The following is a 202,816-nucleotide window of genomic DNA, read 5'->3' on the forward strand; positions in this document are numbered from 1 at the left end:
AAAACGGTTATAAGTCGTTGAAGGCACCGGTGCCGGATAACAATCGAAAGATCTGTCACGCCATCTGTGTCGTGCCATCAAATGACCATCAGGGTTCGTTCTCGGTGAGCGTCCAGTTTGATTACCACCGGCACCACCCGACGATGCTGACGATATAATGCGGGTGTGTGCAAGTATCCACCGGAAAGGAACACAGATCAATAGCATCATCCAGAGGCAGGAAATTCAATCGATTGCGTCCCGTGAAGTTAAATTAAATATTCGCCTTTCCAACAGGCTTTTCTCCCTGCTCCTGCAAGGAGGGTATGTGTGCACAAATGACCAGGAGCAATTCAATTTGCATCCTAATGGTCGACGAATTGTTCATCAACCCTGCTCGCTATCACATTGCCAGTGAGGTGTTAGATTACGACCAGGGAAAGGTGGCACGGCTTAGATCAGTGATGTCAAACTCGTTTGACCTCGCGGCCCGCATTTCCTCCCAAAATAGGTTCGCAGGCCAAAACGTATAATTGATTGGAATGATGAAATTATGTTCTTATCAGTGTTCAACACTATTGTGCATTATGGTACAGATTTTAGAAATGTAAAGGTGTATTATTACCATAGCTAACTTATTGCCCCGCATCTGTTATTTTATTTAGAATGCTCTTGTAGTTCATCATGTTTGTGTTCTATGAACACTATTTATTCGCTTGTCTTGAACAATTTATGTAAAACCTGTGCTCTTGTCAACCGCTATATATCGCCGTAATGTGGATCAAAGTCGTATATCACTTTCTTACAGAAGTTTTTAAAATTGGCATTGTTTCAGTTCTCTTCCAATTCGCAGTTCGCGAACCAATCACAAACAAATTGTTTGCTATTCAAACGTAAGCCAATACTCAAGGATTTTTTTTTATTGTTTCAAAGGGGTCGCGGGCCGCATCCAATGTTCTTGCGGGACGCATGTGGCCAGCATGTTTGACATCCCTGGCTTAGATCCCTTCTGACGGGAGAATGCGGCCGAAGCAATCAATACTAATTAGGGGGGAGGGGCAAGTAGGTTCCACCCTACCGTTTTTCGAAAGCTTTCATTGACATTCCTGCTTCCGGGAAGGGAATGGAAAGATTGGAAACACTCACACAAAACTAGGGGAGCGCATTCGCTGGAAGTCGTCGACACAGATTTCTTGTGACGCTATTTTTGGCAGATGACGAGTTTTCGCTTCCAAGAGTTTGATCAAAGGTGTCATTGATAAAATTGGTGAGAAAAAGCAGTAAATAGTTTTTCGCTTGGTTAGAAAAACAAACAGTGTGATTCTGGAGGAAGCAATCTAAGAAATTTCTTTTAGTAAAATATAATATATTTTCATTGTACACATTTTCATAACAAATGATGGATGGGGACTTAAACGATTAGTAAGAAGGTAATAAGGGAATGTCCTGTATAAAATTACAACAAAAGATCGTGTGATTTCATTTGACGTTGGTAAAAACCAAAACTTCGTTAAAACGCCTTAATTGAACTAATATCCAACGCTAACTATTGGAAAAAACTGTTTACAAAGAAATCGTAACATTTGATGACAACAAGACAAAAAAATCAGTAAGTCTCTCCGTGTAAATTTGTATCCGTGCGATCAAATCAGTTTTCACTGTCACATCATAGGTCCAATTCTTGTAAAGTAATATAGGCCTTTGACTCCGTTGTATTTCCATGTTTAGGATCATTACTGTGACGACCCCAGTTACACAATCTGGTAATGATCAAATACAGTCTGCGCTCATTGCACGGAGAGTTTCGTTTCGAGCGAAAAAGCTTATTATTTGCCTGTTACAACCACCATTAACTGCTTATAATAATCCTTCAATCCCCGTCGGGAACACATGGAGCAAACCGACAGAACCTTCAACGACACGAGAAGAACGAGACGGTTTAGGAGAATGCTCGAAAATTCAATTTATCCGTTGCCAGGCGACGGTTCGACGAATTTTGCGCCTGAATCGGTGCCGGCCGGGTGCTGAGCCTTTTCCACCGAACGCCTCGGCGAACCACTTGATTGGTTATTTGACTCGTTTCATTAGCGCCAGCGACAGCACTGGTAGCTCCCGGCAAGTGTGCCTCGGCCGTTTTATCTTCATTTCGATATTAAACTTTTCCTTTTCCCCCTGTTTAATGCGATCGATTCGCCATTACAGAATCAACGTGTCGGTGCTATGAGGCACAGGGTTTACCATTTTTTTCTGTCTGTTCATTACTCCAACGAGGTGTGAATTGGAAGTGGGTGGTGGCATCTCGAACTGGTGTCGTCGATTTTTATTAACGTTGATTCTTTTATTCGTCGCCATAAAGTTTTTTCGAACCCCATTATCGTTGTCGCGAGTCTTTTCAATTCGACAGAATGTCCACGAGTCCTTCGCTTCCCGTGAGATGCTTGGTGAATGCTTTTGGAGGTAAACATACTTCAGTCTTACCGGTACGCAGTTTCCGGTTGTTCCAGGTAAAGTAATTAAAATTTGTTGCATCCCTTTTCCTATGTTTTTGCGAAAATAAAACATGGTTCAGAGAAAATATCTTACTAAACACGAGACTGGGTATTAATACACTTCAGCGATTTCTTTTCCTACTAAGACCGATGATTGGATTTTGCTCATTACACTGTACAACCACTCAATAATTTAACGCCCCCTTAAACATGTTTATACAAAATGTGCAAAGGTGGTTATTCAAATGGAATCAACAATTATGACGTTCATTAACAAACCATCAATCTATTCCGGTTCGAATTTAATTCATTGGATATAAAATTTAATAAAGTGAAAATTATACCCACACTGCGCACAATAGCAAGAGAAAACTATTCAGAATCGCTTTAAGTATCGAATGGCAGCAAAAAGCATTTTCAAGAGTAAACAGCACTCAAAAATTTGCCAGCAATTTCTAGGCTCATGTTACCTAACGTGTTTGCTTATCTGTTCTTCCCAGCTAAGCTTTTATTCCTTTTTAAACTATTCGAGCATAAAAAGTGAAAATTACATAACCCTTCGAATGTGACTAACTTAAAGGATCGGTTCAGGCTAAATCACAGCCTCCAACAGAACGTAAAACAGCCTAGCTATCCTAAAAGCTCTTGAAAAATCGCTTTTCGATCTCTTCAATTTAACATTTTCCGTTCACGGACTATCGGCGTAGCAAGTGTTCGCGTGCATAATGCAACCGGGGGCTGGCTTGCATAAGTTGCAATTTTCGCCCATTCACAAGGGATTAGGCAAACATTATTCCTTCCCCGGAAATAATGCCGGAATCGACGCAGGAGAACGTTTCCGTCCAAGCGGACAATGGATGCGAATGATTCCGCCTGCGATTGACCGACGGCAGTCGCTGGAGCTGACAGATAAATCAGGTTCCGTTAATGCAGCCTTCGGTTCGTCGAAGCCAAACTGTCTCGGGGCTGCGTGAATTCGCTATCGAAATGCAAAGTACGTCCTGTCGGTATGTGTCGATGTTGGCTGCCGGGGTTTTTCGAAAGTACTTACCGAACATTCCGTTGCCAATCACCAGATTCCACGACTGTGGAATTATCAGCCAGGCAAGGGCGGGTAGCAGCATGTTGGCGGCACTGTAGAACACACCCAGCACGATCATCACCCGGGAGCGGTGCTGCAGACTGTGGAACTCGGACAGGTACGCCATCAGCACGGCAAACGGTCCGCAGATGCTGTAAACGTATGCCAAGGAGTACAAGATCTGTTAAATCTTCAGCATATCACAGCGATGAGGCACGCATTTAAATCGACAACCAATCGACGGTTCGATCTAAATCACGCAAACGCATAAAGTTTTATTTTCCTACTTCGTTAGGAGCGAGTAGAGAGGACTTTCAAAAGTTTCTTCCATCCGATTATTGATTCCTCGTCCCGCAGAATTCGCGACGTTTATTTTCGTCGGTTCAATGGTCGGCGTTCGAAGTTGCTGCAAGTCAAACAAATCAGACCCGGAAGTGTGTGTGTGTGTGTGTTTGTCTGTGGCTCAATCTCGTCACGTCGCATACCGGAAAGGCGAACATCAAACGAAACGCTGCCAGTTTCCGGGCGAAATGAGACAGATTTAATACGTTTTCCCAGCTCCTCGTCGTTGTCTACCATTTCCGGAGTTTAATGATCGATGCCGGAATTGGGACACACGCCATCTGCACCCTCCCTCCGTTCACCTCTCACCCGCTGCAATGAGTTCTAATTCTGGTTTCTACTGCTTCATCCGACCGACGTGTGGAAGATACAGTGAATGGAAAGTGGTTTAATCTAGTGATGAGAATAACAACACTTTTAAAAGATTTGAACCAGAGTGACCAATTGTCACGAGAATTTGAATCTTTAAGTCTCTTTTTTGTGATTTGAAGCGTGTAAAATTAGTTATTAGAGATTCAAATCTTTGACAGGAATTCAAATTCGAAAATAATGAATGAGTGAGTAAACGAGTTGCACGAAGAGTTTCGAATTCCAAGGGTGAAGAAAAGAGTTACTAGTCGCCAAAGAGAGTCGAATCCCAAACTGAGATTCGAATCTCAAATAAGGATTCAAATCTCAAACTGTATATGTATTCATATAAAGTTCGTATGTAAAGTACCAGTTTGAGATTCGAATCCCAATTCGAGATTTGAATTCCAGTTTGAGATTCGATTCTCTTTGGCGACTAGTAACTCTTTTGCTGACTCATTCACTTTTTTGCGATTCGAATCCCTTGAAGGATTCAATTCAAAACGGAGTAATAAAAACAACCGTTAGGATTTAAATCAATCGTTTAATAGTAAGATTCAACTCAATCACCCATCCTTACTCTGTACGTACATCACTAGTTCATCATCGTTTCAGATTAAATTGTAATTGTAGCATGTTTCGTTCGCAATATCTCCTTAATATTTTGAAAAATCAACGATTCGTTACGAATTCGTTTTGCCAAGTTTTGTTTCGAACGTCAGTACTACGATTACCATTAAATTAATCCTAATGCACTCGAATAATACTCTGTTTCTCATAAAAAACCTCTTTTTTGTTGTCCCTAAACTTGCTGACCGCGCATCCATTTCCCTGTCATTTCGCAACGGTGCAAATATTTGAACAGCACGAAGCCACCGAGCACATGCAAAACGTTTTCCCACGATCAACGGAAACGTTTTCACTTCGCACATTGCACAAGGATTATCAATATAATCATTCGCAAACATCGTGCGAACTGCAGCACCGAAAGCTACTGAAACGTCCTGTGGCCCGAAAGAGTTCCTGTTCCCCTCTTCGGTAAGGCATGCGGTACGCCAGGAAAGCTGACCAGAACAAGTGAAAGCAATTTCTGCTATCCCGGGGCTAACAAACCGTCACTAATCGTGGACACACATATACACACACACACACAAACAACCGCACACTGGGGAACCGAGGGAACCGGAATGCACTGGAATCAACCCTGGCCCAGTCCGAGTGCATCCATAATTTGGCCAATTTCCATATCGTCGGCTAATCTCTAAAGGGGGCACACACACACACACATACACAAACACCGTGGTAGAGATTTCCGGTGGCAAGGTCCCGCTTGCGCTACTTACACGAAGCCACCCATAAATTTGAAAACCATTATGGTCGCCATATTCTGGCTGAGGGCGCACAGGACGTTGAAGGTACTGTCCAGCAGGAAGCCGACCACGAGCAGCCGCTTCCGGCCGTACGTGTCGGACAGGAAGCCCCAGAGGAAGGCGGATGTTATCATACCTTGTAGGTTGGAGGGAGAGAGAGAGAGACAGAAAGGTTGTGTTACTTGTTGCCAAATGGAAAAGACTTTGCCGGACACTGAATAGGGTCGCTCGACGGTGACGTCGTTCCGGTTGCGGCTCGGGTGCAGCTGCTTACCGGTGTAGGTGATGGCGTTCAGCATGCCCTTGTCGGCCAGCGAGAGGTTCAGGTCGCACTCGGCGCTCGGCAGCACGTACGACATGGTGGTCGTTTCGAAGACGGTCGTCATGCAGCAGGGCATCGCCACCAGCAGCAGGATGTAGTTGAAGCGCCCGTAGCCCGTGGCGGCGATGGCCGTCTCGAAGTCAGCCGGACCTACTGTAGGGGCAAGGGGGAAGGAAGCGAGGAGCTTTTCATAATATAAGCAGTTTATGAAGCCGCGTCCTCCGTTCGGCTCGAGGAGGAGCTTACGCTCAAAGATGCTGGTATTTAAATTAATTTATTGTATACCTTCTGGCATGCCGGTTCTCGTACAACGAGAGGGAGATAGAGAAAGGGGGAGAGAGACTGTCCGAGGTTGCTATCGTTACGCTACGCGTTTAAATGAACTCTAGCTCATGGTGCATCCCAAAGGATATCGAGCTCGTTAAAATTGAAACACACGTCATCGACGTTCATTTGAAGCACGTAACGATGATTGCAAGAATCTGTTTTAAGGACCTATTTATCGAAAGTGTGCGTTATTATTAGAGCTTTTTTTTCAAAAATGCATGGACGATACCAATTGACTTTAGATACCCTTTTTTTATTTATAAAGACAGTTAGATCTAAATTTTAAATAAAAAAACTGGATTTTGTGTAGTTCACTTGTAAACCAATTGAGCTTTCATTCAATTACATAAATAAAATAGAACGTATTTTTAGCAGCAGACTAACTTTGGCATACTTACTTGCCGAGTGTTAGAAATACTGCCCTACTGATTTTATTGCCATAAATGCCGGTACAAATGCTTAAAAGTGATATCAACGATGCACTTAAAACATGAAAACTCAACTAGATGTTGCTTCTTTTGGATCATAATAATACGTAGGTATAATTTTCTACGAAGCAACGAAAGAATCAAAGCTATTTAGAGCAAAACCGATGAAATGTATCGTTTTGGTGGTTCGGGTCTAGAAGTCATATGAGAACAAAATAAAAAAAAGTTTATAATTAACATGCTTGAAACATGGCATGAAATTTCGAGTGGGTTGTACATTTCTACGAAACACTCACCACGCCTACCTTCCCAACCAAATGTAGGTCGACCGGTGACTGATTGAATTACCTTTAAATGTAAAACCAACATGGTATTTACATGTTACTCAGTTCAGCAGAACTGAGTATGTGATTTTTTTGTTGGATTTCCCAACGGTGTTTACTCGATCAAAATTCACGAACCATGATAGAACAACAGTGAAATCTTTTCCACCATCAAAAACTGTACAACCCCGTTCGAGGGGAAATTTCAATTATTCAACAGATGCCTCCGAGTCGTCGCTTCGGATCACCAACCATCGCTGGTGGCTGCACGCGTTTCAATGCGATTTTGTGTGGATCATTAGGCTTTCCCGCGCGGCCCTTTAACGTCCCTAATAATTGCCCTCGGTTCGAATAAAACCGACCGAACGACATCCAAACGGCTCCGACGGTTCGCGCGCTTCCACCGTCGCCCGAACCACGTGCCGACGACGTGCCCGGCTTCGCTTTATGACACGCTACACTAGATGGTTTAATTTTACGATTATGATCGACTTGGCGACATCCGCCATTTTCGGAGCGCAGCCCATTTTCCCGATGTGGCAGCGCCGAGTGGCTCGAATGGGCAAAAAACGAACGCGACAACGCCATCTCACAGGCCGTCGGCATCCTCCCCGCCGCTCCCCGCACGTCAGCTCACCTTCGCCCGCTTCTGGTGGCTCATTGATTGCTATTGTTTTGGTGTGTTTATCCGTCACGGGTTTCTCCGTCGTCGCCGGTCGGTCCATGGTGCTGGCGGCCAGTTTTCCGGTTGCACGTATCGAGGAGAGCGTTCCGTTCGCTGATCCTGCTCCGGTTCGATTGAGCTATGATCGACCGGACGTCGCGCTGTACGCTGTGGGACGGTGTGGGAAATTGATTTCCGGCGCACGACGACGGCTACGTGCGCTCCGTTGGGAATGACCTGCGCTTTCCTTTTTTCACTGAACCTCAGCTACGCGTCGCGTTTGCGATGGGCACTATAATCACCTGCCCGTAGGCGACACACATGGCTCTGGCGAAGAGGGACGAAATTGTGCACCGTCCAGCGCACCTCGGGGACTACTGGAAACCGCAGCGGTGATTGCAGTCGATCTTACCCACCGAGATCTCGTATCGCACACGCCGCCGTTATCTCGCTAAGCCCGTGGTGATGGTGTGATATTTCCCTGCTCAAACAGTCACTGAGATGTTGTGATGATGCTTCGCGCCATATTTATCCACCGATATTTTTATCCACCGTTGCCAGCGATTTTGTTTCGGTGTGGACCGGAACGGGTGGGATCTGGTGGGAAAGTTGGATCTCCCAAACATGCGCCCGGAGGCTGATAAGCGTGCCGGGTGTGTACCGGACAACAACAAACGTCTTTCTCCTAATCTGGCTCGTTTTTGTTTCCTACAGCACGGGCGTGATCATGCATTGATTTGCAACTGCCGGATAAATGCGCTCATTAATTATTAGGAAGCCTTTAGGTCGGATTATTTAACGCATTCGTTAAGTACTATTGGTGCAAAATATTACAAATGGATTCAACGAAGGATACAATATTGTTTGTGAACAATTTTCTCGAGAGTTTCTTACAGATTCAACGTTTTAACGACGAACAAGAAACAAGATATGGAAAAATACTCTGAGGAAATTTGCTTTCTTGGATTATGAAGCGAGATTTCTCTTTTGGAGTAATTTATTCAAAAATATTTTATGAAATTCTGACACATTGAAGCATGGTTTTGTTTTTTGTCTTGAACCTTTCTTCTCTTGTACATAAAACAAATGCGTTTTATCTCTTTTTCGATTATACGAAGCGTTCAATTACAATGCATACTTAACATTTTAGTCTGAATTTGAGTTAACTTATGAAACAAACTGTTACTTTGGTGTGTTTGAATGCAAACCGCACTATGGATTTTATTAGTTTAGATGCACTTTTCATAATTTAAAAGAATTTACTACGCGAACGTTTTCGAAGTAACTCCTCATATCGATGAGCTATGTCGATTCGCTATTTTAGTTGTGTTTTATAGTGAAAAATCTGTGACTTTTCAAAACAAAAAAGGGATAATTTAATCTTTCTGCAGTGCTACTAATATGTTTCTATAAGGTGAAATACTTAGCTTTTGAACGGGACATGGTTCAACGTGGTTTGAGTATATAACAGTAGTGCTTCAAACTGCCTTGAAATAAATGCGAACTCTGTTTAAAACACTCGTGCTCTTCATTTTAAAGAAACTTGATATGCATTTTACATGTAACACTATTTTGTGCCAAGTAATGAATGAAGTGCCCCATAAGGATTCTCCGCATTTGTGATACCCATAGCCATAGCAATAGGCTTATTTATACTTACATGAGATTCAATTCTAAACATGGTTTTCAATTCTATTCTAATATTTCCAATGGTGCTGCGGCCGGTTGGGAGCGCTTTCCATTGGGCGGTCTGCCGGTGGGTGATTTCAATCTGCTGCAAGCTTTCAGCACGTTGCGTGATGCTATCAGCTCAAGGTGAACCCGTGGAACGCTGTGCGCACGTTGGCGGTACGACGGAAAAGTACCCCGGCTTGGCTTTTGTTTTGACAGCGGATTTTCTCCGGCGCAGTGGCGCGTATTTACAAAACACCAACAAAGGGGCACCCGTACGCGTGTGTTTTCGAGCGGAGTGGAGCTAGGGCTTTATGTACGCTGGCTCCTGTGAGTGGGCTGTGACGCGCACCTCATTCACCCATTCGAGCCAACGGGCGCTATCAGGTTACGGCCAATCTTGCACGCACAAAAGTGGTGAACATACACACCGGGCCCGGTTGCCAGGCGGTTCCTTCAGCCAGCCAGGGGCCAAACAAGAGCAGTTTCGACTGGCGGTGGTTTCTCGGTCAAGACGTCGTTTCGGATGGTTCTCGAGAGACTTGCACGTTGAAGTACGGTGTGCATCCCTCCCTGGCGAACGCTCAAATCAAGCGGTTCCACAAGCGGGTCAGTGCTCGTTTCGGAGCTCGGATACCAGGGTCAGTTTAAAGAAGGATTCGCTGGTCCACTTCTCTTCACCAAAGGGTACGGTGTACTTCCGACGATGAAGTCATCGCCTACTCAAACCCCGTGCTTGCATTATTCAACCGTGCGCCGGATGCGATGATGGCGAATTTGATGCTCGCACCGGTCATGTCGTCGTTGCACGAGCAAAACCCCTTGGCACAATAGGGGAGGGTAGCTTAAGAAAAGTTTTCCCATCCATTCGTCCCGGTGTTCCGAGCCAAATGCTTATCATCAAGTTGCAACGGGGAGGGAACCGTTTCGTCAGCTTGCATTTGACTCGTTTCTTTATTTTCATCTTTCCGTCCGCTTGTCTGGGAAAAGAACACACTGTCGCTGCAATAGCCTTTCTTTCCCACTCGTCCAATCCGGTACCGAGTGCGAGGTCCAGTGCGAGGAACGATGCCATGTGGGCAACCCTGCGAGGAAGCACCTGACCTGGCAGCCGGCCAACAGGGGATAAAGCACTCCAATTTGATTGTGTCTACCGGCACGTGCCCTGCCATCCACCGGTCATGCTCCTGGCAAAAGTGGCATATTTTCGTATGCAAAAGCGGTGGGGAAGAAACCGAATGGGGGGGGAAAGAAAAAATCAAGCAGAATGCAGAAGCGGCTCAGCGACAAATACAAAGTCGAAAGATGTGGTGGCTCTTAGTGACGGCCCTAGCGGCAAGCGGCTTTATCCGTCCTCGGAAGAGCATTGTTGCGTTTGATGGGATGCAACAGCTGGGAAATTACTTTCCCTGGCTACTCAGCACAGGCGCCCCCGCCACCCCGTAGAGCTCGACAATGCCCCGCCGGAACGTGAGACAGTCGGGCACGAAACGAAGAACATCGCTCCCGGGAAAACAGCGCTCGGATGCCGCATAAATCTTAAATCCGCCCGCAGAGCGATTGATCATTTGCCGTGACGCATTGGGACGCGAAACTTCGCTACAAATCGGGGAAATCGCTACCGTGTTCTCCTGAATCTTAGCTTTGTTTTGTTTGGCCCTTTTTGTTCGGTGTCGGATAACGTTTCATACCGTGGCAGCATCGTACATCTACACGTTTCGAAACAAGTTGCGGACATCTTGTGAAAAGCAACGGTCCGCTCGTCGATATGCGTGCGAATTGCTTCATCGTCTGACCGAAGCCAGAGGATGGCGGACGTGTCATTGTGACCAATCTGGCCCGAGCGTTCCGTTTGGACAGAACAAAACGCCATGCCACGGTAACTGATCTTCTACATCAACACCTACCGTTAATGGAATTAGGTGCAACTTGCTGGCGGAAAAATGGTGCCCGTTCCTCGCTGCCTCGTTTGTTCACACTTTCCTGCGAAACGGCATCCGTTCGATCGAAGCTTTAGTTTCAGTACGAGCGGTTTGTTTGTAGCAAAGTATGTTCGAAAGGAAAATGAAATGAAATGATAGAACAAGGGACTTATTTATGAAGCCAAATGAAGGAAAGCTTGTGTAAAAATTTATTAAAAACCATACCCAATGTTTTCTATGTTTTTAACACTTATTCATTTTCACTCATATCGATTCTGTCTAATACAACCTAAGTATGTTTGATCGATTTTTATAACAACACCCTTTTCTACAACGCATTCGAGAAAACTATCGATAATTTATAGTAGAAATTTAGTTAAATATCATAGAACAAACAAAATAACTGTCAAAGTTATGTGAATTGTTTTACCAAACTTTTTTAAAGTAAAACCGGTTGAAAAAGGTGGCATTACACATACATTTGCACAATTATGAGTTTCATAGGAATATCTGTTGCGGCAAGATGTCCTTTATCAATATCTTGGTTGGATGCTAATGCATTGACTCTGTCCTCATGAAAGAACATCGCCAAATTATTTTTGTTTTACTTAGTTATGCAAAAATTTACAACATCCTGTATAAAAACTCTCAATTCGTACATCCAATATTGGCTTCTGCTGTAATCGTTTCCCGTTTCCGCACAGTATAACTGAGCTCGTTGAATTCTTATTTCCATTTCGGACCTATCCTACGTGCAAAAGGCATATGTGTAAATATTTACGAAATAATACAGGTAACCGCAGGCTTCGTGGGAAGGGAGGTGCGTGCCTTTCTTGATTTGATGTTTTTTTTTCCTCCTTCATATCTCTATTTTTGCTTTGCTTCGAAACGCTGGCCTAAATGGCCGAGTGGCATCGCAAAATGGGCAAGTCATGCGAACAAACATCACCAGCACGGCCTACTGGACGACCTTTACCGAGAATACCCGAGCTGGCGTGGGTGAAAAGTGGACTGACGGTGCAAAGTTTGCGAACGTTACCGACCGGAAGCGAACTGATGGCTTTCCGATTATCGCTCTCCAAACAGCAACGCACGACGGTTGGCAGTGTGTAGGTGTTGGTGTGAGGCACACATGGTACACACCACCATCAAGCAGAAAACATACACACACTTACACGCCGTCGGAAGTGTCCTTTCAGGGCAGGTGGAGGCAAAAATGCTGTCGAAGATTGGTTGTCTCGCCGGCCGGTGCTGGCCTACGATAACGAAACATTTGATTGTTATCTACCGCTAACCCACTTACGCCGGCCGGCCGAGATCGTCGCCAACCCCAACGGCCACTTAGTTTTTTTTAACTCGGGGGTCTTTATCTGGCCCATGTGATGACGCCTCACCCGGTGTGATTTGCATATTCCATCTTGCCGAAAAGGAAGGTGAGAAGAATGGGTTTGCTGTATCCTCCGGATCGGTTTCTGCGGGTTTTTGATTTTGTTGTTTTTTTGGGACGCGTACGATGGGACAGAGGCCGGCCAGAAAAAAAAGGCTCGAAAAAGGTCGACCTTCTTTAACTTTTTAATTATATTTCGTGTCTTTACCATAATTGATATTATACGCCGCTAGCTTGCAAAACCGGTCGCAAACAAGGGGGGTTTTAATTCCAGAGGAAAATGTTTCTCACGTGTGACCACTTTGACACGTTGAGCGGACCTCGCCAAAAAGGTAACGTGACAAATAAACTATTTCTATAGTTGAAAACATCAGATCATATTTTGTAGCTAATGTCGAGTGACGGTGTGTTAATTTTTTGCGTGTGCTTTTAAAGATAATTAAAAGAAAAACCCTACACCTTACACCACTCTTGCTGTTTGTCCGCATGCTGCTGCGGTCCTGTCTTACTGTGCACTTGGTTTGTTTGGGGAAAAAGGTGGCCGAAACCCCACCGTGACGCATTGATGAGTTTTGCCGGCTACCATGGCGACGAACCGTACCCTCGTTACGCAATCTAAACGCTAAACAGGACGCGCGGGAAGTCCAGGAAATGTGCGCTTGGCCCTTTTCCTCGCTTCACGCCGTGCACCGCCCAACAGTTTCGTTTATAACGAATGAGTGGAATTTGGTGCTGTCAGTAGTTTGGTGGGTTCGTTGTCCACTCTTCTCGGTCGTTTTGTGTCAATCTAATAAAAAATGTATTAGGCGAGGTGAGCTTTTAATAGTGTGAACTTACGGTGATACACCCTGCTGATACGGACTAGTTCGATGAAAATATAGTTTCATTGTTCGACCCCTCTACGATGGCCAAATTTATCTCTGTACGTTAATTTGGGATGGTATTGCGCCCGGTTGGACTGATTTCGGTACCGTTCAATGGGGCGTAATTGACCAAGGGATTACGAAGAAGACGTCGAATCATAAAAACATAACCACACAAAAGCAAAGTCCAATTGAAAGGGGCCCGGTGGGTCCCCGTTAACAGCTAATGTATAATAAACCTGGGGACAATAGATAAGAACGCACAGTGTACGACCCATTATCGATACTAAAAGTGACAGCGGGATTGATGTGAATATTAATGGAAGTTATTTTCGGTAATCTCGCCCAGACTATTATCCAGGGGTTCTAGCGGCAACAGGAAGAGAGAAACCGAAGGTACAAATTATCAACAAGTACTCTAATGACGCTTCGTTTGTGTACAATATTTTTTGTGACGGTGAGATTGCCGATAAGAAGAGAAAGCACTGCAATCATCATAAATCAATTATGGTGGCAGAAATGTTTGATGGAGGCGCCTGATGTTTCACAGCGCGCACGTGCTATGAAGCATAAAGGCGAGTCTAATGTCAATCATAAAAATACAATAACAGAATAAGCCTATGGATAATGCAAACAAAATTGAAAGTAACCTACTTCACCTCGGTTAGTCAATATAATAAGTTGAAAATAAATTTGAAAATAAACCTAAATATTTATTTATATCATTTGATTAAGCTTAACTGCTTTGAAATATTGCGGGATGTACCACTTTCGGATTCATTTTGAGGCATGAATAATAAGACAGTCTCTAGCAAGTTATCAAATCATCAGGCTCTTCTGTATTTCAAGAATATTCTCATAGTTTAAACTTCCTTGGCTTCCACTTCGTCGTTTCTAGACATCATCATCATCTGAAATTCGTCCCGTTGCACTTTGTACCTTTTCCTTGAGCCTTAATTCGTGGATACCGTGCCACACTAGTGTTCCGATAGTTTTATCTCAGGACCCGACCACAGGGAACTCTCTAGGGATAGCGTTACTAAATAAACTGTCTCTGGTTTAAATAGTTATTCGTTTTATTCTTCCTTTAATTCTCTATAAACTCTGGCAAACAGAATCGATCAACATGATCTAAATTGGGGGCTTGGGGTTTTCTTTCTAGTGTAGGTTTTTCTTCTCCGTCTAACTCCGTCGCCTCTGTTATCCTTTCCTCCATTTAGTAGAAGCACCAGCAACATGAAATCACGTTCAAATATGTACGTTAAATATGGTCTCCTAATTCACTCGCCGTTTCCGTTCCTCCGTCTAATCTCATCTTTTACGCTAGAAACTGATCCTTCCGGGTAGCAACCGCCCGTGTTTGCTTTAGCTGTCGAGCAGAATGTCGTCGAATGTCGGCCTGATTTGCCGGACGCAGTGCGAAGGAGTCGAACCGGTCGAGTTTCACCGCTTTCCCTCGGAGTGGAAGAGTGCACAAATCTCTGTCTGCCCGGCGCTAGGACAGCTCTCCGGAGGCTGAAATAAATAGACAGGAGGAGGAGAAGAAAAGACTGCATAAATACGAGATTATTTGTCCCCGGGTTCGCAGTCCCCCCCCCCCCCAAACAAGCAACCGGTTGGGTGACCAATTCATTAGAAAGGCTGGCTGTCTGCTGAAACCTAATTTTGTAGACACAACTTTAATGCTGTCGATTGTTCTGTGTTTTCTTATCTTTGCAAAAGTTATCGCTTCGAGAAGAGGTTCGTCATGGAAACGTCCTTAAACTGATGGCTGGACAGCGTTGCTAATGGCTGCCACTGGGAGAGTGGATCGGTATTTTATTTTATCGTTGAAAAAGCATGTTTGTAAACAGTTTAAATTGAGCCTCGTGGGCACAAACTGTCAACTCATCTTTATATCGTGTTGATTTTTCAAAGAAGTTTGTTTGTGATTGGTAGTCTCGTTGTTTTTTTCCCAGACTATTGCAAGCAAAAGTTCAATCTAAATCTAATCTATCCAAATCTAGTACGGAGTAGGAGCTCGAGTTCATTGCTTTTACCAGCAAGACCTCGAATTGATTAAATGTGATCCATAGAACGAGACGAAGTTGAGCGATACGCAGAACGACATCGCCTGATTGTCATGGGATCAATCACATTCGGCCTGCTTAGTTCTGTCGAATTCGAATATAGCTCCCAAGGCATCCATCGTCCGGTCGAGTCTTCGCTTTGATGGCTACCCGAGCAATCCCATCGTATTTGGGAGGTACAAGAAATTTCCATTTTCCAATCGACACTTATATTCGGCAGTATCGAATGGTGTTATCCAATCATCACCGACGGACGTTGATATGCGTAGGCAATGATGGCTTCGAAAAGAGTTGTTCAAAGTTCTGTCCGATCGTTGTTTTTTTTTCTTTTTTGTAATAAATTGCTTAACACGAACCGCCATTTGTGTAGCGATATGAATATTGAGTGAAGCAGAAAATTAACTGCACAGCGTACCACCGGGAATGTTCTACCGGTGGGTAAGGTTTTCGGCGAAAGCCGCCGTAACGAGAATGCCACCATCGAATTGGGGTTGATGGCTTGTAGTTATTTATTTGTTTTATATCTTTCAAGTCGAAGCTTCATGGCATGTGATGCGACGCCGGCATCCGATATGAAATATCAAGCTGGGCAGCCAAGCGTCGCGTTCGGTGACCGGAAAATTCCTGACCGATGCGTAACGCAGCGCATCGAACTCACCTTATTTGGGGGCGGCCAGCTTCCCGGACCGGCCGTTCCGCATCGGTTCCGCCACCGACTCAGACGCCGGTCTCGGTGGCTTAATCGTACTGCGGATGTCAGGAGAACTCGTGGCTGTTGGAGGAGCTGTGCTTCAGCTCGTTCGAGTTGTGGCTCAGGTGCAGGAAGTTGATGGTCTGCAGCTCGGCGATATCGGCCACCGCCGGCTGCTTGTCCGCCGGGCCCGCCCCGTTGGCCGCATTGTCTATCACGTTCACGCTCAGGTGCACCGGACGGGGCATTCCGGTGCGCATCCGGTACTCCTCCGTGCTCGGCGGGCGCCATCGCACCGAGACGGATCGCTGTCGATCTGCGGGAGAGGAAAGTGAGAAATAAATGAAGTCTTGTTTCAGAGAAAAATCCTGTGTGAAATAAATGAAGTCACAATCGGAGAATGTAACGAATTATTCTTTACCAAACAAATAATATTCAATTTGAAAAATAAATCATGCATTTTCATTCATAACTTCCAAATAAAATTATAAAAAATTGTTTGTAACTAGTAATACAGGACGAATAAAATATGATCCCCCACACGGAACATTTATAGAGTTGCTGCAAAATCCGTTAACACCAACGGAGTGAAACGTACGAGTGAATCAACAAAGAAAACGAATCAAACGAACACCAACGACACGAAAGCGGAAGTAGAAAGCCAAGTAGAAACGGCCCCAATCCCATCCCAATAGCTTCCGGTCGATCGCATTTCGCAAACCGTTCAACACAATAGCCGAAAATCAGCACATCCAAGTGTGCTTTAAGATCTTCATAACGACCACACGTTGTTAAAGTATCGGCCCAACTAAAGGAGAACCTTTGCGAGGTGTGCTTCAAAATATGGTAGATTTTTGTGCCCCTACCACTTCATTCTATGCGCTTTCCTGATAGCAGATATATCGTTCTATTTCCTTCGGGTGCTGTTTTTCCTTTCTCCGGACTCGGGTTCGTCAGTTTCTGGCCTTTATTTCCGTCGCTTAATCGCGCCGATGGGATGTCATATTTTTCTTTCCCCCGACCAAGCATTCTGATCGACCCCGCCCCAGCGCAGTGAAACTCTTAATCGCCCCACAAAGGTTGATTAATGACGGGAAACTTAAAGTCAAAACATCCATTATCGATTACGGTCAATAGACCCAATTTTTGGCATCATTCTGTCTCCTTTATCTTAAGCAACATCTCTGAAACGAGAAAAAAGGCAACAACGTGGGATATTGAATGCGGCATAAAAGGAATCAAAGTTTGCAACCTCAAAAAGTTATACCCTCTTTAACGAACTGATACTTATTTGCATCCTTTTCAACGGGCTCGATTAGAAATGATAAATAGTTTTCGTAGTGAATGTAATAAATATCATTCAAGAAAGAATGAAATAAATCTATAACCGTTGGCAGTTTGAAGGATTTTTCAATCGTTCAGAAAACCCCCATGATAAACGTTTCAGGTACTTTACAAAAATAAAGCATATTAATTTCCCATCCAATTGCTTCAGAATCGATTAAACACGAGTTAACTTAAATGCATTCAGCTGAAATGATTATACCATCATTTAAAATGGAAAACAGTTGATAATAATTGATATTGGAAAATACCGCACAGCTCTCGTACGCTTCTGCCGCTTGAAAAGCTAATTGAACTCCTTTCCCTTGCACAAAACCTGACGGCCCAATATATTTCCACGTATGTTTCTTTGCTGACCCGTGCGCGTTAAAACTTATGTAGGGTCGCTCTTTAAAAACGATGCTGCCCTTTTCGATCGTTTTCGTCTAATGCTTTCAATAAACGGACCAAAGTGGGTTTTATTTGCTACCTCGTGCGATAGCAATTTTCCCCCAAATGCACCCTTGCGATCTATTATTCATTGATAGTTCAACACCTTCATAAACAACGGCCCGAAATGACCGTCCGAGGTCAAGCTCTTTATCTGCCTTCGCGAAACTCAGGTTGCGCCCATCGTCCCGCCGTTCTAGTATGGCCATATTTGTTCGAGGAACAAAAATAAAAATACCGCCCCGGAACCCGGAAACCAATCGCTCTCAAAGCTGAATGATGCATTTCCCCGAATGTGGCGGGCCAGTTCCGGGAAGGGTTTCCGTTTGATAAACTTTCAGTTGATTGGATGGCTGATTTCAATGGTCGGGCAAAACGAAGGCGTGAAAATTGACAACATCCGTGATCACAGACATCCGTGATGAAGTTCGCAAAAACAAAACGTGTATAGTGAGGTTATTGTTGACCTTTTGTAAAAGAAAGAGTCCCAAAAGAAGAGCTGTTTTTTTTTTTTTCAATTCAAAACACAGGGTGAGTTAAGCTCCATGCCTCTCATTCCTACGAAATTACACATTCATTTTGTGTGTGTGCAGTGACATCCATAGATTGGCGTTAGGGAACAGTAACGGACCCGTCCTTCATCCAGTCTCCGGGGAAACGGAAGAAAAACCGTCCTTCCGGGACCTAGCATTGCCCCCATTCCGTTGGCAACGGTACACGATGCAATTTAGGTGAAGTGAAACTTGAAATCTGTTGTCAGGGCCGGGCTTCGTTTCGGAAATGGCCGGAGAAAATTAACGACAGGTTGATTTCAACCGTCGGTCCTTCCATAAATTATCCCAAGCGAACGGCTAAGCTGTCCCAAAAACGTGGGAAAGGACAAGCGGGCCAAACGGATCGCTGTAAAATATGCTCCGGCAAGACAAAAGGTTACCGTCATAAGTATCAATTCCAGGCGAGGTGAGGCCAGCTTGCGAGAAGATTCGACGGAATTTAAAAAACAAGATGGAAACTCCCCCCAATCCGACGTTTATTAGCCTTGGGGGCGAACTTCCGCTGGGTTTCGGGCCGGGAAAATGTGGTTATTTTCGTTCCTGATTCACGCAGCTAATCGTGAGATTTGTGTGACGCGAAAGAATTCAAGGTGAATTTTGTTCCCTTCCCGCTTCCCCTGGCGCTAAGCGGCCATTACTTACAGGACCGGTACCGGCCAAGCTCGGAGTTGTTGGAATTCTTGTTGAGCAGCACGCCCTTCGGAACGCCGTCCCGCATCCGCGAGTTAATGAACTGCAGGCAGCAGAAGCAGATGATCTCCTGGAAGTACACCCGGAAGCTGAGACGGAAGAAAACGGAATGATTATTAAACTCCCGGGAGGTTGTCCGCTTTCCGCGGGCTTCGGGCCCTCCTTACCGGCCGTTCATCCAGTAGTAGATGATGGGATTGACCATCGCGTTCGACATCGCGAGCCAGTAGAAGCCCAGGTAGAGCTGCTGCACGTAGCTCGAGGACGTCATCTGGTTGTTGTGGTACGCGTAGACGAAGAACAGATGGTATGGCAGCCAGCAGATGGCGAATATCGTCACCACGATGATGAACATCCTCACAACCTGAGAAAGAAAGCGGCAATGAAAAACATTCGATGACTTTCTTTTTTCCAGTCCTCCAGTGGCGATGAATAAATTTGATAACACTTGAAAGTTGCTTTTTGAAAATTGATTTATTAATTTTTCTTTTCTTTCGGGTTCTCCATGTTGCAAGAGTTTTGCTTTTATTTGGCGGTTGAGATCTTTCCGATGCAAAATTATTTTACCGAACCAGAAGAAAAACTATCGGGACAATGGGACTAATGCAAGCACCGACTGAATCCAACCCATCTCATTTCCATTGAATGCAATCTAAATCACCCATCAAACCTATCCATTCCCGTTTCACATTGACTAAAGCGAGCGCCGAGGACGCCACTGTTGTATACACTTTTTACCATAAGCCATTCCAGCGGAACAACATTGCAAAATAAGTGACCATACATTTTTGCTGCGATCCAACTACAATTCTAACTGGGTCGCAGCAGATGTTCGCTCAATGCCGACGACATCCATTCCGTCGTCGGACCGCAGTTTCTTTATGCAAAGAAAATGTCACGGAATCGTACGGGATGGGTTTCCGGATGGCGCGCTCCGCATGCAATATTTCGAACGCAAAACTGTCAACGCTGGCGGCGCGAAGCAGCGAAGCGCAAAGAAAGCTAAGAATAGAGGCATTCCGATGTCGTCCGCATTCCCGTGCCGTTTCTGTGAAGCATTTTCCCGGGAATGATGGACACCAAAACCCGAATGCCCGACCACCGTTCCGGTGAGTTTCCAGGAGCAGAAAAAGGATGCTCGAACGCCGGCTTCACTGTCAGCCGGCTGGTGGCATACTGCCGCCCACTCGCTCCCCGCCCCTGTTCCCACGGAGCTTTGGTTGCTACTCCCGGATCATTTCCATCACAATTTGCTCGACGAAATGACGCAACGGAATGCAAATTTTGCAGCTTCCGGCAATTGGAAGAGGTAGATAAGAAAGATTACCGTGCGTAGCGGGGCGCGTGGAACGACCGTTGGCTGTGTCAATATTTTTCCCCCGGAAGTGTTGTAAAGCCCCGGGTCGGGAAGGTGCCAAAAAGTGGGGGCGAGAAAAAATAATCAAAACCCGAGTAAGCAAAACCGGGAGGGATTGAGTTAACAGATATAAAAAGAACCAAAAAGAACTCTCGCACACTTTCCGCCATTCGGAAGCTCGTCACGAAACTCGTATGGCGGGGGAGGGGCGCTCTGGTCGGAAGCTGCCGAAAACCAACGCAGCAAACCCGGCCCGGGGTCTACATTAACGCGTTCTGCTGTGCGTATACGAAAGCATTTTTTTTTCTCTCTACCCGGCACGGAGGAAAAACTGGGGGAAATAGATGGATCTAAACCAACCACGACACGACAGAAAAACGTCAAGCGCACGTGCCGCTGGTAAATGGTTGGCTTATGGGGAACTAATTTTCATACGAAACCCATTAGTGGGTTACATTTTTGGTTACCGCGAAACGGGCCAAAAGCGGCTCCACCAAACGGACGGGGGTGGAAGGTAAACGAGGCCAAAATAGCAGAAAACCCCGTCACGGGGATCGCATTTCAAAGAGGAATCCGGATAAGTGAACACTCTCTAGCTTAGGCGAAAAAAGGATTATCCGCGAGCGCATGAAATGCGCATCGAAATTATTCAATTATCGCAAATTTCAAACATTTCAACCTCCCAGCAAACTGATATTTACAGCAATCGACTAAGCTTCAGTGAGAGGCTTTCAAGTCACCAAAGTGTAAACAATTCAATCAGCGGAATAAAAATCCGCTTTACATACATTCATTTTTAATTATTTTCAACTGTTTTTTGTTTCAAAACATGATAAATTAGACATTTAATGGTACAATTACAGGCTGGCCCCAGTTTTCGTAGACTTTGATCTACGTCGTTTGAAATTAATTCGAAATTAGTGTACAATAACGTGCTCTGTTCTTTACTCATACATTGTTTCATGTTTTAATATAAACACTGAATGTATTATTGTAAACCTACACGGCATAGAAACCAAGTAAGTTAAACAGAGTATAAAACGATTGATGGCCATCGATTTGATGGTAAACACACACATTTTGTTTTCTTCAAAAAACCCAATTATATCTACCGCTGAAAATTCGGATGAGATAAATGTACACAAATAACGTTTGATCTGTGTCTGTAAAGTTTTGAGTAGGTATTATAAACTTAGGAAACATGGAAATTTTACATAAATTTTCGGACGCTAGCTCCGGTTTTCGTCGCTGTCAAAGTCCCATTTGATGACGAAAACCGGAGACAGCCTGTACTGATGGTACAAAATTACTTAATACAAATATTTATTGTTTAACTCTTATAAAGATTAAATTAGTTTGCTCGCAGCATTAAAGTCATCTGAAGGTGTCGCCCTACATTTACAGACTACCTTTTCCTTGGGTAGGTCGTTACAAAATTAAATTCCTCCGGCCGCACAATCGGTAGCGATACACAGGTAGCGGGAGGCCTAAAATATGGCTTTTCATAATTCCAATATTCCTTTCAGCGCGCGTTTGCCTGCTGGCGGTGTTAAAGTTTTCCATTTTACGCCCGCAGCCGACCCGAAGCGGACGGAAATCCTCCCTTTGGCCGATCCAGCCTCCAGCTCACTGATTGCTAATAAACACAAAGGACTAACCACATTTATCACGCTTTATATTTCTGCTCAGTCGTATCGTGCTCGTGGACGGCGGCACTTTACGACCGGTGCCAGAATAAACTTCCATCACGATCCTTTCCCCCCGGAACTTAACTCTTGACATCCGGTGGCGTGTTAGATTTGCTCGATTGTCTTGTAAGGAAGTCGAGCTGTAGCTGTGTGTGTATGTTTGATTGTAGTCACGCCCGCACACACCTTCATTATCTCGAGGAACAAGAAATCTCTCACACTGGGAGCACAAATGAGGACATCACACGGGCAGGACACTTTTCCGACAGCGAGTGCGCCGAGATGCTGATGGAAGTTGTTCGGGCAGAAGTTCATAAACTACCGAACAAACTTCTGCCGGGAACGGGATAAACCGCGCGAAAAAGTGCTCCATTACGCGATGGAGCAAACGGCATTATCGGTTTCCTATCCCGTCCCCGTTTTATTTGTTGCCGGTATCGTTCTCCCCGATCCGCACCGGATGCAATATTAATGCTATCTGGGGAGTTGGTCGCAACTGTCTTCCGATCTGCCGGTGACAAGACGAGACGAGAAAACGAAAGGAAACAGGAAAACACGGAAAGATGCTGCTACAAATAATCTACCGTCCGGGAGGCAAAACCGGTGCACAACACTTCACCGACATTGTGTGTTGGGTGTGTGTGTGTGTCTCGGGAGTGACATGTTCAGGCCACGGGGGGAAACGAAAAACAAAGCTATGGTCAAACCCGGGCAACACGAAATTTCCGATAAGGAAGCGCGATGGTCGCTGACGGCATTTTGTTGGCAGTAAAAGTTCGAGCCCCCGCCGGCCGGGCATGCCGATAAACTGCCAATCGTATTGAGCTAGTGTTTCCAGTCGGAAGGAAATCGTTTGTATCCAACGTACGATAGAAGCAAGTTTTTGTTTGTGCGATTTAAATCACTGTGCGAATGGTTGACCTGACGTTATTTAGATGGGGTTTTTAACGACCTTGGTTAAGCTGCGGAAATTAACATTCCATTCTCAGATTTTGCTTCGCTTTTAAATTCGAGGAATTTTAGTAGGCATCTCCTTTTTGTACGCCAGAATAAATCTCTCCTCTTTAAACTCAATTAAAATGTTGGAGTTCTTATAAACTTTACGCAATAAACAACTTAGGCCTAGAGTGATTCAATTACAAAAACCATCCTGTGAACAAAACTCCCGATCATCAGACCGGTTTTTGTTGAATTGAAAAACGTTGTGCTTGTTAACGTTTTAATTAAAAACAAAACAAACATTTTAATTGACAAGTGAATGATAAAAAAAATCGGCTGATACTTTCGTTTGTTTTGGAACATTACGAAGCACGATACATATGAAACCGTGTGTTCAAATCGTTTTAACATCGATCTTTTTAAGGTTCAACAACTAATGTATCACCGCTTCTCTCGCCTTTCCTTTCGGTGGAAACGAGGTATACCAACAACAAACGTATTAATTGGGATCGACGGGACTATCATCAAAGAAAACCACCCCTATCGGCAACACACGAAACACTTGGCACAAACTTGTGAGTTCGATTATTGCTTGCCGGTGTTGTGTCAAAGGGGAAAACAAAACAAATCGAAAAGAAATCGGAAGCACATCGTTTCCGTGGTCACTTTTTCCCGAGCCCAGTGTGGAGAGGGGCACGACCGGTCAAACTCCTATCGTGTTCGGAGCATCTTTGGGTTGTGGCCATTAATTGGCAGCATGTTGCAATAACTAGCGCCATTCTCTCGCACAAAGGCGGTTCTAAATCTTCGTTTTGCTTTTCTCTCCCCCTCCCCAAACCATACGATCCTACCTACCTCTGCGGGGAAAACAATGCTCGCTTAGATGGTGAGGTGGGTGGGAAGGAGGAGGAGGAGGGAGCAAAGTATTAATTATACAACAGTTACCGTCGGTCTTTTACCAGAGATGGTATGCGTTAGTGCGAGAAAAACAAGCTTTATTTTTGCTGGCAGGCAAACAACCACTGACCGTAACAGGCCACTTAGGCCACATTGCACACAGCGCGTGGGAGGGAAAAAGAAACACGACTGTGTGCTTGTCTGACCAGCGCCCAAGCTGCGCGGAATAAATAATTAGAAAAGTTTTATAACACAAGACCCTTTTCCCTTCGCTTTTCTTCCGTCCCGTGTCTTTTCTATTTCCGCTCGCATTACCAAGACTTTAAGTAATATTGTTCTGACCCGGGTGGATTTTTTTCCGATGTTTCCCGGGCGTCTCAATTCGCTTCTACGGGTACCTGAATCAAAATAGATTGCAAAGATTCTCTCCGTAGTGTCGTAGAGGCGACAAGAGGTTCTATGTTTTAAAACGACAAATAGTCTTTCTACTACAACTTCCTCACCTTGTGGGTCGTTTGGAGAAATGGAAAGTGTTTACATTATTCGTCATTTTCTCTTTCACTAGCTTTTGTGTTCTTTTACCTGCCCATGGTCGTTTGGAGCGATTTTCATGCAAAGTTGGTGGAAAATCAGCATCGGGTCTTTCCGGGTACACAGCTTACGGTGAGGCGCCAACAGAGAAGCTGCCAGTGTCCTGTTTATGCCGTGTGCAGTCACCCGCGACGAGCTGGTCGAGGTGCTCCGTGCATTTATGCTAATTTCCAACATCGTGAAATGATTTCTTTACGCTTGTATCATTTTTGTTTTTCCCGATTTCTCTTACTTTTCCACAGTTTACGGTGCAGGCGAGAGGTGAAAATAGCTCCCATCTGCTTGTCAATCCTTATTCACCCACTGCGCTAAGGGTTGTTTTCAATGGAACTGTCTTCGGCAGGTGCTAGTGTTCTAAAACCATTGCAGCTGGACCGGGATCCACACCAGGCAAGTGCTTCCAAAATTCAACCGTCGGTTGAAGCACTTCCCGCACTTCATTCGAATGCCAAACACGTTTCCTGCCACGCTGATCTCGTGTTTTTCACATTTTCCTTCCCAACGATGCGGGGTTTATGTTTTCATCTCAAAGTTGGCGCACCGGAAAACTTTTCCGCCCCTACCCAGCCCAACGCGGGCTCGCGCGGGTTGGAAGCCTTGAAAAAACCACAAAATTTTCTCCGATCTCGTCGACTGTGGCTGTGGTTTTTAAGCAGCGGTTGTCCGAGGGGTTTTGTTTTTGTTTTGGCTCGTTTTGTGGCGTTAGTGCCGTAAAGCTAACCGTCTTCAAGAAAATTCATTCGAGTGGCATCACCGCCCGAAAGCTATAAATACTGGCACTTCTTCACACTTGCCTCATATTTCCGAGCGATTGCAACGTGGAAAAGCACTTCTCCGTAAACGGTTCTAGAGTGGAAGAGGAAGAACACGAAGGCACCAAAAATGTGTTAACTGCAACATGGCTTTTTACAAGCCTAACAAGCTTAGTGATTTAGGAGGGACGTGCTTTGTGATTTAACAACAACAAAAAATGTGTCTAAAGGATCCTTGTCAACCGCAAAGTTGGGATGCAATTAAAAAATAGCAACAATAACGGTACCCTTCGGAGCATCGTTGATACGAGCACCGTTGTCAGCAACCTTCCGCAGGGTTGCTTCTTTTCATTCCCCTTTGGAACATTGGACCGACTGGACGCTTCGGAAATTCCAAGAAATAGCACGGAGCGTTTTCCGAACCGAACATGGCACCCTACAACACAGACACGCACCGTAAGCATCCGGTTCTGCTTTGCAAACCGGCGGGCATTGGCGAATACAAACATTGGGCCGTTTTAATGCGCACATTTTGACTTCTGCCTGAGATGGTGTCCCGTTTTCATCCGTTCGGACCGGGTCTCCCGAACGTTGACAAGTCTCCTAGGTAGGGTGAAGGTTGCCCGAGTTGAATACGACCCTGTCAGTCAGTGCTCGAAGGACACAATGTCCATCAACACGCCTACCTCAGGGCTCTACCAGTCGGATGGGCCGAACATAGTAGTGAACAGTCGGCTGAAACTAGCTTGCGGTACGCTTTTATGAACTTTCCCATCCGATACGGAAGCAATGGCCGTTCACTGAGTGTTTTCGCTCGAAGATGTTCCCTTGGTAACCCGTAAGTAGGCAGTAAACAGCTTTCACTAGGAACTCCGGGGTTGGGGGTGTTCTAGAGCCAATCACTGTCAAAGGCAATTTGGAACAGCTGAAACCAGGGTTAGAAGCAGGGGACAGACTGTTACATCAACGCTTACGGTTCGGCCTAACTTGAGTGAGCATGATCCTTGGGCATGATTTACCGAGCGTCCACAAAAACTGCTGACTGTTTCTTTAGCAATCTATTTGACGCTAGGTTGTGTGTGTGCTCAAGACCTATGTGTTGAAAAGGAAGACATGTCTCTAGAATTTAAAACCACACACGCTGCAGGATGTTTTTCCTGTCAATCTCGGTAGAAAAGGACAGTAGTGTCCATGTTTTCCAGTATTATTCCGAGCGACTTCGAAACATGGTCAACTTTATCGAAACTTCTCTATTATAACCAGTGAAAGTACATTTTCTCTATCGTAATACTTTTTTTCTGCTAATGCCAACTGTCTTGCTGTTTTACTTGAGACTTATTCCATTTAGTACAAAAATTACCCATTTGTAAACTATATGTATTGCTTACTCATCCTGGTACGTTTTAAAATGGGCTTCTCGGAACGAAACATGTTCTGAGAATTTAAATTCATCAAATCATTGCGGTATCATTTCAACTTCATTGTAAATACTGTTGCTATAAATGAAATGACCCTACAAACGGATGCGATCAAATCAAATAACCAAAAGTAGAAGCAGGACCGTTAATGACCTCATTTTCAACCACCGGTTCTGGAGCTCGCTCAGCAGTCAACACACGCAGGTAGCTGCGTACCGAACCTTTATTCGCAGAATCTGTTTGAAATAAGTGCGACCCTTGGCCAGGAGAGAAATTGATGCTACATTGTAGCGCCAGAATAAATATGATTGATACGATTGATGGGTCATCCTCGACGCCAGGTGGCCTAAGGGAATTCTTATCGGGTGTTTATTTACCCGTGGGCCGAGTGTTGGCAGGTCCGGTGGAGGTTACTCCTCGTCGATTAATTTATCTCATCTGACGACCGAGAGCGGGCGACACGGGCGAGGAGGCAGGTGAGGAATTCTAACTGATGAAGATTGTCACGTACCGGAGCGAAAGCAAAGCGGTCCGTGTCGGATCCACCGACGATTGATCGGCGCCAGATGTAATTGATTGGCTCGCGGTCGGCCTCGGTGTCATCGTATCCCAAGGGACGAGAATTGACTCAACATAATTTCGAGGGTGAATCCAATTTCTTTTCTTTTCTAAGAAGCACCCCCACGACAGACGCCTAGTTTTTTTCTTTGGCGATGATTTGCTGTGTAAGAAAGGATGGGCAAACCGATGGCGTTCAGCTTCTGGGAAAGTCGGTTTTCTTTCGACCCAGTGGACCATCGGATCGTGATTGACAGCCGGGTGTAGTGGCTGATTAATCGATTTCGGTCACTGTTTATCCCACGATGAGCCCATTTGAAAGCGACCCGTTAGCATCCAGTGAAAATACTTGTTAGCGACACTTTAATGTAAAATTAATCAATTTAAGGTAATATAAATGATTAACTTTATTCTTCGTACATTTCTTTACATCCAAAATGTTTCATCGTATCTGACAACACCATCATTGCTCTTGTTACGCTCTTGCGCTTATTAAAATAATTAAAAAAATCCCACAGGCCGCGCAAAGCACAACCGTACACGAGAAAACATTACAATGTGAAAAATCAACCCACAATATTCTACCCACTTCATTCTCGCGCGTGTTGTTCCCCGGAAAACACTCAACACTTCGGTAGCAAATAAAGCTGTACACCCTTCAAACTTGTTACCATGCAATGGAAGCAACGCCCTCTGACTTGCTGCCTCTTGACCCTTCAAACAAACCTCGCAAATTAGAAGCATCTACTAGAGATGAAGTGTCTTTAAAAATTGAATTTTAATTTCCAACAAGGTTACGTAACGATTCTGCCAAGAGCAAGGCGGTTTCAAACGGAACCGACCACGCGAACGTTCGTGGGCAACGATTACGATTTTGTCGAATTAAAATTCGTTCCGGAAATAATTTCACTTAATTCATCGTGCACACCCGGCACCACTTGCCTAAACCTCTCTTCCATCTCCCTCTCTCGCTGCCTCTCCCTACAACAAATTGATTCACAAAGGAAGCGAGGAAAAATTGGTCAGCCTCAACCCCGCTGAGCTCGAGTTAATTTTACTTTTGTAAATGTTCTTGGCCGAGTCCAAGCGTGAAAATTACCAGCGGCCGATTGCAATAAATTCCAAAGGTATGGAAATAATAAACTAAGATATTTAATGAGTTTTGCGCCACCGGAGATCACACATATTTTGTTTTCACATCTCTTTCATAGTAGTGGTTTTTCAATGACGTATACTTTTCAAATCCGGCTCGGTAGGATAAATACATTTTTAAATTTAATATGTTGTATTTAACTTCAATTTCTTTATGGTAAATTTCAGTAGTAAATGAAATTTAAAAAGTAAGTACTTTATCGTATTATAAAACAATGGTTGTACCTTACGGAATCAGTTGTAGAGAAAAGCATATAAATTTAAGCTATTAAAATATTTCGATCAAAGTAACATCCTTTTTCTCATGAAATTAAATGGAATCTGAAGAAATTCCCACAAATGTGTGCGCTTCTTTTGTACTGATGTTAAGAGGGCGTTACTGCAGTGAACTGAGACGTTTGAAGTTGTTTGCTTGACGCCTTCCAGTGAAACATTATTGTTTTTCAATCAAACAAATATTGGGTTCGGATACAAACCAAATATAAGATTCAATCGAGTAACGATGTTTACCCTGTATACTTTTCCCGTTCACTACTCGTTCGTTTTTCAAGCAGATCATCCATCGAAAACGTGTTGAAGTATCCAACCATTTTTCCTACTTTATGCTTAATCGATCGTAAATAGTAGTCGTTGTCGTTGTGCCTGAGCTGCAGGAATGCTACAGTCGTGCGATGAGAGCCCAGTTTGTTCGGTTTAGTGTTTGGATGCATTTTTTAGCAACGTATTGCAGGGTTGTCGAACACGATTCAGATTCATTGATGTTGGAAGAGTCGTCAATATTTGCTTGGTTAGACTTCTTTTAAAAGGGGTGTTGTAATAAGACTAAGAGCCTTGGCCCATGATGCCAAAGTAGAATTATTTACCCGTACCATCTGGATTAATGATTTCACAGCCCTGACGTGTACGAACGGTTGGGATATACCGACCATAAAACGGATGCATTTGACTGGAAACTCGGTGTAAATAGAGAGCACCAGGTACCGGGCGCCTCCACCGATTGCCCCGCCGGGAGAGCCTGGGCACGTTTGTTCCATCTAGTCGGACGGAAAAATAGCTCAATGTGCAGTTCTTTGAGTCGAGAATTGTGGAGCAAAACGAGGGTAGAAGGGAAAAAACAAAACACACTGAAACGGAAGCTCAACGTTTCCGACGGACTTACCTTCTTTTTCGATTTCATCGATTCCAGCTGGCGCTCGGTGTGCTCCCCGATCGAACGGCTGCCCCACAGCTCCCGGCCCATCAGCGAGTAGCACACGATCATGATCAGCATCGGAATGCCGTAGGTGAGTATCAGGAACACCAGGTTGTAGCTGCCATCGGCGAACGGTGCGGGAAAAAGGGCGAGAAAAGAAAATGGCATCAGTGTCGGTGCTACACCTCACAGGCGAACGGCGGCTAATTGAGTTATTGTGTGGATGCTCACTTCTAATTGAAAATCCATCCCCACCCCGCCTTTCCTTTCTCCCATACGAGCGAGAACAAAAAAAAATACAGAAATCAGAAATATCAAGACTCTCATCCACTTTCCGTGGCAAGCTTGCAGTGTCGGTTGTTTTCCATCGTGACGTGAGACGATGACTTCCTCGAAATGTGCTTACGTGGTGTTCGAAATTACATTAGGAGGACGGTAGTGCTGAAGAGAAAATTCATTATGCTTGTGTAAGTGCTTTCGCACAGCAGAGCCCTTCCCTGTCCGGATTGGCCTAGTTATTGAGTTAGAATCCGGGAAATATCTACGCCTTCGGCCTATCTTTGGCGGGTTCACCTTGCCAAACATAACTGGACCTTCCAGGCAAACAGTTATTCCTTTGAAAAACACATTACTCATTCAATTGAGAAAGAAAGAGGAAAATGTATGGTAAAGTTTATGGTTCTATGATTTGTGCTCGTCAAACATAAATAGAATCGCATAAATCAACAACCATCGCAATACTAAATCCATCATAACCCTTGGTTGTTCGTTAATTATTCTCTCAACAATAGAGTTGCCAACAAGCTACAACCGAGATAAATATTTGCTGTTGGGCGATAAATACACCAACGAAATGAATTCAATTCAATTTGAAAACGGAGGGTTTTATTTTCATTGCTTAAAAAATACTATTGATATTAATATCCTAGTTATTTAACTTTTTAATTATTCATTTATATTTTTATAACATTTTGGTTTAAATTATGATGTGTTTTATTGATAGCGAAATCAATTTAAGCTGCATAATAGAGTGTTTTTCCATCTTGCCACGAGCAATTTTAATTAGAAAGTGCGGCCAGCTCCACTTGAGTCAAAAAACCACGGGAGAAAAATGATCAAGTTAATATGGAACAGTCCGATGCAGTTTAATGAGCCACCTCGAGTCGCCTTCAATCTCGCATGGACACTTCGCCTACCGTTCATTGTAGACATTTTCAATTAGGTGACTTCGTTCGCGAACCCAGCGCTCGACAGCCTGGCTGGTGTTGGTTTAGTAATTAGTGTTGCCACTGCTTGTGAGCTTTATTCAATTTCAGCTCCCATCAGGGTGCGCGCACTCTAGCAACGCGTTCTGCGCGCCGAAAGCCGGAAGTGAGCAGAGCGAATACGGCCGGCCATTAATTACCAGCGGCATGGAGTTCCGTTTTGGGGAAAATGGCCAACTTTTGCAACGAGTGCGACGTAATCCGAGCGATCCGGAGATCAGGTTAACACCAGCCAACAGCGGGTGGGTGGGTGGTTAAACAAAGATTTCTGGAATAATGGGTTTCGAAGCGTGCGGAAAAATATATTCTTTCCAAAGGAAACCAACCGCCAAGATGGTGCCCGGGTTGATGAATATTCATCCGGCGGGGATGGAGAGATAGCCCCGGTGGTAGTTTGGAAACGGGAAACTTGTGGGCAGCAATAATTATCGCTGAAATTCCCCGCACGAACCCGGATTCCAGCTTACCCGGAAGTGCCCGAACCACACACCATTTTGCGCTGCGTATCAGCGAAATTTCAGTGGAAAAATATTACCGAACCCGGAAGGGAAACAATCATATCGGTTTCTTTTCGCCTATATTTTGGCTTGAAAGTACAACGAAAAGCAATCGCTTGGAAAACGATCGAAGCAACTTTTCCGTTTGATCTCTGGTTGGACAACTGGGCGAAGTTGGAAAGCTAAACATAAATTGTGGGTAGCAATGTTTTTAGTTAATCTTCAATGGTTGTTTTGATGGAAACATTAAAAAAAACAAAGCGAAAGGATTACGGATCTTTATTGATTTGTAGAAATTTCATTATTGGTGTGATAATAAATGTAAGTGGAAGTATTTATCCATTATATTTTTTGCGAATATTTACAAACACTCCATTCGAAGTACTTCCTTACTGGGAAAATAATTAATCCTTCAGCTAGCGTGCGTTTGCGGTATTCGATCAGACTTCACTCACGTTCCGCAATTCCCCATAAATATAAAAGTCCGGCTTAAACATTGATCGCATTTATTAAACGATTTTCGACGATACCGAACCGCATCCGTTTACCACATTAAAAGCTAATGCGATTTCTGGCGTTTTCACCGCTAGCCGCCTCTTGCCACAGCGAGTGTTTGCGTACGGGGGTGGCTGTTTCATTCATTAATTGGCATTGATGTGGCACCACGGCATTTGCGGTCGCAACCCTGGAGCGGTCGCTTCAGATGAACCAACAGTCAAAACGGGGGAAAACCACCACTACTTAATTCGACGATCAACGCTGAAAGTCAAAACATAACGTTGCTGTCCCAAACTCCGGACGTTTATGGTGAACTCATTCCTTTCCGGACTTGCTATTTCAGGCGCTGTTTGCCTCCGGGGAATACTTGCCACGAAGTTGCGCCTTTGTGCCTAAGAATCTTAAAGTTGCTTGAGTGATGAAACATTCATTCTGCCACCGCAGGGAAAACGAAACTTGGCAAACTTTTCTCGCCGATAAACTTCTGTTGTGAGCACGTCTAATGCACAAAAGTGAGGTCTCGAAATTTGGTGTTCTTATTTAGTGCGGTCCGGCTGGTTTATTTCCTGCGGAACATGTACGCATAGAAATTGTGTTGATTGAAGAAATCACTGAAACTTTCCATTCATAAAATACGGAAGAACACCCGGTTGTATCCTATTGCACACCGATGGGTGCCAACGGATTGTACAATTTGTGGACAAAGCACTAGATAAAGCTGGTCCGAGATTCATTTGCAGCCATATGCTTTAGTCACACAAACATTCGGTCACGTCCGACTCCTGACATCCGGTTTGCGCGGAGCCACCTTGCGTCCGAAAATGAAGCTGTCAACGATGTCGACAAATGATTGATACCGTCGAACGCATCCATAGTGTTGGCAGTCGATTCGTTCATCGCTTTAAATTGGAACACGCGAAAAAATATGAGCGTATTCTCATCATACACTTTCCCCACTCGTAGAGTGTGTGACTGTGTTGTCAGTTTTCCGTTTGTATGAAGGAATATTTTTCAAAACAGCCTACTGAGTCGTACCGATTTTTGTTACGCAACACTTGTATGCATTTCTCGATGGTGCACACGAATACTGAACTGCAAAAACGATTCATATTTTATTCACTTTTCCGCACGATGCCTAAAATTGTATTTCCACAAAAAATCAGCGTCACACCTAGCAACAATTCCGCCATGTTGGATTCATCTTTTGAAACCCATTTCATTCGTTTCAATCTGGTTAATCCATTGAACATGAAACGGCAGGTGAGGGAACAATATAATGTATCACAACGTGACGTAATTTGAGGCCGATTAGGACTCCCTGTGATGGGTGTTGTGCGTAAGCACTTCAAGACAAACGCCGACGAACTGACGTCAGCACGACATACCAATTCGCACCCTCAGATGTACGTACAGCCAAATAAAATGTTTCTCGAGAAGCGTCATTTAGACATCGTCTGAGCATATTGTAGTAGAAGTAAAAAAATACGAAGATCAAACATTGACATCTACCCTCGGGCGGGGTCAGCATCATTTCTGTGTGCTTAGGACAATATCTTGAAAATAAATACCTTGCCAGACGTAACGTCATCTAGAAAATGGGTCGTGTTTGACTTATATTTCAATGTAACTTGCAACTGAACGAAAACAAACCGTAAATTGTGTTATAAAAAATCCCTTTTACTAAAAACGATAAAAAAAGGAATATGCAATTTTTACTTAACTTATATCACGCTTGATGTACTGCTTGTCGGGCTTTTTCAGATATTGTTCAAATTATTTATTTCGTCCATTTCTACGAAAACTCCCACCCAGGTCTGTCGGTTTGTCCCCCAGTCCCTCGAGGGATACGTATTTCTACGAAATCCGATAGCTTCCGTGTTCCAAAAGCTCGGTTCATTTCGTTTCGGTATCATCTGAAATTGAGTTACCCCGAGGACTTACCGTCAGTCTTAACTGAATTACAACTCCTTGAGCCGCACGCCGGAAAACGGGAATGCGTGCCCTAGCCAAACTGCTTATATTCCATTATCCGGCAGGATTATATTGACTGAGCTACTCGGTGGCGCCTGGAACCGGCGGTGACGTCGATTTGCTGCTGCAAACATAAATGTAGCCAAACAAATCACGCCACCCGCGGCCGAATAATGAAGATCGGATCATGTACTTAATGCTCTCACTTCGTACGCAAAATTAGCCACCTTCTTCGGGTGGTTGTCGGGCTGAAAACTTAATCTGTTGCTTGCCCACGGCTTCGATGCGCGCGGAAAATCACGAAACAAAGGTGGGCCTGTTACAACGCTACTGGCTGGCGACGAGCAAGTCAAATCCGAACGGATGAGACGTGATTGTCATTGATGCTTTTGTTGTGATTTGACGAGGCCAAGTTTGCTTCGATAAAGTTGCTTCTACCACCTACACTAGCTCTTTGTTCTGATCTCGCTTCTACGCCTCGATGACGAGCGAATAAATTTCGCAGATTTTCGCGCAGGGTAAATCTGTGCCTACCACATCCATCCCAAGGTCGTAAGGTTTAACTACAGCCCACTCTCTTCATTAAATCGCACGTAAATAAACACTACTAGTGAACTTTCGTTGAATTACAACTTTGAAAAGAGCAACAATTCGAGGCTGTGAAAGTAAAACTAATAATTTAATTTAAAAGCATATTTTAGAATTATTACATATTTGTAATCGTAAAAGAAGATTCATTTATAAGCAATAAAATTTGGCTCCCGTTGCATTTGGTTCGTTCTAACCCACAACGTTTACCTTCAATAAATTGCAAGGATGCAGCCAACCTGTTTTGTTATCCATGACCACAAAGAATAAATAAAACCATGTCGCTGAGCCACGGTAGTGATTAATGGTGAAAAAGTTTTGGGATATTCTCCAAGGTATCCAATGAATAATATCACCGGCTTAAATAACATCCAAGGATGGACACAGCCGGAAAGAAGTATGAAGGGTAGCATGAATATTTTTTCGACATTGTTGCCTTAACACAGAAAACTTTTCTCATAGCGTGGTAACGTTTTGAGCATATTCCTTTGTAAAATTATTGGATTTCGCCATTTTGCCGTTTTATATCATCTCAAAATGATAACTTGTTTTTATAGTTAATAGTTCAATTAGTCATCAGAAACGTGTATCCATGCGCAATGCATCCGTTTAAAAGCATCGGTTCTCACAATTTTGCCATATATGTTTTTTTCGCACGACATCGAAATGAATGAAGCATCGGAAAACAGGTCCCACACACAGCAACGAAAATTGAACTTTCCTTTAGCACTTCTACCAGGTTTTAAAAGGAAGAAACCCTTAACTACTTCGCCCACGTTTAACATGGAAGAAAACATCTTTTCCCTTGGCAAACTTCCTTTTACAACGTATAATTTTCTACCTCCCAAAGGCGATCTACGGGTTCTTCTGGGAACATGGACACACCGCCTGCAGCTTTTTCCGCAAGCAAAACTGGAATGATTCCACTGACTACTCGTCAAACTCGGCTAGTGTTAAACTGCTCCATTTCCAAGCCACACCTCATCCCGCCGGAGGTGTTTTGCCAAGAGTATGTTTTCCTTCCCGATGAGCAAACACAGGTCGGTTAAACGTGGAGGTGGTGAGTGTGTGCATGTTTTTTTCCGAAACTCCCTAGAACCCACTTTTTCTCGGGAGTTTCTAGCCTCCGCCTCTGGCACTGGACGGTAATTTATTTTGTAAAGTTTACCCCTCCCGAGGATATAGTTTCCCATTCGGGCATCATTACAGCCAAAACTTTCCGCAGTCTGTCCGGAAAGATTTCAACTGCGGAACCCCCAACGAGTCCTGCACTGGCTAGCTGACTTGTGTAGCATTTGAAGGACCGTTTTCCGGCAGCTGCTTGTTTGTAATGAAAAATAAAAAAACGGACTCTCCTCATCAATCCCCCTGGTCGGGCATCTTTTCGGACCCGTATTGATACGAAAATTCAATTATTACCATTCGCAGGATTTACGCACGCGACATGCCGCATCGTTGCGTGCCAGGACCTGGAATGCCAACCAGTCTGGTTCAAAGGCACGCCAAATTTCCCCTGCATTCAAGAACTTTCAAAACTCTCTCCTCGGGGACCGAAGCAGGGACACGAGGCAGCCGGCTGTTGTCCTTATTTATTGCGATCCTTAGTTTCCTTCCCCGAAGGAATCCTAAAGAGCGGTTCGAAATGCTGCTGCCTTCGCTCGCTTCCACTTTGTTCCATTTCAACGCGTCGGCGGGCGCTGTTCGAGCGGAAAAATCACACGGCATTCGCCAAACGATGACCGTTGACTTGGGTTGCCTTGGTGGCCCCTTCGGGTTGTCCCGAGTTTCCGGTCGTCAGCCGTCACTCGGAGCTTCCAGATCGTTGTGCAAATTTCGACCGAGCCTTGGTATGAATAATTCGTTTATCTTTCGGTTGCCAAGCGGACACGCCCAAAAGGCAGGAAATGAGCAACGACCAGAGGGGCGTGGGGTAGTTACTTTTGTAATGCTTCAAAATTTTTGGCTGATGAAATAGAAGAAGTTGCATCATTTTCGGGCCCTTGTACCATTTCACTAGGACGACGTAAGAGGCATACTTGACGTTCCTGCTTTCTGTGCGATACAATTAGGCTGACATAAACGTCATCTCTGTCGACAGCAGAGCCCCATATTCAGAGCCGATTTACATGTTTCATTAATTCAACAAAAAGAATGGTTTCCCGATAGGCTCGCTTTTCACGTTGAAAGTATGCGCCTGGAACAAAGCTTTTCTTTATGTTTTTATTGCAATCGAACGGAATAATGAATGACAATTGAAATTAATTCATGCGGTTTCATTCATTGATGCACAAATTATGGAGGAAACGAAGTGAGGGATTTTGGGAAATTAAAATTCAAACGTAAGGAAAATACTTACATGTAATCTGCCATCGACGTCGGGTAGCGTCCGTCGGGCCACAGCATGTAGCATACGGTGCGTGTTTTGCCATTGTTGTATCTATCGAAACGGAGAAACACAATTTAATTTCGTCGATGTACAAAATATACTGGCAATTCATTGTACGCGAACAAAGAAAACGGAAGAAACATCGATTTATTCGACATGTTACAGAAGCTTAAAAACATGAATCAGACTTTATAAACATGGCTTCGGTGTTAGTGTTTACATAAACGGCTATACTTTTTGCGTATATGTATGTTATGAACCAAATACGATTAAAGTCTCTAAAACTGAAGATTCAATTGCAATCAACGGTTGAAGAAAAAAATAGTGTCCCTGAAAACTTTACTTTTGATTGATTTGAAATTAAAGTTTTAGGTGTGCGGTTATCTGAAAAACTTCGTATTAATTACTCTTGCTCGTTATAAAGACAGCTACCGAGAAAAACTCCAATTTTATTTAGAAAAAAAGCTCAAAACCCTTTTTGATGTAAAGTGTTTGCTTTCAAGATTTTTAATCGGTTTCTTGCTGCTATTTGCCTTTGCAACGCGGTATCGTAGCATCGAATTGCTTCCTCCCGGCGAAGCTCAGCTTCTCTACCGCCCCGAGCCACTCCCACATACTTACCGCTTCGTCATGACAGTCGAGTACATCAGGCACGGTGCAGCGAGCACGCAACTCAACGCCCAGATGATTAAAAGGAAGATCCGGGCCTTCTTGCGCGACGTCCGGTGCCGCAGGGGATGCACGATCGCAATGTACCTGGCAAAGGCAAACAAAACGGATCAGGGCAGGCGGGAACGGGTATGCGGAGCTGGAACGGGAAAGTCGAACCGGGGCCTGGAGAGTTTCCGTGTGCAGCTATCAAAAATCCACAATCGGGAAAAACGATTACGGAATCGTCAAATTGTCGGTGGAGTTAAATCTTCTGTCGGTTTCATTTTGCTTCGTTTCATTTTCGTTGGTTCCTTTCCCGTAGTATATGCGGAACGGAGTCCACTTCGCTGCTATTCTGTCATTGGACTCGCCCGTCGTTATTGCAGTGGCAGAAAAAAACAAAACAAAATGCTGATGCTGATGAACATTTCTCGGAAGTGATTTTACTCAAGAGATCAAAGTAGTTACCCAGCGTCCAAAATAGTGTCATGCTTGTTTTACTAGTTTTTGTACATCGGAGCATTCAATGCACTTTGGATCCTATTTCGTGGGAAGTACAAAACATTTACGCTTGAACCTTTTATCACTAGCCGACCAATAAGGGGCAGCTTGAATGAATTTTGAAGTACTTTTCATATCCTTTAAACTCGATTGCAGTAAAGACGAAAGTTTACACTGTTTTAAAAGATCGAAATTCTCATTAAATTTGTAAGGGTCTCCTGACCTATTGAAATTCAGATTAAAAGCAAACACCACATTGTCTATGGGCTATTCAAATTCAATTTTAATTTCTATAGAAGAATTAAAGTGTTTATGAGTTAGTTAGAATGCTTTCGGATCCATCCCAACTAATAAATACTGCTGTTAGTCACTCATTCGCCAACGTTAAGCACACATTCTTCAGCTCAAACTCAACACGTTTACGAAACGGATTCAGTTAGACTGCAGATTTCGTAATGACTTCTCTTGCTTTCTCTGTGATTCAGTTCAACTCCTCATACATTTGGACATGAAATTCTAAATTGAGTGTACTTAAATTTAGTGAGTCACGTGAAGTTGTTGAGCCGGATCCAAAAACATTGTAAAATTATTCTATAGCCGAAAATTGATAAACTTTTCGAAATCACTCATAAACTCCAGACAAAGAAAGCTTAAAATAAAACAATATGAATGGAACAGTCAGCATTTTTTAAACATCCCTAATATGTAGTATTTGAGCCTCAAAGGCAAAAATAACGACGTTACAAACATGTGACCGTACGGCGATGAAGCAACTCCAATCTAACAGTAATGTTAGACAAAAATTTCGTTCCTAACACCAGCTGTCAATTCAGCTCAATAAAGATAGCCCGATAGATAACGTCAACACCAAAAGGGGCAACTTCAGAGGAAGTCTGGGAAAAATCGGTCTGTCGCGATAAAAATTTAAGTGGAAATAAAGGCTAAGTTGTTGGTTCGCACCAGTAAGCGTCTCCATTACTCCTTTAGGACGAATTTTGCGCTAGTTAAGACGAAATCTAATAAGTTACACTCAATGAATTCAAAATTCGTAACAGTTACATTAGATAAAAGAATTTTCACAGAAAATAAATCCGTTTCCCGTAATAATGTCAACATTCGAAAAGGGCACAATTATTGCAATCGTCGCATAGATACCATACCGTTTAAAAATCGCAAAAGTCTCATGATACACATAGAAGAAAAAGGTTAAACCGATCGAAATATTGCAAAGGGAAAAATAAATCACAATCAAATGTCTATATTTGATTACTGAAAAATAATATGGATGAGCAGACATCGTTCGACAGATAATGTATAGAAGTTTCCTTATTTCGTTCGACGAGGTTCGCGAACATTTCGTCCCTGATGATTTACTGGAAGCGGCCGGTAATAGCCTCCACGTGTTCCATAAAATCGGCATCATCTTCCCGTACGTGTTGCCAGTGCTTAAGAAATCAATTTTCCGTACTGCTGTTCATCGTTCCTGCTCAACGAGCAACAGTTCACCCGGCCCAGCCAGTCCCCGGGATCCCTCACCCACGCTACACAGTCGATAAAAAGTCCTTCCGTTCCGGTTTTCTGCGAATGGCGCACAATACTCAGACTCACCGCTTCCCATCAACGTTACCGATCAACTCCATTACGCGCGAAACGCGCCTAACGGCCCACGTGAAAGGTAGCACATTCGTGCTGAATGTGTATGGGTGGGGCGTGAAAATCGAGCAAATCTATCATGACGAATCGGATGCATGGCTGGACCACGATAAGCACTCCATCCAACACACTCCCCTCCCTCACCACCTCACGTAGCACCCAACGCGACTTCGTGACGGAAGAAAGCCTACTTCCGTTTTCTCGGAACACTCCCCACCATCCTGCCGTACTGCGCACTCTCCGGAGGCTGCGTGTGACGAATGACTTGGGAAAAGGAAAAAATCATATCATCGTTTCGATAAATCGTCCACCGTCACGTCACCGTCTCCCAGCTAACCGCATACCGTTGGCGCTATCACGCGTACTCCGTTGCTTCTGCCATCATATCTGCGACCATGCGGAGCACGCACTCATTCGTAAGCGGGCAAGGGAGGGTGGCAGGAGGTGGCCTGCGGTGTACGGTTCTTCACGGCTCACGCCTAACCATGACCTAGGCGGGACATGATAGAACCTCTTGGGAGCAACTTGGGTCCGTCTGTTTGCGGTTAGCGCTTACCGCAGGGCGCGATGTTAATGAACTTCAGAAAAGGCACCGTGTTTCGCTCCGTTTCTGCGTGATACTTATTTCTGCCTCCTTATCATGTTCGTCTCGCGTACGCATCTCGCACGAAAGAGAATCCGATCCCGCACCCGCGCAAGGGGGAATTATCAGAGATGTTTGAGGTTTGTGCACCCACGGTATCAAATCCTGCCTGCCCAAAACAATGCCGTCCGTTTCATTGACCTTTCGGCTTCGGGTTTTTGGGGCGGACGTGTTGGCAGAACTATAAAAAGCCCGGCTCCTGCGAGCGGCGACTACATAAAGTGTAACTACTTCCAGTGTGTCGGTTGCTTCCAGGCGTGACTTCCGTGAACTCTGTGTGCTGTGAGAGACAGTGTGCTGTTGTGAAACTCGACGTCCGCCACGATGGTGTTCGACAAGAAGCACTTGCTGCTCCTGCTGGACCGACCCCGCGAGCCCGTGTTCATGGGCAAGGGTCGCGTAGTGTTCGACGTGCCGGATAACTACCTCACCGACCGGTACCGGCCGATCGGCACCGAAATCCAGAACCGCTTCGGCGAGAGCGCCGAGGAGCGGGTGACGGTGCGCAGCATCGCCCTGCCGGATCTCCGCATCCCGATGTCGCTCGGGCGGCAGGAGCAGTTTTCGCTCTTCATTCCTCGGCACCGGAAAATAGCCGCACGGCTGATTGACATCTTCATGGGTAGGTACCGGGAGGGGCTTCCAAAGGCAGGCCCCTCGAACGACATGTCATAAAATATACGACCCTCCCACGGGCCACACCAAACCCCATCCCCCATTTCAACCCGTTTCGGAATCGGAAGCTGAACGCTGCAGCAAATCGGAAAAAGCAATGGACAACAAATTAAGATAAATTGCCTCATAGTATTGCGCTACAAATGGACATCGCTGTCACATGCGGCGCTGTCAAACGTGTCAGAGCGGACGGTAAAATTGCCTTCGCTTGCCATCCCACCCTTGGGGTGGATTTCCTCCACGGTCGATGTTGGCGTCGAGAAGAAAAATGTTGACATTCTCGGCAGGCCCACCTGAACGTTCTTTCGCAGAAAAAAAAACCATTGTTTGAACCGGTTTGGATGCTTCTGCCAGAAGCACAGTGTTCACGCTTTTGCTAACATTCCATCCGCGTCCGGCTGTCTGGCTCAGCAGAAATTTAATATTTCTAGCAACCAGTTTCGGAGGAATTCATTCGCACATAATTCATCAGTTCCGCAGGAAAGTTGGGTTTACGTTTATATTGGCAGCAAAAATGTTTTCAAAAGGTGCGATGTTTTTCGGAGCCAAAAATAAATCACGTCCAATATGGGTAAACATTAAGTCTGCAGCAAAGCCTCGTTTAACACCGCAATGTTTCGGCTGTAGCGCTCCTGTCGATGCCAATGGCGGTTCTAAACAAACTTTAATCATAATTGAAACGAATTCTCGTACGCCTTGCCTATACCCAACGGGGCGAGATTAAAGATATTCGGAATTCTCCGAATTGATTGAATCACTTTTCAATATCATAAAGAAACGATGAAACTTAATGAAAAATAAAAGGTGTTTTGCAAGTAGAAACTCTTCATTCCCTAGAACCTATAATAAATAATTCAAGTATCCCTCAGCTATAATACTCAACTCGAGAAAAATGATTTTCAAGTTGAAAATCGTGTGCCGTACTTGCCAACTTAAGCCCTTTCTGTGTTCGAATAATCTAACTTAGTTTCGCAGAGCAAATACTTTTGCCTCCAGAAATGCTCAAATCCCGCGAAAAATGCTTCGGGGAATATTCTCTAAGCGACTCTAAGCGTTCCAGAAACTACCTCTAGCGCTATGACCAGAAATGCCTGTAATCCGATTTGTATCTTAAGTGTAGTCTGCTGCTGCATACCATTAGCCAATGCATTGGAACTCACGACTCAATTGTTGGTCCTAAAACGTCCTTGCCAAAGGGACTCGCTTTTTTACTAGCGAAATGTGCACCTTACACATTTTAGTTTCCCTCGTGCCTACGTGTTTGTTACGTGACAAAGGGGAAAGAGAGTACACCGGAAATACTTTAAACCCGGCAACGATTCTAGCAATCAACAGTCGTCTGGTAGGACTTGTCGTTGCACTGGAGATGTGCGACATACCGCTACAGTTCTGGACATTCGACACTTGCTTCTGAAACTCGATAAAAATCACGTTTCTTTGCTACGTAACTTCGGTGCCTCACGACGCCCAGGATGCTCCAAAGACGCCCAGGATGGCGTTAACAAATATCAATTCCGATAAATTATGCAGATACCTCGTACTATCGGCAACGGGTGAATCAATTTTCGCTACGTGAGCTTTCCAGACGACTTATTGCACGTTGTGTCGCCGGTCTTGGAACTTCGTTCGGAAAATGCTACTATTGTTCCGAACACCCGCCTACCGTACCGTGTTGATGGCGGTCGACATACTGCTGCCGGTTTGGGAACCGGCGTGGCGATACGGGCAACAGCAGTACGTCTCCTCACCGAACAATTCATTTCCCTCGGTGACACTGTAATGTTTCTCCAGGCGCCGACAAAGTGATAATGTATGCAAACCACGGCAAGTTTGGTGCTGTGTCGGAGCGAATGTCGACTTTCGTTACGGCTCGGAAAAAGCCAGACGGTGGCACGAATCGATTGCAAGTTTCCAGCTGCTTGTCACACTGCCGACAACATGTTGGCGCAAGGTAGACAGGAAAACTCACCCATTACGCACATATTCGGCGTAAAGACACCACAAAGAGCGACAACATTATTCGGAACTAATCAATTGAACCGTCTGAAAGGGTGTTTAATGTAGGACACACATTATGGTATAGGCTTTGCCGGGATAAGCAAATTTCTCCTTCGGTAAGATCAGAACGTTACTATAGTGAAACTGTCAGTAAAATCGGCAGCACACCAACCGTCTCGCATGAGCACGTGCTCATCAAGCCGCCGAAGATGTTGGAACATCAAAGCATAACATTAAACAAGTGGAAAGACACTGTCGTCAACGATGCATCTTCCTACCGAGGGCTGGCAAGATTTTCAAGGCCTACATTGCGGTGCTATAACGGTGTTTGCGTAATCTACGACAACGACGGCGTATCGAATATGCTATGATTGATCAAAGTTGCCGGATGTTGAAAGCTCCTTGGTAAGCAAGGTGAAAAGTGTACTTGTATGGGCTCGATATATTGCCCACCCTTCAACGACACGAGTTGGTGTTTGCTGTTCAGCTTCCAACAACATCCGACTCATCTGAGCCACGTTTTCGTTACATAACCATACCCTACACATGAAAAAAGAACAGAAAAAGAGGTTTATAAACAGGAACAACAAATAACAAAACTCGACTCTAGAGCAAATCTTCTCGGAATTCTTCTAGTACAACAAAATCAAATTAATTCCGAACGTTTATCAAAAGCAAAAGCCACATGATTTGATTGCAACCACACACCGAAAATATTCAAACAAAGTAAATGTTTAAAGCTCCGGCATCATTTTTTGTTGTTCTTTTGTTCATCGTCCAAATATTCTAGGAAACGTTCAGTGAAGCAAGTACACTCTTAAAGACACCGATATTATTAGATTACAAAGATTATTTCTTCAACAATAACGTTTCAATCCAATATCACTGACGGAGCGGCAACAGCCTACCGAAAGGTTGGGCCTTCGGATTCCCCGAAGTAATTTTAATCCTCAAAGCTTCTCTGCCGTACTCCATCATAGCTGGAAAAGTGATTTGTTTCAGGTGCTCGGAAAAAATACAAGTACTATAAAAGGTAACCCGACAGAAAAAACAGACCTCTGCAGAACTCATCGCAAAAATGCTGACTAGAGTTCTCCGCTGCGTGCCCAGCGTGATTTGTTCGTGGAAAAAGAATGGTGCCAAATCAAGACGGACTAACTTTTTCGCATCACTGATTTATTTCGGCGGAACGACGGAGGCGTCGTCAATCGAATTATAGCTTACGCACAGACTCCCACCCCGCAATGACCGTGTCAATTTTTCATTTGTTGACAATTTAATCTTTGCACCTTGGGTAAACTTCTTTGCCATCTCGAAACTAATTTAGTTACATCAAGAAATGTACCTAGCTCAACGGGAAACAATTTCGACGCCGTGCAAAGTAAGCAACAGCAGTGGTATACCTTTCAAAATTAAAAAAAAAATGTACAACGTCTGTCAATATACTTTTTGCTGCGAACAGTAGCGACAAGTGCGTGTTTTAACTTGGGCGACAAGAAAATAATTTTGGAACAGTACACTTTCAGCGAGTATCTCTTAGGCAGTGTTTGTCGTCCTTTTATAAATGGATTAGAACGTTTATGCATTTGTGTTTGCTGTCTGCAAAAGCTTTTTAACTCGGGAAAGTAGAATGCTTTATCCAATTCCCTTTCATACACAGGGAAAGCTTACACACAAAGTATCCAATTGTTTGGGGAAAAACATAAAATTTGCTTTATCAAACAATTTTCTTGAATAAAATCTTTGTATAAAATCTAAGTTGTCTCAAGAGGGTGTTGCAAAGGAGAAAGGCCATACCAGTTTATCAGGTTTTGAACTCACAACGAAAACACCGCTGAAGGACAATGACTCTACTATCGGAACTCTCTCAAACCTTCTCCTTAATTCTCACTGGCATTCAATATAAAATGTTTCACCAGACGACTTTCTGTTGTGAATTTTGTTTGCTTTGCTTTGCATAAATTTAAACCATATTCTTTAACTCCCAATGGAGCACTTCGAATGTCTCACGCGTTGGTTTAGTTCTATGAAAGGTTATATGTTCTCCTAAAAAGAAATGCTATAGGAACACAGAAAAGCACCAATCTTGTAGAACAGACAGTGCTGTCATCATCCATGTATCTCGCAAGAAACTTGATTTTATTCATGTTTCCCAAGAGTCTAAGACATTGCTTGAGTGTAAGACATCGCCTTGGAGTTAGAAGGCAAAAGCAAATGCAAAGTATTTGAATGAGTGGTTTTGCATGGCAAGGCAGCGTCTTGAGAAAACAACATCCTCGCGAGTTCATCCATGGCTGCTTCAACATTCCAGTACACTTGTTTTCGTGCTCCCGCAGGAATGCGCAATGTCGAGGACTTGCAGAGCTGTGCCGTGTTTGCACGCGACCGCATCAATCCGTACCTCTTCAACTACGCCCTCTCGGTGGCGCTGTTGCACCGGAAGGACACGCACGACCTGGACCTGCCGACCATCATCGAGGTCTTCCCGGACAAGTACGTCGACTCGAAGGTGTTCTCGCAGATACGCGAGGAGGCGACGGTGGTGCCCGAGGACATGCGTATGCCGATCGTCATCCCGAAGGACTACACCGCCTCCGACCTGGACGAGGAGCACCGGCTGTGGTACTTCCGGGAGGACATCGGCGTCAACCTGCACCACTGGCACTGGCATCTGGTCTACCCGTTCGACGCGTCCAACCGCGCCATCGTGGACAAGGACCGGCGGGGTGAGCTGTTCTACTACATGCACCAGCAGCTGGTGGCGCGCTACAACTTCGAGCGCTTCAGCAACCGACTGCAGCGCGTCAAGCGGCTGAACAACCTGCGCGAGCCCATCGGCGAGGGGTACTTCCCGAAGCTGGACTCGCTCGTCGCTAGCCGCGCCTGGCCGGGCCGGGTCGACACGGCTGTGCTGAAGGACCTGAACCGCGAGGCGGACCAGATCAAGCAGGACGTGGCCGACCTGGAGCGCTGGATCGACCGCATCTACGAGGCGATTCATCAGGGATTCGTCGTGGACGTAAGTACTACACACATTCGGGGATTTTGGGAACTTGATTTGGAGTTGATAGCTTGAGCTAATTGCAAACTATGACCTTTCACTTCCATACAAACCATTTCTTGTCATGGATTCTCTGATAAAATTTGCCAGAGTTTCTAGAAACTGTAAAACTCTCGTGTGTGGTTTTGAGTTAAGTATTGTATGCTCCTAATGCATCCGATATGCAGTACTTAATCCAGAATACAATCGATGCAAAAGAAGAAGTTAGTTTTCCACTTTGTGTGATGAAGACTGCTGAGAAACGACCGCTGAATGTCGACCTGCTACAAGAACCTCAGTGTCTATAACTGTGTCCTCTTCGGCGCTTTTCCCCGACTAGGAATCCGGCAACCGCATCCCGCTCGACGAGGAGAAGGGCATCGACCACCTCGGCAACATCATCGAGTCGTCCATCCTGTCGCCGAACCGGCAGCTGTACGGTGACATGCACAACATGGGCCACGTCTTTATCTCGTACGCGCACGACCCGGACCACCGTCACCTGGAGTCGTTCGGCGTCATGGGCGACGTCGCGACGGCCATGCGTGACCCGGTGTTCTACCGCTGGCACTCGTACATCGACGACATCTTCCAGGAGCACAAGAACAAGCTGACGCCGTACTCGCGCGGTCAGCTCACCTTCGACGGCATTTCCATCACCGGCATCACGGTGCAGCCGGAGGACGGCCCGGTCAACACGTTCCAGACGTTCTGGCAGCAGTCGGACGTGGACCTGTCGCGCGGCATGGACTTTGTACCCCGGGGCAATGTGTTTGCGAGGTAAGTTTGATGACGCTTCGCTCTTTCCGCTGCTTGACGACCCTGTTTCAGTGTTAGTCGGGTCAGTTTAGGCGAGTGGGGAAACTTATTTCCTCTGTGGAATTTTACCTGTTCATGAAACCGTTTGTTTTGCTTCGAATAGTTGGATAGCATTAATATTCAGAAAACACATTTTAAAACTATCCACAGTCCGCGTTCCTTCCCGCTAGGAAAGTCGGCTTTCAATCGTCCTGCTTGCATCAATAGTTCGCAAAACAGTTGCTGGCAATACAACTCTGCTAAAAAACATCCGCAACAACATTCCGTCCATCCGGAACAATACAATGAAACATGGAAAACAGGACACGTAATAATTTTCAGTGAAACAATATTCTCTGTAATCTGTCCACTGACACAACTCGACCTTTTTCTCCGTCGTCATTTTCAGTTTAGCTTCATTTGCCCATCTTGATCGGCTTGATTTGCAGCGATACCACTTTTTGTCTGTTTGCTGACATGTCCGATGTTCATGCCCGGTACGGTATGCGCTTGTTTGATTGCATTTTAATTGCATTTATACGTCATCGTTTTTCCCCGGGGGCCACCGAATCCGTCCCGGGGCATGGGATTCATGGGCAGGAAAGGAAGGGAAATTATGTGCGAATAGTTAAAACAACACTTTGTTGAGCATGTTCCACACATTTGCCTCCGAAACCTTCGAGCACGTTCCGCTTGCCGAACTGTTGCGCAGTTGATTTTTTTAATGTTTTGAGTAAACCGTTTATTTACACATGATCATGGAAGCGTGTACTGCGACAGTGTGTACCTATCAAAGTATTGACCCGGAGACCGGAAGCGGACGAGGTATGTTTGTGATAACTCGGTGCCTCGTGTTTTTTTTTAGAGTAATATTAACGATATAAAAAGCAATTTGTTCCACTCCCGTTCGCTCCTTCCAGCGATAATTTGCCACTCGTTACACAAACAAACATGGAAGTACGTAAAAGTGTCGTTTGTGGCGGTTGTCCAATAATCCGCGTCAAGGTCTACTCCAGCCTAACCGTGGTTAATATATTCACAATCAATCAACCAATCAATCAACCAATCACCAGAGAGAGGGGCAGAGAACGAACACGAAAACCTCCGTCAAAAATCAAACCAAACACATCTAACGTGTTTACTCTCTTTAAATATAGAATAAGTTATGTAAATGTAGGCAAATTCATACATAATATATTTGAACCGAAGGGCATTGTGACAAGAAAAAAGTAAAGCGAACAGATCAACATGCCGTTTCACTGGCATGTGCTAGATCTACAATGTTGTGGTTGTGGATAAATATCAATTAAGGTTATTACGCGAAAACAAATGCATAACCTTTGTAGCTTGTGGTTTTTAGACCATCACTTATTATGAAATGATTGTGTCTAAAATAGGCACTCTTTCATATTGGGAAAAGTGGTATAAAAACATTAAAATACTCTCTTTTGTACATTGAACGCGTCATTAATCAAACGTATCAAATATTCAATTTTCGTGGTACACCACAACAGAACGAAACGCATGATAGATTCAGTAATTAGTAATTTCATGAGTAGTTAAAGAAATCAAACGATACCCTGCGGCCACCTCATTAAAGCACAGAGTGCACTCATGTAGCAATAATACACCCTTAGTAATAGGATGCAGCCATAATGCATAACACACCGCGTAGATAACTCGTCATTCAGCAGGCAAGTTACCACGTTCCGTGCATTAAAGACGAAGTTTGACCCTTCACGAGCTTCGTACGTATTCTTCGTATTCCTACAATAGGATCCATTCTCGTTACATAAACGACAGCAGAAACATATCCCGTGCTGGGAACGAGACCGGAAACTACTCAACTGAATCACATTCCATCGCATAATGGGCAGCCACATGTTCGATGGAGCAGTGTGTGTGTGTGTGTTTCTTTTTACACTGCAAACAATGCGATCGTTCGCATAGAATCACTAGACGAGCTGAAGTTCCGGCCAAAGTTTTCTCTCTTACGGTTCTTCCTCACCATCCGGTTTCTTTTGCCGAAAGGGATGGAAATTGAGTCGGTAAAGTAATTTGCCCCGAAACGCAACGAAACGCCATTCAGAACGGTAAAGTTTTTCGTTTTAATTACTGCCACTAAAAACCGAAAAAAACGTACACCCCACACATACAAACTCGCATGAGGAAAACGGCCCCACGGGAAAACCCTCGAGGCCAGAAATGGCGCACCATAAACATGGCTCTTTGTGTGTAATTGTTCACTGCTCGGTTTGGAACACTTCCGGTATGCGCAGCTTTAATGGCAAATAGTTCATCAACTATCTATTTTTCATGTTCACTATTATGCCATAATTTTACGAAGCACAGGGCTAGAAATGTTTATAGTAGCGAAGAGACGTGGGTGTTAGCTTGAAGGGAACTTTCTTTGTAATAAATGCTCGTGCTTTCATAACGTATACACTTATCTGCAAGCTCGAAGCATTTTTTTAGTTGATCGAATGTTTGGCATCGACCCACACACAGTCGGGGTTTGCCATCCATGCTGTTGAAACTTTTTTACGAGACGCAAAATAGAATAGAAGAAAAATGCTCCAAACAATAGGTACCGTTAATAAAATCCCTCCTCACAGATTTTTTTTTTTTACTTTTGAGGAATGGGCATACTTAGTCCGCGTAACGTTGCCCTTCAAGACAACTTTCCCGCCAAGTGGCTCTTCAAGGGCCCACATGTTGGCAGCATAATTGGTTTCGCCATTATTCGCTGCGAAGAAGAATGACTAATGGTGGTATTTTATTTTGCCCCCCACCTCCCTTTTTGATGATGTATGTTTTCCCACACCTACACAGATTCACCCACCTGCAGCACTCTCCGTTCGTGTACACCATCATGATCGAGAACGACTCGGACGCGCAGCGGATGGCGTTCGTTCGCATTTTCCTCGCGCCGAAGAACGACGAACGCGGCACGCCGATGGTTTTCCGCGACCAGCGCCTGTTCATGGTCGAGCTGGACAAGTTCCTCGTCGCACGTGAGTTCTCCCTTCGCGCACATTTGTGCCGATTGTGTCGTTTTAAATATCCCCCCTCATCTACCGGGTTTCATCTTCTGACAGTTCGTCCTGGCGCGAACCGTATTCGGCGGCGCTCGAAGGAATCCACCGTCACCATCCCGTTCGAGCGCACGTTCCGCAACCTGGACCAAAACCGGCCGGCCCAGGATACGCCGCAGGAGGCCGAGTTCAACTTCTGCGGCTGCGGCTGGCCGGCGCACATGCTCGTGCCGAAGGGGCTGCCCGAGGGCCTGCCGGCGGACCTGTTCATCATGGTGTCCAACTACGAGGAGGACCGCGTCGTGCAGGACCTGGTCGGCACGTGCAACGATGCCGCCTCGTACTGCGGCGTCCGCGATCGGCTCTACCCGGACCGGAAGGCGATGGGCTACCCGTTCGACCGGGCCGCCCGCAGCGGCGTGGACCGGCTGGCCAACTTCCTGACGCCCAACATGGCCGTGCAGTCGATCATGGTCGTGCACAACGACCGAACGGTCAACCGGACCGGGTAGGGAGACTCGCCCCGCAATGTACTAGCGCACAATATTTTCTTTTCTCTGCATCTACAAATGAATTGTGAAAAATAAATCACTCTTTACACGTACTGTTTCATTTCGGTTCTATATTTTACAATCAAATCTCATGAATACCACCCATTTCAACCAAAGTACTGTTTGCCCTAGCTTCAAGTGGGTTTGCGAAATGGATTCCTTGATTGAATGCAATCGATGAACCCTTTGGAAAGTTCATAAACCAAAATGGCATAAACCGCTCCTTTTTTGGCGAACAGTAAAAAGTTACTCGTGCTCCGCAAGAGCACAGCATCCGAATGCAATGGCAACGAGTTACACGAGCCACGTTACAGAAACACATTTCGATTTGCTTGTTTTTCCCCATTTCGCCGTGCTCTTATCAACCTCGCGGCGGCATGGCTTCGGACGCTTCGGGGGATTTGATTTCTGTAAGTAAAACACCATCAATATTCATAACATTATCGAACCGTCGATCTCTTCGCCGCTCGTCAAACGGGCTGAAGATAATGCAGCATGTCTATCGGACGCTTCAGCAGCGCTTTTTTCGATTGCTCCTCGGGAAATGTGTTTGCGTCAAACTTAGCGATCGGAAAAACTTCGCCACCGAAAAACAAAAACCGAAGTGGAGAGGATAAAAATTGGATAAAGCCAACTCGGAGATGCCTGTCGCTCACCGAAACGGCCACCGATTTCTCGACGATCCCGGGCGGGGAGAAAATAAATAAAAGTGCCAATGGTGACATGAAAGTGCCCACCCGCCCAACGTTTGGGTGAGAGTGATAGCAGTACGTATACATTTCACCCACGGTATGGGTGACGCTAACTTGAAACTCGTTTACTTCGGCGATCAAATCACATTTCACATTCGATCCGGCGCCGGTGCTGGGATGATTCCAACTTTTCCCAGCCAGTCCGAGGGCGGAACAGTTTTCAATTTAATTTCGTACGTACACAAACAGCGGGTGGAAACTTTAACGTCCACAGTACACCAATGCGGGCGGAGAACTATGGCCTACGGGGGCTAACATCAGTTACAACAGCAAGGACCGGAAGAAAATGAACCTGCATGACTCGGCTTTGGTGCAATGTGCAAACAGTATCATGATCAACGCTATAGTTACGAACTCAAAAGAAAAAGTATTCCTTCGTAGTTGCTTTTTAATCCATGTACTAAGCGAACAGGAAGGCTTTGGGTAACTTATCGCATCTTTAATAAACCGCCGTGACGCAGATAACTCCTACCATACCTAAACTGGTTATGAAGGGAAACGAACTCCGGCTTGAAAATCTCTCTTTATCACACAGCAAGTACTTACCGATCGAACGATATGGCGACGAGCGTGAACACGGACGAGGCGACCGACATGTTCGCCATGAAGTTGTTTATCGTGCAGTACACCGAACCGAACGGCCAGTCCGAGTTGAGCATGAAGATGAAGTTAAACGAGCAGTTCAGCGACGACATCAGCAGATCGGCCACGCTCAGGTTCAGCAGGAAGTAGTTCGTCACGGTTCGCATTCGCCGGTGGGCTGTAAGAAAGCGATTGGGAGCTATGATGCAAAACAGTGGCTTCAGAGGGACACGACAACGATAAATGTCTGTTAAAACTAAATAAGAAAGTGACAGGAACAAGTTACTCCCGAAATTTGTTGAAGATAAACGAAACTGTACCAAAAACTAGAAAACTTTTTTTTCGTTGAGGAAAAACGAAACTATACCAGTAGCAATGTGAAGTTGAGAAGGACATGTCCCAACGGTACGCGTAGAAACGGATGTCCTCTAAAACAAAATATATAAAATAACCCTTGGCCCTTAAATACAAATATCAAACAGTTTTTCAAGACCATAATCGAACAAAAAAAAAGAAACTGAAAAACAGAAACGTTTCGTTTCCAGCACCGGCGTTTTGCTTTTAACGGAATTATTTTAGATCTGGTGATGTTTTCAGGCAAAACTGGAACACATGCACTTCAATATTAAACTGCAGCGGTGGAGGCTTGTTTGTTCGTGGAAAAATCCAACCAGTATATGGTGCCGTATGCATTTTGTGAAAGCAAACATGTGCCGCATAGTCGGGTCAAAAAAGAAAAACGAGGAATTTTAGGCAGAAATGCGTCTGACCATCAGTTATGATGAGTGCAATATATTCACCATCATCGCACCGTACGCCTTCGTTGAACTTTTGTCCAGCAGCAGCAGCAGCAGCTTTTGTGCACCGTTTATTCAACGGTAAAAGGTAGCAGAAAATCCTCGCTTTTGTTTTACATTTATTTCCGGGAAATATGCTTACCAAGGATGTCGAGCACAACATAGTTGCCCTTGCGCGTTTTGCATCCTGCGGTGCGATGCGTAGAACGTGCTACCTCGGGGTGCCAATAAATTAAATAAACCACGCAGCGAACCAACGCCAACACAACTCTGCTGGTTCTTTGATCTGTGATCTCTTGTACAGATTCATTTTTTGGTTTCCGCTTCTCGTCATATGGTCAGCGCTCACGTTTGCTGGTGTTATGTTAGCCTTATTTTATGATGGCCACACGGATGAGAGGGTTTTATGGGGCTACAATGCTGGCGAACGGATAGCGGGAGCTATTAACGAAGCACAATACAAACTTCAGCGAATGAGGTAGAGAAGACGAACTGTCTCGACGGATGATATTGTTTGATTGCGTAGTCAGTAAGCTACATCAAAGCTAAACCCTATCTACAATCACTGCGATTCAGGTTTGACCTTGTAGTTCCATGGAAATTCGAAGGAATGCGAATGTGCAGAATAAATATTTGTTGCTTTCTGCATTCTAACATTCCAGCGATGAAAAACATTTGAATAAGAATTTTTTGCTACTATCTACTCGTATAGTTTAAAGTTTATAAAATTAAAATTAAATTTGGACACAATAAAAAGCCATTTGGAATGACCTACCGAAGGTCGCCTGATCCGTTATCTGTAAACGGCATCAACGTCTGCCTTTGGCATTTGACTTGTTTTTTTTTATGACTACCAACATTCACCATGCGGAGCGAAAACTCTTCCTTAACGAACCGAAAATTCCACAACTTCCTGGCGCACCTTCCTGGCTCGGAACAGGTCGGACAAAATGGCGAAGCTTCGTTAGACGCTATCTATCGTCAATCAAAATTTGACACGAGTTTATCATACTTTTGGCGTGGCTTTCTTTTCTTTATACGCTTGCAACCTCCAACTGTCAGACAGGTGGAATGATTGCTTCAGCACAGGCGGCAAATAATGGAAAGCAGTGGTTTGAAAACTGATTGAATTTGTAGGAAAATTGATTGAGTTTGGAAAGATAGGCAGCACGGCTGGATGATAGATCATGCTTAACGTTATGCTGTTGTACAGGGGGGAGTGAGATGCGGCTGCAATAAATAATCTTTTCTCAATCTTGTTATACTTTACATGATTCTAAACATTTCCTATCAATGTATATAAACAGTTCAATTCACTGATTTCCGCGGACATAAACCCCTCTCAAACGGGTTTGTTTTGCGAAGGTTATTTACCTTTGTTTTCGTTATTTACTTTTTTTCTGAATACCGTTGCGCGTTAAGCGACTAATTAAGAAAGTCATCACCTTCCAAAAATCCTCCTTACGAAAACAAGGGGCCCGAAGTATGCCTCCGGACAATTAAGATTGATGGTTTCGTTATCCTTCGTCAACTTTGCGCCCCGTGAGCATGCGATACGATGCGCCTTATTTCCTCGCGCTGCCAGTGTGTTGATTACAATAATCCAATTTAATACTCCTGCCAGCGCCAGAAAAAACGAAGCTTACAATCAACCAAAATGGTGTAAGAGGCCCTTTTTGTCGGAGGAAAATTAAGATGCAAATCATCACCCTACTAATCGATTGACAGCTTAAATTAATAGTAGAATGTAAAATAGGTTCCTTAAAGGTGTTTCTTATTCAACTTGCGCAAGCTAATATTTAAGAATTTGGTTACCCTACAGTTATTGAATTCAGCTAGAAAGTATTTACAGTAGTTTAATCTTTCTATACAAAAGCATTCTTTCATCAGTTGATCTATGGAATATTTTGTTGTATATCTCCCATGTCCCGTATCGTTTAACGATAGAATAATTTTCAAAGAAAATTTCTATTCTAAAAGTTTCCCTCTACTCGTGAAGTAAAACGGCGATAGCAACTTCAAAGAGGTAGTTTTTCAACCTATCTATCCTTAAGCTAGCTACCCTCGGACGGATCATCTTTGGACTAAATTATATTTGTTTTATCAGGAGACATCCACACAAACGTCCCCATATTTTCTTACCTGTCCCTGACAGGGTTGACCCTTAAGTTCGTCTTGGCGAGCGCTTTGAAACGATGCTACTATACGCTACTAGATTATAGACTGTCCGTAATTTCGACCGAACCGATAGCAAGGCTTGCTTTCAGTAAACTTTTGCCATCCCAATATCCCTGACCGGAAGCTCACCCGGGAAGGGTGGACCGAATCATTGATGTTGAAGGAGTTGGTCCGCAACCCAAGTCAATTATGTGTGAAATGGAAATTGTTTCAATTTTCCAACATTTTCCTTCATGAACCTTTATTAGGGATGAGCAGATGAGGTTTTTTTATATCTATGTAAAACGGTGATCAGGACATTGTTTTTTTTATCGTACTTTCAACATAAAAATATCCCTAAAACCTAACGTAACAAACTGCAAAAGGAAATGTAACAGAACGTTCCACATGGGAACGTGGTTGTCTTTAAATCCAACAAAATGGCAAACTCCGAATGCATCATTAGCATGCATGAGTGTCGAATAAATTTCACCAGCAATTGGAGAAATTTGGTAGTGCTGATGCCGGCACAGTGTAAACCGAAACCACATTTCACGCAACTTGATAAATCGCTTTGCTCCAGCGCCTATCGCGATCGCTTTTCCTCCCTTTTCCCAAAGGAGCAAGGGCTCGTTACGTAAAACCACATTACCGCAGCATAGGAACACACGCACCGTTCGACCCACTTCCGATTGTCACCCGATAGAGACATTAACTATGCATTTGCACGGTCAGCGAGTAATTATGTATCGATTATATTCAATTTGACCCATTATCTCCGATCTGCAGTTGACATTCGGCCGCCAAACCCAATTAAACGGAGCGCAACCTATGTGGAACAGATGGGTGGGTGAGAAGGAGGGAGGGAAGGAAGGGGGGCGCTAACAACGACCGCGACAGAGCGAGCACTTCGAAGCATTCGATTCGCTTCAGTTGCGTTAAATAATGGTTTATCTCTTTTATCGTGAGGCGCAAGGCCGGCAAAAAGGGATAATGTCACGGGCTAGTTAGGTATCTAAAAAAATAATAGATTGGCCGGGAAACTAACGAATAAAAAGTATATAACTTATGTTTGGAAGAGCCCAATCTTCAAATAATAGTTTTTCAGGCCTAGAAGCAATGAGGTAAAGTAACAAAATAAAACTAGGTTTCATCGGCGATAAGAGAAAAACTCCCCAAGATAATTAACCCAAAATGTAATGTAAATTAAACATGCCTCCCTATACGCTACATGTATTGAAGCGTGTTTTTTATAAGTCGTTGCCGTATACCTTCAAAACCAAGATCCAATCAATCAAGCAATAGCAACATCCATGATTGTTGCTATGTCACGATTCCCCGAAAATATGTTTCACCAGACCATTTAGTTGTTTTTAGTTGAGTAGATGGTTTCGATCGGCGATTCTGTATAGCAATGCTTTGCTATGTTTTTTGGTCTATTTGGTCAGTTAAACCGGCCTTTTGTCGCAAAGAACGGAATGATAAAAGCATTTTTCCTTCTCCCTGTCGCTTCGGCATCTGTTACACATTGCACACTACAGCACAGTCCGTGGCCGGAACAAGGCTTCCACATAATGTTTTAACCTTTCGCAGTGAGAAACAAAATATTAAATTAGCTATGGTACAGCGGACACAAAGTGTCGCACCACATCACTTATATTCACTCCACGATTAAGCGAAAGAATCGTGTTAAAAGCTGTTTTGATAACGCTGTTAAACTTGTTGAACTCAATAGAAATCCTATTTTAGATTATGCTTCTTAAAGAGAGCACTAGCGTTCCTCATTTTTTCATGAAGAATTGTTGAAATTAGTCATTTGTTTTATAAAATCTAAAACTGCTTCCATACGTGCTGTTCAAGCAGAGTGTTAATGGAAGTCATTATCAACCACTCTATTACATTGCAAATTTCATCCTAACAAGGAACTGATTCCTCCAAAGTATCCCATTTGGAGGGTTCCTTAAAAAATGGAGCCCTAATCTAAACCTATTAAACACGAAACATATAACATTGCAGCAGAGATTTGCGCACAGCGCCGGCATGGAACAGTTTGCGGTCCCACTGGAAAATATTACCCGCAGCAGGGCCAGCCTCCAGTTGATTAGATTGATGCCGTCTAATTACTTGTCCATCCAAACGCGACAGACGCAATTAATACTCCCGATAAGACGCCACGCGGACATCCACGACGAAATCCACTTACCGAGCACGATCCACAGGACGATACAGTTGCCGGTGATGGCCACCAGCAGCATCGCGCCAAACACCACGCCCCAGGCGGTCTTCAGCTGCCAGGGCAGCTCGTACGGGCTTTTGGTGGTCGGGAACAGACACTCCGTGATGAACTCCCTGCGAACGAACGAGAAGGAGAAAGCGTATTGAGCAAGGCGAATTCTTACTTCCACCGCCCAGAACGCCTTGGTGTGGGTGTGTTGTGGGCGTGCGATTTTGGAAGAACAAATTTCGGATAAAATTCGACCAGCACCGGCGAGCCTGCGGGGAAATTAATCATCACTTTGCACCATCCGGGAGACAGGTTTGTCGTCGGCGTTTGAGCGTCGACGGCCTTGAATGCAGCGCAAGGACGCTACAATGGTTCGGAATGGCGATGTTGTGGCAGGCCGCAATCACTCCGATTACATCCCAAAGACTTTGGTGAACAGGCGCGATTCGTTTTACGATTTGTCTTGCTCAGCCGAGACACGTGACACGTTGGCGGTTCCGCAAAGCGAATGGGGACGGTTCCCAAAGACCGAAAAGCTGGGCTGAAATTCGACATCAACACGAAGTACGCTATGTTTGCCGTGTTCAGGCCCGGGAGCTCTGGAGCAACCCATGTGCAACCACGTCCGAGCCCGATGACGCAGCACAATTAATTTCCGTTCAGGGCGGCTTTGCGTGCCTTAAGTTATACACGGCCGATAGGTACGCGAACCGATCGATAGTATTAATAAAATCAACCAAACACAATCCAAGGATAGCGATACGCACGGAACCGTCGGTAAAGCTGGGATTTTCTTCGCTCGCAACTCACCTCTGAGTACGCGTTTTTGAGGAGATTTTGTTTGCCTCAAACTTTTCAAAATAGGCTCTTTGCAGGGGCTTAGGACGTCCTAAGGTGAAATCTATTTTCTCAATTATGCTCGTAAGCACAGCACGTGTTGTGATGCAATGGAAGGAGAAAAAGGCACCTGCCTACCTTTACGCAAGACGATAAGGTACGAAATTTGATACATTTGCTTTTAGACTGCTGGTTTCAGTGTCGATAACTGGAAGATTTAAATCAAGGAGAGAATTGAAGCAAAAGAAAAATCACTTAAAATGATTTCAGCGAAAGCAAGCACGATGGATGATTTTATTCAAATTAAATAGAAGGACTGTAGTGACGGCGGTAATTGAAAAATATCAACAGTGACATTTGAATTAATTGTGTGTGAAGCGATGAGAAGTATCAAAATCTATTAAAAATCAATCAAGAAATTGCAAACAACAGAATGTATCACCAGTGGTGGATTTAACGGTGAGCGGACTGAGCGGCCGCGGGGGCCCCGTGCTCGCAACAACCACGTTCGTAAAATTTATACTTTAACAAATTTTATATTGAGTTAATCGATTTTCTTTAATGACCGACAAGTAATAAATTGTAACCGGTCAGGAATGGATAAGTTTACCGCATCCTACAAAAATTAGTGCAAAGAACTATAACGAAATAATGAAAGGAAGGTTTGGTTAATAATTCGAGTTGAAGAGCAACAAAAAAAAATGTTTTAAAGTTTGTTAATTGGAAACAAACATATATTTGCAAGATTGTAAAACAACAAGATTTTCAAATATATCAAGGATAGAATTAAAATAATGCGTTGAAAAACTTAAACAGTTTCAATGCAAGCAATGAGTTTTTGACATATCCTGTTAGATGTTGCCATACATTTGAAAAAGCTGCATACCATTTTTTAAAGTAGGCATTACTTCCAAATATAGGGAAGGTTATACACAAACGAAGCCCTACACACAACAGAATGCTTTTATATTATTTCAATGTCAGTTATCAGGCCATTCCCGATACATTAGTTTGCAATCCTATTGGAAAACCAAATTCGATACGGTATTCCTCCGTTTTCCTCTGCATTGGAAGCGGTAAGTTATTCAATAAATTTGGATGCGAAGGAAAATATCAATAATCGTTAAAGAATTTTTCCCCGAATCACCCGCTCACGGGCTGTGTGTGTGTGGTGTGGGAAAGGTAGGGTTCAATTGAATTACATTCACATCCACGCAGCTCATCGATCGCCTACATTCTGGCCTGAGTCGAAACCGTAAGCATTTTTTTTTTTTTCAATATGTCAGACTCTTTTTTCTGTTCTTTGAAACGAATGTTAATCGAAATAATACCGCAAAATTCCAGCTAGGAAATATGCTATCGAGAAAAAGTGATTGTTAGAAGCAAATAGAAGCCTTTAAAACTCGTTGGCTGCATGAAACCGAAGAGCGTAGTTAGATGATGTTTCAGGACAAAAAACAAACGAACTAAACAGCGTTGTGACGTTTCGATACATTTTGAATGTTAACGACAGGATGAGTACATTTGGAGACTCCATGCGCTCTCTATAGACAAAGTTCGGTACACCGCAAACATCCCACGGGGGTAGCTTTCTTGTCGGTAAATTTACATATGTCAGGGTTTTCAACGAACCCCTCGGTGAGGATGGTTTGGTACGCAGCGGAACGCACCACTTGTTACAATTAGTCAGCGAAGGCTCCGGTCGCTCAACAGAGCTGATCTGCATAATGCATGCTCTTCGGCATGACTTTTCCTGAACGCCACAACGGTCGAACCATCCATTTGCCTCCTGGGAGCACGTGTTTACTGCACTAACTCGACCAACGGTCCCGGCGTTTACCATTCCCGGACGAGCAGCCAACACAATCGTTTCTCCTGTATCGATCGACCGGAACGGTAAGCGATGGAGGCGCCCGGTAGAAACTGTCAAACGATCGAACCTTGAGTGTTCCATTCGAGCATGGGTCGAACGTTAAACATACGCTGAACCATGGCCACTTACTTTGTTTGTTTTACACAATGGCCGTCCGTTGGCCGATACGAGGCGCTACAATTGTCTTCACCCAGTTGTTGGACTTACTTTTGCACACGGATACTCCATTTTCAACAGGCTGGTGCATTCAACCCACTCTGTGGGACGAAGGTGACCGCTCAGGTGCACCAAAGTCAACGTAACGAACCGTTAATCCTTTGAACTGCCCGCCGTTTGTAGTTTCGAAGCTGTTTCCGAAGCGATACATTTTATGTGTGTGTGTGTATATGTTCATTAAGTCGGCTGAAGTTTCGAACGCAACGACTTGGAATCAAAGACTCTCGACAAATAGGCGAAACATAGAAACGTTTTCACGCTTTTGCACTTAACAAATTGAGCGGTTGTGGGAAAATGAGCACAGCAATTGACACAAAGCAGGAGCCTTTTCAAATGCGTTCGCCTCTCGGGTGGAATGTTTCTTCAAACAACTCAGCAAGCTGTAGTCAGCGTCGATTTGCAGCCCTCGGGTCGGAGTTTATGGAAAGGACAAAACATGTTTCTTATGTCGACTACACCGAAAACCGCTCCACCGTTTCGGCGCAACACACGATTCGCACGTTCCAGCTCAACCGGAAAACAATAACAGCTAATACGGCGAACGTGGGACAAGAAACCGTCTCGACAGCCGTTCCGCGCCCCCGTAACATGCCGAACTTCGAAGCATGCGGTCCAAACTTGACGAAACAGTCGCCAAACCCAAATTGCCCTCACGCAGGGACATGACAGTTGGTTTCGTCGTTTCTCACTGCCTCTGTATACATAATTGATCACTGCCTACTTGTTTGCTTTCATTTTGCCGACCGCATTCCGGTGAGTGTTTTTTCGCCCGAAACACATTTCTTGCCCAAGAACGCGTGAACCGTAACTTGGCGGAAGAAAAGAAAATCGTTTCAGTCAACGCTACCTGAACCGGCAGCGAACAGATTCGATAGCATTGCGAGCAGACGATGTCCAAAAAAGCGATCGAACGGAAAGCCCTACGCCGGGGAAACGAGAAATAACTTGTCACCCTGGGGTCCTTTTTGCCCTTGGTTCATTGTAAAAACGTGAGCGGACTCTTTTATGTTGTGCGATTGGAACGTGAGCAAACTGTGCGGAATGGATCCCCATCGTCGCCATAACTCACGCAACCAGCTTTTTGGACCGGTGCTTAATTGAGAAAACTACCGCCGAACGTGTTTACGGCGGAGAAATATGGATAGAAATATTAATCACGACATAAATAGCGTTAGCACCGGCACAAAAGGAATGCTGCAGTGGCGATTTTCAGATGGAACAGAAACGCGTGCTTGCTTTTGCTTTATTTGTACACTTAATTTAATAACTTAAAGACGATCGTGGAAGAACAAGTTGAACGACTTCACCCATTAAAAGATACGCCAATAACATTTGTTCCTTACGCTGTGTGAAAAGCAAAAGAACAGTTTTTTCTTTTCAAGCAACTGTTGAAGAATTGCCATAAATACGAATGGTACTTCAGGAAAACATGACGTTACATGTTGTAAAATAAAGATCGAGTGTTAGAAAACACGTCCCGACGAAGGGATATTCTAAATTCTGATTTGCTGATATAATGGTGGCGACTAAAGCGTGAACTAAAGGCTGTTGATTAATATCGAATTTTGTGGGCGCGAGCAATTACTGAACTCGTGCGACGACGAAGTACGGAATGCTGATGAGCTCGACTCGATGCGGCCTTTTCGAGGGCGGAGTTGATGTTTGTTTGGCATGAAAGTGTCCTGCAAGCGTTCCGTTGCTGCCACCGGGCGCTTATGGAAGTAACATTAGACAAACATTGCGCCGAGGGTGGATTCCGGACGAGTAAACAATTTAGCATAATTTCAACCGTTGTTCGGTAAATTTGCAATAAATTATTCAGCGTCAATATCCACACCCCCGCTCCCGCCACACGCTCGATCGTGGTCAGGCCGGGTGACCACCGGTTCCGCTTTTTTCCCACACCCCGCGACCCCGGTTGACATACCTGAGCGTCAGCAGATCGCCCGACTTCGGCACGTAGCCACGACTTTTGGTAATCATCTCGCCCAGCACGTCGAGGATTTCCGTTCGATTCAGCTCGCTGATCACGGTCGTATTGTAGTCCGTTGACCAGGGAAACCGCTGAATGGTCGCCTGGGTGCAATTTATCAGCAGCTCCATCTCGACGGACTCACTCATGTTGATGGCGTTGTGCTTGCTGTCGGTCGGACTTGCTCCCGAAGCGCTACCCGAGCGCACTCACGCTGCAAAACTTCCGGAACACACAAGGGGACACTCCCTCTCACACAAACACACACACACACACACCAACAAACAAACCTTAGCACACGGGCCGTGGCAGGGACCGGACCGACACCAAGCTTTTCCGAAGCATGTGTTCAGCGGCACAGGTTGACCGCTCCGGGGGACAAATCACATCACCGGAACGTTGTTTTCCACCAGCTTTTACTCCACTTTAGGCGAAGAGAAAAGATACACCACGTACCGATTTTACGGCGAGGTTCAAACCGCACCCGTTTGGCATTGCACGCACGAACCCACCACACGACGCACACTCGCGCGCACACGGGCACACTCTTTAGCTGTCACAGTCGACTAAGACCCGACGACACTCGGCTGAAACGAGAAATACTTTTCGAATTGCATTATCTCCGCGGCGTGTCGAAAGCACTGCACGAAAGCACTTGGACACTATCTCAACCGAACGCTGCGCACGTCAGCATGTTTCCACCAACACACAATATCGTATCGTTTTTCGCGGAAAACTTTCCACCCAGCCAGCAGCTACTCTGTCAATGATCGCACTCTAACTCGGAAGGCTACTGAACGCTAACACTAACCGCTGGCACTGGTAGGGGAAAGGAGTACGGTATTGTGAGGCAATATGCACCCTTTCAGCGAAAAACACTAACGTCTTTCAGTTCGTTCAAGACACGTTGCTCAACAATTTCACATTTTGGTTCACAAGCATCTGTTCTGTTATCATTGTCATGAAAAAGCTCAAACGGAGACTATTTAGGTTTTCAACATGACTCTTGTCATCGCGTCTTTGAAAATTGAGGACATATTGGTCCGAACTTCTAGAGGTAGAATTGAACTAGGAATATTTTTATAATTATTTTTTTTTAACATCCATAATTCCAAAACATAATTGGCCATCTTAATAAAAAAATTAAAACTAAAATTAAATTTACCTCCAACTAATTCGCTTTGTCTAAAATTCACGTATTGTGTGAATTAATTTCAGTGTTCGTTTAAAAATATGTTTCGGTACTTCTTGAGTTAATGTTCGATTTCTATGTCTAATTGGAGCACCTAGTACGACATAAAACATGGCGACGAAATTGTAATTTTTGTATTTACATTGAATTGTAAAGTCAAATTGTTTATTTCCTTTACTCCATGAAACATTGACGCAAAGCCGTAAAACTTACTCAGCATGTATTTAAGAAACAAGATAAAGCACATATTCTATTTCTTTCTGATTATTTTAAAATTACATAATTCAGCAAAAAACATTAAGGTCTACTAAGCTACGTCTCATCGTACCGGGAAGGATCGTGTTGACACTCCAGAGCGTATGTCACCACATAAGTTAAATAATGCCAGAGGTCTTTCGCTCTATCCACATTAGTCAACCGTTACGTCTTCCAAAGAGAGGTTTGTTTTGGTCCTTGCCTTTTCGATCTTCGAAAGACGGTTCCCCTCTTTCAGCTCGGAATCAATCGATGGTCCGGCGAAGCAACAACACCGGGACAACAATGGCAGAGGAAAAGAAAAGCCCACACCCCCTCCATTTCCCTTCAACGTTCGATTCTGCCGTCCTGCGTTTCCTTGTCATACAGCTCCTTTTTGATAACGAGGCGAGGCACGTTTGATACGAGTAAATATCAATGTTTGCGTGTGTGGTTCGATTGAAAGCTTATCCCTGGATCTTGTTGCAAAACGTTCAACTACAAAAATCATATCATATAGGAAGCTCGAACAGCAAGCTTCCTTACTCTTTCTCTCTCCTTTTTACTATAATTGCCCACGAGAAAAGGCTGCAAAATAAGGATTGCCTATGTTGTAGTTGATGAGCAAAGGGACACTAGCTTCAAATGGATAATTGGTCATTAAATAGCTCCCAGGAGTAAGATGTGAGCATGTGTGTGTATTTCGATTTGGTCCGCCGTTTGCCCCAGCCGCTTTCCCGCATGACTACCGTGCCCCAGCGTTCGTTTGTTGCTAGCTGCCAGCTTCCCAATAATTGTATCAAGGCGTCGAGGTTGTTAGACGTATTTTTTAAACAATTTCGTACGCTTTAAGTACTTCCTCGGAAGCACTCATCCGCTCGAGCGACTCACCCAATCATGATGGTGGCTGGTCGCTTCCAGTTGTGCTTAATAAAAGTAAAATCAAATAACGACATAACGATGGTGGAAAGCTACTTAACTTAGTTTGACATTCATTACGAAATTCGCCGAAATAGAACGAATTATCAATACTGTAGCGCGCACTCTCGCATATGTCGTTTTTTTTCTAGCAATTTTAACATCCAATAGTTTTGTTGCACACATTTCCTAAAATGAGATTGTCAAAAGAAGCATAGTCACACGAACCAAGTAACTAGAAAAAAAAATAAAATTGTCTAAGTAAAGTAAGTATAGGAAATATAACACAGAAGCCATAATTCGCACATTTTGCTTCACTAAAGAACGCTCTTTTAACCATTCCCGATTATTCATACCGAATTTACGGGTAAACAAAGTGTGAGCTATAACCACCAACAAACATTTCGGCTCGGGTACTTGTGCCTACACCGCTTGCGCTTAGGTTTCGAAACTTTCCCCATTTCGCACTGCCGATTGTTTGCCTACTACGCACTCACGTGGCACTCGCGGAAACGCTCACAATGAATCCGCCAATGTTTACCGTGACATCGGTATATAACGTATTCCTGATCCCAGCGGCACAGCCCGCGTTAGTGGAGGCGTCATTTTCCTCCCAAACCGAATGCACCGCGGGCGAACTTTTGGTAAGTAAACAACAGCAGGGGGTGTCGGTGTTTTCTCGATAAAAAAAAACCCGTCCTCGTGACGAAACCATTTGCGAACCATGAATGCTTCAATGGTATTCGAGCTAACCACTAAAAGACTCCGTTACCGCAGGTGAGCCTATAGGCATGGCCAAACCTTACGACCCGATTTGTTGAACGATCACTGCTCGAGCACGTGAAAAATCGAACAACGCTTCCGTATGCTAATAGGATGAAACGGTAGGAAAAAAAAACGAACACGACACCCGGAAAAGGGACTTTCCGACCTAGTCGGGTGGTTCATAGCGTCACCCAATTTATTTACCAACGAAGCACCTCGGCCCCCGGGATGGGATCTGGGTCGTAAATATAAAGGGTCCCGGTGATGATAGTGAACGTAAACCCATCGGCATGATTGAGCTCGCCGATAAGTGGCATCGGTGCTGTGCGATCCAAGGAAGGAATCACGCACGTGTAACCGTAGAGGTCCAGCTTCGAAGCGCCCGATGGTATTGATTTATGGGTACTGTTTGCCCACATCTTGACGGAGCGTTATTTTCCCCATTTTCTAAACGGTTCACTCGAGAAACTCGGCACCGCGTCCGCAATCGTTTGTTTGAGAAGCAACGGTACGGGCACTTAATTTTTATGACCCTCGGAAAGCTTAGGACCTTCGCCTCCACACGCGGTTCGGAAGAAGGTAGAGGCCGGCTCTTCTTGGTCATATTTTTATGCGTTTAACGCAGCGCAAGGTTGTGCCAACTTTAATCGCAAATATCACCTCCCTCCCGGTGCTCGCCCGCCTTCGTCCGGTGACGCTTCCCAGCAACCGTGGGGTTTTTTGTTGTTTAATCACATTTTATCAACCAACTCCATCCCGTACGGGGGCACGGGGTGACGGTGGGTGGTTGCGGGCAGCAAAACTTCAGACTCCAGCAAGTCTTAACCCGCAACGCCTTAATGCACCGGCGGTTTTCATGGCCTGTGCTGCGCCGCCCGCGATAAGAAAGAAGACGGTTGAAGAAACTTTATTTAACGCACTTTATGATGTGTTTTTTCATCTTCATTTTCTTTATTTATTTCATTCGGCTGATGCCAGTGACACAAACACCCGTCCAACCCGCGTGATACACTCATCGATGCTCGGTTTATGCTGCTACCAACGGGTCATCCTAGCCGATGGGTGGGAGGAGGAGGGGGTAATGAAATTTAGTTGTTATGCGACTGATGTAAAACTCAATTATTTATCCTTTTTCTTTTTTTTTTCTCCCCCACCATCATTCCTCGCTCCCACCCCGGCCATGTAAATAGTACCGAGCCGGGTAAAGGTACTGTGGGAAAATTTTCCTTTCGGTTAATGTGTTTATCTTTTCCAGCCGGTTGATAAACTTCGCAAGGGTCCTCCCAAAATGGTGAGGGATATCTTTTACCTGCACCTGCGAACGGCTAGAGGTAGAATACTTTCCCTCGAGGTGGTGTCCAATTTTGGTAGAAAGAAGAAAAAATAAAAGAACACGTACTTGCAAACAAGTTGATTCGTTCGTTAGCAGCAAACCAAATTAGCATAGAATATCAAATAACCGGTTTTTTTTTTTTTGAAACTCAGCTGCACACGACGCTGAACTTTTCAAACGACTTATTTCATATTTTCCAGCCAGCCCGTTATCGGATTGGGATGAAATATCAAGTTTGTTTCTTTGCATTTTTTTTTCTTTTCTTTCTCACCCTCACCGCAAGGCTTTCGGAAGATTAAAATCTACAAAATGCTCCCCGGAAAAAAAACAACCCCTCCTCCAGCTGACAACCACAAACAGCAACTAAAAGGAAAAGAAGGGGCTATTTTACCATGCAGCCTGTTCCTGCTAGTCAAGCTTATTTGCACGCCGCAAGGGACGGCTGGACGCGCTATCAAAAATTCACGATCGAAAAATATGCATCATAAAATCAAACCCATCAGCTAGCGGCACCGTAACGGTTCCCTTCGCTCCGGAATCGGTGCGAAATCCTCAAACATCAATCAAATCCGCTTGTATCCGACCATCCGCCCGACTTCATGGTAGAAGGGAGAGGGAAGTGTTGATGTGCCGAAAGCATATCCCTGTTTGCGGCCGCAATCAGTTTGCACCGACCGACCCCAGTTACGGTTTGCAAACACACACACACTTTTTTAACGACGCTAGGGCTCCGGAGAGCGGTGAAGAAGAGGGTACATCGGATGGCGTAACGAATATAAATACAAATCTCCGACAGACGTGCATAAAGACATTTTCACAGCCTTTTCAACGGGAAAACCCCATCGGCAGTTGCAGGCAGCTGCGCTGCCCACCGGAGCTCGAAATCGATCGAGCCGGCCAGTCGGAACGCTTATCTTCCGTGAGGTTTGGTTTTCGGTCGGTAAACAAGATTTTTGGTCATAAAGAAAGAAAAACACCAGCTCGTACCTCTTCCAGCCGAACGACCAATCGTTTTCATGTTTATGAGTTAGTCGGAAAAGCGAAGCACGGGTTGGGTGTTGACAAAAGGCGTAAAGGATCAAAAGAAAAAGAACGAGGCCACCATCGGACATGACTCGTCCGAGTTTCCAGCTGGCTGGAGCAGGCCTTCGCAGACATTCACGACGATCCGGCGAGATATGATCCGGATTCGCCGCGCATCACGTCACATGTTGGTTCGGTTGCATGGGAAATGCAAAAATGGAATCAAAAACCAAAACCATCATGGTTTTATCGCCCATCGAGCGTTTGGCTTGTGCACTGCGTGGTGGATTTTATTCACTCCCCCGGTCGGGGGAGGGAAGTTTATCCGCCTGCCGGACCGGGGTGAAGGTTGGCCAAATCCCTTTTCCCGCGCTCCCGTCCGGGTCGTCATCGTCACATCGTGGAGTGTATGTACGCAATTTCACCCTGCGACCGTTCGGTGGCAGATGTCATTCGTTCACATTTCTTCGCATGAAGCCATTTCGGTTCGGTTTACCGGCCATTTCTACGATTGGGAGGAGGGGGTCAATTCTGGCCAGGAGATAATTCCATTTCGTACCGGCTCGTAATCCCGGTCCGGTTCGGAGAGTTTGGGGAAGCAAAATCTCTGCCCGGCATGGGCTCCATTTCGTGTAGCCATATTTCATGGATGATGCCCATTTATGCTCACAACGCCGTTGAACCCGATCCCGACCTAGAAGGCACATGTTATATGTGCATGTATATGTGTGTGTGTGTGTGAGTGTGGACAAGACAGGGCAAATGGAATGAAGAAAAGCAAACCCTGCATAATATCGCTCAGTATTCATAGGTTTTTCGTTTAGCTCACCCAAACCGACGGATGGCATTAATTATCGAAGCACGCATGCGACTGGAACGTTTTCCCTTCCCTCCCCAGTGGATTGAACTGCGAGCAGTTGGAAGATGATATGCAAATAAAAATTTGTTGAAAATTATTCATAGCCACGTGAAGCACCAGGCGTCTCCATCGTCTTGCAAAACTCTCGAGCCTATTTTTAAACCACGAAACGAAGTTCGCTCGAAACTGCTCGTCATACTTGGAAAACTTTTAGCCCCGACCAGCCATCGGAATGGGCCTGTCGAAATGGTCGTGGTGCAGCTCCACGAAAAACCGACAGCTCCCAACCAGGTAGGAAAGTAATCTCTCCACGGTGTGGCCAAACAAATTGGCTGCCATTCGTTTGCATGAAGCTTTGAAGGCACAAACATCGGGCACCAGAAAAGAAAATGATAATAATACCAAGAACGAAGTGAAATACAGCACAACTCTGTTCGGCGACTTCACGATGGAAATCTGCATGCGCTGGGAAGAAACCACTCGGCAGCTTTGTGGAGCGTGTCTCTACCCGTTCGGTGTGGCCTCTAATGGCTCGCTGGCTGGCTTCATTAAAGTTTAATTTATACATCATCCACCTAGGATGCGCAACCTGACTACATTTGCGGGGCGCAAAACGAGCTGTTCACGGGCAATTTGCACTCCACTAATGTGCCTCGAAACGGCCGTGGGAAATTCAAATTTCAAAAATATGGCGCTGTTTGCCACTTTATTTGACTTCCGTTTCATTCCGCGGCTTTTCACGGTGGGCAACAGACGGGCAGAGGCCGAGCGTAGGAGCACGCTAGAAACTTTCTTTCGAGTTTTATATTATCTTTTTCTTGCCGAAAAATAATTACTCCTGGCTGTCGGCATTAATGTCAAACATTTATAACGGGAGAGTTCGCATCGAGGTGAGTTTTGTAGGTGGGACTTTCTTTAGTCGCCATTTATGGCTCTGACAGTGATTACAGAATTTCTCATCTAGGACATCTAGTCAGTAGCATTAATAGAGTTAAATTAATTTTTGGTCTAATAAAATCGTATGAGCTTTACGGGAAATAGTTGCAAGAAACCTACAATATTTTTTTGTATTACCTGTACTTCAACTAACATCATTAGAACGATATGAGCTAGTGAATTTATTCTTTTCATTTTAAGGACGTGAGTAACGACCATAACGGGGCTATCAATCACTTCAACGCAAAACAAATGTGACGCTATTTTCCTGATTTGTTACTACGTTTGAAGAGAATGCACATGCGTACCATCCAAGGCAAGTAGTTTTGTTTCCTTTTATTTACCACTTGCATAATCAATCATGGACTTTTTTCGTTTATTTCTTTGATTTTCTTCATCGCACCCTAACACCGCAAAGTCAGTGAAACAGAAATGATTGTTTTGTTTTGATATCGCTATTTCGATTGTATTTTCCTGTTGTGACTTACTTTCCGGACAGTTAAAAACCGTCGGCACAACACGTCGGTCTTTTTAAATACTAGCCATAAAATTCAGTGTAAAAAATAAATTTGATTTGAATTTAAAGCGTCAGTTTAAAATCGACAGAACCATATCAGCAGTCATTCAGAATCCAAGCACGAACGAAACGAGTATAAGACAACAGGTTTAACGTCGTTTAACATATGTTGCCTCTGTTGGAACTAGTCCAACAGCCATTATACACTCTACAGAAGACCCCATCCAAAAACTGATACGTAATTTTCTAGACCATATGAACGATGGAATACCTAATCCCATCATTTGGCCGCCCGGGAGCATATTCAGCAAAATCTCTATCATGCACTCCATCATCCACGATGGAAATGGAACAAATAAAAACGAGAATTTATGGTCGTGGCCAATGCCAAAGCCTAGACACCGCACAGCATCCCAGATTTATGGCTTTTAACCGGTTCAAGTCACACAACGCAGCAGAACCCGATGCCGACGTGCCGGGCTCGGATTGATGAAGTTTTACTGCCCGAGGCTTCCGGGGGGTAAATTTGAGTACACTTTCACCAGCTTACACGCCGAGGACGGCTTATCAGACCGGAAACCCCAACATACCCGCTAGATAGCACTAGACCAATAGAGTTGCAAGTCCATGACTTCGGTGGGTTTGCTTGGGGAAGACAATTACACACGACATAGAAAAAATCTAATTAAACTTTTACGGACATAAGTCAGCACCATACACTCATTTACCCACACAACGGGCACACACGTCCACACTTTGCACGACTCTGCAGTTGGTCTGGAATCCTTTCAGTGATTGCCCACCCTTGCAATGCTGCACGGTACGCGACACAAATCCCAGGGAATGGGATAAGTTTAACAAGTTTTATATCCATTTTCACTGCTCTGCTTTCCTCACCACATGTGTGTGTGTGTGTGTGTGGGAGGGGGGGGGGGGGGATGTGAAAGAATTTGAAACTCAAGTCACTAGCCCAAACGAAATAAAAATAAAATCAGGACACACTCAAACCAAATGCTGCGTGCTGCACACCATTTGTATATGAAAAGCGAGCATTGAGGGGTTTGATCGTGGGGGATGGAGAAAGGCGACGAAAACCAAAAAGCTTCAAGCAAAATGGAGTTCCCGGGTTGAGGATGACAAATAGGTTCACAATTTGTCCTGCCGCTCCACCGTTTCAATTAATCTTTCTTCAACTTTGGGCTTTTTTATTTGTTCGCTCACTCATGCTAATCCTTTGCTTCTTGTTACACGTTTCTCTTCCCCCCCCCCCCCCCCTCTTCTTCTATCACCTCCCTACCAACTCGAGTTTCCCACCCGATGATGATTGAGCTAAGGGATCCATTTTTCTCACCAACCTCAAGGAGAGGCGGAGGTACAAGCTCGATGATCGATAGAACTACAGCAAGGGAAAAAAACATGAGAAAAGCTTTCTCAAATAAATAAGCACATATAACAAACCAACAAAAAAGCCTCTCTAACCTCTTTACTCTCATAACCCCCTTCAAAGGGGGTAAATCAACGCGAAAGAAATCGATCGTGATTTATTCCACTGCCGCCGGCAATCATTTGTCTCATGCTGGCGAAACCAATATTTGTACACGCTTCAGGGGTTTTTTCACACTTGCAGGCATCAAACACATCACTTGTCGTTTCACTTCATTAATTTAGAATTTTTCGTAACACTGAAACACCAGGCCTATCCCGCGCGCCAGGCGTTAATTCTCAATTGATTAATGAATGCTCCGTGTGGTTTTCTTTGGGTTTGGAGTTTGCGATGGAATTAACTGACGAAATTTCGGCGCGAATGCGTAGTGAAAACCCCTTCGATATCCCCCAACACTCTACCGAACGGAGGAAATGGAACGATCAAACACCATTCACAGCACGACGGCAGACGCAATGCTGGCATATATGCTTCCCGGCGGAAGACAACCACCGTCGCCGACAGCTACCGCGTGACTGAGCATTTGCATTTGGCCTCGAAACCCACCGAGGCTCCGATCAGTCAAATACAGCATCCTGTTGCTTTGGCATCACAGACCCACGTGGACACTCGGCTTTCCGTTCGGCGACGAGTTCGGGAAACGTCCCGCGGCACATGCGCCATTCCCGTGGTACTTCGCTTTGGAACAGGGCATAGGCTTATGAATGGACACACAAAACGATGGTTGGCGTATGAGTAGTGCATGGAAATAAAGAAGTGGATGGTGGAATAACGTAAGACAATGCCTCGGAATGGCACCTAACGGGCAATGGTGATTAAAGTCATCATACTTTTGACACGGAGAGATAACGAGCGCGGCACGACGCGGGTTGCAATACAGGTGCTGCAAATTCACATGGTTGATGAATGGAAAAACCGATTATGCCGACGGTCACCGCACTGGGATGGTAGATTTGTCTGTTTGTGGCCAACACGTTTGTCCGGGATAAGGAAGCGGTAGTGCCTGAAGATGGAAAAAAGTAATGGAAGATTTGATTGATCAAACTACTGGTCAACGTTGATTATATATGGCGAGATAAACAATTAAATGTTCATTTAATTATTTCGAAACTAAATTAGACTGAACAAGCCGTGTAGATTCACAAGAAGCAAGACGGTTAAAAACAACCATGTATGGAAAACTCATTTGTTCGCCTTGGTTGTTTGTCTTCAAAAAGCATTTCATTCGAGGGGTCATATTTCCAATTCAATTCAGGGACTTGAAAGTTATTTGCGAATTGGGAATTTTTACCTAAGTCGATGCCGGCGGCCGTCTACCTTGTACGATTAAATTCGAGTGGAATCATATATATATATGATAGCAGCAGATAAATCCGAATGTGTTTTATGTAAATCAACTATTATTTCAAAGTTCAAATTTGAATTAAAATTTGTCGACAAGTTTCGATATTCGCTATGTCGACCGACTTGTAGTCCAGCATTCTGTCTAGTGATGGGGGAACTGAATCCCTACAGGGATTCGAATCTTTCGATTCAAATCCATTCTGAGATCCGGATCTTCGAACCCGAATCCCAATCCGTCAGAGTTGGATGCGATTGTTCTGGAGAGTATTGCCCGGATGCCCCCTCGTTTGATGACTTATATTTAATATCGCAAGATACTTTCGTCCCTCTCAAACCTATGTAGGGGTAAGCGGTGAGACTCATCATCATCATCGTCATGACGTAAACAAATCAATGTCGGTCTGGTAATTGTGTATCCTAATCTGAATCCCCAGAATCCAATTCAGAATCCGGTAAAAATGGTCTGGTCCTGATGAAATGGGTTTGGTTGGGTAGAACAACTCGGATAATGGACATTCTACTGTATTTCTTTCTAAAAAATAGGTTCCAGGATTTTTTCTAGAGCCTAACTTGCAAATCGCGCAAAAAACTCAATCTATGTCCATTGGACATTCTACCCAGCGTTCGATTTGAGTAAACTTAAATCAATTACATTGTCTCTAGATCGACTCGTTGTGTGACTAATTCGACTCAAATCATTGTGAGTCGATTCAAACAGTTTAGGCTCAAGTCAGAATCGAATCAAATCGAGTCCCAAACCCAAGGTTACTAAACACTAGACAGGTTGCGACAGAGCAGTTTTGCTCGGAACCATTTTGGATATCTTGTTTACAACTTGGCTGTCAATAGTGTTGTGGTTTGCAGGAATGATGGAAATTATCTAGTGGCTCGCGTAAAAATACTTCTCTTTTAATCTTCTTTTGGTTTGCTTGGACCATGGCCATATAGGCTGTGATATGCGTAAGATGTGAGAAACAACATTGCTCTAAATCGTAGAATCGGAGGAAGGACCCAATGTGTACAATGAGTTGATCTTGAAGAATGATATGAACTTCATCCATTTGTACGTCCCCAGTAAAAATCGTTTACTAAGTTTATCGAGGATTTAGCCCGGCTACAGGCACACCGGTACTCAAAGATAGTGTTCAATAGATTTCGAGTTCTCTTAACGCCTGCTCTCGTGGAACTGTGAATCTGTCCCTCCGCTAACTTTAATAATCTGGTTAAAGCCTTCTTTGATTGAAAATAGCAGCGCAACAAACCATTCCAACTTGTTTGTCAAATTTTTCTTTCATTTTTTTATCGTCAACCGGTAAAAATGTTCTGCTTGTCGCAACCTGTCTAGTGTTTAGTAATCTTGCCCAAACCAATCAAATCTGATTCGAATCCTTATCGAATCAAATCTTTAGAATCTGTCAGATGGGATTCGAATCTTTACAATCCGTCTAGGGATCGAATCTTCGAATCTTCCGAATCCCGATTCTGTCAACACTAATTCTGTCAACATTCTTAGCCCGAGAAAAACGCAGCTCCGAAGAAGTACGTAGGTTTCATTTTGTGTTCCCGTTCAATGTTTCTGTATTTTTAACGAATATACACTTTCCTATGTAACTACCGTTTCAGTTTTGTAACACTACATAGTGAGAATCGTTGATCCTGCAAGATGGCAAACGCGGAAGCAATACAGGTCAGCTCGCTTCCATTACCCCCGGCGCAGTACATCAATCTGTACACGGATGAAAACATTCGAAAGAATCGTGCCCCAAAACCTCCGGCGCCAATGCAGGACTCCTACAACATGTTCGGGGGAACGTTCAGCAATGATGATAACATTATCCGCCCGCTCGAAACACAAGGCTTCAAACGGCTCTACCCACTACACTTCGATCGCCGGAAGGAACTGAAAAAGCTGAACCACTCGTTGCTCGTCAACTTCCTCGATCTGATCGACCTGCTGGTCCACTATCCAGACAGCCCCAGGCGAGCGGAAAAGATCGAAGACCTCAGCCTGCTGTTCGTACACATTCACCATCTGCTGAACGAGTTCCGGCCCCATCAGGCGCGGGAAACGCTGCGCGTTATGATGGAACTGCAAAAGCGCCAGAGGATAGAAACTGCACAGCGTTTTCAGAATCATTTGGAAAAAGTGCGCGAAATGGTTAAAAACGCGTTCGCCTCCTTGCCGGACCTGACCGATGCAGACCGGCTCGCTGGGGGGCTAGAACCGATGGACACTGGTGAATCTGGTGACATGGCAGGAGGTCGGGGCGAAGGTTGCCATCCCCTTGATAGGTTAATGTGCGAAATCGTTGATATGATGTGAGATGGCTGTACAAAGTTAGGCGGCCATTAATTTGATAATGCAGGAGTTACTTTATTTCATTTCTGATTTGTTTTGTATTCGTACTCCTCTCATAAGAGCAAAATATAGTAAATTATTCTTAAAACAGCTGAATTTGGGTTAAACCATGTTCCGAACGTATATAATCGGGCATTTATGTGCCCCAATCACAAACAATTGGTTTGAAAAATTTATGAGCTTGCTACTCTACGTACGAAGAAGCAAGAAGAGTTTGTAATTAATGTTAACGTTTGCGTATTTGGTCTCACGAGATTGAAACCAATATTCAAACACTGTAGCACAAAACAAGAAGTAAATATGTTTTGACCTACTGTGCAGGGCTGCTTCGAACGCGTGGTTGACCGAAGTGGACCGGTAGCTACCGATCAACTAAAAATAGATAAAATAAACAAACTCAGATAGATTTGGACCAAATTTGAATCTAATAAAATCCATTAGTTTTTGTTTTGGTCAAAATTTATCAAATCTAATAAATACTAGCAAATCAAATGTGATCCGAATCTGTCAAATAGGATCTATTCTTTAGAATCCGTCAATGGATCGAGTGCTCGAATCTTCCGAATTCCGATTCGGCCAACACTACTTACCGATCTGCAAGTTTACTAAAAAGAAGATGGCGGATCTAGCAACTACAACAAGAGATTTGTTATTGTTTTGCTATCGATGCCGCTCAGAAATAAAAGTATTCACGTTGTTGTTATCATTGTAACATTGTTTGTACCGTGCTGGATTATGGTAAATGTTGAAACAGCAAAATGAGCAGGTCAGTACACCCCAAATTCACGTGTTAACTTTCACCCTCAAGTAGGGGGAGGGCAGTCCCATTAATTGTTTTGATGTGCTTCCCCATAATTTCCCACAGAAAAAATCGAAAGATTCACGAGTTATCGAATACCGCGGATGGTGCCGGTGGTACAACTACACAATTATTATACGACGCACGCCGTGCACAGCTTCCATCATTATCAACTTCCAGTGCTACCCACGTTGCTACCCCTGCCCCACGAAATGGCGCTCGGAATGTTGCAAACGATCAAACAGAACGCGCAACGATTCATACTCCTGAGGCGATTGCGAGCTTTCTTATGCAGGTAACAGAAAAAAAGGATCGATGCATAGATTTTGACCTGCAGTACTGGTTGACGAAATATGTAAGCACTCGCACGGAGGCAAACTTCCCCGTGGCGGGCATGTTGATTAACTGTGCGGCACACATTTACGGCCGAAAGGTGGACTACCTGAGCGACATCGTGATACACATGAACGATAATCAGAAATCGCGCGAAGAAAAACAGGTGTCCGAAGAAAACGGCGAGAATTCGGAAGAGCCCGCCCAAAACACGAGCACGGTGCGAAAACGGACCGGCCGTTTTAATCCCGAATCACTGTCGGACTGTTTCAGTGATTTGGAGTTTACGTGCAACGATAAAAAGCTACTAAAGATTGATGATTTGATCAACCCACCCGTACCGGTCGAAGTGGACCGTCGGACAAAGGTTGAGCAGATGATGGATCTCTGCCGGGAACTGCGCGCCAATCCCACCCGGCAGCGACGTCAGGAGCTGCTCAATCGGCTGCGGGATGACGCGAACATTGCCCCGATGCTATCCAGCAACGGTGTGGCTAGGAGGAATCAAATATTGGACCTAGAATCGGGTGAAACGATCGGCACCCGGTACGACTACCAGACGCACCTAAACTACATCGACGGGCGGACGGGTTCGCTTAGGGCCGAGCACGATTTGAAGCGGTTCTTTCAGCGCTGCGACGTCATCGACTTCTTATCCGAGCAGTCCGATTTGGAGCGAGAACGTTGCACCCGTCTAGGTATGGCCGCGCCGGTCGATCTGCTTTCGGCGAAGGCGCGCGAGCTAAAAATCTTCATGCCTCCCGAGTACCTGAAGGACCACTACCGCATTAACGTTAACGATACGTCCGATTTTGACAATGCGCTTATACAAGCACGTGTTACCAACTACAGCTCAGATCCCATTCTAGCGTTGATGAACGCTGAAGAGAGGGAAAAGCGGTACAAACAGATTGAACAAGAGGAAGAGCACGACACATCAGTTACAGTAAATGAAACGAATAATGACTCCGGTTATGGCAATGATTCCGCCATAACTGAAGATCCTTCATTCAAAGAAGTACTATCTTCATCATTGCTTAACGAAACACAACACAACAATACTAGCGCATCGCAACACGACACGGAAAATTCCACCATCCAAACGTCCACCGAAGAAAATCCCCTGGAATCGGAACTGCTAGCCTTGGAAGCGAATACTTCATCCCAGGCCAACGGTGAAGGAGAAAAACCGACCGGTACCGCTTCCCGATTGAGCGTGGACGAGGGCATCGGGGTGGACCATGAGTCGCCGACACGCTCTCCTTCAGCGACGCTAGAGATGGGTAATAAAGTACTATTCACCAGCGGAAACATCATTCCCCGGCAAATGTATAAACCACCGAACGAGAAGCTGCTCCTAAATCTGTTCGGTTTGCCGGAGAAAACCATCAAAAAGTCCTCCATATTCGCCTTACCAGTGGAATATCGAAAATTGAAAGCGGACGTAAGTTTGAACATACAATTGGGTTTAACGCATAGAGAACTAATAAGCTTGATGTTGGTTTCAGTTGACACGAAGACGCAAACAACAGGCAATTGTTTCTAGCGAGATAGTGTTGCACAGTCTTCATCCGGATGCTCCAAGAAATTCACTCTGGGTCGAACGTCCATCTACCCCTGATCTGGAGGGTTGGTATTTTTTTGGCTCATCGGTTTACCGATCGCAATCTAATCTTAACTTTCTTTTTCTTCTCTTTTTATAGATTTTTTGGGTTTCGATGACGATGAAGCACCGGATGTGGGCAAACACGCTGTAAAAAAATCCAACAAGTTTGATCGACCATCGACACCGGAGTGTGACTTCCCCGGTTTTACGGAGGAAGAAGTTGCCATCGGTCATAGAAACGCTCCAGCGACACTAGCGCTCGCCGCGAAAGACGTTGTAAACCTTTCGAGTCCAACTCGATCGCCCGGCAAGCAGCGGCAAACCGGTGACGGTACGTCATCACAGCCCGTCACCCCGTCCCGTACACTGTCGTGCGATTCCGGCATATCCGATACGGCCCCGGCTGAACGGGGGAAAGATACTTCGGCCGGAAACTCCGGTCTCGAACCGATCATGAGCGAGCATGAAGACGGCGGCTTCGACAGTTCAGATCCCGATCCGGAAACGACCGACGGGAGACCGCTCAAGGAGCATACGGACGCTTCGAATGCCCGCATCCAGCACAGCGTCGCCGAGGCCAAGGAACGGATCGAGAAGGTAAACGCGTGGCATAAAAAATTGAAACCAATTTTGATCGAATCGGAACAACGGAACCATTTCGACATCCACGCCTACGGAACGGAAATAATCGAAACGTTCGATGCGACGGAAGTTCAGGCGAACCCCGGTGACCTACACCGGCCGACGATAACGCTCGCGACGGTGCTACAAAACAAACCCGCCCACAGTACGGCACGGTATTTCCTGTCCATGCTAATGCTGGCCAACACTAACAACGTTGAAATAACGAATAAAAACAGCGAGCCGTTACGAATATCGACCGCGGAAGAAATAGAGCTGCGTCTGCTCAGCAGAAAGCGACACCATCAGCAGATGATGGCACGGAAGCGCAAATTGATGTCGAGTGCAGGTCAGGAAGCGACGGACGAGCCAGAAGCGAACACAACACCACAGGTAGCTTTCCGGCCGGATCCGATGGAAAGACTTGCACCAGACACTGCCACCGTCGGTAACTTCATGGATAGCGTGGAGCAAGTGTACTCCGCCCTCAACAGTGAGGAATCGAAGCGGAAACGGTTAGCGTTCCGTCGAGGCATGCGGAATCGTGCGTACGGGATCCAGGAGGAAAAGGAGGGCGAAGCAACGTCATCTGGGACCTCGACAAAAAAACCACGAACGGGTGAACCACCACCCCCTCCTCCTCCTCTCGTAGCGAAACCGCAACCTGCACCACCGCCAGACAACATCGAACCCTTCGTGGAAGACGAAATTCTACAGGTTGATTTGTCCACACATCACGCAATGTTCATATCCGGACAACGAGAGTCTCACGATGGGTGTGCACAAAGTGTGTTCTCATTCGCAGAATCTGGGTACGAGTCGATGATAAGTGATAAGTGAGTTTGCTGGCAACAGGCGAGTTTTAAACCAGTGCACAGTAGTATAATTACACCTGTACAAAGCGTATAATAAGATAGTACGAAACAGAGAGATAGAGAGAGATGCGCATTGGCTCGGGCAGTTCTAAGTGCATTATAGTAGGAACTATATTTAACCCACAGAATGTGGGTAACGCGCTCGATACAAAGTTTATAACTCTACTAGACACATGGAGATTCCTTCATTGCCGTATTGATGGCAAACCTGAGGCTCCGAACCGGAGGCAACGATACACATCTTAGCTTGTTTCCTTCGACGACTAAAGTACAAAGTGTCATCCGATCACTATTTTCATCATCCATAAAATTAGTCTTACGCAACACATGCTGCTGCAGTGGAATCGGTAAACGAATGCCAGTTTTTTTCCTCCACTTACAACCAGTGCAACCGATCGCACTTACAGGGGATTCAATTTTTTGTCGAAACTCGAATCTAGCATTTTTTATTCTATTCTGTTATACCCTAGCTGTATTTTTAGTAATCGCATGGCGATAAACGATAAGGTTAAATTCAGCATAATGAAGGAAACTAAATTTTCACAGTTTTCGTATCACAATATTTTCCTTTCAACATACAATCGAGGAGCGTAAGGTTTTTTATAGTTTTTTTTTATATTGGAGACGAGTGCAAACAAAATTTAAAAATTAAAGTACTAGTTTTTATTGCAACACATAGGACATACTTATTCTCGAAACTTATGTATTTTGTATGCGTTCATTTTTCTTAAGCTTAATTAATTTCACTCATTGCTGAGTACAAGGAAACCGCGTCCTGTAAATATATAGTTTTATAGATAATTTAATGTTGTTTTTCTAATGATCAACTAATGGAATACAATCTATATTTTAACAACCGATCAGCCTTCGTTTATTCAATATAATCTGCTGACCTCCCAGAGGGAAGGTATAACACGTTCGACCATCTATCCTACAATGAAAGCGAATGGAGAAATGTAAGCTTCCAGAGAAAAAGATGTAAGCTGCAGTGGTAATACTTCGTAAGCTGCTTCAAACTTTCGTATTCCAGTTGCTGCCATCTTCGGGTAACAAATTGTTCGTGATCAACAAGACGATATCCACGATCCACCAAATGCCAATACCGCCCAGGGTTAGCAGCTTTCCCACGGCCGTACCGGTCTGCCCTAGGCAGAACCGATCCATGCCCAGGAAACCGAGCAGAATGCTGTACAGCAGTGTCGTTACGAAGTAGTGATCCGTGTACTTCACGCAGGGAAATCCATCACGCCAAAATTCCCGTGGACCAAAACACTCGATATTTTCGAACACGACACACTTCACCTTCGTCACTTCGACCTCGTCATAGTAGACGCCGCCGATTTTCACACATCCGTAGCCAAGCTCCTCCTTGGCCGTACGGTTTCCTTTATGGTTGTACGGTTCTTCGCAGTCCAGGAACTCCTCGGGAAGAAAGGAACAATTCACCAGCGCACTGTGCGGGTTGAACGTTGTCGACTGATTGGGCGCTGCGGAATCTTTGTCTTTTGTTATCTGGGCAGTTTCGACGAAGAAAACTGCCGAAAATAAAAGTAAAATCAACATTGCAACCACTGCAAGAGGTGGTCCGGTAAGAATACCCGTAGATTTTGTTTTGGTTCGCTGGAGATCGAGTATGTAAACAAAAGGCCTTTTTTCTTGAGCCTTTTCTTGACCTGTCAGCTACCCATAGTAAACGTAAACGAAAAAAAAATGTGAATTAAAAAAAGCGATTGCATACCATAATTTCGTTTTCACAAAAAATTCTTTTAATTTTCTATTAATTCAAAACTCCCGTATGTATTCTAGTGTTCGTTTTATTCTTTGGTTTTCGCACTGGGCGCAGTCCACTCATCCGGTTGAATCGAAGACACCAATTCACCCTTGATCAAGCTGGTAAAAAATTGGCCTACCGTTTTCGTAGCATGGTGGTTGGACTCCCAACGTATTGGATCAGTGCTGGTATCGCGAAACCAAAACGAGGCTGCCCTTGGCGCTACGTACGTAATAGTAACATTTTCCTTCGCAATCGAGCCGATGTTGTAGATTTCTAAGCTTTCCAAGTTGGTGTATACTCCCCTTACCCATCGGATCATTGCATTGAACGGGAAATGCAAGATTGTTCGACGGATCGTCATCAAACCGTAAGAAAGGCAGTATATTGCGAATCGGAGCTGAACGGTGGATAAAGAAATGAGATTAGCTCGTTATGGAAGAAAAAAAGCTCCACTAGCATTTTTAACATACCGATGCAAACACGATGTAGTAGAAAAGGATTGTTGGAAGCAGAAAGAGTAGCACTGTGAACGATAGCGTGGCAAGGAATAGTTGCCGGTTCATGTAATCATGTGCCTCCACTCGGTCCCGCAGGACGTTGTGCTTTTTTCCCAACACTGTGCGGTACAGAGCTTTCAGTCCACCAACTTCAATGCGATAAAGGCTGTATAATTGACAAAATAGTTTAAAATCGTTCTTGAAATCATTAAAAAAAATAAAATTACTCACACAGCTACATAGATGTAGAAACAGTGCGCATGTAGGCTTATGAGGACAATCAAATCTGAAAGCATTGCAACTTGGAATGATAACCCGAACAGACCCAAAACCGACAATGGAATGAAGAGAAATTGAATAGCTGGCGAAAGTATTACTGAAAGTATAGAAAATTAAATTAAAATAAGAATTTGGAGCCCACTAGTATTAAACAGGTGAAGTAATACTTAAGAACATCCACCAGAGATCAACTTGGTAGCTGAAACAGCTGAAGAAAAACTCGTTCAAAGACCCGTTCAGTTTCAGCCCAATCGGATTGCCTCGAAGAGTTTGAAGAAGCTTGAGGAGACTGTCCACTATGACCTAAAACATAGCAATATAAATTTTAGTGTACCCTTTGGTAGAATATAGTTCATGCCAAACCTCTGCAAACTGCATAAACCGGGTACCAGGGTTTCCAAACCAAAGTATCAAACTTAAAACTGCTACACCAAACCCGATGTCCATCAGCAGCGTCCATTTTACAGCGTTCTGATCTTTCTGCTGGACACACTCCACCCACTCTGACCAGTGATAGTATAGGGCCGTTTTGCGAAATATCATCCCCATCACTTTGCCGATGGGACGTAAAGCACAAAGAAACCTCTGCACCGGATCAAACTCTGCCAGTGCTTGCAGTTTCTCCACTATGCCGGCCGGTTCCGTTTTGGTCGCCTTAATTAACCGTGCCAGATGCAATAACGCATTATCACAGTCAACAGCAGTCAAGTCATTCTCTGCCAAATTGTTGAATCCCTTCTCGTCATAGATTATCAGCAGCTTATTTAACGACTCTATGGTGACGCCTTTTACCTTGGCCATCACATGCTTGATACGGCCGCTGTTTGAGATCGCCAGGCGGAGAAAGTTATCTTCCCTAGCCAGCTGTTCTCGGAGTGTTTTATCGTTCTGGGCCGCTCGAAACTGGACATAATCGGCTACGCTGCAAATCTTCCCAATCGGTTCCGTATAGCCCGGTATCGGCTCATCGTCCAGCACGGTGAATCTGATTTCGTCGCGTAAATCTTCAACCAATCCGTAAAGATCGCAGAATGTAAATTTCTCTATCAATTTGGAGGAAAGATAAATTTTAATGATCATTTGCGTTTCTTTTCGTAAACCACCGTAGTGCACCACTCGGTTGTTGACTGCAAAAATAATGTAAACAATTTGTTGTAAACAATTGGTTTTTTGTTGCTCTGCTGCAAAAGACACACCGCTGACAGTCCAGTAGTGGTGGGTATTGATGTTCCGGGAGCGATTCAAAAGCGGCCAGTCGATCATTCATTTCCTTTCCACTGCAAATTACCATTGGAGCAATGATCTTGATCTGCAAATTACCATTGGAGCAATGATTGGAGCAATGATCTTGTGGTTGGGGGTGCCCATGGCGCAGCGGTAGCGCGAGGAAACACCACACCACAGGTGTGGGATCGAATCTCGAGTCTGGCACCCTCCGGTATTACGAACGGCTGACCACCGATCTATAATATACCGTCTTTCGGTCACACAAACTCTCTTCGGAGAGAGGCCTTGTCCCACTAGGGGATGTCGTGCCACATAAAAAAAAAAAAAAAAAAATGATCTTGTTCATAATACCTGACTGACAAATATGTCTAAGTACCAATGGTGACTACTCTTATAAAGTCAATACAAAATATATCCTCATCCATGTGGCAGGAGGAGCTAATTAGGCCGGAGGCGGATTGGATCCTCCTTTTGGAGATCGGATTATACCAGTCCATCCAGCTCAGACCTCGCATCACTAGTTAGACGTCAAACATTCCTACGGCGGCCAAAAGACGCGTTTTCCATTCCTTCGCTGTGCGTTCGCGTTCGCAAAAGAAAACTTTTTCCAATAGAAACGCTCTTTCGCAGTAAACCATAACCTTCTATCCCCACCGGAAGGAGACGCCAGACGTGGTTGCGGTCAGCTCAGTCCCAACGTTACATCAACGCACCAGACGCCCGGAGTCTTGCACCGGTAGTGCACAACGTTCGAAGAAGCGAATAAGAGCAGCATTCCTTGAACCGACCAACAGAAATGGCGGAATCCACTATCGAAAGTAATAATGCCTCCGCTGCGACCGCCGCAGCTGGTGCTGAAAATTGGGTAAAAAAGGTTGAAGACCAAGAAATCTCCAATATGGTAAGCGAATGTGACCATTGTTCTTGTGCTTTGTGACAAATCTGAAGTTTTGCATCTCGTTTTTTCATGCAGGTTGACGGGTTGAAGCTTGAAAAGGGTAATGGTCTAGTTGGAGCGCAAACGGATGACCCGAGTACATCAGCGCCGGTCGTTGGAAATGGAACAGGGGCTGTCACCCCTGCAGTACCACCAACAGCACCACCAACCGGCGAGGAAGAAATTGAAAATGCCAAGTGAGTTCCTGATAGTGTGCGGTGTATGGAAGTTTTATTGTTTGTATCCCCTCTCGTTTAACACAGTCCGGCTGATGCAAGTTTGCTAATGAAGATTATTCGCAAGGGTTTGGTAGAGTCCAAGCTGGATTTGGAGGTGCAGCGGCGGGATCCAACGTCGCCATTGCATTCGGTGAAGTCGTTCGAGGCGCTGCATTTGAAGCCAGAGCTGCTGCAAGGTGTTTATGCCATGGGCTTCAATGCACCGTCAAAGATTCAGGAGACAGCCCTGCCGACTCTGTTAGCCGATCCGCCGCAAAACATGATTGCCCAGAGTCAGTCCGGAACGGGCAAGACGGCGGCATTCGTACTGGCAATGTTGAGCCGTGTCGATACGACCAAAAACTATCCACAGGTGCTCTGCCTGTCGCCCACGTACGAGTTGGCTATTCAGACGGGCGAGGTGGCGGCCAAGATGTCGAAATATTGCCACGACGTGAAGCTGCGCTATGCCGTCCGTGGGGAAGAGTTGGCGAAAGGCGCGAAGATCACCGATCACATTATCATCGGCACACCGGGCAAGCTTCTGGACTGGGGCCTTAAGTTCCGGGCGTTCGATCTGCGTAAAATTACGGTGTTTGTACTGGATGAAGCCGATGTGATGATTGCTACCCAGGGGCACCAGGACCAGTGCATTCGAATCCATAAACAACTTCCTCCCACCTGTCAGATGATGTTCTTTTCGGCGACATATGAGAAGGACGTTATGGAGTTTGCCGAATACATCGTTCCGAAACCAATCGTCATTCGACTGGCACGCGAGCAGGAATCGCTGGATAACATCAAGCAGTACTATGTAAGGTGTAAGGATCAGAACGAAAAATATCAAGCCATTTCGAACATCTATGGGGTTATTACCGTTGGCCAGGCCATCATTTTTTGTCACGTAAGTATGGTCTTCTACGCTACATATTCGTAACGTCTTACTGGACCTTTTGTATTGTCGAGTAGACTCGTCGTACTGCTTCGTGGCTATCTGGAAAATTGTCCAAGGATGGACATTCCGTGGCAGTTCTCTCCGGTGAACTGACCGTAGAGCAGCGACTGGCCGTCTTGGATCGATTCCGTGCTGGGATGGAGAAGGTGTTGATCACTACGAATGTTCTATCGCGCGGTAAGTGGATTCAGCTACCGCCCGCTGTAGAGGTACTAAAGCAATTTGTTTTTTTTTTTTGCATATTTTCCATCTTTCAGGAATCGATGTGGAACAGGTGACAATTGTGGTAAATTTCGATTTACCTATGTTCCAGGACGGCCGAGCGGATTGTGAAACTTATTTGCATCGCATCGGTCGAACCGGCCGTTTTGGTAAGTATGATAAACATTTCCAGCAGCAAATGAACAAGACTGATATGTGATATTTTATTTGTAAACTCCTACAGGAAAGAACGGTATTGCAATCAATCTCGTGGATAGCGAGCACAGTATGAAAATCTGTAAAACCATTGAGTCGCACTTCCAGAAGAAAATTCAGCTTCTCGATGCAGAGAACTCCGACGAGATCGAAAAAATTGGATCCTAGATGTGCGTACCAGAGGAGCTAAGCGTTGTTTATAATTTACTTTTTTTTTTTACTCATAAAAGCTTCATGAATATGAGATTTTAATTGATCGTTTTACAAACGGTTAACTACCTTAAAATACAATGATGCATTGGACCCAGACGAATGGAGATATTGATTGAGATGACTTATGGTTTATTAAAGAATACGAATTAATCGAGTCACTTGGTGCTATGTGTGTCCCATACTCATTTCCGAAAGGTTGCAACTGAAAAATGGTTAATTGTTCGTCGAAAATGATTTAGGATTGAGTATCTTTGAAATCCGATAAGTAATTCGAGGTTAGTTTAATACATTTTAACGAAGCATCAGCCAATTCACAATTCATTCAATTTAATCATATTTACAAACATGTTACTGGAACTCTGAAATTATAATCTCAGCAATGACTTTGTGGTATTTTCGATTTTATTTATTTTCTAGGTTTCTGAACAAAACGCGGATTCTTTTTAAAACGTGTTTTGTTTAGCGCACACAAGCTGAAGATTTTCAAACATGAAAACATGAATCCGCTTCGACTCGATCGATTCGATATAAACCGAAGTTAGAGATGGAGACAAGGCGAATACAATATTAAAGGTGAGTTTATAATCTCGTCTTGGCAGCCATATTTAATTGTATTTGCATAACAATCACCATGTTAAAACGAGAGGATTTCTCCGTTTGAACATGTTATTAACTATTAACCGCTCTCAGCGTTCGTTGAAGGTCCTAGTTCCTGAAGTTATTTTTCAACGAAACCAAAGACCTCACCTGGTGTACTGTAGACACCGTGGCGATTTTCTTAGCGCGTGACTGAGCTGTCAGTGCGGCGAAGCCTAGTACCACATAGGAAAACGGGGAACGCGGGGAAAAGAGAACATGCAATCGACGGCGTGGCGGTGTTGTGCGAGTCGTATTCCTGTCGTCCTTTCAACACGTTGTCATTCGTTCCTTGCGGCAGCTAGAGTTGAGCAGCGTTTTCTTATTTCGCGCGACATCCATTCCGGTCCGAACAACAAACGGCGACCGCATCTAGTGGCGTTTTCTACACCTACCGGCCGAGTTATCTCTTGCAGTCGAAGTTTTGTACACAGCGCATCGAATATGACGGCCAGCAAGTATCAAATCGCAGAGCGTGGCGCCCCGAACTCCACGGACTACCGGGTGTACTTTAGTGAGTATTTTTGTATCGTAGCTGACACGACACCAGTCTCCTTGGACCTCCGTCAACGTGTTCCGCATCGTAACAACGAGTGCATTGTCGGAAGTATTCCATTAGTCAATTAGCTGCATTGTTTGCAGTAGGTTGTCTTTTATTCACAACGTCATATTGATCCAGCGAAGCTCGCTGCATGTGCTGAACGGTTCGTTTCATGGCACCGAATTGCATAACCTAGACGTTTCAACCGATCTTGTACGGCGCCTAAGCTTACAATTGTAACCGGAGCTCCGCTAAACTATCGTCAGCGATTGGCATGTGTTTCGCGACCGAGAACTTGACTCACGTTTAATTGTTGTTACTTTGCCCCCGCGGAAGTGCTGACCTCCGCGGTGTTTTGCCAAGCTTTACGTTATCGCCTGATAAGGGCAGCGTTTATTTAGAAATTTGTAGAATTAGAAGTACAGTTAACTCCCTTCTATGAATTGTAGCGTACAGCAGTTCTTGATATCTTGTACAGATTACTACGTCCACTTATCAGGTGGCGGTATAATGAAAGTGCTACCTTGAGTAGATAACCTGATAACTATCGGTGGTGCTTCTTCCGATGGACAGGTTAATTACTTTCTGATACATCTACACGCGACCAATGTAAAGTCGACGGTCTTCTATTGCAATTAGTGCAGTTGGAAACAAGCATATCCTATCGAAAGTGGTATCGATTTTACCATTTTCTTTTTCATTGCATTTTTTCTTTCTTTACCGCAGAGAACGAAAACGGCCAATCTATTTCCCCCCTGCACGACATTCCACTTTATGCGAACGATGCTAAGACGGTCTACAACATGGTGGTGGAGGTTCCCCGGTGGACGAACGCAAAAATGGAAATTAGTCTGTCCGAAGGGCTGAATCCGATCAAGCAGGACGTGAAGAAGGGCAAGCTACGTTTCGTAGCCAACTGCTTCCCGCACCACGGTTACATCTGGAACTACGGTGCATTCCCGCAAACATGGGAAAATCCCGACCACCTCGACGCGGATACCGGCTGCAAGGGCGATAACGATCCCATCGACGTGCTGGAGATCGGCTCGCGAGTGGCCAAGCGGGGTGAGGTGCTGCAGGTGAAAATCCTCGGCACCATTGCACTAATCGACGAGGGCGAGACGGACTGGAAGATCATCACGATCAGCGTAAACGACCCGGTCGCCGATCAGGTGAACGACATCAACGACGTGGAGACCGTGTTCCCCGGCTTGCTGAAAGCTTCGGTCGAGTGGTTCAAGATCTACAAGATTCCGGACGGCAAGCCCGAGAACCAGTTCGCATTCAACGGCGAGGCCAAGGATGCTGCGTTTGCCACCAAGACGGTGGAGGAGACCCATCGGTTCTGGCAGCAGCTGGTGAACAAGGAGGTCGACGATAATGGAATTTCCTGGTACGTTACACTGAAGTTTTTCTCCACAAGCAACAGGAACATTTTATCTCTATATTTTATTGTAGCCTCAACACCACTGTAGATGGATCGCCATTTCTGGTTGCAAACGATGCCGCCGATGAGGTGTTTGCCAGGAGCTCAACTGGTGGTAATTCCGAGCCCGTTAGTGAGACACGTAAGTTATTACTACATTATTTTGCATGTTTTGCTATTGTGTATCTTCTTCTGCTAAAACAAATAAATTCGTTGGTCGCCTCAGTACCTGCAACTAGCAAAATGTGTATATAAAGTCTTCAAAAGACTAAGTGACAATGGCTCTAGTTGTAGTTTAACAAGCTCAGCCAATACTAATGTATTGTATTATTCTTCCTCATCTCACCTTCTCCTTCTCCAGTTAACAAATGGCACTTCCGTCAAGAAAATACTTACGCCAAGCTGTAGGCCGCCAAATAGATGTAGCTGTATCACAAAAACGCGCAATAGTTTTAGATGCTTCTAAGTAGTAGAGGGTGTTTGTTAACGGTTTTATGATTGCAATTTAGTTTTATTAATAAGATACCTTCAAATAAATGAACTTTCACCTGGCAGAAGCGCTAATAATTTTTTAGTTCTTGTAATTTTTGTTCAAATAATATTTTTCATGTATAAACCCATTTTCGTACTTATTTACTAATGATTGCAAACGTTTGCATGAACCTCTTTTTCATTCTTTATCCCCACGCAGTCGATAAGTGGCACTACATTACGTTGAAGTAGACCGCAACACAGGCCAACAGAACTGATCAACTGCAATAACACTAACGGATCGCTACCGAACAACGCTGCATGATAATGATGTGTATTTTTACTTAAACATATGATAGCAAGCAAGTATCAGCACAGAAAGTGTTTCCTTGAGACACTGCACTCGACTTATTCGAATCCTCCCGCGTTTGGGAACGAAAGTTTATTTATTGACATCGCACATCAACATCGTATGGACACACGAGTTGGCCGGAAGAAAGCCATGGTGTAGTTTAAGTAACAACGAAAGTGTTGCAGCATTTAATAAAATGTGTTACCTACGAATCAATGAAATCGTTTGTGTTTTTTACATCTTTGCCGCAGTTTCAGGCTCACTCTGTCCGAATATGTTAGCATCTTCTTACTGAACTCTCTTAAATTAATTAGCACGATTTTGCTACTGATTAACAATCTGATGGGAATACGGAATCCATCGTAGTTGGTCGCCTAACGGCATCGAATAGGTTATCGGCCTCCAATTCAAAAGTGGTTCCTTTCCAGACAGGGCTGTGTCATAAGGAACCATAGCTACATTCCCGGAACGGATCTCATGGGCGAATGTCACTTCCTGCAGTGGTTCGAATTGCGCCTGCGCCAAGGTCCGCGGGATTCAGGATGGAGGAGTAAAAAGGACATGGTACGGTGGTATGGGCGCATTCGCGGTCCGTAGAGTTTGGTGTGGATGTGACCTGAAGGGGGGATCGGGGAGAGCAGCGATCCATTGCAGACGACCGTTGGACGACAAGGACGGCATGCTGGACTCTTCATCGGTTTGGGGGTAATTCACTGGATCACTGGTGGCACACTTTTCAATCGGAATCGTGCGTTTCGTCGTTTCGGAAGTGTGGTAAGCGTCCGGTTGCCTCTAGGCAGGCTATTATTGTGAATCATTACGCAGGCAGTGTGTGTGTTTTTTAGTGCAATTTAGTGTCTCAATCATTCGTGTTGTTGAAAAGGTGTGTATCCAGCAAAATCTATTATCTTACAATCGACGTGCGTAAGGTGCGCCCGAGGACCCTTTTTCCGTGTTTAGCGTCCATCATTGCGACATTCCAAAACATCGTCAAAGGTGGTACTACAAAGGAGTTGTGTGTAGCGCTATTTCGGAAGGAAGCTTCGGAGGGGTAGCGAGGAATATCACGGCCGTCAACCGAATGCAGGAGTGTTATGCCAGCGGCGCAAGTGCGAGACGAAGGTCTGCAAAAAGGGAAAACAGTGACAAATCAGCCGTCTTTGCGAGCAGCTACCGTAGCGTAGCTAGCGAACCCGGAAGGTTTTCCTTCGCCATTCTTATCGCTGTCGCGTAAATCATAGTAGCCATTGGCACCGACAGGATACGCGTTACAAAAGTATTAGTGCGCTCGATACTTCTTGGTTTCCCGCACCGTGCGGTCGTGCTTTCTCAGTTCTCTGCTACGCATAAATAAAAACACCCCTCGGAAGCCCTTCTAGTTCTATCGGCAACATTAGTTCTCGACCGTCTAGGTGGAAGTGACTTGTGACACATCCTTTATCCTTACCGTTCTTTTCATTACCAGCGCAACCGTTTTACGGCAGGATTGTAGTGCGCCTCTCTTCGGCAACAGCAGGATTGGAGTACGCGGCAAGATGAATAAGTTCGTGTTTAGCTTCACCGTGATCCTGGTGCTGGCCACGTTTGGCTCGCTGGAGGTGAATGCGAAGAAAAAGCTCCCGAACAACAAGTATGGCGATGGTGACTTTGAGTTCATCGATGAGGTAAGTAATGGAAACACATAACCCAATCTCATGATGATAAAGTCAGTTTATGGTTAAGGTGTTAAATACGAGAGATTCTAGATATTCTGGGCATAATCACTGACAAGAGTTCATTTGATTATAATATGTATAAAACTTCATTTAACTTTATATTCTAAAATACTCTGTTTCACTGTAATTACTCAATCAGAATGTCCACGACATAACCTTTTATGGAGCCTGAGAAGTTTGTTAGCGTTCGTGCTCGATTTTTCAAGGTTTTCAGAAATTTCAAACTCCAATTCTTCGTCTACGGTAACTCCGAGGATTACTCTACATGAGTCGAATAAACTTTCTATGGACTTACTTATGGGAATTTCTAAAAATGGACTAATGAAGTCAAAAACTCAGCTTCTTGGGCATAGCGACGAGTTCTCAATCCGTTCCACCCTAAGAATCGCGTCCATGCCAATATGTGTGTTATGTTAATTGTATGGCGAAATTAGCATATTCTTTCGCTATCGCTCTGATAATCCTATCGAATGCGATTTCCCAAGTTCATTTGATTTTGACGGATTAATTTGCGATAACGTCGATCCGGTTCGAGCTTCGCATTATGCAGAAGACGTGCACCATAATTAGCAAAACGACAGCCCGAAACAGTTATGGCGAGGCAGGGTAACAACACCGCTGCTGTTGTTGCCACACCTGGCGCAATATTATTCCACCTGCGGCCGTGTTTTGTAATTATATTTATATAACCACCGTCGGCTCATGGATGGGCATTGTCGGAGCTGGTGCCGTGATGTCGTTGTGGTAGCAACCGTTGCTCGACGTTACTTTAATTACGGTGGCCTTCGGACTTTGGAGGGCTCGGCGGGTGTATCCTTAAAGGTTCACCATTCAACTGAACTGTATAAAATACTACAAAAACCCGCTAAAGAGCGAGGATTAGAGCAACAGGATCTTTGTTGTATCGTGGGCGAATGGTTGTGAGTTATCTCAATTACATTTTTCCTCCACGCCAACGCCTTTGCTTCAACCCCGTGGGACCTTCTCGGACGAAGGAATCAACGAACCACGACGAAAAACTGTGTGTGAACACTGGAGTAGAGAGGCATGGCGGGTGCTTATGCCCCGTATGTGCTGTCTTGATTCTCGTCCGGCGAGGATTTACGTCTCTGCATCGTTACGGTCCGCCGGAGCGTGTGCACGTTTTCCTACGTGTGCATGTGTGCGCCAGCGTTGCCACTGCCCGTTGAATCCACCCGGGTGCTTCTTTGGAGGACCCGGGAGAAACGGGCCGTCCGGACGGCACAAAAGGCGTACAAATGGTTTAATTAAGTTACGCGACAAATATGTTGTATGGTTGTGTGCACCCCGGATCGGAAAGGTTTCAGGTTGCAACTCCGGGAACCCTGCACTGGAAGACACCACCCGGAGAGTCGGTCAGCTAATGAGAAGTTCGACCTGGAGGACCTGGAGAAACCCATCACCGTTGGAAGCTTGGGATCATGATGGCGATGGTTCGGTTTCAGGATCGCAGGCGAGTCCTCAAGCCAAACACTTCACCCGAACCGACCGGACGCGATGACAGACCATTGAAATTAATTAGCATGTCATAATCTGGTCGTTATGACTGGAGAGGACCTAGCCATACACGGTACGGTGTCCGGTCGCTAAGATTATTATTCGACGCCCTCGTCCGGAAGTCCGTCCACCGACGGACGGGCGAGAAAGCGATCCAGATTTTGCGATCCTTGGTGACGATGGTGGACGATGAAGTTGATAATGAGCATTTGATCTACCCGGTCATTGCGTCGTGTGTCGCGATGCCTGGTCGTGGGGTGTCGAGTGGATTTCACCGACGTTTTAGATAGTGTCGTCAAGGATCGTTCCGACCGCCGGTTGTCCATTATGCGTGGCAGAAGTATCCATGGAATCGAACCCCTCGGGAGTGCCGGATGGTGACTTATCGAAGTGTTCAAATCCCTCCCATATATCCAATAATCATCCTGTTTGCACATCCCCGTCAAAGAGATATACTGGCATCGGTACATCACAAATAAAATGTCACAAAGGGACCAGGACAAAAAAAAGAAAGAATCGATTGGAAAGTAAGTGTACTGAGGGTACGTTCAAGGAGTGGACGAAACCGATGTCGTGGTGAAATTCAATTGCATTGGGCGGAAAAGCGGTGTAAAGCAGATTTTCCGCTAAGCTCGTCGGGACCGACTTCGAGAAGGGTGCCAAAAAGCATTTTGCCTCTGCCCTCAAGCTGGAGCCCTGCTTAAAGCCAATCGCTTTGGCGTCGACCGGCATCGGACGGAAATTGATTGTTTGCCCCGTTCGATTTGCAGGAAGTTCCAGGGGGAATCTTCTCGCGCCTTGACGGAAGACGCAGAGCGAGTAAAAATACCAACAGACACACACCGGAAAGGCAGAAGCTATAGGGATAAGAAAATCAACATGTTTTCCGTTTATTTCGCTTTCCGCGTCACCTCGCGCCTGTTCCGACTCTCGCGCTCCCACGCTCAGTTGGGGGAGGCGAAGATTTACGAGGCAAAAACGACGTTACCGGTTCGCTCCTTTCGGTAGAAAACAAACATTGGAAATTATTTTTCCTTATCTTCAAGCCATTCCAATGCGATCGAGCTAGTAGGATAGTAGCTTCTATCCTCAAGGGATAACAAGGCTGAGGACGTGGAGACGGTAGAGCGTGGCTGAAATTGAATGGTTCGACAGATTAATTTCACTTCACCCCTGGTGCCTGGTGAATCCCTAACTAGCCCTAGGTTCCTTCGGGTTCCTCAGGCTTACCGGCTAAACGGCTTGTTAAAACAAACAAACAGGCCTTTGGGCCTAGGGACTACGAGACGAACGTACGGTAGGAGTGCCGGGGAAAGCTTTCTTCCTCATCCTACCAAAAAACCAGCCGGAGCGATCCTAACCGAAGCAAAAAAAAGGGACGTCCCAACGAGCAGTTTTCGGATAATCCGGGCTGAATGCGAAATTTGCGTTTTGCGGTGAGCAATTAGGTCTTATCAAAAGTTTCTTCACCGACTGCTGCTGGCACAATGTTCGATTTTTATACGGTTGTAGATGGCCCTTATATGAGGCATTAAGCAGTGCGGCTGGGATTTTCTCCGGTCTGGTGGGGGAAAAAGGGTTCACAGCTACAACGAACGAACGGACGGTTCAAGATGAGCCTGATGTTTAATTTCATTTCGATTTCCTTCGTCCGAATGGCCCCCAGTGCGGTGATGGTTGATTATGGTTTATGGAAGCGTTGACCTGCTTTTGGTAGGTTCAATAGCTTTAGTATAATTTTTATTCGCAATCCTTTTTACAGTAGGATAATGGCATGGATAGTTTCCCGGCAGGCCACCGTTGCGGAACGGTGGGGAAATACATTCCCCGCGAAGTAAGGAGTGTCAATAAAATCCAATTACGTAGGTCTCTGGCGCTGGGAGTGGGTTTTATGACATGGGACGGAAAAAGATAGACCCAAGTTATCGTCCACTTTCCACAACCAGCACCGAATAAACTCTTAACGATTTTTTCCGCACGCTATTTTGCTAATGGTTGTGGCGATGAGTTCTATCGCATTGGTTGGATGTTATGATTGTTTTTTTTTTAAGTTTATGGTTTCATGTTCACATCGGCATCATGAATTTCACTTTTGAAATCGATAAACTCCCATCCAGCGAACGTTTACGATGATGAATCATTTCTACAATGAGTTTGATTAAGCATGTCATCTACATTTTGCAGATCATGATTAATAGTTTAAAAAAATGCATATGTTTTTTTAAAAATTATTGTGTTTGATTGATTTATTAATTAACTTTCTTTTCATAAAATATAAAACTATTCGAACTTAATTTTATATAATACCTTGAACACGCTTAGAATTAAAACTTAATTCCATTTCAATGCTTCATGTCATCTTCATGGTCGTCGAATTATCAACAGCTATAAAAAGTAAACATGTACACTGTATGTAGTGTGTGTAATTTGAAACAACTATATGAGATAAAACTTATAATACAGATGGAAAATGGCTTGTGCGTTTTACAGATTGTATCGACAAATTTTTACTATATTTGAACATGTAAACAAAACCTCAAGATCTGCCTCAATCATCCCTATGTCGTAAATTCCACAAACCACAGGTATTCCCAAAACGTACAAACATCCTCACCTCGCGGTAGCAAAGCGTCGACATATTCGCACCACTTCAATTGCATCATTGCAATTGTGCGGACACTTTTTCGCTTCATCGTCTGGGCTTGCAATGAAAAAATAAAATATAGTTTACATAAAGGGCGCCGCTTTGGCATCGATGTCGAGCTCCCATCCCGGAGCGATATCGGATGCGTCTCAGACGGACAGACAGACCGATAAAAAGGAAAAGCCCTGGCGCCAGTCGGGCTGCACAGCATCTAGCATTTCGTAACCTTTTCAGTTTCACCGCTGGTCGTTGTGTTCTCCGAGTTCTCTGGATGTGGTTTTTTGTGTGTGCGTGTTTTCCGTTGTTGTACGAAATGGCGATAGCATCCGGTGGAATGTTTTCCGTAAGCATGTTTTTTCCACAACTCGATGTAGCATTTTTTTTATGTTATTATGTTCGTTCGGCTCGAAGTTTGCTTTTCCGTTTCGCAGAATCACTGCCGTGGAACGTGCGGATTTTTCTTTTTTCTAGCGTTTTCTGGAAGGGAATATTCGCGTCTGTTTATGGGCTGCTTGCGTACAACTCGCATTACTTCTTGCAAATGTAAGAAAAAAACTCAAACAGAAAAATCAGCTAGTGATTAGAGATCTTGCTTGGTGACAAGTCAATGATATTGGAAATTTTATATTTATAATAATAACCGTGGTAGGACTTTTTTATGTTAATATTTTCATTGTTCTCCTGTTTCGTTGTATCCGTTGTATTTTATCCGGAACTAACAAGACTCAAAGTTTGCAATACTACATATAAAACAATTTCATCTTTACGGTCCATTTTATGTTACATTCATTGAAGTCGATAGCCTGAGTAAAATCCTGTTTTTTTTAATTCAGTGTACGTGACGCGAGCATATGACACCGAGTGAGGTACATAAGGAACAAACTCACAAAATGTTGACCGAAATGTCGGTGGCAAATGGCAAAATTGCTGCTAAAATCACACCTAACGAACGGAAACTTTAGCTATTTGCAATGTACCGAAGCACACCTTAAGTATCTGCACTGAAGGACTCGCTAGGATTGGTATGAGTGTCCCCCTTCCTCCCACCCTCCCTCTTTCACCACCTTACACTCTATCAGTAATCTGCTGCCATAGTTTTCCCTTCGGGACAAACAGATAAAGAACGCCCCAAAGTGCAGCAACTTTCAGCACAGCATATCCCGCCGACGTGTCTGCATCAAAGCTGGAAAACTGTCCGGTAATCCCGAAACGGCGCCCGATGAGCGTCGTAAAAGCATTTTGGAGCAGTGGCAAAAAAAAAAACCGCCCGGTAAACATGAAAATTGTCATAGCAATGGCGAAGGGGCTCGAGACGGTAAGAGCAGTGGCTTTGCCATAAAATGAAGCCTTCAAGTGGCGCAGCAGTGGAGTTGCAACAGCGTCCACGCCACTTCGTGGTTTCAACCTTTCTGGGAAGTTGCAGCTGAAAAGGGAGCAAAAAAGACGTTGGTGGGAAAAACTAGTAGAAGAATCCGCTTTACCTTTTCCTCCCGACACAAGGGAAACATAAATGGCGGAACCTTTGCGCGGCCATTATGGCAGTAGAGAGTGGCTCCAAAAAAGCTTCCTTCCAGGACATTTGCATACACAAAAATGTAAGGAGTGCCTCCACCGATGCTTTCGGTTAGCTTGAGGGTTGGTTTCGCTAAACGGAAAAGAGAACGGCGGAGAATAAACATAACTTAACGCCGTCGCCATAAGCGAGCGAAACGAATGAAACACAAATCTGAACCATATCTCATGCTGTGGGCGAGAACAAATGGAAGCAACATTTATCATTTCGAGGAATAACCCATTTCTTACCTCCCATGTACACACACACGTACACATATTTGGATGATTTAAATAGTCTCCAGGTAACCGTTACCGGGCCATCCTTCACCCACCCACCGCTCTCCCTATTGAGCTCCCATTTAGTGTCAATAGCATTTATCACTTCCGCACACCGCGAAACCGCTCCAGCTTGGCCTGGAAACCGGGGAGTTTGTCCTGTTTTCATTTTTATGGCGTCGCAGAAGAAAAATATAAACGGAAAATGGTGGCACTGATAAGAGGCCACGACTGTGTGTCGAGTGGATCAGCGGAAGTACTGACTTGCCGATGATGATGACGATGACAACGACAAACGGAGATGGAAACAGTCTTTGCAGGGCGAGTGGCGGGAGGCTGAGCTAGCGGGGGAAAAAAGTAAGATAAATACAAGAAAAGGAAAACCCATTTGCAACTGGGAAATGAATTTTTAAATCCCAATTTGCACTGGCGCCAACCCGCTCCCATGTTTTTTCGTTCCACGCCATCAACGCTTTCCCGAGGTTTTCCGGTTCTTCATGGTTAAGGGACAACTCGAGATGGGATGCTTGTTTCGGTTTCTACACACACACATACACACTAAGATACACACGCGTCTAAGAACAACCTCTCCGCCGAGCCTTAAGGACGCGGAACTGGAGAAATGCTTGTGGTTCGTGTTGTGCGGGAAACGTGAGATGAGCGGCTCAAAACAAGAAATGTAAACCGAACGGGCCCCCACTGCTCTCACCCGCGTGCCCACTGTGGTTTGGTTAGGCAGCGGTCCAATCCCCTTCCGCTTCAACCCCTCGGGGGCGAAGCCTAGGCTAAGATATTCCACCTTGCCGGTGAAAAACGAGGTCAGAGCATTATTGGTGGGCGCTTGTGATTGAGGTTTGCGTGTTCGGTTCATTTGGGGGGAGAGGGGTCAGAGAAAGCAACGAGCCTTCTCGTCATGGGGTTGTGGCCATCGACAACTTACCTGAGCGGACGTCCTCGTCGATGCCAGTCGGAAGATACCATCATTTCCTGCTTAGGCTGGCCAAACTTTTCCCAAGGTTTCATTCTCCACCGGACGGCGTGATGGGGAGGTTTGACGGGGAGAAATCAAATTTTGAATATTTCATCCAAACTGGAGCTCCAGAGTCGGGTGAACCAGTCGAAGGGGGTGACTTCTTGGTGGTTTCGCCCGTTAGAAGACTTTTACCCTCGCTGACCCTTTGGACGTTCTTGAACTGTAGGGGAAAGTGTTCCAATATAGGTTGTCTTGCAAGAGCTTCGCCTTGTTCCCAAATGCTTCCATTCGTTGACATTTATTTTATCGAAAATATCAAATACTAGAAACTATGCTTTACACTCCTGTTTGCTACTTGATGTAGGTTATCACACTTTATACATGCTGTATGTATATGCTGCATTGAAAATAGTGGCATTAAATGAGGGCAGCTGAAATAGACTCTGAAGAAAGAAGTTCTTAGTATTTTACTGATTAATTTCATTTCTGATTCAAAATTAAACGTTAAAAGAATTTGAAAAACTCATATGAAAATACCATGGTCTCATTCGAAAACAGCTAAACTAAGCGTGATTTCCTTTGCCCCTGCCCGGTGTGTATTGGAACACTCTCACCTACCGAACCATTCTTTACCGTTGGTTGGTCTGCGCTGCTCGAGGAAAAGAAAACCGTCCTTCATTCATTCCATGGCCTTTCCCCTCACGACCGTTCGGGCTCAAGAGAAGAAGTTTCGACTCGCTTTGCATTAAAACTCCATTTCTGTAGCGGCCAGCCGACCCATACCGTTCTGACCCCCCATTCCCACCGTCCCGGGCACGAAACGGACGTCACGAAGCTGAGGTTGAGGTATTTCGAAGTGTTTCTTCCGAAATTGCCGAATGCAAAAATCCCTCGTCCAAGAGTTCCCTGGTCCTGGGGCTGGAGGGTCCAGGGGGGGAGGGAATGAATGAAGGGTGCTTAATTTGAGCCTTTGTTTTAGTTTTCCTTGAGGAACATTTTCCGCCCTTAGCGGATGCACGGACGCAAACGACCGGAACCGGGGGTTTCGCCGCGTAAACCCTGCCCGTCACAATTCCATCCATCGAATTTGCGCGCTCGGGGACGGGGAAGAGGGAGGGTGGAGTGGGAAAAGTTGCTAAAGAGGGAGACCGTGAAACATCAAGAGAAAAGGCGTGCGAGTGCGCAAAACTTTCGCAGCGGGACGTACTGGCAAAACTTTGCTTCGCCGAAAATTTCCCCCATTTTCATTGCGATACGAATCACGATCCCCGGTTTGTGACCTGAGTTCGCTGGACGAGAGGTTTTCCTTCCGCTCACCACAAGAACCGGGGTGGGGCGGGGGCATACATCCGCGTACCCAGAAATGGACTTTCTTTTCTTTGAAGCTTTGGCCCGGTTTGATTTTTGGCATGTTCGCTGAAAACGCCATCCGGGGATGTGTCCGACGTTATCGATTGATTGTTCTTTTAAATTTGTTGGCGAAAATCGTAACCGGGTTTACCGGCGCCGAAGCCAGCTGGGAATTTTTACCTTTTGGCGTCGAAAATATAACGAACAAATCAAAAAACGTTTCAAGAGTTGTTCAATTTCCTCGCAAAAGCCATCACAGGACTCGGCCGGAAAGTGCTTGAGTTTGTAGTTTGGCAGCGGTCTCACTTTTCCCCTCACCGTTCTCCTGCGCGTTCCGTTCGGAGACACAAAGCGGTTTGACTGCTTCGTCTACAAGTTTTCCCCCTTCATAAAAATACTCATCGAATGGCGCGCCGCGAGGAAAGCGATAAATTCTCGTTTCGCTGCCGGGGTGTGTAGGCAGCAAAAGCACATGATTGGGAATGTGCTTGTAGATGTCAAATCAATTTCTTCTAATGGTACTTGATGCTTTGCTCATCGTGATTCCCGGAGGTTCTTTTTGTGAGATTTCTTTTCTTGCTTTATCTTGTTGTGCCGCGCAAAAGTTCTTTCACCCGGTGACGTTTGAGGGGTTGAAGGCGGTGGTGGAAATTCTTCCACGCCGCAAATCGAAAGTACCGAAGGGGAGGAGAGAGAGAGTGAAGGATTTGGCAAAGGGGAAGTGAAACCGGACGAGTTCTCCGGTAAACCGCGTGAATCGATTTGCGTCCGATTTCGGCAAGAATGTTTAATGCAAATTCAATGCAAAATCGTTTCCATCCCAACAATGAGCCCCAATCGCGCACTTTTGGGGACTGGCAGTGCTCACTTCGAATCCGTTTTGGCTTTTCCACCCTTCGGTTGGTGCCCCAGCCACCGAGCATGCCAGCATTCCGGCCGGCCCGAAAGCGAACCGAACGGGCGGATGCGAAATGAAATATTCAATATTCGCCCGCGAGACGTGAAAATCGGCAGAATTTCACCCAAAAGATTATTCCAACCCGCTCCGGCACTGGATTCGGGGGAGGGTGGAAATTCTCGATGGGCGTGGAAAAGGGCAGACAAGTACGAGGCGGTACTTTTGTCGGACCGGGCTCGCATCCGCATTCGCTCAGGGACACGGAATGGAACACGATTGCACTCGATGCCGGAAGTCGTACAAAATTGATCATACATGCGCTGTAGGGCGGTTTATGGCACGAAGAATCCATTCAAACCGGAAGCAAATGGGCTAATCGAAGCGAACCACTACAAGGGGGCTGAAATTTGATGGCCCCAGGTTCGGTTGTACCGTTCCGGAGGGCATTACTGTTGCGTTTTTCCACAGCACCGCCAAAGCCATTCACAAACAGTGCACGAAAAGATCAAGAGATTTGCCATGCGGGAATAGGAAGCTAATTTTCTTTTATAACTCTACATCGGAAGCTTTTACTTCCTCCGGAATGTTTTTTAATCTATGAGAGGGAGAGGCTGTTATTTTTTCCATTTTTTTTTTTCCAACAACAATAATATACTTTATCTGATAACTAATGGAAAGCTTAGTTTAGCAAAACCTCCCGAAGTGTTTTCTTCAAATTTTTGCGATTGATAGTTTCCTCCGAAGACCGCAAAATAGAATGTTTGTGTTCATAGAAATAAATAGAACATTTTTCTTCATAGAATAAAATATAACTAATGTAGCACGATACGCACCTTTTTTCTACCCATGTTGGTGTATATTCCTTCCAACCAAAACCCTGTTTGTTGCCGCAAACCAGTTTCGTGTGGATTCTGGATGAGATGAAATTCAATTAGTTTGGAATCAATTTCCCCGTCGGAAGCCCAACAACAATGTTCAAATGAATTTTTGATTGTTCGTGCTTGACCTTCCCGATTCTGGCGTTCCCCGAGAATAGCCTTCGGAAATCAATTGAGATAAGTCCCGGAGCGGATGGACACTGCTTGATTATTCCATTCACGGTCAACTCTTTTCACCTTCCGCCAGAACTTTCTATTGATTTGAGACGGTGTGATTTGCCGCCAGCAACGACGCTACGGCGTCGTCGACAAACAGCTTGTTTTCGGAATCGAATTCACTCGAAGCGGCGAACAATATAATCTATTAATTCTACACGACAGATAGCAGCTACCAGCATTAGTCATTACCCAGCGTGTGATACTGGGAATTGTTCCCAAGCAAGGTAGCGAACCGGACGGAAGAGTTCTCCGTAGATAATCTCTTGCACACATTAGACCTCAACCGACTGATGGACATGGTACAGGATCTCATTTACCTTCTACTGCACTCGGCCGAGCAGAAGGGCCAAAGGCCAACGCAGATAACTTTTCGTTGCTTCCGGTCCGGTGTTTTTCGTCACCATCTTTCATCGGATACGATAACTCTTTTCACACCTTCACTCAGTGCCAGCGGGCCGGAAGTCTTTCGAGGTGCCAAAGGCCAAGAAAGCAGCATGCTGGAGGATATTTCTGGATACACGGTACGTTTATTGTTTCGTTCTCCCGTCACAAACCCCACGAGGCAACCGGGAGGAGCGGAAGCTGGCGAAGGTTTGAAAGCCGGAACTAAAGGCGAAAACTTTGTCTGTTTGTCTTTCCAAAAGTTGACTGGTCGTCAACTTCACCCCGACGCCTCGGAGTCGAGTAGAGGCTTCGGGATCTGAAACAGGGGTGTAAAAAGTTTGAAATCACTCCCCCCCCCTCCCCCCCCCCCCCCCTCGTCACCCGGCATCCGTTTCGTGTGGATTAAAGGCGGGAGTGAGATGATAGGATGGCCATCATCACCCACTTTTTGCCGAGATTATCTGGCGCCCTCTATCCTGGTGCACACATCAAGCGGAAGGGGGGCATCATTAGCATAAACTCAAAGTCAGAGCAACGGACGGTCGGCTTAGAATTTTTCTTTCCACTTTGTTGCGTGCGTTCATTTTTTTTTTCTACCCTCCAGCAGACCGTGCTTAAGTCATTTGGATGAAAGTTGAAAAGCTAGCAGTTGCCGCCAGGCAGGGGATGAAAAAAACGCAGAAAAACTCCCTCCCAATCGCAAACCCAACCTCTCCCAACGTGTCTGTTGTGGATGGTTCGAATGACATTCTGCTTTTGTTTTGTGCTGCCATTCTTCGTGTCTCTCTTGATCGTTGTGTAGATTTATTTCTTGGTAAGAATCTGCGAACGTAGCGGAGTGGAAAGTGGTGACGATAGAAAGTAGAAGCGACTCCATCGAAAATGGCGAGCAATGATATCTTTGATGTGATGTTTATATACCTTTCTTTTTTGATGCTCGTTTTCGTTTAACACAACTGTGCACCATAAAGCGCTTCATTATTTTCAAATTGAATGTTGACTTAAATATTGTCTAAACATTTGAAGAAGACTGTTTTGTTGTTAAATATGTTCTGTTTATTTTGTTTGTTAAATTATTTAAACAAATATGCGTGCAATAAGCAACACGTCTTCGTTGGAATAGGTTTAGCTTATTTGTTTGGATCCTCAACCCACTGTCCCTCTCGTGGAAAGTCTTCAATTGATTCACGATAGCCTTCTTCTTGATAGCCAAGGGTTTTTTTCTCTCGCGGTTTTGCGTCTATTTTACGATCGCAAATAGGGAAGATAGAATCTAGCAAAACTTCAGTTGACTGATTTATTTTGTTCACACTTTTTCCTTCGTCCCGGAATCGTCCACGGAAACCCTTTTTTCGCACGCCATCCTTCTTAGGGGATGCTCGCGCATCCCTAGCACTGATTACAATCTCAAAATGCGTGTGAATGTGAGTTTTTGTGTGCCGCCTGACCTTTCGGCAGAATTTTGTACGTTGTTATTTTTCCAAAGTGACCCTACTAGAGCACTAGAAAAAGTTACGCTAGTGTTGAGCGTGTTTTTTTTTGTGGAGCATATTTCATCCCATCGTGAAGATGGAAAACAAGTTTCCCAAACTTCCTTACAAGCCGACTTCCGACAGCTTGGATTTGAATTTCCACACATCGTTTCCCGCATCAGGTTTCGCATCAGGGTGCTTACAGCGACAGATTTTCAAACCCAACCGAAGAAAAGGGAGGGAAGAAACACGAGGAGAAGGGGAACGGAGGGTGCGTGTTAGGTGCGTGCAAACAAAGTTGATTGATGTTGCTAATGGACCTCCAATGGGCCGTACCGTTGGCCGCACCGAGCCGTGAAAGTAAAACCAACTAATACCCCTAAGCCCCTGGGGGGACCTTTTCCGGAGTTCCGACATCGGAATGTACGCATCATCCAGCACCCGACGTGCGTATGATTTAGTAGTGGTGGGCGCGGCTGGTCAGTTGTCTTAGACACCTCGCCCGCACGAGGATAAAAAGGTCCACCGATAGACACTAACGCCTTGCCCATCCACTAACGCCTCTTTACATCCACTTCCGGCTAGATTCCGCCCGGGAAGAATCACGGAGGAGTGTGTTAGGAAATGGTTGGGCCGCTGGGTGCCTTCTCCCGATGAACTAAGCTTAATTTATATCCCATTTTATGTAAATAATATCATCTGACCGGTGGCCACCGCACCAAAAAACCGGTCGTCGATGAAGTTAGACACTCCGAAATCAGCTACTCGGACTCGAAAGGGTCGGCAAAAGGTCTACCCGGAGGCCCGATAAGAGTTTCTGAAAATCTCGACATAAATAAGGATAAACGGGGAAAACGGGAATAAATAGCCAGCCATTATTGGCCTCTACCCCGGCCGCATTCCTCTGTTCCCGATCGGGATATGGGATAGAGTTTTAGAATTGAGGGACTAGCACTTTTCCACAACTTAAATCCGTACACCGTCTATCCTCCTCGTACGGGAGGTTATTTGTGATGAGAAGCCCCACATCCCAGCTGGGTGTCCCAAGGGTGGCCGGTTGCCGTTGCTGGCTAGTGACCAGAAATCAATATTCATAAACACCCGCTGGGTCCGGCAGGTTGCGACTCCACCGTCCTTGGTTCCGTGCGCCACTAATCGCTGGTCCGATCCGAAAGCAAACCTAGAGAACGCTACCAACGTACCAGTGGCCAACCATCGGGGTTTCGGTGTAGCGTGTGTTTGCTCACAGGATTGCACCATCGTTGGCTACATCTCGTGGCCGCTCCACGGCGCAAGCTGCCCGAAACGTGGGCTGTATTAACAAATTTACTTGAAAACCCAGCCATCCTTGAACGTTCGTCGGGAGTTGCACCAGGGAACCAGGGGGTTCGCTCGGCTAAGGGATGGACGCTTCCCAGCTACTGTTTCTACCCTCATTCGTCCGTTCTAGCGGTGCAGACGTTAATTTTTGTTCGAAAAAACGACTGAAAACGATTATAGTTTCGCCTTGGCGAACACACCGGGGAGTCGGTGTAGGGGGAACAAGAGCAGGACGTGATGATGGAAAATGTGCAGAGTGCAGTCCCGCTAGCGACGATGGCCGCATGTGTTGGCAGAACGAAATTGGAGCTGTTCGAGTATTCCACTCCTCCCGCATTGCTCCCCCTCTGGCGCACTGGAAGATTCATTGAAAGATTACGTGCGCTTTTTAGCCCCCGAAATGAAAGTCATTTACATAAGCGAACGACGGTGGGGAAGTTCTTCGCCTTCGTGTGTGTTTGTGAATGCAATTCCTGTGGTTTCGGGCCGCACGTCCAGCGAGAACGCTCTCAAGGGCACGCCGGGAAAGATCTGGTCGGTGAAAATTGAAATCCGAATCCCGCCGGGCGCTTTTCCGACAGGTTGCATTCCATGAAACCCCGTTTTCGGCGGCATAATAAGTAAATTCAATTAATCATACGTACATCCAATTCGTTCAGGCATCTTCATACCGTCGCAATTGCGGAATTTTCAATCGCTTGTTCCCGTTCGGCTGGACTTGGCAAGGGTAGGAAACATACGTCGGTACTGAAGGCATCCTATTCAAGTCTGGATTGGCAAAATGAAAGGGATTTTGAAGCGAGCGTTATCCAATACGCCCTTTCGGACCGTTTCCATCCGTTCCAGGAGCTCGATGCAATATGTGTTTGAGATTCGATTGCGATGCGTTCGAGCACTCCGACATTCCCTTTCGACTTCCACAAAATCGAGCGATCTGAACAACATACGTCGGTGGTTATCTATTATCGCTGTAAAATCCATTCGCATGTAAAATGTGCATGCATGTGACGCTTACTAATTCGCCTCAATCGCTTAATATGTTTGCAAACGGTCATAGAATCGTGGTTTAATTTTCAAATTCCTAGATGTTTGAGTCACAATCAAAGGGAAATGCAATAACGAATCGCTATATCGCCCATAAATCTACAAACCCCACAGCTATATCACAGTTCAAACCAGATATTGGTTTCACTTTCGGAGAACCAAAGTTTTCCGGTAATTGAACAACATGTTTTGTTACGATGAAGTAAATTTTCAGAGGGCCAAACGGTAAGGTGTGATATAAGGAAGTAGGAAAGCATAAGCATAATAAATGTTGAATTTGATTCCTTAAAATACCTAATAATTTGATTCTCTCACATTTTGAACAGCTTTACAAGCTTTGTAAGTGACGCTTTGATATTGTTTGCACAACTATCGCACACATTTTTCATATATTTTCATTTGGGCATCAGAGACAAACCAGGTCGTAAAAAACTAAGTCGAATAGACGCCGTCTGGCTCCGCTTTATACCATCGGACAAGCGTAATTTGCGCTATCGATTGCTGGTATCTAGATTGTCTGGTTGGGAAACTTGCTCGATCTTGTCCGTCTCGCAATTGCTGATCGACGGTCGGGGCCGACGGAGCAGAATTCCCCGCAGGAAGTGTCAGCCGCGTTTGGCACGGTGCCAGGGTTTCCGGGTGCGCTTCGACAAGGATCAGGACGGCCGGGGAGTGTGTAAGCCTCCGTGAGCGAAACTGCGTGCTACGGACAGTTCACAAAACCCGTCCCTTCCGGAGCGCCGGCCAATGTCGGCTAACGATGATGTTAATCTGTCAAAATATTGCATAAAGCCGGCGGTGGTGCACTTGGCAAGAAGGTTGCGGTTCCGTTTCCGGAAGGGCCGAAACTAAGCTATCTACAGGCGCCGAGCTTAGGCGGCAGGGTCATTCTATGCACTATTTATAGGTCGGTTCGGTTGTCGTGATTTCATCAACCTATCGCCGCCGAGGGATAGAGTTTGGTCCCACGCTGGGAAAATGGGGCCGGATCCCATGAATATCGCGCACTGAACCTGTTTTCGATCGCTGCGGGATCCTATTTGTTCGTGGGGAAGTGGTTACAGTTTCCACCGAGTGATCCAATATTTTCATGTTTTCGAAGCGCAAATCGAATCCACTCCCATCCAGCGAGGGCCAGCGTGTGGTATCGACAAATTTTTCCCAATCGATTTTCCGATACCGACCAAGGTTTCCGAGCGTCCGGTGGTTCGTTTTTCCACCGCTCACGGATAGTTCTCTGTAGTGTTGCTTACTGCGACGTTGATTGTGATTCCTATCGATTACCGAACGCCAAACTAAACCCGATAGGAATTGCCGGTGTCCCCGCTGGGATTACACGACAAATGATTATGCCTGCAACAAGGATAGGGTGGGTGGCGGAGGAAGATTGTGGGAGGGGGGGTGGGGGCTCGACGTGGTGCAACACATTTAAAAACCAATCACCCTGCGGGAGACTGCACTCCGGACTCAGGACGACGTTGGCGGATGTGAAAGAAACGAAATCGAAAAAGGAAAAACCAGCGAAAAGGGGGGAGAAAACGGTAAAGTCGGATCCGGAAAGAGCCCCGGTTTGGATTATGACCCTCTTTCGCGGCAGCAAAATCCATTTCGCAACGGAAAATGCGAGGCGCCGGTTACGTTTGTCCGTGCTTAATCGAATGTCGTTCGCAAACCGATAATCGTTGACATCGTTTGTCCGACGATTTGACTTTCCCTTCTTGGCTTCCATCAGTAGATCGATTTTTCACCCTGATTTTGAAACTGGAAGCTCCACAAACCCGCTCATTATTCCCCCCCGGTGCGCTCCGTCCCGCCGAAGGATTGCTTCGCTCTTCGTAATAGTCACTTGTGTAAACTTTTCTCCTCGGATTTCCTTCCGACGCTAATTGAATTACTTCCGCGCCGTCGAACGCTGTCGACGGGGCTGAAATGGCTTCATTGCGAAGGACGGTATCGGGGAGGGGGAGGGAAAAACTCCGGATCAGGCCGAAGTACCGCGCAGCTCTTGTGTTCAATCCCGGGAGCCTAAGCCCGTCCCTTTCCCTTTCCAGAAGGTTGACGTAGAAAATCTCATTACCCATCATGATACACGGGTGAGGGAAAAGGAAAAAGATGAGATGAAAAAAAACAACATGAAAAGATAAAGCAGGATTTAACGAATTCTCTTCCTCTTCTTTCTGCTTTTGCGGGTGGCAAAATCGAAACAGGTTACCATAACTGCGTGGAGCTCGAGATAATATTCTACTTATCACTTATTCAGTTAGCATAGAGCGAACCAACCCAGCCTGGGTTGCATTGGGGAGGAAAGGAGCTAGATTTACCAAAACAAAAAAGAAAGAAACGGTGGAAAAAACGCTACGGAAAAGTTTTCCGCCGTTAACTTCGATCAACCCTCTCAAAGAAAGAATAAAAACAAAATTTCCACGAATCGAAGTAACGAAGGACTACGTCGTCTAGAACCGAGTCCATTAAAATTTTTAACCAATTTGTCATCAAGAATCCAATTTAATGTTTACGCATTGCTGCACCGTTGTTTTTTGCCCCTTTAGCGCGCCCCAAATTAGTGCTCCTCCTATTTTGGCACATTTTGTTCTAATTTGAAAGTGGAACTGGAAGAAAAACGTCAGAACGCGAAGCTATCCGACTCTCGTGCGCCCGTCGCATAAATTAGTCCGCCAAACAAATGGCCAAGCGAATGAAAGTGAAAGGTTGCAAATTTATCATCCCATGAAAAACGCGCGCGTTCCAGTGGCGTCGCCATGGGGAAGTTATTTAGAAAATAAAAAGACGCACTGCCTAACGTCGCGATTGCATGCGCTTTGAATTAGAACTCGTGCGAGTTTGCATCAACTTCAAAGAGAGAGGAGTGCCAAGTTCGGTTTGTTTTGGAAAGGAAAGGATAAAGCGCTTTCGGTTGAGTATTTTCATGCTTCAAACCCACTCAAATTCTCGCCAGAAAGGAGAAACGACGAGTCCTTTGTCGATGGATTCAATTCTTCTAACACAAGAAGCACGCAGTGAAGGAATCTTTCGTGCGAATTTGGCAAACGTGTGTTGTTGATCGTGCCACCTGCCGACTTCGCGTCGTGTTCCGGGAAAGGCACGGGAATATAAATATACGCTTTAGCGAACCGTCCTTCCCCCGAGGATAGAAATGCAATATTGAGCGTTGGCTGGGGGGGAGTTGCGAAAAGTTGGATTAAATTTTTGCAACGAAATAAATTAGTTTGAATAATTTATGGAATTTCTTCAGGGTTGCGCTACCGGAAGTGCGGCTCTTGGCAGCCGAACAGCGCTGCGTCCTGCGCGTATCCTTTCCCCGCGCTCTCCACTTCGCGAGCCAAGGAAAAGTGCTGGCTGCTGGGAATGTTGTCCGCTTTTGGCGAGTGCTGCATGTGCAACCCCCGTACGCTTCAGGTGAAGCTGATGTTATTTGGGTCACCGTCAAGCACCGACTCAACGGTCCGGCACATTGCTGGCGTGGTTGATGTTGTGCGGATATGTTATTGTTTAGTGCTCACCGCTCACCGGCATTCTGCTGGCAGCCTTTTGGAAGCCGTTCCATCGACCCGGATGAAGGCCGGGTCTGCATGTTCAAAATAAAATCAAATTTATTTTAACATCTTGAGCATCTGCGTTTTTCATTGGCAATGATGGCTTCTTTCACTGCCGTTGTGCTGCGATGAGTGTTTTAAACGCAAAAATTAGTAAGCACATGCTTTAAAGTTGCATGAAATAACACAAACAATTTCTGCACGTTTGGTGTTTGCCAATTTTGGTTTTTAATTCAAAGTGAAGTAAGCAGTTTTTCTTAAAACAATCGTTGACTCAATGTCGCTTCCTTTCGATTCTTGGCGACAATAAATGGCTATGTGAATGAGAATCAATGCTGCCTCTCCATTTTATGTTTCTGGCACAAAAAAGTACTCTCGGTCCGTTACTTTCGAAAGGCAGACACTCTTTTTTGATACAAAATACATTGACCAACGGACAAAAGCATTCCCTCAAGGGGCCACAACATCGCATTTGACACCATTCTCTTTACATATATGTGCCCTTAATGGTGCACGTATCGCAGTAAACATTGCACAAGACGACAAGGGGAACGATCGGCGCAAAGATGTGCCCGAAATGTGACGATAAATAACATCATTTGATAGCTTTGAAGTGCATCTGAATCAATTTGGGAACCGTTTATGATTATCATAAGTATATCTTCCTTTCCTACCTCCTGGCGCTGCTATCGATTTCCTGATGATGGCATGTGTTTTTTTTTCGGTATCCCGAGACGAAAACGGACGGGATACCACTCGTAAACAACGCAATCAACCCGCGTGGCAGGGAGAGGGGGAACCGCGGGGATGATGTACTTTATTTTCAATTTCAAAAGCCATTTCCCTTCCCCCCAATATTCGAGCCATCGGGCATGTTAGTTGTTTTGGACGCGCGCAGCATATGGTGATCTTTCCTCTGCCTTCGCCCTTCGTGAACTGGCTCACATACGTACTAACGAGTGTTGTTTTTCGTGTGTTCCGTCACCGATGGGGTAGGAAAATGATGTGCGGAACACCCCGGGCGGCTCAGGTTGGGTATCGTAAACAGCAAAATCGGCAGCCGAAATCGCTGGAAGTCAAACCCAGCGCACCGAAAATGCGCCGTAAACGATCCGCTCGTGTAATGAACGCTCGTTTAGTGAACGCACCGTAGGAAGCATAAATAAAAACTCCTTCCCGACGACCTTCGGCGAGTCCGGCAGCGAGGGAAACACGCAAAAAAGTTGTGATAAATGTCCAACTACCGCCCGGGACAAAACTTGCACGACATAAAATTGCATGTGACGACTCATCGGCCGGTTCGGCTCATAGGCCGATAATCCGAAAAGGGCATATTAGGGACAGGGCAGTGTGTTTAGGGCGCTCGTAGGCGGAAATGAGCTTTTCCAGCCTTTTCCTTTTTTTGCTGTACCGGTTTAACTACTACGGCGATACTACGCCCCGCACGTACGGTTTGGTTTATGGTGCGTCCGAACTTGGAAATAACGTTAGCGCTGGACCGCTTGGCGTGGCGACAGGAATAGACCATCACTCAACGATCGCGACCGAGGGGAAATTGGGTGCAGGTCGTGGAAAGCTTGGAATGGGCGGGGGAAGGAAAAATAAGTGAAAACAAAAGATGTTCGTCATAAATTTCCCCCTTCCATTGACTTTTCTCCGACGTGTGTATGCTCTCTAGTATGGCTGGTGATAAAAATGTAGTTTATTTCCCCGTTTATAACATACACCCTGGAGTTTTGGAATTTAGTTGCAGGAAAAAGGACTTTATAAGTAAAAATCAAGAATAAGAAAAAGATACGGTGCAAACCAAAGACAAACAATCATAATTATTTATGGACGTTGTCATCAAACTCGAGTTCATTCACTTCAAAAATATCAGATTTTTTTAAAACGCTTGAGGATCCACTCTTTTTGTGAGCTGAAAAGTAATGATTTCCGTGTATAAGATACGGCTCTTATTTTAAACTCCTTTTGTTTGTACAAAAAGGTGCATCTTACTCACGAGGAAATACGGTATTTGGGCTTGGAAGTTAAATAAAGTTTGTGCAAAATGATCAATTGTAACTAAAGCTAACACCAAACGGTTATCTAAATGTTTAAAACCGCTAAAAATTAAATAGAACCACCAATTAGCTGCTAGAATAATGTTTCTATGAATATTTAATGAAAGCTTTGCAAAACTCGAAAAGCTAATCTGGGGAAGTGTAGATACCAAGAATATAAATTGCCTTTGTAAGTTAAACAAACGCGATTTTTTCATTCTTATTCAAATATTTCCCAGATCAGCTTTCATAAAATAATACAAAACATGGCTTTGCTCCCTTAAGCGTTCGCCAGAATTGGCTCCTTATCTTGCAACCCAACAGCGACTTACTTTCCAAACTGCCCTATGCTGCAAAAGTTCACAAACGATGGGCACGAAATATTGTGTTAACTTCGCATTTTGCCACCCGATAATAAGCACGCACACCACGGAGGAGATGTTACACACACCCCCTTTCGGCGTTTCCCCTTGTCCCTGTAGCTATAGCTGAGTCGGAATGTACTTGTTAACCGGTTCGCAGAACCGATTGAGTGCAAGAACGCCGACGAATCGCGCCTTTGGGCCGGCAGCATGTGCGAGCTATAAAGCAGTGGAAAAATCCACTCATACTCTCCCTTCTTTTTGTTATGCATACCCGAGCAACTGAAAGGGAAGGGTTTTTCCCGTTTTTCCCCGCTTTTACTCCCTGCCATGGATGGTGTTTATTTTTATTCGACCTCTGGCCTGAAGGAGGACAAGCGAGCCGTCACTGTTGCCCTTTTGGCGGGGACCTGCAGGCCCGATATAAAAGAGTAGTCGAATAAACCAACACGAACTACACGTACGTAAAACCGCGCCCTAATATCCTTTGACCTTTCGCCACCTTATCCCTCCTGCCCCCCTCCCAGGGGTTCGTTAACTGGAATGGTTATTTTTCCCGGCTCGTTTTTCCTCACTCATTCCACGCGGCACGTCGCCCGCGTCGGTAAATATGGTCCCATTTTTATAGTCACCTAAGCAACGGTAGCCTAATTCGAGATCGATTTTTATGTTTATATTGTGCTCGGTTCCGGCACAATTCCGAGGATTGGATGCCAATGGACCCCGGTTCGGCACATCAGTAACAATAGCTAGTTTCGATAGTATCCTTCCGGAGCGTCGAAAAATGAACCGTATGGGCTGTAAATGCGAACGGCCTTGCAGCTGAAGGTCGTCAAGGTAAGGCAGCCGACAATGACGTTTCGAATTGAAATTGTAACGAACGCGCCATAAACAATCCGGTTCGGTTCTTTTGGGCGGTAAAGGAAACGGTTTCGCTGTCAAACGCCAGCGAAGGGGTTGGGAAAAAGGGGGGTTTTGTAACAACAGCCCAACGTCGAGGCGTGGCGCGAACAATCATTCAAGGAGCTTCGGGTGGTCCGTGCGTCCGTGGTAAAGGTTTTCCATGTTTTTCGTAAACCCTTTGGTGGGGTTTTTATTCTTTTTTTGTGTTTCACGGACATATTCTCGCTACCAAAAACGGTCCGTGCCTGACCTTAACGGCAGTCCGTGAACCACGTTCCACGATGCGACCTTCTTTCGCGCCATGGTGGACCAACGGACTGCGTCCGGAGGAAAAGTTTTCCACCCAGCGTCTGCCAGCCGGCCACGATACGAATGATTTATGTTCGTTTCGGTGGCCGGAGAACCTGTTCGGTCGAACGAGGGAGTGTTTTGCATGGAAATCATAGTGCACAGTGGGCAAGATGCGTTGACATGGGAAAATGCGTTCGGAACATTTCGTGGGTAGCAAAACTCTGCCAATGTTCGTCTAATAGCAATATACCGAAGATGCGAAGGAAATTCATGGAGCAATAATACTATTATGTAGCTAGTAATTAAGTCAGACAGATACGACTGGAACCAGTACAACAATCAGTTAGCTTAATTAGAGATGAATAATCCTAATCGGAAGTACAAGCGTAGCTCATCAGCGGCCGATATTCGATCGAATTTTCCCATGCAGTCGAAGATCTTTCGTCTTGGCTCCAGTATCTAATTATTTCGACCGAACCGTACAAACGATGGGCTACACTGTGCCTGGTCAGGAATGTCATTAAGCAGGACCCGTACAACCGCGATGGTTTGAAATGGTTTGCCAAAGCACAAACAACGGGCCGGGAAACGTAAGTGGCACTTTACAAATGATGCCTCCACCTTCGGCAGCGGAAGTGGAAGTGGAAGTCAAACTTAGACGCCCTCTCGGAGGGGTGGTGGCTTGGTGGCGCGGAGAGTTGGCGAAAGTGTATAATTACTTAATTTTAATTATTATCAGTTCGTGACTTGCCAGCAGCCGGCTCTGGCACTGGCTCCATTTTTGCGGCCCCACCATTAAACAAACACAAGCACGCACACACACATACACACATACATTTACAAGGTGGAAAAAAGTGACGCCGGCGGCATCATTAACATTAGCCTTCGAAGCATGTAACGGCATGGCAAAACGATGAAACGGAACGGGATTATCCGGCATTACCGGATACGGATCGGGGCGTAGTGGAGTTCATTTTTCATTCGCTTTAATTGCCGGAAGTGGTCGGAGTGATTATCATTTGCCTGGTTTTTTTTTTTATGAACCACAGACAAGAAGCGTTACTGCAGGGACCCCATTTTCTCGCCCCACTCAGGTAGGTTAGGCACTCTCGCCATTTTTTATGATGGCCGCTTGTCACTCTTTTGTTTATCACTTGTCAGGGCAAAAACTGGTGCTCCCCGACTCCATTCCGATTTATATCCTTAATCGAGCAGTTTAAGCTCCCCGCTGTTTTCCACAGGAACGGGAAAAACAGGTTCCCTTCCCGATGGTGATAAAGTGGTTTCTCTATTTTTCTTCAGATTTATCGTGAATGTGCAAAATCTTAAAGACTCTCGACGCTGTAGGGCTGCGGCCGTAGATATTACAATGGATCGTGGACTCGTGGACTCTCGCTTGCGGGGTAGGGAGAGGGCAGAATGGCAAGCGGGAGGTGGGAGGTGAACAAAGAACAACAAGCCTCCATTTTACTAACGAGTTCACGTCTTGTTTTCCCGTGACACTCGCGTCTGGTGCGCCGTGTACGGGGCCCACTTTACGTGGCGCTAAAGTGGAAAACACTCTGCACAAGCAGTTCGACGTAAAGGGCGGCCCTGCACTCTTGCGGCTGTAGCCATGGCAACTATTGCTCTTTTCGGCTCCGTTTTGCCATTGTTTGCCGCGGTTTGCGGTTGCCGCCTCCGGCAGGCGAAGGTTCGCGTGCCATGTTTTGGTTCGTCTGCTTCGTGCCGGAAAACAGTCTTCCATGATGATATGTTGCTGCTTCGGGCGGGTTGAACGCTAGCGGATAATAAATCCATCCTAAGGTAAGTTAGAGTCGGCAAAGCTAGATACAATTGATGCGATCCTTTCAGCGTAAGAATATTTGCCGCAATACGATGAAAACCCATTTATCTACCGACGGTCAAATATTTTCGAGACATGCAAAACCTACCAAAAATGGTAAAAGGAATACACCGTGAAAGTTGTTTCGGTGTCACTTTTTGTTTGACGAATATTTAAAAGAGTAGCCAGAGTCTTTCCTTCCTTAGAAACCCTTTTTTCTTACTTGTACGGCTTGTAAACACTCGTTCGAGTTAAGAATTTTCATGAGAACGACTCTTAGGGCATGATAGCACTCCAGAAATCTGCATAGATTCTAATTTGTTTACTACAAGTTCATCTTCACCTTCATCTACTTCAGCAATATCTTCGACACCTTTTGGTAAACACTTGAAATATACTTGGGAAAATGCTTGAGTATACAAGTACAGTAAGTACACGGTTGAGCAGAACGAAGGCGAAGCTAAAGAAGTTTCTGTCGAAAACCCATAAAACTTTGAGGCCTCTGTTAGAACGATGTTTCTAACCAGTTCTAACCTCTCATTCGCATTATCTATTATGATCACATCTTCCAGCATATGCGATTACCTTCATACTACTTTTGAAACTCAAAGGAACACTGCTTAGTCTTCAACGAATATTGCTTGCTCCTCAAACGTACCAGGAAAGGAGCTTATGCTCAAGGATTTAAGTTGAAAAGGTTTTTTTCCTTCTAAGGTCTTTTTCCACGTGAGAGAAAAGTGCATCCGTAGCATATTCGATGAACAAAACGACGGTTCTGGTCTTAAATTGTTCGTCAAAAAAAAGTACCAGCTTATTTGTCGCAGCTCAGGGTTCTTACCATACAAAACCTACACACATACACGCACGTGCACTCACTCAAACACATCGAAAACACCTAAAGAGGGATGAATTCGTGGAAGCTGTCGTCCAGGCGAAACGTCGTCCGTTGGGATCGTTAAGCTTTTTTGAACCAAACGAAGCGGATCGATTGAAATGCAGTCAACAACATGGGACGGTGATGCAGCTGGCACGTGGCGGGGAAAAGCCCTCAATAAAACATCCGAATAAACGAAGGCCAAAACCGAAAGAAAAACAACCCCCGGAAAACTCGGAAACCCACAAACCCAAAGAACTGCAGCCCAATTCCTTCGGTAAGCCAGTTGGGCCAAACATTGGGAAACGAACGAACGAGATTATAATCCCGCTGCAGCTGCCCTGGTTTCTTGTCCCCTACCTCCCTCTCCCATCCTTGGTTTTTGTATGGTTTTTCTTGATCCCTTCCCACTGCCCGACCACGGTTAGGGTCCATGGGGTCCTCCCTCCGGTGGAAAAACCAGGAATTGCAGCGTGGCGCTGCCATGAATTGCACAAACGAGGGTCATACATTTTGTAAATACATTATCCCCGGCCGCGCGGCAGCGGCCCGTTAAGGAAATGGTTTCGGCTTGCGCTTCGTGCGGCGATGCTTTTCCGGCGTGGAAAAAGGCAGCGGCAGAGTTATCACATAAAAAAAAAAATTTCCACCGACGGCGAGATGGGGATAGAAGTGTGAGCCCCGCGCTCACAGAAAACTTTACCCATATTTTGATTCGCTTGCTGCGGCTGGTCCTTCAGTTCCCCTTCGGTTGCTGGGCCCGGGAAAAGTTTACTCCTGCGGGGATTGCCCCGGTAGGTTGTGTTTGTTTTTAATTTCGCTACCCGGATGGAGTGGGCTGGAACCTGTGGCCAATGAAATATGGACATTTATTTTCACCGCTCGTGTGGACCAGAAAGAATGGCCGGCTTTTCCAGCTGACCGATGGCCGAAGTTTTCCCCCGTGCGCTTCTGCGCGAGAATCTATCGGGGAAAATGTCGGAAAACTCTCAATGGATGAACCCGTATGAGCAACACGGCCATCACAGATCGGTCTCGTGAGGACTCGTGATCGCCAAGAGAACCAAGCGAGCGGAATGCTGGCGGAAGAATGCGTGGCAGTCTTTCCTAATTTCCACAGAGCGGGAGCTAACCTTTAGGCTACTTCCTATGACTTTGCCGTACCACTTCCGGTGGGGTGGCACTCGTGACGGCAGGAAGGCACCGAAACTAGCCGTTTAAACCCCAGCCTTCGGTATTTCGGGTAGCCGACACGTGAAACCGGTCGTAGCCAAAGTTTCGCAATCACCGGTACGCTCCGGTATCTCCGGTGCCGCCGGGCACTGTTCGGTAGCGCTTTTTGGCTACAAAGTTGTCGAATCACTTGCGTATAGTTTTCATTTACCTTTGCCCTCGTTCGCCGCAAGCGAATGCTCCCTTCCGGAGGAGAGCCGCATTCGAATTGCTCTATGATTAATGATGTTTCTAACGCGGCAAGTACGGCTTTGGTTTTTGGTTGATGGAACGAGCCTTATTTTCGACACATGAACACCAGTTTTGAACTTTGCTACAGGCTTTAATTTTGATAGCCTTCCACACCCACCATCTGAATCACCTCACTTCATCAAACTCCTTGCTCCGATCGAAGTTTCCTCACGAACGGAATCATTTTCTTGTTCTTGTTTCGACAAATCGGCTTGCCCTTATCTGAGACACACCTTTCTTTCGCCATTCCTCGGCTGACCCGGAAAGCCGGACCTCGACCGATCGATCCAAGGTTTCAACAAAATTGTTCATGGTGAAGACATGTGAGAAGTAGTTTTCGTGTAAAATTTACATATGACTTCTAACGTGATTGAGCGTTTCACTTGCATATTTGATTTGTGTTATATTCGTGTCTAGCTAACGGTTCTCTTCTTATAGTTGTACCGATTGTGCCGGTACGCTGGCTTATTTGACCATCAGTTTGCAGTATACATCACTAAATGTCTTTAAAAGTTAAACTATCTTAACAATTAAAATCTAGTTAATGTTGAAATATTTTTTCTTAATCCATTTCTGGAGGACCTACTACGAATACGACGAGGTACGAATTGAGAAGCGGAATCAATAAACTGATGTTTATAACCACAAAACTTTCCGCAAGGATAATTTTCCCTACAATTTTGCTTTACGGACAAGGCGGAAAGATGGAACAATGCTTCATTTACTTGTTGTTTGACAGGTAGGTCCTTATTTAACGTGGAACAAAACGCTCCCCATCATCACAGCAAAGGTGTATTGTTCTTCCGGTTAGTATTGACTGTGGGGGAAATTGAATTTACACTACCTACAATGCGCTGCGGGAAACTGCTAATGCTAATACTCATAGAAGAGCCTTAAAAGCTTCCGAAAGGCGGCTCTTACAAGACTTGCACAAAAGGAAGCACAAAAGACTCGACCATCGTCCCTGGGATAATCCAATCGTCGCCACATTGGGATGGATGGTACAGTTGACCGTACTCATTTCCAATAGACTACCTTTGCCTTTCGTCGTTCGCCGAAAGGAAAACGTCCGGAAACCTGTCGCTCAACCCGTTGAGCGAAAGAAAAGTCCGGGCCGGGTTCGTTCCGGTGGAGGCGGTAGTCGTGGCCGGAGGCAGAAATTAAACGTCAGCTTGGCAGGACCATCGGCAAGCACCGCCACCCACCGGCCCCCTCCGCTTCCGGTCATGGGATGGAGATAAATCTCCTTTTATGATCGTGCCCGCTTTTCCAACCGGCGCTGAATGGTTTCCTGTATTGCTTTCTTCATTTGTGTGTGTGTGTGTGTGTTGGTCGCTACCAACGATCGTATTCCACGGTGCGAGTTCTTACCGACAGTGGCGTTGCGTGGGCAACGATATGCTTCTTAGATTCCAAGATAATACCCTGGCAAAGGGGCGGAAAAAAGAAATACCAACGGCGAGTGTATGAAAATGTCGACCGGAAATGGTGCGCGGTAACAGCGAACCGGGGACCTCGGCCATCCACTGGGGGTGGTTCGTTTTGCGTGCCCGGAAGCAGGCTAAACCTACGGAAAAGGGTGAGTTTTCTTTTTTACATCCACGCCTCACCTTCTCGGCCCGAGCTCGTATTTTCTGTGAGGATGGAATAAAAACCCAAATCGACATAACAGATGGCTTTCGGAGGATATCGCCACCATTCGGACGATAGTTGGCAAATGGCGGAACATATCGCCCTCGGCAAATTGCGAAAATGGCTCGTGGAATCACCGTTTCATTTGTCCTCGTTTGGCGTTTTCTTTCCCTCCCCAAAGAAGGTGGAATGATGTTGTACATCACCGGGAAGACGCCCTAGGGCGGCCTACTTCTTCTTTTTTTTGTGTGGACCAACATAACGAATAAGAAAAGGGGTAGACCGGAAATCACTTTCCCCGAATGCGTTTGTGCTCGAAGGTGAAATGACGACATAAACCTATACACATACACACACACACACACACACACACACATCCTCGCGCACGACCAAACGGCCATGTCCTGGTTCTTTGTCCTAAAGTCCGACATGAGAACCCATTCGTCACAGGTGTCGGAGCACGTAACGCACCTTGGAGCGAACGGTTCGCGTTGCGTTTCCATCCTCCATGACAGTGTCGGGAAAATTCGCATTCGAGAAAATCAATCCATCCTACCGACGGTATAAACCCGGTTTTCTTTGACCGACCATGAACCTCTGCCTTTCTCCAGAAAGCACGACTCGTCCGGAGAAGTCGCACTCGATCGGAAATCGGATGATCCTGCCAAATCTTGGGTAATATCGCGTGAAAATGGGTTTTTGCTGTAGGTTATTAATTTTTTATCACGTCTGTGACACCGGGAGGCACGAAGCGTTCGATTACGCTTCGCTCGGCTGACGTTCTCGTCTCGTCTGCTCGGTTGGAAAGTTGCCACTGCTCCTTGGAAGAGTATACCTGTGCGCACGTTCGTCCCTTCGGGGTACATCAAGGCACACATACGTCCTTACATGTGGAAATTTCTCTCTTTTTTACCTTTTTTTTATATCTCCTCCAATCCATTGCTGTCCCCGTGAAAACGGTACGCTCCGGTAATGGCCGCTTTGACAGCCGCGTCTCGTTCCTAATTCATGATTACGGACCGAATATTTCGGACCATCGCTTGTCGTCGAACCGGCGGCGCTTTTACCGACCTCGAACCACGGAAGCGGAACCGAGCTTCGGCGGCGGTGACGTGGGACGACCCGGAATAAAAAGCTCCCCCAAATGACGTTCTAAATGGAAATGGCAAAACCTCCGCCCCATAAAAGCCACGGCGGGAAGTCGGCTGGCTTGTGCCATCCCATTGTGGTGTTGGTTTGGGGCAACCCCCGTTCACGGTGTTTACCTGTAGCTTCGTAGCAAAATAGCCACCGTCAATGGTAGCGATTGGGCAGCACTTTGTCTAATCAGTTGACTCGATTCGATGCTTTGAGCTGGATTGGGTTGATGCGGAATGAATCGACCGAATCAATTTGGTTTCGTCGTAATTTCGATAGTAGACTTCCTAGAAGGGGAAAATCAATCGTAATTTGTTTCCCGATAAAAGAACTAAAGTTCATTCAGTGAAAAATATATTTTACCAATAGCAGTGTATTCCAACACCCTTCACCGAATGTCACTTTATGTGGATTCTCAATTTGCCGCTTTTATTTCACGGCCTTCTTTGTAAAAACGGAAAGTATCCGAAGTTGAATATAGAAGAGTGCTTGAAAGGATATTTATTGTGAAGCGCAAAATCGATCTACTTTGCTTGCAGGTCATTGATTATTTTTCACTGGAAATTACCATGACTATAACGGCAATTGTTTTTCCGACATCGCAAAAATCCTCAGTATTATAAGTGACCGACTTTTGGAACAGAACGTTTGGTGGCGTAACACTTTGACGTGCACACAATTCAAGGTGTCACAACGCTTAACTACCGGCGCAGATACACTAATTCCTCCGCACCTGGCCACCCTGTTTATGCCCTTTATTCCTTTTTTTATTCGAATATAAATACTTACATACAGCAACGCGCCCTGTGAAGTTTGTTTACCTACTATTTGATGTTTGGTTACCTTTATTATACTTAGTAAGATGTGCCGGGCGTCAGATGACAGCGTTGACAGCACACCAAAATGATGTGATCGGATTAATGTGATACACGTTGTAGCCGGACGGCAAAGTGTTAATTATCTTAGAGTACATTTCAGACTAGTACATATTTTAGTATTCAATAAACAGCTGTTGTATATTGACATGTTTGACTACTTAGTGCTTCGATTGAAACATCATTGTCTCATGTAATAGTTATGACTTCATCGATTCTAAGTATTCAGGGAATTGAAGAATGAAAATTAAGAAAAGTTATTTTAAACTCTATGTGACTAATTTCCTACATGTACACATTTTAATCCTTTTCGATTTTGGCCTTAAACCTAAAACTTGAACCAAGTTATTAGCTAAATATCTGTTAAAGGTATTTAATTTTACCGGTTTAAGGACTAGGAACAAAACAGCAGCAAACGATGGCCATTAGCTGGCAGATAAAATAACGCTAGTGCATAAAGGCGGCAAGGCTCAACAAGTGCCGCGACTTGCACAGCGCGTACGTCGCCAGCCATAAATTACTGCCTTTTATTTACCACACTCATGCACGCACATGGGTGCCATTTAGTACTTTGTGCGCTCCCTTTGCTGGCTTCAGAAAACAAGCTCTCGCCTGCTATCGGCGCAGTTTAATTGAATTATGGCGATTGGAAAGATAAACCACGCTTTTCGGTAGGACATCAAAAGCATTGCCGCGTAACGATGGCGAATGGGATAAATGAATTTTTCTATTCAAAGCCCCCTTTTTTTTTGGGGCAGTTCGCTCTTTGCGCTTTTGATTAGACTTTGGAAATCGTCCATTTTCGCTGGAAGCGCTAACGAGAAGGACTAGTTCGTAATCCCTTCGTCGCATGTCGCTTCGGGAAACTGCAATTGATTAGGCTTCGAACCAGGCCAACGAAGCACACGCCGGGGCTAATTAATTATAAATATCCGCCAACACACCGTAGCATAGTTTGGTGCTGGTGCGTTAGTTTTCCACCTTTGGCCGGATTCTGCAGTTCATTGATTTTCCACCGCTCGTCCTCTTCACCGAGGACCGGCGGGTCGGTTGCAAAAGCTTCAATCCGTTGACGCCATTTCCACCGCCGGGCGAAGAGAAGGGATCAAACTTCCCTTTTCCGGCATCGTTTTTCCGGCCCCCGTCGTGGCCAGCGCTCGTGTTAATTCATTTGCAAATACTTGCTACCGCGAACACGGTATTTATTTGCTGCCCGGATTGGGTATAATTTGTGCAAATATGCCACCCGTCCCCCGGTCCGGACACCCCCGTTCGCCATCGTTCATTCCCACGCGCTTGATTGTTGATTCGATGCCATTCGAAGAGGGGGAGGGAGAAAAATCACGCCCCACCGTTGCACTTCTCATGCGTCCGTTTGCTGCATTTCGATGCACTTTGATGTTCGATGTTTCGGACCGCACCATCACTTCGCACATCGTTCTAGCGAGCGGTTAATTATCGAGCAGCAGGGCACAAACAAATCCACCGACCGGCGTGGAAAACTGCAAGCTACAAACATGAAAAACCAAAACCGGCTACAACCAAGCAATTGCATTCAGCTCCGTTTTACGGGTGGAAAAATAATACAGAATAGTGTTTTACTTTTTATTTTTAATCAAACCACGACTGGCCCGGGGAACCATAAAATGGGAAAGTTTCGGGCTGACTTTCCACGCAGAAAGGGGCGTAGGAGGGAGGAGGGGGGGGGGGGTTATAAGGGGGAGACAAACATAAAGCTCAGCGAATGCGAAACACGTCTCCTCAACAGCATAACTGATGCTCTTCTCGTGCCGCCAGGCCGTCCTGGAAAGGTCTCGGGCGGGGCTGCGAAGGACGCGGTGCGGGAAATAAAATATGTTCACACCGACTAGACCGATTTCCACCACGCACATACACACACACACACCACCCGTTGGTGGCGTCAAAGTGCTTTGCCCCCTGCTGCGTTTGCTGGCGTCCACATTTCCTCACCCTTCGCGCCTTGAGCCAGCAAATATGGCCTCGCCGGTATTATTAATATTATTCATCTTGTTGTTGTTGTTGCTGTCAAACGAGCGTGAATTATTGCCATTTTGAAATTGCGTAACACGCGCGTGTGGAACGCGACGAGAAAAAGCATCCGCGTGCGTCAATTAACCCCTTCACGCTCGGCTCCGATTCATTCCGGGTGCTATTTGTTTGGATGCATTTGTTGGTTTATTCCACGAAATGGTACACACAAATGTTCCATCTTCAAATATGCTTTGCTGACCGTACGATTGACGCAACTCGTTAGCTAATTGGCAAACAACAACTTTTTGTGCAGTTTGTTACCGTTTTCAAAGCAACTTGGTTGGAAATGTAGAGTTAAATGTAAATTTAAATAAATCGTATTATACGACACCACTAAAACTCCTCTTCGTAAACAGCAATTTTCCAATATTCCGAGGAAATGCACACCACACCCAAGGGTTCGAAAGACCTCGTTTTGTCGAAAGAACAGTGGGGCTGGACGAGCGAGGCGCCGCCATCGGTGGAACGAGGCGCCTTTTTGAATTAATGACTGTAGCGATCGAACCCTTCGAAGCGCGACTTTGCGGTGGTTTCCGGTTTGCGGAAATCACACGTACACGTCGGTAGCGAGCAGCACTCGTGTGCCTCCGATTGGCTGGGATTAGGTAGAATTTTGTGCAAATGCCCACCATCCGCCTGCGGTGTGTGCCATCCGCTTTCCGTGTGGAATATGATAAATGATTTATTACTTATAATCAGATTACCTGAAACATCTGTTCCCCCCCTTGGTGCTTTATCAATCTCCAGCGGTTTGCGGAGGGCTCGAACATCGAACGGTTTGGAGGGTGCGCATTTTAGATGCTTCCCGGATGATTATGTCGGCCCTTTTCACATCTAGTTCTTAGTTCTTAGGTGAACTAACGGAAGACTTTATACTTTGCAATGGGTTTAGATCGAGATGTTTATAGCGGTTCCGCGCCACGTAGAACCATCGCAGATGCTGCCAGTGTTGGACAGCTCGGAGGAGTAATGCAGCCGTTAAAGACCCTGCTGAGTCTTCGTACATTTCCACCTCATTTATGCTGCCGCCAGTGAGTGACGCTCGGAGTGGCTGGGTTCTAATCACACTTAACCTCACTTTACTAATTGCACTGATCCGGTAGCTGCCTGCAGCTGACGACAATTTTCCGACTGCAGCCAACGATGCAGCCGAGGATATTCCTCGGCCTGAACGCCAACTGATACCGGTAGTATTCGTTGTACTGTGGAGGAACATCGTAAAGCAAGGCTTACGACGTCATCCCGGGCTGATATATTATAAATTGATTATGATAATATAGTCCACCCTGTCCGATGTAGTGCTTCTATCGTTCGCTCGCTGTGGATGTCCCGGCTCGGAACGGCCGCTCAGGAACGGACCCTTTATGGTAAGGCAACAGTGGCGAGTGTCATTCATCCGCTGTTGATGCAGCCTCCCAATGCGGTGACGCGTGCATCCATGATCCATTCTATGCTGCATGCTGCAATTGTGCACCGTTTGCCCCTTTTTCCCTGTGCACCTACAGCTGATGCAGTTCCTCCTCCGATGGTGTCGGGGCTCTGGCACGTCGGACGCTAGTACTAATTATGAGACTGGGATAAAGGTGCCGACTCGGCCGACAGGCGCATGCGGATCTTCCGGCTATTCAGCAGTTCGTCCACCACAACGTCAACCACAGTGACGGAGGGGCGCGTGAGCAGGGTGCGGGCCACGGTCAATCAGAAACCGCAACGCAGTCCGGGGGGAGAACGCAGGAATGCACCGCGCGGAACTGGGCAAAACTGTTGCGAACTCATCGTTCTGCTGCATAGGCGAAATTTTGGCGACCATGTTTTCGGCACAGGGAGCGCGCTCTGCAACAGCGTGGTGCGGTGCATGGTAAGGCAATGGCTTCATTGTGCGGTCCCTGCCGTGCGAGCCTGTTGGGAAATTAGAGTCATGCGGTGAACACCCTTGTAATTACTGTCCATCAGCAGCTGCCAAAACGAGGCGAAGGGGACCAGGAGACGAACCTAAAACCGTGCGACCAACATTTGGCGCGCAGGACACCGCAGTGACTTGCTTAAATGATTCTACCTCAAATGGTGTTCGTTGAAATAACGTTTTTGATTCCCGAACCAAAAAACACCGCATCGTTCGCTTGCGTTGTAGGTAAATTAAACAAATTGATTAATTGTGGGTTGGCTACGACTTTGACATCGGTGTGTCGTTAGATAATGTTTGATTTTCACCCGATTTCTTCCGTTGTCGTCTATTTTGCTGCACTGCAAAACTTCTGAGAATCCATTATCCAACGCCAGGGAGGAAAAGATGACGTGGGACAAGAAAACATACACAACCATTATTTTATCCTGTTGCCAATTCGGCGCCGCCTCCGCCGTTCGGCTGTGCGGTGAGGCATGCAACCTGATATTTTATTTTCTTCACAAACATAAACGTACACTAACTGTACTGTACGAGTTCGCTTCAAGTTGCTGCAACACACGAGTGGTTGCACAAACAATCGACCTGCGAGTGCTTTACGGGCTCGGGCTCGAAAAGCTTCCAACCGACAGGCTGCTGCGTGCGTATGTTAGTGAAAACACAGAGAAAAAGAAAGGTATCTTATGTTGCCCAAAGACGTGATACTTGGCTGTGGTTTACCCCCTTACGGTGGCGTATTTTCGGTTCGGTTTTTGCAGAAGATTTTTCTCGCCATCTTGTGGCAACTATTGAGAAAAACTTATCGCCGAAGAAGCAACGAGCGATCCTTGATCGAAAGGAGTACGGGAAGTTGGAGTGTTTTTGGCCACCCCCCGGGAGGCTTCAGATAGCATGAAATAACCGGTTCGGTTGGTTCATATGTAGTGCCGTATATCGATCGATTCGTCGGTCGCATCACACAGCCCTGCGAGGCTGATGAAGTTTTCTGCGAAACGACGGTAGACACAAAAGTCAATCCGATGGGGGAAAATGAGTTGCAAAAAGGGAAAAGGGGAAAAAAAACGATAACCACCGCAATACGAGCTGTCCGATGGACCGAAATTAATTTCCCAACCGTGTCGGCGAGCCGGAGTTTTTAGTTTGCCGCTTCGTTCGGGCCAACGAAATGATGAATCGCTTCACAGCCCGTCTGGCGCCTACGTGTCTGTCTGCACTGGAGCGTATCAAGATGATGCTGATAATGATAACGATGATGACGATGATGTCGGTGATTGCGCGCTGGCGGGGGAAGTGTATGTCTCCGTATCGTTTGCCACCATTTTGGTGGCAAACCAAAAACGCATTTCGTTGTTAATCAGCCGCCCCAATCCATTCCGGTCGATGATACTCTTCTGGTTGGGAAAAATCTTTCTCCTTTTTCCTTTTGTGATTGTTGGCTCAAACTTTGCCCCGGCGGCAGCAGCAGCAGCAGCAATTGGAGCGGAACCACAGAAATAGATATACGCTCGAGACTTCGAGACAGGCAGTCAGGGTGGTTTTCTTTTTTCCAAGCCGAGTCGAAAAGTGCCACGGAAAAACCATTCCACCCGTGTGTACCGTTCGACGAATCGTTCCGGAGTCGTTGTGCTTTTATTGTGCATTTGAGGTTGCAGCCAACGTGGCACCATGCGGTACACCCGCTGTTTTGGCTTCCGCTCCGTTCCGTCGTCCTTCGTCGGAGACTCTTTGGCATTCTTCTGCCACTGTTGAGGGTGGGTGCAGAACAAAAGCAGAACACCAGAAGCTCCTTTAATCCCTCTTTTCTTGGCTGGTGATTGTTCTGTCAGGTTATGTCTCCTCTCGAGTCGCGCCAAAGCTATTGCGTGCGAAATGTTTGCGCCCGAATTTTTGCACTCAAATTCATCCGTTGGCGAACCGTTCGCTTTTTTCTACCGAATGTCTTGAATCGTTTGGCTATTTGTTTTTCATAAAATTGTGTTGAAGTTGAGATCTCTTTGCTAGAAGAAAAAAACCATGGGGACAACCTATAATGATAAGAAATAATGTAAATAAGAAAAATAAAAAGAAGTATGCGGCATTTAGCTAAAAAAATTGTATGGTCATTGATATTATTTGAAAAGATTTCAGTCGGCTTTAAGGACAATTCAGTGAATCTTTGTAATATTCTCTTAGTTCTTCAACATTCAGATTTTCGTCTGTTCTTCGTCTCAACTTCTTGATCTTTCGTCAGTAGATGTTTCTTGAGTCAACTGTTAAAGCGTTTGACGGCGCGCGAACTGCGAATTTATTCACCAAATTTGTTGAATAAATCTTCCCCGAAACTGGGCGACGCCTTCGAGAGCTCGCGTTTGACGGTTCGGTCGTTGTCGGGAGCAACGTTAAACTTCCCCCGAAAAGTACCAATCGGCGGACCCGACTCCGGAGCGACTCATTCGCCAAAGCGCTTGTCGCCTGCCCACATCGTCATGAATATTATACGTTACGGCTGGCAGATTAGCATTAGCGTACCCCGGAACCCGCGCGCCGAGTTGGAGAGTAATTTGATTACGGACCCGGTTGATGCTGCCCGCTGCCCGGTTCCTCCCAGCCCCCCTGCCCACCATATCGGCGGGTCAGAGGGTACCGAGAAGAGAACACGGAACGGTTCCTTTCGCGCCGGTTCCGTTCCGCTCCGTTCTGGTTGTTGCGCTTTTGTTTTGAATTTCGGCATGAAATTTAATTGGATTTGGCTTGGCTCACACAGGGTCGCACCAGGCACCAACGTCTCGGCAATACTGGGTGGTTTCCGCGAAATAACGGCAACGAAAAGCAAAAGAAAACGATCAAAATCATCAGGACACAGCCCAGAGCTTAGGCCCACGTAGACAATATAGTCTTGAAGCCGGGGTTTGGCAGCTAAACAAATGGTTTTCGCAACGGCACCTAGGAGTGGCATGTGTTTGTGCCGGTACATGCCACTCCCGGTGTTGTTGCCAGGGTCGGAAATATCATGCCTTAGATGTGCTTTTCCTCGAACTCATTCTCCGACACGAGAGTTGGATTGTTTTTACTCTTTTGCCGTGCTTCCGTTTCCGACCTTGCAGCTAACAGTAGAGGCTAAGCTTTAAATGTAATTGCGCTATCAGTATGTCCTGAATCATCACGCTCCCATCCAAATGAGACGATCATACTTGGCTTGATTGTTCATTTATATTTTATTCCTAAGCTTTCCCTTCGCCATGACAAATAATTAAAATATATTTAATCATTATAAATGAATTACATATCAAGTTAGTTATTGAATACACATCAAACTGTTTTCATTATCTGGATAAACTTATGTTTCATGGTTTCAACTAACATTCAATGATAGGCGACACGTAACTAAAAATGGTTCCCTTTTCGTTTCAGGTAAGGGAAAATCACCGCTGGTAAATATTGTTATCACTACGCAGAACAATGCAAATAGCTGGCATGGAGTGTGTTTGCGAAACCAGATGACTGAAAACCGACCAGCAGCAGCTAGTAAGTTGTTGGCAAATTGGTAAATTTCTATTTACCCACCGGAGCGTAACGAAAACAAACCTGCACAAAACAATCGGCCTAACTTCGGAGGAACACCAGTTTAAAGTACGTGTGTCACTTTCAGCAGCATGTCTGCCAAACTCCGGGCTACAATTCCAGGAGAAGTTGGATGGAAGGCTCCCGAAACCTCGAAAGGTAAACCGGGAAGGTTTCTTTCAAAGGTATTTAATTAATTTATCCAACCCGTCGAGAAACCGGTGCGGTTTCGTGCGACTGCAGTCACTTTGTTCGGTTCGCCAGAAAGGGCGTCCGGGAAGGATTATGCCGACGACAAGGGACGTTTTCATTCGAAACCCGTACCTTAGGAGCTGGTTGTGTGGTACCATTTTCCACAAATTACTCCCTCAGTGTTGGAAGTGTTTTGCACTCGCTTTCGGATAGGACTTCCGGAACGTGGTTCGTGTGTAAAGCGTGTAAAAAAGGCGCTCCGTTAGCTAAACCCGGCAAGCAGCCACGTTTAAATGGTGCACGGTTGGACGCGTTGGCGTAATTGAAAATTACACCTGCTAGTTCCGAGGAAGCGTCGTCCGTCGGCGGGCCAGCGTTTCCCGCGGCCTACCGGAAATACTACATCCCGCTCGAAGCAAATGGGGAAATTGTTCGAATGCACACGGGTGGACAAAACGCCGGAGCAACAACTCGGTGTCAACCGTGACACGCGCGCACCCACTGGGCCGTGGAAAATGGAAATTTAATATACCCTTCGGTAGGAAAAAGCTGTACGACTGGGAGACAGGGCAAAAACAAACCAACGATAGACGTGAGCCGCAACTAGTGTGGGCTCGGTTTGGAGCACAACAGTTGGTGAAATATTGGCATATGATGGTAGTACGACAACTACAACCCGTGGTTCTGAAGCTTACCCGGAAGGGCATAGAACATTATTTTGTTCGTCCATCGCATCTCTCACCCGTAGCAACCGCAGTCAAGCATGCCGGGAAAACCAGGGCCGGGAAAATAAAAACACCACTCCCACCACTGACAGCGTTGAAATGTAAACCATCAAACTGTGCATAAATATCCACATTATATTTGTCGCTTGACACGGCCGGTTTTTGGATTGCTTTACACGCTTAACGAGCAGTTGAGATTTTTCCATCCAGAAATTGTTGCATGATTTTATTTTTTAAATACCTGCATCTGAACAAAATCAACAAACATGGCAGGCAGATCGTGGTATTTGCACAATGACAATGTTCAAATAAATAAAAAAGGAAACTTGTTCACTTTAAAAGCTCACGGTACAACTGTTCAACGCGGTGCAGCTGTTGGTTCTTGTAGGGCAGCTTTATTATAAAGGATCTTTTTATTGTTGTTTTAGTCTGATCTGTTTTTTTTTTCAATTCGTACCCATTAACATGCATTTTGCAGCCAGCGAGGCATATGGATAAAAATAGCTACGCGTTATTAAAATATGTGGAGTGGGTGTATTAATTTTAATAATCTGTTTTTCCAACCGAGCGGGAACATGCGGACGAACTCTGAGAAACGATGCTTCATTATAATAGTTTTCCTCAGGAAAGAAACAAGCAGGTATAGGAGTAAGTGTTTCAGTGTATTATAATGATGGATTTCTTCTTCTCTTCTTGGATTCTAATGATGAACTTCTCTTCGAACTTTGCCTGGATCGGTTTTTTTTTCAAACCCAAATCTGCATGACTTACTACATCTAACTAACCTTGTACGAAGGGCAAATTATGTGCAACACGCTTGACTAGTCCGGTAAACCCTAGAGCGTTACGAGCTTTAGCCGCCAAGAAATCCTGTTCTTTATCGCAGGAGCTTATCCGAAGAACCGGCGTAACTTATTTCTTGCGCTGCCATTAACCCTGGTTTATGACTGTATGTTGTGCCAGATCAACGATTAGTTACGCAATGGATGGCTGTGAATATTGTCCCAAGTTTAATCCGTGTGTCTTTGCTACGAAGTACTGAGATTTGAATCGCAGTTTTTAAATGTTTCGATTGTACAACCTGTGCTATTTTATTGTTGGATTAAACTTCTTCCAACTTTGCCACACATATTAAAGTTACAAACACGCTTTAAAATGTGTTCTTATACAACCAGAGTATAGGTTTTCCAATTATCTTCTCTCTGGGTACGTTTTTAGTTGTACGTTTTAATGTTGCAAATTACTTAAAATACGCTCTTGATTCAGTTGGAATTTGAACCAAGTGGTTTACCATTTATGTCAATTTGATAAATGTCTCTACGTCGGCTCGACCCTTTCATACCGTAACATAATTTATACAAATATCTGCCGTTAACCTTGGACCCTTGCGAAACATTACTTAGGCGTTTCACAATTCAGTAAAACATCCCCCACTTCCGGAAGAGAGACGCATCATACCGTTGGAAATGAATTAATCTAATAAATTTACGGGCGATTAACCATCAGCATGATTGATTCTTCCTCACGTGCGCACATGCCATCGGCAACGGGATTTATGATGAAGATATTATAATCCACCATCTGGCACTGGTGCCCCAGTACTCCTTCCCCCGCCCCCCACTTGATAACCTTGTGTCGCACACCACCACGCAACCGCACGGCTTCGACGAAATATCCTATTGATTAACGTTTCCTGCCGAAGGCTTCTGCTCAGGAAACCGGATCGGAACGGTTCAATGCGATTGTTTCTCGCTTCTGGCAGCATTGAGAAACTATTCTGGAACTTGTCATCGTATGTGTGTGTCTATGTGTGGCACAGCTGTGACAGCCGGTGCTGACGGTTCGTCACGGTCCGTGGTGCCTTTCGTCACTATCTTCATCTCGATTCCTGCCGATGTAAGTTGCCGTTCATTCGACTGTTCGACATCGTATTCGAAGAACGATAACAGTTCCATTACGAGTTCCTCGCACAACGAATACATTGAGCACAGGCACGCATTGTCTCGAGGGAAAACCGCCCGAAATGTCCCCATTACACGAGGCCACATTTTATCCGTCATGCTACGTAACACAAACACAAGCACACAAAGTCATACACAGCGAAACATATTGAGTCACTCGCCAAACATAAAAAATGGATACAAAAGCCTGATTCTGTTTCGAAATTGTAGAGGCAACGAAGGTCCGGTAGACAGTGGTAGCATTTGGATGCTCTGTGGTGGTGGTGGTGGTGGTGTGTGGCATATTCCGGATTCTGGCCACCGCCTGTTGTGTAATCCGAAACGCGAAGAACGGACGCTCCGGGGGCTGATCGTTGAATTCCAGCAGCACGACTCATCCGTTTCGTGAGACGATAACGAATCCACCGGAGACCAGTGGGTCGGGAAAGGAGGCATCGAAATTTTGGACGCACACATACACATCCACCGGCTGGTTGTAGGTTGATTTAAGCTTTTTCTCCATTTTTTCATGCCCATACCTTACCTTTTTTTTTTGTTTTGGCCATCCAACCACCTTGCCGTGAACCACCGTGCGCCTCCATCCGCCCCCATTACGTCGTACGCGCGGTCCAAGAAGCGTTGAAGTCTATGAAAAAATTATGATGCTACATCGGAAAATAACCATTTGCATGCAAAAAGTCCGCCCGCCTCGGTTTGGGGAGGTTTGCCAGACCCATGGTTTAGGTCCGGAATGGTGGCCAGTCGGTGCGCGGGGCGGGGTAAAATAAAACAAACAAAATGTCCTCATCTGCATGCGCGGTCGCTTCGGTTCGGCTTACGATTTTTTGATGTCGCTCCCGCAGGCCGGCGGGCGGCATGGGTACCACTTTTTTGCTTTCAATTTTGCCACTCGAATCAACATAATCCTTCATGCTCGTTCGCCGCCGAATTGGCTTTTGCGGCCGGGATTTCCGAGCGGTATGGTGGAAAGGGCGACGCTTACGGGGGGAGGGATGCTGGATCGATAGGCGTACGGGGAAATTCTTGGTTTTTTCTTTTCTCGGGGTTAGTTTTTTGGTTTTACACTTTCGTTGAAAGGTTCCTTCGTTGGGTAAAGCTTGTGAAACAATCCTGTACGAAAATAAGTCCATACAAGACTCGTTCGTCTCAAAACAAATTTGATAAACAAATTTACAACTCCAGATATTCAAAATCAAATTTAGTTGGTAGGTCAAAGTATGATGGGATTTTCATAAAATTGTGTTTGCCTGCGTCTTTTTACTACCTTTATTCATATAATGTTTCTCAGCTGTAAGTTCATTTATTCCCCTTTTTTTGTTGTTGAAGCAAACAGGTATCCTTTTAAAATGCTTTTTAACTTTTTATTGCCTTAATTGCTTTGCCTTTTTTTACATTTTTCATAATGAACATTCATGAACATAATGCTTATGAAAATCATTTGATGCTACGTTTCTTTGCACATTACTGTGCCGGTGGGTTTTTTACCCACTTTCGAAAAAGTACCGGCGCGTGCTAACACCTACCTTACGGGCCCCGTAGACCCCGTTGGTGAAGTGGAATTGGTAAATAACAATAAAAGGATATGTGCATGTTTATGAATTTCATTCCCCTACCCTCATCGGATCGCGCGATCCCCGAGTGGGTTTAGAATGCCCCGGGCTTTGGCGAGGTCGAGGTCGAGGCCACCCTTAATCCTTGCCCCGGCCTGCAGTACGCCGTGCCGACCGGCGGCTTTTATCTTTCCCGCACACGACCACATCGGGCTCGTGACGCGGTGACAACGCTATGGTACCATTATTGCGCCGGGCCGGGTTCAATTTCGTTCAATTCGTTCGCTGTCATTTACATTTTTTTAAAGAGAACGCAGAAGGCCGACGGAGGAACGTTCCTAATCCGTTTTTGGCTTAGCTGGCGAGGTTTATGCTTGCGCCCCGTGCGTGGATGATATCCGGTTCGATCGGCAGGGGCTGGCGTTCAAATCGAACGCGAACGTGCCCTTCGGAACGGAAGCGGAGCTTTCACTTAATCTATGGTGTGCGCGCCGTAAAATTTTATTTCACTACCACCGTTTCGGGTGGCGTTTAAGAAGAGGTTGAAACTAATGCATGCGCAAAAAGGGAAGAAAAATGAACCCCACGTAAAATGAGCTAACTTTTGCCTTCCGGTGGCTTTTTTTCGCGTATACTATCCTTTTTTCTTACTTTTTCCAACCCCCGGACGCCTTCCCGCTCGTTGATGGTTTTTTAAATGAGGTTTCACATTACCTTTTTTATCGACCAAAAAGAGAGAGGGAGAGAGAGAGCGAGCATGGGGGAGAGAAAGGTAGGAAGCAGAAAGGAGGCCTTCATGGAGTTAAAAAATAAAACACCAACCCTGAAACCGCTTCACAGGCAATTTCCCAAAATATCCGACGGCGTTCGTGGGCTTTACCATGGTTTTCTGTCCCCTTTTAGCGCTCTATATCTTTTTCGGTTCCTTCACGCCCGTCAATCGTCGTTTGGGTGAAATTGTGCGCCGAAGCTCGTAATAAAGTAATGAAAGTTTTGAGCGGTCTCGAAAGGCGGGAAGTCAAAAAATAGTTAAATAAAAATAGCGCTGGTTGGGGATAATTATAAAATTCAAATTTTATTCATGTACCCTGCACCCTGTTTAATGTCCCTACGTGCTTATATCGAGACGGTTCGGTTCGGCGCAGGGGAGAAGGGTGCGGGCAAAAAAAAAGGGTCCACTCCCAGGGCCGGAGTGACTCATCGCTATCCTCATCATCGCCCTCATCATCATCATCATCATTGGGTACGAGGTACTGTTCTGTTCCATTTAAAGTGCTGCCGTCCTTCGCTGGCGGAAGTTTAATTATTTGCGTTTCCATTCCAGCGTACTTAAGGACCTATTTTACATGCGTTACTGGTGCCGTTACACATTGAAAAAAATAGCCCAATTAAAGCGTCGGGAAAGCGGGAAAAGGATCCTCAAGCGCACGACACTGCAATTTGCAATCAGCTACAATACGAATTCATGGTTTCACTTCCCACGCGGTTCGGTTTGATTTCGATTTTGCCATTCGACAAAACGGAGTGGGCAACTTCCGAGTCGTTGTTGGCCGCTCTTTGCATATCATTCCATCGATGATGGTGATAAATAGTAATTAACTCATTATTTGAATATGCACCGAAAACAAACGCTTACGGATGGGGAAAGAATCGAGAAATATATCAGCAGAAAATAATTCAACCGCCTTATTGGTTTCACTTTGCTGACTATGAGGTTCTTTTGAATGGGTTTCCATCAATGAAGCCAGTCAAGCCTTTGTTTGGAGTTTAACTTATATCACGTGAAGTGGCCTCTATTGGTGAGAGCTTGCATTTTTTCACTCGTGAAATTGAAGATTGAATATAGTTTCAAGGACTCTTTCAATTATTTATCTTGTATTTGTAAATGAACATCACTTCATCTTTCTTTTTCATGTATTTTTCTTTACGTATACGTAACATCTGCTACGTATATCCACATTAATTTGCTTGAAATTATGTTTGAAAAGGTTACAATTTGCCTATTTAAAAGTTTAATTTCTATTATACTTTTGAATTTTTGAATAATCACCAGCTGCTTTTAGTTATGGCTCATTTGTTTACATTATTGATCCACTGAAAAAATGATCGGCCTGTTATAGGAAGGCTCGAGTTTAAGCTTTTCCAACTATTACTACCAGCATGTTGCATAGTAATGGTATTATTTAAGGAGCAACATCAATCGAAGTTAAGCATTCTCTGCCGAGGTTAAAGAGGAACTACTTGGAGCATAAACAGTATCGGTTACTTCTATAGACCAATTTTGTTGAAGATCGTCACTCCAAACAGCCACCTCGAAATCACATCGTGCTATTCAACTGATCCCAATAAATCCTTCTTCTTTTTTGTGAGGCAAACTTTCAATAGTTTAGAACTACTACATTCCGACTAGATCATGCACGATTCAAACGTTGGTGAAATTTCACGACCGTTTACCAGGATTCTAGATTTTCTGGCTGCCTGCTGCCGCAGGCAAAGTCCTCGCTCGGAAGGGCCCAATTTGGATCCTTCGTGACATCCGGTCAAATGCCGTGAACGGTTACGCTGAATCCATTGCCATGCCGTTTGGGCGCGTTTGGGGGAAATAAAAAAGGCACGCCATGGAATGGCGATACAGGGCACATGTTTCAGAACATCGAGCTGGCGAAGCCGCCGGTTTTGACGAAAGTGCACTATTTTGTACGTACACTTCGCGTCGTTGCAACGCTGTCCTGGAACGTGAACCGGATTTTTGGAAACGTCCACGGCTGGTAGCGTTTAGGAGGATCTTCTTGTTCCTTTTCGGCGCATCCGACACCCCCTCCAGCTCGGAACCTATGCCGTTTCGCGGAACCTATCCAATTCCATCTGTTAGATGCTTGCGTCATCGGAACGGGGAAAACGGTTCCACTCTTTGCACTCTCGCGTAAAGGTTGGAAGTCACATCGATGAGTAGATGATAACGATACGCTTTTGGAGCTCATGCCTTCACCGTTATCCAACAGCAACTGTGCATTGCACACAGAGCCGAACGATACGTTCAAGTGAATGCCTTTATGTAGTGGACGAACGGGCGCCGAACGAAATTCAAGCAGTCTTCTGTGTAGCATACTATGCGTAACTAGCAAGAATTTTTTTTCTCCTCTCCTGTTGTGTTTTTATATCGGTTGGGTTTTTTTATTGCATTCCAAATCTAGGACACTTGGACTCGGTTCGTTGTGGGCGTTCGAATGAAGCGTGTCGTAGAAACAGATCGCTCGCCGATGTCCTCCACAGAGTTCCGGCGATTTCTATGACCCGGTGACGCCTGTTGAAGGAAACACATCTGTCAAAACATTTGTCTCCGGTGGGTTCACCCCACCCGAAAGAGTCACAACTCTACCGCAGTCAGACTTTCGAAGCATTCCAAAATGCCGCCAGTGCGGTAGGGAAAAGAAAATGATTCCCACATCAAAGCAGTCGCTGGATGAATGCAAATATTCTGCCTAGCGTGCCAGAGGTGGGAAAGAAAATTTACTTTAATTGCATTAAACGCCCAGCCGGTGTACACAGTTGTGCCCCTGTGACCCTGTCCCCCGATGCAATTGGATTAGCAAAACGCCTCAGTGTCCTTGCGACGCTCCATGGAGTGACGCGGAGAGGTCCTGCCCGGTGGAGGTAGACGAGATCCGGACGAAGTGTGCGCTAGATATAATTGAAGATAAACAGAAATACCGCAGCTACAGGCGCTGGTCCTTAATGAAGTTACCAATTTTCCCTCGACACACCCCATCGCCAGCCCAAGAAACCCGGCGGGGTGGCTTTCTGGTGTAACCCCATTTGCTAATGGGTTTGTGTTTACCGTTGGGGTAACCGCTATGAACACACACGCACACACGCAAGTACAATGGAACTTGGGCTCTCAGTCGCTGGCGATGACAGCCTTAAGACCCCGTTTGTCTGCCTTTTGTACGACGCAGACGGAGAACTAATACGTTACGACAATAATCATACGCCATTGGCATGCCCCATTTGGCCCGGTGACGCACCGGCATTGGAACGCCTCGATGGTTTTGCCCCCCCCCACTCCTTCTGAAGCTCCCTGCCACCCATCTGCATATGGTGGAACGGTTTAGCAAATATGGCAAGCAATAGCGTTCTCGCCTCGTAGGTATTGCAACGAAAACAGGAAGTACCGTTAGTCAACAAACCGGTACGATGGGTTAGTGGGGCAAACGAGCCAGAAAGTTGGAGAGATAAGAGATTGATCAGTGACACGTACCTAGGATTGTCGAACCACAGCTGTAGATCCTCGTTGAAACAATATTTCAATCCGCAAACAAATCCAACCCAATGGAGTACATCCGAGTTAATGAATAGGGAAGCGATTTGTTTACATTGAATGCTGGCAATGCATCACATGTCGACAACTGTTACTAAGTATTTCACTACTTTTCAATAAGTAACCTAAAGGTCAACGCTGTGTGGTAATCGTAACACATTGATTAATATCTTACAATAAAATAATCACCGTCGGCATGAAATTCCAAACTCAAGACGCATTCCTCAACTGTCCGGTCCGTCATCGCAAGACACCGCAATTGTGATGCCTTTTTACCTTTCATAATCACAGCCCACGACCAACGCTGCGAGGCAAAAAGGTCAGAAATGGCACAGCTTAATCTTTGCCCACTTAAGGGGCCAAGACAAACACGACGGTGTACTTTTTCAACGCTTATGCAGAGCACCACGGCCATGGCTTTTTTGGGCGGTAGCTCGCTTAAAAACCAATTTATTTAATCTCTTCACAATCGTGTCTTGCTGTCATTCGCTTTGTCGTCATTCCGTCGGTCCGTTGGCTACGACTCCGCCAGACATTCTTCAGTGGCGTTGAATCATTTATCTTCATAAGGCCAACGGGTCGGCCAGAGATGTACAACACAAATAGTATTAGGGCAGTAGGAAAGAATTTAATTCACTAGGGAAAATTTTAGAATTTGTTCGAAATAAATCCTCAATTTGGGGGCTCACCGGAGATAAATTTGTTATCGGATGTTTGTTACTGTTTACTTTACTAGTTTAAATTCATGTCTTTTAGCTACCCAGTACAACCAACCCTCAAGAGGTATTTTGCTAATTTGAAGCTACGTCCTTTTGCTAAAATATTTTCACATAACAACACTTTCAACAAGATTCGGCTTTCACTTTTCAATACCAAAAGAGCACCCCCAAGGCCGGGATTGGAAGGATTTACCCGGCGTCCGAAATTCGGCGAAGTAAAACCCAACCGCCCATTTCCTCGCCCCAAAAAAACCCTCCTCCCTGCTTAGCTGATCCTTTCCGTAATGATTTATGATGCATGGAGCAAAGAGGGGAAATTATGAGTTGCTCATAAATTATCGTCCCACTCCGCATAATCCTTCGCTCGAAGCGCGTTACCCGAGACGGAGCCTGCCCGGGCCCGTTCGATCGGCGGGGCAAAGAAGAGGTCCGGGGCGGGTCGGACAGGGGCGGGTGGGTTGGTAAAATTTGTCCCAATTTTCCTCGTAACCTTTTACGCTCGCTCACCCCGCTCGGGCGGCAGCGATGGCAAGGACCCCAAAACACGTTTCTGTTCGCTCGACGTGGGTTAAAATTGGGCAAGTAAAATGCATGACTTTGACACTTCGTTTCGCGCTATCGTTTGGTTGGCGTACGGTTGGCGATGGTGGGACGTAATTAATTTCGCATAAAAATAAGATACGCACGTGCGTAGGACTTGCAGCGTACTGATGCTCACGGTGGGGAAATCTTGAAAACTGCCTCGAATTTTCTCGAAGCAAATCTCAACGATCAACTTCACTCCGTCGGGAATGTACGAAAGGAATGTACTCTTGGATGTGACGGTTGTGGTTGATGTTTATCATTTTCCTATTCGCTTCCGACAATCAGTTGGAGTTTGATGTCTTTGATCCCGTTTCTTTCTTAAAAATAAGATTACGAACTGATCTTTGGAGTGTTTGATAAATGGGACGAAATATCCATCAGCAAAACCGCAAACATCCTCCGGCTTAATGGAAGTAAGCAAGGTTAACCACTGCCATAACCACATGTTTGTTAATTACTCTTCGCCCTCTCATAAGCATCTGATTTTAATTGCTCCGAACGTCAACCAACCACTTGCAGCATTTGCGCGAACAATGGCGGGGTCGTATCATTCAATTAATAATGATGAAACAAAAATTTTAAATAAACGAAGCGGAAGTAATTCATCATTTGCCCTCGCTGCCTCCGCCACTTTCCCACCGACATGACGTCAGCTTGCAGCTGTCTCCCTTCCCATACCCTTCCCCAATGAAAAATATAGTGTCAGCTGTGCGACGACATATTGGCGAATAAATTGTCTATCGACGCGCCGCCCCTTCTTGGGCTAGAAGCAACTCCTTGTCAGCGTTGCCCCTGCACAGCTGCTGGACCTGTCTCCGAGGGCCGAGCGGGAAAAGGGCAATTTCAATGGCAATTATGATTAATTCCCATTCACAATATTGCAATAATTTCAATCAGCGAATCCCCCCGGCACCATCGCTATCGCCATTGGTATGCAATGCTGGAAAGGTACGCATCATGCGAGTGTTTATCAGTTTTGTTTTTCTGTTTTTAAAGTTCCGAAGCATAAATCAATTGGGTATTAATTTTTAATTTCACCCCTGTGGGAACGTGGCATCGTTTCGCACTCGCGCCATCTGGTGTATGTGTTTTCCGTGCAATCGTTGATGAATATTGCAGCCTTCGTCGGCGGAGGTTTAAGATTTAATTAATTGCAACGAATGGAATGACAACAAGCGTCCGTCTGCTGAAGGCACACCAGGGAATTAAGTAGAATCGTTTTGTGTTTGACGCGAAATGAATTGAATTTATTAAAATACCACAATACACAACTCACTCTTCCTGTTAACTTAAATTTGTTTGTTTTTTAAGCACAATCTTGAATTAGTGCATCGGACCATGATGCTTATTTTCCCATCTGCACTGACCGAACTAACATTACAATGCGGTCACGTGTGTCACACTGACGATTTCTTTCTCCCAACAGTTCGTTAGTTGCGGTGGCTTACGATGGTCGTCAGGATAACAGGTTGCAGGATGTTCTTATCCGTCGTTCGTCCTGGACTAAAGCTGCGAGTCGTTGCGCTGACGTGAGTGAATCCCCGCCGGTATGGAAAGAGATCATCAGTTTCCGCAGTGAAATGGTGGCTTCATTTTTCTCCCGTCATGCAGGAAAGGAAAAAAAATGGCTCCGCAATGAAACCCACACCCGAACCGAGTGCATTGCATTGTGCATGCACCGATCTCAATTTTCCATCCACCATGACAACGTACGTGGTGCTTTATTTTCTCAGCCGGTCGAGCAAATGCGCACGATAAACCAAATGGCTTTGTTGAACTTGCGTCGATTTCCCTAATGGTGTAACGGATACAGGGAAACGCTATGTCATCCCAGAAAGAAAAAAAAACGGAAAGTACAAATAGTGTATCGAAAGTTGTCCGGTGATCTTGATGTTTCTTTGTACGCTGTACGCGTCCTTAATTGCGCTCCGATTCTGTTACTTTTACATGCTGTTTTGGACGGTTGCCAGCGTAATAACCATGGTTTTACTAGTGTTTTATCTGAGCACCATCATGGCTGCAAATGGGATTTTCATATGGTTGGATTTTTTTGTTTTCATTTTCATGATTTTTTTATAACAATTTGTCACATTAATTTATGGACCGTACACCAGAAAACATGAAGAAGGCAGTTTTTACTTAAACGATTTAAATGAAAGTCAAGAAACATGTCGGCGAAAATCGGAGTCAAATCGACTGCAGTTTAAAAATGGATCCCCTTCGAGGTAACATTACCCGCAGGGCTACATTATAGTACTTTAATTTCACATCAACTTCAACGTCCATTGTCCTTATCTCACCGGGTGGATCACTAGTCGGATGCGACAACGCGTGAGAAATAACTTTCTGCTCCCCCGTTCCAAATAAAGTACGGAACAGTTTCCACTCGAGCATTTGTAGAACGCACGAGGAACAAACACCGAGCAGTAATGAACGGAAAAGCTGTCAAGCAGCAGAAGGAAATCTCCAGTCGAACCATTTCATTCGGAAAAAGTCACAATTTCCTGGCTCGCCAACTCTCATCAACTTCGGCAGCCCACCGTATCCCCAGTGCAAAGTATTTTCCCTCGCCCCCCTCCTCCCCCCGCCAGGCGGAGAATGGAAATGAAGAGAAACGAAATTACTGCCACAAAGGAATGATTAAAATCGCTTCTTAACTCAATATTGGACGGGCTTGCGGGGGTGGAAACTGTAGAGCGTGTTTGGGTCCTTCTTTCGATTCGAATTTCTTGTGCTGCGAAATCGGTGAAAAAATCTTCCACCATCCCGTGCTTTCGTCCGGCTGACCGGAGGGCCCAGTGCCGTGAGTTTTATTCCGGCACGAAATGGACGCGTCGAGGGAAAAGTTAATTTCAGGAATGTTTTCACATTTCTCTTCGGCAAGAATTTCGACGCGAATGGTTCATTTGCTTTTCTCCGTGGAATAATTCGATGTCATTGGGTTTGACCGTTTCCGTTCCTACGGCGTTCGCACGCGACGAGATGTTTTTGTCTTTCCAGTGAAGGTTTCAATAGCCACGGTTCACTTACTAGAATTGATCTAGTTCAGAAACGATGAGAAAACAACGATTGGTTCGCGTTGTAGGTAGTTTCGAAAGCGATTTGTGATGTTTCCGACACACACAGGAATGCAAATCAATCTTTAGCTTTGATCACTTACAATTTCCAGAAACAATCACTCCATAGAAGTGGTATTAAAATAATTGGTTTTCTCTATTTTCTTCTCGGTTTCGTCTGCAATTATGAAAAACCACCACAGGATGATAAGAGCAGCCAACAGCAACAGATGGATCCCGCGGCCGCATTGCAGCTGAAGCAGGATCAACAGCAAATGATTCCAGAGAAGAAGAAGTGGATTCACGACCCTTCAAGTAAGTGTATAGAACTGTCAAGCTTTTCAATCCAGAATTCCTTCAGTTTTATCTAGACCAAGTTTTATATTATTATTTTTCTTTACACTTCGTTTAATTCGAATACCACTACGAAGGTTCATTTGATTTTTGACTTTTGGTTGTGACTTTTTTATAAGACCAAACAGACGCTGCATTGCGGAGGCCAAAAATTCTTCCAAATGTTCTATTTATACTAGCACAAATCCCATTCACCTAATGGCCATTTTGTTACTTCGTTTTGTTTTACTTTCCTCATCTACCATTTTTTCCCCCTGCTTGAGGACGCCCGCAGGCTTCCCGAGCTATTTTCGTCACCGGGGAAAACTGATTTCTCTTTTATTTCCTCGCACCGCAAACGACGTGCGCCAGTTGGCACCCGAACCCGCCCCAGGCTGGACCATGGTTGAATGGGTCGGTATTGATTTTATTTATTCGATTAAACGACACGTTCCCTCGAGGACCTGAGGGCTCTGTTTCGATCGATGACGGTTTTGTCTTCCACGTTTCACGTTGCCGCTGCCGGGCCCGGAACAAAGCAAAACGAAAGTGACATAAAACTGGTGGAGGAAAAAAAAAACGCGTCGAACTCCCATGGCGAGGCCAGCTGCGACCTGTCCACCCCGGGGTTCACAATTTATGCAACATCCTAATCCGCTTACGGTCACCACCAACGGCGTGTCGCGCCGTGCTCGCTCTCTCTCTCTCTCTTGGACTTTTTCCACGGTAAGCCGGCCGTACGGAAAGAATGGGCCCGGAGCAAGAATTAAGCCGTGTTAATTATGGTGTTATTGTGCACGGAAAGTAACGATCCTTACGGTGGTTCGTCCGCCCTTTTGGGAGGCCGATGCAGTGGCAGAAACCATGCCCCGGTCGATGTCGATAATTAAATGCGGTCAAAACGGAGGTATCGCAGATGGAACTCGGGCAAACAAGTACTCCGGTTGAAAATGGGGAATAAACCTGGCTTACCGCAGCACGAACGCGAAGCGAAATGGCTAGAACCGGGCGAGGGAAAAACCAGATGCTAAAGGTCGAAAACGTGAAACCGTTCGAAAAACGGCCTAAACGCCGGTAGCTTTTAACAACCAATTAAAGAATTACTGAAGCACACCCCGCTCCCACTTTCCATCCAATCGAGTTTTTAGTACCGTTCGATCCACAAATGCCGAAAGGTTGGCGCTTTCATGGTGGGATTGCTTTTTTCCATCAATAATCGGTCGATTAGCTGTGGCAACCGGAGCCGAGTTTACATTCTTTCCTATTTATAATAACCTGATACTGCGCCAATATTGGACACCGTTGGGTCGTAGGGCGATGTAAATCACATTGCATTTCATTAAGGTTTCCTCGAGCACAATTGTTTGGCGGTACAATATACGATTGGTTTGGTTTATGGGCGAGTGTTTGGATGCTATAAATAAGTGGACCAATAACGCCCACGAACCGTTCGATGTTAAAGAACCGTCACTGGAGTTTTGGCATTAAGCTGGAATAACTCGTTGTGATGGAATACATTTTACTTAACAAACATAAATGCGTTTGCCTGTAATCCCTGCCAAGGGTTGTAGGTTCAATTTGCATCAAATTCGGGTTGTTTGCGTCTTGAGTGCGCCGCCCGATTGCCAGCATGTTAACTCAACTATTCAATCTCATCTTACATCGGGAGCTTACATTTACAATTCCCCTGCCCGGGCGCCACGCTTTGTGCAGAGTGCTGCGTCGTTTGTCGACGAAAATCAGCTGCACAATTCGTTCGCTTTCTAGTCCTTTCGGGCCACGGCACGACACGGGGCTACATCAACTTTAAATCGCTCCATTGCTCAACCGTTGTACTTTTGCCGCAGTTCTCCAGCCCTCCGACTCCACCCGTCGGAGCGTACCGTCGCCAGGTTTTGCCAAAGTTGCGCATAACTAAGGCATCACGGTGCTGACACACATATTCACTCGCACCGGTTGCCAAGGGCCACGATGGAAAGTTCCCGCGAGTCTCCCTTGGGGGGGAGCGCTGGGCGTGATAGTGCCATAACGGTACATATGTATGGCTATCCGGTTCGGCGAGCACACCGACACACGGTCGTCCTTCCGGTGCATATCGCGCTCGGATGCCGTAAAATCAAAACTCAACAAGCGAAACCGTATACGGTACGCGGGGGCAACAAAGTTGGGCCGAAATTATCCACCAGAGTGCACTACAAACGATGCGATGGCTGCCATTGTGCGGAAGGTCGGCGAAAACGCATGAAACGGCACGGCACAACGGGAAGGAGCGGACATCCGAGCATGCTAAGGGATTGGTTTTATCTCACAGTGTTTATAGAAAACGTGTTAAAATTTAGATTGGCCGCTATCGAAAGCTTGTTCGGCGGATCGTCGAGGTGTAATCGGGAACATGCAACCGTTGACCCGCCCTCTTTGGGCTTTTGCAGCGGTCGATGTTAATGGCGGCAAGGAATAGAGCAGCTACTTTACGGGCGAGCGCACGGTGGAACAAAAGGTGGACAAACAAAGTGAATGTCTTCCATTTTTCTACCCATTAATCTATGGGATTACACTGTCGTTCCATTGCAGTAATGTGTTGTTGAAAAAGAAGCTGTGAAACATTGAATAGGTGGAGGATAGGAGAATTAAAATATAGTCCTTCAAATAAAATTCCAAATGTCAACAATTTTACTTCAACGTATGACATGGCTGCAAAAAAAGACCTTCCTGTTGCCACCATATGGATTAAATTGTGTTAAACCGTTTCATTCTCCCCTTCATTCATATGGGTTTCTCTTTCTTCTTCTTCTTCTTCTTCCTTTTCTTCTTCATATTCTTCTTCTTCTTCTTTTTCATGTTCTTCTTCTTCTTTCGTTACGTTCACGAATTTGAAAAAGCAAACAATGGACTTTCTGCATATGAATTTTTCGTATAGTCACTGAGAAACTATGTTTCCAACTTTTAGTTTGTTAGAATTTTCCAAACAAAATAAAATTCTAAACAAATTTAGAATAACAAATTCATTCGATTGTTTATTAATTCATCTAAATGTAACGGACTCTGCCGTATGGTCAGTACCCAAATGCACTGAGAGATTTTTGGACTTACAAGCAGTTCTTTTTCCTTTTTCGTAGTTTGTTGGGTTAGTTATCCTTCATGCTAGAGTGATTATCAAAATATCAATCATTTCATTGAAAAAGTACTGTGACTTATTGCCACTGCTTCCAATGAACACATCACACTGTGCGCCTTTATGGTTCATGCAAGGTATGCCATCACTTGGGCATCATTAATGCAGGCGCACCCTGCGAAACCCGTAGAAATATGAGAAAGTTCTCAAACATGCGCCAGTCGTCCCGTTTTCAGCACAGTCCCCTCTCCCCCTTCTCCTCACCGGGAGGGCTGGGGCTTTCACGCCGGCCTCTAGCCTCGCATATACCACCGATAAAATTATGTCCATTAAAACGGGTAGTAAGTTTTCGCCAAGTGCCGTTTGTCCGACATCATCCAGCATCCGGCGCGTTGTCGAAGCAGGGGAGTTGTCGGATCGTCGTTGAAAGTTTAACCTTCCCTTCCCTCCGACCCGCTTCGGTATTCTGTAAGACTTCGCGCACCGGCGTGTTATGCTTGGTGTTGCTTTCTCATTTTTCCTTTAGTGTCAGGGTGACTCGAAGTTTAGTAGTTACGAAAACTAAGGAACTCCACCGAAACGGACTCCCCCGTGAAGGGGGGGAGGATACGGAAGATGCACGATAGCGTCATCGTTACGCTGGCAGCGAGCGCTAGAATACCATACAAGACGATGCGGTACCTTTGCAACCTTTCCCGATTGGCACGAAACACGGGTGCGCTAAGTACTCGAGAGAATTTCGTCCGCCTTTCGCTCGCTAGCTGAGGCGGGCTGGGACTCACTCCGTGTGGGTCATAAATTTACGAGATAAATATGATTATTATGTAACGTTATTGCTTCGCCAGCGCAGTGTGCAACGGTGCCGAACTTACGATGCGCGCCCTCCGGAAGTGGATGTGGTGACCTACGACCGATATTGATGCCAACGTTCTCGAGTGGGACGAACAACGTTTCATCGGAGTGGTGGATTTTCGTCAGGCGTCCGTGTCCTTCGAACCGAAAAAAAGCGTCCGTGCCCGACGGTGGAACGAACGAATGTTGCTGGAATACCACGACAAACATGCCCCTGCGATCTGGTCTTCTGCCTTCGCGAGCACCTAAAAATCCGATACAACTCCGGCCCGTTACTGGGTTACATTTTCCCGATGCATTCCGTTCGGCGCAACTTTGCCGGGCTCCCGACCAAAAATGGAGACGAAATGCTGATCCAGCGAAACGGTCGAAGCCGATGAAGCAAAAGTTTTTGCATAATTCTTTCCGGATGGATGGCCCATTCCGGTGCGCTTACCGTTTCTTCCCGTTCGCCACGTGTCCGCCCATCTGTTGCGGTAGGGGCTCTCTTTTTCATACCTTTTTTTTGCTGACGTCTTACCCACACCGTACAGCCGGAAACATTCGACGAAATTTACGAGATCATTTTCAAGTTTTCTCTTCCGGCGCCGGCGACTCCAACCGGTCGATAAGCTTGGTCCCTTCCCCGGGAAGTAAAAACTTACCCACCTGCGAGCATGAACGACATCCCTTCGTACATGCAGTAAGTCGTTTCAGCTTTCTTCGTTGAAGCCCAGTTGGACCTCGAGACTCCACACCACCGTTCCCCCTTAGTCGTGACCGAGTCGAGCATGGCGTAAAAGTAGTAAAGTTTGTCATCAAGTTGAGTCGACAGTAATTTGGACTGTGACTGAAATTTTAACGTGATGTGAATGCCGAAAATCGTGCTCCGTGCCAGGTGCACCGTACGGTTGCAGCCGGCTGCAAGCTGTCGGGCGTGTTTTTCGTGCCCTGACCCAGTGAAACCGTATGCCACATAAAGAGCCTAATGACGTCCGTAAACCTCGGGGGAAAATTCCACGTGGCATTGATGATGATGTAAGTTGACAGAAAAACCTTTCGGGAGGCGGTAGGTTGCATTGAACGGGGTGCGATCCTCAATTGTTGAGCATTGGATATGGTTGAAGTGTAATGTGGCAATAAAATGCTGTGTTTTGAAGTGTAATGTGGCAAGCCATTAGAGATTCATAGAAAATTAAATGGAATAACGAAATAATATGCACCAGTATTTGTTCTCCTAATGGGAATGAAAATAATCACTACTCCAACAAATACTTGTGATAACTTTTCATGTATGTTAAGCTATCATTGATTTCGCATGGTGCCTTTCGTTTGATGGAGGCGCCTGGTGGTTTATTATTTATCACTTTGCACCGTGTTCGATGCATTTATTTTCTCTATTTAAAATCGGAAAAAAACTCACTGTAAGTTGAAAGAAAAGCCTTTTGAGGGGTTTTAAGTTGGATTGAACGGAGTGCGATCGTCAATTGGAGAGCATTGGAGATGGTTGAAGTGTAATAGGACAATTAAAAAGCCGTTAGAGATCCATTGAAAATTTAGTGGAATAACGAAATAATATTTATCACTACTTGTTTTCTCTATGAAAATGAAAATAATCGCTACTCCAACAAACACTACTTTTCAGGTATGTTAAGTTATCATTGATTTCGCATGGTGCTTCTCATTTGATGGAGACGCCTGGTGGTTTGTTGTTTATCACTAATGATTTCTTATACCATCATTACATGCCTTGTTGTTCATGTTCATCACAATCTTAACAAAGCTCGACTAGCTGACCTGAAACAGTATAGTCTTAAATGTAAACTGTCTGTGCATTTTATCTCTTAATATGTTCCCATATCTGACCTGAAATGAACCCAAAGCAACAACAAAAACCTGATCAGCTCAAAATCAATTTAGCACCGTGTTTGGTGCGTTTGTTTTCTCTATTTAAGATTGAATCCCACGATAGTTCCCAACGGACCGCTTGCGTTCGATCTCCCAAACGGCTCAATTTTCATCTCATGAAATACGTTCCGGTGCTATTGAAAATGTTTTCTTTTGGCGAACAAGCTCGCCATTACGGGTGACTACATAATGAACAGCGACGCGCACTGGCGAATGCCTCATCCCGGTGGTTTTTGGCAACCACGCAAGCAGTGGCCCGCAAAGCACTTCGTATGGCGCCGTGGCAACATCGTTCGTTCGTGTGCGCTCGGTTATTATGAATAAATTTACATAATGCCACGCCACGAAACCACCCTGCCCCCGATGATGCACTCCGACCAGCAAAGAAACCAGATCCAATCGCACTGAAGCGCCTGAGCCTCCCGCTGGCCACGCGCTCGAAACAATGTACGAACGGAATCAGGTGGAATGGTTCCCGGTGGCGAGGGCTTCCCGGAGGCCCGGATGGTATCGCGATGGCCTTATTTTGCATGGCCCACGACGTAGCCTCGCATTTGGTGACACACCATTGTTGCCCTTGAAATGATCGCGAAGGCGTGGAAAAACGGGAGTTAAAAGTTTCACCACCATCGCTGTTGGTGACAAAAGCGAACAGAAATAGAAAATAGAATTGAATGGCAAAGAACCTTGTAGCGTGGACGTGCAGCTGTTTTCATGTCAAATGAACCATTTCATTGCCACTCGGTGGTACCTCGTTTTATTTGTTGAGTCAGCCAGCACACCACAATAACAGTCACCTTGCGCCACCATATCGGCTGCTTGAACGCAGACAATAGAAAGGTGTACGTCGGTACGGTGGGACATTTCGTACTGAAATCACTCCAATTGCTTTGACGATTGTGACTGCTGCAGTAGGGTCAGGAATGTAAGGTCAGAGCGCTGTAAAGAGAACGAAAAATAAAGGGTCACAAAAAAAACAAGACTTTCGACCGCCATTTGTTGCACGACACAATGTTCGCTCGTGTTGCTGCATTTGTGCTTATTTCTAAGAATTGAGAAACGTTTTCATTTGACATGCTTTTCTTGGCGTGTTGCTCATGTACTTCGTAAATTTTCAAATGGAGGCGCCTGGTCTTTACTCATCAACAATTCTTTTTTGTAAATCAACAACTTCATTAACATTAGTTATTAAGTATAATATACCGTGAAATGGCCCAACATATATGGTTAACATGGCAAATTCGGATTGTTTGTGTGAATTTAATTTTGTTCGTAATGCATATTAATGTTATGTTTTTGGCTTGGCAAGCTTACAATTAGTACACACAAATCACTTATGGCGTACTGCTTTTAGATCAGAGACTGCAAATAGTACGTATATAGACAAACATTCTCGATTAATTTTCATATTTCAAAAAGTACCCAGTTGATTCTATTTTTTTTATCACACTCCTCAAATTGCAATATGGCAAATTTGACTTCAATATAACACTCGTGCAAACTGCTAAAGCTCATCACTCTTACCGAGAATCCTTTGATGGTTCCATTTCGCAAAATTCCAGTAATCTCGAAAACATTTCATTATTATTCATCTCCTTTTTCCTTTTTTTTCTACTTTCCAATTTTAGGTGACCTTTGCAAACCACTCAACTGCAAGAAGAAAGAACTCTGCCTACTGGAGGACGCCTATACCGCCGTTTGCGTCTCGAAAAAGGAGCTCCATAAGAACAAGTAAGTCTAGCACGACATGCTTACGCTTGGCGTTTTTATTTACCTTTCATTTTTTTTTTTGCCATTGCGAAGCATACACTTTACATGCTTCAAGCCCCCGCTGGCAACACCCTTACCACCCAACACGCTTTGCCAGTCGCATCTCGAGGACAATGTAACCGTTTCCTGGAAATTTGTGGTTTTGCTGTCGTTGTTATTTGTACATTTTAGTTGTGCGTTTACTTTCACTCTAGGACTCTCCCTTCCGCGCCCACCCATCATCCCACCTCACTCCACAGGTTTGAAAGCAGCATACGCCTGTTGCGGAATGTTGTTTCGTATACATTTTTGTTTTGTTGTGCTATTTCACACGAATCGTACACACTCCGAAAGCCTCGCCTACTTTGCTGTTTCACCGTATCGTGTGTGGTTGTGCCTCGCTAGGCTTCAAGTCGTCATTCCACAGCCAGGCATTCCTTCACGCCATTGCTCAGTTCCGATGCTCGGTGGTTCCGTCTGTCAGAAGCAATCTGTAGAAATGGCTTACCACCTGGTGATTTCATGGCGGTTTTCTGTTTGTTTCGTTCCGTTTCAATTTTCTCGCAATGTTTTCATTCGTTCACTCTCCCTTCTCTTGTGAGTCTTTCGAACACTGCACCACAGACGTACGCAGCACTGGGGTGGACGGTAAAAGCAGAGAAGGCAGGGAAGGCGCCACGGGCCCAAAACAAAGAAGGAAAAGTAATACGACCCGCGGGAAAAATCCATTACTATTTCCTACAGCTCATCTATTTGGATACCCACGGTTTTCTCGGTTTTTTTCTGATGAAATCGTTCCCTTACAAAGGTGCTGTACTTTATTTTCCGATAGCAATCCTTTTTATTTTAGTATTTCACTTTTTTTTTATTCAACTAAACCAACCGAATTCGTACATCAAACTGGGAACCACATTAATTCGAAAACACAATTGTTTCGTAAACTGTTATGGAGTTTAACTTTTAATTTGAACGTAAACTCACCTTCGTACACCCAACTACATCAAATTATGCTAGCACAAGCCACCCACTCGCGCAACAGCTTCACTCCACACCCAGACGTCGAGACCCGTGTAATTCCAAGTGTCAAAACGCCATACACAATAATTACGAGGCGAGGAGCAATCTGCTCAGGTTGGACGCATGCAAGCCGGTGGTCGGTGGAAAGGTGTCCAGATGAAAAACTTACCAAACAATTTGTGTTTCGCTCATTCTCCCTGACGGTTGTTTTGTTTTCGGTTTGTGCCTCGGGCAAACTTTAATCGAAACATGTTTCCATCGGGTAGTAAACCTGTCGGGCCAGGTAACAGGCAGACCAGACGGGCGATTGGCGGTACCGACCCGTCACGAGCAGCGGACCAATGCAAGTTCATTATCTCACTTTCCAATGCTAATGCCAAAGTTTGGGTGGCCCCTTTTGTGATGTGAGCCGACGAGTGCGAAACAACGAAAACTGATTAAAGAAAACAGACATTTAAAAGGGCGACACCCCGTCCGAAGGTGCGCACAAAGCGACGGTTTTCACTGGAGTGAAATTTTGAAGGTGCATTTTCACCTCTCCAAGGGTAGCTATGAAAGAAGAGAAACAAGACTGACGAAGAAAAAGGTTGGAGCTTCACAGCGCCAGCATCGCAATGCAAATGGAGTTTGAGCAGGTGTAGGAAAATTGGCGCTGATTGAGTTTGTGCTTTGGCGGGGGCCATTTGTTCACTTTTTCCCATTTCCCAACAAAACACAGAACCAACTGTTTGTGCAACAGGGCTCGCACGACACAGTCGCATTGCTTTCGGAAATTTTTCTTATTTCTCTTCGGGTTAGTAGTGTCACGTGGTTGTGCTATCTGCGATGCTTCTTAATGCATCCACCGTGAGCGTAAATCAGATTCCAAAGCATCTCGCTGCAGCACAGGACTGCGTTGCAAATGCGTTGGAAAAAGAAGAAAATGTGTGTAACTAAAATTGATGTGTTAGGCCCGTCTACCTTTTCGTGTATCAAATATCAAATGATCATTTATATGATTTCCTTTTTACCACCTTTGACCTAAAAAAACTCTATCAACATGTGACTGTTTTGTACATAAAATCTTTGTTTTGAGCATGATAGGGTCCAAACCCCACAGAATAAACCTTGATGGGAATTACCATAACTGACATGAAAAGTGTGTGCGAATTGAAATAAGTTTATCATTGTTGTTGAAGCAATCAAGTTGGGCGTTTGCATGAATAAAATTATAAATTCATTTCTTAACAGTGTTTGTACTTTCGTTGATATAATAACTTCTCTCCCCTTTGTTGGTTTTGAATTGTCGAGTGTTGTCTTGCAAGAAGTGGTGGTGCCGAGCCATAAATTTTATCCTGCAACATGTGGCCTCTATCTTTTCTATCTCGTTCTCTTACTTTTTTCAGATTCATCAGCAGCTACAATTCACTTGCAAACAGGTGCAAATCTTGAACAGTATTTACTTTCCCTCACGTTTGCTTTTTCTGCATTTTTTTATGCGTTCGAATTGGCATTGTTCAAATTACACGTGTTTGTTCATCTTTTTTGTGCATGTATAATTTCTGGTCAGTGAAAAAAAAATATTACGAATCGGTTATTTTGTATATAAGCTTTGGAGTTTTTATTTATGTTTTGATAAACGTATGCATTTGTTTATAATTTTCATAATAACATGTATCCCCATAGAATTTTGCATTGCTTTTGTACTTTATGAACATTTTATAATACTGTATATTATTTTTATTATTCGATACTTCTATACAAACATTTCTACAACTCGAAAACAAACTCATTTCTACCTAAGATTCCTTTTATTAAATTGTTAACAAAAATCACGGCATAATGTAGTGTGCCAATGTAAATACTTTTGTTGATATGTTAACACTATGTTAGCAAAGTTCAGTACTAATGATAGCTTTCAATTTCATGCTTATTATACGTCTATCGCTATTTCCTCCTTCCTTAACATTCCCGACCGAAGTTAAGGGATGCAGAGTCCAAAGCTTCCAGCATCAACCTTCATAGCATGGTGCGTGTTTCCCCCTCCTAACTCCTCCTAAGGCAATGTTCTTATGGTTTGCATGATCGCATGGATTTTACTCTTTTCTCATCTTTCAATAAACTTGGCTTTCAGTGCAACTCGTTCCGATGCGTCATGAAACGACGGCCCAAGTGAAGCAATGCTCCACCATGATCAATCACCCCGGAACGCGTGGTGCGATTGAATTCGTTCCACTCTCGCTTATAATCATGCGTTTCCTTGTTTTTCTCCTTGCACGCCACCCGCCACACCCCCCCAGGGAAGAGATCATCACCAAGAGCAAATACTTTGAGCAGGAGGAAGCGAAGCGCAAGGCCGAAGTGGACGCAGAAGCAGCGGCAGCTGCTGCAGCCGCCGCCGCCGCCGCCGCCGCCTCCTCATCCTCCTCCTCCTCCGCCGCCGGCAGCAACATCAATGCGAACAGCGGCGTGGGCGGTGGAGCGCCCGATGGCGGGGCCAGCATGACACTGATGGCGGCCAGCGGAGACAGCAGCACCGGAAGCAATGGAAACGATGGAACCAGCAGCGGGCTGGAGCAGGAGGAGCGCGAGGATGACGAGAGCTCGTCGCAGGATGACGACGTGTTCTACGACAGCGAGGGTGGCGAGAAGGAGGAGGACTGCAAGCCCTGTCCGGTGGTGAAGCCTACGTTCCTGTGCGGCAGCGACAACCGGACGTACTCGTCGCTCTGCCGGCTCGAGTACCACAACTGCATCCACGTTAGCGAGGTTAAAGTGAGCTGCAAGGGCTTCTGTCCATGCAAAGGTAAGCGCAAGGTAGGGGACATAGAGGATGAGCGAGGGGGAGCAAATACTAGCGGTTGCTAAGCCACCCATCCCCCGGAACTGTCGACGTCGGCAATCCGCAGCGGAATGCGCTCTTTCACGCGAAAATGCGATACGAGCTGTAAGGACGATTTCATGCGAAGCATTCAATTGCATAGCTTCAGGCGCCTATGGGGGGAATTCGCTAACAACTCCATATCGTGCCAGCGATTCAAAGCGATTCCGCGGAAACCGTACGGAATTCCCAGTGTGTTGTAGTTTTTCATGTCGAAGCGGAAATTTGAAAAAGTCCATAAATCGATGAATTAATCCCCAATAAACCAATAATCCCTCTATTTGACACAATCAATTAAACACAATGTCGCTCGGGGGTGCTGGTATTTCACCATTTTGCCATTATTGCAACCTATCATAAGTAATAACTGTGGTGGGAGAAACATAATGATGGAGGGATCGAAATTATCAAATTATACCCTTGAAATGTCTAATGAGGATACATTATTGCACATTTTCCCATCCCGTTTGTATCGAGGCCACGTATGCTAATTGGCTAAAGCTGATTTAATCAGTCAATACAAAAAATTCTCTGCAAACAACACGTGTTAATATGGAAAAACGATTTCCGCTTTTTTCAACCATCGATCTATTTAAACTCGTAATCTTACACTTCATATCTCCTCCACCAGAATAAAACATGTGAAAAGTTCTGCAATCGTTTCGGTTCTGTAGCCACAGAACTTCTCAAGAGTGGACATTATTAACCGAAGCCATCAACACCCCATCTGCTACTGATGCCGGATTAGGTTCTTTCGGTATTTGCTCGTTACAATCCAGTTTAGTAAATACCCTGCCAAGCACAGGCTGCCGCATACACGTTACATGTAACCGGACGCGGACCGATTCCTCGCCGTAAAACCCAAACCCCCTGCGAGCGTAATTGCCGTGTTTGCTTGCTTTTAATTAACTTCGATTAACGGGCCACGCGCTTGTTTTCATTTTTAATTTCATGTCAACCGTTAATAAACTACCCTCTGCTGCATGCTCGTGCAACCGTGGCGGCGTTTCATGTCGGGCAAGTGTATTTCGTTCTTTTTTAAATGTTTCCGTTCGGCTCCCTATCTACCGGTTCGGTTTTTCGAGCTGCTCCAGGCGGAATCGCGTGAGCACACCGTATCTGTCGGGCCGGGAGTCGCGTTTTCCAACGACGTCCCTGCGGATGGCAACATTAAACGATACCCCCGCCATTTCGGGCCCGAAGTGCTCCGAGAACGAGTGGTTCCTGGGAATGGAGCATGGAACCGTTGCCTGCTAGCGCAAGGTATATTAATTCAAGACGACGTATCGGAGCATTTCCTTCCATCGTCCCGAAAAAAGGCAACTTCGGGAGGAAGCACATTAAAGTCGCAATTAGATAATCTGGATTCATTAACTCCATAAGAGTAATATTTAAATATTCAATCCATTGAAAACACTCAAGAGTGAATTGTTATTCTTCCAATATTTATCAATTTAAAAAAATTGTTTTTATTAGCTCCTTCAAAAAAGCTCCATGTCAACTAGCTCTTCAACCTTTCTACTTTCTTCCAAACCCAACGCAAGGAAACTTAACAACTTTTTCCAAATTTATTACAACTACCTTTTGTCTGGTCGTTTTGCGCGTTTCATTGGAACAAAACCAACCCAGATGTGTTGCGATTTAATTCTACTCTCTATTGCTCCGTTCGCCGTTGTCGCTTGCGAGGACAAAATTTATGTCACGAACATGCTAGCGAAATTCATAAATTCCGAAAACTGCCTCCGGAAGGTGCGGGCTGATCAGGACCTCGCACAGATACACGGACTGGTGCTTACGCCCAGCACTTTCCACGACCATACCCTCTAAAAAATGCTTGTGTGTGTGTGAGTCTGTGTGTATGTGGCACGAGAGAAGCTTTTCGTTTCCTAAGAACGTGTAACTGTTCCGAGGAAAAAAAAAAGGTGGTTGGAAAAACAACAAACCCGGTAACGAAGGAGATAGCTACGGAAACTACAGGTTGCGAGCGTCGAGCAGAAAAAGCAATTTAAATTATGTTTACTTGCCCTACCTCCTCGCCGGTGTCCCCGGCCCTTCAGTTCGCCAGCTCTGTTGTGCGCATCCTGCGGAACCGGGAAGCGCAAGCCTTCGTCTGCTACTCGCGTCGCCCGACGCAACCGGACAATCCGACTGTTTGTCAGCATTATTTTGTGTGTACGAAATTCAGTTCCATCACGGCGACGAACATTTCACCCCGCTCCCGGTACCGGAAGAGGGAGAGGCATATTTTTTAAGTCAGCTTTTTGGTTGTCCTCCGTCATCCCCATTACGGTTACTTCCCAGCCTGTACCTTTTCTTCGTAGCCGTAAGACCGTTTCAAGTGGTCGGGACGGACGGCTTCCACTTGAACCATACATCACCGTTGTTTGTAGTTGTTCTTCCCCTGTTTCTCCCCCGGCAACCTCTGGCCAGGTGCCAGAACCGTTTCCGATGTTGATGATGCACTCCACCATGTTCCCCCGGTCCGATGATGGCGATGACGTGGAAGGGAAGGAACGGTGGAAGGGTGCGGTCTGCCTTTCTCCAACACTACAGGATACTTTTTAGTTATAGTCTTACAGCACAGTTTGGTAGTTCCGTGGCCGGACGGGGGCTCGGAACGTGCCCAAGGAAAGCAAGTTCATTTTCAGCCGACAGTTATGCGACGTTCATCCTAGTTACGGGCGAGGATCAGCCACTTGTGTTGCTGTGGGTGTAAAAACTACGGGAACGGTATGGTGCTTCCCGGGGGCGCTCGTTCAATATGCAGTCTGTGGAGTCTCGGGGATGCTCGGTTGGTTGGTTGGTGTGCGGCGCATGTTTTATGGTTGGAACAAGTGAGAAACATTTTTAATTTCCACTCCAGCAACTCGCGCCAACCACCACCGCTGGCCATGTGCAGGTTCCGGAGCGCTGGCGCCTTTGGAGAACTGCATTCCACAGGCGTCTCCATGCTGAGAACAAAACTCTACAACCTCGACGCAAGGAAGCCTGTTGAGTTGCAATTGCGACAACTTGTACCGTGTCTTGATGCGCTTGCTTCACCATCAATCATTCCGTACAGGGTGCACCACAAGATTGTCCGAAGTCAGGTGAAAAATAAATTATTATTTCTCATTTATTATAACTTCATATCCTATACAAATCCTAAATCAGTTTCACCAAAGGATTTTGTAATAAAACATTTGTATAAATAAAATAAAAATAATTATTTTTAGTCTCACCCTGTACTAGATGAATAATCTATTACGCCCAAGATATATGAAGAGACATACGTTCTCTTTATTCATCTTTTTCATTATGCAAAGGTTATGCATTGAAAAACGCAATACACTCTTCTACGTGCAAACTCTGGTATCAAAAGCTTCTCCTGCACCCCTTCGCGTTCATTTGTTTTCCCCTATAATGAAACGATCTCTCCGACACGCCCTGATAAGGTAGAGAAAGACACGTAGTTGTCACTAATTGATGATCCACATATGTCTACTGCAGCGAAGCCAGCCAGCCAGCCAGCCAGTCGGGGTGATCCTTTGGTGGCCAAAGAAAAACACCACCCGTCAGAAAAAGACACCCTTCCATTCCATCCCGCACATGTTCGGGAAAAAACCATTTCGGTTATCCAGCATCATCGATTCGGCACCCTGATGGATAGCAAATGTCCGTTTGTACGAACAATGAGTTCATCGGAGTGGAACTGTGCGGCTTACTGGGTGGACACTGGGTGGAGTCTTTTTCTTTTCGTTCCTCCCTATCCCTGCTGTTCTGTCATCCTTCCCTCTAATTGCCCATAAATTCCGACCGATTGCACAAATTCCCTTTTGATGAGCTGATTGATGGAAGAAGCGGTGGTCGCTCCGGCTCGAGTCGTGGCCCGTTGGGTGCGTCAGCCGGATAAGGATGGTCCTGCTCGGACTCGGTGGTCGAACGGGATCCCGAAAGCAAAAGCACTTTAATCTAATTATTTACACACTTATGTACGGAAACCTAGGGACGAGCATATGAGTGTACGATTGCGTCATGGAGCGATAAGTTTGTGGAACGTTTCGGGATAAAGAATGAAATGTATGGTTATAACTTTGGAACTTGCAAGGGAATAATCTTTTGATTCAAACGGTAATAAACGTATGTTTTTTTAACCCCAAGAAAACTATTTCAAGATGCCGACACAAATTAATCATATTTGAATACGCCATAAAGAAACAATTGCAAATAAAAAGTCTTATAATTTTCTCTTATAGATTGAACGTTGAGAATTATCTTGCAAATTTTCTTAATAACCTATTTGAACACCAACCAAAAGACACGTATTACCAAAGTGTTAAAGCAAGTTTCTGAAATTTGTCAACATGGCATAATTCCCATCATTCTCATTCAAGTGAACTTATTTCATGTTGGGTAGACTTTATGGATAAGTGTAACCCAAAAACTATGGCCAGGATGGATGCCAAGGCCACAAACCCATACACACACTCTCACACACACAGCACATAGAGTTGCAAAAAAAACGAAAAGCAACACGCAACCAAACACTCGATTGCGATGATGATCTCGCCGTCGCTGGAAAATACGAGCAAAAAGTAAAGTGAAAATCAGCAATCAGTTTTTTTTTCTCCTTTTCATTCCCCATTTTTTCCGTCCATTTCTCATTTTCTCTCTTTTTCTTTTTCCATCTTCTCTAACGCTCCAAATTCGATTCGGAAAATGGCACAGTTCATATTAGAAAAAAAAGGTTCGACCATGTAGAATCCGCAAAACGGGGGAAAAAAGCAGAACCCATCGAAACAGGAAGACCGATTCTGCCTCCAGGGCCAGCAAACAGAGAAGGTTGTGGGTGGATGCAATTTAGCCACCCACCGCCAACTCCGCTCATCCCGGCTCTAGATATTTTTTTTTTCAATTTCAATTCTCTCTCCAGGCCGTGTTCGGTTTTATTTCCTTCCATTCCATTTCACTGCCAGCGACTTGCCAAACGCGCGCACGTATAGCTTCCGTACGTACGCACACGATGCCAGGGACTGGTCCTTTCCGGTGTCCGCCCGATTGCCGATGTGTTTATATCCTTATGTGCGACCGAGCGCGTCTCACGCTCGTTACGTTTATCTGCACACATTTTTGCCTTCTGTCTTCTCATTCTCGTTCTTTCTCTCCCCCCACCGCAGCCAACAACCTGCTGCAGGACCTGCGAAAACAGCAGCGGATGGCCGAGCGGATGAGCGCGTTCAACGCCAAGTACCAGCGGACGCTCGACAGCAATGACATCAACGCAGACAACCTCATTCCATCGGAAAAGGTAAGGGGGGGGCAGGAGGGCGAAGGGCGGACGTAAGGTTGATGGATTGGCGGTCCCCTCCGAGGCCGAGATGCAGCGGGTAGTGAAGCGTATGTGGAGCGTACTGCTGTGCGCAAGATGATATTGATTTTTCCACCCAACGCCCGGACGCTTTCCTTCCACTTCGTCGCTCGCTTCGGGCGCTAACACTTCGAAGCCACCGTCCCGAGGTGCTTCCTTCCTTCCCGTGCGTGGTGTTTTTATTTGCTTTTGTGCCTCCACGCGCCTCCAGCTTTAAACCGAGAAACGGTATCGGACCAAGCACACCGCCGTAACGCCATCCATCAATGTATTTCAATTTTCCGCATTACGGCGCATCATTTGCTCGACGTTTGCTGACCATCGGCCGGAAATGGTACGCCATGGCATCGAACGAGCTGCGAAATGATTTAGTTTCCACTTCCAGCTTAATTTTTGTGATTTTTTTTTTTCATCCATATCCTTGCAGTCATTATCATGGTTTCGTTATCCATGAATTTAATTCCGAGTGCTTCATGTTGCAAGCTGCGCGTTATTGGGTCGTAAATTTCACTTACATTCTTCTGATTTCATCGTTATATTTTGCTTCCGTTTCTCGTATTCTCGCTATCACATCTTCCTCGTTTGTTTGAAACACTTTCGAACAAAACAAAAAACAAAACACACTTTGTTTTACGTTCGATACATTATCTGCTGCAGCTTTCACAAATTTACAATCCATTGCGGCTCCGCATCGCTTTCGATTCGGATCCGGTGGTAGCACGAAAGAATGCCAAAAATAAAACACTCGAATTTAAGCGAGCCCAACGTTATGGTCGAACAGATTAACCCCAGGGGGAAAATTGCCACACTGTACAGGGCGGAGAAAAAAATAAAACCCTTCCCACCAGTGGAAAACTGCACCGTTTCGTGGAATGCACGGATGGAAACGGAGTAAAAGCTGAACAAACGCCAACATGGAATCCCGCAGGAAGAAAGGCCGACGTAAACCGGCATGCAATGGCCACAAAAGCAACGGGAGAGGAGAGCGAAGGGGCTGCGAACACATCGGACGATCGGTAGTGACCATGCCCGGCAACCACAATCGGAGCTTAAAGCATCAGACACGCTTTCCGGGCATGAGGAAGCGGGGAGGGGGAGGGAATGTAAATAAATAAACCACCATACATCAATGGCAAGCGATTGAACCGTTCGCATTCGCACCAGTTTTCCCCGAGGGACGGACGCAACTGACAGGCAATCTGTTGGGATCTATAAACTAGCATAACTCGTGCCATTTGCCTGATCTCTCGTCGCCTACCCATTGCCAACGGATCGCTTTCCACCCGGTCGGCCGGCTCGAATCAAAACAAACCGATCCCGGGGGAAATGCAGGTCAAACATTCTGTTGAAAACGGAACCCTAACCCTATCGCATAGCATCGATTATTTAAAGTGCAAAAATCTACTTCAACTTCAAAGCTTCTTTTTCATTTGCGAGATCTGTAGGTTTTCCCGCATGTTGAGCAATTTTATGGTCCTTCTTAACAAAATATGTAAAGGCCGGTCCACACACTCCGTTTTGCACAACGTTTTACGTTTGCGCAGTTTTAAGACGGTATGAAAACGTTGCAATTGTGAGCGACCAGACGGTTCAGTCTTATTTGTGCTTTTACTCAGTTTTTGATGATATCGCAATGGAGGAGGTTCTCCTGTGGTCAACTTTTGCGTGTTGGTTTGTTTAAAAACAAAAAAGATTGGAATATCCCAAAAGAACCGGCGTGACTTTTCCCATACTAGATTATTGCGTGAATTACACTATGAACCTTATGACTGGTAAAACTACTTGAGAATGGACTTTTTCACATTTGTGTCTCTATTGGCAGTTGCATCAATTTCCTTGTATTTTTCCACTAATTTTTCGTAGGCTTCTCCCTTTTTCTCCCTGTTACTGTGATCTGTCGATATTACACGTCAAACACAAGGAGAGCTTTGTTAACGTGCAGTAAATTGCGTTAGAAATTCTCGAAAACATTGCCAAAGGTCAGCCATTGCCGCGTTATTAGCAAAAACTGTCAAAAATCGAACAAATTTCCTCCGAACAGGTTGAATAAAGCATCAAATTCCATCGACATGTTCGTACAGCCCGGTTGAGTCATGAAGTTTGCGCAGTTTTCAAAGCAATTTTGTTCATAATATCGTTGCAACTGTGCAGTTCTCCGGTCAAGCTAAAAACTGTGCAGTTTTCCTGTCCACACGCAACGTTTTACCTGCTACGTTTTGAACTGCTCAGGTAAAACGTTGTGAAAAACGGAGCGTGTGGACCGGCCTTTACTAAGCATTTACTTGTAAAATCCTTTAACACGGTGTGTACCACGTCAATCAAAAGTGGGTGACAGCAGCAACTAGTTCAAAAAAGTTTGTGACCCATAAATAAATGAAAATGCAACATAAAAGCTATACTAATACATGTACGTGTATTAAAAATAAGTTATTTAGGAGGCTAAGTCTTTGCTTGGGCTTCGAAAACCACCGGTTTAACAAATGCAACAAAATTTATTAAAGAAGATTAAACTAAAAAAGTGTGCTCAAAACACTTGGTGTACAATTACAACGTGTAAAGTATAATTTAATTAAATTTCGTTATAAAAAGATCTTATTTTCAAAGCATTAAATATTTCCTTCAACTTAATGTTGTTACAACCACTTCCGAACTGCTTGGTTTTGGATTACCTTTTAGTTTTTCTTAGACATTCTCAGACTTTCTTTTAGACCTTTCTCAATAAACCCTTTTATTATTAACGCTCTTCCATTTTTATGAACCACCATCAATTTACGTGCAAACATCTTAAAAGTATGTCAACAATTGTCATCTTGCGATATTACTGGAAACGTAATTTATTTTCTTTGCTTCCATCTTCCCGCTTCGAATTCCATGATTAACAAACTAGAGAAAAATGCGATTTCATTGAATTATATCCCTAAAAAAGCTTACTCTTTATGATAAGAATAAAACTGGCTGCAAAGTAAAGAATGGCAACTTGCAACGAAAGTTGGCTGGCGGACAAGTCTAAATCATTAACGGCCACTGAAGCAAGCCGCGGGTCGGCGACGTTCGCGCCCCATCAGTCAAGGCAAATAGCTGCACAAGTTGCAGTTTTCGTGCTGATTTGGATTTGTTGTTCTACTACATTTTTCGCTCCTTCTTTTGCTTCTTTTTACGCATCTGTGATAACTTCTCAAATGGAAGAAGTTTTGTGCACGGTAAGAAAAAAAAAACCCTCGGTTGCCCCGCCCAACAGCGTATTATCGGCGGTATTCTTCAGTTCCATTTGTCTTTTTTTTTCTTTTGTTATTTATTTCACTTCCACGAAGAAAAGTTCGCGGTCCGTTCGTTGTGTCCTACAGCGGTGTACGCGAGAAAAGTTTCAATTGCGAATTTCCAACCGCGTTTCATTTTATTCTTTTCTATTTTACTATCCCCCCCTTCCATCCTTTTTACTTTTCACCTGACTCACCGTGGCGCTTTCCTTCCTTGCCCACTTGCGTGCAGTTACGCGGCCATTGCTCGGGAGCAGTTTTAATATTATTTACAGCCAAAAGCAATTCAACTCTAATTAAGCTTTTCGCACAATAGAAAAAAAGGCTCGAGGGTCGGTGGTTCATGGTAGCGAAACCGTAGCAAAAGCACAACATTTTACACAACCCTCGGATGGACGCTGGCAATGGCAGGGATAAGCCGGATCCGGCGGATGTTCCGAGCACCGCACCGGAAACCTTCACCCTATAAGACGTCAATGGGCGTGATGAGCATGTCCTCCATGTGTGGGAGGCGAGAGACGTGTATGAATTGTAAGAAAAACAAAGCCCTCGAAAGAATTGCTCGGAGGTAGTCTTTATTCAGCTGCGTTCAAGGTAGCGTCCTTTTGTTGATGCCATTATTTGTGGTTGCTAAATGAAATGGTTTTTTTAGCAAAGCCAGTTTTTTTTTAATAACGTATTGTTAATTGGAAACGCAAACAAAATCTCAACTTTATAGGGTTTGCTCAACGCTGGCGCAGATGCATCTTCACAGCGGTTGTAACGCCAATCGATGGTCGTGATGAAAGCAACCGAAACTCAAACCAACATAGACATAGCGAGATAATCTCCAAAACAAAGTAAAGCGACCCGCCGTAAATTAACGATAAACCCCCGGGTTAATTAAGGGACAAAAAATTTGCGGGAATACTAAAACGGTTCCGATTCCTCCCGAACGGAAACCCCAGAGAATCCATATCGTCGGAATAAACGAACAAAGAACACAGAAGGCGAAAAAGATCAACACAACGTGCCATGAGCTTACGCTTCAAGACACTACAGTGTGGAGTGTGTTGAGGAAAAAAACCTTGCTGTAAACCTCGTTTCCCTTGCACGGGCCACATTTCCTTGGCTCGTAAAAAGAGATGATCCCATTGCGAGCAGGAAACCATACCGTTCGGCAAGACACGCGAGCGAGGGCTTTTCAAACTCCCAAACCCACTCCCGGCCCCGGATATCTGCTCCAAGATGGTGTTCACCAAAAAACATACCATTCCATAAATCATGCATTAGCCGAACTTGAGCAACCCCCGACACGCTTCGCCATGGCCCGATAAGCAGCGCCACCAGCGCCCTATCGGTTCCGATCTTGGCGTTCCCGTGCAGGATGTACTTGAAGAGGGTGGCCGCTTGGGCAAACATTTCTCGCTCCTTTCCCCGTTGATTAGATCGCCCGGGATAGCGCCCTCCGGGAAACACGTTTCGATACTCGAAAAACCTCGCGCCGTGATAAAGTCGTCATCGCGGTGCCGCTCGCCGATTGACAGGATGCATCCTTTTTTCTTCCTTTTCGTTCCCTGTTTTTCTATGTTCTAAATTTTTTTCTCCGAACAGCTCCATCGTTTGGTTAGGCGTTAAGCATGAAATGAAAAGCGATGGATATCAAAATCCTGGGATGGATAGTCTTAAAGGTCGCTGAAGTTTTCTGCCGACTGCTACAGGGTTGGCTCGTTGGAAATGGAAACCCTATAGGCTCACCACGACAAGTGCCTTCACGAGCCGCCCGGAAGTAAACGGCATTTAAAAATGGGAATTAAGGGGATGCGAAAAAAACGGCTTCGAATAAAGGCATTTCATTAGGTTGAGCAAACACATAATTCTCCGGGCGACTGATGAAAGATTGCGTGTTTTCGTTTTGATGACTACAAAAAATGGGTTGCCAGTTTACTTTTTACTATTTTTTTTAAATAAAGTTCTTCTAGTTTTTGATGGATAAAATCATTCTCCTTTTCTTCCGTCAAATATCTCTGTTGTTAAATTTGAGAGTATTCGTATTAAATGGTAGGAATTAAAGCTTCTTCAAAATCCGTAAACATCCTCCGTATTACGATACATTTCTTGACGTCGTTGCAAAAGAGGCACAGTTGTTTAGTGTGTTGCTCTTTCCTTCTCGTCGGCCTCTTAATTAAGAGCCGACCACGAACACACATGCACCAGCACTATCGACAGGCAAAATCACAACACTCGGATAGTAAAATCACAAAATGGACGATGGGCTGGCGAGTCGTTGGGACGTTTTCCAGGTTTGCTTATGCGGATTAAATATTCTTCTCGTTTTTCACAACAGCAGCAGCTGAAGGAGGAAAAGAACCGGCACTACAACCACATCAACTCGCAGTACACATTCACGCCGGAGGAGATCAAGTACGACAACAAGCACTACAAGTACATTAAGTACACGACGTACAAGGGCAAGGTAGGTCGGTATGAGTGAGTGTATGCGTGTGTGCACTGTAGGACAAGAATGTCCAATTCATCTATGGAAAGCTTTTCGTGAAGATTTATTATTTATGTTTGCTGAATTGATATGTTTTGTGATCATCTGATGTTCATTTGAGATTAATTCCTTGTTGTCAGATTTAGTTTTCGTATGACTTTTGACAAACTTTTGTGACCATACAATATTAAAAACTGCGTTTTCAAATTATCGTATATTTCGAAAAAAATAATTATTCAGGTTGAATTAAACTTGTCAGCTGATTTACTTATCTTTCAACCAAGAGATTGGCTCTTGGAAAACGAGTTCGACTGCCCTGACAACCGAAGAGGAACACAACCGTGCGCACCCGTAACACGCCTACTACGGTGGAGACGGTGCTTGTAGCACGGGAAAATATTCATTACCATAACATTACTCATTTCGGATTTTTGTTTCCCTGCGCGTTATCCGACACGCCTTGCCGTTGTGCCTTTTCTGTGCCCTCACGTTCACCATTTATCTTCCCATCGCGTAGCCTTCAGCGCAGACAGCTCGTCAGTCCGGTGGCGGCCAGTACGATGGCTACGGTGCCCCGAACGGGGGCTCGGCCCGTTCCGCCGGCGAGGACAAGCACAAAATCCGAGGCTACAACGAGGTCCTCGACAAGTCGTCCGGCAGCAGCGGAAGTAGCGGCAGCAGCAGTAGCATCACCAACATCAATAATGGGAACATCAAGCCATCTAAATTGTCCGGCAGCTCGGCACGTAAGTAGTACTTGCACAGAAGACGCCCGTCCTGAGGAAGCGGGGGGGGTGAGGAGGGAGTGATGAGGTCCATTTAGCGCCAGTCACCTTCACCGTGCACCTTCACCGGTGACGCAGCTAGCGGCACCCAAAGCCAGGCCGTTCCGATTACTGTCAGCCGAGCATTGGAGGAGTCTTAATTTGACTTTCGAAACACGAAACACACTCCGTCGACTCGGGGCTTCCGTTCGCATGCTGCCACGCGTCAAATCTTTGCACGGCGCCTGAGCGCTTCCCGGTTCCGGTTTACCCAACACTGGTACTGGATACGGTGGGGTCTGTTTTTGAAATGAACAATCATTGTGCCGTGCGCACTGGCGGATCAAAGACGGTTTTACTTACGCAGTGCCCCGCGCGGATTGATAAGTTTCCCGAAGGAGCCCGTGCAAAGATACAAACTAATCATTACAGAATACACCAAATCTCCGTAATCTATGTAAGCAGGGAACATTCCTATATCATTCACCGAAAGAACGATTTCATTCAGTTTGCGATCGAATCCGATACAACACAGTGGAGAACAATGTTGAAAAAACAACAATTTCTGAATTTGTTCGCACACTTTTTTCTTTTCAATATGAGTTCTAATACTCGAACCTTTCCTTCCTTTTTTATGGCATTTTGTCAACAAAATAAATGACCATTTAACTAACCATGTAATCGCTTGAGAGTAGATTTGTGTAAACATGCAACCTATTCAAAAAACAATACTATTTCCAATTTGCTGAATCAAAATCATCCAGACATGAAAACAAATGGCATTACATTGAAAGGCAATAGAAAACAAGCTATGCCAGAAAACGGATGTGAATTCGATTTTTAGATTCATTCCCCGAGTTATGAGTTTGACACCACTGCACTAAGCCATCGATCGATCTCAAACCTATAAACAGGTATTTGTTTTTGAGTATAAAAAACCCTGTTTACTTAAACCCAATGTAACCGATTTTAACTTCCATTTATTAGTAGTTGATTCAACTAAAACGCTTTTTAAATCTGAAACCAGCTGCTGTAAACGCCATTTGCTATAGCAACGTGAAACGTTTGAGTAATTGGCATCATGTTACATATATTTTGATTATATTCTAGTTGCTATCATTTATGTTTGGCTTTACACTTAGTTGTTAACAGCTCAAATATGATAAAGAAGGAAAAAACAGCTTGTTTTTAAAATAATTTATAAGAATTTACATATTTTGTTGGTAAGATACCATCAAGCGATACCACAAAAAATGTACCATCTCTAGCGTTTGCTGGCACTTATCAATCAACGCGTTCGAGCTAGCGATTGCACTTGTTCCTACTTCCGGGGCCAAAGCCCGACGCTACGCTGATCCGCACCGTTTATCTAATCGAGAAACAGTACACCCGCAGCATACTGATGATGCACCCGCGTCAACCGTTACTGGCCTGGCCTGCCACGGAAACGCCACGGTGTGCGAGCGCCTGAAAGCTATTTGAAAACCTTTCGACGCACACAGAACCCTTCAGACAGTGGAGGATATTAAAAATCGCACCCTCGGTGCTCCAGCGGAACTCCACCTTCATGTGGGCCACCCTATGCGCGTCTCTGCGTGTGTGTGTGTGTGTTTGTGTGTGTCAAGAAGATGAACATGAAATTATACCGCGTATAATCATGACAACTCCCATCAGTTTTCCATGTTTTTGCACCGTTCTAACGCGCACCTCCCCACGGTGCGTTGTCTCGTATCCTTCTTTTCCTTTTTTACTCTCCCCCCTCCCATCCTTAGATCCTTGCCGGAAAAGCTAACGGTGCCTGTTCGTACCGGTTCCTACCTGCCCAAAACCACCCACGCTCCACAACTCGTGAGTTCTCCACGAACGAAAGCATCGACCGAGACCGTTAGCATGGATGTCCCCCTCTCTATTTCCCCCCCCCCCCCCTCCCCCCACACCAGGTGCGGACGCAAACGGGCCCAAGATTTATGGCAATTAAGCATTGTTTAACCTTCTGTTCCACGAGGCAGATCTGGAACCCTTGGGGATGCCGGTTTCGGGGGCCGCCGGAGCAGCACCGCGGGCGAATGAGGCTCGAAATTCCCTTCTCGCTACATGACACTAACATGCCATCACTGTCTTGTAGCAAACGGGTGAGAGGTAGAGGAGGAGGAGGAGGAGGAGGAGGAGGAGGAGGAGGAGGAGGAGGAGGAGGAGGAGGAGGAGGAGGAGGGAGAGGAAGGGTTCTTTCAGGCGCGAGGAAAGAAAGTCGCACGCCAAAGGAGCACCATCTTCTAGCGATCGAAGTCGTGTCGCACGTTCCATGAAATCGATACGTTGTTAAAACGTACAGGATGTTTTTCTTTCACCTCACCTTACATGTGTGTGTGTGTGTGGATGTGTGCGTGAGATGATGTGATCCCTGGCTTACCTTGGCAATGGCTTCGAAGGGCCGCAGGGATTGTGAACCGGAGCAGAATATGTTTTCCATGGCGTTCGCTCTGTGCCTGACTTGACGTTGTTCTTATTGTGTGCTTCGAGGGGTCTGTCAGGTGACCCAAAACACAACACTGCACGTTAGTAGACTTTAATATCAAGTCGCCGTTTGGATAGTGAGGGGGAGAGGAGGGAGAGAATTGATCAATAGCAACGTTAAAGGTAAATGTGTTCAATCCACTTCACGCAACGATAATGTCAATCGAAACGTGCACAGTAAGGAGTTTTATATTGGAAAACATTCTTAACCTAAAGTTTATTGGATTAGGTTTAAGATTACAAGGAGATGTGTTTTCCAAGATTAGTTGATATTACAATTTAATGTTGAAATAATAATAAGCTAAATTGATCAATATGCTTAAAATCGAATACAACTGGCGTCGCATTGAGTTTATAGCTTTTCTTCAAAAACGTTTACAGTGTTTTATTTTATAAATAAGAATCTTAGAAACTGCAGAAACTACATAAAACTGAAAACAATTAATTTGCCACGAGCAGTTTTTAAAGAGTATCATTTTTCGTTAGGAATACTTTTTAAATTTAACATGCAATGAACTTTTGTGGGTTCAAAAGTAAGCAATTAAATCAAATAGCGCCACTTGCCATTTAAGACCGACAGCCATTGGTGTGCCGCATCCAAGTGCCCGCTGCCAATCAGCTTAATTGAAGATTTTGGATTCGTTTGTCCCGGACTATTTTCGGAAACGGTCATCAATTCATCGTCGATGCGCGAAAAGTAAAAGCGTGGCCCCAAGGCATACGCAGCTCATCCCTGATGCCACGCTGGACAAATTTATTCTGCCCAATCCAACATGGTTGGATTATTGCCAGCAGGGGTCCTTTCCGGCCCCAGTTTCCACGAAGAGCGTCAACTGTGGAAGGGAAATGTTCCCATCCGTTCGATTCATTGCGTACGCAATTTTTTGCATTTGAAAGTTTCCACCGGACTGGGGTGAGCTGCGTTAGCGTTGTGCTGTTCTGCCCTCCTTCCCGTCGATCTGGTGTTCGGTATGTTCCTCCCCTGCCTCTTCGGAAGCGGAACAATTCGAACGACATCGTCTAATTAACGATGGTGATTAGCAAATCAACGCAATAACTCTTCGCGTGCACGGTAAAGTTTAATCCCATCATCAACCTCATCTCAGACCGACCCCATCGGCCCCCGCAAAACCCCCCTCGGCCACAGTGATTGATTGAAACGCAAAGTTTAATCAACGCTTCCTTTCCGCTTCTCTGCACCCGCGGCGTCGCACAGGGTACGCGATGAAATCGAGCGAATGTAAACCGCAGCAGCTGACGGCCATCGGCAACCGGCTGCTCGACTGGTTCTCGGTCATCATGGCGGACAGCAAGAAGCGGCGCCAGCACCAGCAGCAGAAGAACAAGGTGCACTTCCCGGCCGCCTGCAAGCTGGAGGCGCGCTGGATGTTCGGCCACCTCGACCTGAACAACGACGGCGAGCTGTCGACGCAGGAGCTGTACGATCTCGAGCACGACCAGAACGAGCGCTGCATCAAACCGTTCATCGACACGTGCGACCTCGACCAGGACGGGACGATCGATCCGCGCGAGTGGTGCCGCTGCTTCGAGAAGACCGACCGTCCGTGTGCCGCGGTCCGGCGGCGTCTCGGCAACGATCTCAGTGGTAAGTTGTTGGAGTCCCCGGTTGGGTGGAAGGCGAACGGAGAGTGCAGCTGCTTTTTTTTTCCCCTCCGCTAGGTTCGTACGCGCCGGATTGTGACAGCCAAGGGTTCTACAAGCCAACCCAATGCCACCAGGCCGTCGGGGTGTGCTGGTGTGTGGATGAACACGGGGTGGAGTTTGCCAACACGCGCACCCGGGGCAAGCCAAACTGCGGTAGGTTAAAATCAAAATTACTTCCATTTTACCAGGCTTGTTCCAAAACTACGTTCATTGGAACGATTAGATTAATTTGAATGAAACCGCATTTGCCAACCGAATTTTCTACAAAACACCATGCGCCTCCATCATGGATGAGCTACCAGGCGTCTCCATTTTATGTAAATTGAATATTGACGAATCAGTTGAGTGTTTGTTTACGACTTTTTTAAGGTGTATTTTGAATAATTTTATCCATATACCATGCGCATAAAATATTTGAAAATGGAGATAGGGATCCAAAGTATCCACGAGTAAAACACAGAATATAAATTGTTTTGAATCGCATAAAATAATATTAATTTAACTTCAAATAAAATTGCTGTGGAACATAATAAAATAACTTTTGTGAATAGCCTAAACAGTTGTTAGTTCTGTATCACTAAAGAATAGAATTATTAAGGAAAAATATTAATTAATTATTTGTTCCATCCATCTCTCACACACAGAAGAAATCATCAACAACGCCACCACTCTGAACTCGGACGACGAGGACACGGAAGACTCGGACGACGATGACGACAGCCAGGAGGGAAGTGCCGACCGCTTGCTGGTGTTCTAAGGGAACGAAAGCGCACCAAGACACGAGCGTGGCCACGCCGTTACCCCGAGAGGTTCACCTTCCGTAGCTATTTCTTTTCACCCAAACCGTCATTCGGTGCGCCACTTCGGTGCGGGCGGCGATTTTCCAAAGCGTTCGGCGACGGAGCGATGAGCCGGAAAACGCCCACCACGCGTGGACCAGGTGACGCATCACGGTACGTCAACGTATGCATCTTCTTATGTTCATCGCGTTTAATGCAACCGATAAGCAACATGGATTAGACAAATCATCTTTCCTAACTTCCCGTCCCAGAAAAGTCCACCAAAGTGTGGTGGTGTTGGTGGTGAATCGAGATACATTTTCACGTTTGAATGAATGAACACATTGTTACCAGGTGGGCGCGATCCCTCTGTTAATCTCTCTTTCGCTCTCCGTCGGTCGTGCGTACGAAACACTTCTTGCACGTTTCTACAGCAATGCTGCTCCCGTCCTTTGCATAGCTCGTACGTTTTATGTAGAAATTGCAAAACCTTGCTGAAACACTTTAAAGGCACATCCGACTAATGCTAGAAATGGTCAGCGAGTAAGAACTGTTCCACAGACCACCACAACTCTTTTAAACAAGCGTCGAGAGAGAACCGAAACAAAGATCGGAAGAAAAACGCGGAAGGAGAAAGCAGAGGCAGAGGATAGAAAAATAAACTTAACTCTTAGATACTAAGAAAAGCTAAACAAAGTAATAATTTTCTTTAGTGCTATCCGTCTTTACTGCTGAAACGCAAAAAAAAACTGGTGAGTGAGTGTTACGATACGTGGCAGCAAAGCAGAGGAGAAAAACTTGAAGAAAAAACCGGCCAAGAACGACACAAGCGAGTGTCTGCGTGTGTGTGTATGCGTGTATTACTGTTAGTAACTCCATTTGAAGGAAAAAAGCAAAGGTTTGCTGACCGTCAGCACTGTAGCCGAATGCAATCTCTAGAACAAATTTCTCAGCGAACAAGAACCAAAGACAAACGGAAGTAATCAAAACGCTGAAGCTTTTTTCATCCAAGCCAGTGTGTGTATGTGTATATGTGTGCTGTTTATGGACCTGTACACCTACGATCAATGTTCCGTCACATGTTTCTTGTACATTTCATTTTGTAGCAATAAAAAATATTCACAAATTATTCGAAATGAAACAATCAAATTCAATTGTTTTAATGTAAGATTATTCGGTCACTATTTTGAGAAGAAAAGCAAATTTTCAAACACAAAGACACGTTATTCATACGACGAAAAATAACTGCATGGGTACATCACTGTTGGTTTAGTCAGTCGGCCATTAATTCTGTAAGCCCATTCGGATGACAGCGTCAGCTTACAACAAGTAGGCATCGATGGGGAAAAACATATGATAAAACAAACCAATCCTAGCATCCCTTGCGCACGTTCAACTCGCTGTCACCAATGTCAAACGTAGTACATACTGTGGGTTTGTAATTTGTTCTGTTCGAATGTGATGCTATGAGTAGAGCAATTTCTAGCAAATGAAAGCCGATTGAAAATTTAAAACTGACGATAAAATCAATGCACTGAGCTTTTATTGTTCCATAGAACGCAAGTGAAAGGACGCCTAGGCCCGGTTGCATGCAAACGAAAGCTACCAATTACTACTATTAACTACTACTACTAACACTACTACTACTACTATTACTACTACTTATACAACTACCTACCGCTACCCACAGCACTTACACACCAAAGCCACCAGCTAACGTACCGCTAGTAGCAAAAGAAACTGACTCCTAGAGGAAAAATCCATAGCATGCTGCAATTTCCGGCAAAAGCAAACGAGGTATGGAGAAAGGTGAAGGAATAAAATTACGAGCGTTTAGATGAAATTTCAGCATTAAAACTTCAAAAACGTTTGTCAGGCAAGGGATGTGTAATGTACCGCAAGTGGGGGACAAAACCAGGCTACAAATGAAAAATCAAACACTTAATACGAAACGAAATGGTCAATCAGGATAAAAAATATGCAAACAAACACATGATTATGATTTCGATGAAACGTAAACTAGGTAATAAAAAAAAAAAAAACAAAACGTAGAACTAGATCGCAAAACCAATGTGTGCTACAAGAATGTGCTGCAGAGTTGTTTAGAAGTGTACCACGGAGCGTGAAGAAAAGAAAAAACCTAGAGATGCAAAAGTGTATTCTAGCATCCACAGCAGTCGTAGTATAAACGTGAACTAAACTTAAAACAGAAGGTACAGAACGTAAAACACCGCAGATACTTATGGTGGTGCGATGTGAGTGTATGTGTGTATGGCACATGGCTTCATTGCAGCTGACACGTTCGATTGCAAGTGAACATTCCTTTTCATTTATCTGGTTTGGCTATTATCGTCCTACCGAAGCGACAACATGCATACGAAAAAAAGACCCATATGATCATTCCATACAGCATTTTTATTAAACGTAATTAAACTGAACATTCCAACACACATTCGACAAGATGATTGAGAAAGAAGAGAAGTGTTTAAACAGTGGATGACAGACACGAATGTTGTATTATTAGATTGAAGTAAAACAAAACCATAAAAACAACTAAAAACATCTTGATTTCCGGTAACAGAAAAGCAAACTTCTAGACCGTAAAACACACATACATAATACACACCAACCAGATGCAAGAAGGAAACCAGGAACTAAGGCGAACAGTCGGCATGTTTATAAGCCTCTTCTTGTGTGGTAAGCCCGTCGTTTGCCACCCGAGCAGCACTACACCACTGAAGATGGTCACTTTACGCTCGATGGGTCCTTCCTTACTCTAATATAGTGTAAGTGCGACGGCCATTACGCCGACCGTTTAATGGATAGAAAAGCGAAAACCTTTTATGAAGCATACCAGTGCGTTTTAGTGGAGAGATAAGAAAAAATAACACGAGAAACAAATAATGGCATTCTTCTATAACTAAACCTATTTGTTTGCACAGGAAGCTGTAAGAACGTAGACATGATCTGAATAATTAAATAAAAAAAAACGGAGAAACACAGACACACAAATAAAACCAGTACAGTATGACGGATCTTTGGAAAGAGAACATCCCCCGCGTGTTTATTTTATTCGTTCCATTCGTATTGGGGTTTGGGGGAAAGAAATAAAACATTTACAGCAAATACATTGCACAAAGACGACATTTATTGTTGGAAAAGAAACAGTACGTCAATTGCAGCCTTCATCGTTGCCTTTTTTTTCAGCAATATATTAGTTCTGTAAAGTAAATTGATTCATTTAGATAACCAACCAGGTGCTCTAAAGCAGGTGTGTTCACTCCTTCTCCACCGCAACTTCCTCCCGGAGACGTTGGGCGAGCATTTTGCGCAGCTGCAACGAACCTTCCGGTGGTTCGACCGGGACCACCTCACCGTCTCCGTCCATAATCTTCTGGGCCACCTGTGCCGACGTTGGCCGCTCGTTTTTGCGAATCGTTTCGTTGAGCTGGCGGGCTCGGGCCTTCTTCTTCAGGTGCAGTATCTTGTCCCGCTGTGCCCGAAGGTATTCCTGCCGTGCTTTCATATCCTCGGTGTTGATCTGAAACATGGAACCGTCGAGCAAACGTTTTCTTTCCCGAGTGTCTACCTAATGGCCTACCTTTTCCTGGTCGAAGAATAGATTCAATCGCTGAAACTTATCGCTTCCACCAGCGGCTGACTCTCCTTCCAGGGGATCGTCCACAATGGGACGACCTCCACTAAGCCGGACGCGCATCGCTGCCGTTTCCGGATCTTTCCGCAGTTCGTTCTCGACCGACTTTAGAATATCGCGCTCCAGTTCACCCTCCGAAGAGCTTGCTTCACCGCCAGCCTCATCCGCCTGCTCCGGTAATGTCACTCTCGGTGATTGCCGTTCCGCTTCCTCCTGACTCCCGTCGTCCCTTTCGGTCGACTTGGACAAGCTTTGCGAACGGCGCTCGATCAGGTCGAGTGCCTGCAGTTGCAGTTCCACATTCCGCTGTACCATCATGCGGATGAAGATGCGTATGTCGTTCGCGGCCCAGATCTGCTGGAACAGACCCTGATGGAACGAGAACGTGTTGCGGTCGTCACCCTCGGAGGTGGCGGCGGATGCGGACGAAGCGCGCGGTGCCCCACCCGCACCAAGGTTTGCCACATGCCGACCCTCGAGGCAGGCAAACTCGAACTGCTCGGGCGTTATCTGCATCTCCTCCATGAACGAACCGAGCATATAATCGACCAGATTCTTGTACTCATCGTGCACCTTCCGGAACTCGGGATTGCTTTCGTCCGGCTGCAGGTTTGGATCGAAGACTGCCGAGGAGGAAAGGAGCGAAAAATTACGCATCAACAACCATTTGCGGCTGCAGCACTTCCTATATTAACACCTACTTATCGATTTATCCTCGATGAACGTCTGCAGTGGAGCATTCCAGACAGGGCCGTGCAGAAAGCAAACCAGCGAATCGAAAACCCACGAGTTATCGTCCGCCATCGTCGTCAGTCAGTATCTGTTGTTAAGCTGATTTTTCGGAAAAAACACACAAGTGCACAACCGGATATCGTTCCTATGTTGCCTTTTTTGTGCCAACAAGTAAGTTTAAAAAATCTTTACTATACTCCCAATTTGGTAGCAAACCAATCACATCGACTTTTAAATCGGAAACAACATTGCTTTACGAAACGAACGCAGGCACTGCACATTCGGTTCCCTTTGAGTGTGATACAGAGTCGATTTGTTTTCTTTCCGAGCGTTGCCATAGGGATAAACGATTTTACGCGGACCCTGTTGCAGCATTGCAGTTGGCCACTACAAAGCTGTCATGTCGTTGTTTAAGGTTAAAGGTGAGCAGGTTTCTCAATTAGAATGAAAACAAAGTTGTAAAAATTCTTGTACCCCAAGGCGTTATTGATGGTTAGGTTAGTTTTCAGTCCCGTTTCAATTAAATAATAAATCACTCAACAGTTTTACAAATGTGTCAAGTGTTCAGGAACAGTTTCTTTCACACCGATTGATCGAGGGAAAGCACGAAATGTTTCACGGAAAAGGGACAAATGTACCTAGAGGAGAAGGTTTACATTAATAAATCAAAACTCAATTCGAATAATTTTTCATTTCCATGTGTTTGTATTGTTTTTCGGTGTTTTTGTTTGTTTGTTTTGTTGCTTCCTCTCTTCATTGTTTCTTTTCTTTTATCTTTAAACCTCCTGTATTGTTTATTCCGCTGCCGCGGGTTGTCGCCTATCTCGGACGCGCTACCTCCACGTGCATCCAAATACTACATTATATCATCATAGTTTTAATTTCATTTTTTTTTGTAATTTCCTTTTTGTTTGACATTTTTCATCCGCCACTTCACACGCGCACGCAACCTGTCTTGTGTTTTGACCGTAAGTTTTTTTTTTCTCTCTTTACAGCAAACTGATAGGTACACGCACACACTACACGACACGACACCTTATGTGGCCGTGGGGCATGGTTTCTGCCACCACCAGAATATTCACGGTCGTCGCCGATATCTCCATCGACAACACCACCAACATCATCACAATCATCATCATCGTAGTAATCGTCATTCAATCAGCGTTCGTTTTACATGATTCCATAATCGAGAGTATACGGGATAGGGAGGGGAAACCAAAGCCTACCACTCGCGGTCAGCGCAGTTTCCGGTCTCCAGCGTTACTTCCAATAGTTGAATCAAGTTCCCACCACAGTGACTTTTTGTCCAGAGTTGTTAAACTGCTTTTTACACATTATACATAAATATAATGTTTTTTTTTAGATTGTTTTATGTCGAATTTCATATCCCTCGCGTCTTAGTCCGATGTTTAGCGAGCAAAAAATTTTATTTTTTGTCGTGTTTTACTCAGTTCTCTCGTTCTCTGATTCTCATTCTCGACGCATTCATTTACTTAAATTATCCTCACGTCTGCTAATGTTTTTATTTTATTCTCTCCTTTTTTTTATTCACGTCACTCCCAGTTCTCTCACCTCACCCACTCTAGTTACAATCTCTAGTTGGGATGTATTATTCAATTTGTTCTTTATCATATGCCTACTACTATAATCCACCTTTCCTCTGCGTCACTCCTTTGTGTATCTGCCTTTAGCGTCGTGGATTCTTCGCATCGAAGTATGCCGTTGCGCTTGAAAGATCGTCGTGCGCTTGCTTTTATCATCAATCGCTTCTACCGACTAAAGATCACCGGAAAGAGCTGCTTTGCGTGCAGTTTATCATCTTAATGTTCGATAATTTCTACCCCCCCTGCTTGTGTCCCCTATATTATCTGCTTCTGCTACAAGGTTTTCGTAACTGAAAAACAGCAGTGGCGTTTCGCCCGAGCAATTTGCTGCTCTCCAGTTAGGAAACACCACAAAATTGATTCAGAGTTCGCAAACGGAACGGACTGCTGGAAACGTTTTGAAGCAAAACCTGCGGCCATACCGAGCAGATACCTGCACAGTTCTTTATAATCTATTTCTGTGCCACCCGGCCTATGTTTTTCAGCAAACTATTTTCAAAGCTTCGCCACCAAAACCACGGTTAATAGTTCCTTCGAACCAAAGCGCAATGTATTGATGTTTCGATCGGGAAGCTTTGTTGCCTTGTTGGTTACCTTTTTTTTGTATAAAATAAGTAAAGCAAATCTTTCCGGTAATGTATGTGTCAACTTCCATCATTAATCATGGAGGGTAGAGAGCGAGTGTTGTAAAATCGTGCAAACAGTGCAAATGTTTCAAACTCCTTTTCGTCAACGAATTGTATATCGACTAAAATTCTGCCCTATGGTCACATACTCCAATATTCTTCCAAATCGGTCAAAGTTTCCCTCTTCCGGATACGGAAACGATCATCAAAATTCCCTAACACCTAACACATCTAGCTCTAGGATCAAATGAAAGCTTAGAATATCTCGCTCCTCCCTGACCGATGGCGATGGTCCATGATGAATTGCTGTATCCATCTGTTACACCATTGCATTGAATGGAAGCATAACTGCTGACGTTGCGCGCGACACAACATCAATGTAGGTCCACTCACTGCTGTGCTCCATTGAAGCAGTTTGCTTCTAACGGATGTTCGAATATATGTATAATTCATATTAAAAAAAAATAAAAATATTTTATGTTTCGTAACGATATACACGTATGTACTAGGTCATAAGTGTTTCCCTCTCTTGTCACAAATCAAACACCGTACACGTGTTTTTTTTTTAAATTTATCGATAGCTAAACCATCGCCACCGATTGAAATGATAATTTAATGATGTCTCACGAAGGATATCGACTTGATTGAACAATTGCTGTACAAAAAAAAGCTTGAAAAGCAGAAGAAATTATGAGCAGTAACTAGCACAGGGCTAGCAGCGAACTTCCAACAGGACAACTTATACCGAAATGTTACTGCATTGTTTGCATACAGATAGTTTCGCCTTTAGTCTACTCATTCCGATAAAAGTATTTTATTCTGCGTACAAGACTAAAAACAGTATACGACGGAGGACCGAAAACACAAAGAACGTTCAAAACGTCGCGGTTACGTGCGCATCCCATTTAAAGGTGGTAGTGGTTGTTCTTTGTTTTGTTTTCTAACGGCATACAAACGTTGTTCATATTATGTATATGTAATGTATGAGATGAAAAATTAAATTTACAAACCAACCAACTGTTCGGCAGTACAAACCAACCCCCGTCGACTCAGTAGCTCTGAGATGGGCATCAAACGATGGAGTGGCAGTGGCCAGCAGAGCGACCTCACGCTGTCGATAATGGATTGGTAGAGTCAAGTTCCTTAACGCTTGAACAATCGGCCGACGGATCACTGATTGCGTCGTTACCGTCACTACCTTCTCGCATCGTCGTTATGTCCTGCTGCTGCTGCTGCTGCTGGTGCTCTTCCTCTGCTAATGGAGCCGAGGATGAAATAGAATCGATGGGAGCCACGGAACTTAGAACGGATGGAAGGAGGCCAACGGTGATGGTGGCGTTGGGCTTGCTGTCAGAGGCAGTCACGTTCCTCTCTACTTCCGCACCAGTAGTGGAAGTAGTAGTAGTAGTAGTAGTAGTTATAGTATTTGAAGTTGTAGTAAAATTAGTTATAGTAGTGTTGCAACCCGTCGCCGCCGCTGTTGATGTGGATGTTGTTGTTGATTGATGGCGTTGCTGATACGGACATTTGGCGGAGAACGGTGGTGCCGTAACGTGCTATGCTATTCTCGCCTTTTTCTGTGCCGGGCTGCTGTCTGTGTCATCGTCGTCGTCCTCGTCATCGGAATCACCCTCGTAGTCGACGAGCCCCTGACGGAATAGTAACCAATGGAATCAAAACGAAGGCACAGTTTAGGCGCACATGCACTTACAAAATAAACTAGACAAACTTGCCACTAAACGCAAACATCTTCGAAAGCAGAAGGTGTTGTCTCGAAGGTACCAAGTTTTGAAATAGCTGAATTTTTCTCTAATTCTTCCGACTCATCTGAGTCTTTTTGTTTGTGCATTTCTTAACTCACACAGAAGCGGTAAATTCAGGGATTCACTTATTTTCATTTTCCAATTTTGGTCAGTATTAAGCTTTAAATTTATTAACACGTTAACCGCCCAGCCTATTTTGTGACACTTTTCGTTTACACCACTCGGTCTTCAATTTCGTTCGATGTTAGTCACTGGCACGATAAGCACCGGTGAAACAAAACGAAGTGGAAAGAAAGAAACGAAGAGAGTGCATGAAAATGAAGCACATTGGCGGACTGACACGGACGGACCGGTACTGGCGGACTGACACTGATCGACCGACGCGACTCATGGATTCGTCAGTCCCAAGGGACCGACGTGACGTGAACGGAAACTTCACCGGCAGTCCCCAGGGACTGACAGGGCGTTTAACGTGTTAAAGAAGAAGACAAAATCAGATGACCAAAACAAAAAACATCAGATGAGACTAAAGCTGAGAGCATAAGTTGATGCGCTATTTCAATCATGGATGAGTAAGAAACACATGGACAGGTGGCATTGACTGTAATTCCAATTCACCTACCTTTTTCAGGCCACCCACAACGGAAGAAGTGGATGCACTTGTTGAACCCATTGAGGAGGAAGAAGTAGCCTGCGGTGTATCTTCCAAAGCCGACACGTTCGGTTCGTCGACGGCGGGAGCAGAGTCTAGCACGGGGGATACTACCAAGGACGTCGTAGAGGTGGTACTCACTTCATCGCCATTCTCGTTGCTGTCCAATGCTCGCTTTCGATTTTCTCGACTACCCTCACTATCGTCGGAAACGGTCGGTTTAGCATCGCCGGAGGTGCTGTTGCTGATACTGCTTCCTGCCGGGGCATCAGCGCTAATATCAGTATTCATCATCATCTCCGTGGACGTAACTACCGCTGACGCAGCATCTGACGTCGTGCCATGAACTCTTCCAGCAGCCGACGCTGACAACTGCGTGGAAGTTTCCACCTCTCCACCAAGAAGAGATTCATCAGCTGCGGGGTTCAGCGTTTTGATGGCGCTGACGGGGGGATCACTACTGACGCTGCAGCTCGCTCCATCGTCGATGTTTGTGGAAGCTACTGGTACTGCGCTACTATGCTCCGCAGGAACAACGACCGCCAACCCATTGAGACACGCATCACCGGTGGCCGGAATGGACGATGTAGAAGGAGCAACAGCAGTAACTTCATCACCGGAGCTGCTGCTACTGCTGGCGGGTGACTCGACAGTGGCAGGATATTTGTCAATTTTGGCAGTAGACGGTTGCAGCTGGTACACCGACGATAGGTCGCTCTCGCCGAGTGCACTCACGACAAGGCTGTTGGCGTCCTCCAGCGCCGACTCCTCCGCCGGGGTCAAACTAGCCGAACTGACGACCGGACCACCATGACCCAACACATGAGAATGATGCTGTTTTAGGTGGTGATTCACATCCAAGGAACTGCCGCTCTCCACTGCTACCGACGACGACTGAAGGCCATTGTTGCTCGCAATCGCGTGCGACAGACTACTGCTCGGCTCCAACGATGTGGACTGCAGATCGCCACCGCTGTGTTCGCCACCAGCGACAGAAGGGGTGGGCACGAGGCCACCGCCGCTACCGGTAACATCAGCACCATCGGTACCGTTGTTGATGGTCAGCATGTTCGCCGTTTCAGATTCGTCGGCGGATGTAGCTGTCGCAGTGACCGTCGTGTGGAGGAGCGGATGTGAAGGCCCACCGCCATACTTCGGCCCATTTAGGCTGCTTGTTGTGTCCATAGCTTTTTTGTCGAACATTTTACCTGAAATGTAAGTTCAAGGTAATCAAACCCCATTTCATTCAAGCCAAGCACCAATCTCAGCCAACAAAAAATAACTTTACAGATTTTAGAGGAAATTGACAGGAAAAGTCAAACATCGAAAGGATCTTTAATTTGATTTTACTGAACGGCTGACGGTCCAAAACATAGCACAATAGTTTATTTTCGCAGTCAATTGTAATACTCCGCAAAAAACAAAAAATGTTAGCTCATTCAACATTACCTGCGCCCTCAGGGTAATCCTCGTCCTCGTTGAACCATATTTCCTCCTCGGCCTCCATTTGTCGCTGATCCCTCCGGTAACGATTACTATTCCGCAAAATTGAGGGTACACTATGGGGGATGGTAATGACGAGTTCAGGTTGAGACAAAATTTTAAAAATAAAATAAATAAAATTGTACAGAGTTTACTACCACACCATACTGCCACTGAGGCATACACACTTACCTATCCAAGTTAACCTTCTCCTTCTCCTTCAACCGATCCTGCTGCTGATCGTACTTGCTTCGGAGTGTCTTGAACGTTTGCACATACTGCACGTCTTCGAAATTTTGTCCGAAATTTTCCACGAAGTACGTATACAGCGACTTTATGTCCTCCAGCTTGATGAACTCGAACAGCTCCAGTATCGCCGATTCGAGCAGATTGTACCTACTATTGTTACGGATGAACGCCTCCACGACGGGTTTGAACAGATTACCCTTTACAATGTGCCTGTGACGAAATGCGAAAGAAATGCAACGAAAAGGGTTCGTCAGTGACATGGGAAAAATGTCGTCAACGTGTTTCGTGACATTCAGCTGAAATGTTCAATTTCAACACCACCACACACTACTCGCCTGTTGTAAAATTCATCCTTCAGAGCCACTATTTTACGCAAAAATCGAAGTGCTCCCAGCACGAGGAAAGTGTGTCGGCTGCTCATCAGCACGAGAATACGCCGCAGTAGATCCTTATTGATGATACAATTCTTGATGTGGTAGGTGTGATGTTCCACGCAGAAAGCAAGCAGTTCCAAGACCAACCCCAACAGCTGCACCGAATGGTAGTCCTCCCTGACGGGTTTCTCGGTTTGTGTTTGCCGTAGAAGAGGGGCTGAATTGAAACATAAAGGAGAAACGAGGCCCACGGTACAATGAGACAAATGGCACCAGTCTAATGCAAACAATGTGTTTGCATATCTTCTCTTCACTACTCACCAATCAGTGTCTGTATGCTGTGTTTGTAGAAGAAGTTGAGAAAATCAGACTTCTCCGACTTGTTCGACGAACTCAGCATATTTTCCGGATCCAACAAGATTCGCAGCACACCCATCAGCTGAACAGCGCCACCAAGCTCTGGCTCGGAATCCGACAGCATTTGCTCGATGGAAATGTTGATCAGCGTCTGATCCTGCAGAAAAAAAGGTACGAAATAATGCCAACCGCCAATAATCTCCACAAAACGCTCATCGTTCCCCTGATCACATACCTCATCACTGTCCGAGTTGTTGAACTGCTGCAGCGTATAGTCACGCACGATCGAAGGCGAATACTCAACAATCGTGATCAGTATGTCGATGGACGCCTCCTTCGTTTTCTTGTCGTTGATTGCGAGTGTTATCTCCAGTGCCGGCAGCACACCGAGGCTGATCAGCGTCTTGTAAAAGGTTTCCTTGCCTTGCGGCTGCAGGAACTGGGCGAAGTTGCAGAACTCCTTCAGGAACAGTATACTGTCTCGACGCTTCGAGTCCGGCGTTTGCGGATCGGTCAGCATCGTAAACAGATCGTCCAGGAACTTTTCGTCCTCCTGGATGAGCGTTACAATCTCCACCTTGTTGAAGAAGATGAACGAGGACAGCGTGTTCAGCATGTTATCCTCGAACACGGACGGCGCCGGCAGCACAATGTCCTGTATGTACTGCACCCGGTACGTCTGGTGTATCTTCGCCAGCAGGTCCGTGTTCCGGATCGGTATCGCCTCCCGGAACTTGACCAGCTTCTTCAGATACTGGCGATGGTTCTTCGGCGGGTTGCCGGACGGATCGTACTCGAGGCAACCAACGACATCGAAGATCGTATCCTCGGCGAACATGATCTCGAACAAACCGTTTTTGTTCAACAGGAAGATGTTCTTAAAAATCTCGTACAAATAGTGCAGCCCTTCCTGATTGTCCAGGTCCTCGCAGATGTGAAACAGGCCCAGCAACTTTTTGATATAGTTTTCCGACTCGATAGCCATAGCCAGTTTATCTTTTCGGTTTGCTGTTGTTAGTCCACTGGCAATTACCTCCGAAATGTCCTCCAAGCGTGATAGCTCACACGGTGGCAGTTCGATCGGCGGCGCCGAATCGGACATGTCCTCGAAACGCTCATCTTCTGATTCTTCTACTACGTCCTGTGTTATTTCCACCGACGGATCTTTTCCTTGTACCTGTATTTTTTATAAGATTCAATATGAGTATACTAGCTAAATAAATATAAATTAACTAAATATTGTATTTTTTATACATAATCAATCCATGCATCACAATTATGCTTTATACCACCAAACAGAAAAAAATGTTTCTATTAAATAACAAGGAGAATGTGAAAAGTGATGTTGTACAATTGTAAAATAAAAAAATCGATGCAAATCGGAGCAAAAAGTTGTAAAGAGAACAATTGTTTATCTTATAGAAGACATTTCTATATCGTTCAAAATCAGGTAATCAAAACATCTTAGCACGGTTTGCTCTTCCCATTGTAGATCCAAAATAAGGCACGCTTGGCTTAACATTTGTATTTGTCCTTTCATAACCTCTTGGACATTCTATATCTAATGATTTACAAGTTGGATGAAATCTTTTTGATTTTATTTTTTATTTTATAACGGACCAACACACCTTAGTGAAGGTTCGTCTTAACTTACCTGGCAAATCTTTTCCCATATTTCATCGCAACCCGCCTTCTCCTGAAAGCTGAGCGCCAGATCAAAATTATCGCCCTCACTCCACACAATCAATGTGTCCTGTTGCTTGTGGTAGATTGTGTCGGAATGAATCTTGCTTTCCAGCAGCATCGAACCGTCGTTCTCTGCATGCACGAGAAGTGATACACCTAGAATCGTAATACGAACAGCGTTGATATATCGAAAACACAGACACAAATGGACAAGGACAAAAGAAGCGGAACATTACCTTTTACACGGTCTACATAGCTGGATGTGACGTGACCGGTTCCTCGATCGTCCCACTGGCGGTCTGCATTCAGGGCGTACAGCTTGACGCGTCGTCTAGTGTCGGTCGTCATGTTGCGTCGACTGCCGTTAGCACTGACGACGCCGGAACCGATACTATTGTTCCTGCTGTTTCCGCAGCAACTCGTTGTTGTCGCTCCTGAAACGGGCGCCTGCCGCTGGTTCCGGCCGCGTTTGCTGCTGTTGGTGCTGCAACCACTACTACCAGCACCACCAATTTGCTTCCGATCGTCGCTGTGGTACGCACCAACTCGTTCGACTGCCCGGTGCCGGCGTTGTAACTGTTCACGTGCGCGCAACTGCTTTTTCGAAGGATTGTGCTGCGGTGGTGGCCGGTAGCGTTGTTGGTGCTGTTGTAGCAGCGACGGTCTCTGCTGTTGCTGTACCTGTTCTTGGCCTATCGCTCGAAAACCAAGGATGGAGGAAGAAGAGTGTTTTTTCCTTCGTTTCTTCAGTATTTTGTAAGCAGATTTTTCCTCGCTGTACTCAATTGTCGCCGTTTCGGAGGCTGATTGATTCCGAGTGAGACTGCGAGTTCGCTCTTCACGTACCACAGCAACCGTGTAATGAGCAACGGCAACAGGATATCGTTGCGACGATCTAAAAAAGCTGGTGGATTTTCGGTTGTTTGTTGCACTCAAAAGTTCACTTTTCCGTAGGCCTCGCTTAGCACTGCGCCTCTAGCACAAACAGAACATAAACTAGTTTCCTACAGTTAGAAGCGACTTTTTGTGAAAACGGTGCGGAAACTAGCAATAGGGCTAATGAAGTCCTACTTTGATGGTTTTTTCTTAACACAAATCCAATACGAGATCCTTATTAAGCTGCACGTTTGGGAACTAACACAATTTAATATCCACTTGTAAGATGATTAAATAGTTGGAAATGTTCGTACTACACTATAATTCATCCCCAAAACACACTTTCGTTGGTTCTGTCACTAGTTTTCTTTGAGATATGAATGCACATCGACTTTAACGTTGAATATACAGATGATCGTCCTGTAAGAAAAATATTTGAAAATATTAGTCGCGTATGACCAATTTAACGTACTATATTGATTATTTATTCTATTTAGGCTTCATGAAAGGCAGTAGAAATTAAATGACATTCCCCGTGAATCTTTAAGCGCCTAAATTATTAAACATTGGACGTTGTTCCATGTTCTTCCTAACGAAATTTGTTTTGTGACCAATGTTTGTTTCTCACGTTTCGACAATCGCAATTCCTTCAAAGTGCCGTGACCTCTATGCGAAAGGCGCATGCCTCGGCGTGTGTTCGATGTAGAAATTGTAATGGGCTTCTCGCTTGCTTGCTTACTATACCGGATAGATTGTAAACAGATAGCGCACCACATGCCGACGTTTATCTCCGCTGATAACGTACCGGGAGTTCCCCCCTCATCCGATCTTTCAATGTTACGCTTTGAAGCAACACACGACATACGTCATCATGGAAATAATGGCAGTTCAAGGTAAGATTTGTAAGACTGGATACATTCATTACTTTTCAGGCATGGATGAATGATCCTATCCATGTAAAACATGTTCCAAGTGGACGTTGAACTGGACAAAATTATAGCTATACATTGCAAAATTACTATCGAAAGGATTATGTATCCGCTGGTTGGATCGCAGTCAAAGAATGGATGGGTGCTTCGAAGAACCAACCCTCACCAGATCATAATCTCCCCCGTAATCAGCCCAATCCAACCCACCGCGCCGACTGACCTTCAGCGCGATAAACAACGTCAAAACAAGATGGCAACACTTGCAGCAGCAATCCGGCAACTCTCACATCGCCTCATCAACATCAACTAAGCATCTCTTCTGCCTCAGCTCCCTTCTTACGAACAACCACCACCCGTTTCCAAGCCCCGATCCAGTCACACTTCGGCATCGCCGGTCACGCACACATTCAAACATTCTGCCGCTGTTACTCGAAACTCGCAGCACTCGTACTCCATCTCTTTCTCACCGTTTGGTCGGATGATTCATCAAGTCATCATCGCAGTAGGACGATGAGGTTTCGGCAAAGGAGCTGATGAAACTTCTGACGTACGGTACAGCAGCACCAGGAGCAGCAGCAACCCAGCAGACTTCATGACTTGCCGTGCAAGACGCAAGAATTCGGAAGACAAGACGCGTCTAGCTTTTTTAACGCCAAAATACCCACACTAATACCCATTGGCGACTGGTCAGTCAGCTTTCTTCTTCTGGCAAGGCAACCAAGTAGACATTAGTTATCCAACTCCTAGCAGGAAACGTTACATTTAGAACGTTCCACGGGTACGAAGGATCACCCGGAAGAAACTATGGAAGCTTTCGATTATTGTTTAGCCGCCCTGCAAAGTCTTGGGAAGTCAAAAATCCCATAACATTTTTTCCTGCTATCCGCAAGCGAATGTGTGTACGTGTGCGCGGGCGCGTACTTCGTTCGAAAACACCACAGTTTACTTTTCGAGTGGGTTTCGAGAAGTAAATTTAACCGTGTGAAGAACTGAAAGAACTGCGACTCAGGTGAATGTGACTGGAAAGGCAAACTGGAACCAAAAACGAAGAATAATCCACCGCCCAAACCACGTCACGGTAGGTCATTTGCGTAAAATTTACACATTCCAGCTTACGTAGAGCGCCGATGGTTTCTTTCGCCTCTAAGGTGGAATGTAGCAATAAAGTACCACCAGTGCACCGCCGCACGGTAGGACAAAGTGCAAAAATCGAGATCGCATGCATCGTCACTACCGCCGTTCCTCCAGGAACTTGGACAGTCTGGATTGCCTCACACACATTCACAAGCGTGAAGCATTTTTCTCACGTACACAATCATGCTTTAGAATTGATCACAATTTCACGGCTTCATTCGCCGCGAAAGTGTTGTTTCGGACGAAACAAGAAGTTGGTTTTCATAGCATAATATCGAAGCAATGCTCTTTTCACAATGAAGTATTAAAAACGCAAAAGAAACTCTCAATCAAGCATCCTTCCCGTTCTGCTGGAAACCGCGGTGATGCACACAGGGCTGCAATACTCGGACGCTCATTTCTATCTCGCTCTCACACTTCACGTATCGAGTCCCGTAGCGGCCTCAAACACACACACACATTCATATTCACAGGCACCACGGTCCGCGAGACGAGTTGTTCTTGTTCATCGCACGGTATTCTTCTTTCTCACGCACTGCTGGAGGAACGAGAATTGAAACGCGAAAAACCAAGCGAATTCTTCATTCGCCAAGCTAAGGGTTATTTAGCTTTCAACATCTGATCTGAAACATCTCAACCACCAAATCTTTGATTTTATCCAACACTAAACAATGCTAAAGCTTGAATAACGCATTGAAATGCATTGTCATAACTACACACGGGTTCATGCCATCGAGCAGAATGCTTCGATGCGATCGATCGAAGGAAACGGAACAATCGGACTGTAAAAAATATGACACCATTTTTCTTACCAACCTTCTATCCTGTGGACCACCAAACCAAAGGAAAGGAAATTCGGGAAAAGAAAATCAACTCACACTGTACCGTACTTCGGCCGCCGCAGACGGACGCTCCCGGACAAGCCCGGCCGCTGTCCTCAAACCGGCCGTTTCTCTTCAGGTGCACTCGTATCGTCCATCAACCAATTGGTCACTATCGGTTTGATTGCGTTTCACACGATGCGCTTTTAGCAGTTGACAAATACACGAATGAAAATTTTGTCCTACCACAGCTACGCCGAATCGTAACACATATGCAAAAAACCTCGTTTTGTCTGCTCCACAGTTTGGCTTTTGCTTACCGTAACCAGACTTGGCTAGGATCGGAAATGGTTCTACTTTTCCGGGCACAAAATGCGTTCCGTACGACTGTACTCGTATTTTATCGCTTTCCCCTATGCTTCTGCCGTTCAATGAATCGATTTTACGAAGCCAATTGGATGCCGTACCTTTCCTTTACGGGTTTTCGACGAGCACTCGCAAAACTGGCTATCACAACATTTACACCGCCATATTGGATTTTTTCCGTTTTCTCTTCGCTACAGTGTTGCCAGAATCGGGATTCGGAAGATTCGAAGATTCGATCCCCCCACTAGAATCTAAAGGATCCGATCCCGTTTGACGGATTTAAATCAGATTTGATTCATTTGAGATTCGAATTAGCTTTGATTTGTCTGGGATTTGATTGATTGTTTTACAACAAAGCCATTCAAACCTCCTCAATACTTATGATAAAATGTACGCATTAAACAGTTTCATACCGCATTCAACATTTTGAATAATGTTTTTATGGTAACGTATTTTTGTTGATTAACGTTCCACACAGCCCTGCTCTCTATCAAAACTTGAGGAAATGTCACGTCCCATCACATCTGTTCCGAAAACTATAAACAAATAGAAAATCGAAATTTAGGCCAAATCAAATGTTAAAAATTGTACAACAAGATGGGTTATCTCTGGACGAGCACAGGGAAACAAGTTCACGTTAAAATAGTTCATAAATCGGCGAATGTGTTACATCTCTGTATAGAAAATGTGGAAGCAAACGCGGCAAGACGCAGGCTTCTTGTCCTTCAGCTGGGATCACTGTTCTGTTTTGCTGTTAGTGCATTCATTTTTAAGCTGAATGTACTAAATACATGTTTTCTCTTACCAATCATCGTACTAGGGTATTTGTATAGCAATGTAGTAAAGTCTGAGAATTTAGTTTTGGTTAAAGATTTCGCCCTGCAGTGCTCGACAACGTTTGCGAATGGCACTGTACGTAATACTCTAATTCCGATCGAATACATACAGGATGTAGTTATTAACGAGGTATTTTACAACGTAAGTTTGGGGAAAAAACATTCGAGAGAATAGCATTTGATTTTATTCTTTATTATTACAGCTGAAAGTCATATACGTATTGCAAGTCCTAACCAAAGGAAATCTATTCCGGAGAAAGCCAGTTATAACATTGCTAAATGTAAATGCAACTTTAATATTTCCTGTTTGAACCCACAGTAATCGTGCATGTCGATTTGACTCTCTCTACAGCAACTTAAGCCTGGACTGACCTGTTTGAAAATCATCTACGAAGAATTACATTCTACATTAGAGCTAGGGGACTGCTGATTTGATCTGGCTTTTCAACGTCTGCTAATCGGGAACAGCTTATCTAAAACGTTCAACATTTGATGTACTTCTTGCACTTCCTGTGCAGCGCTTCGAAGCGGTAGTTCTTGTCGTTGAATTCGTTCCAGCTTGTTTAATTCGTGAATCGGTTGTTTCGGTACACAGATGTCTGTGTCAACCTGAAAGATCATTGAAAACCAAAGATTGATTAGTACAAATAAAGAAAAGGGGCATGTCCAGTCTTACATACAATTTTTTGATGTTCCAATTCACACTCCTTCAAAAGCAACTTCTTGTAGATGGCAGGAATATTCATTCGCAATGTTACTGTCGTATCCTGCAGTTTGCGAATATCATCCGGGGCTGGCGTTGTAGCATCTAAATTTGACTATGTTCATTAGAATGAAAGAAACTTTGAGTGCTAATCCAAATACCATTCTTACCCATGTTCTTCGCGTCGTAAAACAGACAAGAAAATGCAGCTTCCAATGATAAAATGCATCAAGCACAGGCGTTTCAAAACATAAACATTCTACCTCAAACGGCCAACTATGTCAATGGCACTGTATTTGTTTATAACTCATAGTTGAAGCACACTCACGATCGATTTCAAACTGAAATCCCGTTTTCTTTGTAAACAAAAGTCATTTCAAGAGTTCCGTTCAAGGTCCCTAGTGGAAGGTCTAGTCAGGAGCGTTTTTTATTTCGTTATGGTGGGTTGACTGTTGTTTAAGTAAATAGACCGGTTTTTCTGCAAATGTTTGTGATAAAGGTTAAATGTATACAATTTCGCTATTTTTTGTGTGTTAAGCTATCGATAGTCAAAGTTCTCTCGTTTACTACCTATTTTGCTGGTTATGTATCCTTGGGCGTGGTTACTCCCTCGGTGGAAGTTACTAGTTCTAGTAGTAAACAATCGTGAAAATCGATTGAAAGAATCAATAGTTTTTAGGGCCTATTCCGAACGAAGTCGTGAAAGGTAAACGATCGTTAAACCAAACATAAACGATCGTTTTGAGTGTTAACCTGTGGTCACAGCTTTCCGCAACCGCATGCGGTTGCGTTTTTGATCTGTCAAACGAGCACAGCTTTTTGCCAAAAATAATACTTTAATGTTTGAATATACCACTTATATGAGCATACAATCTCATTAAAGTCTACTAGGAACAAAATTTACTGTTGACATATAAAAACGCAAGAGTCTGCGGCAAGAATCAAACTCGTTTGATTTTTTAGTACAGCAACCGCAAGGTCTTGCGTCTGCGGTGACAGCCCATGACAGCTCCTATCTCTCCCATGGGAAAAAACGCAACCGCATGCGGTTGCGCAAAGCTGTGACCAGGGGTTTAACGGTTGCAAACCAATCCTATATACAGTCTGTTCCCGAGTTACGCGGATAATGGGGACCAGAGAAATCCGCGTATCTCGAATATTGCTTGACACATAGTTTATACTGGGAGTTAAGAGATCGAGCTCTTGTGTACATGTATCATAGAATATTCAAAAAATTTCTTTGTTCATTAAAATGAATGCAATGCAAGCGTATTCAAACAACATAAATTGCAACAAACGAAATAAAAAGCGTAAGTTATGCAAATGTGTAATTTACATATTTATTCGAGTGGTTGTACATCTCAGGAATTTAAATCGATGTAATAAACCCAATCTACTGTCAAATTTTGAAAACCGCGTATCTCCGAATCCGCGTAAGTCGAGAACCGCGTAACTCGAGAACAGACTGTACCTTCGTCCCATTCAATTGTTTATTTCGCAAACCTCGTTTTGAGGTTGAATCTTTATTGTATCAAATGGTTTGCCTTCATAAGACCTTTTATTTGAGGGGTCTGGTGATAAAATTGGTCAAGCCATTAAAAAGTTATTAACAAATTAGCTATTTCAGTCATTTCAAGCTGTGGCCAAGGTTTTGATGTCAGTTTGGCGCGCTGCCGTTTCGTTCTAGTGGTGGGTACATCGAATCCCCAAATCCGAATCCCAATCCATCAAACAGCCGTGAGACGAGGTAAACCAATTAATGCAGGTCTGGAAATCATTTATCCTAATCTGAATCCCCATCAAATCACAACTGATAACTCGCTTTTCTGTAATAAAAATATGCCACATATTTCCGAAATGTGTTTCGCCACTGTAAGTAGTTCTGTTGATGTTGAAAATCAACTAACCAGCACAGCAATTTTTGAATGCAACGCTGAATCATTGTCACTTCTGGGTATTCGTATTCGTTCTACTGTATTTCTAACCTGAGTTAAATCGTGCAAAAACCTTTATCACATTGTCTTTAGATCTACTAATTCAACTCACCTCGTGTCTAGATCGAGTCATATCAAATTCTAATAGATTGGGATCAATTCAGAACCAAATCAAGTCGAGTCCCAAACAAATCAAATCTGATTCGAGTCCCAAACAAATCAAATCTGATTCGAATCCCAATCGAATCAAATCTTCAGAATCCGTCAAATGGGATCTAAATCTTTAGAATCCATGAAATGGGATTCGAATCTTTTGAATCCGTCCACCACCAACCTGGTCCCGCGTGTTTTTAATGTCTGATCACCCACTATCAGCGCTGTCAGTCGAATTTTCGCTCCCGCACGAGGCTCGTGTGCATTTCCTCCGGCGTTTCGCGCACGGTGGCGAAGACTGCTTGGCGGTGTAGTTAAAATTTTTCGGTCGCGGACCTTCAACATCCGGTGGTAGGATCTCGTTGATCGTCGAGGAAGAAGGATTACCTTCTTTTCTCCCTCGAAAGCTACCGTTGCGTACGCTTTCATCGTTCCTGTTTCATCATCCATTTCCTCGTGGTCACGTTTTTTTTTTTCTTTCTGCCCTAAACTCTACGTGTGGGGCATCGTGTGGTGTACTAGCGTGTAGTGTATACGGCAACAATCTGGTCCAGTAACGCAGTGCGTGCGCTGCAAGTTTTGGCTTCTGTACCGGAAGTGGGTTGTGTAATCAAGTTTTTTGCCAAGTGTTTTGTAGTCGGCTGCCGAGCGGCTGCTGTTTCCTTATCCGGATTCTTCCGAACGACGTCGAAAGAACGCCCCACGCGAGCAACATCTGCGGAGTGTGATTCGCACAACACTGCAAAACACGTTAACCAAAAGCGAGGAACAACAGAAATTCATGGCCAGTATGTCAGCGGAACACCAAGTGGCTGTGAACGGCACCGAAAACCATCACAATAGCAGTGCCAATCACGCCACAGGGCAGAACACGCACGAACAGATGTGTCACCGCCGTCACAACCTTTACCGGACCAAGGTGATTGTAGTCCTTGGCGCTCAGTGGGGCGATGAGGGCAAGGGCAAGGTGGTCGATATGTTGGCCGCTGACGCGGACATTGTATGCCGTTGCCAGGTAAGTGTGGAGATATTCCTGTTGTGCAGAAAATCAACGCTTGCTATTTTTTTTATGTTGTGTGTTTGGTCATTTTCGTTTGATACATTCTCTTATTTCTTTAAGCAGTTACTAAACGTGTCATGTGCCATTAGGAAGTTTGGACAAGCGGATTTAGCTGTAATAGAAATTGCTCGTTATACAAAACCATTCCTAAACACACTGCTAAACATGCAATGCATCCGTCGTTTAGTTCCTGTTCCTATGGCATTAACATAACGCGATTGAAGACATTGCTTCATTTTCTGGTTCTTGGCGGCGACGTAAGCAATAAAACCATCGCAATTTTATTGCTGCAAATTTTATTTATTTTTATCTCCATCTACCCACCACTTTATGATGGATGCATTTTCAATCTAACGCCACTTCCTGCGTCAATGAAGCAATCGAATCAGCCGTGTCAATGCAGTTGCGGTTGCTGATTGAAATCATGTGACGAACGGTTTGTATCGATTGCTATTGGATGTTGGCAGTGTAGTCCCGTTTCTCACAGCTTCGTTTTGTAACGAGATGCTCCAGACAGCTTACTGCGTGTTCTTATCACAGTTGCTGCTGACCGTCAGTTTTGTATCGTTTACTCTGGATCTGGATATCGAACAACCGATAAGATAACTTTTTTGTTTGATCGTCGACGCTAAAAGCATTTTCCCGAAAAGGCACTCCTACTTCAAGACCCAACCCCATAACTCCGTAGAGTGTACGCCGATATGGTCGAAAGTGGCGCACTATGTTGGCTCGATCGATCATGTGGCGTATGATCACACGTCAGACGCGCGCACTGCCACTTCTCACGGTCAATGAAGCTGCTGGGCACGCGAGAAATACTGAGTAAATTTGATGGCGTATGGCGCGAACCTAATCGAACCTCATGCTCAGGTCATTGATAAGATTAATAAGTGTTTAATCATCCACCTTGAACTACGTCCAACTCACACGCACACAAACCCCCCGACTTCATCTCTTCCGGGATGTATGAACATTTGTTGTTATTTCCATTTTTTTCGTTGATTCGTCCTTCCTTGATGAGCTGAGGGCTCGTCCGTCGGTGACGTTCGAAAGACGTCGGTACTACGTCGTGCAATAACCGTCTGGGTGTATTATTGCTAATAAATGGAAATTGAAAAGTAAAACGCAGCTCTGTTACAGATAAGAAGTCATTAAGGTTGATGATACGAAATAAATTGTTTAAATGGGCATGTGCGGCGGTAGAACATGAAATTTAAATACAATACAATAACACCTCGTGACCCGCGATGATGTAATTAACATTTTTCATATGGTGAACAATATATTGGTCGGTGTATAAGGTTCAGTTCTAGTGTCCTACTGACCACTGCCTGTCACTAGTTGAATAATTTATTGTATTTTAAGGCTGACGAAACAAAACACTGCCCGTCAAGGCTGCAAAAAATGTAACGTTATGGGAGAATAATGTGCTAAAAGGATCTCAGCTACGACAAATTTGACCATCATTCGTGGAAAGCACCCGCACAGGGCACGTCCGAGCGGAGAATGACTGTTGGGCGACGTTTAACAACACCACCAGGTCCACCTGACCCCCACAGCGCGCGCTACACACTTGACGTTGCAGGCGACCACCACAATCACATGGCCGCATGTTAACACATTCGATAAGAATAGCTCTGAACAGACGGAATAGCTCTGAAGATAGATGAAAGGAGAGGCGCGGGTGTACTGGCGACGAAAGGGGGGAAAACAGGGATGAGCCAAGGTGGCCATCAGCAGCTTTCGCGGTAGGCGGGTGGGATTTAGGAGTTCGCTCATGTCGGTCGGTTTTACTCGCGTTTGTTCACGCTGCTGCCCCGGTCCACCCCGCGAACTGACCGCAGAGCGCAGACGCGTGACGCTATCTTCGGCGGTGTGCACTTGAAATCCCCGGCCCAAGCTGGTTTATCTTTCTACCGCCTGGCCATCGTAGGGGTTCACAGTTTTCGCTGCCACAGAGCTGGGGCTTGGTTTTGCTCAATGACTGAACAATGTTTTTATCACTAACATAAGGGGAGTTATTTACATCTGTTCGTTGGCAAACCTTCCCTACCAGCTTTACCAGGCCCCCAAAAATAAAAAAAAGGTGATAATTATTGAAATGTATTAACTTTTTATCTGATGGAGCAAGAGTTTTATAATATTTTTTAAATAAGAGATTTAAAAATATTCTCTATTCGTCCACTTCTCCCTGAAAATTTGTCGTTACATATTGAAAAGCATTTGTCATAAAATTAATTTAAATTATGTAGCTTTCTTGTTGGTGACATTATTGGATGATCATGGACATAGATTGTTACATGCATTATCTTGAAAGCGTAAATATTACATTGTATATTACAAATAATATGGAGAACGTTTTTTTAACATACACTTGCAAGTTCTGAGTTTTTTTTCGGAGGATTATTTGCATAGCCATCAGATTTTTTGAATGTATCAACGATTCAATGCTTCGGAAAACTACTGGCTCCATTCTCTTAATTTGTCAGTGTAGTACAAGGGTCGGCAAAGTCCGGCCCGCCAACTGATTTTATCCGGCCCGTAATAAAATTTAGGTGTTTAATACAAAAAAACCTACCCAATTTTTATAAGATTTGTCTACAGGTTCAGTCAGGTTTGTTTTCTTCCCAAAAATGAAGATTAATATTGATCAACGAGATGTTCCTGTTATATGTTAAAAAACCATCAAAATACAACGAAAATAGAACGAAAATATTGAAAAACAAGTTTAATGATAAAACTTCAAATATTTTATCTTACCACTTGTTATGTAACTTTACTATTTAAAAAGATGATACTCCATTAAAAAGGGTACTACTTAGAAAAAAATAAGTCATTGTTTAAGGTATCCGGCCCGTGGTTTCGGTTTTCTATTAATCATCTGGCCCTTTTTTTAAGAAATGTATGCCGATCCCTGGTGTAGTATCATTAAGTGTAGTTCCATTAAGTTGTTGTTAAATAAATGTACTGCACCGGTAGACATAATCATTTTAAAAGCTGGCTAGGTTATCTTTTTTCGCGTAAATATTGATGCGTAAGCAAGGATGGCGTTTCCAATATAGTAAATATTAATGTTATTAAATTAAATTAAATTAAATAACTGAGGATGAAATTTTCGTCAAAGTCAAAGTAATTTTGAAAACGGCGAAATATGGTAATGGATTTATAAAAAATAGCCATCATCTGTTGCGGAATTCAAGTGCAGATGAAATTAACCCGTTGTTCTGCAACCATTCAAAAACTTGAAAGTCAACAATCAGTATTAAAGAACGTCTCTTGCTGTTGAGCCACCCGCGCACGAGCATCGGACGGCCAACCGCAACGAGAGTTTGTACAGGCTGGTCAAGAATGAAACTAAGATGCTTTTAGCAGTCGCGGAACGACGTCAACCATCGGCCCGGGTGGGAGAGGCCGTAGAAGGTAGAGTGCTGCACTGCAGCCATCACCCGGTGTGTGCTTGGGTAACAACGCGCTGCGATCGTTCGGAGCTGGCTGTTGGCCAAAAATATCGCTGCCAAAAACTCATGACCGAACATCCAAGTGAACCCCCGGTTACCAACGAGGTGGAAAGGATGGGATGATGGTGGTCGGGGAGGTTGTGGACAGTCACGCTGATGCGCATTGTGGCCATCTGATGCTCTACGTCGGGGGTTTTTTTAATGTTTATTTTTACTGCTTTTCCTCACCTTAGGGTTCGGTGCAGCATGGTTGTTTACTAATAAAAGCAGAACAAGAAAATAACCAAATCCAACCAGAAAAGCGAGTGTATTCGATGGTGATCGGATTATCTCGCGGATGACGCATCTAATGTTGATGTTAATTATTATTGATGTGGTTTGAGTTTATGGCAAAGTGTTATACAAACAGCTTCTAACGGATTCCTATTTTCCATCATTTCATTCCCCTGTTTTTAGTCTTAGTTTTACGATCATCCGATATTTAGGTTGTTTATTGCCGTATAAAATGGCTGTAAATTAATATCTTTGAATCTTGCGCGAGTTCGCGTTTTTCGTTCCAAATATAACTGAATGTATGAAAATGTGAACCAACGTAAACTAACCAAATGATATAATAATTGAATAATCAATTCTCATGCAATGTTTGATCATGTCGTTCCCAATTTTTTTTCTTTCTTCTCAGGGTGGCAACAATGCTGGCCATACGGTGGTGGTCGAAGGGAAGGATTTCGATTTCCATCTCCTACCCAGCGGCATCATTCACGAGAAGTGTGTCTCTGTGATCGGTAAGTTAGGGAGTGATTTTTTTTCATTTTATTTTTAGCTAGAATTAAAAAACCGGGTTCTCCTATCACCACCTGTTAGCCAAGATGCCAGGGAGTCAATCCGGGAGCGATGTTCATGCCAACTGAAATGAATGAATGAAATGATTGCCTTAAACATACGTCCCTCCATTTTCCTGACGTACAGGGAACGTATCTTAGAACGCGATCGTTTGGGAAATGGCCTGACAAACTTTCGGTGCATATTCGTTTTCATCTCCAAACCGGTTGCGTGTGCTCCGCTGACGCAACAACAGATAAATGGCGTTATCAGCTGTGGTAGCTTACAGAACGAACGGGGCACGTTCGTACCTTAATGATGGGATGTGCGAATTGATGCGCGAAACGGGTTTTCACAGAACAACATTATATTCGGTTTTATCACCATCCTTGAGCGCAAGTCATTTATACCCATTTGCCATCGTAAAACGATTATTTTGATCGTTGCTATTTCATTATCTCTGGTATAATGATCAACAACGCGAAACGCCCCCAAGGACTTTGTTTAATGGGTTGAAATAAAAAAATAATTTAAATGAAAATAAATGCTAACAAACATCAATATATAAACTGCCAACATTGATCAGCATACCGCTTCAGGGAGACGCATCCTCCCCCCCGCACGGACGGACACAAAGTTTCAAGGCGTAAGGTCAGGCCACCGTCGAACGAAGGGCATGTTAGTTTCTGAGCTGGCCGAAATTCAAGTGCAAAATGCGACCCACTGCCCTTGAAAGCCCTAGCGAATGCGTTTTTCCTAACTCATTTTGCCACGAGGATACCGAAGGTGGGTACCGGTGCTTGTCTGCACTCTCGGTCTTGTTCTCGCCCTCTCGCTCTCTTGCGGTTTATTTCGTGACAGCCTCCAAAGATGTGTGATGGGAGACGGGGAGACTCGTGGTGATGGGTTGTGGGGTTGTCTTATCTTGTTGACACCAGTTCGTTGTTGGCATGACAAACGTGTGTGGTGGCGGTGCTGAACTCATCCCTCGTCACCCACCGTCACATGGTCATGTGTAGTGTTCGTGATTTGGTCCCTCGTTCGGGGGAGCAATTGGTGGGCGGTAAGACAAGCAACCAGAGGCCATTATTTGGCAACGTTCTAAGCAGTGCTTCACAGTGCGCTGTTCGTCTACTTTAGAGCCGGCTAATGATCCAGTTAATGATATTTTTCATCGATGATGACATCGTTTGAAATATTATACAATAAGTTCATTCCGAGCTCTTGCAGTTTTTGGGGGAATGATGTATGATCAAAGAATTCGAAGGTGAGGGTTTTAAATGTTTCTGAAAGTTAGAGAGACACATTATTTCACTAGCCAGAACAGTGTCACGTGTTGCTAAAATGGCTCACAAATTCGAACGACAATGTTGTATCCAATTACCGACGACAGGGTTTATTTTAATTTAAACAAACAGTCGCCCTTCGTGCTGCAAAACCATAGCCTCGTACAAACTGTCACATAATCGGCTGTTTCAGCATCGTTTACCATTATGGCTTTCGATCGTGCGTGGAACTAATAATGCTTTTCTGTGTTTCGTTCGTTCGGCTAAACATGTCCCCAACTTTGTACGCGCGGCCGGCAGAGTTTATGACCAAACGCCACGGTTACAAACTTCGGCTGTCAAACGGATTCTCAAACCGTTTTGTCGAAAAATATAACTACCCGTCGCTAGAGTTGGTTCTGGTGGCCCTTGTTAGCCCAAGCGACCGGCGGTGGTCCGAAGTGCGGGTTTACAAAACAATTAATCACCCATTTCCCGTGCGCCATCATCGACGGTAAAACTTTGTCATTGTAGTATGATTTTTCGTCCGCACCATAAAAATCGCAACCAAGCAAAGGGAAGTGATCGGGGCGACGGATATGCTTCCTTGCAGTGCAACACGAACGCCGAGTGGAAACCTTGGGTTAGTTCTTGGCTCGAGTCAAGGCCAGCGAAACTCTAAACGACGACGATAGTTTGTTTATCAACGTTTTGGTGGATATCCCGATTTTGGGGCTTTGGTTTGGTTTGGTCCGCTTCCACTGGCCGGTGACGATAGGTTGGGGACGATAGCAAGCCATCTTTGGCTTGGGGGATTTTCAGAACCAGAAACAAAGTATAAAGGAAAGGGCTGCACGGAAATCATGTTTATCGATCAAATGTTTGGTTTGATGGTGGATAAGTTTGATAAAGTACCTGGAGCTGTAATGACATAACAGCAACATCAAGTTTTCTGAAACAATATTTATTTGTTATCTTTTGTTAATCTAGGCTTCTTAATGTAGATTGGCTCCATTAGGCAGCTTTTGATTATAACTTCCTTCAGTGACTCCAGAGTTTATATTTGAATAAAAACACATGTTTGAGAAAACGAAGAAACTAAAGCATGTTAAAATAACTCTCAACTCCGGTGGTAGACCTCACATGTACTCCAGCCATCAGCAAATTTTTCAACACTACCGCTAGAGTTTGAGGACAGGAAGGAGATCTTATTTCTGTGCAGATGGAAGCTCACCCTCAAGCAATCCGATATAAACGATCGTTCAACGGAAACGTCGTACAGAATTGTGTCGCCGTAAAGAAAGTTAAGATAAGCAGTAGGCGGGGGATCTTATGGTGTCCGATTTTTTGCTTCGAATTTTTACCCAGTCTACTATGAGTGAATGTTATGTTTGTTTTATTTTCCATTTTGAAATATTTGCCAACACAAAGTGTATCTCATGTGGCATAACGGAAATACGTACTCACTGGAGCAATAATAGTTCAAGATCTATTAGCTGTTCCGGGCCATCGGAGCACTTGTTAAAACAAGGAAATACTGCCTCCTGAAGCCAGCCAATCTCGTCACGTGGAAAAACGGCTCCCTTATCGAACAACATGCTGATGACATTCGACTGTGTGAGGAATCCAAGCGCCACACGTGTTGCCCAACTGCTGCTTGCCGGTACATTTCTCCACCTACAATGTTTTAATTCGGATCCATTGTAACTAACTAGATGAAGCAGTTCCTTCTTTTGCTAGGAAACATTTCAATTACGATGGATTATACCATTCCGATCGTGTCTCTGGTAAAAGAAGTTAAAAAAAATCTGGTGTCACCGTTGGAAAGTGCATATTCACGATAGGGTTCTTTTTTAAAAATACCCTTTTCATGCGTCTCGTATCGCTTAGTTTCAAAAGTCGCTGCCAGAATCGTTGTCATGTCGTTGCATCAAGGTTAACACAACGGAATCGATAATAACAAATGAAATAAAAGTGGAAAAATCATAGCCATAAAGTGAAATACATGTTTGTGCAGCTATCTGATAAAGGACTGGGTGGTTGATGCTTGAAACACAATCCAGTGAAGCACGCTATAATCGATTGCTTGCCTATTAGTTTCGTCACGGCATGGTCCTGCGGCCCGTGTGTGTGTGGTCTAAGGGTGGTTTGTTTTCCTTTTTTCTCTTTTACCATTGGTGCCCGGAAGGTGGATCCTCAATTATGGATATGAAGGTTCATTATTCCATGTATCCTGTTTCAACTTGAATCGTGATTCAGTACCAGGAGTATGCCATGTAATTGTCCAATCGTCATAATTAAAATAAAGTTCAAAGAGAGAGAGGAGAAAAAGAGGAAAAAAGTAAATGAATATCGTGAGCCAATTTGCCTTCGTTATATGTATGTAAAATACAGTGTTCTGCTCGAATCACGTTCAAGATCACGTGCTATAGTGATTCACAAACAACACACTACGTCACGTGTAGAAGTATAGTTAAAATATATACAACTATGATTCTGACCAGCAGTCTTTTGGTTTTTAAAACAAAATAAAAGTATTTATTTCAACATATTTCAGACTTAGAACTTATTGTAATACTGACCGGAGATTTATCAGATCGGATCGTAAGATTCAGAAGACACACATTTTTTACTGCATATGTAGGGCATGCTCGCTACCGATCCAATAATCGAGATGTCTTTGGATAGCTTCCACTTGGGTTCTTTCTTGGGGGCTTCTGAAACCTTCAGGCTATCAGACGGTTGTTGTGTCTTTCCTCTTTCCGTGAGGTTATTCGATGCGTCTCCGATGTCTTTTCTAGACGAAAGATTGTATGTCTAATCGTCATGGCTCATGTTGTGTCTACGGTGCATCCGCTGGGTTGATCGGAATGTTCCTGATACGGCGCTAACACTCTGAAAGATCTGGTAGATCTAAAAGAATCCTCTGAGGCAAGAAACGTTTGTTTTTAATAATTGAAAATAATAAAGTAGTTTAGCCTCACGGTGTACAAAGCTTTATTTCTAATGTGTAAAATTTTTTAATCAACTCTCTTGCAGGAAACGGTGTCGTCGTTCATTTACCGGGCCTGTTCGATGAGCTCGCCAAGAACGAGGCCAAAGGCCTGAAGCACTGGGAAAAGCGGCTGATCATCTCGAACCGTGCCCACTTGGTGCTGGATCTGCACCAGCAGGTGGATGGCCTGCAGGAGGCGGAGAAGGGCGGCAAATCGCTCGGCACCACGAAGAAGGGCATCGGTCCGTGCTACTCCAGCAAGGCGACCCGCAACGGTATTCGCGTGTCCGATCTACTCGGTGACTTCAAAGTGTTCAGCGAGAAGTAAGATTCGAGATTCACAAGAAACGGAGAAGCTCTAGCTTTGAGAGCGCCGTCTGTTTATGCCTCTGGACAAAGACACTAACGTACGCTTCGTGCGTTTCCTTTCTTTCTCGGGAATCCGCGTCCCCGCTCGGTACGCTTTCTTCCGTACGTGTTCGGCACATCGGGACATTTCGGCAGGTTTGAAGCCCTGGTTGCGATGTACAAACGGCTCTATCCCGACTTCTCGGTGGACGTGAACGCGGAGCTTGCACGGTAAGTACCGCCGGTGGCCAAACGCACGTCCGTCTTCCTCCCACTGCCTCTTGCGATCGTCAACGGCGGCAAGGGCATCGTGTTGACGACGGTGTGAGACGGTCGGATGACGGAGGCGGCGGCATCTGTTGGACTTGTGTTGGACCTTTGCTTCTTACCACGTTACTAGATATCGCGAGTATGCCGAACGGTTGCGGCCGTTGGTGCGCGACTCGGTGTCGTTCTTGCACGCGGCGCTCAAGGAGGGCAAGAGCGTACTGGTCGAGGGAGCGAACGCTGCCATGCTGGACATTGACTTTGGTAGGTATCGGCCGGCGGTCGATTGGCGGGGGAATTCGGTTTTGATCCTGGGACTGACTGACCGTGGGTGGTGTTATCCACTGTTTACTTCCAGGCACCTACCCGTACGTAACGAGCAGTAACTGCAGTATCGGTGGCGTCCTGACGGGGTTGGGCCTACCACCGCAAGCGATCGGCGAAGTGATTGGTGTCGTGAAAGCCTACACTACCCGCGTCGGTGACGGTCCGTTCCCGAGCGAACTGCACGATGTAAGTATCGATGGGAAGCATTTTCTTTCCCTTTTAAAGAAGATCAGCTTGACATGTGTTGTTCGATATCCTTCCACCCATTAGGAAATTGGATCATTTTTGCAAAAGCGTGGCGGTGAGGTCGGTGTCACAACGCTACGAATCCGCCGATGCGGATGGCTCGATCTCGCCCTGCTCCGCTATACCTCCATGGTCAACGGCTACACTGCACTCTGTTTGACCAAGTTGGATATTTTGGATACGCTGAAGGAGATCAAGGTTGCCGTCAGGTACGTCCCACGCTCGTAATCAAAATTGGGGAAATATAATTGGTATAATATGTAATTTTATTGATTACCTTTTGCAGCTACAATCTGAACGGTAAAAAGATTGACTACTTCCCTGGTTCCATCACCGATCTGGGCCAGGTGGAGGTGAACTACATCACCGTACCCGGCTGGCTGCAGTCGACGGAGAACGTGCGCGACTTTGGTGAACTGCCGCCGCAGGCCCAGGACTACATTCGGCTAATCGAGAACGAGCTGGATGTACCGGTTAAGTGGATCGGTGTCGGCAAGGGTCGAGAGTCGATCATCTGCGTGAAGGATTAAGTTCCAGACAGCCTGAGGAACTTCGAATGGCGCGGGCGCACTACCAACACCTTTTCCGAGAGCCTTCGAGCGCAGCCGCGCCCTCCTTGTTCATCGTCAATTTGGATCCATTCTCTCCCAACCCGCGCGCTCACTACGGAAGCGAGAAGCTGCTAGGGCACAGTACAGTCATGCATACATACATACAAAACGCCAATGGAAGGAAACTTTTACGGGAAACTATTTCCTGTACCATTCCGAAGAAAGCCTACGCACAATGTGAACCTCTTCTGGTGGGAAGTCTGTCCTGTAAACTGCCGAGGCTGACCGGATGTTGGGGCGAGAATGAGTGAAAGCTATTGATGGTCGTAACAAAATCAATGCCCTAAATATTTTGCAATGAAGTGTGAAATATGTTTTACCAACAGAGAATTACCGATCGCAAAACTATCCCTATTAAATGTCCTAAAACTTAAGCAAGGATGAGCTAAGTAAATTAGCCTCTCTCTCATGCATAAAAAACACATACACAAACAAACAAACCCATAAAGGCTTTTACGACGCTTCCTAACACACACATACACACCACGTTGAACTTATGACCGAAAGGTGAGTGTATGATCGAGGGTGAAAGTTATCGAAAAAGAGAACAAGATAGATGAAAAACAAAAGATGAGATAGAGGTAGACAGAGTTAAAAGATGGTGAAAGTGGTGTCTATTTAAAACATAAGAAAAATTAAATGCACATACTGCAGCTAAAAGAGAGGACAATGGTGTATCGTAACCGGTACAAACATTCAAACACCCAGCTCAGTAGGCTAGGCATGTTTGTGCTATCCGATTGATGTCCGATAGGTGTTGTTCGAGCTATTAGAGCCGCAGAGCGCCCAGGCGCATAGTTAGGATAGAATCACAATGATGGTGCTGCAATGAGGGAAACTATTGTTTTTGGAAAGGCTAAAAGGCTATAAACAAAACTTTGACACGCTTGGTGTGGGATTTGAATTGAAGTTCGGAGTTCAATGTCGCGAACCATGCTTAGTATTCGCACGTCCGAACTCGCTGTTTCTT

At 45.1% G+C, this 202,816-nt stretch overlaps 15 protein-coding genes across 15 annotated transcripts in view; 8 read left to right on the top strand and 7 right to left on the bottom strand.

The window, feature by feature from the left end:
- LOC131284078 (uncharacterized) overlaps positions 1-7,734 on the bottom strand; it is an 11,862-nt gene extending 4,128 nt beyond the window's left edge. Inside the window, exons 1-4 of the mRNA XM_058312932.1 lie at positions 7,647-7,734; positions 5,884-6,084; positions 5,583-5,745; positions 3,520-3,701 (exon numbers count right to left, since the gene is read on the bottom strand). Coding sequence (XP_058168915.1) covers positions 3,520-3,701; positions 5,583-5,745; positions 5,884-6,084; positions 7,647-7,734 — 634 coding nt within the window. The remainder of the gene's footprint in view (positions 1-3,519; positions 3,702-5,582; positions 5,746-5,883; positions 6,085-7,646) is intronic.
- Positions 7,735-16,341: 8,607 nt separating this feature from the next.
- On the bottom strand, positions 16,342-62,146 carry LOC131289693 (tachykinin-like peptides receptor 86C). The gene is made up of 9 exons (XM_058318991.1): positions 61,953-62,146; positions 57,079-57,224; positions 51,886-52,099; positions 37,664-37,798; positions 37,013-37,093; positions 29,805-29,955; positions 19,461-19,657; positions 19,246-19,382; positions 16,342-16,592 (listed from the first exon to the last, which is right to left on the bottom strand). The coding sequence occupies exons 1-9, from the start codon at positions 62,144-62,146 to the stop codon at positions 16,342-16,344; spliced, it is 1,506 nt and encodes a 501-aa protein (XP_058174974.1).
- On the top strand, positions 40,815-50,548 carry LOC131289692 (phenoloxidase 2). The gene is made up of 5 exons (XM_058318990.1): positions 40,815-41,112; positions 45,500-46,182; positions 46,544-46,983; positions 49,834-50,015; positions 50,100-50,548. Exons 1-5 carry the CDS (start codon positions 40,815-40,817, stop codon positions 50,546-50,548), a joined length of 2,052 nt encoding a protein of 683 aa, XP_058174973.1.
- A 12,055-nt stretch (positions 62,147-74,201) lies between the features above and the next one.
- LOC131287595 (mediator of RNA polymerase II transcription subunit 7) lies at positions 74,202-75,004 on the top strand. The gene has a single exon (XM_058316659.1). The coding sequence runs from the start codon at positions 74,226-74,228 to the stop codon at positions 74,883-74,885; it is 660 nt and encodes a 219-aa protein (XP_058172642.1). The 5' UTR covers positions 74,202-74,225; the 3' UTR covers positions 74,886-75,004.
- A 675-nt stretch (positions 75,005-75,679) lies between these two features.
- On the top strand, positions 75,680-79,173 carry LOC131284079 (uncharacterized). The gene is made up of 4 exons (XM_058312934.1): positions 75,680-75,687; positions 75,787-77,497; positions 77,562-77,682; positions 77,757-79,173. Exons 1-4 carry the CDS (start codon positions 75,680-75,682, stop codon positions 79,118-79,120), a joined length of 3,204 nt encoding a protein of 1,067 aa, XP_058168917.1. The 3' UTR covers positions 79,121-79,173.
- Positions 79,174-80,166: 993 nt separating this feature from the next.
- On the bottom strand, positions 80,167-80,749 carry LOC131288040 (TM2 domain-containing protein CG11103). The gene has a single exon (XM_058317137.1). It carries the CDS (start codon positions 80,716-80,718, stop codon positions 80,167-80,169), a length of 552 nt encoding a protein of 183 aa, XP_058173120.1. The 5' UTR covers positions 80,719-80,749.
- Positions 80,750-80,969: 220 nt separating this feature from the next.
- On the bottom strand, positions 80,970-82,821 carry LOC131284080 (uncharacterized). Its single transcript, XM_058312935.1, has 5 exons — positions 82,069-82,821; positions 81,873-82,008; positions 81,658-81,802; positions 81,400-81,592; positions 80,970-81,326 (listed from the first exon to the last, which is right to left on the bottom strand). The coding sequence occupies exons 1-5, from the start codon at positions 82,783-82,785 to the stop codon at positions 80,970-80,972; spliced, it is 1,548 nt and encodes a 515-aa protein (XP_058168918.1). The 5' UTR covers positions 82,786-82,821.
- A 709-nt stretch (positions 82,822-83,530) lies between these two features.
- Positions 83,531-85,827, top strand: LOC131284003 (DEAD-box helicase Dbp80). Its single transcript, XM_058312857.1, has 6 exons — positions 83,531-83,833; positions 83,906-84,066; positions 84,133-84,991; positions 85,057-85,219; positions 85,300-85,413; positions 85,488-85,827. Exons 1-6 carry the CDS (start codon positions 83,729-83,731, stop codon positions 85,625-85,627), a joined length of 1,542 nt encoding a protein of 513 aa, XP_058168840.1. The 5' UTR covers positions 83,531-83,728; the 3' UTR covers positions 85,628-85,827.
- A 683-nt stretch (positions 85,828-86,510) lies between these two features.
- On the top strand, positions 86,511-88,683 carry LOC131286510 (inorganic pyrophosphatase). Its single transcript, XM_058315470.1, has 4 exons — positions 86,511-86,822; positions 87,576-88,242; positions 88,308-88,417; positions 88,637-88,683. The coding sequence occupies exons 1-4, from the start codon at positions 86,528-86,530 to the stop codon at positions 88,681-88,683; spliced, it is 1,119 nt and encodes a 372-aa protein (XP_058171453.1). The 5' UTR covers positions 86,511-86,527.
- Positions 88,684-90,633: 1,950 nt separating this feature from the next.
- On the top strand, positions 90,634-169,493 carry LOC131287705 (proteoglycan Cow). Its single transcript, XM_058316782.1, has 11 exons — positions 90,634-90,762; positions 141,107-141,218; positions 148,716-148,818; positions 151,239-151,271; positions 152,133-152,638; positions 157,870-158,005; positions 163,637-163,772; positions 164,311-164,539; positions 168,288-168,677; positions 168,752-168,889; positions 169,381-169,493. Exons 1-11 carry the CDS (start codon positions 90,634-90,636, stop codon positions 169,491-169,493), a joined length of 2,025 nt encoding a protein of 674 aa, XP_058172765.1.
- Positions 169,494-172,792: 3,299 nt separating this feature from the next.
- LOC131288414 (cilia- and flagella-associated protein 36) lies at positions 172,793-173,974 on the bottom strand. The gene is made up of 3 exons (XM_058317546.1): positions 173,872-173,974; positions 173,117-173,793; positions 172,793-173,056 (listed from the first exon to the last, which is right to left on the bottom strand). The coding sequence occupies exons 1-3, from the start codon at positions 173,972-173,974 to the stop codon at positions 172,793-172,795; spliced, it is 1,044 nt and encodes a 347-aa protein (XP_058173529.1).
- Positions 173,975-177,687: 3,713 nt separating this feature from the next.
- Positions 177,688-183,715, bottom strand: LOC131284081 (serine/threonine-protein phosphatase 4 regulatory subunit 3). Its single transcript, XM_058312936.1, is given in 9 exon segments — positions 177,688-177,781; positions 178,518-179,755; positions 179,970-180,106; positions 180,222-180,488; positions 180,614-180,869; positions 180,974-181,166; positions 181,245-182,186; positions 182,664-182,851; positions 182,932-183,715. Coding segments are annotated over 9 exon segments (3,426 nt in total). The 5' UTR covers positions 183,044-183,715; the 3' UTR covers position 177,688.
- A 3,641-nt stretch (positions 183,716-187,356) lies between these two features.
- LOC131287745 (uncharacterized) lies at positions 187,357-188,281 on the top strand. Its single transcript, XM_058316828.1, has 3 exons — positions 187,357-187,799; positions 187,861-187,938; positions 188,010-188,281. The coding sequence occupies exons 1-3, from the start codon at positions 187,419-187,421 to the stop codon at positions 188,085-188,087; spliced, it is 537 nt and encodes a 178-aa protein (XP_058172811.1). The 5' UTR covers positions 187,357-187,418; the 3' UTR covers positions 188,088-188,281.
- On the bottom strand, positions 187,845-188,534 carry LOC131284082 (uncharacterized). The gene is made up of 3 exons (XM_058312937.1): positions 188,531-188,534; positions 188,338-188,465; positions 187,845-188,266 (listed from the first exon to the last, which is right to left on the bottom strand). Exons 1-3 carry the CDS (start codon positions 188,532-188,534, stop codon positions 188,102-188,104), a joined length of 297 nt encoding a protein of 98 aa, XP_058168920.1. The 3' UTR covers positions 187,845-188,101.
- A 2,566-nt stretch (positions 188,535-191,100) lies between these two features.
- Positions 191,101-201,892, top strand: LOC131286566 (adenylosuccinate synthetase). The gene is made up of 8 exons (XM_058315533.1): positions 191,101-191,462; positions 195,648-195,750; positions 200,092-200,371; positions 200,552-200,626; positions 200,796-200,926; positions 201,021-201,175; positions 201,260-201,444; positions 201,522-201,892. Exons 1-8 carry the CDS (start codon positions 191,229-191,231, stop codon positions 201,763-201,765), a joined length of 1,407 nt encoding a protein of 468 aa, XP_058171516.1. The 5' UTR covers positions 191,101-191,228; the 3' UTR covers positions 201,766-201,892.
- Positions 201,893-202,816: the final 924 nt, after the last annotated feature.

Source organism: Anopheles ziemanni, chromosome 3 (assembly GCF_943734765.1).
Source record: "Anopheles ziemanni chromosome 3, idAnoZiCoDA_A2_x.2, whole genome shotgun sequence".
In the NCBI taxonomy this organism is placed as follows: Eukaryota; Metazoa; Arthropoda; class Insecta; order Diptera; family Culicidae; genus Anopheles; species Anopheles ziemanni.

What these genes read in the sequence shown, in the direction of transcription:
- LOC131289692 (XM_058318990.1), top strand. Translation starts at nt 40,815, where the DNA reads ATGGTGTTCGACAAGAAGCACTTGCTGCTCCTGCTGGACCGACCCCGC. An exon ending in GCTGATTGACATCTTCATGG is followed by an intron (nt 41,113 to 45,499) that starts GTAGGTACCGGG and finishes GTGCTCCCGCAG; the next exon opens with GAATGCGCAATGTCGAGGAC. An exon ending in CGGGGCAATGTGTTTGCGAG is followed by an intron (nt 46,984 to 49,833) that starts GTAAGTTTGATG and finishes ACACCTACACAG; the next exon opens with ATTCACCCACCTGCAGCACT.
- LOC131289693 (XM_058318991.1), bottom strand. Translation starts at nt 62,146, where the DNA reads ATGAGTGAGTCCGTCGAGATGGAGCTGCTGATAAATTGCACCCAGGCG. An exon ending in CGATGAAATCGAAAAAGAAG is followed by an intron (nt 19,658 to 29,804) that starts GTAAGTCCGTCG and finishes TTTCTTTCTCAG; the next exon opens with GTTGTGAGGATGTTCATCAT. An exon ending in GCTTGGCCGGTACCGGTCCT is followed by an intron (nt 16,593 to 19,245) that starts GTAAGTAATGGC and finishes CCTCTCCCGCAG; the next exon opens with ATCGACAGCGATCCGTCTCG.
- LOC131287595 (XM_058316659.1), top strand. Translation starts at nt 74,226, where the DNA reads ATGGCAAACGCGGAAGCAATACAGGTCAGCTCGCTTCCATTACCCCCG.
- LOC131284079 (XM_058312934.1), top strand. An exon ending in ATCGAAAATTGAAAGCGGAC is followed by an intron (nt 77,498 to 77,561) that starts GTAAGTTTGAAC and finishes TGTTGGTTTCAG; the next exon opens with TTGACACGAAGACGCAAACA. An exon ending in ATCTACCCCTGATCTGGAGG is followed by an intron (nt 77,683 to 77,756) that starts GTTGGTATTTTT and finishes CTCTTTTTATAG; the next exon opens with ATTTTTTGGGTTTCGATGAC.
- LOC131288040 (XM_058317137.1), bottom strand. Translation starts at nt 80,718, where the DNA reads ATGTTGATTTTACTTTTATTTTCGGCAGTTTTCTTCGTCGAAACTGCC.
- LOC131284080 (XM_058312935.1), bottom strand. Translation starts at nt 82,785, where the DNA reads ATGATCATTAAAATTTATCTTTCCTCCAAATTGATAGAGAAATTTACA. An exon ending in GGTTTATGCAGTTTGCAGAG is followed by an intron (nt 82,009 to 82,068) that starts GTTTGGCATGAA and finishes GCTATGTTTTAG; the next exon opens with GTCATAGTGGACAGTCTCCT. An exon ending in TCTCTGGTGGATGTTCTTAA is followed by an intron (nt 81,803 to 81,872) that starts GTATTACTTCAC and finishes CTATACTTTCAG; the next exon opens with TAATACTTTCGCCAGCTATT.
- LOC131284003 (XM_058312857.1), top strand. Translation starts at nt 83,729, where the DNA reads ATGGCGGAATCCACTATCGAAAGTAATAATGCCTCCGCTGCGACCGCC. An exon ending in ACCAAGAAATCTCCAATATG is followed by an intron (nt 83,834 to 83,905) that starts GTAAGCGAATGT and finishes TTTTTCATGCAG; the next exon opens with GTTGACGGGTTGAAGCTTGA. An exon ending in GAAGAAATTGAAAATGCCAA is followed by an intron (nt 84,067 to 84,132) that starts GTGAGTTCCTGA and finishes CGTTTAACACAG; the next exon opens with TCCGGCTGATGCAAGTTTGC.
- LOC131286510 (XM_058315470.1), top strand. Translation starts at nt 86,528, where the DNA reads ATGCAATCGACGGCGTGGCGGTGTTGTGCGAGTCGTATTCCTGTCGTC. An exon ending in GGACTACCGGGTGTACTTTA is followed by an intron (nt 86,823 to 87,575) that starts GTGAGTATTTTT and finishes TCTTTACCGCAG; the next exon opens with AGAACGAAAACGGCCAATCT. An exon ending in CGAGCCCGTTAGTGAGACAC is followed by an intron (nt 88,418 to 88,636) that starts GTAAGTTATTAC and finishes CTCCTTCTCCAG; the next exon opens with TTAACAAATGGCACTTCCGT.
- LOC131287705 (XM_058316782.1), top strand. Translation starts at nt 90,634, where the DNA reads ATGAATAAGTTCGTGTTTAGCTTCACCGTGATCCTGGTGCTGGCCACG. An exon ending in ACTTTGAGTTCATCGATGAG is followed by an intron (nt 90,763 to 141,106) that starts GTAAGTAATGGA and finishes AAACCACCACAG; the next exon opens with GATGATAAGAGCAGCCAACA. An exon ending in GTGGATTCACGACCCTTCAA is followed by an intron (nt 141,219 to 148,715) that starts GTAAGTGTATAG and finishes TTCCAATTTTAG; the next exon opens with GTGACCTTTGCAAACCACTC.
- LOC131288414 (XM_058317546.1), bottom strand. Translation starts at nt 173,974, where the DNA reads ATGGCGGACGATAACTCGTGGGTTTTCGATTCGCTGGTTTGCTTTCTG. An exon ending in CATCGAGGATAAATCGATAA is followed by an intron (nt 173,794 to 173,871) that starts GTAGGTGTTAAT and finishes CCTCCTCGGCAG; the next exon opens with TCTTCGATCCAAACCTGCAG. An exon ending in TATTCTTCGACCAGGAAAAG is followed by an intron (nt 173,057 to 173,116) that starts GTAGGCCATTAG and finishes TCCATGTTTCAG; the next exon opens with ATCAACACCGAGGATATGAA.
- LOC131287745 (XM_058316828.1), top strand. Translation starts at nt 187,419, where the DNA reads ATGGGTTATCTCTGGACGAGCACAGGGAAACAAGTTCACGTTAAAATA. An exon ending in TTAACGAGGTATTTTACAAC is followed by an intron (nt 187,800 to 187,860) that starts GTAAGTTTGGGG and finishes TTATTATTACAG; the next exon opens with CTGAAAGTCATATACGTATT. An exon ending in CAGTTATAACATTGCTAAAT is followed by an intron (nt 187,939 to 188,009) that starts GTAAATGCAACT and finishes CTCTCTCTACAG; the next exon opens with CAACTTAAGCCTGGACTGAC.
- LOC131284082 (XM_058312937.1), bottom strand. An exon ending in AATTGGAACATCAAAAAATT is followed by an intron (nt 188,267 to 188,337) that starts GTATGTAAGACT and finishes ATGATCTTTCAG; the next exon opens with GTTGACACAGACATCTGTGT.
- LOC131286566 (XM_058315533.1), top strand. Translation starts at nt 191,229, where the DNA reads ATGGCCAGTATGTCAGCGGAACACCAAGTGGCTGTGAACGGCACCGAA. An exon ending in GTGAACGCGGAGCTTGCACG is followed by an intron (nt 200,627 to 200,795) that starts GTAAGTACCGCC and finishes CCACGTTACTAG; the next exon opens with ATATCGCGAGTATGCCGAAC. An exon ending in TCCCGAGCGAACTGCACGAT is followed by an intron (nt 201,176 to 201,259) that starts GTAAGTATCGAT and finishes TCCACCCATTAG; the next exon opens with GAAATTGGATCATTTTTGCA.